The sequence below is a fragment of the Trichomycterus rosablanca genome, chromosome 12 (assembly GCF_030014385.1).
Source record: "Trichomycterus rosablanca isolate fTriRos1 chromosome 12, fTriRos1.hap1, whole genome shotgun sequence".
Lineage (NCBI taxonomy): Eukaryota > Metazoa > Chordata > Actinopteri > Siluriformes > Trichomycteridae > Trichomycterus > Trichomycterus rosablanca.
Genome location: NC_085999.1, coordinates 10,093,978 through 10,369,332, shown reverse-complemented (window position 1 = coordinate 10,369,332; position 275,355 = coordinate 10,093,978). Strand labels below are relative to the sequence as shown.

Below are 275,355 nucleotides of genomic sequence, written 5' to 3'. Positions count from 1 at the left end.
AGCGCCCCGTGGGCAGCGTCCTATGACCACTGATGAAGGTCTAGAAGATGACCAACTCAAACAGCAGCAATAGATGAGTGAGATGAGTCTCTGACTTTACATCTACAAGGTGGACCAACTAGGTAGGAGTGTCTAATAGAGTGGACAGTGAGTGGACACGGTATTTAAAAACTCCAGCAGCGCTGCTGTGTCTGATCCACTCATACCAGCTCAACACACAATAACACACCACCACCATGTCAGTGTCACTGCAGGGCTGAGAATGATCCACCACTTAAATAATACCTGCTCTGTGGGGGTCCTGACCATTGAAGAACAGGGTGAAAGCAAGCTAACAAAAAGTATGTAGAGAAACAGATGGACTACAGTCAGTAATTGTAGAACTTCTAAGTGCTCCTATATGGTAAGTGGAGCTGATAAAATGGACAGTGAGTGTAGGAACAAGGAGGTGGTTTTAATGTTATGGCTGATCAGTGTAAAATTTAGTGATACTACTCAACTTGTTACAACATTAGAATGCATGAATCACTCTACATTACATTACAAGACAAGACGAATGCAATCCTGTCTTGTATGGTTTTTTTTATTAAATGCATAAAAAATGTCACTGTTGCCTGCTATGGGACATACGTTGCCTTTGTGGGATTGCAGTACTACTTGTAGTGAGTATCTTGAAACTCAACGTCAACTGGTTCTGAAAGTGGCATTGAGGTGTTGAGTTTAAATGTATTTTTTCCCATAAGGATGTATGGGAAACCTGTTAATGCGTTCCATGGTCCCGTGGACTTGGCATATATTTTAGGCTAATGTAAAATAATGGGGTTGTTTTTGACACTTATACACTGAAAATAACGTAAATATAATATAAACAACACTGAAATAAAAAGCTGATTCTTACAATTCTTTAGAACCCCGAGCTGTAACACAAGTTTAAAAGTGAAACAGTGAGGAAAATCCAATTAACACAGATACATGTGGAGCTTTCAGAGTGAATCTGACGGTTGTTCCAAACAAATGCAGTTTCGTCTCATATTCACTTTGATGATGTATCACCGCACAGCTCAAGTCCAGCGCTTCACAAAGCAACTCACTCACTCACTGTCTTAACACCTTATCCAATTAGGGTCGCCCAGCTTTTCAATGGGCGCAAGGCACACAGTAACACCCTGGACGGGGCGCCAGTCCATCGCAGGGAAGACACACACACACACACCCATTCACCTATAGGGCAATTCAGTGTCTCCAATTAACTTGACTGAATGTTTTTGGACTGTGGGAGGAAACCGGAGCTCCCGGAGGAAACCCACACAGACACAGGGAGAACATGCAAACTCCACATAGAAAGGACCCGGACCGCCCCGCCTGGGGATCGAACCCAGGACCTTCTTGCTCCACCGTGCTGCCCAACAAAGCGACTGTTCGTTGTTAATTTGAAATTAAATATTTTTTTAACAAAACAAACTGAACACGTTGAGTTTAGGGGAAACGTTGAGTCTAAGGGTACAAATTTCTCAACAAAGGGCGTTGAGTTTCAAAGATTTCGAGTTTAGGGGAGGTTGAGTTACAAGGTACCACTGTATTATGCCAGTTAATGTAAAGTCATTTTAGTTAAAGACGAAAGTGGTTCAGTTAGGCGTCATATGATAATTTTATGTAACAAACAGTAATTTGCAGTAATTTACCAAGCATTAAGCTGTCTTATCCTGTACAAATATCGAAAAATAAAACTATTAAATGTTGTTAAATGATGATTTTTAGGAATAATGTTTTTTTTCTGCTAGTTATCCGGGTATTTTGGCAGCCTAGAAACGTGGTGTGCATACTGCGTACTACATACTAGCTTAGAGTGCTAGTGCAGTATGAGTAGTATGTATAGTATGCTTGAGATTACTCGGTCAATCATTGGCTGGTGATTAATTGATGGCTGAAGCTGATTGGTGAGTGGTGTTTATCAGCTTCCTTACACGTGTTGACTGTTGCCTGTGTACAGCGGCAGGTGAAACGTTCCGCACTTGAGCGTCAGGGTTCATTTATTAAACTGTATTAATACTGATCATTTTCCCTCATTCCGACCTGCTTTATTTACAACACGAATACTTTATTCGTTGACTGAAACGTGGTGGTGTCTGGAACGGTTTTTAGAACATGTGGTACCCTCCTTCTGTGTTGGTACCGATTTACCTAGAGCAAAGCTCTCGCAGAGCTACATATACCTCCACCACCATGATGTGGCCAGTACTACCGCTGGAGCAAAATGTGTGTCTGTCTATGAACGAGATTGGTAAGTTTAATCTAAATTCAATCAAAAAGGTCTCGAGTGGCTTATTGCTTTTATAAAACGGCGGTCAACATAAAATATAATAGAATACAACAATGTTCAATTTATAAATGTTTTTATTTACATAAACACTTACAAAAAGCATTCTTCCGCGAAATCAGGTAGTCCGTTAACAGTGTTGCTAGGCAACATGAGGGCGAACATAACATTCTTAATAAACATTCCTCCACAACCACTGTTGCACTATTTCTTGTACGAAACACCCGCTTAATGATTAGGATTACTGTTTATATTAATCTGGACATTTCCATCTATAGTACATGACTTAAAATAGTGTTCAACCAAGTTTGTACTTTTTCTTTTCAGTGGCGTATTAATGTGGAATGATGTGAGGTGGTCATAATAAAGCAATAAGCCACAAGAGGCCGTGCATTACTGTGATTTTAGCACGGGGATGACGTTTTTGGCACGTCGCGAAGCGGAGTGCCTAAAACTTCTTTACCCGTGCTAAAATCATAGCAGTAACGCACGGTCTCGAGTGGCTTATTGCTTTTATAAAACGGCGGTCAACAAAAAATATAATAAATACAACTGTTTAATTCATAAATGTATTTATTGTGTATAAACTTACAATAAAGCATTCTTCTGCGACGCAAAATAGTTCGATTAACAGTGTTGCTAGGCAACATGAGGGCGAAAATAACATTAACTTTTTCGATTCAGTGGCGTATTAATATGGAATGATGTGAGGTGGTCAGAGGTGTGAGTTTATCGGGGATTTTACAACGGCTTCGAACGCGGCTCAGCCAATCAGATTTTAGGACCGGAACTATCCGTTTTATAAAACACATTTAACCATAAACATACCTTGTTTATTTATTAACTTAATCAAACATCCTCACTTATGTTGATAATTTGCCCCGTGTCTGCGTGGGTTTACTCCAGGTGCTCCGGTTTCCTCCCACAGTCGAAAGACATGCAAATGAGGTGATTTGGAGATACTGTACTAAACTGTCCATGACTGTGTTCGATATAACCTTGTGAACTGATGAATCTTGTGTAATAAGTAACTACCATTCCTGTCATGAATGTAACCAAAGTATAAAACATGACGTTAAAAACCTAATAAACAAACAACATGTTGATTTTGTATTGTATATATTCCATGACTAGATCATCCAAACCATCGCCTGTCTATCGAGGATGGAAGAAAATTTCTTTTGAACAAGTAAGTTCTTGCATCCCTTTGTAACACTGTCAACACTGCTCCTTATTATTTTGAAGTAAATCAGTATGAATATATTAATAACATGATAAAATACACAACCTTCTTACATGATCACTTGTGTTTCTTGCAGGTCAGTGTTTGATCTTGTAAAAGTCAGTCAGTATCTGGAGTTGACGGATCCAAAGTTGCTTGGTTGGTATCTTTCCTTACCAGTGGAAGACAGGAAATTGATACAAGGTGGGAGTGACATTTTAGTGCAGAGGCACTCGAACCATGAGCCCTTATCAGTTTTTTGTAATCCTACACTACCCCCTGTTTTACAGCCCTAATTCTAAATGGGACAGTATAATTCAAATAAAAATATTTTTATATTTACATGTATTTAAATAGCTATTTAATGTTTGATAAAGTATATTGTGTTTTCTGTTTTAAATAAATGTTAATTCTGAATTTGATGGCTGCAAACCATTAAAAAAAAAAAGTTTTGAAACCTCCCCAGTTAATACATGATTGTGTTAAAAGGAGCATTCACTAATGGCTTAGTTGCTTATGGGGGCGGCATGGTGGCTAAGTGGGTAGTACTGTCGCCCTTACAGCAAAAAGGTCCTGGGTTTGATCCCCAGGTGGGGCGGTCCGGGTCTTTTCTGTGTGGAGTTTGCATGTTCTCCCCGTGTCTGCGTGGGTTTCCTCCGGGTGCTCCGGTTTCCTCCCACAGTCCAAAAACATGCAAGTGAGGTGAATTGGAGATGCTAAATTGTCCATGACTGTGTTTGATATTACCTTGTGAATTGAAGAACTTTGTGTAATAAGTAACTATTGTTCCTGTCATGAATGTAACCAAAGTGTAAAACATGACGTTAAAATGCTAATAAACAAACAAACATGGTTGCTTATGAGCAAGGATGGGTCAAGGTTCACCACATTGCAGAAATGGTATGAGTGTCAACAGTTTTAAGAACAATTCATGACTCCAGGGAATTTATGGATTGCTCTACCTAGGACTGAAAAGTAATATTAAAGATGCTTGACTTTCTGCCACTTCGATGGCACTGCACTGAAAACTTACCCATTGTGTCTGCCATTGAAAATTGCAAAACATGTTTAAAAGGTAGGGTGATGTAGCACAGTGGTAAACATATCCTTTGTTCCAATGATTTTTGGAACATGTTGCAGCCATCATGTTAAGAATCCATATATACTCAAAACAAAATTGATTCGTTTTTACATTATATAATGTCTTATACTGTTTTAACCAAATACAGGTGAAAAGGGATTTACAAATTAAAGTTGTCACTTAGCTTATGTTTTTCCTACTGTTCCAAGTTTCTAAAGTTGGGGTTGAATGTGCATTACATAGTTCTGTACAAATCTGTACTTTTTTTTTTATGTTCATCATGTATGTTTTGAATAAATGAACAAGCTTAACATCTCAGCCCTGTGTTACTTGCAGAAGAAGGAGGGCTCCTTCGGTTTTTGCAAATACATCCTGCTCTTGAAGTGTCTAGACACATTGTTCATTTAAAACGTAAGTTTGATCTATCCAGTTTGACAGATCTGCAAATTAAAAGTTTTTCTGTTTTAAACACACTGACTAAACAGATTTGATGCTTGTTCCTTAATGTGCTTTTAGAACAGATACTAGGAAATTGTTCTCCTGTGACTGATATGTCATCAAAACAAAAGTATGGTTTTATTTCTTTAATAAGAAATCTGGGGTCTGTCCTACAGAGCAGGATTTATTTCATTTTTAATCTAAGCATGAAAAAGTTTGGTTAACAGTGACAACCCTGCTGTAACACTAGTAATCATCACTAGTGAAATAATTGATTTTCTAAATAGAGGCATGACGGACTGAATTGGCATGTACTCAATTATATGCAAAAAAAAAAGGCATTATTCTTTTGTGACAAATTAAAGTGATTGTTTCATTTGATCTACCAGAGCTAATCAGATTGCGCATGGGTTTTTATCTCCATACAGTTTCAGTTTTTTGCTCAGTTTAGGGCTTGTTTAGCTGTGTGTTGCTTTAGTTGATGCATGTTACAGTCTTAAAAAACTCGGCTGCAAACTAAAGCCGGAGGTAATGTCAGACAGTTGTGATTAAATCGAAGTCTAAAAGCATTTTAAAGACTTTACAATGTTTGCATGAGCAAAAACTAGAATAGTAAACGATTTGGGTTTAATCGACTTCTGTAAATTTTTCTGTTGGTCCAGCAATAGGACTTTTCAACTCAACTAGTCACTCAAATGGTAAAATAGCATCAACATCCTAATATAGCAGCCCAGACTGAACTACAAATGTTTTTGCTGATTGACTACAATAGAAGTTGTTGACGTTCACAAGTGCAATTTAATGGAGAGCTTTCATTTAAAAATGAGACCATTACAATTTTTAAATAGAAATAAATCATGCTTTTGAAAAAAGTCTGATGTAAATAATAGTAGGGTGTCACGGTGGCTCAGTGGGTGACACTGTCGCCTCACAGCAAGAAGGTCTTGGGTTTGATCCCAGGTGGGGCGGTGCAGGTCCTTTCTGTGTGGAGTTTGCATGTTCTCCCCGTATCTGTGCGAGTTTCCTCTGGGAGCTCCGGTTTCCTCCCACAGTCCAAAAACATGCAAGTGAGGTGAACTGGAGATACAAAATTGTCCATGACTGTGTTTGACATTAAAACTTGTGAAGTGATGAATCTTGTGTACCGAATAACTACCGTTTCTGTCATGAATGTAACCAATGTGTGTAAAACATGTTAAAATCCTAATAAATAAGTAAATGTAAATAATAATACATGCCAATATATCTTTTGTAACAAATATTGCCACCAACATTTGAATATATGCATGTGAATATATGCCTAGCAATAATAATAATAATAATAATAATAATGTAGTTGCATCCTTTGAATCTGACTTTTTTTCTATTAAACCACCGACCAGACTTTTTTGTTTTTGAGTTTTTGCAACTTGGTCAGGAACCCATGTGGTGTTAACTCTGCTCTGTGAGACAGAACCAATGTACATTTAGGTGCTATGTTATGTATGATGTCATTCAGATTGCGTTAACATAATCTTTCTAGGTCAAGACAGGCCACACATTATGGAGTGTTGCAGTGTTTAAACTGTAGTACAACTTGTCCTTCGTCTGCTAAACAGTGTTACCGCTGTAATTTGCCAATCCTAAATGTAGAGGAAAATATAAGCATGTCTGGTAAGTCATTGTAAACCTAATGATTGAAATGCTTGGAAGAGAACTGTTCCTGCTTTATTCATGGCTCAGATCGCTGCTAACTACTGCTAACTTTTGTGTCCTTGTATAGAGGAAGAAAAAACACTAAGGCTGCTCCCGAATAATGTGAGAGAGGAGCTGAATCTACTAAAAGCTAAAGGGCATGACATAGTGTGGAAACCTAGGCAATTAGATTGCTGTCAGAACAGTAATTTGCCTGCCACGCGAATCAGCTCTTTAAACCGTCAACAAGTACGTCACCAGCAAAAAAACTCTAATGGAGAACAGAAACTGTGCCAGCTGTGGAAAGATGGGATGTGGCACAGTGAGAAGGATGACCGAAAGTATAAAGATCCCTCTGCCCAAGCAAGCTTTTCTCTTGATAGGGAGCTCGAGATGCAGAGTCAGGGTATTAATCCAGGCGACATAGTGTCAGCAGGTGACAGTGCAGATTTCACCAACCTTGATGAGGAGACAATGCCCGAGTACTACAGCTTTAACAGTACGATTCCAGAGCACACATCTGCTCAGTGGGGTGACCCCACTGATGTGTCTGTAACGGCCACTAAATGCAGCACTGAGGCAACCACTGTTGATCAGCCTGTAGAGGACTCTGCAGCATGTAGTACTGAAAATGGCATTTTTCCTGAATCTGTGTCCTACATCAGCAACTCATCCGAGTGGACTGACTTCACTGAGGATTGTCAAGAGTTCAACCGTGATGAACTAAAAAGTGGGACGGAAACAGACAAGTATCATAGCATGATGGAGGAAGTTCAGGTTCAACATAATCAAACTAGCATTAATACAGGCATGTCAAGGTCAGCGTTTGGTGCTCCAGTCAGTCAGTCTACATGTGCAGATGCCAAAAAAACACAGTGTAAGAAATCTAAAGCTTCACTTACTGTAAACCAGGCAGTGAACGCCAGCAGTGATTTCAGAGCTTGTTTTACGTTTACCCGGGCAACAGAAATTGATACAAACTTTTTTGTGAAGCCCACACAAGATGTTTCTGCTGGCACAGATTTACTTATTAATCATGACCAAGGGACGCAGACAGTTCAGAGGTTTACCTCAGAGAAATGTACTGTTACTGAAGTCTACATGTCAGACCTGGATGCTATTTGTGAGGTAATGGTATTTTATTTACTTCATGAGAAGCCATCTACACTTTTATTTATTGATTTATTAATTAGTTCTTTTGATTTTGTATCACTTTGTGCCACTTTTACCACCAACAAAGTGTGGTTATAGAGTATTTAATGACCTAGATTGACTATTATAAATATAATGGCACAGTCAACTGTTTGTGTTGATGAGGTTGGTAATAAAAAACCTGGTTTTGGGATTATGGTTAATTATAATTTAATATCTCTAATAATGATTAATTATAATCAAATTGCAATTATATAATATCTGCAACCTAAAAAAAAAAATCATTGCTAACAGTATGTGTTTCTTGCAAAGGAGTTTGGAAAGCTTAAAGTAATGGAGGAGGAGCTAAAACACCTGAAGAGCAGAATGGCTAGGTAAGCTAAAAAATAAATAATTGATGACTTCAGGAATTAAGAATAATATTTGTTTACAATTGTTAAATTTGGATGCTGGGTTTTTATCAATTAAAACTTGATTAGATGCTGCTCAGGTGGCGCAGCGGTAAAACACACGCTAGCACACAAGCTGAGATCTCAAATACATTGTATTGAATCTCAGCTCTGCCATCTGGCTGGGCTGAGCAGCCACATGAACAATGATTGGCCTGTTGTTCATATTGGGGTGGGGTAGTAAAAAGCCGGATAGGGTCTCTCTCATAACTAATGCAACTACGACCTCTGCTGGCTGATTGATGGTGCGAGGGGGCGTGGGTTAGCTTCATTCTCCTCAATCAAAGCGGGGGACAGGCATTAGTGGAGAGGAAGCATGATGCAATCGGACAATTGGATTCGCTAAAAGACGGGAGAAAAAGGGGAGAAAATGCTTATACAAAAAAAAGATCTGGATAGAATGTATGCAGCAAAACATGAAGACTGGATATGTAGAAATATTGATGGTGGGAAAAGGCAATAAATACTGACTGGTTTTAAAAGAAAAAAAAATACTGTGGTCATTTTCTTACCATGATCAAAAAATCAAAAGCATTAATGTCCTAGTTATGTGCATGCAGCATTGTTTGTTCTGTCATCTGGTTTGGAGATTAGTACTTCAGCCAGCAGCAATAGCATTTGGTTTCTTTTCTATTAAGAAAATGCTAGTCATGTCTGTGTAGGCGCCCAGCCAGCCGATAGCACCTGATGAGATTTGAATTCGGATCTCAGTGATGGTGGGCTAGTGTAATAGGCCACCCGAGTGTCTGAATAAAGTACATTGAAAAGTAAATGGGGTTGGTTCGACATGTCACCACTACTGACTAAATTGGTTTAAAATGGTTTAACTGTTGTAACTGAAATAAGAGATTACAAGACGTATGTTAAACTTCATTGGGAAGTCGGGTAACTTCATTGCAATCACTAAATTAGGAATACACATATATCAGAGACTACCAAACAGATACAAAGCACCCACATAAATCTTTCCTGCCGTGAATGTAACTCGCAAGAGTTAACACGGAGTTAAGAGATAGATAGATGGATGGATGTACAGTACAGGCCAAAAGTTTGGACACACCTTCTCATTCCTGTGGTTTTTCTTAATTTTTTTAAATTTTCTACATTGTAGATTAATACTAAAGACATCCAAACTATGAAGGAACACATATGGAATTATGTAGTAAACAAAAAAGTGTTAAACAAACCAGAATATGTTTTATATTTTAGATTCTTCAAAGTAGCCATCTTTTGCTTTAATGACAGATTTGCACACTCTTTGAAATTTTCTCAACCAGCTTTATTAGGTTTCCACCTGGAATGGTTTTCAATGAATGTTTGCGCCTTGTCTAGAGTGAATTTTTGGAATTTGTTGCTTTTTTAATGTGTTTGAGAGCATCAGTTGGGTTGTGCAGAGGTAGAGTTGGTAAAATATAAAACATATTCTGGTTTGTTTAACACTTTTTGGTTCACTACATAATTCTTCATAGTTTGGATGTCTTCAGTATTAATCTACAATGTAGAAAATAAAAATAATCAAGAAAAAACATTGAAGAGAAGGTGTGTCCAAACTTTTGGCTGGTGTGTCCAAACTTTTGGCCTGTACTGTATATGGTCAGGTGAATCTAAAAACTTAGGTTCTGGTGTAAACAAGGCCTAAATATTTTAAAATCTCTCTTTCAGATCTGGTCTTGGCAGTACTAGAAGGCCAGAGAGTGAAAGGCAGAAGAGTTGTTGTGATGCTGCTGTGTCTCGTGCTACACAGGCTGAACTACGACTACTGGCTTTGCAGTTTGTTATGTGCAAGCAGCACTGCTGGAGGCGCTTCTACACTTCACCACTGGGTGAAACTGCACTTCAGGGGTACAAAGACTATTTTTTTTTATTTCATTTTTATCAGCCTGTTCTTTCTGGTCAGGGTCATGGGAGGATCGGTTCCACCGGAAAGCACTGGGCATTAGGTAGTATACCCTAAACAAGGCACCAGTCCGCAGCAGAGAAATTTTGATCAATAAGATTTATTTTTACATATGAACATATGCCTTACTTTTGAATTGTCACAGGAATTAAGTTTTAATTCGATGTTCTGTTTTTTGTGCAGAGCTGAGGTGCTGCCTGGCATTATGTCCCAAACACTCAAGAGCTTGGAGAATAATTACCTTGAGATGAAGAAAATGATCCAAGAAGGAGTTCCTCTGGATAATCTCAAACCTCTGTCAGTAGACACTGTAGGAACAACGGAGGAAACATGCTACAGTCCTGCCTTGGTATGCAGTGTCGACCAGGTATACTGGTGTCTAAAAACACATGGTCCAATGTAAAATTTCACTCCTTTGTAGATATTTGCAGCATCTTTGGAAGACGTTGTACTTGAGACTCAATCATCACCTTCAACCAAGTAAGCTTGTCCCATGTCTGAATCACAGGGTGTGTACTGTAGTTTCTGTAAGCTTTGTTCTAATTTGCTTTTATTTGCTGATTATTTAAACCCCCAGAAGTGTTGATGGAAGCCAGACTGACGAAACCGATGCTGTGTTGAAAATGGAAACCATAGATGGAGGACCACCCGGCAAAAATACACCACCTCAGGTTTCAAATTGCATATAGAAGTTGTCGGTGACAAAAATTAAGAACTGATCAAGGTTTGGTCAGATGAGCATAACTTCAAATAACCTCCAATAATTTCCTCCAATGATTGAGGAGTCAAATTGTTGAGTATTGAATATTGTAAAAAATTCTTACCAACATAATATTAGATGCTGTGCAAATCTGGCTGCTGTATAAAGTGGACATTGCTGTATAAAACAAGTCCATATTTAATTGTGTTCATTTTCAGTTTATGCTTGACTGGCTGTTTTAAAGTGCATTTGGTTTATGGATCCTTTTTTAATGGATAGTTAACATTTAAGTAGAGTTTAATCTGTAAATAAGGGAATTATACTGTCCAAAATTCACTTAGATACACAGTGATAGATTTAATATAATTGCCGTTAGTTTTGTGATATTTTTCTAGTTTTGTTTGTTTGGTTTTTCTTCACACGAAATTAGCGTAAATCTGGCTCATCATCTAAAAGTGTTGGTGGTAAAAGGAGCAGAGCCGTGTCTATACTCAGCCAACAATCAGGAGTCTCCGGTGACACCAAGTCAGGTAAGAAACACAAAATGCTTAGTTCCAGCTTTAAGAAAGAGATTATTGAACAGTGTTATTTTAATTCTGTTTTAATAAATTTCTGACTTCATCATAAAAGCGATCATGCCATAAATAACACAATCAAGTGTATAAAGTGGCATAAAAAAATCAAATAAATCAAATAAATAAATAACACATCTGTTTTCTATGTATGCAATGCTCTTGCATATCAACATTAGAACTATACTGGCCTGAAAATTCGACTCAGGAAAAACAGTACCTATAAAATCATTATCAAACTCCTTTAAAATAATATCATTTTATTTATTTACACAGTTAACCTTAGAATATTCAAGTTACCAGTAACAAAGCAACAGTTTAAAATAGTTAAAAATAAATAAAAAAGAGTTTCCAGGTTTAAAATGTAATCTGTCCCCTGATTTAATGTAATCAAAATAAATTTGAAGGCATTTTGTGTGCACACCTCTGAAGGAAATCCTAAAGACCTTAACGGCAGTGAGGCCTGGTTTGATGCGGAGGAACACCTTGGAGCTGACAATCTGGGATGTAAGGAGGACCATGACGTGGAGCAGAGAGCCAGTGAGGAATCGAAGAAAAAACAAGGTGTTTTTATTAAAGCAATTAAAAAAAAAAAATAATAGACCTATGTTTGGTGTATTTGGCTAAGTATCTTGGATATGATCAATGATTGCAGGCTCCTTATTACGTGTGTGAGTGTGTGAAACTGTCCTCTCTGTTTAGTGTTAAAGTTTAATATTCAGCTGTTTTGATAAAATAACCACTCCTAAAATACACATCATTTGCATCATTTTTGTTTTAGGGGCTACAGATGAAATGGAAGATGAAAGTTCTTTGCTGTGTGTTACAAACTTACCAAGCAGTGTAACCGAGGTGAGGTTAGAGAATACTTAAATTTGAGACTTTCTTGATTATTTTTAATTAATTAATTAAAATAAAACATTCTGAATAATCTTATTTCATCCCTCGGGATAAATGAAGTGCCCATCTACCGCCTATGTATTATCTGTAACCACCAGAGGACAGCAACACTCACTGAATGGTTTATGTTTTGCAGCGTGATTTGATGCATTTGTTTGAGAGGTACCCTTCCAGCCAACTGTGCACCTCCACTTTTGGCAAAAACAGGTAAAGAGTTAAGACATTTGCAGTTTAAATCTCAAAAGTAAATAATATGATTTAGAATGAATTCCACATACTACAGATTTCCATCCATTGATAGATGATGCCATTGTAAACCTACTGTACAGTATCAGTATTCAACTTTAGATCCCATTAGAAAATCCCAAAGGGAGAGGGGCCAGTTTCTGTAGTTTTAAAAAGTTTCGGAAAGCATTATTTCTAGAAATCAAGAGTTTACAAACTAAGCTTAAACCAGGTTTATATTTTATTACTAGAACATAAAAACCCTTGGTGTACTTCTAGTAGTCAAATTACAGTAATCTTGTAAACGCCTAAAAGGTCCATTATGCTGAACCCAGGTGGCGCAGTAGTATTCACAATTTGATTTATTGCCAAGTTTTTCCCCACATACAAAGAATTTGACTTGATGGACTGGTGCTTGAAAAAGACTAATATTAAATAAGTTTTAAATATTCTGAAAGAGAAACATTTAATATGCTAGGCTACTACTCTTCTAGTAGGAGTTGCTCAACAAGGAGAACACTTTGTGTATGAGAGAATGAAGGCTAACTACTTGACTAGCCCAGCTCCTTGCTGTTGCAACGTTATACCTATTTGGGGAGAAGAACTTAGTACAAATCAAGAGAATAACATTGTCCTGTTGAATAGTGAGCAGTTTATCTGTTGTACACAGACTATAAATTGTCATTTTGCTGCAATGACAAATCATACATTGTGTAGTTATGAGTCACTCTGATATTACTATATTTAAGCTTACAAAAGGGAGAGGGGGGGTTAGTAGCATTAGCGAAGTACATATGGACTCTAAGTATCCCAAGCTGTGCTGTATACCTGCCTGGAAGCATAAGCATGTGTTTTTTTTTTTTTTTTTTTTTTTTTTTTGGCTTTGCTTTAAATGGTTTTCACTCACCTGTATCCAATCTAGAACCTAGATTGGAATAGTCCTAAAAGTTTAAATCACAAATAGGAACAAAAGCAGCAGTAGCAGCAGCGATGGTGATGTGATTTTATATGGAAATGTTTTTCTTGGTTTGTTTTTTCTAAACTGCCACTTGCTTGACATTAGTTTCAGTTTATGGTTAATGGTTGTGCTTTTTAGGGTGGCAATGGTAAATGTGAAAAGCCCCAGCGATGCTGAGGCTGCAGTACAGCAGTTGCATGGGCACTTCATTCAGGGCCATACGGAACACATCCACAAGTCTCCAGCAGATGGTCAGGGCCTCATCAAAGAATCCTGCGCTGAACTTTCCCAAGCCACCCATAAAGATGAGTCTGCTGGAGAGAAGCAGAACATTTGGAGGGCCTCACAAGTGAGTGCAAAGCAAAATACTCTCAGAAAAAGAATGATGCATGCATGTTTGACCCTAATAATGTAAATTATCTGTAACTACTGAGATCCACAAACCTTTATTTCATGAAAGCTGGGACAGTGCACTAATATAAACAGGTGGCAGAGATTTGAACATCCACTTTGATCGGTATTTTAACTTGGGGGGGGGCTTGGTAAGTAGCACTGTCACCACACAGGGTTTTATGGCCACAGAGTCCGGGTCCTTTGTGTGTGGAGTTCGCATGTTCTCTCCATGTCTGTGTGGGTTTCCTCTGGGAGCTCTGATTTCCTCCCACAGTCCAAAGACATGCAAGTGAGGTGAACTGGAGACACTAAATTGTCTGTGACTGTGTTTGACATTAAAGACTTGAACTGATGAATTTTGTGTAACCAGTTTACATGACCTGTCATGAATGCAACCAAAGTGTGTAAAACATGTTCAAATCCTAATAAATTATTACATAAATCAATTGAAGCTGGTTTGGTGGGTAGCACTGTAGCATCACAGCAAGAATGTCCTGGGTTCGATTCCCAGGTGGTGCGGTCCAGTTCATGAATGGAATCGAAGTAAACCATGACATTAAAATTCTAATAAATTAATAAACTATAACAGTCCAAAAAAATGTTTAATGTTTTATGAAAGTCTTGCTTAGATATTGAAGAAGCATCCAGTAAAACCCTTGTCCTCTATGATCAAGGATAAGTTGAGACTCACCACTTTGATTACTAAAGATTCAGGTGTGTGTTTGTTCTATTAGGATTTTAACATCATGTTTTACAATTTTGTTACATTCTTGACAGGACATGTAGTAACAGGTTACACATGATTCATCAGTTCAAGTTTACTTGTGGGAAGAAACCGAAGCTCTCGGAGAGAACCCATTTAGATACAAAGAGAACATGTGAACTCCATGAAGGAAGGACCCAGACCACTCCACTCAGAAACTGACCTTCTTTCTGTGAGGCGATAGTGCTACCCACCATACCACCAGAAGTCTTTGTGTGTAAAGGGCAAGGCTAATACCCACTACTCGATGCCCTTGACTTTTTTTAAAATATGAAGATGGCTCCTGGCTAAAGCAGAAAAGAAAGATCAAAATGACTTCAGAAAGTTATAAAGTTAAGCTCCTTATCGGTATGAGCGATAGACAAGTTCTCGTTACATGTATTTTAAACAAAAACAGGGTTTTATAAACAAAAGCATAAAATACCATGTTTTATAATACTGGTAATTTAATACAAGCCAAAAGAATTTCCAAATAATCTGTTTATTTGCATTTTACATGCGGTCCAAACTTTTTCTGAAATTATGATTTGAACATTATTATATGCCCTATGAAGTTGATGTTTTTTTGCATTATCTTTCTTTGTAGGTACCCCGGTGCAGTTTGGAGAAGCTTACCAACATCTGTGATACACCCAATGCATCAGGCACCTTTGTGCCACAGCACTACGGCACCATGGGCAGCTTTGATACAATAATGGGATGCTTATTAGAGCGCCACCCACAGATGGGCAGACAAAGAATCGTTGGTGCTTTGCTAGAGCTTCAGGGGAAACGCCAGGGTGTCCTTAGCGGTCTGCCCCTCAGCGCTATAGTGGATATGACTTCTGATCTGCTTACTCAATCAGCCACAGAGTGAGTGCAACAGAGGCCACAGTTTTTCGTGTAGGTTCGAATCTTTATGTTTGTATGTTGGTTATATAAACAGTTTGTACGTTATATAAGCAGTTAAAAGCCTTTTAAGGCTCTAAACATATATTTGTTTGTTTTTTATGCTCAGGTTTATGGTTTGAGAGAGTTTAAGTTTATTTTGATTTCCAAGTGTTAAAACTAAGTTAGAGATTAGAAAGCTGGCAGAGAAAATCTGTGCCATATTGTTAATTCTTCTGAACATAAATGCATACTGAGCACTTTATTAGGTACATCTTTACCTTTCATGTACATTCATTGATTATTTTAAGCTATACATACCATACAAATGAACTTTGTAGGTGAACAATTACTGACTGTTGACTATTGGTTGCTATATACCCAGCTATATACACTTTGCAAATGAAAAGGAACTCTTAGGACCTCCACTTACAATGATGTTTGTTGGTTGTTGGACCATTCCCAGCACTGCTTTGATATTAACATGGTAGTGTGTGTGTTGTACTGGTATGATTAAACAGGCACAGCAGCGTTGTTAGGTACTGCTCCAAGTAAAAACATAAAGCCAACATAATTCACTGATGAACACTAGAGAAAGATTAAAACAAAAAAGATGTGTTTATAACAAATATGGTACTATTAAACTGTGTTTTAAAATCCCAACAACACTGCTGCACTTGATACACTTGAACCAGAACAACCCAAACCACTATTTTATTACCATGTTAGTGTTGAGAATGCTGCGTTATCATTGCTGCGTTGAGAACGGTCCGCCACCCAAATATCAACTGGTGGTTGACCTATGGAGGGTCTATTTCAATTGATAAATGAGGTACAGGGGGTTGACAGAGTATACAGTGCAACAGTTGGACTGCAGTCAGTAATTGTATACCAGCCAAGTTGATCTGTATGAAAGGTGAAGCTCATAAAATAATTATTGCACTTATCAGATGGGTGTTCCTAATAAAATGCTTGGTACGTATAGTTTATAAACAAACAGTTTTTCTTTCAAATCTGTATCTCGACGGTTTAAAAACATTTATGTTGCATTGTTAATAAAAAACCTTCAGAGCTTGAGATGAAACAGTGGTGCTGTCTTTGGATTTGATTGCTTCTGCTTTGATACGTTGCTTAAGGGAGGTCATCGAGTGTTGGGAAGAACAAAACATCAAATATTTGAAGCTTTGACATTTTTAAGCTGGCAGACAATACTTTTTCATTAAAGCCAGACTGGTTTCATGTTTTCTAGTCGTAAAGTTGAGGCTACATGAGGTCTGATGATTCTTAAATGTAGCTCTGAGTTCTGTACAATTTCACTGAAATGCTCTGGCAATTAGCATGGAAATATTTCAAAACCACATGTGGTAGCTAATTAAGGATTATTGTTTTGAAGAAAAATGATCTGAAACCACCATTTTAATAATTATGATAATCCTCACATGGATTGGCCCATAATATGACAGGGATCTTGTTTACAAATAAATGCACAAGTAAATCGTTTGAGCAATCTTTTGGCATGCTAATTTATGTAATACTAATATAATATCTCTGTTGAGTTCCTTGTTGGAAAATATGCCTACAACACAGAAAACGTGAAAGTTTGCACAATGATCAGCTATTACATTAAAAACTGATTAGGTAATATTCTGTATGTCACCCTTGTACTGCCAAAATGGGTCTGACCTATCAGGACTTGGACTCCACTTCATACAATCCCAGCTGTGATGCACTGTGTGTTATGACAATTTTCTATCACAAAAAGCATTAATTGAACAACAGGCTAGTCTTTCCTCCCAGTAAGCATCAGTGATCCTTGGATGCCCATGACCCTGTTGCTGGTTTACCAGTTGTTCCTTCTTAGACCACATTTGGTAGGTACTAAACAACACATGACGAAGAACACCTCACAAAATCTGCTGTTTGGAAGATGCTCTGACCCAGTCATCTAGCCAACACAATCGGGCCCTTGTCAAGATCCTTACTCCTTTTTCCAGCTATCAATATATTAACTTAAAGAACTTACTGTTCACTTGCTGCCTAGTATATACCCACTACTTGACTAGATGCCAATGTAACAAGATCATCAATGCTATTTACTTTACTTGTTAGTGATTTAATGTTGTGGCTGACTGGTGTATCCTGCAAAAAAATATAAAAAATACACTGAAAAAGTGCCATATTGACATAAGTAGATTAAGTAAATTAAAATGTGTTCATAAATATTTAATGTCAGGAAGGTCAAAGTTTATGATTTGTAAGGTGAGATTTTGTGAACTTAGTCTACAATAACACTCAAATACAGCATCAGCCCTGGTAGCTGCAGCCATATTTTATTTATTTAATAGGATTTTAACGTCATGTTTTACACACTGGTTACATTCATGACAGAAACGGTAGTTAAACATTACACAAGATTCATCAGGTCACAAGTGTAATGTCAAACAGTCATGGACAATTTTGTATTTCAAATTAACCTGACTGCATGTCTTTGGACTGTGGGAGAAAACCGGAGCTCCCGGCAGACCCACAAGAACACGGGGAGAACATGCAAACTCCACACAGAAAGGACCCGAACCGCCCCATCTGGGGATCGAACCCAGGACCTTCTTGCTGTGAGGCGCCTGTGCCACCGTGCTGCCCCAGCCATATTTTAATTTACTAATTATATATAAGAAGATATGATCCTCCTTTTCTGACAGGCCAACAGATTGGCGTAATCATGCACTGGTCAATATTCAATTGTTATTTATTAAAATAGGTGGAAATATTTGAATTGCTAAACAATGTGATTAAAGCCATGTTGAATAAGATTAAGGGAAAACAGCAAAAACAATCAGGCTTTAAAAAAACCCTGTCAGGTCAAGTTAGGGTTGCCAACCATCCCGTAAAAAACGGAATCGTTCCTTATTTGGAAACTAAACGTCGTGTTCCATATTGAACTGATACGGGATGCACTTTGTTCCGTATTTTTATAAATGGGAGAGAAATGCTGCAGATTAGACTGAGACAGGCCGATATGTATGAAACAGAAGGAAACTGCTGCTACTGTGGTAATTAGAAAGCGTTTGGTTATTATTTTAAGTAGTTTTCACTTTTAGTCTTAGTAACGCCGTGTGTGCGCAGGCATATCAGCATAACAACCTATTTAATACACCGTTGTTTGAGTAGTGCAGTGGGCAGAGCGCATCGTGCATATTTTTCCGGCTTAGGGCGAAACTAAAGTAACACAAGCAGGGCCGGCGCTATGGGGGCGCTGGGGTGGGCATTGCCCCCCCCAGGTAAACACCTGCCATCCCACCACCCACCCAATGCCCTCCGCCAGCCCAGGGTGTTCCTTATTTCCATTTCTTAAAGTTGGCAACCCTAGGTCAAGTACTAACTGCACCTCTATCTGTGTAATGATCAAAGATGCAAGATGTCTAGATGCTATTGTTGTGAGGAAAAGATCTGCTGTAAAGTGAAATTATTCCACTTAGACGACAGTAAGTTGTCAAGACTGGTGGAACCTACTGTTTGTGAAAGGGAAAATGCCAAATTAGATTTGTAATCGGTTAGAATATTCGACGTTTGGTTTTTTCAAACTATTAGCTGTGTAGCTACTGATTAAAGTGCTGTGAACTGATTTACTCGACTCTGTGCGAGCGCCTCCTTGCTTCTAGGCGGAGCTAACAGACGATCTCAAACTTTGAAAAAAAAAAGAAACACCGCATACTTGGATCTGCGCTCAGTAACTACCAGAGATCGTGTTGTATTCTGGATGGGATTTACGTTTATTTTGGGAAGGAAACACAGTGCAAAGTCGCTTTTGTAACCGTAAAGGAATTACACGACTGTAAAGCCGCTGACGAGCTGATGTGGATTAAAGCTGCTCCATTACAGAGTAACTTTCCGGGGTTTGTTTACTGTGCCGTCAGTTTGTTGTGGTTGGAATGGACCAAGAGATTTTTCCTCTAACTGACCTAAAGGACTATGTTAACGAGTCATGATTAAACCCAGTCTCGTGTTACTCTTTGCTTAAAGTTTTTTCATTTTTTAGTCTTTTAGTTTTTTCAGCCATGATGTGGACTGTGTGGCTTTGTACCCGTCGCGCAGCTCTACTAACCGGCTTCATACTGCACATATTTCCCCAGACTGTCCGAGGTGAGAGCTTTTACTTTATTATTATACAATTATTCAGTAATTCACTCGCATGCTGTATGCTAACAGTAGGCTCACTTTCACTCAGTCTAACCGGTTGGACCCGTTTTACCATGTTTTTATTGACGCTGCATTAAATAGTGTTGTGGTATTGTTTAGGTGTGAACGTGTGTGTAAGTGGCAGTGCCACTACGTGTGAGGAATGCCTACTGCTTCACCCGAGCTGCGCCTGGTGCGCCCAAGAGGTAAAGGATAATATTCCACTCAGTTCAGTTTACACTGGTACACCCACAGAACAGACACGTTTCTCAAGTCATGTTTGCACATATATCATTTGTTAGTTGTTCAGCTTTGCTATTTTTATATAAACAGGCATGTAATTTTACCTCAAACCATTTACAATCATGCATCCTCTAGTTTAACATCAGTTCTTGGGAGTGGTCACCCCCTGCATGATTAACACAGACACAGTGATGTATGTCAGGGGTTCTCAACCTTTTTTTTTTATCTTAAACCCCCCATTGTGAACCCCTTGATGGATGGATGGATGGATAGATAGATAGATATTAAGTAAATAAAAGATAAATAATAAGTAATAATAAATAATAATTAAATACAATAGTTAAATAATAATTAAATAATTAAGTAAATAATAATAATACCATACTGGTTATGGTATTATTCTTACACTTTCAGCAAAGATGACAATATGTGTTGTTTTCTTGCTCATGAGAAATTTGATGAATCAACAATGAAGGTATATTATCTTGGTATTGTTTGATTTTGGCTGATGTAGTGGGTTTACTTCTGGTGAACTGGTGGGGGAACTTCCTCATCTTGGTCTACTTTATCATGATCTGCCACAACAACTAAATCATTGGAATCTTTCGCAGTTGCCATGCGTTGACTTTTTGTTAATCCATTCTCAAAGACCCAATGTAGGCTATAGGCAGTTTATAATAGATCTTTATGCCATCACAAGAAATCTCCAATATACCAATAGCCTATTGATTTTCCCTTCCCATTATATGTGATTGTTTTTACTCATAGGCTCACTGCCCCCTGGTTGAGAACCACTGATGTATGTAGTTTCCCCCCCTCATAACTGGTTTTGAGTGGTAACAAACAGCAGGCCTCTGGGGAAATAAATTTGGCATGTTTTTTTCCCCACACCCATGTGGATTTCCTCTGAGCACTTTAGTTTTCTCCCACCTTCCAAGAAAAAAAACGTAGATGCTGAATTGGCTGCTGTCAATGCGAAAGTTGCCAAATACCTACAAGCATGAAACAAATCCTGATCGAATGGCCGGAGTGAATGACAACGAGCATCCATACCTATCCACACCAATCCTTCTACCATGTAAATGATACTATAATGTATACTTACTGGTTACTATTTTACAAAAACCATACTAATACTGGATATTTTGTCCTTGCTCTTAAAACAGCCGTCATTCTTTTAAGATTCTGGTCCATGCTGCCATTCTTGCAACACATTCACTGCCTATTAAAAATCTGCCAATTTTTCAGCAGCTCTTCCTCTTAAGACTGAACTGTCACCTAATCTGTTTACAGCATAGTCAAGTCTGAGTTTTGTTTTGTTTTTTTCAGGACTTTGAAAGGGCAAGGACACTTATGTCAAGGTGTGATCTGAGTCAAAACTTACTGAAAAGGGGCTGTCAGGCTCGTTATATCGAAAACCCCAGAAGCATCAGTTCCATCCTCAAAAACAAACCCTTGAGCTCCAAAGGCTCTGGCTCTGCACAGTATGATGGCGTTCAGATCCAGCCACAGAAGATCTTGCTTAGTCTAAGACCTGGTATGAATTTACTGAACAAATATTGTCATTGTGTTTTGCAATAAGAATTAGAGTACAGACTTGTTGCTTCATGTATAACCATGTCTTTTGGATAAATGGCTCAGTATCTTTTTTAAATGTTCTCAGGCGATCAGACCTGGTTTGAGATGCAGGTACGCCCGGTTGAAGATTACCCTGTTGATCTGTACTACCTGATGGATCTCTCACTGTCCATGAATAATGACTTACACACTATTCGTGACCTGGGAACAAAACTGGCTGAGGAAATGAAGAAGCTCACTAGTAATTTTCGTCTTGGCTTTGGCACATTTGTGGATAAGAACCTGTCGCCCTTTTCTTACACAGCTCCTAAATATCAGGAGAACCCCTGCAATGGGTAAGCAAAGAACTCATAGCTGCACGAGTCTGCAGAAGCCTTTTTGTGAAGCTCTTGTGTTTTTATTTCTTTTTGTTTGGATGTAGCACAAATTCTGTATTGTAATGTTGTTTTCTCTTGATACTAAGTGATTTGTTCCTAACTAAGTCTAGACACACTCAGGACAGCTATTACAATTCAGCATGGAATGTTGCTTTGTGCTTTTTATTGCTGTCAAGATATAAAGATAATGGGATTTTTTTAATACAACAAAGAATACAATGATTTAGGAGAGCTTTTACACAGCATATTGCCCTAAGCGGTGATTACTACTGCTGCCACGCATCAGTGCCCATCTAGGTTATGCTCTCCATTCTTTTTCTGACTAGGCCAGTTCTGGATCACACTGTAGTTTTCCCTTTTGTCTCATCCACAATGTGCCTCTGCAGTTCTTTGACCGCATGTTTGTGGCTGCCAGCACAATAGTGACTAAAATATAAAAGATAAAAGTGAATCTTCAGCCCCACCTTTGCTGTTTATTGCTATAAGATGTGCTGACTTTAGAAGAATGCATTATTAGAGTGCAAAAGTAATAATGCACAAACTCATTAAGGATGGATTTTTTTAATTCATGAAAAGGCTGTTTAGTCATCATAGAAAAATGCCTCTATTTATTCTTGAACCATTTGTGAGAAAAAGCCCTGACAAACTTGAACTATTACATCAGTGTGTTTATAATGGGCGTACAGAGTATAGTCACTTACCTGATTCCTAAGATTGAAAATAGAAATAAACCTTAAGGTCCATGGTTATCAGTAACAATGCTGTTCAGAATATATCATTTAGCTTTTGCCCTGCTTAACACAGATATGGTCCATTTTCCTTTCCTTGTTTCCTACAAGTGTTTTAGTGAAAAATACTGAATATTTTTTTTTTTTAATCTCTGGCATTATACAGAATTTTCATGACTCTTCACTGTTCAGATTAACTGAATGATCTTCTTCTTCCTTTTTTTTTTATTTTAATCACAGATACAAGCTATTCCCAAACTGTGTCCCCTCATTTGGCTTCCGTAACCTCTTATCTCTGACCGATAAGGTGGACAGATTCAATGAGGAGGTACAGAAGCAGATGGTATCACGCAACAGGGATGCACCTGAAGGTGGATTTGATGCTATTCTACAGGCTGCTGTATGCAAGGTTAGTTAACTGTTGTAATTGACATTAGAGTCGGTATATTTCAGTCTTAGATCTTTTAATTCACTTGGATTAGTGATCCCTGTACATTGAGTAGTTACCTGTTTCCAAAAGCATAACTGGTAGCAAAGGTCTTGTTTTAGATTTGGGTACCAAGTTCTGAACCCAAAGCTTAAGGCATTGTACAACCTGTAAGGAACTTGCTAATACATCACTGTAATACTGGTGTAGTGATGTTTCATATCTGTTTTTCTACATAATTAAAGGTCTTATTTCTTTAGCTTGCTTTGCTACTCTCAGAACTGTGATCTGTAACCAGCCGTTTATTTCCGATGCCATGCTTTTTTTACTACAGCATCCGTACAGCTCCTTATAGTCCTTGTAATGTCTGGTGTGTCGTTTATTTCTAACGCATCTTTTAAAACGTAGTGGAAAGTGGAGATGAAGCGATGCTATTTTTGTAATGGACACCACATAAAACATAATGCTTACAAAGCAAATTTCAAATAATGATGCCCCTCCATACTAACATATGTTTTATATCTATTTTATACCATTGCATTTCTTTTGATCATTTTATTTTCATCTGTCATATTAAATATAGAGGTCTGTAAAATGCTGAGGAATAACTTTCTTCTCATTTCTGGTAGGAAAGAATTGGTTGGAGGAAAGAGGCCTATCACCTGCTGGTTTTTGTCACAGATGATGTACATCATCTGGCTTTGGATGGCAAGCTGGCAGGGCTTATTCAGCCTCATGATGGCCAGTGCCACCTCAATGAAAAGAACGAATACAGCGCTTCAACCAAAATGGTAAGAGGAGACCTATTTTAGAATTCCAGAGTAATCACTTAAATCTGGTCAAACCACTCGCAACAAAATGGTTGTATTTTATCCTGGTTTCTGCGGGCACATATGAGCACCAGTTGTCGACTTTGTTTTGTTTCTAAGAAAGTTGGGCTCTTTCTGGCTAACCACAAAGCTAAGTTCTGAACTACTTTATTGGTGGCAAATGCTATGCCTAATTGTTTTTCCTTAATTCCTGAAGTTATAAACAGCTGAGGTGAAAGTACATGCTTGTCTGTATTTTTATCTAAATGCACCACCAAGGCAAGCAGTAAAAGGGACCAAAAATGGTTCAATCTGTTTTACTAATATTAAATAGTTACTGGATATATTAATGATCCTAAAAGTCGTGGTGTATAGTATGAGCATTCGGGTTATTGTAGCTATGTGGGGTGCTTGGGTTATGCAGAGCTACACAAGCTAAGAAAAAGTAAATTATATTTATATATTTTTAACTTGTTTTTGGCTGTTCATTCTTTACTTACACTACTTAAGGTTTTGTGTATGTAACCAGGTCAGGTGTCTCTGAGCAGCCCTGTTTTTAGATAAAATACTATTAAAGGGGGGTGGGGTGTATTTAAAATAACATTGCTCATGTGGAACCCTAAAGACTTTAAATATTTAGTCTCTTATACAGCTGGGGCACTTTTATTACATTTTGGCAGACACAAAAAAACCTGGTGCTCCTCAACATCCATTAAAATCTCATTAAAAAACTCTAATTTAATAAATGTGTATTAGTTTAGTACTCAAAATGTTACAGTGACAAAAGTCAATACATGTTTTTTTAGCTCCTATCATTTACAGCATAAAAACCAATTGTTTAGTTGTAATAAAATCCGTAGTTATTTAAAAATGAAGTAGCTGGGTTTGGTTGTGTAAACAAAGGAATGTGGAAGATTCTGTTTTACGTCCTCATCTTTTTTTTCAGGATTACCCTTCATTAGCTCTCCTTGGAGAAAAGTTGGCTGAAAACAACATTTTCCTGATTTTTGCAGTAACCAAAAGACATTATGTTCTTTATAAGGTATTGTAACTTGTATGGGAAAGGCCACCTAAAGTGCCGACTTTATAAAATGTATTATTGCATTAAGTGTCTTATTAGGTAACAATACCTAAATCTACAATTTTCTTTTTCTTCAGAACTTCACTGCTTTAATCCCAGGGACTACAGTGGAGATTCTGGACAAAAGCTCCAAAAACATAATCCAGCTGATTGTTACTGCATATAATGTAAGTTTTGTTTGTTCGTTTGTTTTTCCTTAAACAAAAAATCCGCCTTGCCTTAGGAATTGTGAGATATGTAAATACTTAAAAAGACCATTGCTGTTCTTGTCCCTGGGTAGTAACCTCAAGGATTTGTCTCATGATCTCTAGTATGTATGTATTTTTACATGTAAAGTAGAGTACCTTTACAGTCTCTGCTCCATTAAGGTTACCACTCAGCAACAAGCAAATAAAGCAATAAGCCACGAGAGGCCGTGCGTTACTGTGATTTTAGCACGGGGATGACGTTTTTGGCACGACGCGAAGCGGAGTGCCTAAAACTTCTTTCCCGTGCTAAAATCATAGCAGTAACGCACGTTCTCGAGTGGCTTATTGCTTTTATAAAACGGCAGTCAACATAAAATACAATAAATACAACAATGTTTAATTCATAAATGTATTTATTGTGTATAAACTTACAATAAAGCATTCTTCCGCGACGCCAGGTAGTTCGATTAACAGTGTTGCTAGGCAACATGAGGGCGAAAATAACGTTAACTTTTTCTTTTCAGTGGCGTATTAATATGGAATGATGTGAGGTGGTCCTAGGTGTGCGTTTATCGGGGATTTTACAACGGCTTCGAACGCGGCTCAGCCAATCAGATTTTAGGACCGGAACTATCCGTTTTATAATGCACATTTTAGTGCATCCATTTCTGAGAGTGTAGCAGTAATGCAGTAAAAATAAAGTCATCTGTAAACGAGTGTCCCAAAGAGCATAACTGGTTCCCCACACATCTCTAAAGTGACAGTAGCAAATCTTGGAGGTTTGTCAGCTCATTTGTATGCTTTACTTTAAACACATTGAACTGCTTACCAACATTGCATGAGCTACAGTTTGAATAGAGGAGGTGGTTAGCCCTGCATGACTTAATTGGAACATTTAAGCAGTAAAGTTATCTAGTTAAAAAGTAATAAGCACATACCTTTAATGGTTTTAATATAAATATATACAGTCTTATACAAATCTTCAGACACCATGGTTGAATTTCATGTTTTGGTATATTTTTTTAAATTGAAAATAACCAAACACATCCACTACACTTAACAAACTAAAATATGCCATTTCCTGCTAAATACTTGTTGCTTTGTTCAATGTGGTGGAAAAGAATATGCCATAACGTTTGACATATAGCACATTTTATGTTTTAATTTACCCCCAATGTTTGACTCTTAAAGATTAAAGGGCAAAAACAGCGCAAGACCATCTAACTGTGGGGGGTTGTGTTCTCTGAACGACTGTGACGCTGAGCTGTTACTTTAGAATATCACAGTGAGAATGGTGAGAGTGCAGTACAGATGTGGAAGTTTTAGCTGTGTTTCAAAAATCAAAGGTCTCAGTCATGAGATAATATATTTTAGAATAATGTAAACATATTAAAAAAGGCTGGTTTGTTTTGGCACAAAAATGCCAAGTGAAGTCCAATGATTACACAAAGGGAGGGAAAAAGAGCACTTCAAGTGCTTAACCCAAAGTGCATTTTTACACTTCGGTCTATGTGTTTACTTAAGGATTGTTTACGTGTTATTTAAGCTGGTACGAACAAATGACCTAATGTAATCATAAGCGTTTTCCTAAATTGGGGGACTATTGCAAAATTTCTTTATTCTATGCAAGGTCGGCTATGCTAAACACCAGAACGTTTCATTATTTAATAAATAAACAAATATTAAATGTTTAATGCTAGTTCACTGTTTTATAGGACCATAAAGAAAATAAAATGATAGCTATTTAATAAAGCTTTTTAAAAACCTGGATGAAATGTTAAGGAAGGGGGGGGGGGGGGTGGGGGGGGGGGTTGCGGCAGTGGTTCAGCGTGTTGCACTGTTGCACCACAATAATCTCCATACCAGTAAATAAGGCAACAAAGCAGCCCTGAACTAAGAGTTTTTTATTTTGCTGTGCAGTGCCTCCAGGCAAATCTTTGTTAATTTCTGTCAGACTGTTCAAGTTTGTTTTCAAATATCCTAGAAGCACTGTGAGTCATCCAGGTGTCATTTCTCAAACTTGAGACCTTTAGTGCTAAGGTGTCCTCTGAAAGTACTTTGCTCTTTTTTGCAAATATTATTTATTTAAGCCATGTCCAATTTAGACTACCGTATTTTCCGCACTATAAGGCGCACCTAAAAGCCTTAAATTTTCTCAAAAATCTGCCGTGCGCCTAATAATCCGGTGCGCCTTATGTGTGCACTGAGTTCCAAAATCTGTAAAAATGTTGTTGTGCGACTTTGGTAAGCGCTCCGTTTGATTGACTATCGGACCATTTCCCGCTGACACAGGGACGTAATACATACACTACATACGCTGGCAGCGATAAACCAATCAGAGAACATTACGTAATACGTACGTACGTACGCTTCCCTCCGCCACGCCTCCTTTGCTTCCGTTACCTTTTTTTTGTAGACCGTATGTTTTAGCATGCGCCTTATAATACGGTGCGCCTTATGTATGTGTTAAGTACAGAAATAGACCCCATAATTGAGACTGCGCCTTATAATCCGGTGCGCCTTATAGTGCGGAAAATACGGTACTTCAGAATGCTTTGAAAATAGACGAGTACCTGTAGAACATTAAAATCAGTCCAGTAAAAACAAAGTTGTATTCATTTGTGTATTAATTTAAGGTAGAATGTGTTTATATATTATTATGACTTGAATGAAAGACCACATTTAATGATCAGTTAATGCAGAAACCCATGTAAATGCAGAGAGATTCATATATATTACATATAACATAACCTTTCAATGTGTGGACGCCAACAATAATGTTCTTTCTTGTTTGTATACAGAACATCCGCTCTAAGGTGGAGCTGAGTGTGTGGGATCACCCTGAGGACCTCAGCTTGGCATTTACAGCTACCTGTCAGGATGGTAAACCTCTTACAGGTCTGCGCAAGTGTGCTGATTTGAAAATCGGAGACACAGTAAGTTAGATCAGCTTATTATATATTGCATATATATTGGTTATCAGAAGACATTGGCTCCTTTTTAACTTTGTTTTGCCTGAAGAAAGAGTGTTTGAGATAATTGAGCTATTTTAGCTTGTGTTGGGTTACTGCACTCTGCACTTCCCAAAGTCTTAGACTAGTCTAAATACTAAATTGTAAGGTGGAATTAAAGAGCACCAATTAAAAGAACTGTTGGCGTGGCATCTGAGCGTGTAACCTAATCAATGTAACTTTTCAAACAGACAGTTATAATTTATAAGTTATAATTAGATACAGCCTTCTCCAGCAGTACACAGGAAGTAAGAAGAATTTGAGTAGAGTGATTTTAGGGTGAATTTAAAATGCGTTGTTTCAGGGCATGTTGTTTACTCTTTGGTTTGTATACAGTCTGAAAAAAGGTTTGTCCTGGCCAAGGCTGTTGATTTATGCCTGACAAGGTTTGTAAACTCCCAAACCTAATCTAATACAAGAAAATGATAGCCAAAAACGATGTGGTTTTGCACTAGAACAGACAGAGTAATATCTTTTACTTTGGCCAAAGTCTTTACACCATGTGTGTATTTGGCTTGGACTAGCCATTCTGCAGTTGTAACAGGGATATTAAGGACTTTGTCTTGGAAGAATAGCTGTATTCTCAGCCAACACATTCAGTGTCCTGCCTTAGGGAGTTATTACTTTGAAATTAAATGCAACGGTAAACTACCACCGAAGGGTAAAATAACACGGCTTGTTAATATGCAAGGTCCTACTTGAGACAACTCCAGGACGGTATAAAGAAAATGGACAAAAGGACAATTTAAAGATTTTCAGTGTTTTTAATGATTAACTTAATTCTGTTTGTTAAATACAATCAGATTTAGAAACTGGTGCCTGCAACACACTCAAAAAAGCCGGAACAAGCTTTATTATTTAATTATACTCCAAAGCCCATGTGGTTATGTCCATCATTGTAGCATGATGGTTTTTCAAATAATACTGCCTAAGGGCTTAATGGTAATGGTTTCTGCCTTTAAACTTTAGGCACCATGATTTCCCCAGACTCCTTTAATCTTGTTATTATATTATGAACTGCTGAACCTCTTTAAAAATTAATAATAAGGTACATGCTTCAAATTTAGGCCATGCGATTATCCCTGACCCCTTTAAACTGTTAATGATATTCGGAGCTGTTGAACCTCATTAAAAATTAACAATGAGGTACATGCTTCAATTTCAGGCCACTGAATTTTCTACAGAAAAGTGACCAAAATTAGTTTTAATAGATGGCCATTATATAAATAAGATTTCATACATTTGGATTTCTTTCTCAGCACGCATTAGAATTCAAGATGAGTAAAATGAATATGCTCTGTATTGTTTATAAATTATGCCATTCACTTAAACCCCAGTGTTTTCTGTTAAATCTTCTAAGCACAAAACCTCCTAAACACTCCTTACTGGGAATCCACTAATTTGTACAACCACCAAGCACTGAACTGGCCCCACAAGAATCCATCCTCTTCAGCCGTTCCTTTAACGTGACTGAATGTAGGTTTCATTGAATAGTGTAGCCCAGCTTTGCTTCACCTATTGAAACCAGCTTGGCTCTTGTCTTTTTTCATGGAGACCTAATGAAAAACATGCCCTAGTGCCAGTTTCTTTTACTCTAAACAGGACACAGTGCAGGCTGGAGCTTATGTGTATTTTGCAGGCTTCCAGCCGCTGCTCTGCAGAGCCTGACACTGAATCTCAATGCTCTCAAACAATAGTGGAGAGTTCTTTTACAGGACAAAGGAGAAGCAGGGCGAGCCGTGGTAACAAACACTAGCCCAGATTTCACAGTCATGCCTGATCCGATAGTCCTATATAGAAAAGGTTCAACCAATCCGAGATGCATTTGTGTGATTTTAAGATTTGCTTTTAATTTTTATATATAACTGTAAATACCATTTTTTTAAATGTGTAATTGCATAATTTTTGGGTGGCAATTCTTTGTATTCTGTAAATTTATACAAAAGGCATGTTATCTGTTTTATTTGTAATTAATGTCAATTAATTGAATGCAAGTTTGGACACCCAAAATTTGGTTAATTAAGTTAAATAAGTTAATGCATCCTATACAGGGAACAAACTTGTGTACAATGTGCTGTTTATTTGCTAAACATAACATTAAATAATCAGAACAAAAGCCACTCAGGTGGCGCAGCGGTAAAAACACACACTGGAACACCAGAGCTGGGATCTTGAATACATTGTATCGAATCTCAGCTCTGCCTGCAGGCTGGGCTGAACGGCCACATGAACAATGATTGGCCTGTTGTTCAGGTAAGGGTGGAATATTAAGCCGGATAGGGTCTCTCTCATAATTAATGCAATTGCGACCTCTGCTGGCTGATTGATGGCGCCTGCACAGAGACAGGGAAAAGAGTGCTGTCAGGGTGTGTCTCTCCGAACACAGTGCTGATCCGCATTGCACTCGTCAAAGTGTAGGTGAAAAAATACATACGGCTGCTGGCCACATGTCGGAGGGGGCGTGGGTTGGCTTCATTCTCCTCAATCAGAGCGGGGAACGGCATTGGTGGAGAGGACGCAATCGGGCAATTGGATGCACTAAAAGGGGGAAAAAGGAGAGAAAATGCACAAACACATAAAAATAAAAAGTTACATATTCAGAACAAACTAAAGTTTTTTATTTATATCAAATTCTGCAAACTAACAGAACTTGTTCTCTATAGAGGATGTTTTGTAACTTTTGCTTAAGGCTGTAAGCTTGTCATTATAAGCAGAATAGAATTTGAATGCCTTTGAACATTAGCTGACTTTGGAGCTACTGCCAACCCACTGTTTCATCCAGTCTCTTTGTACATGCTCAGACACAGGACGTGACTCTAAAACACAAGCTTACTTACTGATACCTTTCTATCATTTATTTCTCTCTTCATAAAATATAATCTGGTAAAGAAGAAATCCCAATAAAACATGTACCACAGTGAACTGACATAACCAGGAAGTCGCTATCTTCAAATTACATGATCCATTGACCTACATGACATATTACATGTCCACTCCTTATTTTTAGAACACGCACATCCCACTTCCTTTATCCACCCACCCTCCTTCTTCCTGTTTATTTTATTCACTTTCTTCTCTAGATGCAGTTGTTTCAGAAAATTTCCTCGTGATTCAAATTCCTTTCTAATCCAATTCTGTACCTCATTAAGTTGTTAAGGAAATGCTGGTCTTATGGACTTCCATACTCAACATGACTCTTTCACTCTTTAGTTTCCTTTCCTGTCATTCATTTACTGTTTTTATCTTTGGGTCATTTGCCAGTTCCTGTGGATGTATGGCAAATGTTTATTTTACACCCTTGTGATAACACTGACTTGTTAGTTTAAGTTTGTGGTGAATGACTTGGGTATGGAAGAGGTATTACTACAGGACTAGTCTTGTGCAAGCCACATTGTAGTTAGTACAGTTAGGGGTCACGTTTCTATACGTCTATGTATGGTATGCATGTTGTGCATGTCTTAGAATTTGAATGGTTTTTGTAGCAGTTATTTTATAAGTGTTTTATTGAAACACAAAATATACGTGTTGTCTGAAATTTTGACTCAGTATGCTGGGTTAAAAATATTCACATAGGAAGAAATTAGCTTTAACTCCAAGTTTGCTCATTAAAGTAGTCAATGGTCCCTGAAGCTCACTGATGGCAACCAGAAGGGCTGAGTATAGTAAAACAAGCTGTCAAACCAAATATTAGATCAGTCCTGATGGTAAAGTGTTATTTTACTTAATATGGCACCAAAGTGCAAAGTGGTGATGCTGGTATTTCAGCTAAGTCAAAGAGAATACAAATGTCTGACTTGATACAGGTTCAAACTGCATAATATTTTATTATAGTTCTATTTAACTCTTGTTTATTATTAATCTGTAATTGTGCCCAATTTATAAGTAAAACCTTATCATAGGTTGGTATGTATAGAAGAGATGCATTGGTTCCTGCCTCATGTATAAGCAGTGATGGGTGTTTTAAAGTAAAGTTGTTAAGCCAGACCTGTCTAGACAGGCATGATCAGTGTTAGCTCATGTCATGTCAGGACTTCCTTCCTTAAACCCATCAAGAGGGTGGGGTGCCTGTCATCTGCTGTAATTGTTGATGATTCATATGCCCCCATCCCACTTAGTAAAGAGTGGTAAGGTCATGTATTAAAAAAATGTGTAAATGCTAGATGAGAAAATGATTCCTTTCACTTAATATAATCATTGAAATTTTTTTATATTATTGTTTGTGTTTATGTTTGTTTGTTTATTAGGATTTTAACATCATGTTGTACACTTTGGTTACATTCATGACAGGAACGGTAGTTACTCATTACACAAGATTCATCAATTCACAAGGTTATTGTCAAACACAGTCCTGAACAATTTAGTGTCTTCAGTCCACCTCACTTGCATGTCTTTGGATTGTGGGAGGATACCGGAACACCGGAGGAAACCCACACAGACACGGGGAGAACATGCAAACTCCACACAGAAAGGACCCGGACCGCCCCACCTGGGGTTTGAACCCAGGACCTTCTTGCTGTGAGGCGACAGTGCTACCCACTTAGCCACCGTGCCGCCCTTGTGTTTATGTAAAATGTTTTTGAATAAATGTTTTTATATCATTTTGTTTTTCTGGTTTTTAGGTATAGAGATTTTATATAAGAGAAATGTATGAAAAAAGGCACTTAATGTAACCTTGTATATACAGTACAGTGTGTAAAAATAATTTGACATTTTATGGACAGTATGTGACCTATGTTGTCATTAATGGTCTAAAAAGGGCAACACGGTGGCTCGGTGGGTGGCATTGTCGCCTTACAGCAAGAAGGTCTCCCACAGTCCAAAGACGTGCAAGTAAGGTAAATTGGAGATACTAAATTGTCCATGACTGTGTTTGACATTAAACTTGTGAACTGATGAACTCTGTTTTCATCATCTTAGGGGACTTTAACAGAGCAAAACTTAACAACGAACTACCTAAATACAGACAGCATGTTACCTGCCCCACCAGGGAGAGCAACATTTTAGATCACTGCTATACTGTATTTAAAGGTGCGTACCGCTCTGTCCCTCGTGCAGCACTGGGACTATCTGACCACTGTTTAGTTCATCTTCTCCCGACCTACAGACAGAAGCTCAAGTGTGCCAAACCTGTGGTCAGCACGGTGAAGAAATGGACTAATGAGGCTAAAGAAAGGCTTCAGGACTGCATGGAATTAACAGACTGGTGTGTGTTTGATGATGCCACAAGCAGCCTGGATAAACACACGGACACTGTGACATCTTACATCAGCTTTTGTGAAGACATCTGTGTTCCCACCAGGACTCGCATTAAATATAATAATGACAAGCCCTGGTTTAATGCCAAATTGAAACAGCTGCGCCGGTCTAAGGAGGTAGCATATAGAAGTGGGGATCGGGCGCTGTACAACCAGGCAAGGAACACCCTAACCAAAGAGATCAAGGCTGCAAAGAAGAACTACTCCAACAAGCTAAGCAGCATGATGTCCACAAATGAGCCATCAACCGCCTGGAGGTGTCTGCAGAACATCACCAGCTACAAAAGGCCACCTACACAGACAATGGGAGATCGTCAACTGGCCGACGACCTTAACAGATTCTACTGCAGGTTTGAACAGCCCAGCAACGAGCTCCCATCCAACACCACTTCACACCCATCTGACTATCAGCCACCCATCCAGCCTGCCCTGAAGATCTGCGAGGAAGACGTGCTGAGACTTTTTAAAAAACAGAAAGTCAAGAAGGCCCCAGGTCCTGATGGAATCTCTCCCTCCTGCCTGAGGACCTGTGCAGACCAGCTTGCACCTGTCTTCACTAAGATCTTCAACAGATCACTGGAGCTGTGTGTGGTTCCATCCTGTTTTAAATGCTCCACAATAATACCCATTCCCAAAAAGGCAACTACCACAGGACTAAATGACTACAGACCTGTTGCCCTGACCTCTGTGGTCATGAAGTCCTTTGAAAGACTGGTTCTCAACCACATTAAGGAAATCACGGACCCCCTGCTAGACCCCCTGCAATTTGCCTATCGGGCCAACCGGTCGGTGGACGATGCAGTGAACATGGGTCTCCACTTCATCCTTCAACACCTTGATCACCCGGGAACTTATGCAAGAATTCTGTTCCTGGACTTCAGCTCAGCCTTCAACACAATTATTCCAGGACAATTACACAGCAAACTGACTGAACTCAGCGTACCAGCCTCCACCTGCCAGTGGATAACTGACTTTCTTACTGGCAGAAAACAGCAGGTGAGGCTTGGAAAGTGTACTTCAGGGACCAGAACCATCAGCACAGGTGCCCCACAGGGTTGTGTACTCTCCCCACTGCTCTTCTCGCTGTACACAAATGACTGTACCTCCATGGACTCCTCTGTTAAAATCCTGAAGTTTGCAGATGACACTACAGTCATTGGTCTCATCAGTGACAGTGATGAGTCTGCTTATAGACGGGTGGTTGATCAGGTTGTCCTCTGGAGCAGTCAGAACAATCTGGAGCTGAACACAGCAAAAACAGTGGAGATGACCGTGGACTTCAGGAGGAGACCCCCAACCCTGCCAGCACTCACCATCCTAGACAGGACTGTGATGGCTGTGGAGTCCTACAAGTTCCTGGGCACAACGATCTCCAAGGACCTGAAGTGGGACAGCAACATCAACTCCATCATCAAGAGGGCTCAACAGAGGATGTACTTTCTGTACCAGCTGAGGAAGTTCAACCTACCCCAAGAGCTGATGGTGCAGTTCTACACAGCCATCATAGAGTCCATCGTCACCACATCCATCACAGTGTGGGGCAGCGCTATCACAAAACATGACACCAAGAGACTGCAGCGCATCATCAAGTCTGCAGAGAGGACCATCGGTGTAAAGCTGCCCACACTGCTGGACCTGCATGCCTCCAGAACCAGGAAGCGTGCAGAGAAAATCATCACTGACCCGTCTCACCCTGGTCATCACCTGTTTCGGTGCCTTCCATCAGGCCGACGCTTCAGCCACATGAAGACCCGAACGACCAGGCTACAGAGAAGCTTTTATCCAAACTCCATTACGCTCATGAACAATTGAACACTACTGTACTGTTAATACTCGGGACACTTGCACATCAAAAACTACCTATTTCATTTATGTAATGGCATACACAGGATTTTCACCTTTACTTCCATTTCATATTTATATATTTTTATATTTTCTATAGTTTTTATATTGCACAAAACTGCACCTTTTTAAAATTACAATGTAAATTGCACATGCTAAATGTTTACAATGTTTTCTATGTTTACAGGTATGAATGTGTGTGTTAGAGAGAGAGTGAGCTGTGTGAATAAGATTGTCTGTATTGTATTTTTCGTGCACTGCAAGCATCTGTGTAACCAAAAACAAATTCCTTGTATGTGTGAGCATACTTGGCCAATAAAGCCCGATTCTGATTCTGATTCTGATTCTGATGAATCTTGTGTAATGAGTAACTACCGTTTCTGTCATGAATGTAACCAAAGTGTAAAACATGATGTTTATCCTAATCCTAATAAATGAATAAATATATAAATGGTCTAACAGATACACAAAATATTTATTAAGTTAACAACTTTGAATTTAATTCCTATATTTTTTTATTATTATTTTTTATTCTTTGCATTTCCTAGAGCATTAAGCTTTATTCTGCCTATTTTTGGTGCATATCTATATCTACCTATATCTATATCAGCTAAACCCTGAAGTGTACTGACTATTATTCATACTTTTTGCTCCCACTTTTAAAGGTGATTTTCTCTGACTTTCAGGTCTCCTTTAACATAAGTGTGGCCGCCCATAGCTGCCCTCCATGGGGCACCCAGAAGAGTTTCACCATTAAGCCGGTTGGTTTTAAAGATCGTCTGGAGGTATCTGTGGATTACCAATGTGGATGCGAATGCACACGCTCCACTCAGGCCAAAAGCAGCCGCTGCAGCTCCGCAGGCACGTACTCTTGTGGCAGGTGCCAATGTGAGCCCGGCTATCGCGGCGCTCACTGTGAGTGCCAGGAGGAAGAAGTGGGCAGCCTGAACCTGGCCGCCTGCAGAGAATCTGAAGACAAGCAGGTGTGCAGTGGACGGGGGGAGTGTAGCTGTAACCAGTGCTGGTGCTACGAATCTGAGTTTGGCAAGATCTACGGCACCTTCTGTGAGTGTGATGACTTCTCCTGTGCCCGTCACAAAGGGATCCTGTGCTCAGGTGAGTGTTACGCATGGTGCAGATTATCTGTTAATCTCATTAAATCAGATGTGGAATATTACTTGGGAGAACATTTTGTTTACATCTGTCTGAATGTTTAGGCTAAGAAAAATTACTTTACTATGCTAAATACACTCCACCTAGTTGTACCCAGGGTACCCCATATGTTCAGAAAGATCAGAAAGAAATTCTATACGAGTGTCTATATGAGTGTATGATGATTTGTGCAATAAAGAGATGCATGTTCTTAACAAGCACATTTTTATTTGGTGCCTTAACCAAAACTATAAAGCTAAACTTTAACTTATATTTTTCAAGGCCCTTCTTGCTTGGATGTCCAATTCAGCTGGACAGTCGACTCTAGGAAAGTTGTAGATTATGCCAAGCTTTTTCCATTTCAAACTTAGAACCACTGTGGTTCTGGGAACACACAAAGCCTCTGTCCCTGTCCTAAACTATAAATTGCTACAATTTGATTGTAGCGATGTGAACCTAAGTGCGTGCCTTTCCAAACTATGTCCGATCAAGTCAGCAGGAGGACATTGAGTTCTAGACACTTCTAGTTCTAGTTCTTTTCTTTTCTTCTTCTTTTATTCTATATTGTGATACTGTCACCGTTATATTAAATAAATTATAGAGGATTTTTGCTATATTGCAGCTAATAGAGGATGTACATTTCACTGTTTATATATTATAATTAGAAACATAATTACTAGGGATGTAACAATACACTCTACCCTTGATGCGATGAGATTCATGATACTGGGTTCACGATACAATTTTTCCCCGATTTTTTTAAAACTGAAATTGAAGACAAATTATGACAAAGATTCCTATGTTCTTCAGTGGTCAGGACCCCCACAGGGACACCACAGAGCAGGTACTTTTTAGGTGTTGGATTATTCTCAGCACTGCAGTTAATTTTACATGGTGATGGTGTGTTAGTGTGTGTTGTGCTAGTATGAGGGGATCAGACACAGCAGTGCTGCTGCAGTTTTAAATATCTGTCCACTCTATTAGACACTCCTACCTAGTTGGTTCACCTTGTAGATGTAAAGTCAGAGACGATCGCTCATCTATTGCTGCTGTTTGAGTTGGTCATCTTCTAGACCTTCATCAGTGGTTACAGGACGCTGCCCACAGTCCAGCAGTGACAGTGAGGTGTTTAAAAACTCCATCAGCGCTGCTGTGTCTTATCCACTCATACCAGCACAACACACACTAACGCACCATCACCATGTCATTGTCACCGCAGTGCTGAGAATGTCAGTCAGTACTTGTAGAACTACAAAGTTCTTCTGTATGGTAGGTGGAGCTGATAAAATGGACAATGTGTGTAGAAACAAGGAGGTGGTTTTAATGTTATGGCTGATCGTGTAAGTAGAACAGTAAATGTTAATGTTTGTCATTTTCAGCTACGACTTTTCAGTGGAAAAATATTTGGTGCCTGTGCCTTTAGATGCTTTTTGCTAGATGCTTTGATGTTTTTTTAAGTATTGGTTTCTTGCTATTTTTACTCAGCACTGCAACCTCAACCGAATACCACAAAAATAATCATGCATGCAAGTAATATAAACACATCTATTTTGAGAGCAGTCAAGATGGTCCATCTGAAATCAGTTTTGAGGCTGGTCCAACCAAAACAACAAAAAAAGAACATTTTAACATGTTAATATGCCAGTCTCAAGCACCGTATCTACCCACACTAAGAATGCCTGTCATAACACAGTGGGAGCTTTGTATCTGGCTGCATTCTGTTTGTCTGTGCACACAATCATGCTTTATAATCCTCACAGCTCTGCCTTTTCTGTAGTCAGCAAGAGCTGTCAGCCAGGGACAAAATGGTCATTTGACAGGGAGTGAGCTGCTGGCTGGCCTCCACCAGCAATGATGACTGAGAAAACATTAATTAAACCGGTACAGTAGCTCCTTTTTGTCACCCCATCCATGCCAAAAAATCTTGTTGTTCTAATGTAATGGGGACTTAATAAGTCTTAGACTTTTATTATTCTCCATCTACCGCTATAAGGAATTAATTGGCAGCTAGAGAAATAGATACATAGAGAGATCGAGATATAGATACATAGAGAGATCGAGATATAGATACATAGAGAGATAGAGATATAGATAAATAGAGAGATAGAGATATAGATAAATAGAGAGATAGAGATATAGATAAATAGAGAGATAGAGATATAGATACATAGAGAGATAGAGATATAGATCCATAAAGAGATAGAGATATAGATCCATAAAGAGATGGATGGATGGATGGATGGATGGATGGATGGATAGATAGATAGACAGCCCCCTTTCATGCTGTTCTTCAATGGTCAGGACTCTCCCAGGACCACTACAGAGTAGATATTATTTGGGTGGTGGGTCATTCTCAGCATGTGACCACTGATGAAGGTCTAGAAGATGACCAACTCAAACAGCAGCAATGGATGAGCGATCGTCTCTGACTTTACATCTACAGGGTGGACCAACTAGGTAGGAGTGTCTAAGAGAGTGGACAGTGAGTGGACATGGTATTTAAAAACTCCAGCAGTGCTGCTGTGTCTGATCCACTCATACCAGCACAACACACACTAACACACCACCACCATGTCAGTATCACTGCAGTGCTGAGAATGATCCACCACCTAAATAATACCTGCTCTGTGGGGGTCCTGGGAGAGTCCTGACCATTGAAGAACAGCATGAAAGGAGGCTAACAAAGCATGCAGAGAAACAGATGAGCTACAGTCAGTAATTGTAGAACTACAAAGTGCTCCTATATGGTAAGGGGAGCTGATAAAATGGACAGTAAGTGTAGAAACAAGGAGGTGGTTTTACTGTTATGGCTGATCAGTGTATATACAAATATGTATCATATAAATATCATTATAATAGTAATTATAATAATCATATGACAATCTCAAGCGACACTTTTCCATAATGATAACTTAAGTATCTTGTTAGTTGCTGCTCAATCTTATAAATGTGGCTGTTTATGACACTAATGCTACAGAAATTACATGCTGCATAGTGCATAGTGGTTATGATGAGTGGGGAAGCTGGGTTGTCTGGCCAACATCCAAATATTAAATAGTCTTTTTCTCAACACTTATGAGCAGAATATTTTAGAAATGTTGGCCCTGTAAGGGTTACTATGCTAATATCATTTGAAATGTCATGACTGATAACATGCATGTTCTTCTGCAAGTGGATGCAGATTTTTTACATTAACTGCAACTGCATCCACAACAGTGCTGCTGTTTGAAAGGACAGACTGAACTCATTTACCTCCTTCTGAGTCTCTCACAGGGCCACTGAGATGGAATTAGCAGCCTAGGTTTCTATAAAAAGACCGACTTCTGCTTACTCTATAAAATCCAGCTGTTCTTAGTCGAGCTTTGAGTTTTCTTTTACTACATGAATTGTTCATTCAGTCATTGTCTGTTTTAGAACCACTTTATCCTGGTCAGGGTCAGGGGTCTGATTCATTGGGCAAAAGGTAGGCAACACCCCAGACAGGCGGCTTGTCCATCACTGGGCAGACACTGGCAGAACCCAGGTCCTTCTTGCTGTGACGTGACAGTGCCACCGAGCCGCCCAAAATAAATTCTCATGGTTTTAATTATACCCCTTCTGCATGGCCACTTAGTTTAGTGTGAATCTTCCCATAGTGCAGGCTAAACAGAAATTATATGTGCATTGGCATTTAGCAAATTCTTTGATTCAAAGCAACTGACAATTGTGTTGGATTACAGTGCTAGCAATTAGAGGGTAAGTGCCTTGCTCAGGGGCCCAGCAGTGACTACTTAGTGGTGGTGGGGCTTAAGTCCTTCCGTTTAGTAGTCTAGTACCTTAACTGCTAATTTAACATGTCAAAATACTGATCAAATCTGTCCTGTATTTGTAACATTTATATTGATTTACACTGTCCGTGTTCTGATGTGTTTCTGAGGAGCAAACATAATGTGTGTGCTGATGTGGTATGTGCAGTTTGAACTTTATCAGTAATGATTTGATTTTCAGTTGAGCTGTTCAGCTGTGCCTTTGTTTGTGTAGTCTGGGAAGCAAGGACACATCATGCTTCACATCCTGCTGCTGCTCATATGAGAGTTAAACTTGGAATCAAAAAATTAGACACAGTGGCTAGGCGGGTATCTGTGTCAGTTGGTAGCTTATCATGGTTAGATAATGTTACTTTCATTGCATTTTCATGAACACAATTAAGGGCCCTGATCTACTGATTTACATGGTCAAGCCTTTGATGTGCTATATGGCCAAAAGTATTTAGACACCTGACCATGAACTTGCTGGACATCCGGTTTTAAAAACAAATTGTGTTAAGGCGCTCAGGTGTCACAGTGGTAAAATATGCTAGTTCAAATCTCAGCTCTGTTAACGGCAGGCTGGGCGCCTACACCAACAATGATTGGCTCGTTCGCAGGGAGGGTGCTGGAGGGGATTTAATCCAATCTAATCCAATAATGACCTCTGCTGGCTGATTGATGCCGCCTGCACAGAGACGAGGGACAATGTGATCAGGAGCGCGATACTGATCCACATATGAACTCACCTCATGTGTCGGATGGGGCGTGTGTTAGTCATGGCTCTCCTTGGACAGGATTGGAAGTCAGCATCAGTAGAGAGAAAGCGAAATGCAATCAGGTCATTGGACACGACTAAATTGGGAGGACAATTGCAAAAAACAAACAAACAGAAGTATGTCTATGGGAACTTGTGCCCATTCAGTCAAAAGAGCATTTATATACACCGATCAGCCATAACATTAAAACCACCCCCTTGTTGTCTATTTTATCAGCTTCACTTACCATATAGAAGCACTTTGTAGTTCTACAATTACTGACTGTAGTCCATCTGTTTCTCTGCATGCTTTGTTAGCCCCCTTTCATGCTGTTCTTCAATGGTCAGGACTCTCCCAGGACCACCACAGAGCAGGTATTATTTGGGTGTTGGATCATTCTCAGCACTGCAGTGACACTGACATGGTGGTGGTGTGTTAGTGTGTGTTGTGCTGGTATGAGTGGATAAGACACAGCAGCGCTGATGGAGTTTTAAACACTTCACTGTCACTGATGGACTGAGAATAGTCCACCAAACAACAATATCCAGCCAAGAGCGCCTCGTAGGCAGCATCCTGGGACCACTGATGAAGGTCTAGAGGATGACCAACTCAAACAGCAGCAATAGATGAGCGATCGTCTCTGACTTTACGTCTACAGGGTGGACCAACTAGGTAGGAGTGTGTAATAGAGTGGACAGTGAGTGGACACAGTATTTAAAAACTCCATCAGCGCTTCTGTGTCTGATCCACTCATACCAGCGCAACACACACTAACACACCACCACCATGTCAGTGTCACTGCAGTGCTGAGAATCATCCACCACATAAATAATACCTGCTCTGTGGAGGTCCTGACCATTGAAGAATAGGGTAAAAGCAGGTTAAAAAAGTATGTAGAGAAACAGATGGAGTATGGACAGTGAGTGTAGAAACAAGGAGGTGGTTTTAATGTTATGGCTGATCGGTCTAGCTGGGCACTAATGTTGCTCAAAAAGCCTTAATTTATATTTATTTAAACTTTATAAACTTCATAAACCCTGCTTTGTGCACAGTGGCACAGTAATACTTGAACAGGAAAAAGCCTTCCCTAATCTGTTGCTTTAAAGTTGGAAGCATATAATGTCCTTTATATAATTGGTTTATTACACTTGTTCACAACTGTTATGGCTGAAATACATTGATTCAGGAATTAAAAAGGAGTGTCCCAATACTTTTTGTATTACATTCCTTATTAAAATGATTAGCATCACGTCTGGTTTGTTTGTGGTATTTTATTTTGTCGGGTCAGGAGATTCTCACTTATCTTTGGTCTGGCTTACAAAAGGTTAAGCTGTCCGTCTTTGCTGATTAGTAGCACGGTTGTTTGCTGAGAACTGAAATGTGGCCTTTCACTGCCGGAGCCGTCTGTGGTGAGGAGGCCTGGCGTGCAAATTCTTCAAGGCCATGTGGCAGTGAAAATAGTTAATAGTTCTGAAGTTCAGATTCTGGTCTCTTCTAAATGAGCCACAGTAGAAGGAGCTAGAAAATAGACGTGGCTGCCAGTCGTGCGCTGGAAGTTTTACAGTTGTGCTGAACTGAAACTCTATAACCTCTGTTGATCTCGTGCTGTGATGCTTTTTTGCGTGTAAAGGACATAAGTGCATGACTAAGGTTTTTGGGGGTTTATTTGTTAGAGTCGTGCATGTTTGTTTCTTTAGTAAATACAATGTTTAAATGATGTGTTTGTGGCAGTGTTCACGTGTCGTCCTGTCTTTGTTCAGTAATTCTGCTAAAATACAGTTTTTCCCATGAACTGTAATTCATTGTTACACATCTGCAGCTGATTAGCAGTGTAATACCTAAAGCAGTGTGTAATGCAGGAAGAGTCCCGTAAATGTTTGTTAAATGTTGGTGTTACTGTTGAGCTTTGTCTTGTGTTTTTGTGTAAGAGAATACACATGTATGTTTGGGAATACACACCTATTTTAATGTGGAGTATTTTGTTCCATTATATAAACCACTCAAACAGCTGGTTAGTCAGACACTTTAGTGTGATCTGTCTGTCTGGATTTAGTCTTTTTTAGGGGTGTGCTATATCGTGTCGTTCACGATAATACCGGTATAATTTTTAAAACGATACAAAAAAGCCCATATCGTAATAATAGCGATAATCTGCGTTGTTTACGTAATGACGTCACACAGCTACGCAAATGGCGTACGTTCGTTACGTGGGTCATTTGGGCACAGCAACGAGTATGGCGGAAAGCGGCTCTGCGGTGGAGGAGCTCGTTCCAAAAACTCCAAGTCCACCATAAATTAATCTTTGGCAACCCAAACCCCAACCACCGCTTTGCCGGCAACTTTTTTGCGGAAGTATTTCTGCACGCAGGTTCACACAGGGACGCAATTCAACAGCGCACCTCCACCAAACAGTTCAGTAATACTCTTAATATTAATGTCAACCACCAACACAGAAGTAGTACTACTATTACTTAGTACTACTACTACTGTACTTAGTACTATTACTACTGTACTTAGTACTATTACTACTGTACTTAGTACTATTACTGCTGTACTTAGTACTATTACTATTGTACTTAATACTACTACTACTGTACTTAGTACTATTACTACTGTACTTAGTACTATTACTATTGTACTTAATACTACTACTACTGTACTTAGTACTATTACTGCTGTACTTAGTACTATTACTATTGTACTTAATACTACTACTACTGTACTTAGTACTATTACTACTGTACTTAGTACTATTACTATTGTACTTAATACTACTACTACTACTGTACTTAGTACTATTACTACTGTACTTAGTACTACTACTACTGTACTTAGTACTATTACTACTGTACTTAGTACTACTACTACTGTACTTAGTACTATTACTACTGTACTTAGTACTATTACTATTGTACTTAATACTACTACTACTGTACTTAGTACTATTACTACTGTACTTAGTACTATTACTATTGTACTTAATACTACTACTACTACTGTACTTAGTACTATTACTACTGTACTTAGTACTACTACTACTGTACTTAGTACTATTACTACTGTACTTAGTACTACTACTACTGCTACTTAGTACTACTACTACTGTACTTAGTACTACTACTACTGTACTTAGTACTATTACTACTGTACTTAGTACTACTACTACTGTACTTAGTACTATTACTACTGTACTTAGTACTATTACTATTGTACTTAATACTACTACTACTGTACTTAGTACTATTACTACTGTACTTAGTACTATTACTATTGTACTTAATACTACTACTACTGTACTTAGTACTATTACTACTGTACTTAGTACTACTACTACTGTACTTAGTACTACTACTACTGTACTTAGTACTATTACTACTGTACTTAGTACTACTACTACTGCTACTTAGTACTACTACTACTGTACTTAGTACTACTACTGCTACTTAGTACTACTACTACTGTACTTAGTACTATTACTACTGTACTTAGTACTACTACTACTGCTACTTAGTACTACTACTACTGCTACTTAGTACTATTACTACTGTACTTAGTACTACTACTACTGCTACTTAGTACTATTACTACTGTACTTAGTACTACTACTACTGTACTTAGTACTACTACTACTGCTACTTAGTACTATTACTACTGCTACTTAGTACTATTACTACTGCTACTTAGTACTATTACTACTGTACTTAGTACTACTGCTACTTAGTACTATTACTACTGTACTTAGTACTACTACTACTGTACTTAGTACTACTACTACTGCTACTTAGTACTATTACTACTGTACTTAGTAGTAATTGTGGCACGCTCCGAGTAAAGGCGCCACCGGGCTCTGCGCATTCCAGTGTTGCCAGATTGGGCGGTTATAAAAAAAGCTTAGTAGTATGCGGGTCTTCATGATGTAATTGCACTCACTGCCTGTATAGGTAAATGAGTGAGTGACCACATAAAAAAAGGTATCAGTTTCTGTGCGACCCCTGTGTGAGCAATGGTCTCAGTCTGGCCACCCCTATGAAAATTGTCTGACTCCGCCATTACATTATGTCACATTATTTTTACTGGAAAGACAAAATACAGAAAAGTGTGCGTAATTCTTACATACGTCTTAAATTTTTTTACAAAGTGTTAACTTATATTAATTCTAAATAAAAACTGAACATTATTTTTTTTTGCAATAGTGTTTTCTCGAAATAAATAAATTATTTTTCAGTGTTTTGTTATATCGCCAAAAATATCGTTATCGCAAAAATAACCTGAAATATCGTGATATTATTTTAGGGCCATATCGCACACCCCTACTTTCTGCTTAAACTAATAACACACACATTATTCAATACATTGCATGGACTTGCATGGCGGCATTGTGGCTCGGTGGGTAGCACTGTCGCCTCACAGCAAGAAGGTCCTGGGTTTGATTTCCATGTAAAGGGGTTTGTGTCCTTTCTGTGTTTGCGTGTTTTCCCCATGTCTGCGTGGGTTTCCTCCGGGAGCTCCGGTTTCCTCTCACAGTCCAAAAACGTGCAAGTGAGGTGAACTGGAGACACATAATTGTCTATGACCGTGTTTGACATTAAAGACTTAAACTGATGAGTCTTGTGTAAAAAGTGGCTCTCTGTCCTGTCATCAATGTAACCAAAGTGTGTAAAACATGACATTAAAATCCTAATAAATAAATAAATAAATAAATACTTTGTAGCTCATCTTTATGCTGGTAAACTTCTCGTGGGGGAACGTTGAGGGAACGTTCGTGGGGAATGTTCGTGGGGGAACGTTGAGGGAACGTTCGTGGGGAACGTTCGTGGGGGAACGTTGAGGGAACGTTCGTGTGGAAACATTGGGGGAACGTTCGGGGGGAAACGTTAGGGGAACGTTCGTGAAGAAACGTTGGGGGAACGTTCGGGGGGAAACGTTAGGGGAACGTTCTTGGGGGAACGTTCTTGGGGGAACGTTGAGGGAACGTTCTTGGGGGAACGTTCGGGGGAAACGCTGAGGGAACGTTCGTTTTGGAACGTTGGGGTAACATTCGAGGGGAAACGTTAGGGGAACGTTCGTGAAGGAACGTTGAGGGAACGTTCTTGGGGAATGTTGGGGGAACGTTCGGGGGAAACGTTAGGGGAACGTTCTTGGGGGAACGTTGGGGGAACGTTCGGGGAACGTTCGTGAAGGAACGTTGAGGGAACGTTCTTGGGGGAACGTTGAGGGAACGTTCTTGGGGGAACGTTGAGGGAACGTTGAGGGGACGTTGAGGGAACGTTCATGTGGAAACGTTGAGGGAACGTTCGTGGGGGAACGTTGGGGGAATGTTTGGGGGGGGACGTTGGGGGAACGTTCGGGAGAAACAAGTCGTTTTTCGTTTCAAAAACCAATATAAATATACAAGCGCATGCACGCGCTGACATGCATGTATTTACTTCATATACAGTGTAAATCATGCAAGTGTTGAGAAAGTAATAATAACATAACGGTGCTTCTTATGTTGTTCTGACTTGTGTGTTTGTATATGTGATGTGCATATATCTGTAAAAAACAAACATTATGGGGAGTGATTTCTGTACTGGATGTTGTACATGGTCATGTTAGTTTATACTGGATGATCGCCCGACATCGTCATTTATTTATTTATCTTCTATTATAGTATTTCTTGTTGTCGGCCAATAAACAACCAAAAATTAATAAAATTGCATGGTAAGTGGAGCTGATAAAATGGACAGTGAGTGGGAAAGATGGAGCTTTTTATGGACACAATTATAAAACGACACTTGAATGGAAAAAGCTATAGATCCATATCAAATAGTTCAACATCCCTGTCAGAACAACTAGATCGATAAGACAGAGAGATGCCAACAGTCATCATTTCAGTCCTTCAGGGTGTGGCATATAGTCACAAGAACACCATACCCAAAGCGTGTGAACTTCTTTATTGTTGGTTGTGCTGAATGGCAGAGGAAATCAAAGTTTATGAATAAAACTTCAGTGACGATTGGATGATTTCACAGCTGCTTTGTTTTTGAAACAGAATTTTTGTGTTTCAAACATTAAAATCATAGCCAGCAATTACACTTAAAATTTTGTTTGAATAACTTGCCATTTAGATTTATAAAATATTCCTTGAATTTTGCACACTTCATTGTGTGTGGATTTGATTTCGAATGAACAAAACTCCCATTTTTATCAATCTATGATGAATCTCCCATAATGATAAAAACTTTTACTTAAACTTAAAAGCAATATCAAATAAAAGTTGGCATAATTTGGCTGTGCATGACCTTACTGTTGTCACATTACTGGAGCTGTTGGCCTGCATTAGTTTACTGTAAATCTGAGCTTTCCTCACCTCTACCAAAATCTGAAACTGTGCGCTAGTGCATCTGTTCTGGATTGTTTAAATTTGTTGTTTCAAACCCAAGACTGTTTTATAAAGATGATTACAAACAGTTTATAAGCCGCATATGTAATGTGTCACACAACTGCCGTGCAACACAGCAAGCCATCGACCACAGTGTTAGGCACATTTCCACCTTAACTGCATCGTTCTTCTTTTATAGACTGGTGCATGGGGTACACAAATTAGAAACAGACCATCCAAATGCATCATACATAATGAACTGTTAGAATTGAAGCACAGCTCAATGTGAGCACAGCAGGGTAAAGTGGAAACATGAAGAGGTCAGGATGTTCTCAGCACAGACCTTAAGCCTTTTTCATAGCTACATCAAACTTTTGTCTTAATATCTTGCATGATTCTAATATTTTTCACATAAACTTGCATAAATAGTATTAATATTAATATTTTCTTATTAGACTGAAAAAGTGGAACCAGTTTTATGTAGTGTTACAAAGAACCTCGAAATGTACACTATAAATATATTTTTTTTTCATTGTCTTAGCAGAACCCTACTTATTTTGGAGTTGATTCCTCTTTTCTCAACTTGGTGCGTGCATTCCCAACCCCCAAACCCACATTACCCCAAAAATAAACTTGTCTAATTGGTACAGTACAGCAAAATCATGCAACGTATTTCTTCTGTTGTTTTCTTTGTCCAACCTGAGAGCTTCAAAACTTGCATGTTCTTTAACTTGGTGCCTTGTACATTAGCAGTTATATTAATACATGTAATTACATTTGGACTGGCTAGTGGGTTCATGGATTTTAAGAGGATAAAATAATTTTTAAGAAATAAGAGTAAACTACAGTGAATCAGTCATGCAGCCAGACACCACACCCTGTCACTGAACCAACAGCCCTTCCTGCTTGGTAAATTCATTATGAATATGTAAATCATTAACTTTTTTATGTAAGAATGTATGTTCTGTGTTTTGTGATGGTTAGAAATATGTGGACATGTCATATTAAATCTTTATGCAGTAACATGTAGTTAGTCAGCCTCTATGCTGCTGTGCTCCAGTCTTTCAGGAAAGCTTTCCATATTATTGTGACCGAACTGTGACCACAAAGTTAGAATAATAACAATTTTCTTGATGTCATTCCAGGCAGTAACTTTCCTCTGAGTAAGTTTCCTTTACTGGAACTATGGGGTCCAGACCCAATCCTTCTTTTACAAACTTAGGTAGGATTGCATTTTAAATGGTTGTGTTTATCTGGCTTTTGCCAAATCAAGACTCGTCCAACAGACTGTTAGTTGTTGAAGAATATTCATTACTACAGAGAATTTCTATTGCTCCAGGGTTTAATAGCTGTGTTTCATAGTACAGTCTGATGTTTGGTGTTATGCTTGGTGATTTTAGGCTTTTTGTATTGTGTTGCTTCACAGCAGTGAAAATTCTATCTTTGAATCTCCTGAATTATGCTTGAATCTCCAGATTTTGTTCCAACATTTTTAGTGACAGTTTGAAAATTGTTACTGAGTGATGCAACCTTGTATTTTCCAATTTATGACTGATCTGTTGTTGCACCATCTTCTACTCCACTATAACAGCAATTACAAAACGACCAGACTATGTGTGGGTGGGTCTTCATACGCTGTGTAAGGACCCTGATTGGCGGAAGAGATGCCTGTCCAGAATGCAGGGGCGAGAAGAGGAGGGCTGTACATGTCCGATGCTCTCCTCGGATGCAATCTGGTATCTCTCAGCAGCGGAAGACAAAAATTTACTATGCTAAATTGGAAGGGAAATGGGGAGAAAATGCATTAAAAAAATTGCTTACACTGAAAGTTTGAGATAAATTAATGCTTTATTTAACATAAGAAAAAAAACACGTAAAAAAACTATAACAGAAAAAATATTTGTATAGCCTGTATTGGATTTGTGGCATGTCTTGCATGAAATTCCATGTTTACTTAAAAACAGAGATCACACACCTCTGGATGATGCTATTATTTTTTACAGTCTGACCTTTTTATTTGCACAAGATTCCACCCGTAGCAAAGTTTGGTTTATTTTAACACTTCAACAGAGTCTCAGTTCGAAATTCTCTTGAAATCTATAAGCTTATGTCATCTACACTCTGACTTGCAGGCCTCAGTCACACAAGCTTTTTATTTTTAAGCTGTGAAATATAAAAGTAAAGAACTGACTGCTGTTGTATGTCATTGTTTATCTAGATTTTGCTTTAATACCTGGGACATTGTGTCATAAAACAAGCTGTTTTGCTAAAGTAAAATCAAAAGCCCAGTTGTATAAATCTCACAAGGCTGGGTGAGACCCTTGGAAAGTTTCGAGTCTTCCTATTAGTGCTCTACTGAGAAAATAGTACAAAAAAGGGTTAAAAACACCAAATCTCTGAATGTACTCACCCTGGGAAATTGGTAGTTTGGAAACCTTCCAGCACTTCACACGAAGATATCTGCGGTAATGCTTCTTGTAATTTACTGTTGCCTACATGTCAGTACTTGGTCCTCATGGTGGTCTGGAGAGCACATGTTAAACTAGCAGGTTTAACCGGAGGTGTTATTTCTTTGTAGTTACTTGTAAGGCTGTTTGACAGGATAATTTATTTACGGTCACCTTTAAAAGCATGAAAAATGTGTTTGATTTGAACCACAGCTCTTTGTTTTTCAATGTGTACACATGTATAAAAATGTGCTTTAGTGTTATATTTTTCCATGTAACCCACTAATACATTTTAGTTTACATACTGTTAGGATGTCAGTTGGCTCAGGAAGTGCTTATGTAGAATTTTCCTGTAGGATTCCTATATAATATGCTTGTGTGCTGATTCTGTGCTTAGCAGGAAAGAAAGACAAACCAATACGACCAATATGAACTACTTTTTTACAGATTCCTGGGTTTTCCAACTACCCACACAGAGCTCAAGTGTTATTTTTAAGCCGCTCTGTTATTTAGAGCTGCTCTGACTGTGGTGAGGTCATTCTTTAAGCATTGCAACTTTAATCTTTGCAAAGTTGTTGACTGCAACTGAAAAGTACTTCATAAAAGCATTTTTTTGCGGTTGCATTATATGAAATGACAAGCCAGAGAATCACATTTAAATAAATAACGCTTATATTAGTAAAAGTAGCTTTAATTGTGTTTCAGTTTTTTTGTACACATGTAATGTGCTTTTATATCTTTTACATTTTGCCACCTTCTTTTCATCAAATATTTTTTATATTTAGTTTTTTTTTTCCTAGTTTAATCTAAAAATGGGGCGGCATGGTGACTAAGTGGGTAGCACTGTTGCCTCACATTAAGAAGGTCCTGGGTTCGATGCCCATGTGGGGCAGTCCAGGTCTTTTCTGTGCAGTTTGCATGTTCTCCCCGTGTCTGCGTGGGTTTCCTCCGGGTGCTCCGGTTTTCTCCCATAGTCCAAAAACATGCAGCCAGGCCAATTGGAGACACTGAATTGTCCCATAGGTACCTAGCCGCTAGGATGCATAAACCAGTGCATTGTAGTGCTGGTCCCAAGCCCGGATAAATAGGGAGGGTTGTGTCAGGAAGGGCATCCGGTGTAAAAACTGTGCCAAATCAATAATGCGGATCACGATCCACCGGCGACCCCTAACGGGAGCAGCCGAGGAAATAGATAGAGTTTATCTAAAAATGCCACTCCATTGAACATATAGGGAACTTTGAGTTTGAATGTGTGCTTCAAATGACTTATTTATAAATAAATGAAAGAAAAAAGTTAATAATAAAATATATTTTTTAGATATTACTTATAGATTATTACCGTCCATGGTTTGGGTGATGCATGTAGTTTAGCAATGAGCAAACACAAATTTAAATTTGTTAGCCATTGTGTCATACAATTTAAAACAAGTTTCAATCATTGTTGTCCTTTTTTATTTACAGTAAATATCAACAAGTATTCAAGTAATTATTTGATGCCCACTTCTAGATAATTATCTAGACCACCAATTTTACAAGCCTCTGACAGCAATCACTGTTCAACCATCTCCTGGCTAATATTACCGTGGGCAAGACTGGCTCAATTTATGATGAGTCAAAGTTTCCTTTGTCCATGTGTCATCACCAAGTTACAACCTCATGCAAAACTCCCACACACCCATCAACACAAACATGCCCTCTGCATTTATCAGAACAGGCAGCAACTGACTGTCAACAGAACTCATACCACTCATTAACTGAGTTGATTTGACTCAATATTACTTTATGAAAGAGTTTTTGTACTTTGACTGTTGTCTGATGTCTCTGCAATCATTTTAGTCTGAGGTTGAAGTATAATGATTCGTTTCGTTGTGCTCTTGGTTGTCCCAAGGCAGAAAATCAAGTGCTTGTGTTTAAAATTGATCTGTCTAAAATTGATATACAATGCAATAGGTTTTATATAACTATGGTTTTATTATTAGATTTTTGCTTGCATTGGAGGGAACACTTAAGGGCAGCACAAAATTGCCCTCGTGATGACAGTATGCTGCTAATGAAAGGCATGTAAAATTTATAAGTAAATGATACAATTATAGATAAACGTCATAACAGAGTAATATCAATTATATTAAATTCAAGCCACAGAGAATTATTCAAAACACTCTGGTGCCTAACATTTAGAGATCTTAAAAGTAACCATTAGTTAAAATAATTATAAAAAGTAATAATTCTGACTCACATGTTTTTGTTTATTAAAATTGAGATTTTCTTAATCTAATCTAAATACTGTTTTTCTGTTTTTGTAATTTTCTGTTCTGAGCTTATTTACCTAGCAAGTGAATGTAAACTATTAAGAAGTGCTGAAAGAGAGTACACAAACACATCGTGCTAGGTATACATGACTAGATCTGGTCTTTTAAACACACTGTTTATCAGGATGTAGCATGATGAGTGGTTTGGGCTACAACAGACTGCTGTTATATATTTATCTGATGGTTGGTCATATTTGAACACAGTAATTCATGATAAACTAATCTTGATGCACATTTATACCAGACAGCAAGATATGAATATTATTTCTTGCTGAAATATTGTATCTACCTTGTATTAGAAGCCCTAATGCTTTTACTTTTTGCATATTATTTCCATTAGACATTTACAATGTGGCCTAGGTAATATGCTTTCTCATACAGCGTTAAAGCCCCGTATTCCTTTTCTCTCTATTTTTGCATTATTACATACATTATTTCTACTATTTTTATTATTTCTGGCAGTAACACATTGCAATTGTGTGCATTGTGATTTGATTCCAAAATAATACTTGCAAGCAGTTGAGTTCTGTAGTGTGCAACAGACCTGAGTACAGTTGCCATTAAAATGACTATTTTCTATTAAAGGTGAGGGGTGGCACAGAAACCGACTGCATTGGTAATCCATTTAGAGCTGTACAGTGTAGACGCCAGTGCTGCTCCTGCTGATCTAAACTGGCACTTAGCTGGTACAGATGTAAATGCTTTTATTGTTGCTGTTAGCAGAATGCTACTAGTAGCACATACCAAACACTCACACTGTAATGTTGGACCCTGTTATATCCAGTATTCATTTAAATTTCTCCAGAGTACCAGAACATATCACCTTGTTTGTAATGTTGTTTAGCAACAATTGTATGTGTTTGTTAAAGTAACTTTTGATAGTAAGCTTATCCTAATTTAGAATATGTGGTTTAAAAGCTATTTTGTTAACTTCAAATATTGATTTAATAATAACCATTAAACAAACTATAAGGATTCTGATACATTTCATAAAATTACATAAAATACCAGTTAGGCCGTGATTGAAACTGACATTTGTCATCATCAGCATCTTTTACTGTCTGTGGTGTGGATTGCACAAACCAAAAAAAACAATGTTTTAGTCACAAGTGTGTCTTTCATAGCTGGGCATTTTGTGATTAGAGAAGTGATACTGCTGGAACAGAACATGCAGTGTAACCTATACATGGTATGTTAGGCAATAAATGAATTTTTATAGCCACATTTTTAAAAACTTCATAAATGTGAAATTATTTTTCACTAGGACCACTGTACCACTCTGGTGCTAATTATTTATTTATTTACTACACTGTTATTTCAGCAGAACTTTGTAGCTATTCAGTTGTAAACCAATGCAGCTTTACTGTTTTGTTATTTACTGAATGACTTTGTTATGTGAACACACACGGGATGTGTCTCAAATGGCTTCCTGCATCCTAAAAGTGAGCACTGTGATAGTGTAGTAGAGATTTGGCTTGAAGGTAAAATGTTTTTGAAAACTTGTTAGCACAGGACAGTTTCTCTGAAAACCTGTTATTAACCACAGTTATTTAATTTGATCTTTAAGCAGTTGTGGTACAAAGCCAAATTTGTCTGTAACTATAGCTTTTTATAGTGTTAGAAAGGCTGGACTCCCTAAAATCCAAAATAATTCTTGTTGGGGTTGTAGCATTAGTGAAAGGGAAGCCAAAGTTATCAGTTAAGACATTGTTAAAGTGACTCTTCCTCCAGCAGAGCTAACATCTGTTCTTCATCTGCTTCCTGTCGAGGTCCAGAGGGTCAGTTCAACCAGAAGCATGAAAACAGTCACCAGGTCAAACTGTTCATCAGTGGAATTTTAGTACAGTGCAATTGTCTGAAGGGTCTGCAAACATGATATAAGCACTCTGATGAGTTTTACATAAACAGTGTCAATAAAATTAGCATCTTTGTGTCGTGAGTGGGGGTAAATGATACCCAGATCTGTTATGCCTCATTATGGAGTTATGGTATAGTCTGAAATGGTTTCTGTATATTATGTATAATAATATAGTAATAACCAAGGATTAAATGATGTAGCTGCTGATTTTTTTTAAACTATTTCTCTGTTGTGTAATTGCACGTTGCATTTAGCTAGATGCTAAACGGTTAAAACCTTGGTATAAACCTAATGGTGGTGTCTGATTGCATACTTTGGACTACATAGTGGTTCACTAATGAAGACACCATGAGTGTCTCTGATTTTGTTGTATGTGGTTTAAGAAAAAATCATGAAAAGTGGGTGTTTGGGCACTCTAGTTATGGAATGACAGAAGGTCGTGGGCCATTTTCATTTTGTATATTCATTTACATTCATTCTTAAGAAAATTGAAGTTATTTCTCAACTGCGGCATTCTGGCAGTGATATGATTTGAACCAGCAACCTTTGGATTACTAGTTCAGTACCCTAATTGCTGAGCTTCCACAGACATTATTGTATTTAACTATGTTTCTTGCTTGAGGACAAGCTCCTCTGCAGACAGTAGGACTGTGTTTGGAATAAGCATTCATACTTAAATGTCATACTGGAAATATTCGGGAACGTTGTGGTCCTCCCAGATTCAAGGAATAACATGCTGAGGAAGGATCATGTTTATTTTAGGACAAAAGGGGTGTTTGTTTTAGTTTCCACTCTTAAGCATGGCACATCATTGTGGTCAGAAATGGTCTTATTTTCAAAAAATGACTTATTAAGCTTTACATTTTCCACCAGAAATTACAGTTCTATAACATATCCACACTCTACTCAGGCAGTAGAAATTAAAAGTAATTTATTACATAATTACATAAACATAACAGGTTTTTTGTCTTTTTATGTTAGAGCTTCATTTCATTTTTCTTAATATATATTTTTTTAATTTTCTATTTTTCCAACCTTTTCCCCCCAATTTTCTCCCCTAATCTAGTCGTGTCCAATTACCCTGATTGCATCCTCCACTGATTCAACCCTCCACCGCTGACTGAGGCCGCTTCTCAACTGACACACGCCCCCTCCGACACGTACAGACTGCATTTTTCACCTGCACGAGTCGAGTTCATATATACCGATCAGCACTGTGCACGGAGAGCCACACCCTGATCAGCATTATTCCTCAGCCCTGTGCAGGCACCTTCAATCACCCAGCAGGGGTCGTAATTGCACCAGTTATAAGGACCCATGATCTGGCAATCGTTGTTCATGCAGCCGCCCAGCCAAGTTTTGATACGATGTATTCGAAAACCCACTTCTGGTGTGCTAGAGTATTTTACCACTGTGCCACCTGAGCGGCTATTTTTCTTAGTATTTATACTCTTGTTGAGTAAAGAGTAAGGCCATCTAGAGTGTGAAGTACCACTGCCAATATAAATTTAAAATCGTATAGCAACAAATAAAACCCTATTTTTAATTTATACCTTACACTGGAGGTTAATAAGCAGCTATAATGGTGTACAAATTAAATAACAATTATTTATTTCATAAAGTATTCAGTATCTCCATGAGATCATAGATAAGGTGCCAAAACTTTTGAAACGGTTGGCGTTTTGGTTAATCATAGTAATTGGTGTTTTAAATCTGAGCACATGCCCCTTTAAACACCACCTTCAGTAATCAGCACTCCATTTTTACTCTGTAACTTTATGCCCTAATATCAGCCTAACAGTTGAGGTCTGCTATAATTTCCATACTTAAGTGCTGCTGTGGGGTTTCTCTCCCGTGTCTGTGGGTTTAGTGGAGCTCTCTGTGTGCTAAAACTGGGCCTGTCTCTTTTTTTTTACAGTGTGGATCAGATTTCCTGACCCTGAGACAGCAGAACATGATGCACGATTAAGCAGTGACCTAAATCAGCCAGGGTGTAGAAAGCTGGCCGATATGGTGTGTTCTGTCTCTGGGGAATTTAGAATGTAGCTATATGCTAAAAGCTTTCAATACAGGGGGCTCAAAATCAGGAGAAACCTAAAAGTATAAATAGAACCATCCTTGTGCTTCCCAATCTGCTTATTGTATTGAGTCTTGCCTGAACACACACACACACACACACACACACATTCACATTCTTAAGGTGAGTAAGGAAACAGGTGTGAAGGTAACATGTCTCATCTTGTCTTTATCTGATCTGTAGACAAAGGCTTTTTAACAGCTCAGATTAAGATTGAAGGGGTTTGCTCTGTTCACTCGCTCTCTGCTCTGTTATAGCCATATTTTTATCACTCTGACTCCACTTTGCACCCAGTTAACATCCTTCACAGTTCACTGTTAATAATTAACCATTCGGAGGTGTGCTGTTTACAACCCACAGTATGTCATTTCTTTTTTCTGAGCCACTCACATCTGATATTTAATTTATGTGATAAGGTTTTTAAAAACTTCCAGAGCTTTCTGTTTAAACTGTGAGCAAGCTTGGTAAACATCTGGCTTGTAAATTAACATTACTTAAAGGAATTGCATTGTTATTATTTAAAATTTTTATGATGCTGTTACACATGGTGCTTTTGTTTTTTGGGGCATAAAACATATTTGTTATATTATTTTTTTATATTATTTGTTGTACATATTTGTTATATATATTATTTTTCTGGTTTAAAATGACCAGTTTAGTAGTACTTAAACAAGACAACATTTGACAGTCATTTTCTTACCTTTTTGTGGAAAAAGATTTCTGTCTAGTGGCTTTAATAATTCTATGATGTTTTTTTTTTGTTTTATTTCAATAAAAATCACATTTAGGGTCGCTCAGGTGGCACAGCGGTAAAATACGCTTGTACATTGTAAAATACATTGTATTGAATCTCAGCTCTGCCGTCCTGCTGGGCTGGGCGGCTATATGAACAACGTTTGGCTGTTGTTCAGAGATGGGAAAGCCGGACCAGGGTTCATGACTCATGACTGGTGCGGTTACGACCTCTGCTGGCTGATTGATGCCGCCTGCGCAGAGTTGGGGAATGGTGCTGATCAGGGTGTGGCTCTCTGTTCACAAGGCTGATCCGCATATGAACTCGCTTCGTGCAGGTGAAAAGAGGAAGTCTGTACTGAGCACGTGTTGGAGGGGGCGTGTGTCAGTTGCGAAGCTCCTCAGTCAGCAGTGGAGGTAATTGGAGGTAATATCAGAAAATTGGAGGAAAAATCGGAGAAGAAGAAAAAGAAGAAAAAAAAATCACATTTACTGCATTTTTTTTTTATTGCCATTTTCTTTTTAAACCTTTTTGTTTTGAAATCACTTATTTTGTGTCTCATTTTAGCCACTTGAGTTCTTTAGTTGCTCCTCAGATTCAGATTTTCAGATTTAATATGACAAATATGGTTTAATATTTTAATATGGTTAAAGACTGAATTTTTAAACAGTTATTTAAACCACATCATCTCATAAAATCAGATTTTATAAGACATAAATCCTTGTTCTGTCTGGAGCTGTTAACTGGGTGTGTTATGTAATGGATCTTTTGACATTTGCAACATGGAAAGTTCTAAAGATTATGTTGCAGACAGTACCACAACCCATCTTACGACATTTGCACTTAGACTGGTAGTCTCTTTGTGCCCTCATAGCTTTTTCATATCACAGTTTTAAAAGGCATAGATAAAGCAATGTGACTGGTGATGTTACTTTAAGGTTTGCAACACAAGTATCAATCAGACAGTATGAGTGTCATTCAGTACATGATAATTTTGTGAATCTTTATTATATAGGGCTACCTATAGAAACAGTTACCTTATGCTGAGAGGAAACATGTCCAGATGGTCAGGATGCCATCTCAAGATGCCACAAACACACACACACACACACACACACTTACTTTTTGCACATCAGCTTTTAATTCCATGTTTATGAGGAAATGGATAAATCCCCAACAGCAGCTGCACCCACTAACTTGGCACCAAGTGAAATAGTGCTATAAATTCAGACGGAATCAAGATTTAAAATTTGTGGTTATAATATATAACAAAAACACTTTGGCCATTGTTACTGATTGTAACATTGTTACAGTTCCAACATTTTCAATATTTAGTGTTTTTCAGTAGCCCTAAAAGAAGGTATTTTACGGCATCATGTAGTTATTTTTAATTACTTTCTACCTTTCATTATTATTTGACCCTGTGCTTCTTTGCATTGATTTTCTCTCATTTTCTATCCTTTTAGGCCACGGTGATTGTCACTGTGGTGAGTGTAAATGCCATGCCAGCTACATTGGAGACAACTGTAACTGCACAATAGAAACAGCTGCATGTGTGTCTGAAGATGGTCGGATGTGCAGTGGACGGGGCAGCTGTGCGTGTGGCCGCTGCCAGTGTACTGAGCCAGGGGCATTCGGGGACACGTGTGAGAAATGCCCCACCTGCCCTGATGCCTGTGCCACAAAAAGGTATGTCATACAGCTGTTTTGGGGTTCTAATTGTGCTGCAAGTGTTACTTTTATTGTTTTGTTTTTTAATTGTCCAGCAAGTCTGTTGACTGTTAGGCTTAATTAGAGCGAAACAATAAACTGATCATGACTTTAGGCTTTTTGAATAATTCAACTAATTTGGATACAATATAGGATAGACTGGCTAAAGATAGTGGCTAACCTTTGAGCAGGTTTTCATTTACTCATAAGTACAAAATTAAAGTGAAAGCAAATTTTTTGAAACATTGCCTTTTTTTTCCCATTTGGGCGGCACGGTGGCTCAGTGGTTAGCACTGTCGCCTTACAGCAAGAAGGTCCAGGGTTCGATTCCCAGGTGGAGCAGTTCGGGTCCTTTCTGTGTGAATTTTGTATGTTCTTCCCACGTCTGTGTGGGTTTCCTCCAGGGGCTTTGGTTTCCTCCCACAGTCCAAATATATGCACTCAAATTAATTGGAGATACAAAATTGCCTTGTATGTGTGTGTTTGCCCTGTGATGGGTGTTTCCTTCCTTTCGGCCAGTGAATTGGACCCACTGCGACCCTGAATAGGATAAAGCAGAAGTAAAACAGACAATGAATGAACAAATGTTCTGAACTTTTCTCTAGGTTTGGGGTTGTATTAAATATGCAAATGATTTGGGGGTTTATTTTGCAACTAGATATCCAAATATGTAAGTGAAAGCCACAATCTAAAGCAAGTTAAGAGTCACAATTTAGGTAGATACATATTATATCAACGCTTTTTTCAGTAAAATAGTTGAGGTGAGATTGAACATTACTAGTAATCCTTACTTTCTGATTTTTCAGATTACTGAAGTGCATGAAAAACCCAGTAAACAAATTTTCATAGCCAATTTTTTGTTCATGTAAATACAGTGATAAATAAACTTCTGTGTTCAGGGAGTGCATTGAATGCCGGCTTTTCAACACTGGAAAATTCGCAGACAACCACACCTGCCAGCGCATGTGCAAAGATGAGATCATTGTCATGGAGACACTTGGTAAGTATATTTACACAAAACCTTCTTGGTGTTCTTGCTGGACCCTTTAGGGTGATTTTTTTTTTTCAACTTTGGAATGATGCTGTCGGCACTAAACAGTGGTTTGGTGTAACATTTAGCTGCAATTATACTGATTGTACCGACTTGAATTACCACTGAAGACTGGTCTCACTAACACTGGATTCCTGAGTCATACTTCAGGCAAATTTCAATGGTACAAACATACTTTGCACAGAGGCAAACCTTGGAACCTGGCTTCAAACCTCACCTCCAGTGTCTGAGTGCAAGGAAGTCTGGTATATTCTAGTGTCATTTTGGCTTTCTGTGACTACTCCTCCCTAAAACAGTTGCACAGGGTGTGAGAGAGGAAATGGATGAGCATGCGTCCTGAAATTCAGACAGTGCTTTTGGGTGACAACAGGCCAACCACACCCTCTGTCAGGTTCTCACACCTCTTCCTTGGTTTTTTTTGCCATTGATTTTCCTTTTATTGATCTTATCAGGATTCCTGACACTTTGCAGACGTTGCTAATGAATTTTGGGGTGGGGACACAACTGCTATGCATTCAGAACAGCCTCAGTGCTTTGTGGCATGGATTTTGGTCTATGTTGCATAATCACGTAATTGCTGCAGATTTGTCTGCGCAGCCATGCAACAAAAGTGCTCTATTACATTCAGATCTGGTGACTGGAGAGGCAATTGAAGTATTTGAACTTCTTGTAATGTTCATGAAACCAATTCAAGTTGATTTGTCTTGTATAAAATGACACATGTTGGATGGAGCCCTTATACAATGGGTAAATAAAGTGGGGCACTTTAAACAAAGCTAAATTAGTATTAAGGGCTTAAAGTGTACTTATAAATGAAATATAGAAATAATCTTCACACCATTACACCAACCACAGCAGCCTAAATAATAACTATTCAGTTGGGTCCATAGATTTATGCCCTACTGTCTGCATGTTAAGGCAGAAATTAATATTTATTAGAATAGAATATTAATTGAAGCTTTTGACCCAAATCTGTGGGATTCTAGTGTGAAAAGATTTTATAAATATGAGAGATCTTCAAAAAGTTTCCGCACTTTTATATTTTTGTTGGAAGCGGTGAAGGTGGGAGGAGTAGTAATTAGGCGTGTCTGAGAGACTGAGAGAGAGAGCTTATAGTCTGTGTTTAGCGCCATCTGATTTCCACCTTTTTGGACGCTCAAAGAAGCTTTAAGGGGAAGAAGATTTTAATGTGATGATGATGTAAAAGCAGCTGTGCGTCAGTGGCTACACGCTCAACCGAGAACATTTTTTGCGGATGGCATGAAAGAATTGGTACGACACTGGGAAAAATGTATTGGAAGGTATCTCTGTAAAAAAGTGATGTCATTTGTTTTTGAAATTCTTAATAAATAGAGTGTAAAAAGTGCAGAAACTTTTTTGAAGAACCCTCATACATATGATTGGATAGTGACGTACATGCTGAGGTACAGGTGTTCTACTGTTCTACTGTTCTACTAAAGAAGTGAATAATAAGTGTATGTATGTAAGCATACATATACTGTCTGTGACCAACAGTATGTGGACCAGTATATTTCCAAAACCACATTCATTAACATATAGTTGCCCCCCACCCCTTCCTTCCCCACTTTTGTGGCTACAACAGCATCCAAGGAAAGCATTCTAGGAAAGCTTTTTTTCTGTAGACATTTGTGTTAATTCAGTCAGAAGAGCATTTGTGAGCAGGTAGGACAGGACGGCCTGACTCACCATAATTGGTTTAATTTATCCCAGACGTGTTAAGTGAGGTTACAGTCCAGGTTTTTTGCAGACCACCAGAGTTCCTCAGGTATACAGTATTGAGATAAGCATTGATTAGGGTTGACCATGTACAGTGTGGGGTGTTTTTGTTGGCTTGGCCTGTTATTATCTGGCATCCAGTAATTACACACTGAACCTGTGAAAACCATCACCTAACTCAGATACTCTCATATGAGTAACTTCTAGTTATACCTGCTTATTTTATTGCTTGAATCTTGTCCATTATTATATTTGGGGGCTGTGGGTGGTACAATAGGTAGCCCAAGGTCTGTTCCTGCCTTTCAGTCCAGAATAATGCAAGTATCTGCAGTATTAAAACCTCATGTAATACTATATACAAGGCAAAAAGGAAGGAATATCACAAACTTAGCCATTTTGTCGGTCGTCCACACTTATGGGCAAATTAAAGTGGCCAATTCACCTTCTGCATGTTTTAGGAATGGTGGAATGAACATAGTACCTTGGAGGAAACCCACAGTATCATTGAAATAATGGCAAATTACACATTAATAAATGAGTGCAATTTATTTGTCAAAGAGTTGACAAGTTGGTGCATGAATGCACTTTGTGGTGTGGAACGCAGGATTAATAAAGCTGGTATGAAGTGAAGGGTGGCATGAAAGTTTGTCCGGCTAGTACTTGCACGACTACTCAGGGCACAACAACAGTAATTACACACTGAACCTGTGAAAACCATCATCTAACTCAGATACTCTCATGTGAGTAACTTCCAGCTATAACTGCTTATTTTATTGCTTGAATCTTGTCCATTATTATATTTGGGGGCTGTGGGTGGTACAATAGGTAGCCCAAGGTCTGTTCCTGCCTTTCAGTCCAGAATAATGCAAGTATCTGCAGTATTAAAACCTCATGTAATACTATATACAAGGCAAAAGAATGGAATATCACAAACTTACCCATTTTGTCATCCACACTTATGGGCAAATAAAAGTGGCCAATCCTCCTTCTGCATGTTTTAGGAATGGTGGAATTAATTTAGTACCTGGAGGAAACCCACAGCATCATTTACATAAGGGCACATTAATAATGTATTTGTAATGTAATGCAATGTATTTGTCAAAGAGTTGACAAGCTGGTACAGGAATGCACTTTGTGGTGTGGGACGCAGGATAAATAAAGCTGGTATGAAGCGAAGGGTGGCATGACCATTCAGGGCACACAGACAGTGCGTGGCTGCAATCCTGCAGATAAAGCTTGCACAGCTCTTATTGGGACGCAGCTAAACTCCTTTAATTGTTTAATGTTTAACAAGATTAAATCAAATATGATTTAATAGCTGCATTTTACAAATATCTAGGATTATTTATTGTTAGGTTTTTATAAATGATTTCTGCTTCCTTTCATAAATGAGGCACTGTCGTCAAACTGTCGTAATAGCAGTTCTGAAGCTATTTTAAAGCTTTTGATAGCTTTTACATCTGACCTCAGACCTTTTGTCACAGAACGCCTGTTTCACAACACTTGAGTTTCCGTTCTTCACAACATCCTTTTTTTAATGGATTCCACATGTACATTCCACAAATAGTTCACACAATAGTGCAGTACTACGGACGTGACATTAGGACTCGTTGCACTTGAGGGTTTTGAAATGATCAAAAAGTTAGATTTCATTCAGGATGTGGAATGCAAGTCGGCGTCAAGAAAACAGTGCAGGATTTTTATTACCTTGGTTTGGATGTGCTACATGTTTTTCCTCCTTTGTTTTTGTGGCTCAGCCACAGTTTGGCCAGCTGTTTTTATAGTAGAGGCCTCTCAAACTCTTCTCATCACACCCTGTCTTCTTACTCTCTGTTTTCCCCTCAGATACAGATGATCCAGGCACTGTGCTGTGTTTGTATAAAACTGAAAACGATTGTGTAATGAAGTTCACCTACTCCGAACATGCCAGTGGTCAGTCTATCCTGACTGCTCTGCAAGAGCCAGGTAAGCATTACAAAAATATCACATCACTGCAGATATCTACATATTTTTAGATATATTTGCTTTTGAGTGTTTAAACTGGTACAATAAAGACAGATTATAATAAAAAGTACTGGCCACATGAACAATGATTGGCCTGTTATTCATATAGGGTTGGAGTATTAAGCCGGATAGGGACTCCTCGTAACTGATGCACTACGACCTCTGCTGGCTGACTGATGGTGCTTGCACAGAGGCGGGGAAAGAGTGTGGATCAGGGTGTGTCTCTCCATACACAAAGCTGATTCGCATATATGCACTTGTCTAGTGTGGGTGACAAAATGCATACGGCCGCTGCCCACGTGTCGGAGGAGGCTTCATTCTCCTCAAATCAGAGTGTGATCGGCATTAGTGGAGAGGAAGCGTGACGCAACCAGGCAATTGGATGCGCTAAAAAGTCTGGAGAAAAAAATGCATAAACAAAATTACACATTTACACACTTAACTATTAGCATTTCAAACATGAACTGAAATAATATCTTTTGGACGTATAGTATTCCATTTCTTCTGTACAGTTCCAGTGACTTTTATAATCTATACCAGTATACTAATGTGTTCGCTTGTGTTGCTGTTTTTTTGTCTTATTTACCACCTGTCTGTATGTAAGTGAATGAATAAATTGTGTATGTACAATATGGGTTTTGTCACTGACCTGGACACGTGTTTATGTACAGAGTGTGCAGCTGCCCCTGATGCCATGACAGTGCTGCTTGCCGTGGTTGGCAGCATTTTGCTGGTGGGCATTGTGCTGTTGGCCGCGTGGAAGCTGGTCATCACCATCCACGATCGGCGCGAGTTTGCTCGCTTCCAAAGTGCACGCTCTCGAGCACGATATGAGATGGTAAGGACATTAATGGGTCTTTCTCTATCACAGGAAAATCATTGTCTTAGACTTTGTGATAAAAAATAAATTGGGAACAGAAAGTTCTCTTGGTGCACCTTAATTTAATTTGGTTTGGCTTATACTTGAAGCACCTTTTGATTTTATGACAGCATTCAGCCTTTTAGGATAGGAGTTTGTCAACATGGTACATCTTGACTTTCCATTCTTTGCCCACTCATTACTGCAAAAGCGTCCCAAATCTGTCAGATTGTGAGGGTATCTTCTGTGCACAGCCCTCTTTTACATTTACATTTTACATTTTCAGGCATTTAGCAGACGCTTTCATCCAAAGCGACTTACAGTTGTGACAGTATACAATCTAAGCAATTAAGGGTTAAGGGCCTTGCTCAAGGGCCTAGCAGCTGCAACCTGGCAGAGGTGAGGCTTAAACCGGCAACCTTCTGATTTCTAGTCCAGTACCTTAACCACTGGGCGGCACGGTGGCTAAGTGGGTAGCACTGTCACCTCACAGCAAGCAGGTCCTGGGTTCGATCCCGAGGTGGGGCGGTTCGGGTCCTTTCTGTGTGGAGTTTGCATGTTCTCCCCATGTCCACGTGCGTTTCCTCCGGAGCTCCGGTTTCCTCCCACAGTCCAAAGACATGCGAGTGAGGTGAATTGGAGACACAAAATTGTCCAAGACTGTGTTCGATATAACCTTGTGAAGTGATGAACCTTGTGTAATGAGTAACTACCGTTTCCTGTCATGAATGTAACCAAAGTGTAAAACCTAATAAACAAACAAACAAACCTTAACCACTAGGCTACAACTGCCGTCTTCAGGTCACCCAACAGATTTTCTATTAGATTCAGGTCTGGGCTCTGGCTGGGCCATTCCAAAACGCTGATCTTCTGGTGAAGCCATTTTTTTGTTAATGTGGAGGTATGCTTTGGGCTGTTGTCATGCTGAAAGTTATTGATCTTTATCTTAGGCTTCTTAATAGAGGCCTGAAACTGTTCATAATTCCCTCCACCTTGACTAAAGGCTCAGTTCCAGCTGATGAAAAACGTAGCGTAATGCTGCCACCACCATCCTTTACTGTGGGTATGGCGTTCCTTTGGTAATGTGCAGTGTTGTTTTTGCACTAAACAAACCTTTTGCAATTATGGACAAATTTTAGCCTTGGTCTCATCAGACCATAACATGTTCTCCCACGTTTTCAGCAGACCTGATGCAGGTTTTTGCGAAATTTGCCACATATTAGATATTTATGAGATTCAGTCTTACTTATAAAAGTAGACCAAATCAGAAAAGTCTGACTTAATGTGGTTTATGTGTGTTGCCTATGAGGAAAAGAGCTGCACCGTGGATCTAGCATTAATGATTTATTGCGTGAATGCTTGTAAAAGGTTTAAACCATTTATAGGCTAATTTAATTTATTTTTAAACTGTTTATGTTGTTTTGAACATTCTACTTCTGTTGAATGATGTAGCTACGAATGAATGTATTTACTCTGTTAGAGGCTTAGATGTAAACTGTCTGAGAAAGTAATTGGACGAAAACATCGTGCTTTGATTGAAACCATAAGCCCTGTTGAATTGCTCCAGTCAGCCAGGAGAACAAACTGTGGCAATTCCAAGGCTCAGTTGTAAAGCCTCTGGTTGCTCTGCTTCAAAACCATGTGCATTGAGAACCCATTTGACCTAGATTCTTCTTTATCTCTCTGTTCACTCTCTTTCTCCTCACAGGCCTCCAACCCCCTCTACAAGCAGCCCATATCCACTCACTCGGTGGAGACGGCCTTCCCTATGTACAGCAAGTCATACAACGGTGGACTGCACTGATCTCCGACATGCTGGTTGGGGTTTGGATACGGCTGGACCGGTCCAGTCACGCAGTTTACAGATTTATGGTGAAGAACATGGATTGACATTTTGTCACAAAGACTTTACAACAGTAGACTGTAACGGTGTTAGTGTCTGTGGTCTGGTAGGATTTTTTTTTCTTCCAGGACCTGAAAATGTTGTGCCATTTTCATGAGGTCCAGTGCCTGAACCACAGTTGTGTGCTGGACTGTCTATGCTCATTCCATTTGTTTTAGATAAAGACTGCATTTAGAATGAGCTCATATAGTTTCTTAAAGAAATGCCCATGATCCAAGAGGAACTTTCTGCTGCATAAGTAATGTACATGCAACTACCTTGAGTGAATGCGGATTACGTACGTGCCCGTTTTAACCTCAAATCCATATTCAGGATGCAAAATGCAGTATAATTTATGGAAAACAGTGCAGACTTAGCACAGATGCCTTTCACAACCGCCGAAACAAGCAGTGCAAACAAACGAATAATACATGCATGGTACAGCAGCTAACTGTATAGATTTATACAACCTTATCCTGTGTTTTTACAGAGTCTGGTACTAACAGAGTGATAACTTTCTTACACTTTGTTTTGCACATTGTATAAATTTATAAAAAAAAACAATACCAATCTCATCAGCTGTCTTATATTCTCTCATTTTTATTTGTAGCTCTTCAAGAATTAAAACTGCGTCTGGATTTTTCAGCAGGTTTGTTACTCAGTGTCTTTTCAGGGTGGTGCTAGGGTTCATTTTATACACCAATCCCAGCAGGAAACAACCTGGAATAGGAATAAGAACCAGTTATTTTACTTGTCTTTGAAGATTTCAAACCCATGATCAGTGCATTAAACTTTAAGATAAACTTATCATCTCTTAGTTAACTGATTTGCTACCTTTGCATTGCAATGATAGTTACATTGACTAGTATCAGATACCTTTGGGGTGAAACAGTGGCTTTGTAGATTACACTGTCGCTGGGTCCTGGGTTCAATTCCAAGGTGGAGCGGTCCGGCCTCTTTCTGTGTGGGGTTTGCATGTTCTCCTTGTGTCTCTGTGGATTTCCCCAGAGAGCTCCAGTTTCCGCCCACAGTCCAAAGACGTGTGTGACTTGACATTGAACTTGAACTGCTGTGTAACCTGTAAGTACCTGTCCTGTAGTGTAAAATAAAGCAATAAGCCACGAGAGGCCGTGCATTACTGTGATTTTAGCACGGGGATGACGGTTTTAGCACGACGCGAAGCGGAGTGCCTAAAACTTCTTTCCCCGTGCTAAAATCATAACAGTAATGCACGGTCTCGAGTGACTTATTGCTTTTATAAAACGGCGGTCAACATAAAATATAATAAATACAACAATGTTTAATTCATAAATGTATTTATTGTGTATAAACTTACAATAAAGCATTCTTCCGCGACGCAAAATAGTTCGATTAACAGTGTTGCTAGGCAACATGAGGGCGAAAATAACATAAATTTTTTCTATTCAGTGGCGTATTAATATAGAATGATGTGAGGTGGTCATAGGTGTGCGTTTATCGGGGATTTTACAACGGCTTCGAACGCAGCTCAGCCAATCAGATTTTAGGACCGGAACTATCCGTTTTATAATTACTGGTTTTCAACCGGGGCTTAATAGGGGCCTTAATAGGGGACTCAGTGAGCCTAGAAGGGGTCCCGCTGCATCTGATTGAGAAGAGTAATATACAGTATGATTGCATATGTTGGAACGGGAGTTCTCTTGTGATGTCAGAAATCAGAAAATGCCAAAATGCAAAGATACATTTATCATGGATGCATCAAAATCTCCATGAGAAATACAACACGTTCAACTCCTCGCTGAATAAGAATAAAATCATAACCTCTGTCCAGTGGGTCCAGGGGGGATCTAAGAGAAAAACAGGTGGAGAACTGCTGAATTATAATCAATAAATCAATACATAAACAGATACATTTCTGTGTAAGCCACTGCATTGAGCTAAAGAGAAAATATGATTAAATAAATGCTCATGCAAGATCTTAAATTGCTGGGTTTGATCACCACTTTCAAGTATAGATAATGTAAAGTTATGCATGTTCTCTCCATGTCTGTATGGGTTTCCTTCAGGTACTAAAAACATACCAGTGTGTGAATCAGCTACTTTAATTTGCCCTTAAGGAGCATCTAGTCCTCTAGTCCCTGAAGATGTAAGGGACTATATGTGTTTGTTATTTGATTACCTGCAATGGACAAATCTATGCCAACTAACAGAATGGAGCAATCTATATGGACTAGATGCCGCATCGGACACACCCAATTAACTAATTCACAACTATTAAGAGGGGGACTCCCACCAACATGTGAAATATGCCATACCATCATAACAGTAAAACATATCATTATTGCATGTCACAAATACAGTACAATAAGGAATCAATAGGCTCCAGACCTTCTGCAACCCTGATCAAAATAAACAGTTCCCAAAGATAAATAAATATTTAAGTCATTTAGATTTGCAGATTTTTTTCTAATTTGTGTGACTAGATGCACTAAATAATAAATCTTTTTTTTTTTTAAAACACATCTAGTTGACATAAAAAGCAAAACATTTATGAGATGTTGACCGAACCTAGAAGCGTAGTTATCATTGTCTCCGCTAAAGCCAGATTCATAGTCCAGCCAGGTCGTGTGTGTGTGTGCGTGAGATTGAAAGGAAAAAACCTCCACTACACATGCGCTCGCTCATTGACTCACTCCAGAAACACTGGATGATTGTTTTTATAATTTGCTCGAAAACATGTGCCCCACCTGTCTCAAACTCGGTCATTCCCCTAATGCTTTGTGAGACAGACAAAATCTGACAATGCCTCGTTACTCATTAATATCAGCATACATGTTCTTTATTAATAATTAGATTTACAATAACTACCATGTTTAAGCAGACATGTAGACACAAACCGCTATGCTAGACTGCCTCTATTTTCATGTGTTTATCTCCCAGCACGTGTCACTGAGGTCAGTTGTAAAGGTTGGGAGAAATATAGAATTATAAACCTGAAGCTCTGGGCTCTGTCCTGTGTTTATTTTAGCCCTGTAGTTAACTTGGAGTGCTGGCTGGCGATTCTGCTCGAAAGCTCAACGTTAGCAATCCATGCCAACTTCCCTCAGACAGGAATGACGACGCTGGCTCAGGGGGTTGCCTGTTATCCAGATGGAGGAAATGAAAGTAGGCTAGTGTTAGTGATTAACTAAAATAGATGGACTGTAGAAGTGGAAGAGACATAGATTGGTATTTGAAATGGAAAAATGGAAAATGCCAAAAATATTTTTAAGTTAATGATACAAGTTTTTTATTATAATTATTATTCATACAGAACTGCCAAAGCTGGAATATAAAACAGACTCTGAGTAAATTAAATGTTCCTGATGTTAAACTTGGTGGTTAATAAAAATCATAAATATTTAGCTTTTAAACACTGATCCTTCTATACAGAACTAATTAGTTGAGCCTTTGAGCATCCTTATTTCCATGTACAATCAGTAACAAAGTGCTGTTATGATATGAAAATGGCACGTAGCTCCAGCTTAAAACTACAGACCACACTAGATCACAGAATGTTACAGCTTGAAGTTCTGAAAGGGTAAATTGGAATGCCAGCTGTGAGTCAGGACTTATCTTACCAACACTAGTACCTGACCTCAGCAATTTACTTGGGTGAATAAAATCTAATCTTTACAGTCATGTTTCAAACTCTAATTATAAAAATAGCTTTATTACTGTGGTTATATACAGGGGATCAAATGTACAATATCCAAAACATGGCCACCCTCCAAAACTGTGCATAGCAATGCCTTGTTTGTAATAGTTGTGCATGTCATGTTAAAGACATGTTAAATGTTGGGCTGATGGTAGTACATGTGTTAAATGCAGCAGATATGGGAGAGACTTTAAAACGGGCCAAATCATTAAGGCCAGACGACTGGGTTGAAGTATCTCTGAAACAGCAAAGGATGCTCATAGACAGCCTTGGTAAGTACCTATCGACAGTGGTACGGCCAACAGGTTGTTGGACAGCCGTGGCTCACTGATGCCAGAGGACATGAAGACTATGGTGTGTGGTACAGACCAACAGATGAGCTACTGTAGCTCAAATATTATGATTTAAATATTGATGAAAGGTGAATGTGTGACAACACAGTGCATCAAGTTCTTCTGTTCCCCATGCTGACTATCCATGGTCAAAAGCACCTGCAATGGAAGAAGGTCGGCTGGTCTGATGAATCCTATCTTGTTAAGATCATGTGGACAGCCAGGCATGTGTGCATTATTTATCCACGGAAGAGATAGCACCAGAACACACTAAAACAATCCACCTTGTAACATACAGAAAGTTAAAGGGCCTGCTGGTACTGTCTTGACAGGTTAGATGTCAGGCTTGGTACCAGCACTGAGAGAGTACTGAAACTGTATCTCACAATGGCTAGACTGTGCTAATTCTCCTTGGCCAGCACGAATGTCATGCATGAGGCAAAGTTCAAACATTCAATAAGACAACGGAGTATGTTTGTTATGTCTGTTATTTTTTTAATAGAAAAAATTTAAAATATAAATACAAACACTTTATGACTTAGAGCTTAAGAATTGCATCCACTCATAACTTAAACCAGAATGTTGCATGTGTTTCATTATCTAATTTTGTAGTTTACTAGTTTCAATAACAATGGGGGATTATTAAGGTCTTTTAAAGAGAAACAGCCTGAGATAAAACAGATTTTGCTGTCTCCTTATAAATATCATGAAGTAGTATTTAGAAGAAAAGTTCATGTAAGGTCATGTTATCCCATTGATGTCCGATGCATCTTCCTTTGGATATAAATGTCTACTTTTTTAAGTCTTGGTTTAGATAATAATAAAGATAAATATTTCAGACAGACTGTATTGGTCTAAATTTGCACATGGGCATGAATAATAGGGGGATGCTGAGGGGTTCCAGCTGTGTTTCTTTGGGTGTCTGTGGAAATCTCATTTGGAAGAAATGGCAGGTGAAAAGTATCCAAGTGTTCTATTTAGTGTAATACTTATAAATATATAATATTCAATATCAAACTGTCCTTTTCTTTGTTTTATGGAGTTCCAGACATAGCCATAACTGGCCTCAGAGCTGACAGTATATACACCTCGGTATTAGCAGCCTGGGAAACATGAACATGAAGTGTGCTGTAAAAATATTCTTTATTCCTTTTGATCTTTAATTTAAAATATAACCAAAACTACCCTTTATTAAAAATAAAAGGAATTATTGTAAGTAAAATCTAAAGAAGTACATTTCAGTTCAAAGGTTTTTAAGTTCACCTGGGTGATCAAGATCTTTCAAGTCGTCAGACTTCTGTCATCCTTTACCATATTTTCAACAAGTGGGTTGCACCAAGCCAATAGTACAGAATTGAATGCAGGTGGCTTAACCATGCTGTGTGGGACATTTTGCTGGAATAGTTTGGGTAAACATATTTCAAAGCAGAAGTGTCTGATCTTTTCTACAAAAAGTTGAACAGGGAGCAGGTTGTTAAACCAACCAGCATATTTTACATCTGACCCCACTTTAATCATTTGGTCTTATAAAACTCAGTTGACTGCTCACTTGAATGACTTGACCTATTACCTTGTCTAGGTAGGAGTAAATTGCTTTATAAAGGTTGGGCATCAATATGCAATTCTGAAAGATCACCTAATTTGTTTAAAATTTCGATCCTAATAGGACTGGTCTCTGTCAGGATGACAATGCCCTCACCCAAAGAGCAAGAGCGGACACTAAATGGCTCATGTATTAAAAGTATGAAAACAGTTAAATTTGCCTCCACATTGAAACCAAATTAAGCATTCCTTTAAAATTAGGTCCCTTAATTTGTGACCATGTCTGTAGTTTTATACTTAGTTTTAACCGAATGATCAAAATAGAGAAACAATGAACGAGTCATTAAGAAGACTGAAGACTCAACCTGAAAACAGAAAGTTCTGGAAAAACACTATCTATGTGGTCTCCAGGAGGAGGAATTGATAATAATAATAATAATAATAATAATAATAATAATAATAATAATAATAATAATAATAATAATAATAATAAAAAAATACCTTGTGATAAGTGGTTGACTGTTGCCATCTGCTGAATAAAAGAGTTACTTGTCATCGGTTCAATATGTGACGTTAGCACCATCTTCCGGACGAGGAGCGTCAGTGAGTAAAAATAATAACGATTTAAAACTACAATTTATATGAATTAAAAGCAAACTGTAAATTAACGGTGTTACAAATCACTGTGTAACTCCTAAGTTTGTGTAAGTTTGTGTAAAAGCAAGGCACAGTGTGACATCCCAGCACTTACAAAAACTACTACAGTGCTAAGCTAACACCTCACCTTTGTGGAACAACAATAGTTTACTAAATGTAAGTGAGTAATTTATAAGCCAGGCATTGGATGTCGTTTTTCTTGTAGTAATTATTAAAACGGCTGAGGCGCTGTAGTATCTGTGAAAGCAAATAGAGATTTTTAACCACCTTAAGGGATGTTTTAGCCGGACATTAACACCACATGATCTTTCAACAAACTGACGCCAACCAACCAATTTCACTCAACCTCAAAATGCAGCTCAGCAGTTGATGTAATAAAATATTAATTGAAAGCTCCCCAACACCACCACCAATTTCCCACTTTTAGGTCCCTGCTCAAGGCCCTTTAAACTCAACTGCTTACATTCTGTTCAGTTCACAATGTAACTTTGTGTAAAAGCATCCACTAAATGCTTAAATGTAAATGCACAGAAGTGCAAGAACTTCAAACTCACATGGAATTCTGTTTAATTATTGCAATAAATATCAGTAAAAGAAAGGATTCATTTAAATGTTAGATCATTTTAATAATTTAATTGTGTTGTTTTTAATTTACTTTAATTACTTTTATTTACTTTATCTCCACAATATAATTTAAAAATAGACAATAAAAAACAACATATTCATCCTGTACGCTAACCCCTTACATCATTATTTCCTCTGTACCCTCGTGTTTGTTTAGTCAAGTCAATTTTATTTATATAGCGCTTTTTACAATGGACATTGTTACAAAGGACTAACAGACCAAAAACCCCTGTTGAGCAAGCCGAGGGTGACAGTGGCTAGGAAAAACTCCCTTAAAAAACCTTGAGAAGAACCAGACTCAGCAGGGACCCCCATCCTCCTTGGGTGGCCTGGAGGATAATTTAAATTTACACAGAATTTAAACAGAATTTACACACATACATACACAATATTAAATTGAACTAAAAGTTATTACTAAGCATAATTGGAGTTCTTCAATTGGGTTTAAACCACTAATATACTAAAAGTTGCTAGATGAGTTGCTCACCCCTTTCCCATTGCTTGTATGTTTACTGATTCACTGTCTGTCATTGGTAAAAAGTACCAATTGCTGGCATACTGCCTTTTCTTTAGTGGTTAAGCTTGATGGTATGCTATTACAACATGACTTCTGTCTTTTGGGAATCACACAAGGGAAGTTGTTAGCCAGTGACAAAGTGGTCCCAATTCAAGATTTTTCTAAGTACCTTAAAACTAATTTTATTCATAACCTCTATTATTACCCAGATCAATAAAGTGGTTCACACCAAAAACCATTAACTGTTAATATGCATTTATTTATTTAGAAAGCTTTTCTTGTTTATGTGTTCTTACCTTCAACCAGTCAAATTTACAAACACTGCAATTAGCATCAGAAATGTAAGAGAGCGTGTCATGGGTGACTCAAACATTTCAGATTTTCCAGCTTACCAGTAACTTACAGAATGTTAACTCATTGCAGGGCAACCATAAGTTAACACAGCAGTAAACAAAGGAGCCGCTTTCCTCCCCTTCACCCAGTGAAGGCTTAACCACACATTTAGGAGCTGGAAGTCTCCCCGTGACTGAGGTACAAAACGGAACATTCTATCTTTTAGTGCCTCTAGTCTCTAAGAAGTTAAGGATGTTCTTGTTGTGTTTATGTGCATTTCCTCAGGGTGCTCCAGTTTTTTTTACCACCTCCTTAAAATGCAGAAGTTTGTATCATTGAAGCACTCTTCCAATGTGTTTCCACCTAGTGTCCAGTGTTTCCACTGTGCATTGCAACCCTAATCAATGAAATCATGTTCAATGAAAATGAATACATTCTGTTGTACCTCATTGTTCTTTCCATTTAGTTGAATTTAATGTGATTTGCAAAATGTCAATACAAAAATAGGTCTATTTTATGCCAGCATTTGGTCTTACTGACCAACAGTTTTTTTTTACAGTTGTTTAAAAAGGGTCAACAGTTAATGAGTTTAATTGTTAACATTAAGGTGTGTAATTACCAGCTCCCTCTATGAGTCTGTGAGTTTGTGAACATTTAGTGTATAATAATGGGAAATTTTTCAGCACAGGACACTATGAGCAGTGATTCACTGTAAAAAACAAAAACAAAATAGCAGCTGGTTTTTATCATAATTCATGGGTCCTTGTTTGATATTAAACTATTTATACATGACAAACTAATGGAAATTGTAGATTATACATAAATGACAATATAAGTTATAATGAAATGTATGTGAGCGCCTCTAAACATTTAGTTTTACTGGTAAAAACAAATTAATGCAAGCAGTTATATTTCTGTAGCCTGAAAAGTCTGTGAGAGCATGTGAGACTCTGGAATGTCTCACATATGATAACAATCTGCTGTTAAAATATTAAGCCAAGAGTGAATAGAACATAAATTATATTAAGCCTACCATCCTATTTATTTATGTTTGCCTCCTGAATGGGTGTTGGTTCCCTCTATGTAGCAATACCTGATACTGCTTTTCTTGGAGGAGCTGTTATTAAGTGATGGAACATCTGGAGTACATTCAACTCAGTTTGTGATATAAAGTGTCGTGTTGCAGCAGCTGGTAAATTGGGTGTCTCACACAACCTCTCAGCCTGGGTTTCATCATCATGTCTGTGAGAAGTTTTACATGATTTCTGGTGTCCAGGTACTCTTTACCTCATACAAAAAGCATATAACATATATGACATATCCTTTTAAGATTTATCACAATTCAACAGGGCTCTGCCTAACTCAGATTAGCTTTTATAATTTCAGTCAGTTAAATGTAGTCCATCATACAATTCAACTAGAATTAAAACATTCATATCTCAGGTTTATTTTTATGTAGCCATTTTATACAGAAATATAGGGTTAATTTGCCCTATAATAAAAAAAAAAAAGATAAACATACCAGGGAGAGGGAAAGAGAGAGACTCCAGTGGTGGGGTTTGAACCGGTAACCTTCTGATTACTGGTCCAGTACCTTAACCACAACTGGCTACAACTGCCAAGCTTTACTTATCCCAAGGGCAGCACGGTGGCTAAGTGGGTAGCACTGTCACAGCGAGAAGGTCCTGGGTTCGATCCCCAGGTGGGGCGGTCCGGGTCCTTTCTGTGTGGTTTGCATGTTCTCCCCGTGTCTGCGTGGGTTTCCTCCGGGTGCTCCGGTTTCCTAGCACAGTCCAAAGACATGCAAGTGAGTTTGATATAACTTTGTGTGAACTGATGAATCTTGTGTATTGAGTAACTACCGTTTCTGTCATGAATGTAACCAAAAGTGTAAAACATGATGTTAAAATCCTAACAAACAAACGTATCCCAAATTTCAAAATACAGCAGGTTTAACTTGTCTTATGATTGTAGATGAACAGGGCAAAGATGTGATTCTAATTCTACATTTTTGTTGCATTTTTTACTACACTGTGCCAACTAACCCTGCTTTACCTTTCTGTGTTTTTATGTTCTTTGTTTATGTAGTTTGTTATATTTTCTTACTTTTTAAATATATTTTTAACGTTTTCCACAGATAAAACCGCGTTGGTCGGTGAGTTTATTGGCTCAGTTTTATTAGTCTGTGCTGCTGCTGTAAGTTTGTGCAGCATGTTGAACGTGAGCACTGAGCTGGCTCCTCCCCCCGCGCGTGCTCTCAGCTCAGCAGCTATATAAAGATGAGTAACTGCAGCTAGGGGATGTTCGTTCACCAGTGGTGAGGTCAGTCTGGCTGGTCAGTGTACAGCTGTGCGGGGCTGAGGATGCTACTCATTCACATTATAACCGCTTTACTTGCATTAGTATGCGTCTTACAGGAAACACAGGCATGGGGATACAAGAACGGAATACTTCACAACTCTATATGGCTCGGTAATTCTTTTTTTTATTATTGTTATTAATCTGTAATTGTTTAAAAGTTTGTGCTTCCAGAAATACTGAAGAAGCTGAAATTTAGTTTAAAGAGATGATTATGTTACTTTACACATACAGTCAAAAGCTAATTAGGTAACAAGGGAGGTGTTCTTATTTCTTTGAACTTTTGTGATTTATCTTTATTTTGTACTTTTACATTTATTAAAAGTTCCACTACTGTATAGTAACTCTACTATTACAAGCTCTACTACATTATGTTCAAATTTCCAGATTAAAAATACATGAAAATAGGACATTGATCAACAGTTAAGTACTAAACTAGTAATTGTAAAGTCACTATTATTATTTATTAATTTCTCTTACTTAAAACACTGATGTGTTCATATTGTAATGATATTAAAAATATCAGAAGAGGCACATGAATTATGGTATTAAACTGTTCCAAACAATTCTTAATGGATAGTTCTATAATATTTTTTTTATAATAATAAAATCAGTTCCTTGTTGTACCAACAAAATTGTTAAGACACCAAATACCTTCTAAAAAACCTTTCTGGCCCATTTTAGAATATAAGGTAAAATTATAGTATTGTATTAACCTGTTCTGTACATGACACTTTATAATTCCTTGATTCATTGTTTTTACTGACTTGGCGTCAAATTCATAGCACTATAAATCTAATTATTTATCCAGTTATTCATGTCTAGGGCAGTCTAGAGCAGCCAGCCCTGACGTTTTTGGAATAGTACAGTGTGTGTTTGTATGTGTTTTTGTTGACAACCCTAGGAGACAGACATTTATGACGGTCTTAGTGCTTACAGGCCATCCTGCATTTGACGATTGTAAAATCTGGGAAATTACTTCACTATGTTTTAAGCAACCATAATGCTTCATTAAAAAAACAGTAATTCACTGGTAATTTCCTCAGAACATTTGAGTCATTCAACATCAGTGCCCCTCAATACACTGAAAGTCAAAATTAATCCATTTATTTAAAAATTACACTTTGTATTTTTCAATTTCACTACACAAACTTTGAGTTTTTGGGGCTATAGTGTATATTATATGTGCTGTTTTATGTTTCACTTTATATGTCAGTCTTTTTCTAAAAAGCACAAATGGAAAACAGAAACTGTTTGGTACACCACAGAAGTGTAGATGTCTTATAGATAGAAGATAAGATCTTATGGAAGAAATATTGATTGGAAATTAGTATTGAGAAATGAGGTCCAGCTTTTACTGGGTCATGTTTGTGAAATTGTAAAATAAGTGGCCAGCATAAAAAAAAAATATATTTTTTGTTTAAAAAGCTGCTTATTCAAAATTCTAACTAATTCTAGTAAAAACTCTTTAGATTATTTTTTTATTGCTTTAAACGGTTACCTGTCACCCAAGAATTTTAAAGAGCATCTGGCTTTTTGGTACATTGACCAGAGCAAGCTGGATCAACTTGTAGGCTGACCAATCAGCTGATGCTGATAACAGCACTGACTGAGATGTGTTTTTCCTTGCAGAACAAGCTGCTGGTGTGTACCATCGGGAATCTCGCAAAGGAAGATACCAGCTAACTTTTAAGGAGGCCAAGGCTGTTTGCAAGTTTGAGGGGGGATCACTAGCAACTTATGATCAACTGGAAGCTGCAAGACAAATAGGTCTGTTTTTCCAGCTTTGGCACTTGTTAGATGGCAGTAGAAGTTGAAATCTGTGCAGGTTCAACAACTGTTACCAAGATTTACATTTAAAAACACATGGAACAGAAAAAAAGCTTAAATAGATGCTAAATATTTAGCTCCATATAATTGCTGAATACTGTATGTTATTTGTTGTGATAAAACTACAGCTGTTATATTTTAAATTTGATTTTCAGTTTTGACTCTAAACACAATCACCGTTTGGTCTTTTACATATGTGTGGACACTTTAAGGAGGTCTACAACTCTGACTTTCACTTTAAAGCCTTCTAATTGTACCAGCATGGTTTAGAACACTGTAGAGCATTGTTCCCCGTACCCCAAACAATCACACAGAACATTTCCATCAGTTACCAGTTTTCCTAGAAGCTGTGTGTAACTTGAAATGTTTGGTTTATGTGGTTGAACACAATGTGTTTTATGAAATGGTTACTTTATAAATAATATTGTACATACATTAATATATTAGTCAGTATGCTTCAGAAGTTAAACTCAAATTTTTGGGGCCAGATTTTAGTTCAGTTATGGACAACTCTCCAGGAAAACACTATCTACTGACTTAGTACCTAAAACACATAATAATAATAGATAGATGGATGGATGGATGGATGGATGGATAGATTTCAGAAACTATCATGCTATCATGATGGACATAGCCACATGGGCTCGGGAATACCTGTGAAAATTATTGTCACTTAACACAGGTGCCACTACATCATGAAATGCATCTTTTTTTCACAGGAACTCATGTTCATTACAGCAGGATAATTCCAGGCTCTATTCAAAGCATGGCTTTGTAGACATAGAGTGCGTGTGCTTGACTGGCTCACTTGCAGTCCAGATCTGTCTCCTATTGAAAATGTGTGACATGAGTAGTAGAATTGGACAACAGTGACCTAGGACTGTTGAGCAGCTTAAGTGTTGTACATACCAACAAAGGGCAAAAATTCCACAATGATTAAAAAGTATAATTAAAAGATTTGAGCCAGTGATAAACATGCCTCTGTCACAGCTTTTTTGAGTGAGTTGCTGGCATACATTTCTAAATTTGTTTATATTTACAAATAGAATTAAGTTTTACATTGAAAACACAACTTTTATTTCTCCTTTTGTCTGTTAACTAAGGGTTCAAGTGAATTAACACTTTACAGATTTGAGCTTTTATTGCATTTTTTTAGAAATTGTCCCAACATTTCTTGAAATGGGCTTTGTAAATACAAATTTACATTTTTCTATAGACAGAGTGTGAGCTGGCACCCTTGGGTAAAATAGATAAATTAAATATATTCTTTGTGGTCAATTACTTAAATGTAAAACTGACAAATTGGGTTAGAAATTCTTATGAACACAGTGTAACTGACACATTCTCCAGATGTAACAAACCTTTTTCCACAAGACTCAGTTGAGCCCCACAGTTTTTGGGCCACCAAGCCTTCAAATCTACAACTAGATACGATATCCAACAAAAGATTTAAAAGACTTGCCTTTCCATTATCTAACCATCTTTATGTAAACATCTGAAGTCTGCTGGATCTTTCAGTGACCCACAGTGAGGTAATATAAACTAGAGCTTTATAGCAGTAAACACTAAGGATGAGTTTGGTTATACTGTTAATTATAGTGGAAAACCTGTGATGTGATGTTTTTTGTCTGTTTAGGATCTTGGGAACCTTGTTAGGATACATTTTTATTTTAAATGAAGCAGAAGCCTTGTTGTTGTTGAAACACACAGCAGGACTTTTATTAAAAACATGCATCCAAATCCAAACAAAACACTCCGGAAATTGTCATTTTTCCCTGACCTGAACAATGCTGTAAACATGTGGGGTAAGACAAAAAGGGATTATGTATTGGGGAGTTCTCTAAAATAGCTTGCTATGAATCTTATTAGGTATTAAAAATGCTTTCATGAAGAAAAGGGAGATTGCACCCTTTATATTTTTTGTAATGAATGAACCTCATTTAAAAGTAAGATTTCTCTTACATGTTCAGTATGAGATTGCTCAGTGTGAGATAATTAACCACAAAGACATTTTTTCATAACATTTATTTTATACATATACATATTTTCCAAAAGTGCTCAGCTCGATGAAAAAACAAACAAACAAATGACTTAATATAGTATGTTCAACTTGCTACTTTCTAAAGACTAAATAGATGCTCATTTCTGCCAATGTGTGTAGTCTATACAGGACAAATGTGTTGGGGCACCCCTTCTAAATATCAAATTGTTGAATTTATATGCTTCCAACTTTGCAGAAACAGTTTAAGGAAGGCCCTTTCCTGTTCCATCATGACCGTGCCAGCTCCTAAATGAACTGCAACATCAGACATTTGGAATGACTAACATCAGTGCCCAACTATAGAAATGCTTGTTTACCGAATTGGCACAAATTCCCACAGACATACTTTAAAGTCTTGTAAGAAGCCTTCTCAAAACAGTGGCTGTTGTTATAGCTGAAATGATCACATACAGGTCACTCTATTTTAAAACCATTTGTTATTTGTTTTTGAAATGTGATGTCCAACAAGCTCATGGTCAGGTGTCTAAGTACTTTTGGCCATATAGTGTATAAGGCAGGATCTTATTAAGAATTTTTTGTTTTCCCATAGGTTTCCATGTGTGTGCAGCTGGATGGTTTGATAAAGGGCGTGTGGGATATCCCATTGTCAAAGCTGGCTCCAATTGTGGCTTTGGGAAGATTGGAATTGTGGATTATGGTTACCGGCTAAACAAAAGTGAAAAGTGGGATGTCTACTGCTACAACCCTAAGTGTGAGTAAGACCAGGACAGATGGTAATGAAATAATTCTGGCATGATTCTAAATCTCCATTGTGACGTTTGTTTTGTTAAGGGAATGGTCCAAATGAGTTTCTGACTAGACAATACGTTAGTTGGTGGGTTGGTGTGCTGCCCAGACAGTAAATGCAGTAACCACTGGCAAAAAATCCAGTCACTGTGGGTAATTAACTTTCTAAACAGATTTTTTAAACATACTGAATCACACATTTGATGTTGTCTCTGGAGAAAAATTGGTAAGCTTAATGTCAGCCAACTATGAAAGCATGCTGATTTGTAATCTCCACTGAGACTCAAACAGATGAGACCATAACCCAAGGAAAATGTGATAACTGTTTTATTATACCATGAGTAAAAGGTTTTAATACTGGGCAGTGTCATTTACAGTTAGACTCAACCCATCTTGATCTCAGAACATACATAATACACAAAATAACAATTTACTTTTAATTTCCGTTGATTAAGAATCTTTGTAACCTAGATGCAAAGTCATAAGCATCATACGAAAGGTAAAGAAAGACAACATTATCACGATTAGACTTTACCACAGACTGGGCTGAAATATGATGCACTCTAATCACATCTTATGCTTTCCACTTGTTGTAACTTAGAAATAATTTTAAATAAATGTATTGTTTAATTTTAATTCATTTAAATTATCATTCAGGCCACCCAAAGAGAATAGATGTCCATGTTGAGTCTGGTTCCTTTTAAGGTTTCTTCCTTGTAATTTTAAGGGTGTTTTTCCTTGCCACTGTCACTCTTGGCTTGCTCAGGGGGGTTTTAGTTTTGGTCCTGGATTCTGTAAAGTTGCTTTGAGACAATGTATATTGTCAAATAATCTATACAAATAAATTTGACTTGACTTGAGCATTTGGATGGAGGGTTAACACCAAAAAGTTGAGCTTACGTCTATACTTTCACAAATGAAAATAATGTGTAAGGTAACAATGTAACTGAAAGTTGTAAGTTATAAAATCTAGTTTACTAAGTGAAAAAAGGTCATTTTCCTCCTGTAAGTATTCAGTTTAACTTTTAAATGTTTTGCAGCAAAAGAGTGTGGAGGTGTGCATACAGACCAGGAGAAGATTTTACAGTCACCTAGTTATCCAGATGAGTACCCCGACGATCAGATTTGCTACTGGCACATCCGTGTGCGTTATGGCCAAAAGATTCACCTGCAATTCCTCGACTTTGACATAGAGGATGACACAGACTGTATCAGTGATTATCTGGAAATTTATGACAGTTATGATGATGTCTCAGGTTTTTCTGGAAGGTATGAAGTCCACTATTTTTTAGCAGGTTAAGAGGTCTTGAGCTTCTTATGAGCTTATTTTGTACCATTTGTTTTGTGCATTTTTTTAACAAACACTAATCTTTTTATTTCTTTGTAGGTTCTGTGGGGATGATCTACCTGAAGACTTTATTAGCGCAGGTACTAGTTTTCCTGATTCTGTCAGTATCGTACTTACACAGATTACCTGTCAGTTGTTGGCAGATCATTTTGAGAATCACTGTTCTGATTTGTGTTTATAAATGCACAGTTACACTAGTTAGTTTAATTTTAAAGTACCCCAAAGTGGTAGTTTTAACTGTTAATTGTTAATTGTATTAGTCCAAGCTAATGAAACAAATGTCAGAAAAAAATCTTTACATTATTTGTAAACATTCATGATTTTTTACTAAATTCATATTAACATGTTTTACCACATATTTAAATTATGTGTAATTTTTTCTTTTCTTTTACACAATTACAATGCCCATCATTTCACACACAAAAACATACTTTTTGAAAGACGATACACCATATATGACAGAAAATGTAGCTAAAACTGAGTTATCAGCACCTAGAATTTAACTTTTTGATTTCTTCTTGAAAATCTAAACGTTTTGGTCTTTAATTTCAGTCACTATTAGTAAAGTAAATTAGCTGGGCAAAATTGCTCCTGGTTGTAATCAAGTGAGTAATTCTGTATTGCTCTGCCAATATACACCGTATCCAGGATGTGTTCTTGCCTTGCATCCATTTTTCTGCAAATTGTGGTGCACATAATCTTTTTATTTGCTGAATGTAACATTTGCTGCATGTTTAAGGCATGTAATTGTGCATTAATAAATGCAGAAGTTCACTTAATGAACATTTTTTTAACTTTAAAATTGGCAATACTTCCCTGCTTGTTGGGTATGAGAAGTGAGTAGTGAGCTTTGGTTGCATAATATTGAATTTCACAGCATCTATGTAATTCTGACGTAAGATACCCAGATTTTGTGTGCATACTGAGTATTACATGCTGGTTCTAGGCAGTCTTTGATGATATATACAATAAACTTGCACAATCAACTGACAGTTATTTACTTTGCGTACTTAGCTTTACATACTTAGCTAAATTACCTATAATTGCTATGGATAATAAAGCAGCTAGTTGGATGTTGCATGGCAGAGTGGTAATTATAAGTTTGTCACTAATATTGTTCTCATCTATATATTCTCAGGTAACGTGATGACACTGAAGTTCCTTACAGATTCCTCTGTCTCTGCTGGAGGTTTCAGACTACAATACACCGCTAGATTCCACTCAACTGTCCGACCATGACACAAACACCTTTACTTAATCATTTGTGAAATAATGCTTCTTTTCAGGTTTTTTTTTACCATATAAAACACATATTGTGTTAAAATTTGTACTCTATTTTATATTTTAATGCTGTATCCTGTCTCTCTGCATTCTGCTGTAAGCTGCAGTCATAAAAAGTAAATGACAGGTGATTAAACAACAGTTGTATTTGTTTAATGAGAATTAACTACTGGTCATGGTCATGTGACTAGCTGCAATATGAAACAGTGTTATTTAAAAGTTTCTGTATCTGGCACAAATGTAGCAGACCAGCTGGTTTGGTGTTTGACATTAATTCATGTTATACATACAGGATGCACTGTAATTCCAGTGAAACATGTATGTGGTTTTAATACCCTCAAGCATTAGACATAAATGGTTTTGCTCAAAATTGAAATCATTTATTTGAAATTATTTATATGATAGAATCAGTGGAACAAGATTTGTATTTTCACATTTTTATGGAAATGCACTGTATTTTATGAAATTGTGTATGTATTGTTGCAATAAGAAATCTTCTACACTCACATCATGTATGGTATTATGGTGCTGTGTATATAATTAAATGAAAATATACACAAAACAGAGGAAGAAGATTTATTAATACAGTGGTGTTCAAAAAAATAGCAGTCCAACACCATTAACTTGATAAATCACTGTTTTTAGTAGAAATGCTATTTCTACATAGCAAAAAAATTACTTAAAAGTGTAGTAGAGTAATGAAAACAAAACAAACCCAACAATTAGGACATGCATACCGCTCATTCTGAGTAATCGAAGCATGGATTGAAAGGGGCTTGTTCAAAATAATAGCAGTGAGGAGTTCAATTGGTGAAGTCATTCATTCTGCAGAAGAATGGGTGTCAATTTTGGCCCTTATTTAAGGTAGGAGGGGGGCAAATGTTGCACAGGTTGGTCATAGCACATTTCCTTCTGAAATACTGGGTAAAATGAGTTGTTCCAGACATTGTTCTGATGAACAGCGTACTTTGATTAAAAAGTTGATTGTAGAGGGAAAAACATACAGAGAAGTGCAGCAAATGATAGGCTGCTCAGCTAAAATGATCTCAAATGCCTTGAAGTGACAACCAAAACCTGAAAAACGCAGAAGGAAGCGTGGAACTACTGTTTGACTGGATCAAAGAATAGCCAAAATGGGAAAGGCTCAGCCAATAATCACCTCCAGAAAGATCAAGGAACATCTGAAGTTACCAGTGAGTACAGAAGATGATTAAGTGAAGCCAATTTACCAGCAAGAACTCCTTGCAGTGTCCTGAGTGGGTTCAAATTTCCCAAAGAACACATTGACTGGTCCAAAGAGAAATGGCTCAACATTTTGTGGACTGATGAAAGCAAAATTGTTCTTTTTGGGTCTAGTGGTCGTAGACAGTATGTCAGACGACCCCCGAGCACTGAATTCAAGCCAGAGTGCACTGTGAAGACAGTAAAGCATGGCGGTAGAAAATGATGATATAGGGATGTTTTTCATACCATGGTGTTACGCCTATTTATCGCATACGAGGGATCATGGATCAGTGTAAATATATCAGAATACTTGAGGAGATCATGTTGCCCTATGTCAAAGAAGAAATGTCCTTAAAATGGGTGTTTCAACATGACAATGACCCAAAACATCTTGGTTACAGACAAACAAGATTGAGGTAATAGAGTGGCCAGCCCGATCCCCTGACTTCAATCCCATAGAGAACTTGTGGGCTGATATCTAAAGTGCGTTTTTTTTTTTGAGGCAAAACCCAAAAATGCAGAAGATGTAGTCTAATCATCCTGGGCTGGAATACCTGTTCAGAGGTGCCAGAAGTTGGTCGACTCCATGCAACACAGATCTCGGAAACAATTGTTATGCCACTAAATATTAGTTCAGTAATTTAAAGTAAAGTGAAACCTTAAAATTTTCAGTTTATAGATAGATTTGTTGAGTTTTTAATGAAAAATGCTGGCACTGCTATTTTTTTGAACAGCCTAATATTCATCTTAACTTTCTGTAAAGGATTAACACAAACTGGCTAAATTTTGTTAATGTTTTGATTTAGAATTGAAAGTGTAGTATTTTCAGTGCATTTGCATTTATGGAAATAAAAGTTATTATAATGATTTTGAGCTTTATTCACTTTTTTTAAATCACTGCTATTTTTTGAACACCACTGTACATACAAGCAATTCTGATCAATTTAGATTTTTTTAAAGAAACATCTAGTATTATTTAACCCCTGTCTCAGTACTCAATAGTACATTCTTATGTATCTTATGTATCCTTATGACCTGCCTACAAGCTTCTGACACCTCTCTAGTGAAATCTTCGCCCATTCTTCTTGTGCAAAAGCTTTCAGTGCAAAACTGTTTTCTTTAAATCCCACCAAGATTTTCTAGAAGATTTTAAGAGACTGAGAAGGCCACTCCAGGATATTCCAGGACTGATTCCATAACCAAGCTTTGGTAAGTGTGCTTGAGATCATTGTTTTTGCTGGAAAGTGCCAGTCCATTATGCCATTCAGACAGTCAAGATTGCCAGTTCTTGCAGCCAAAAAAGTTATGGATTTCTGTATTCATTTTACTTAAATGTCCCAAGTTTTTAAAAAAATAGGGTTTGTAGAGTACCAAAGCGGGCCGCATGGGTGGAGCGGGAAACAGTGCAGAACTTTGATCATTACTGAATTGCCACAGTTCAGTGAGAGATAGAATAATAGCTTTTAAAAGGTTTAATATTACACATGTTCATTGTCTAGTTTACCATTGCTGTATATGATTGTTTACAGTGTATGCTATCAGAATCTTTTGGAGATGCTGGACAGCCTTTCCTTCGATGAACTCCTCATGCTTTCATGGATGCACCCACTATTAGAAGTGGACACTAGTACATTAAGTACATAGAGTAATAGAAGTCAGCAAACCAAAAACCGTCCTGATGTAAATGATTGTTTACAGTACATGCTCTCAGAGTCTTGTGGAGATGCTATCACAACCTCTCCTTCAGTGCACTAGAAATGGACACTAGTACATTATGACACAGTTCTGTATTTGATGCATACTGCATTGTTTATTTGTTTATTAGGATTTTAACGTCATGTTTTACACTTTTGGTTACATTTGGTTACATGAACCCGGACCACCCCACCTGGGGATCGAACCCAGGACCTTCTTGCTGTGAGGCGACAGTGCTACCCACTTAGCCACCGTGCAGCCCTCATACTGCATTGTACTGTAGGGCACCTTGTAATGTAATGAGAACATAGAAATAAATACATGGGGTAACAGAAGTCAGCAAAGCAATACTGTGGAAGAAAAGTAAATAAAACAAGCCTGAAAGACCTATAAAAGACCACCACTAATGCAGCAGGGCAAACCAAAAACCGTCCTGATGTATATGATTGTTTACAGTACATGCTATCAGAATATTGTGGAGATGCTATCACAGCCTTTCCTTCAGTGGGCTAGAAATGGACACTAGTACATTAAGTATGACACAGTTCTGGATTTGATGCATACTGCATTGTACTGTAGGGCACTTTGTAATGCAATGAGAACATAGAAACAAATACATGGGGTAACAGAAGTCAGCAAAGCCATGCTGTGGAAAAAAAATAGATAAAAACAATCTTAAACAGGGCTATAAGACCACCACTAATGCAGCAGGACGAACCAAAAACCGTCCTGATGTATATGATTGTTTACAGTACATGCTATCAGAATGTTGTGGAGGTGCTATGACAGCCTCTCCTTCAGTGAACTCTCTATGCTTTCACAGGTACACGCGCCATTGGAAATGGACACTAGTACATTAAGTACGACACAATTTTGGATTTGATGCATACTGCATTGTACTTTAGGGCACCTTGTAATGTAATGAGAACATAGATATAAATACATGGGGTAACAGAAGTCAGCAAAGCAATGCTGTAAGAAAAAAAGTAGCTAAAAAAAGCTCAATCAGGGCTATAAAAGACCACCAATGCAGCAGGACAAACCAAAAACCATCATGATGTATATGATTGTTTACAGTACATGCTATCAGAGTCTTGTGGAGATGATATCACAACCTCTACTTACTCCTTACCAGAAATTAACACTATGATGCATACTACATTGTACTGTAGGGCACCTTGTAATGTAATGAGAACATAAAATTAAATATATGAGGTAACAGAAGTCAGCAAAGCAATGCTGTGGAAAAAAAGTAGATACAAAAAGCTTGAAAGAAGAAGTACAATTAAACAATTGGGGAGATACAATAAGTGCAATCACAATTCACAATTTAAAAATTACATTACTTAATTGTAATTTACTTGTAACTTATATGATTTTCCCCCCTTTGTAGATGCTTGATGTTTAAATTAGGTCTGGGTGGCCCTAATTCTTTAGTTGCTAATTTATCCTGATTACCACGACGACTGAATGGCATTTCCCTTAATGACACGATGGAGTTGCTCCAAACTGAGGTGATGGTAGTCATGGTGATGATATTGCAAAACCAGGTTACGTGTGACGCAAGCACGTAAGTGCGAGCCCTCCCGGAACCCATTCAGATTGTATTGCAGCACCTGCAGTAAAAAAAAAAAGCCTTAACATGAGAGTCTATAAGAGCAATCTGGGGCGATTTTCAGTCAGACTGAAATCGCCTTAAAAGGGGCGGTACTGTACGGAACACAACTCGACGCTGATTGGACTACGATATTCCGAGGCAAGACTGACTCCAGAACAGTCACAGCTGTGATAGAAAAAAAATTCTTCCCTTTGGTCCTTTGATGGTGCGTCACCCGATCGCCCTAAGGAACGAGGGCTCGTCCCTGTTTGGTTGCATTCATGACAGAAACAGTAGTTAGTCATTACACAAGATTCATCAATTTAGAAGGTTATATCGAACACAGTCATGGACAATTTAGTATCTCCAGTTCTCCTCACTTGCACGTCTTTGGACTGTGGGAGGAAACTGGAGCACCCGGAGTAAACCCACGCAGACACGGAGAGAACATGCAAACTCCACACAGAAAGGACCCAGACCGCCCCACCTGGGGCTCAAACCCAGGACCTTCTTGCTGTGAGGCGACAGTGCTACCCACTTAGCCACCGTGCCGCCCAGGACACCTTGTAATGTAATGACAGAATTAAATACACGGGGTAACAGAAGTCAGCAAAGCAATACTGTGGAAAAAATAGATAAAAACAAGCTTAAACAGGGCTATAAAAGACCACCACTAATGCAGCAGGACAAACCAAAAACCGTCCTGATGTATATGATTGTTTACAGTACATGCTCTCAGAGTCTTGTGGAGATGCTATGACAGCCTCTCCTTCAGTGAACTAGAAATGGATGCTAGTACATTATGTACGACACAATTTTGGATTTGATGCATACTTGTAATGTAATGACAACATAGAAATATGTACATGGGGTAACAAAAGTCAGCAAAGCAATGCTGTGGAAAAAAAGTAGTTAAAAACAAGCCTGAAAGACTTATAAAAGATGAAAACCAATGCAGCAGGACAAACCAAAAACCGTCATTTGTATTATTGTTTACAGTACATGCTCTCAGAATCTTGTGGCGATGCTATCACAGCCTCTCCTTACTCCTTACTAGATATGGACACTAGTACATTAAGTATGACACAGTTCTGTAGTTGATGCATGCTGCATTGTATTGTAGGGCACCTTGTAATGTAATGAGAACATAGGTATAAAAACACGGGGTAACAGAAGTCAGCAAAGCCATGCTGTGGAAAAAATAGATAAAAACAAGCTTAAACATAAACAGGGCTATAAAAGACCACCACTAATGCAGCAGGGTAAACCAAAAACATCCCGATGTATATGTATAGGGGCCAGTGATAGCTCAGTGGTTAAGGTACTGGACTAGTAAACAGAAGGTTGCCGGTTCAAGCCCCGCCACCACCAAGTTGCCACTGTTGGGTCCCTGAGCAAGGCCCTTAACCCTCAATTGCTCATTGTGTTCCGCTCAGTGTGTAAGTCGCTTTGGATAAAAGCGTCTGCTAAATGCTGAAAATGTAAATGAAATGTAAATATGATTGTTTACAGTATATGCTATCAGAATGTTGTGGAGATGCTATGACAGCCTTTCCTTCAGTGAACTCCTCATGCTTTCATGGATGCACCCACTATTAGAAGTGGACACTAGTACATTAAGTAAATGATTGTTTACAGTACATGCTCTCAGAGTCTTGTGGAGATGCTATCACAGCCTCTCCTTAACTAGAAATGGACACTAGTACATCAAGTATGACACAAACAGTTCTGGATTTTATGCATACTGCATTGTACTGTAGGGCACCTTGTGATGTAATGAGAACTTAGAATTAAATACATGGGTTAACAGAAGTCAGCAAAGCAATGCTGTGGAAAAAAGCCTAAAAGACGAAAACCAATGCAGCAGGACAAACCAAAAACCGTCCTGATGTATATGATTGTTTAAAACTCAAACTCAAACTCAAAAGAAGCTTTATTGGCATGACAAATAAGGACATTCGTATTGCCAAAGCAAGTTACAGAGAAATATTAAAAATAAAAATAAGAAAGAACAAATATATACAGAACAGTTACATGTGCAAAAATATAAAATAGAATAAAATATTAATAAAAACAGTGCAAAATAATAACAATAAAAATTATAATATTTACATTAATGAGGTAGAAAAATCAGTTTGTGTGTGTGTGAGTGTGTGTGTGTGTGTGTGTGTGTATGAGACATGGTCACCCACTGTCCCTCACCTGGTGGCAGGTGTAAGTATAGAGTGCTGCTAGTGTGCAGCTCTCTCTGTGCTCCCCCAGTAGGTGGGGCAGTTTGTCAGGGTCTGGGAGGGAGGTGAAGTTGGGGATGATGTTATTAAATTTAGGGAAGAATTGGGAGTGGACTTTGTGGTACTTGGTGCACTGGGTGAGGAAGTGCAGCAGTACATTTTACATTGTTTACAGTACACGCTATCAGAGTCTTGTGGAGATGCTATCACAGTTTCCTTCAGCGAACTAGAAATGGACACTAGTGCATTAAGTACGACACAGTTCTGTAGTTGATGCATACTGCACTGTACTGCTGGAGTGTAGGGCACCTTGTAATGTAATGAGAACGTGATGTATAATGCATGAGTGGGCGGGGCTTGTGGCGGGTGAAAGGTGAAACTGAGCAGCGCGCTCGCTCGGTTTGGCGCCAGCGTTTTCGCGGGACTGCTGGAGGAGCACAGAGCAACTTTTAGTTCCTGACGGTGAAACGTTGATTTCTGTAACGATACTGATTTTATTTGACATTTGAACGCGTCTCGTCCATGCTGACGCTCTCTTGTGTCCCTATAATCGCGGTGAGGTGAGAATACAGGACATGTTTTTCCTGCGTGCTGTGTGTATGTCGGTATGTGTGTGTACGGTGTGGTGTAGCAGGGGCTGGGTGAGTTAGCTAGCCTGCACGCGTATAACGTGAAAAACTTCACTAACGGCGCTTAATACACGAACACGAGTCCGTAAACATTCATCTTTACCTCAGTCGCTCCAGCTACATCACTGACCAGACGAAGGTTTATTGTATTATACAAGCGAGTCGCTGTGGACTGCCTGGCCCAGTGTATGCAAATGCTTTAGTTGGAACGTAGTCATTGTTTTCACGAGGTGTCCAGATTAGCCTGATAGCAAACAATCATTTAAACTGTGCTTTTATAAAGATCTTACTGCATTAGTGATAAAGGGATTATACACTGACCAGGCTAAACGTGTTAGTTTTCAAGGATTTGCCCAAATCACTCGGCTAACCAGCTAGTTAGCAGGGAGGATGTGTGGAAGCTAAGCTAGATGCCACCCTGCTAGAGTTTCATTTTACGCCAACATTTATTAAATTCTTATTATTTTAATCCATATATTTTCACACGACAAGGTGGGATCTTATTTATCCCATTGACACATGCACGTTTTAATCGTTAGTGTCTCCTGTTAGCTGGGATGCACCAGTTATTAAAGGGTTTAAATGCTGCCAGTCTGTAAAGACAATTTGCTTTAAAACATTACAATAACCCCATTCTTTTTGGGATCCTGAAACCTAAAAATATCTGTAATATTTACTTTCCACCCAACACATTATAAGTGAAGTTTAAAAACCAGATTTTGATTTGACACCCTTCAATCCAGTAATTTAATTTGCACGTTGGTTATACATGACCAAATAACATATTACACTGTGGATCATTGTTTTTGCGTTTTTACCCAATTTCCCTCCCAATTTTAGTCGTATCCAATTACCCGATTTCATTATGCATCCTCTCTACCAATGCTGATCTCCACTGCTGATTGAGGAGAGCGAGACCGACACGTGTGCAGTAGCCGACTGCATCTTTTCACCTGCACGAGGCGAGTTCAAATGCGGATCAGCTTCGTATGGCGAGCCACACCCTGATCAACGCATGTGCAGGCGCCATCAGTCAGCCAGCAAAGGTTGTAATTGCATCAGTTATGAGGTCCCGGCTCCCACCCTGCTCAGCCATAAACAACAAGCCAATTGCTGTTCATGTAGCCGCCTAGCCCGGTCGGATGGCAGAGCTGAGTTTCAGCTTTGGTGTGCTAGCATGTTTCTAGTTTTGAAATTGAAAATATTTTCATTTTAAAGATTTATAATAAAATGATTTATTACTAATAACATATACAAAGAAATTCTTGACCTCCATGGGAAATGACATTGATGTGCTTTATTGTTGGCATGTGTTTGTGAATAGGTTAGCTTTTCCCCACTTCATTTGGAAAGCTCATGTCTCCAACCACATACAATGAACTAAATTGTATGTGAATCAGTAATGCCACCAGAAGTGGAGTCATAATTGTCCGAGTAGCTTTAGTGCTTTAGTGTGTGGTTTGCAAAACAGCACAATATGATAAGTGGTCGACTTCTACATAGGCCCCAAACACGGGACACGTTATGTTAATCTTATAAATATGTGTATAAAAGTATTTTAACCTTTTACTGTTTATGTTCTGTAAGTCTACACTTATTGTTTTTTTAGCAGTAAAAACAAACATAAGTGAATTTACTTGTGCCAGTGTAGTAACAGCTAGCATTAACTATAGCAATCAAATATTTTTAAGGGATCTCTAGGGTCTTTCCATTCCTTAATTTAAGTGTTGAGTCAGCCTATCAAGTATGTCTGTAGATGCCTGACCGGTTGATAGCACCGCTGGGATTTGAACCCTAGCTGGGCTAGTGTAATTTACCTCTGCAACACCAGAGTTCCAGTTAATCAGTAACAGTTAAACCATGTTAGAAAATTGTAAGTTCACTTTAAATGCAACTAAAATATTTAAATAAGTAAAGAACATATTGGATCATGATGTTAATAGATAGTCAGTATCAAGATTATTCTGGCATAATACGCAGACATACAAGCTGGTGATGGCTTGTGATAATTAATTAAGGTTGTGGAACTAAGAAACTGACACTTTTTTTTTTGATCCAGTAGGACGTGAGGATGATGGCCACTGTCCCGTTGTCCAGCTCCAGCCTCCTTCCTCTCCTTGGGACATTAGAAGATGTTGCAGCTGGAGTGTCAGAGCAGACTGATGCCTACCTCACTATAGCCAAGTAAGTGAATTTGTCTCACACACCATTGATCATGTGGTTGAGGGCATTACCTTGCAAATGTCAATTTTGAGCACAGGCTGTAAGTCACCTTTAAATTAAAGCATATATATATATATATATATTTAAAAATCAGCTCTAAACCATGCAATAAAAACATGAATCTGTGATTTGTGAAATTCTTTCTAACAAAAGTACAAAGACTTAATAATTGCTCCTAAGTGTGAGGAAATGATTGGGTTGTTTCCCTGCTATGAATTAATGTAATGCTCAGGATGTACTACTTTAGGCCAGTGTTTCCTGGTGGAGTTTTTAATTTTATGAATTTAATAAATCTTCAACAAAGTTAAAGATGGAACAGTACTCAAACTCTTCATTAATATAAAACTGAAAGCAGACAAGTGAAGACAGACAAAACAAAAACTGAACAAGTAAGACTGGTCTGATTATTTAAAAAATGTAATGATCCTGCCTTGAATGTAATGTGTTGACATGGTGTTAAACCAGTAATTATAAAACGGATAGTTCCGGTCCTAAAATCTGATTGGCTGAGCCGCGTTCGAAGCCGTTGTAAAATCCCCGATAAACGCACACCTAGGACCACCTCACATCATTCCATATTAATACACCACTGAATACAAAAGTTAATGTTATTTTCGCCCTCATGTTGCCTAGCAACACTGTTAATCGAACTTTTTTGCGTCGCGGAAGAATGCTTTATTGTAAGTTTATACACAATAAATACATTTATGAATTAAACATTGTTGTATTTATTATATTTTATGTTGACCGCCGTTTTATAAAAGCATTAAGCCACTCGAGACCGTGCGTTACTCCGCTTCGCGTCGTGCCAAAAACGTCATCCCCGTGCTAAAATCACAGTAATGCACGGCCTCTCGTGGCTTATTGCTTTAATAAACACCTTTAATAGACTATTGTAAAATATTCTTTGTTTGTTCTTTTTGCATACTTATGCATTAGAAATAAGCAACAAACTTTGTAGAGGATTGTGATGCAAAGCCCTTTTTTAACTGTCTATACTTACTGCTGATAACCATACAGCAGAATATTACTAATTTAATCGATGTTTATTGTTTTTAGTCGCCTCAGCGGAGAAGATGGACGACAGTTCTTTCCTATAATTGTAAAGCACTTTTCACGTCTAGGTCAAGCTTTCCAGGTGAGATTGCAGAACCTTTTATTTAGTTTGATAGCTTGTTCACAATGGTGTTGCTGGTCTGTTTGTTTGGAGTATTGCTCTGTATTTAAATGCTTGTAACTTTCTAAGCAAAGATGTTCAACTGTCTTTACATTCAGTCACTGACTACTTTATAAGACGCAATGTGTGAGTACGTAACTGCTAACTGTGGCCCTGCTAACTGTAACCCTTGCACCCCACCCCCTATCAATCAGTGAAAGTGAAATTGTGTAGGATCACAACTGATCAGATACTGTTTGGGTGTGGACCATCTGTAGCCCTTGAACTCGTTTTTACATTTTTGTTATAGGTTAAGTGTAGGCTGATGGGTATTTATCCATTCAAGTGTAAAAAAAACTTTAACGTAAATTTTTTTTAAATTTACTGTGTATGTACAAGATTGGGGAAAGTTGTCAGTGAGTGTATGCCTCATTGTCTACATTTTCAGACCCACATATCCAGTGAGAATGAGGAGCTGAGGCAGGCTGCACTTCAGGCCCTGGGTTTCTGTGTGTTCAACACTAATATTGTGTCAAGCATCCCAGGTAAACTATACGACACGGCTACAAATCCCAAATACTAAAAGTAGTGTTTGTTTTGTTTATTTAGCTGCTGTTTTTATCTTTTACAGCAACGTTTGCAGAGGAGATTCTGTTGGCACTTTGTGCTCTGGTTTTAAAGTCCACAGACAAGAACACATGCACTCGAGCATTATGGGTTATTTCAAAGCAAAACTTCCCTGCAGATGTGATTTCCAAGAAGGTCAGTAAACTGCACATGTGCTATATGACCAAACATTGGGAATACACAACCAAATCCAACGTCATAGGTTTCGGTATAGAGTTTTGGCAAGCAGCAAAAGTACAATGTCATGCTATGCTGTAATGTTAAGATCGCCTCTCACTGGAAAGTACAGATCCAACCCTAACTGTATTAACTGGTTGGAAGGGTGGCATTTTAATTAGGACTGACGTATCAATCACAATGTTCCATTACTATATGGCCATGTTTGTTGTAAGTTTTTTGTAAGGTTTTTTAATCTTTTTAGACACCAGAAATACTCAAGACCCTCGAGGCCATGCAGACAAAAGACATGCAGTCAGTCTTGATGGATCACGAGTCGCTAAATGTTGTGATAAAGTAAATATCATTTTCTCATGTTTTTCAAGTGTTAATCTTTTGTGGCCTAAAGAATTACAGTAAGGTGATATTATTAAAATGACTTTTTATTAACAGTTAATCATTGCAAATTGCAGGCTATTGGAGCAGGCTCCTTCTCAGATGGGGGAAGGAGCAGTGTGCTGGGCTAAACTGGTCATCCCTCTGGTGGTTCACTCGGCCTCGAAGGTGCGTTTGCGTGCAGCTGCAGCACTGGAGATGGGAATGCCTCTTCTTCTAGAAGAACAGCAGGAGGTGGCGGCTATAGTGGAACCCATGATGTCTGTCGTAAGTAGCTTCATTCAAATGAGCAGACTTGGCAAAACTTTCACTTGCCTGACATTTTAATAAGTGAATAAAGCTGTCAAAATGGATATTTTCTACACCGTATAATAGTTTGTGGACACCTGATTGTGAGCTTCTTGATGTCCCATTCCAAGACCATTAGCGTCAATGGGAAGTTGCCCGTCATTCTTCTGAAAGAGGTTTCCACAAGATTTTAGTGTTTAGTGTTTGGAAATTTGTGGCCATTGAGTCAAATGAGCATTTGTCAGACGCTGAAGGTGAACTAAACACCCTGGCTTTGATGTGTTAGTCCACCCTTCACTCCAAGCCTGAGAAACCATTTTTATGGATTTTTTTCGAGGTTGATGGATCTTGCTTTATGCACAGAGCACAGTCATGCTGGAAGAGGAAAGGGCTTTTTGCAAACTGACACAGTTTAAAGCTCAATTTGTTTAAAAAATTTGATCGTAGTGATTTTCACAGTTAATTAATATTAAGTGAGGTGATGACAAATGCAGAAATTAAACATGAAAAAAGCTTTTTCATTTTTGTGTAATGTTATTTTTAGAAACTTATCCCAGAGATGCAGAAACTGTTTTCGGCCAAGAATGAGAGCAATGTGCTGAAGCTCTGGCCTTTATTTGTGAAGCTTTTGGGAAAGGTAAGATGCTTGCATTTATCATGCTATTTATTATAACAGACTTTGTTAACACTATATGTAGGAATAGTTGTTTATCAGTGCCAATGACTTTTTTTGCCTTTGTCTGTGTTCAGTTACTTCACAAAGGGGGTGCCTTCATAAACTCCTTGCTTTATTTAGAAGAGCTCGGCTTTCGCAGCTCATCTCCTGCTATAAAGAAAATTGCTTTTATTGCCTGGAAGAGCCTTATCGACAACTTTGCTCTTAACCCAGGTGAGTAAGCACCTAGAGTAGTCTTGAATTCTGTGCTTTTATTGGTTTATGGAGCTTCTGTTGAACTTTAATTATATCTTGTAACACTGGACTCAAATTTCATTTCCAGACATCCTGTGTAACAGCAAGAGGCTGAAACTGCTTATGCAGCCCCTCAGCTCCATCCTTGTGAGGACTGAAGCCTTGTTACTTACCAAAGTAGAGGTCTGGTGGTATTTGGCAGTCAAATTGGGGCCCAGCCTTGCTACTAATTTTGACCAGGTAAACAAATCTAAATGCCATTATTAGTGATAATACATTAACTCCTGTAGTGATTGTTCAGTAATGGGCAAGGTGGTGCAAGCAGTGTTTTTGGTTTCTAAAAGTCCTTTTCACTTGGTGCTTGTTTTGTTTAAAATATGTTGATTGATTTTTTTATATGTATAGTTTCACTGTAAAAATTAACTAATTAACCAACATGCATTTTAATGACCTGTTTACCCCTTCACCCCTAGTACAATACCATTTCTTAAAATGGCCAATTTATATTAGGCTGTTTATTCTTTTTAATAATTGGATGGTCTAGGGACAGATGGAACGTCTTTGTTTCATACATACATTTACATGGGGGGCAGTACAATAAAACTTTTATACAATGTGCTGGAGCCGGGAAGGTTATGGCTGCATGCTAGAGCCAGGATTCTAACCCCCAGCCTTTCGGTTGGTAGTCCAAAGCTCTACCCACTAGACTACAAATATCCCATATTTTTGTAAAATTCCATCATTTGTAAAAAAAAAAAAAAAAAAAAAAAAAGGTTTTTTTTTGTTTTTTTTTTACAAACATTATTATTATTCTTGTTATTTAACAAAACACATTGTTTTAGCATAGCTCACAGCTCTTGGGTGTAACGCAAATATTGCCTGTGATTAGAACTTGATTGATTAGTCAAATATTTAGACAAGCCAACTGAAATTTTGACTTAAAATATGCATGTGTCCATGTTTAATTTGGTTCTTAACTGGCTAATAAACAAAACCATGTGATTTGTTTTTTTTTTTATTTTTTTTTTTATTTTATTTTTTAAAAAGGTTGGCATACCACTGCTGCAGAGCACACTTTCTTCAGATGCTTCACAGATGCCTCCAGCTACGCCTGCTAGAAACACAAGCCAGACCAATGGCATTGGACTGGCTACTCCTAAACCAGGTACAAGAATCTTAGTTGTTGGGTTTTCTCCTAAAAATAACTTGGTTTTTCTTGGTAACCAACACCCACTCTTAACTTTGCTACGTGTATTGTAGGTGTTTCCGCATGTAGCAGTCCAGGTTCTACCTCTCGTCTGAGCCTCAATAGCAGCGTGAGTGTCCCACAGTCCTACTCCTCCATTCAGCTGCTGGGGCTGGAGATGCTACTGCACTACTTTTTGGGTTTACAGGCCTGTCCTACTGCTGCCAAAAGCAAACTGCAGCTCAGTCTTGGTAAGCTCTTTTTTTATTTTTTATTTTTATTTTTTATTTTTATTTTTATTTATTTTTTCTCTTCCTTCTCTTTTTTCTCTGTGTAGTTCACTTATTGTGGGTTTATTTAAGCCAAATGTTTAAGTTTGGGTATTAAGGATAAGCACTTTTTTCTTCCTTTCTTTTTTTTTAAGCATTTCTTTTTTTTTTTTTTTTTTTTTTTTTTTTTTTTTTTTTTTTTCAATATGTATTAAAATACTATTTTAATATTTTACTCTTTCAGAGCCTTTGACACACAACCTCTTGAGCAACAGCCCTTTCTTCAGCAAGCACTCTGCCGTTTTTATTTCTGCTGTTAGAGACGGCTTTATTGCTGTGGGCAAAGATGCTCCAGGTACATGTCGTTTACAACATGTCATGCTAGTTGGCTTTTTTGATCATTTTAAGGTTTTGGTTTGCCTGTAGATAATATGCCCATGTGTCAGTTTTAAAGAACCAGGTTGCTTCCCTTACATCTAGTGATTCCTAAAGGTTTTCCCTCTCTTTGTATATAATAATATTTTTAAGCCTCACGTCTTTTGCTTCTAAACTTTACTGGAATTTATTTTAAACATTATAATCCATATTAACCTGCAACTTCTTACTGAACAAAATGAAGTGACTATTAACCGTTACAGTGGAATTATTAGATGTGACTTGCATTCTTAAGATTTTGCTGTGTAACTCTTAAAGCTTGTACATCTTATGCTAGCAGTGCCAAGTATCATGGCTCATTGCTAGACCCCCAGCCCTCTCTGCAATAGCTCCACACCCACCACTTGGGGAACAATAGAAACTCCATCATTATTATTATATTTTTTTTTTAAGCTTTCTTTGCATTTTTTTTACTGTGCAAGTAAATGCACTTAATGGTGGCGCTTACATTCCTAGTCCATGCACATTAGCTTGTCCAGCGTTGCATAACAGGACCACATTGCTTTTATTATTTTGCTATCATATTAGAGGTTTCCCAGTGCTGCTTCTTGTTAAGCAGGAATGTCTCCTCCAGAAAAAATGATCAATCTAAATAATGCCAATCTGACTGTTTTGAAATACAATCTAAGAATTTACAATAGTGCCATTGTTCTGCTGCCAAATCTCATACATGGACAGTGTAAATAGACAGATCCAACAGCTCCTAGTGAGATTTATTTCTACCATTTGGCTTGATATAAACTACGCGAAAGCAAAACTTTATTTTCAGTACGTGCATGTGTTTATCTGCCTAATGAGGTTGCTGGAGCTGCACTTTTCTAGTTGATTAAAATGAAAGAATATAGAGACAAAAATTAAAAGTTCATTATTAAAGAGGATCAGGAATATGGGAAATCATAATACTGATAAAGATTCAAGCCAAGTATCAGTCCTGATATGTTTCAATCTCATATTGATCGAATCACTGAAACTCTGTCAGATCTATGTGTTCTCATGAATTCTAAATTACCTATTATTCTTTTGTTGATTATTGTTTTTTCCTTTTAGAAGCACTTCTTAATCTTATTTGGAGCAGTCTGGTTAACCATGTCAGTATAGCGATAGAGGCTGGTAAGTGTTTTTTTTGTAGATGTATTTTGGCTTTAAATTTTTCATAAATGCTCAGCTATGCTTAGCATGTCTCATTTTAATCCAAATTTGTATCTGTTATGGGTTTGTTTATATTTTACAGCTGGCAATAAGAAGGAAAGACAGGGTTCTGAGGTTTTAACTCTCCTGCTGCAGGCCTTCCAATCCATTTTGTCTTCTGAAGCCCTGCCAGCCCCACGAGCTCTGGTAAATCATCTCAGTTCACAAACATCTACACTTGCCTGGACAAGATGTCTTTTGTGCTGATATCTAATGGCTTACAGAGCTTTGATTATGTGTAGTGGTACATGTTTACTATTCGCTTAATTTGAAGAGCTTTGTCTCCTATACTAAACATGACAGTTCTAAATTTAATTCAATCATCTTTGTTTTGCAGGTTTTGCTGGAAACTACTGTTAAGGGAATACCTCAAAAGGTGCTGGGTTCTGCAGCTTATCAAGTGGCCAACATGGATGTCTTAAATGTGAGTTTGTGAAAGCCGGGGAGGGGGGTCTTTTGTAGCAAGCTGTTGATTTAATAATTTTAGTTGTCATAAAAGTAAGAATTATGTTACTTTTGCTGTATTTTTTTTTTTACATTTATCCTTTTTTGTCACAGGGTACTCCAGCCCTTTTTCTAATACTCCTCTTCTACAACAACAGTCTCCTCTCAGTGTTTGTCAGTGATGAGAGGTGAGTCTTTCATGGAATGGTTGCTCTTGGTTAATGCTTTAGAATTTAAACTGTGATGAGCCAGAATGTAGACTGCCCATTTTTTTTTTAAACAGTGACATTTTTAAACAGCAAAATCAGTGTCTCCATTAGAGAGCACTTTGTAAAAATGAATAATTATCAAAACACCTTCTCAAAGCAGTCATTTTTTAAAGAAAATATTGACTTCATGGTTCAAGTCAGATCAGTTGAATCTTGTTGAACTACAAGAGGCAGTGCAACAGATATAATGTAAAAAAAAAAAAATCCTCCCGTTTAAGTTTCATCCACCTTTAAAATTCACAATTTTGAGCTTATTACATCCAATATTGAATCAATACAAAGCTAAGAACTTTTAGAAATGTAGCTAGAAACATATTTTTTAGTAGTCTCTTAAATTTATTGGACTATGCTTGTAGCTGGTGTCTTAGCAGTTAAGGTACTGGACTTCATCAAGAGGTTGCTGGTTCCAGCTTTGCCACTGCCAACCCTTGAGCAAGGGTCTTAATCCTTGATTTCTTGGATTGTATACAATTACAATTGTAATGCCATGAACATATTAATAATGCTAATCCAGATGTCAGTGTTATATTTTAAATGATTTGTTGGGGGTTACTTTTGACATTTCAGCTATATAGAATATTTCTCTTATATTTGCTTGGTAAAAGTATTCACTGCATTTTCTTGTTTTTCTGTTTGCTATCTTGTAGATTTTTCCTGTGCCTGGAGACCCTTGTCTGTTGTGGTCTCAGTGGCCCCACGTCGCCTCTGGCTTTTGGAGAAGCAGTTTTGGGAGCAGTTAGTCGCAGTGTTGAGTCTGTGCAAAACAAGGAGCATTTGTGGAGAATGTGGAGTGTAGTTGTGCAGCCTCTGACTGACACCATTACACAGGTTTGTTTACTAAGCATTGTAGCGATCGTTTGTGTGGGTGTGTGTCCATCCCCAAAAACAAACAAAACTGGAAAATAACATTTAAACATTTGGTTATGGTTATGTACCCAGTGGCCATGAAATACCTGTTTAACCATTGAACATCGAGGTGTTTTTGAACCAGATTGTCAATTATACTTCATGTGCTTCACCACACCATAAGAAAATCAAAATAATCCATTTTGTATTGATTAAAGTCTAATGCTCACCACCTACTTTACTTTATGTAATAACTCCATGGTCTCAACTAATAGAATACCTTTTGGGGAGGGGGGCTAGTCATGTTTAGATGTATGAATGCATCAGTGGTACAGCATGGCTGTGTTTGAAATAGCCTACTACATACTAATGTACTGATGGAGCCCCAAATCAGTATGCAGTATACAGTATGTAACAAATTATTTTTTCAGTATGCAGTATTTGCTGACTGCAGTACTTAGTCGACGATTTCTAATGCGGCCCATGTTTCACCTTAGACTTGCATTCTTTAAGCTGCATTGATTCACTGTGGTTGTTTCTACATGATTCATTTATATTTTCTGTCACCTTGTTCCTCATCATATTGTGAATTTTGACGCACAGCTTTTAGTTTAGGCTTTGGCTCAAGTTTAAAGGGGGGAAAATGTCTTATGATGTTTGCTTCCTCGATCAGAGATCCTTTCAACTCTTATCTGCCATATTACTGGGAATTCTACTGGTTAAATGTGCACATGTAAAAGATGAATAAACACATAAACACATGCTACATGTGACTTTCATTTCCTCTTGTAGACAAATGAGGTGAATCAGGGAGATGCCCTGGAGCATAACTTCAGTGCAATTCACAGTGCCTTGATGTTCCCCATTACTCACCTTCTGTCTGGTTCTGGTTTTCCTCAGGTCAGTGACCAGCTCTATTTCTTACTCAAAATGTGTACAAACAAGGTAATGATTGTATACTAAGGTTTTTTTTTGTTTGTTTTTTGTTTTACAATAGATGACACAAAAGTCCATGTTAAGTTCTTGGTCTCGACTCTACAAAGCTTTTGCTCGCTGCTCAGCTTTGGTGGCAACAGCAGACGAGAATGTCTGCTGCGAAGAGTTGTGTTCCAAGATTTCTGCTGCACTAGATAATCAAGCCCTAAAGGTAAAAACATGCAACCTGATGTGTTAATTGTGTTTTTCAATTTTCTGAAGTGTTTTTTCCCTTTTTAACCATATTTCTCTCTATTCAGAGTTTGTCTACACTTGATGCAATAGCCAATATCTTGCTGTCCATTATCGAGAGCGTCGATTTCACTCCATTTACTCCTCAGTTTCAGCAGAAAATGAAATGTAAGACACATACTGGTTCATTTTTAAATTGGCTTTGTTAATGACTTGGATTAACATTGAGCTTTTTCTTCCGTAGCCCCACACACACCACTGGGCTGGGTTCGGAAAAGGAGTAAAGCTTTGGGCAATCTCTCAAGCTTCCATGTGCTTTTGGTGCAGTCTTTAGAAGCCTTCTTAACTTTGGTCCCTTCAGAAGAGAACAGTACAGTCTTAAGTGGCGTTGGTACTATGCTCATCTCTTCATTGTCTACTATTTTTACCAACCTTGCATTACCCACGGTCATCCAAGCGTCCTTGGGTTCACTCACCAAACCTCTAGCACAACTTTATGGACAAGCAGGGTATGTTTATTTTTTATTTTTTATTTATTTATTTATTTATTTTTTATTCAGTAATCAGTTTTAGAAATTCCAAGCTGAACGTGTTTTTGTGTTTTATCCCATGTAGATCAGAAACTGAGCAGTCAAAATCTATCACTATGCTTGGATCCAAGGTAAATTTGTTTCTGTGCTCTGTTAAGTGCCGACATTCTTTTTAAAGTGAGTGTATTTTACTAATCTGTTTTTATTACTTAATTCCAGTTGGAGAAGTTGGTGGGAGATTTGCTTGGCTCCCTGCAGACGCGCTCTGCACTGCAGTATGATGATGAGCTACTGGAAGTTCTGTCTCCTTTGCTTTGTGTTTTCTTACCACACAAAAGCAAGCAGATCCGCACAGTTGTCACTCAGTTCTGGAATGCCACTTTTGGAAATGCCCTTGTACTCACTTACCCAGAGATGATCAGGTATGTTAAGTGATTTATTTTCAGTAACCACTTTTTCCTGGTACTGCTTGCAGTACGTTCAGAGCATCCAGGTTCCCAATCCATCATCGAGCAATGCATTCATTTACTTACTCACTACATCTAAAGGCCAGTTAAGGGTGATCTGCTAAAAAGTGATTTTAATTGCAATTAGTAAATACTTTTAACTATTACTGTTAACTATTATATTTGCCTGTTTTTACATATTGGTGCTTATTTGCTTTAATTTTTTTTCTCTTTTTTAATTTTCTTTTCTAGGCCTGTTTTAAGCCAAGCAAAAATGAAAGCTCCCCTAATTTTACCTGGATTTCAAGCCGTTGAAACATCAGAGGATTTTAGTGGACAATGCTCAGTAAGTTCTTTATTTAAAATGTAGCAGCCTTTTTTGGTTGGTGTCCTTCATTGTCCATTTTTGCTTAAACATAGAAGCTTGAAAAAAAAAATTACATGTCATTCAAGTATTTAGATTATGCTTTACATTTAATTAAAGGGCAGTTAAGGGGCAGTTGTAGCCTAGTGGTTAAGATATTGGTCTAGTAATAAGAAGGTTGCCGGTTCAAGCCTCACCACTGCTAGGTTGCCACTGTTGGGCCCATGAGCAAGGCCCTTAACCCACGATTGCTTCGATTGCATACCATCACAACTGTAAGTCGCTTTGGATAAAAGTATCTGCTAAATGCTGAAAATGTAAAGAATAAAATGTTTTAGCTCTTTTAGCTTAAGTCTTTTACCAAAATGTCAAGGTGTTCACAATTTTGACTTCTGTGCTTTTCTCTAGGTCCATTAATTTGCTGACTTAATGTACTGTTCTAACCAGAATGCACTCTTGTAATGCTTCAAGGCTTTTCAGAACTACATTGACTATTGTAAAATGTTATAGTGGACAGTTAATTTTAGTTTTAATTTTGTGTTTGTTTTAAACAGAATGAGTGTTCACAAATTGACATTCAAATCAGTGGGATAAAGGTGACCTCAGTGGGGAAAAGGGAATCTTTGCTTAGAGCAGCAGAACTGAAGGAAAGGAACAGTGGAACTACCAGCAAGCCTGTGTCTGTGAGTGGCCAAAATAATAATTCACAACTTTGGAATGGTAACAGTTGTACCGTATCATTTTTGCCGATTTTTTTTAAACTTTTTTTTTTTAGGTGAAATTAGACTTTGGATCTCCCAAGCCTCCACAAAAAGAAGTCCTTGAGGAGGAAGCATCAGTAGATTTTGTGTTTATCCCCCCTGAGGCAAAGGAGAGAGTACTGACTGAGCATCAGAAAGAGGTTAAAAGAACAAAAAGGTAATTAAATTACCATACACAATATTAACAACCAAGCATCATGATTTTTATTACTGTAATCAAAAACCATATAAATGTGTCTAACATGTTGATTTCCTCTTTAAAACGATTACTCATTAACTTTGATGTAACTATGAGAGGATCCATCAGGGCCCTTTACTTTTATAGTACTTTTGTAGTATATATCTGGGTTACTTAGTTTTGAGGGTTAATAATCTGAAATTGGTTATTTAGCATATTCTAGCAAACGCACATACAGCAACCTCCATTGTATAGTAATAACCTGCAACTGCTGCATCTCTTGGATGGGAGTTTTATTTAATCTTTATTTCAGTCAATACAATTATTTATTGTGTAATTTTTTTTCTAGGGTTGATATTCCTGCCATGTACAATAACCTTGATGCCTCCTTGGATACCACAGCCTTTTCACAGTACTCACAGAGCCAAGAGGAATCAATGTATGTCAAGTTTTTGACATTAATTCAATTATCATTAGATCGTTGTCTTTTAGTGCTGAGCTGTTTACAAGAATGTGTTTCCATTTAGGGATAAATTACCAACACATGAGCCAGCTGAAACCAAAGAAGAGGATAAGCCTGAATCAATGGTAAGTACTTATGACTAACTTAATGTGGCTGGATCACTGTAATTTATGCAAGAGCGACTAAATCAAAAGCTGATTTTCTTTACCTGCCTGTAGGACATAACAAATGAACAATCACCTGTAGTTGATGCTGAAAAGGTGCAAGATGATGACGACTCAGAAACGGCTGCAAAAGAAAAAGAAATGGAAACGTCTAACAAAACTACTGAGGTGCCATCATCTGCAGACATCACAATGGCAGATGCCGATGATCATCAAGATTCACACCACAAAGAGAGCCAAAGCCCAAATGTTTCGGGTTCGTCTGACGTGATATCTGGCACGCCACCAAAATCTGCCAGCCGACGTCAGTCCTTCATCACGCTGGAGAAATATGTTGAGGGTCAGCACACCAGTTCTCCAGACGTTACAAAGTTTACTGGCCCACTCACCAGGACCTCTGGTCCAGACTCTCCAAAGCCACAAGATGAAGTAAATTCTGCTTCAAATGATTTAAATTTGCAGCCAGAATCTGATAATGAATCTACTGTCAAGGTTACTCAGCTGTCTACGAATGAGAATGAAGACAAAAGTTCAGAAAAAGATCAGAAGGTAAAATTACTGACCAAATGCCCTAGTGAAGGCACAGATGAGGATGAGGTGATTCCAGACACTCAGACCCAAGTTCTTAACTGTGAAGTTGATGCTGAAAACCAGCCCAGTGAGGGTGTGGAAACTGAAATGACATCCTCTCAAGATGATTCAGAGATTTTAGCTGCTTCCCAGGTGGAGGAAGTCTCAAATGAGGTTGAGCCACGGAGGTCAGGTAGGCGCAGAAGTAGACCTCTCCGACCAGGAGAGAGTCCAGAGGATCAGGATTCAAAAAACAAACTCGAGAAAAAGTCTAATGATGCACAAAAGTCAACATCGCCCAAGCAAACAGACATTGTTTTGCCTGGAAGGGGGGGCAGGAGAAGTAAAGTCCCTGAAGAAACTGGGGGTAAGAGTGGCAAATTGCAGGGCATTGAAAATAAAGATGATTCCAGCCAGAGTGATTTACAAGCGTCACCTGTGGCAACAAACACAAGTTTATTACAGGGAAGACGCAAACGCAAGAGCAAAGACTCTAGCCAGACTGAGCTTTCAGTTGATAACCAGTGTCTGTTAAGTCAAACAGATGATGAAAGTCAGACACCTCTTAGTCAGCCAGACAGTCAGTCAAAACGTAAATTGAGAACTAGAATATCCAGTGCAGGTGCTGACGTTTCAGGAAAAAATGATCAGGGCTCCAAAGGTGATTCCCCAACTGGTGTATCCGAGAACAAACATATGGACACTAATATATCTGATGTAGTTACCAAGTCAATTGGCAGACCAAAAAAAGCTCGGAGGTCTGAATCAGCTGATATGCAAAACATCAGCGAAACAAATGAAGAAGCAAATGATACAAGCAAGTCTGATTCTCAGACATTATTGGCAATAAAAAAGCGAGGCAGACCGAAAAAGGTTTTGGACAAGACAAACACTGATGGAGATCCTAATCTATTAAATTCTGAAAGCTCCCAGACTAATGAGATTAGTGAGGAAAAAGACAATTCTCAAGCAATGGAAAAATATAATACTCGCAGATCATCTCAAGGCTTGTTGGATTCTGCTGGGAACACTGAGTCTGATGCCTCCGATTCCAAAGATAGGTTGAAAAAAGTCAACGTGCATACGTTTTCTGAAGATGCAGAGCTTCACAAAAGTGCTGACAAGGAAGAAGTTCCAATGGAAATGTCTGAGAAAGAGTCAGAAGGCTGCATAAATGTTGGCTCACCACACAAAGATGAAGTAAAGGATAAAGAGGAACTTCCAATAGCTAAAGACCCGAATGATCACACTGTCCCTGATGAAAAATCAGCTATTGAGCAACATGAGAGAAAATCAGAGATGGAAATAGATGCCACTAAGGCAGAGTTGGTTGACGCTGGTCTGGATGAGAAAGTAGTTGAGGATGGAGCAGTGGGATCATCACCTAACTCGATGCTTCTAGAAAAAAATGAAATGAAGACTCCAGCATTGTTCAAATGTCCGCATACAAAAAAACGTGGCCGGAGACGGTCCTGTAAATGTTTTATACGCAGTGGCGATACATTGTCGGTCCAGAACCTGAAGAACGCTGGACAGGACCTGAATGAAGGCGAGCTTTCTCCTAAATCCAACAACTTGCCACTTGAATCGGAGCAAAATGGCCCCAAAGTACCTTCTGAAGATTCGGTTGCTGATAATGTACTTTGCTCTTCAGTGTTGCCCAATTTGACAGAAATAGAAATGCCCACTACAATCACAGTAGAAGCTCTGAAAGAGTGTTCAGCTATGGCAGATGAGAACCAAAATGCGAATGTAAATGACATGGTTAAGGATCAGCAAAAGGACCAAGATGCTGCGACTTTACAAAGCACATGTGAAGAGCAACCTCAAGCTTTAGTCCCAACAGATGCTTCCTCCAAAAATGACCAACCTGTGGAGGAGGAGCTGGTAGCTCAAGAACAATCTGAATCCCATGTTGATCAGAACAAAGAACTTGACGTTTCTACTGTAAATGAAGAACGGGTTGAAAAGGAGCATCCTGTGGAAGAGGTTGGTGGTGATGCTGCTACCCCTCTCCCAGAGGAAAGTGAATTGGACAACGACCCTGTTGTAGATGGTGATGGGGAAAATACACAGATAGACCACAAAGATCAACCTGAGGCAGATCAACATAGTGAAGCACCTTTACCACCACAGACTGCTTTATCAGAAGCATGCCTAGACTCCCCACCCAAGCAGAAGCTGTCAGATGCTCTGTTTGGAAACTCAGATGTGAAGCAGAGTCCCAGTAATAGTGTAACTCGTGGTGTGTGGTCTCCAGCAGCTTCTCCATCTACAAGCATACTCAAGAAAGGACAAAAGAGGCAATTTGAAGATGACTCTCCATCATCTCTCGTCAAGGTAATATTTTAGATAATGTTTTCAAAACAAGTTGTACCTCCTCCCCCCTCAGCTTAATATAACCATTCAGCTGTTTAATAGTCTCAAGTCTCCATTGTTTTATATTGCACTTTATAATGGTTCACACACTTAATTGGAAACGTCTGCAGACAGTCTAGACTGGCACCTGCACTATTACTATGAAATCATGTGGGACACCCTGGATCTACTTCTCAGTTCTTATGTACTGTAGATGTTAAAATCCCTAAATGTCTTGTTAATTGTGGAAACTATTGTGGAAAAACTGAGCGAATATTTTAAAAATACAAGAACAAAGTGGCAAACTTCAACTCATTATTGCACGTAAACAACTAAGCCTTTGGTTTATGCTCATCTTATATTTAACTTTTTCCAGTGTTCCTGGTCTAAATTAGAAATTTATGTTTATTTACAAAAATCTGTCAATGCAAAACAAATAAATATCTTGTTAGCACAATTTTCCATTAAACATCTGTATTAAACAGTTCACAAACCACTGCTCTCGTTTTATTCGCATGTTAATACAGTCCCAACTTTTTCTAAACTGCCTTTTTGTATCATAAAAGAGGAACTGTTACTATTCTGACCACTGAAGTAACTTTGTTTAATCTCTGCATTTTCTGAACAGAATTATGTAAGAGATTAAGTGCTTGTAGCCTGATTTGTAAGTTGTCCTGAATGATGCTGTTTAAAATAATGACCTTTGTCCTTTTTCACAGTCTCGCAGAGTGTCTTTTGCAAACCCAATATATCAGCAAGAACTGGCCGATGACATTGACCGTCGCAGTCCAGTAATAAGGACCAGCTCTCCAAAATCAAAGATTGTTGGGCAGCCAATGGTATTGCATAGAACTGGATTACATTTAGACAGATTTAGAAATTTGTAATTGCATTGTTTAACTATATTCAATTGTGTTTCAGTATATCACAACACCTACTAAAGGCCTTCTGACTCTCAGTCCCCGCAACCTTCACAGCCCTGGTTACAAAAGTTCAAAGAAATGCCTGGTATGTTTCATCTGGTTTTTCTTAACATATTACATACTACTGAACATACAAAATGTCCAGTTTCATGTACAAGACTGAAAGCGAGGAACACTGACACACAGCTGTAAATTCTCAGTCAACAGGATCATCAGTGAGTGTGTTACCATATTCATATCATGGCAGATGCAAATATTTATATTTTCATATCAGATCTTATTTTAAACATCTGCATTCTCATAGCTGTGTGATATTACAGCAGTTATAGTTTTTAGAGTTATCTGTTGCTCCATTTAGTCTGCTGTTTGTTGCTGTGCAGCAAATTACTTTACATTTTTTTTTAATTTAATTACACACTTACTTAACTTGGATTCATTAGTCTATATAAGGTAAAATGATTAAGCAATCAAGTGACGCAGTGGTCTATTACTCTAGCCCACCACCACTGGGATCTGGGTTCGAATCTCAGCTGTGCTATCAGCCGACCAGCCGTCATATATGATACATAGGTGATTGGCTGTGTTCGGGTGGGGGGTGGACAATGGATGGATTATGCTGCCTGTTCATGAGTCATTATGACTCATTTTTGTATGCATTTTCTTTCCCACCTTACTAAAATCCTTGACATTTTGTGTATTTACCACCAGAGTAATCCATTATTTTTGCTTAATAATAAATATTTTGTTCCATTTATATAGAACTTTCCTATAGCTTTATAAGTGTCCAATTGTAGACTTGATGTACACCTGACAGCCAGTCAGAATTCAGTATTTATTTATTCTTTGTTTTTGCAACAGATCTCAGAAATGAGTCAGGAGCCCCAGCCGATCCCAAAGGACTGTGTTTATCCAGCCCTTGTCGGCTGTTCTACTCCTGTGGAGGCTGTTCTCCCACAGATTTCCTCCACTATGTGGTAAGCTGTCTAGTAAGCTGGTATAAATAAGTGAAAATTATTTTCTTCAGTTAGGACATTGGTGTTTGACTACAGTAACCATGCCAACTGGCCCTTGTGTTTCTCATTATGGTTGTCCATGTTTTCTACTATGCTTATAAAAACTTCTTTTTTTACTCTTCAGGCCTCGAGGCTTTGGCCAGCTTGTTCGTGCCAGGAACATCAAAACAGTTGGAGATCTAAGTGCTCTCACCGCTACTGACATCAAGTCGCTCCCTATTCGCTCTCCTAAGTTGTCAAATCTCAAGAAAGCACTGAGAACCTATCATGAGCAGCAGGTACTTTTTAAACAATCAGTTACTTAACTGCCAGCATTATTTTTCCAGCTTATACTGATAATTGATTTGTTTACTTAGCGGAAAGGGCGGCCTGATGATTTAAAAAGCTTTGATGAAATGGAAAAAATAACTTCTGAACCTGAGGAGACGGCTGCAGTATTAAATGAAGAGGAGGACAAGATGTCAGGAGAAGGACAAGGTACATTTAACACTGGGCGCAACCCATTTTATTGTTGTTGCCTTTTTGATTTATTTCTTTTCCAAGGTCACAAACTAATTTGCCAGGTAAAAAGTTTGTTATACTGATAAACTGCTAATATTTCTGTGGTTTTAAGAATTTAATTTAGCTTTTTGGGAAGTGGAGATTTTATTGGCTATCCTGAGCTTACATTATGCACTGATTATGACATTTGCATGGTACATACCTATGCATCCTTACTTTTAAAGCCAACTTTGTCTCAGCTTTGTGATCCCATGTAGTGCTTTTAGAGAATCATATCGGTTCTTGAGTCTCAAACTGGAGGATGCAACTCCTAAAGTATACATTTATTAAAGATTTGGGAAGCACCCATTATTTATTTTTTGCTACATAATGCAGAAAGTCACTAGAACAGAGCCTTGGGTCCAGTCATGGTCAGAGTATGAATACTAGATGCTGACTTTAGTCCTTTCTGTTTTTCAGAGGTCATCTCTTCGGACATGGCATCACGTTTGGAACAGAAAGCAGAATCATCAATGTCTGTGGAGCAGAAAGCAGATGAATCAGTACCTATGGAGCTTTTATCAGATGTGGCTGCTCTAGGAGGTCGAGTAACACATGAGGAGCTGAGCCGCTGTACACCAAAGGAACTGGGTCTGATGCATGAACACCTCAGCAGCATGATGAGAACTATCGTGGATCATCTTCAGTCACGTTTGGTCAGAAATCTTGAGGACAGTTTGTCGTGACTCATGATCCTGAGCTTTCTTCATGGGACATATTCAGTGACTTGTTTTTAACAAGACGTTAGCAGTGGACTGCTGGGTTTTAACCGATATTTTAAAGGAATTGTGGATCTGTTTGAAATTTTGCAAATACTTTCATTGATCCTAACAGCCTGTACCATATTTGTGTCTCAGAGTGTAATACAGCATGATAGTATTACTTTTGAAGCATGCAGACCAAGATGCAAATGGCACTTTTAGTTTTAAAACCTTGTTTTGTTTAAATAAAGAAATGTAGAGTTCAATTTGTTGTTTTACTGTTTACCTAATATTTACTGTCATGGGTCTTGCAGCGCCAGGTGTGATCTTGTTACAGGGAACGTGTATTTGGAGCTAATTTGTTTCCATCCAAAATAATCCTCATTTCTACCTTCAAGTTTAATTCTTTTTTTATTTTTATTTTTTTTATTTGACAGGGTGCTCAGGTGGCTTATTGGTAAATTGCGTTAACCCACTACGACTGGAATCCAGGATTTAAATTCCCAGCGGTGCTCTCGGCCGGTCGGGTGTTTGCATACAGACATGATTGTTTTTGTCTGAGGGATGGTGGGTTGATGCCCTGCGATGGATTGGCCTCCTGTGCGGCGTGTGTTACTGCATTATGCCCAATGCTTCTGGGAAAGCTGGACACTCTGATCTTAACCAGGAAAAACTGATAAAGACCATACTGCCAGTAATTATTATTTTTCTTCCCCAGATTGGCAGCAGCATGTGGACAACCTGGTGTCTGTGTGTCTTATTTGAGGAGTTGATGGCACCAGGATGCACTGTGAACACGGGCAGCGTGATGCTCTGGGAGTGTTCTGCTGGTGAACCTTGTGTCCTGGCATTCATGCGGATGGTACTCTTGACAAGTGTTTTTAGCAGTATAATGTGCCCACAATGTTGAGGAATGATTTGAGAGATTAATTTGTAAACATTACCTGGCTTTAAATAGTGAATTGCTTAAATGAGGCCACTAAAATATATATATGGAATCAACTATATGTTTAATAAAACTACCACAAAAGGTCACTTGTTCTTAGTGGTTGCTACATTTACTTAGGGATGTTGAACTGTTTTTGTAGGCACTGCAATGTAGAGCTGACTACATTTCCCAGACTTCATTGCACAGCTTTGTGTAACCTTTACATAATGCTGGAGGTAATGGCTTAGCATAAATTTCCATTGCAATATGGTAAATTTTAATCATATTTGTGTCGATTTATCTTATGTAAATCACTCATTTGAAAAGAAGTGCACTGTTAAAGCTAGTGTAGCTGTACAAGAACATGTCACTGGCCTGTTTTATGTGGGTTTTTTTTCTTTTAAATGCTTTGGTATGGTACAACACCTCACTGCTACATCAAGATGTGGTGTTCTAGGTCAACCATTAGATACCTAGTTAGAATATAATTTTCAGAATGGTGTACTGGTTTTATTGTACATAATTATACTTAAATGCAAGCAGCTGCTTCATTGCGTAAATGTTCAGGTCAGTTTTCTGTGGTGTACTACCACACTTCAATGTTATGTAGGCAATAATGTATGTGCCTTTTTTCAAATAAAGACACAAAGGAAAAATGGTTGAATTTTAGTTTAGATGTCAATTATTAAGCCATATTTCATTTTATTTAATTAGATTAGGATTATGTTAATTGAATGTGAATTATTTATGTTAAATTACTAGTTCATTTTATGACAGTTTTATAACTTGACATATGGCCTGACAAACAACATGAGACGGTTTTGCAGAAGCGTAGTGTGCTTTATTAACTACTGAGCCAAAATGACTCTCACCCTAGACTTAGGGAAACAAAAAGGGAAAAAAACACACAACACAAACGTGTAACCAGCCGTTAGCAAAGGAGGGAAGAGGCTTGATTCTTAAACTTTGTTGGTACATATTCCTGTATTTGAGGAGCTGATGGAATCTGCTCGCAGTTTGAAAGTCATTTCTGGTGGCATATACTTGAGCATATTTGATTTTACACAGAGTTTATAAAGATTTCACCTTTTAATGGATCTTTTTTAGTGTAAAGTATTGTTGTGCAAAAGATTCAGTGGTGTGAACTCGGGACTTGAATCAAACCACGTAAATATCTGATATTGAACTTGTCAGTAATGTACAAAATCGTGGGCTTTAGTCCCAATTACACTGTGTGGAACATAAATACTCTACAACAATAGAAGATAAATAGTTAAGTACTATATAATGTCAGTTTTTCGTCTTACATCCACAGATAATGGCCAACACTGGCATTTATAAAATGACAAATGGGCAGCATAACTATTCTAAGCCTAACCCTAATTAACATAAACAAGCTACATGCCTGACATGTTCAGCCCTGTGGATGTGTTGTATTCTGATTGAATTAGACTGCTTCCACATAGTTGGCTGGCAGCATGCCGGTTTTTCCAGTACGCTGCACTGTGCCATACATCCAGCCCTCATCTATGGACTGTACGTTCACTATGACATCTCCATCTTTGAAAGACACCTCATCGCTGTCAGCAGCAGCGTAGTCATACATGGCACGTACAGATTTCTGTAGAAAGGAAGAAAATGTGTCAGTATGATCAAACTGTTCAATGAGGAAAAGAAAGCAAGTAAACAAACATATAAAACCCTTTTGTGTGTGTGTGTGTGAGGGGTAATTGTGTTTTTACTCAGTGTGAATTATACAGTGACAAGTAGGGGTATTTGTATGCAATTGTGCAAGCCAGGAAGGCATTGTATGTTAATGTAAGTAGCTATCTAGCTTGTTTAAAACTCTTTATTGCTTTCTGAGTATCTAAATTAGATTGTCAGCTGCATATTGATAAATGCTAACATCGGCTAGTTTCCAAGTTTTGCTTGAAGTTACAGTTAAGCTTAAGTTAACTAACAACCACCTTAAACCACTTTTTTTGTGGTGGTGCGGGGGTATTAATTAGTATGGTCTCCCCCATAACTCGAATTACGTTTTTACTTTGGTTTTACTTCCTGAATAAGGTCAAATAAATAACAATTTGGTATTGGTTGCAGCACATCATCTTACAATCCATCAAGAGAGAACAGTTGATTCCAAAGGCTATTAATTAAGGCAATTATTAACAGCTACTGCAATAAAATCTTACTTAATATTTATCACATAATATCCACCGAGCCACCTGTATTCTAGTAATAAATTACCAGTTGTAGTAATACCAGGTCCTCAAACAGCAAAATGCTAAATAAATCAAATTGTAAATGATCCAAAATGTATTAAATTTATTAGTGGTTTAAATAAACAGAACAGGCATACATCTTTTTTAGCCTAAGTGAAATATTTCGTCGCAGTTGTAATTATGATATAATTGCCTAGTTGCAATTATTTTAATCGTGTTAATCGTGACCATTTGAGATTTTCCACTGTTGTACGTTTTTATTATTGTGTGTGTTTTTGTTATAAGTTTTATGTAAGGTTTCTATACTGTATGAATAAGACTTTTATATTTTTTATAAAACAGAAATGCATTTTAGAAGTGTGTAAGGTCTGGAAGAAACCAGTTTTTGAGCGATACATGTAAACACGGTACTGCATTTACTGAGAAGGTCCTGGGTTCGATCCCCATGTGGGGCGGTCCGAGTCCTTTCTGTGTGGAGTTTGCATGTTCTCCCCGTGTCCGCGTGGGTTTCCTCTGGGTGCTCCAGTTTCCTCCCACAGTCCAAAGACGTGCAAGTGAGGTGACTTGGCGATACAAAATTGTCCAAGAGTGTGTTCGATATAAACTTGTGAACTGATGAACCTTGTGTAATGAGTAACTACCGTTTCTGTCATGAATGTAACCAAAAGTGTAAAACCTGACGTTAAAATCCTAATAAACAAACTGCATCCACTGCAATTAACATGACAGATGAAATGCACAGCTGCTCCATCCAATATGCTACAGAAAATAGCAGTCTAAACGAACAGTTCAGGAACTCTCAGCTCACACAAGGTTACTGAACCTGTGTATCATACAATTAGGTAAAGTTGAGTAAGGTAGGAAACATCTACTTACTCCAGTAGTGGAGGGGTGTGATGGTACAGAGGACACGGTGGTCTGCTGGGTGACCACAGACGATGATCTCTGCTGAAGCTCCACTGTCTTAGCATGCTGGTAGCCTGGAAGAAATTAAAAATGAATCAATCCTGAAGTCTTCAAAGCGCAGGGTTTCTTAACTAAATTAGACCATTAATATAGCTCTGTAGCAGAAATGGACACTCGAGTTAGCAATTCGAGTCTGAGTCACACTTGAGTCGCTTACAAATAGACTTTAGTCGCTTACAGTTGACTCGCAACTCATCCCTAATGACTCCTGACTCGACTTGGAATTGTTAAAAATAACTCGAAAACAAATTAGTCTTTTCCATTATCCGGGCTGTAGTGCCTTAAGTGACGGGTGGGGCCCAGCTACCCTTTATATCAGTACTGTATATCATATAAATATAGCCGTATGCAGTCATATAAATGCTCATATAAATAATAGTTTTCAACAAATGGCTTAATTTTTTGAGTTAACCTGTTTTAACATCCCAATTACCCTAATTCTGTGGAAGATTGGTTGTGAAGCTAGACATTGTAGCAGTTTAATGTAAGTCGATGTTTGCTTGTTTATCGAGCATTTTAGCAACTTGCTATTTCAACAACTGTGCAGTGTTGCCTATCTAAGAGCTATTAAGATTTTTGTGCGCTGTGCTTATTTTGTACTGTGTGCTTTAAACAGTAAATATTCACCTATTTATGTTGTGGTTTATTGTGGACTTGAAGACACGAGCTTTTAGAGCAACTTATTATCTTAAAAGTACCAGAGAAACTAGCATAACAAACTTTAATTAGCATATCTTGACCTGTCTGGCAGATGCTAATGGCTGCTATTTTTACAGGATTTTTCAGGTTGCTAAACAGAGTTAATTACTAATTTATCCTCCTCTGTTTTTATTTTTGTCTTTATTGGGTTTATACTAGTTGGAAAAATAATCAAATAGTATAAATTAAAGTGTATGATTGTTTAATAATGTTTATGAGCAATTAGGATTTATTGAGACCATTAGGCCTGAGTCAGAGTGTTGTGGTCTGTATTAATAGTTGGGCTATATGGTTAAGGTGTGTCACTGGCACTACTTTGCCTGGATTGATGTGTGGTGAATTGCGTTATGTATTTGGTGTCTTTTTTGTGGTGACTTGCTTCACATGAATTTGCAGTCCTCCAAAATTACTGGTAGAGTGCCTGTGTGAACAAGGAATGAAACATACAGTAATGTGACAGTATATTGTCTAAGCAGTGGTGGGGTTGTACCATCAACCTATCCATTACTAGTCCACTACCTTAATCATTAGGATACAACTGCCAATTCACTTTCTTAGATTTCCTTATCCTTTATCTGGGGGTAGCGTAGTGGGCTACAACCTAAATTCTAAAAACTGGTTTTGTCTAGACCATTGAGATAAATGTTAACAGGACTCTAGCAGTCATAAGTCTTTAGGCTTAAACAATTTAGACACACCTACTTATGTTTAAGTACTTAGCCATGTTAAATAAACATAACCAACAATGGTTCATTTTCACTTTACAAAACAAAAATGAAATTGTCTCATTTTTGTGAGTAAAATTTGTAATGATTGTTTAGGATTAAAAAAAAAAAGACAAAGAAAAGAAGGACATACTGTAAAAATACAGTTGTATTCTGAACTTATATATTAGTTGATTATTTTTACACTACATTTACCATAATGGTGTGTGTATGTTATCCTGACTTGAGACTTAACTTGGACTCTAGCCTAAAGACTTGTGCCTGAACCTGGACTTGTATTTTGTGAATTGTGAACATCTCTGTTCTGTAGTGAATAATTACTCCGAGCACTGTGACTGTACCTGAAGAAACATGGAATCCATTGCTGTAGACGGACATATGGTGGTCCACATTCTCAGACAGCTCAGACTTTTCATCTCCCAAGCCGCTGGCGCTGGTGGAACGGGAATGCTCCTTACTGCGGCGCTGAGCTTGTACTAAAAAAATACAGAAAAATCAATGTGCCATGATATTACTAGTGGTTTAATGATCCTTTATAAAAAAGAGAGGAAAAAAAACTATTTAAGAGACATCTGATGCTGCTTTTTTAGATCAATCCGTGTTTGTCACCTTACTGATGAATAATGGTGCCACTGGTCTCTTTACATGTTTTTCTTTTTAACAAATGATTTAAAAATGCAAGTCTTACTTTATTTAGCCATTTAGATGCCGTGCAGAAGGTACCAGAACTTGGTACTGTATAGTAGCAAAAAGGGCCCAAATGTACCTTTTAGCTTTGATCATATGTACATGCTCTTGAAAGTCCTGTTAAATGTATTTTAGTGCAGGTTACCAATTATAAAAAAGCATTTTTTTTAGGTTTTAGCGCACAGATTTGTCATTTATGAATTATATAAGCCCTTGCAACATACAAGTGTCCAGATGCTTTTGGTCATATAGTGTATCTACATTAGTAAACCAAATGGCAAACCGAAATATTCACTGTTATTGTTCAGTATTTAAAAAGCTATTTCATATATACTTTTAATAAATATTTATACATTTATAGTGTTATATGCTTATACATTTATAAAGAAATTAGCATTAGCAGAATAATCACAATAACCATGATTTAATTTGCCATTTTTAAGTTACTCCATAGCTGCACCCCTTATCTTATGGGGGCCCAGTACAAAGGTTGTCTTGCCCTGCTTGCCAAGTTCCATCCACTATTACTATCACGTGATAATTACGAATCTGCTAGGGTGGCTTCTTCTAATGGACAAATCCTTCTTTGGGGACACATGGGTTACCCCAATCTTTGTGCAATTATATTTCAGTCACTTTAGTGTAGTCACTATGTCTATTTAAGTTTTCTTCTACTTATTGCCATTTGAAAATATGCGTTAGAAAAGAGGAGCCAGCTGCTTACCTGATATCATGTGCAGACTTCTGGACTGGATATTGTCCTCAGCAGGGTCATAGTCGAACACAGATCCTGGGTTTGTACGCCACACACGCAGGTCTAAATATGAAAAAAAGCATTTTATTATTCTTAAATTATTCTTAATCTGTACTTGAACACGTAGGCTTACAAATGTAAGTGTGTTTATGAGCTTACCAGCGATGGTTTCCTGGTCGTGTTCTACAACGCGTCTTCGCTCCATCTCCACCACACGCCTCTGAATGCCACGATAGCTGATATCACTGAAGTCCTGCATGTTCCTCTTTACACGCTCTGTCACAAGGTCACTGGTGGTGGAAGTGAAGCTGCCTTTGTTCTTCTCAAAGTCTTGGTGGTACTGCACCTATAAGATTAAAGACAAAATATTTTCAGTGTTATTCAAATACTTTTTTTTTTTAATTATTTTGTTTTATGCATTTTCTCCTCTCCCGACTTTTTAGCATGTCCAACTGCCCGATTGCATCACACTTCCTTTCCACTAATGACGGCCCCAGCTCTGATTAAGGAGAACGAAGATAACCTATGCCCCCTCCGACACGTGGGCAGCAGCCTTATGCATTTTGTCACTTACACCAGACGAGATCCGCCGCGGACCAGCTCTGTGTATGGAGAGACACACCCTGATCCGCACTCTCTCCCCGTCTCTGTGCAGGCGCCATCAACCAGCCAGCAGAGGTCGTAGTTGCATCAGTCTTGAAAGAGTCCCTATCCGACTCAACACCCCACCCCTATATGAACAACAGGCCAATCGTTGTTCATGTGGCCGCTCAGCCCAGCCAGCAGGCAGAGCTGAGACTCGATACGATGTATTCGAGATCCCAGCTCTGGTGTGCTAGCGTGTGTTTTTACCACTGCGCCACCTGAGCGGCATCTATTAATTATTTAAAAGCCAGTAATTCAAATACATTCCACTGGCAACTTTCTCTGTGTAACAATTACAGGTAACACAAGTAATACTCCAAATACCCCTAGGTGTTACTCCAGATGACCCTGCAAAAATCACTGTCTGCACACATATGTGTATATGTGTATGTGTATCGCAAGACTTTTCTGTCTCACTTTTCCAAGATTGTTTAATTTTAGCAGAAAATAAAATTCATTAATTACATTTAAAGGGAAAGGCTTAAAATGTACATTAAGACATATACAATTTTGTTTCTAAATTGATCAAATAATCACAATAACCATTAGTTAAATATAAAATGTAATTTTAGTCATTGTTCGGCATCCTTAAGTCTATGAATTAAAACTTACACCAGAGATGATTCGCTGGCTCTGCTTGACACGTCTCATCTCAGGAGTGTCCAGTACAAAAGCTGCCTTGCCCTGAACCTGCTTACGGAAGCTGTCAGAGTACATCACCTGGAAAACAGAAGTTATTAAAAACAAACAAAAAAAACTGTTACAAACCAGTCTTGTTAATATACTCAAGAAAGGAGCCAAACAGATGACTGTTAAGACAGATGAAGCACATGGAAAACTTAGACATAGAAAATTGTTATTACAACCTCAGATAAATGAATTAGTATGACTTTTTAGAGAAATGGAGGTCTGTGTTCCACGCCACAGTAGTGCTACTGGATGGGGGAGGGAGCATGGAAAATATTCTGATTAGAACGTTAGCAAAGACAACGTTTTATATTCAAAACGTAAGTTAATATTATTAGCGACCTAAGCAGGAAGAAAGAGTTAGAAGGTTATGTTAAACACTAGTTTTAGGACGCAAGTCCTGTGGCTAAGTACCGAGCTAATGTGTTCTTGGTTCCGTTTGACACGCTCCATCTCTGGAGTGAATACCACAGCAGTTCCTTTGCCAGAAGCGTCTTTGTACAAAACCTGGAGTAAAGAAGAACAGCGACCAGAGAGGCCAATCAGAAACAGACACCACATATGGCACATTCAAGCTCCAAACATTCCTGCATCAGAAGCAGGGGATGTCGGTGAGCAAATGTTACTCAGAACACCAGGAGGTTATATGGCACATGTGAGGAATCCTGCAGTAAAAGGTTAAGAAAAGCAAGAGGTTACAAGAGGTTACTCATGTTGGATTAGATGCAAAGCTGTACATGATCTTAGAACAAGAAATCATAATTAAGAATGAATGATGTACTGATGAATGTTGGAAGGGTTGTTTCAGTTTAAGGAACAGAGGGACTAGTAGAGAAAGGGTTGATCTAGTGGGAAACCAAGTCAGGGTTTGAAATGAGCATCATTAATCCATTGGGCATCTTAGGGGAAGGCAGGAGATAAGGGGAGAAATGGAGGACAAATGTCAGTTAATGCGAATGGAGGCACTCCAAACTCTGAAGCTTCCACTACCGAGCTGATGTGCTTCTGAGTGTCTCGGACTCGCTTCACCTCTGGGAGGTCCGGTATAGCTGTCCCTTGCCCCATTAGGTCTTTGTACTTTATCTACCAGTGGATTCAGTTTCAAGAAAGAGCATAAAATACATCAAACAAAATCAGAACATTCAGAGACAGAAGACATTAAAATCTACAGAGACAACAAACATTTTCAACAGGACAAAGGTGTCAAACTAAAAGTCCGTACATATTTTCATTTATATGCACATTTATATGCACAGGTATGAATACCCTTGGTCAAATTCAATGTTTTGTTGATAAAAAAATAGCACATTCTCTAAAGTGAACAAACTTGGGCACATTTTAATACACAATTACTGCCTGTTTGAAGAATTGTACATATAAAAAAAACTTAACATAAACATTCCATAAATATGCAAAATTTATGAAATGGAATATTTTATGGTAAAAAATCTTGTTACATTTAGAAAAAAAAAAAAAACATTGAACATGGACCAGGGATTGATCAATTTTAAAACAAGACTATAATCTTTAATCACTCTGTAGTACACTACCACCCTGGATTTTTCCTGCAGTTTTGGCATAATATAGTTGTCTGTTGCATGTGAACAAGTGCATTAACACTTAGTGTTATTTATCTTCCAAGTCACCATTATAGAAAGCAGTTGGGGCAGTATATGGGGCAGTTGTAGCCTAGCGGTTAAGGTACTGGACTAGTAATTGAAGGGTCGCTGGTTCTAGCCCCACCCCTGCCAGGCTGCCACTGTTGGGCCCTTGAGCAAGGTTCTTAACCCTCAATTGCTTAGACAATATACTGTCACAGTACTGTAACTGGGAAATGTGGTTTTGGAACTGTTTAACTACATACTACATACATAATTTTTGTTTTGAAGTTGTTTTCTTTATTTCTTCAGTTTCTGTTAGGTGCTGAATGAATTGTTACTAAACAGTCAAATAAATGAATCATTAAAAAGCAGCATTTGAAAATCAAAAACGCACATGTGGCTTTTAAGCCATTGGCTAATGCTTGTGTATTTGTTATTCCTTTTTTTTTTTTCAAGAAAATATCCATAATTATATTTTTAATGCTCTTACAATAAAAAAGTTTATTATTTTACAGGTTATGGTCCTTTAGAACAAACTGGGTTTGACACCTCTGCTATAACAACAGAATGACCTGTTTAGAAAAATAAAGCTATTAAATATAAAAAGAGAAAACAGAGCATTGTTAAAGACATACTTATAAAAAAGACAATACATTGTAAAAATGTCTAAGGTTCCATGGCAACTTGGCTTACTGTTGTTATAATTGTTTATTCTGGTCATTTTAATGAAGCAAACCAAAGTACAGTTGCAATTGGAAATATTTAACCAAAAAAAAAAGACTTTGCAGTATCAGGATGACCAAAGGAAGGTTGGGACAAATGTACAACCATAAGGAATTCGTGTGGAACTGGATAGATTGTCTAGTATGTAGATGTATCAGCGTTTATGTGGGGATGTTTTTCTGCTGCAGGAACTGGAAACCTTGACTGTGTGAATGGCATCATGGATTCACAGAAAAACCAAGGCATTTTGAGACATGTTATGCCCGCTGTGGCAAAACTGAACCATGGTGATAATTAGACTTTTCAGCCAGATAATGATTCCAAGCACACTTCCAAGTCAACCAAAGCATGGTTAAGGAATCAGTCCTGGAATATTCTGGAGTGGCTTTCAGAAGAGAGGTGTCAGAAGCTTATTATTTACTGAAATAGCTCATTAAAGGAATTCGAGTACTGAGGCTGGGGGTTGAATAATAGTGCACATGGACATTTGTCAAGAGAACTAGATGTTGTGCATAAATAAATCTTATTTCTCTTTTTACTAAGAATTGTATATTTTCATTTAATTCTATGTGCACCACCATAAGTTTTACAGTGAGGGAAGTTGAATATTTCCAGATGCAACTGTGACTATTTATTTAAAGGGAATTAGCAGAAAACCTGGTGGTTTTATCATGAACTACATGGATGTTATCATAAATGTAATCTGTAAAGGATTTCATGTACTAATTCTTGATTAGGGGCAGTTAAGCAGAGGATTATTGGGTTTATCTAAAGGAATAAATGGATGGCAATATGATAGATGGCTGTGATGGATTTACACCACAGAATACCGTGCTAATATTCTGCTGATTGCGTTTAACTCTCTCCATCTCAGGAGTGTCTGATACAGCAGTTCCCCTTCCTAAGTCTTCCTTGTATTGAATCTTTAAATAAATATGAATAAAGAAAACTGGTTATACAAAAAAATCTTTGCCAAAAATATGTAGACCACTCTTCTAACAAATGAATTACAAATACAGCAACTGGAATATATATATATATATATATATATAATGTCTGTATATCTATATACAGACATTGGCCAAAGAAGGAGTTAATATGACAGGCAGATGAATCACCAATCTGGCCATGACAGGTACATGCAAAACACTTAAATTAGAAGGGGAATATTGGTCTGTTTTTGATGCTTTGGGCTGTAAAGGAAAGTCTTAATACTAAAATTTATATATTACTATAGATCAATATGCTTCAAACTTGGTGTAAACAGTTGGTTTTTGCACCATAAGAAAAGGGAAGAGTCTTTACTTATTTCAGCAAGACAGTCTTTACATAAACAATATAAGTAAGGTTTAGATAGAAGTGGTTTGGTGTGAAAGAACTTGACTGGCCTAAACAAAGCCCTGACCCCACCACACACAACATCCTGGGTCAGGTTGGAATGATGAATAATAACATCTGAGCCAAATAAACTTTTTCACTGGATGGAAATTGTCACGTTGCAAAATCCTTTCCAGCCACAAATACCGGATATGGGTTAATGGGGGTGTCTGGTGTCCACACAAACTCTTAGCTATAGAGAATATCTTAACTTTTTTGTTTACACATGCTCAACAATGTTTAACATTGTTGCTACAAAGGTGAAATATTAATACTGACAAGGTTGACAGTAGTTATGTATGAGGTAGTTATCTAGAAAACTATAGTAATCAATTCTAATGATCATGGAATAAAATAAGTAGCACACTATAAGGAAAAGAAAGGAATTAGATAAGTCATATGTGGAGGTACTAGGATACCTAAATGAAGTAACACACTGGTTAAAATAAATTAATAGGAACGAATCTCCATTACACAGCAAACGAAACTCTACCGAGCTTATGTTCTTCTGAGTCTCTTGCACACGTTTCACCTCAGGAAGATCTGGTATAGATATGCCTTGGCCTAGTGGGTCCTTGTATTTGATCTACACCACATTTCAGTTTAATTTGTAGGATAAATAAAATGTCAAGATAAATTACAACAGTCATCAAAGCAAAGTGTGGCATAATACAGAAAACATATACACACTAGTAAATATGAAAATGACTGGGTGCTCTGTTATAAAGCAGGTCATTTATATTTACACATAGCCAAAGACTTTTAGTTTATAAATATTTCTGATGATTTTTAAAGTGGTATTAAATACTTTGCGTATTAAAATAAACATATTTAAAATGTCAGGCATTAAATGAAGACAAGGTCTTAATTAAATGATGTGAAAGATTTTGGTTATAACTTGGCAATGACGAGTAGTAGGGGGACACAGTGAAGGGTAAAAGGCTGGTATTGGGTCACAACACAGTGTACCGTGCTAATAGTCGTCTGATTGCGTTTAACTCTCTTCATCTCTGGTGTTTCTGCAATAGCAGTCCCTTCTCCCACATCCTCCTTGTAATGAATCTTTAAAAATGCATTGCATTGATTTGTTAGGCTACTGTGCTCTTACTGAAGAGGCCACTTGAAATGATGACTCAAACATCTCACAAATGTTTACAGACATTATATAGCTTATAGTAAGACAGGTAAAGACTCTAAAACAACTGGCAAAAACGTAGAAAAGCATGAAGGTTTTAGTTCCTTAAAATAGTTAGGTCCTTTGTTTTAAAATATTAGCTGACCATCATTATGAAGTTAGTCCACAACTTGCTAGTCTATAGTTAATAACTAGACCAATCAATGGCCTAAATAATACTGCAACTGGGTTACATGTCCAAGTCTGTTAACATATGATTAAAGCAAGGAAAAAAACAGAAAAAAAGTTTAAAAAGAAAAAAAAGGCGAGAATTAAAAATGGAAAGGATGAAAATATGCTGTTAGAACAAAAAAATACAAATAAATATACTTAATGAGCAGTAGGTACCGAGCTGAAATTCTTTGTATTTTCTTTAACACGAATCATTTCAGGGGTGTCCTTTACTGCTGTAAATTTGCCCTTAATGTTTTTAAGGTCAGTCTGGTACTGAAGCTACAGAGAAAAGAGGACAAGGGCAGTTAACATAGTACACTCAGAAAAAATATTCAAGAGAAATGCAGTGCAACAAAATAGGCTCAGAATGTTCAGATAAATATAATCACCGCATTTAATCATCTTGTTAAAAATAAGATGAAAAATTTGATACTATAAAATAGTTTTACAGACTTGTTTGTGAAAACTAAAATACAAAAGAACATATAACATTAAAAACAACATGTTTATCCCGTTGGGGAAAGAAAGAAACAAAACGGAACAGACATAAAGACAACGTATACACACAATCCTCTAGTTTTAACTTACTGTGCTAAAGTTCCTCTGGTTCTCCCGAACTCTCTGCATCTCAGGAGTGTCCAGAACAGCATTGTAATGAGACATGGTCTTCACTGCTTCCTCCTTGTACTTTTTCTGTTTTAAGATTTAATGATTTTAGACATGATGAGAGAAATGGACCTCATATATCACAATAATAGATGTGACAGTTCAGGACTGAGGATTACCTGGCTCACGATGTTCCTGATCTGCTGAGCATGGATGATGTCCGGAGTGTCGATCACAGTGGTGTAGTTGGCCCTGTCCAGCTCAGCATTCTGCTTGTACTTAGTCTGTGAAATACATACAAGAGTTAGGGTTTTTTTTTTATAAAATGCATGTTTGGTAATGTGTTTTTTTCCAGAATTTAATACAATATTTTTTGTTACAGATCTTATAATCATCATAATTTGAAATGAAACTATACATCAAATAAATTTCTTTAGTATTTGCACGACTGTAAAGCAAGAACATTTGTAAAACTGACCATGTCAATTCTGTTGTCCAAAATATATCAATTAAAATCAATCAAATAATTCAATGGCAATTCAGTTGGAACTTAATATTTCAGATTTCCATTTAATGTACTACAAACAGTAGGTATACAATACAAGAACAAAAAAACTTTAATAAAATTACATTTTCAAATCAATCAAGATTAGAAATAATTCACTAACCTGGCTGAGAATATCTGTAGCATTTTTAGCTCTCAAGAAGTCTGGGGTATCACTAGCCAAAGCTAACATTCCTTTTCCCTTAATCTCTTGCTCCAGTGCCTTCTTATACTCTCTCTGTAGGGAGTGAAGAAATGGTAGGGATGGTGTGATCATACAAGTTTAAAATCAAGTAGACTTTATGACCAAATGTATGTAGACACATGCCCATAAGCCTGTAGGACATCCCATTAAGAAACCATAGGCTTTATTATGAACTTGCCCCTTGTTTTTTGACTATGATAGCCTTTACTCTTTTGGGAAGGGTTTTTACAAGACTTCTGTGGAATTCTGTGGTCAGGCAGTAATGGTCAATGAGAGGGTCCCATGGGTCCCTGGACGCGGAGCTTCTGCAAGATGATTGGAGGATCAGTGGAAAGGCTGAATCCCGTTTTGATTGACAGCTAGTTTGAGCGCTACACCGTCACTTCTCAAACTCAAACTCAAAAGAAGCTTTATTGGCATGACAAATAGGGACATTCGTATTGCCAAAGCAATACACTTCACTAGTCACTTAATCACTGGGAGCTTCAGTCCCATCGCGGATTTTGCGAGTGAAGTCGAAAGACAAACTGCAACCCATTTCAGGCCATTTTCTTGTAAAAGGAACAGAGGGCAGAATTTATGTGTAAATAAATTGACACATTTTATGATGTAAGCCGACAATGAGCTTCCCCTCTTTGAAAGACCAGCAGCCGCCACTGGTGTCCACATACATTTGGGCATATTGTGTATATATGCAAAGCTAAGAAATGCAGCTGTTAAAAATTATAGTAATTTTAATATCAAAGACTTAAGCATTATTATAAGTGGTTAAACAGCTTCATTAGAAGTTCCAGAAATCGAAAAGCATGAAGAGAATTTTACAGCATCAGGGTAAAGGTAAAGTCCTGTTAGGAAATAAAAGTTATATTAGAAAAAAGTTCAGTCTGGACTGATGAAAAATTCATATTTAGTGGAAAGCTGAGTGGCATCAGTATAGTTTTATATTCAAACCTGGTTAGATGATATGGAAGAGGTGTCCATTAGAGGAGTTTTAATAGTTAGCAAGGATCAGGACTCAGTGCAGCCCTATTAGTGTGGTAAAAAGGCAAAGAGGAGTTATAATATTAAAAAAGGATTAAGAATGGGGTTGAAGGGGCTGGTCCTCCTCGTGCCATCCTACCTCATTTAGGATATGAGTAGCATTCTTTGCTCTTAGTAATTCAGGAGTTTCCTCCAGCACTGTAAGCCCTTTACCCTTCACCCCTTCCTCTAGATCCTTCCTATACTCTCTCTACAGGGTGGGAAAGAATAGAGAGACTATCACAGAGAACACAAAGCAAGGCTAAGACATGCAGTACTGGCGCAGCTTTTATGACGATGTCCTTACTGGCACACATTCAGTTCACCTAGCCACCGCTCCTGACTTCTCTATTTCCTATGTTATATTGTTATAGGTTAAGGTGTGGTTCACTGGTTCATTATAATAATCCAGTCTGTTCCATTTAGCGCCCATGTCTACTGCTTTTGAGTATGAACCGAAGTCCACTGTTTTGTATTTAAGATGTGGAAAATATGACTTTGCTTATTGTTAATGGAATGTGTACACTTCAGCAAGAGTTTTGTGGCTACATACAAGATGTCAACTAAGCCACATCAAGGCAGACCATGACTGACTTAAAACTGGTGTATATGGAATTTGACAGAAAAAGTATTTCATTTCATTCCATTTTCAATATTTATGTTATAATTTTTTTTTGCTGCAAAAAGTACAAAAATACATTTTAATTGTCACCCTGAGTCTTAGTTAAACTCAGTTTTTGTAAAACAAGCTGCATTTTAATCACTTCTTAATTTTTGTTGTTTTTAAATCTTTATGTTCTTAAATGGCATCACTTGCAGAGCTATAGGGTACCATGTGCGTGTCTGGCGCCATCTCCTGGTAAAGCAGTGAAACTGCATGTTCTGCACAATTCTGCAGTATTTGTTCCCATTGGGCTGTTTATTTGGTTGTTTTTCCATGCTCAGTTTGAACAGTTCACAACCAATGAACTGATCAGCGGTAGACGTCTTATTTTGCTATTAAAATTTGATTGTCATCATAAAAAAACAAATATGCTTTATTAAACAGATTAATGTCATGTTGTGAGCCAATTTAAGTTGAGCTGGAATCATTATACTTAAGGCTGAACAAAGGCATTGGTAAACCTGATAAAAAGAGAAAACTTTTTATTAGATGTTACTTAAACAATTACTATAAAAACATTTAACCCATGGCTTATTTTTGTATAATGGTAGTACATCAATTCACTCAATTGATGACTTTACAAAAAGGTTAATTAAAACACATACTCAGGGTTAACTAATGGATGGGAAATTAGAGGGTGGGATAACAAAAGTGAGCATCAAAAGGACTGACAATCAAACAAACAAAAACAAACAAACAGACAGAAAACGTGTAACATTCAGAAGACTTACAGTGTGAATTGAGTATTACTTGGGAGTATTATGACTTGGTGGTAAAACCATGCACACTAACCAGAAGCTACTCAGATGAGAACAGGAACATCAAACTCTGTATTAAGATCGGTGGGTCTTAGTATGATTACTGGGTTGGGAGGAAGAAAATGTAAACTGGTCCAGTTGTTACCTCACTAGCAATTTTGGTGGCATGTCTGACATGTAACATAGCAGGCGTGACCTCCAAGCCCACCAGGTTCCTGCCTTTCATGCTTTCCTCAAAGTCCTTCTTATAGTCTTTCTATCCACCGCAAACACAAGAGAGTGAAAGACACATGAAGCCTCAGAAATATAGGCATAGGGTCACTACAAATGGTCCGAGCTGTCCTCAGATCACCGCTGGTAAAGTAAACTCATGGTTTTTCAGTACAGAATTGTATACAGCACTGAAATTATATTATATACATTATAATAATTTAATACAATGTATATGGATTTTCGAAAAGATACAGACACACACAGACACAAATACACAGAGACAATACTGTGTCCTGGTCCCAGGTTGGACTTGGTCACTTACTGACTACTGACTTGATCTTTATGTCTAGAAATCAGTAAGTTGTTTCATTATTAGATTTGTGTAAGGCAATAAACCAGTGTCTGCCTGCAAAGTTAAACCATCATTATTAGACTTTCTCAACTGGTACTGAACCCTGGCAGTAAGACTTACCTGGCTCTGCATATGCTGTGCTTCTTTGGCACTTATGTAAGTAGGAGTCTCAAAGTCCAGCATGGCCTTGCCTCTCTCCCTTTCATATTTCTCTTTGTACTTCACCTGAAAGTGAACACAATTCCAAAAGTAAGACTATATGCTATAAACTGTGATGAAGCAAAGCTGAGTAGCTAATTTAAGTTGTCAGAAATATTTATTTTTAAATGTATGTAGCTTCTCATTCTTTTTAAACAGCATGAATAATAAAACAGTGGACAAAGAACTGGAGCATTAGTGCTGGAAGAAAGTGCTTTTTATTGATGGGACGTCTGTACACATTTTACTAGTTCTATAAAAAGTAGCATTTCAAATTAGTCACTGTAAAACAGGTTTATTGCAGAAAATGACCACAATCAAATGGAACAATGCAGCAAGAACTGCAGGTTCAGCAAAACGACTGGTCTGTTTAAAAGTAAAATTAAACCAGAAACACACACACACACACACACACACTTTGATAGGGCAGGACTTACGTTACTCTGCAGCTCTGATGCCTCTTTGAGGTGAAGCTGCTCAGGTGTGTCAGGAATCAAATGGTAGTGACCTCTACTCTCCTCAAATTTCTTCTTGTACTGGTACTAAGAGGGAACCCCCAAGCAAAGCAGCTCAGTATAGCAAATTTCTAAATATTGGTTGAACCAGCTCTCTCCCAATTAATGAAAAGCAAAATTGTGAATTCCAGGTAAAAAAAAAACAATAATGTAAAAATTAAAAAAAAAAAAAAGATATGCTACTGTTATTTAAACTGAAAAAATGTACAAAAAAATAAATAAAATGCAGATTGGGTAAATGAGGGAAAGAAGAAACAATACAAAAAGGTATGGTGTAAAATATGATAGTTAAAAGAAAATACAGATGCTAAGAAAAACAGACAGCAGTGATTTGTAAACAACACTATGTTTTACATTCTTATTTTTTATTTATTTATTTTATTTATTTATGCATTTTCTCCCCATTTTCCTCCCGATTTAGTGCACTCAATTTTGTCTTCTGCTGCTGAGAGATACCAGATTGCATCCGAGGAGAGCATGTCGCTGTACACGCCTCTTCTGACACGTGTACAGCCCTCCTCTTCTCGCCCCTGCATTCTGCACAGGCGTCTTTTCCGCCAATCAGGGTCCTTACACAGCGTATGAAGACCCACCCACCCACACATAGTCCGGCCCCCACCCTGCAGATACGGTGGCCAATTAGTATCTGCTGCAGGCACTGACAATTATGCCTGTTAAATGGTGCCCAGCCGACCAGTGGCAACACTGAGTTTCAAACCGAGGAGTTCAGCGGAATATCCCTGGGCGCCTTATTTTTTAATTTTTGTAAATCTACACTAATTCTATTCTATTCTAATTTCTTATTTGATGCCTGTAACACATTTCAAAAAAAGGTTTAGACAGGTGCAAGTTAAGCCCACGAACACTGAAAAAATGACCAGGACGATGTTATCATGTTTGGTATAACAGAAACAATAACAAAAGGGTCAGGAGGGAATTCAGGAAATTTACCAAAAATAGTTGACACTATTATTTCGTTTTAATTAAATTTTCTTAAGGATTTGTAAATACTTGTCTGTTTTTATTAACATTTTTCCTACTGTCCCAGCTTTTTGGAATTCAGTTGTACATGATGCAGGGATTAAGAAAAAGTGCGGGGAATGATTTTACAGACTTCCAAGCAAAAGTCTGTCTGTTACATCAGTTAATAATGTAAAAAATGAAAAAACGAGCTATCAAAAAGAAGAAAAAAATGCAGTTTGCAGTAATGCAGACTTTTGAAAGTATGAAGGAATGATATAGTGAAAATATGTTAGAAACAGTGGAAAAAAAGGAAATAAGTGTGAGGGAGGGTTATCAGGTGTGGTTTTGTTTGTTACCCCGAACTACATTTCAAAAGGTTTAGGGTGAATTTAGCATGGTTTTAAATTTGTGTATGTAGTAAACATGTTAATGCTAGTAGGAAAGAGCTTTGGGGTTAGAGATGAGTCAAGTGAGGGTCACTACCAGATGATGTCCTTAATGAAAGGGTAAGAGTTTTAGGTGAGGTGCATTTTTAAGGATAATGGATGGTTGTAACAGTGCAGTTAAATGAATATATTTAGAGAGAAGATGAAAGGGAATGTGGAAGAAAGAGAGACGAATAAGCATAAAGAGATAGAGATCTTACATCACTAGAGAGCTTGCTGGTGCTTAGGTTGTGCTGCATGGACAGAGACTCTGCCATATCTGTCACAGGCTTATGGATCTTCTTCAGGTCACCCTTATACTTTACCTGCAACAGAAAATACAGCAACAGAAGCATAGTAGGAGCTGCTCTTCAGCAATTGCACAATTGATCAAAACTATATGTACGAGGGTTCTTCAAAAAGTTTTGAAAAATTTCAAAAACAAATGACATAACTTTTTCCACATAATCACCTTCCAATGCATTTTTCCAGCATCGTACCAACTTTTTAATGCCATCAGCATAAAATGTTTTTGGTCTAGCGTGTTTCAAATCATCATCACATGAAAATCTTCCTCCCCTTAAAGCTTCTTTGAGCATCCAAAAAGGTGGAAATCAGATGGCGCTAAATCTGGTCTATAAGCTCTCTCTCAGTCTCTCAGACACGACCAATTACTCCTCCTCCCACCCTCACCGTTTCCAACCAAAATATAAGTGCAGAAAATTTTTAAAGATCCCTCGTATATAAAATATAATCCAAGGTACACACCTCGCTTGCAAGTACATTGGCATCCTTCAGAGTCTGATAAATCTTACTGTTCTTCAGGTCATACTGGGGTCTCTTTCCTTTCATTTCCTTGTCAAACTTCTCCTTGTATTTCACCTTTTGTAAAAGTCAGCACATTGTTATATTATGATTGATAATGTGTGAAGCAAAATTCCAATAAAAATAGGGAGATGCATGCTTTTGATGGCTTAAGAAAAAAAAGATTTGTACTGGTGGAGTAGTCTAAAACGTTATGCTTTTAAATAGTAACATTATATAATCTCCATGAATAAGGCACAGCACACAAATAATATACTGTGTACACTACTTGGCCAAAAGTATTTTGACACCCAACCATGAGCTTGTTGGACATCCCACTTCAAAAACAAATGGTATTAAAGTATAGTGGCCTATGAAGTATATGTAATCTTTTCAGTTAGAATAACAGCCCATTTTTTGACAAGGCTTCTAACAAGACTTTGAAGTACATCTCTGTGTAGGTATGCCCATGTAGTCAAAACAGCAGTATGGCTGGGCACTGATGTTGGTCAGGAAAGCCTAATTGACATTCCAGTTTATTCCAGAGTTGTTCAGTGAGGCTGAGGTCAAGGCTCAACCTTAAACTGCTGCAAAATTGGAAGCGCATATTTTTTTTTACTATAATTGATTTATTATACCTGTTAGCAATTGTTGTGGCTGAAAATTTAAAGGGGTGTCCAAATACATTTGTCCATATAGTGTGTGTTAATATGATTTTAACTGAAATAGGGAAAATAAAAAGGGGCAAATAATTTATCCAACGTTGGTTCTGGAGTCACATGGTGAGACTAAAACATAATGGTATGAGGAATGTGTAGAACCCTACTGGAAACCTTCATGTTTGGGAGATGTTTTTGCTAGCTATAGCAGTGGATTAACAATGCCACCTAGTGACCAGGGCACAGTAACTGTGTAACTACTTCCAATAAGGTCAACTGGATCTGCACAGTCCTCATTTTTACACAAGGCCGTAATCACAATATACATTGGGGGACACTTAGCTTGTGTAATGTTAGAATCCATCAGTGTTCCCATCACAATTGTTAATATGGCAGAAATGTTTTAGAATGGCAGAAACCCCTCCCCACCCAGGTAAATTTGGTCCCCCCAAATGTTCAAATTATGGCTACGGCCTTGTTTTTTTTTTACACATCTAAAAAGGATGCAATAACGTGAAAATTCAGAAATTCATAGACTGACACTGTGATTCATAATGTGTATATTATTCATTCATTGCTATGGTTAATGAAGCTAAATCAAGCAACAAGCTGCTTAAATATGCGGGCAACAAGGCAAAAGCTTGCATGACAGAAATAGAGATAAAGAGTAAAATACTGTATGAGTAAGTGGAGCAGTGAGTTGGAAAAAATAAAATATTTCGGAACAAGCACATCGGTAATCAGAAGGACACCAGCGTCCACTTCCTTTAAAATATAATGAGTGCCACGGGGCCACCAGAGATCAACCGGTCAGTCAAAGTGAAACAACAAAGAGAGACAACACAGAGAAAAAAAAAAAAAAAACGAATTTGCCCTGGGGTACAGGGTGCCTCCTTACATCACTACTCAGGGCACTCATTTTCTTAATGTGCCGCATCTGGGGAGTATCATAGGAGGCAGTTCCATGGAGGGAAGGCTTGGCCTCCACCTACAAAGCGCAGCAAGATGGCAGGGTAGAAGCAATGAGAATGGAACAGGACAAATGACAGGACAGATGAATGTGAGAATGGATACATGAATATAAGACAATTAGATGAAAATGGAGACAAAAAGCAGTAATACTACTGGACTGAACAGTTAACCAAATTAGTACACAAACACAAGTTATTACAATTTAGCAGTTTGCTTGTTGGTTGGAGGCTTTTTTCAATTTGAAACCAACCCAATGAAACAGTTTCCTATAGAGTCAGTGTTTCGATTTTTTTTGTACTGTAACTTTTGTCAGCTGCTAACATCATTGTCAAAGCTTACTTGCATTTTGTTTGAACAGACAACAACAGAACAAATGTCCTATTTTTTTTACCGACCTTTTTTGTTTGACAGTCAGTAAAAAACAATTACTGTTCTGTTGGACTTCCCAAAGTTTAAGCTTAAACCAGGCATAAAAATAGAGTCAGTATTAGCATGGTAAAGAAAGCGCTGACAAAGCATTTAAAACAACTATTAAAGCTATTAGGCAAAGACAATAAAACTAACTCTATATTATGACATTTGTTATTAAATGGCAATTATTAAATAGCAAAAAAAGAAAGCATAAAAGCATAGAAGTATTACCTGACTGGTAAGTTTGGACACTTCAGTGGCCAAGGCAATATCAGGACGGTTGACCAGAGTTCCTCCACGACTGGCTTCTTGACGAGCCTTGTCACGGTAACCAATCTATAATTAAAATAGAGGTCTCGCTTTAATTAAGAATAACTGGCACAATTACAATAACAGCAAGAATTCTTTGTTGAGATGACTGGTTTATATTATTTTAAGATTTCACTGGTCACCTGATAGTGGTAAAATATCAAAACACATATATGGCACTTTTTGGTATGATTTTGAAAGAAAAAAAGTGATAAAGTACAATTGTTTTGTTTCTTTTTAATATTTAGTTCTGCATTTTTTATGTTTATCCTGATCCTCATTTGACATTCATCCAAACCAATCACTGTCAGGGACCCCTGTAGTTTTACTACAGTTTTTGTCATCCATGTTTAAGTTATAACAGAGAAGCGCATCATGCACATCATTCATTCATGGGAAATTTTCAGTAGCCCCACTTGGCTTGACTGCATGTCTTTGAACTTGAGGGAGGACACTGGAGTTTCTGAAGGAAACCCATGTAGACACACAGAGAACATGCAAACTCCAAACAATAAGGACCCCGGCCGCCCAGTCAGGAAATTAAACCCTGGCCCTTCTTGCTGTGGGGCGACAATGCTACCCACTGCGCCACTGTGGTGCCTCTACTCTATCACAGTAACCCTAATTGTTTTAATGTAATTGTATATTTTTTAAATGTACACTTGAATTGTATATGTTTATTTTATAATTACACAATATAAAATATTATTTACAATTTCAGTTTTGGTTTGTAATTTTAGTTTTTATCCACTGTTATTAAAAGGCCCATTAGATGCCCACAGATGCTCTGAAACTAAGTGGCACATACCTCACTGATGAGCTTGGCTGCCTGGGTAGCCTTCATGATGTCTGGACGGTCAGCAACAGGGGTGTAGTGCAGCTTGGCCTTAGCCTCCTGTTTATAGTGGATCTGCAAAATGTGAGAGTACAGTGTTTAATCAGCTGTAAACTAATAGTCTAATGGCAACCAGACCTTATATTATCATTTAACTTCTCAGCTCACTAAGCTGTAGCAAAAAGTTTAAAGTGTTAACTTTTTTATACTTACATTGCTCTGGCTCTTGGCCACTTCCATGGCATGCTGGACATCTGGTGGTACAGTCATATTGTTGTACTCAGACTTTCCTCTAGCCTTCTCAAACTTCTCCTTGTACAATTTCTGGAAAAGATAGACAAGCAGGATGAAGCTGACTTATTTAATCCTATTTAGCTATTTGGATTAGAAGCTAACTGGTTGACAGTACTTACAGAACTTGTTATTTTGCCAACCTCCTTGCTGTGGGCTGTCTCACGGGTCTCAGGCAGAGTGGTGAAGGAGCCGAATTGGAGCTCCTTCTTACTTGCCAATTTGTATTTGCTCTAAAAGGGAAGGTTTAAATTAGAGGGATAGTGCTTCTACATAAATAACATCTAAAGTCACAGTCACAGTCATTCAATAAAAATAATTAAAATTACCTTCTTTCTATTTTTTTATTTGTATTTTATTTGTACATACTGTCCCAACTTTTTTAAACAGTTTTTTTGTTTTTATAGTGAAATCCATGTCATACCTCAGAAACCAAACCAGCCACAGATTTAGCATGCAGGATCTGAGGGGTGTCGTGAACAGCATGATAGTGGCCTTTAGCTTCTTCATACTTTTGCTTGTATTTGACCTGGTGAATAAACAGAAACAAACACACATTATTTAATAGGTATTCCCTTCAACAGCTGATTTAGAACTCAGATTATTCTATATTTTCATGAAGACACCGGCACTCACTCCGCTGGAAAGCTCAGAGTTCTTCTTGGCTAAAACTGTGTACTTATCATCTGTGACGGGCATCACACAGCCTTTCAACATCTCCTTGTCATACTTGTACTCAACCTAGAAATGTAAACAGTAAAATCAGTCATGACATGCCCAATTATAATACATTTGCCATAAATATAAATCTAATAATAAAAAGCAAAAGGTTTCTCACTCACATCACTCTGCTGAAAGTTGATCTTGGCAGCATGGACAAAGTCAGGTCTGTCCACGGTCCAAATCCACTTATTTTTGGTGGCTTCATATTTCTTTTTGTAGTCAAGCTACAGCAAAGAGGACAATAAATAACTCACATCTTCCTTATGGAATGGACTAGAAGAGTCCTGTCATTTGCAAAAAGAATGAGTTTGTTTTAGTATGAACCTACATTGCTGATGTTCTTGTAGGCCTCCTTGGCAGCACGGATGTCGTAAGCATCAGGAGCAATGTTGATCTGAGCTTTGTTCTTTTCATACAGTTCCTTATATTTCAGCTGTAAGAGGAAGAGACCACATGTAATTAAGCCTGTCAATTATTAGTCAATAAGTTACCATGATTTAAGTTGATCAGGAATTCATTGTTAAATCACATTTCCATATACAGCTTTATACACAACATTCATGAACAAGTTCTGCCTAAAAGTTATTGCTACATTGTATTCTATTCTTTATTTTTAACAAGTGTTATACCCAGTAATAGTTATAATTATAATTTACTTACTTGCACATTATTGCACCAAGATTATTTTTACATTATAAATGTGCCATAAAAGACTGTGATAGGTTTTCTGTAGTTAATTGTCAGCTAAACTGTCATAATCACGACAGGCCTAGGTACTGAAAAGACTAAACAATAAACAAACTGATAATTTTCACAAAAGTAGCAATACTTACATTACTGGTGATCTCTTTAACCTTCTTCATGTGTTGACCGAGAGGAGTGTCATGGCCAAGTGTGTAGCCTTTAGCCTTATTCTTGTTATACTCCATCTTGTACGTGATCTATAAACCAGAAAAGTTAAAATGACACAAACTCTTTAAAATAAAAACTAATCCAACAAAATACATGTTTATGTTAGAAAATATATGTATGAATGTGTTGAAAAAGTGGTAAGAACTCACATCACTGATCTGCTTTCTGCGCTTGTGGATCTGGTGCTCAGGGGTCTCCAGTATTGACGTGTACTTGGACTTGAGACGCTCATATTGTTCCCTGTACTTCCACTGAGTAAGAACAAATCCAAAATTCATGTTACACTCTGACCACACCCATAGTCATGAGCTATGAAGTTTTTAATGATGGTTTGATTAGTACAATGAAATGACAGGATTGCAATGCGTAAGTGTAAGTGGCAATGCGTCATTCTAGCAAGACTAACATAGAATAAAATAAGTGGTTTGAAGGCTGAAATGTGTTCGGTTACATTTGAAAACACTCAGGAGAAGCATGCAAGTAAGCTTTTTTGGGTATTTGTTATTATCAATGATAATCTGTACATGCATCTATAAGCCAGCAACATAAAGCAAAGCCAAAGCTGAAGGCTGAAGAACTTCAGACTACATTACCCTGAAAGACAGACATGGTAAATGCCCACTCCTGTTTTGGAGGACTACAAAATACCTGCTGCTCTCTACCAAGACCTGCATTTTTAATTTTAATTTTTTTTGTAATTCAGTGGTAATGCAAACCATTGTAACAGCCTGCATCACAGAAATAAATATAAAGACAGTAACTAAATTATCTTAAAGTGACTAATTGATTGGCAGGTACTACAGTGATTCTGCCTACATTGGACATATTGGCCAAAGCTCACCCTTAACTTACCCTAACTTTGTATTCCACCACTAACTTTTAATAACTCTTAATAAATAATTAGTATGTATTTAAAATGTATATGTATATATGTATTTAAAATGTACCTTTAATATACATTAGACTAGTGGTTCCCAAAAGGAAGGGGGGGGGGGGGGGGGGGGGGGGGGAGATGCACGGCAAATGAATGAGGCGTAAACATTTAAGATACATAAGGCATGTCGCTTCTAATAATTCCACTGTAAAGGTGATTTATCCCTTTATTTTATTTTGTTTAATAGGAAGTTGCAGTTTTGTATAGATTACAATGTTTGAAATAAATTCCAGTGGAGTTTGGAAGCAAAAGATTTGTGCATGTGTGTGTGTTCCTATTTACAAAAAGGGAACTGCAGAAAAGCTTTGGGAACCACTGCATTAGACCAACCTTGGACTGACCTTAATTAATTAACCTTTTTCTGTTTAACTGTAAATCTAACACTATCAGTCTAGTAAGAGCATATTAACATACTTATTGTCTTTACTTATTTTTGTAATAAATTAATACAGATTAATCTGTCACTGTTACATCTTGGTTGGTAGGAAGGTTTGTTTATGCCACTGTCAACCACAACTTGCTTATTACAGTTTCTGATGTTCAGACTTGATTTATTTTAAATAACTGATTAGTTTCCAAAACAGCAATACCTACATTGATTATCATCGAGTTGTGATAAGTGCTATACAAATCTGATTTTTACTAAATATGAGGCTACCCATACCAAGTGTATGTGCACATAAAACACTGCTTTTTCCCCCACAATCCACCAACTGACAGTTTGCTTAATGAGTGATATCTGTTGTCAGCGTGCTGTTTATTAAGCAGCAGATGATGTAGATGATTAAGCATAGGCGGGAATGGTAATGGAGAATTATGTCACCATGGAGTTAAGATAAATGAATTTCGATGTATTAGGTTTCCAGGGGCCTGTGGCAGTGCCTGCAGGCTGATGGTTACCTTACTCCACATGTTAGAGTTGTACATGGCGTTCAAAAGATCAGGGCGGTGCAGCTCATTGCAGCCGCTCCTAAGCAGATCTTTGGCTTTGCATCTATACCTGACCTGTCCACAGAAAAGACATACAAATAGACACACACAGAGGTCATGCACGAGAAAGAAGGGAAACGCTCAAGGGAATCCAGCAGTTTACCCTCATGTCAGCCTGCTACACCCAGGTAGGATCTTCCAGTTGGTATTTTTATTTATTATTATGTTTAATTATTAAAGACAGGAATGCGACAGTACTATCTGGAGTATACAGACTGACATGATGCACAAACAAGATAAACGTAATTGTGTGGCACCGGAGCAGAACCCTAAGAGAGAAAAGAACGAGTGACAGCCATGCTTCAAAATCCAGCAGATCTGGGACGACCTCATGCTCGGTCCCGTCGGCGAGTCCTGCAGTCGTGGGGCTTTACCTGGCTCAGCTTGTTGGCTTCTTTAGCCATGATGTTTCTAGGGTCATCTACAACTATGCTGTACTTATCCTTAGACTTCTCATAGGCAGCACGATAGGATCTCTGCTCAGAACATTAGAGGAAGAGTTAAAGACACCTGCCTTCACTCAAAGATGGATGATTTGCACTCATTTAGGGAAAACAGCATGTAAACACAGTGTACTTAAAACAAGGTTAAACATTGCTTAACAGATGATGCAAATAAAAGTTACCTTTAGCTGTGATTACTTTAAATGGAGAGGAAGAACAGAACGTTATTATAAACTATTAAAACCAGTGCATCAACTTTGTTTCCAAATTTAATCCAGTCTGATTCCCTATTGCACTCACAGTCTTTGCTGCATACACAACACCCACCTCGGCTGATTAGTGCCACAGGCTATCAAAACTGCCAGCCTTTAATTCTTGGGCAGTGGCAGATTCTTACAGAGAGCCTTAACATGCAAGAAGGAACATGCTATGCACTCTGTATTCCTCTGCCACTGTTGGACCCCTGAGCAAGACTTGGATAAGAGCATCTGCCGAATGCAATAAATATCAATAAAAATATAACGAGTAATGTATCTATCTAGCACTAAAACCTAAAACAGATGAAGCTGACAAAACACAGGTTCCATCACATCTACTAAAGATGGCAATATTGTTCATTCATCTTCAGTATCTACTGGTCAGGGTCATGGTGGGTCTGGGGTTTATTCCAAAATGGGTGTAAGGTGGGAATACACCCTGGATAGGAGACTGGATTGTTGTAGAGTACAGACCAAAATTCACTCAGACAGTAACCAGAGGTGGAGATCCAGCATTACCTGCTACACCAACATTCTACAAAAAGATTACTTCGAGTTGGAATCTACCAATTAACCTCTGATAAAACAAAAACATCAATTAATTTAAAAACTGCAAGAGAAATCCTTTTTCTTACATCGTTGGCTATGACTGTAGCATTTTTGGCAGCCGTAAAGAAGGGTGTGTCACTTGTGTACTTGAAGTTGCCCTTGTTCTTTTCATAAGATGCCTTGTACAGCCTCTGTTAAAAAAGCAGAGCATAAAACAAAATTAACAGTGTATATACATAAAAAAAATAAAACAATAATTTGATGATCGTTGATTTGGAAACACTAAATAATTTTACCTCACTGTACAGAGTCTTGTTATGCTCAGCCTTCACCAGTTCAGGGGTGTCCCACACATAACAGCCAATGCCCTTGATCCAGTCCAAATCTTCTTTGTACTTAACCTGAAAGATGGAATAAAGTAATTAAGCAACACAATCGAGAAACTTAAAATTATTTCTAATATTTCTATTTCAATATATATAAATATAGTTGGACTTACATCACTGATGCAATCTCTTACAACTCTGCTGTGGAAAAACTCAGGACGATCTGGGATGGACTTCCAGGTACCCAGCGAGCTGATGTACTTTTCCCTGTACCTAACCTACAGTTTGGACAGTAAGAACTTGAGCTCTTCAAGTATATTTATATAGCATTTACAGGTTTAATTGTATATGTTTTTTACTGTAATTGTTTTGCCACAAATATACAGACAAACAAAATGATCAAATTTTGGAACTGCCCTTCCAGAGTTCAGCAACCAACAATCAATAATTGTATATATTGGTTTTGGATTAGTAATTAACACATTTTTTTATTTATCTGGTCAGCCAACTAAAGCAATTATCTTAGACAAACCATTAAGTTCAGTGTGATAATAGATACATGTACATAACAGTGCTAGCTAACTGTGGTCAAGAAGGCTAACAAAGGCTGTTCATAACCAATGAAGAACAAATTGTGTTAGCAAACTAACATGGTTGTAAGCCTGATAGTTAGCTAACCCAGAGGAGAATGCTAACTTGAGCCATACTGTTACCTAGTTAAATTGAGATATAGATAAAGGTAGTAAAGTAGTTAATAATGCTTTTTCTGCTGGTTCACCCATTTAATAAATCCTGGTAATAAGGCTAATGAAGACCATTTTGTCAACCGAATGAGCAGACAGTTGTTGTGCTACTAAGCTAACAATGCTTGCATAGCAGCATATAGAATTAACCAACTCTAATGAAGAAACTAACAAAGGTATATGTTGCTAAATAAGCTGAATCAATTACAGTAAAAATCACTACAGTGTTGCTGAGCTTAGACTGTGTTTTATAGTCTTTTTTGGCCCATAAATGTGTTTTTTAGGTTCTACAGAATGGTAAGGGGTGGGTAATAAGTAATTTTTTAAAAGTTGATTCATGCTTTAGATGAGAGGGTAGCAGAAAGTGCTGTCTATTAGTGACAATTAATTACCAAATATATTCTAAACTAATGGTTGTGTATTTATATAAGGTGTTTTTCATCAGTGTAGCTATAGTTAGGGCTATTGGGTTTATTCAATAAGCTCCCAAAAGTCTGACATTTCTCTTAGGGGGGTTGATGTAAAAGTTTTCCTTTTAGGTGAGAGGTTGGTATTATAGGATTTTCCAGATGGTGTAAATAAAGGATTTAAGCAAGTTCAATTAAAAATCATTGGCTTTCTAACTTATGTGGATAAAATCTGCTGACCATTAAATTTAAGCAATTAGGGTTTGATGGAAGATTCTGCCATACAATTCCAAATTCACTTAGCTTCATTTTAAAATGCAGAAAGAGATGTTATCCTGACCTCACTGATGTCATCTCTGACCCGCTTAGCAACGACAATGTCTATGGCATCCTTAGCAGTGTGGTAGTGTCCTTTAGACAGCTCAAAGGTCTCCTTGTAGCGCAGCTGAAAAAAGAAAACACACATCAGACTAAATCCAAGCAAAAGAAAAATCACTGAGGTTTAACAGTAGGATGTTGAATACTTACATCACTGGAATTGAGGTAAGCCTTTTTGGCACGGATTAAAAGAGGTGTGTCATGGATTGGCGTGTACTTGTGCTTCATCTTTTCATACTGCTCTTTGTACTTGTTCTGGAAAAATAGCAGTCATATGGATGTATATTAATATGTGAAAGTATGCGAGTAAAGAAAATCTCGAAAAGGGCTCATTAACAATTGAACTTACCTCACTGAACACCACTTTCATAGATCTGGAATGCACCATGGTGGGTGTGTTTAGCTCTGGGGTGTAGAAGGCTCTCTCTTTGGAGGCCAGATCAGTGTACAGCCACTGTAAAATAAGGGAAATGTCATATATCAAGCAAAAATCTTTTTAAACCATTGTTTCTCCTAAATAGAAAGTAATTTGTTTTAATATTAAAACTACCTTGTTTGTTAGAGTCTGGGCCCATTTAGCTCTCTTGATTTCCAAAGCATCTACGGTACTGCTGCACTTCGTCTTCTGCACATTGCCATCAGCTTTGTATACCCTCTGAATAATGAAAAACATCGCAAGGAACATTACATGTCTGTTTTGTATATAAATAGGTGTGTATTTATATATTTATATTTTTGCGAACTTTAACTCACTTCACTTATGTGAGACTTTAACTCAGACACTCGCTTGTATTCTGGTGTCTCCAGTACCACTGAGAAGTTAGCGAAGTTCTTTTTGGCATCAACTTCATAAGAAGCCTTAATGATGGAAGTAAAACAGAGTAAAAAAACAAAATCATAAGGATGAACCATTTTGTAAGGATAGTAGATGGTGGCATGATAGAAGATAATTATTTGTATCAGTACCCTATATTTGTTGAGTCCTTGGATGCGGACCATCTCAGGGGTGTCAAAGACAAAGCAACCAATGCCTCTCATCCATTGCAGGTCCTCTTTGTATTTCAGCTATATGGAAAAAAAGCAGACAAAACACAAACTTAAATTATAGTTAAAAGTTAAATGTGTTGTTTTATTTGTCCTCTACAGCACTTCTATAGATGTCACAGGAAAATAAAAAGTTCTGGTACATACATCACTGTTGAGCTCATTGACATGGAAGCAGTGCATCAGCTGTGGTGTTATAGGCATTGGCAGGAGAGTTCCTCTACTATTGTAGTACTTCTCTTTATAACAAACCTGTAAAGAACATTGAAAGAGTTTAGAATTATTATAATGTGCCTTTAAAAGTAAAGAAAGTAGAAACACTGTAAACATATTATTTGTATTTTTAAAAAGAAGTTGCCTGTGTAGTCAGTAATATAAATGTAATGAATATGCCAAGTAGATGGTGAATTATTGAAAATCTGATTTGGGTTACTTACATCACTGATGGCCTCCTGGGTGGCCTTAACCTGCTTGATCTCTGGGGTGTCATACACAGAGTGAACTTTATCCTTATGCTTTTCATAATCTTGGCGGTATAATCTCTGGAAAAAGAATACAAGAGTAAGTGTAAGTTAACATACTTTGTTTCTGTTACTCATCTGCTGTTTTACATAGTAGCTGAGAGTTTTAGAATTGTCTTACTTCATTAGTGACCTGGTTGGTCTTTCTAATATTAACAAAATTGACACCATTGGGGTCCAGTTTGTAGCTTCTGGCTTTCATAAGCTCATATGCTTCCTTGTACTTCACCTGTAAAAAGTGAACACAGGACAGGACACGAGTCAGAGACATTATCAGCGCCTGGAAAATATACGATAGATTAACAGTGAAGGACATAATGTTGCCTCCTTACGTTGCTGGCAATGATGTTGTTGGCCTTAACTTGCTTGTGGAGTGGAGTGTCATATGGAAGAGCATAGCCATGGGGCATGAAGCTCTTGCTTGCCTCTTTGTATATGTGCTAAAAAAAACAAATAACAAATTAACATATGTATATATACATAACATTAATTAAAAACTGTCTAAATTATTATAGCAGAAAAATCTTACATCACTCTGGATGTAATTGGCCAAACGAGCTCTTTCTGTTTCCACAGTGGTGGCAGGAGCAGTGTATTTACCCTTCACATTGGTGATATAGTCATAGCGATAGTTAATCTGTAAAAGAGAAGGACAGGTGTTAAATGTCTCCATTTCAAACGTTTAGACTACTGATTAGAATTAAGACAAATGTTTATGGGAAAAAGTGAGCTTACATCACTCAGGTTGTGGGCGCTCGTCTTGCATGTCTCATACACAGGGGTATCAGTTACCACTGAGTAGTTCTTAAAGTGGTCAATTCCTTTAGCTCTGTATTGATTCTGAAAATAAAAATAAAAACAAAAATGTTAAAGAAGCATGTGAGATGTGATAATGAAGCATAGGAGAGCTTATCCTCACCTCACTCTGCAGCTTCATAGCTTGCTTACAACGCAGAATCTCAGGAGTGTCCCATGCATAGCAGCCAACACCTTTAAGCCAGTTCAGATCGTCTTTGTAGAAAATCTGGAGGAAAAGAAGAAGTTTCCAATTAAAAAATGTCATAAAATTGGCACTGATTTGCATTTCCAACACTGAAAGTTGTAGTTTAAGGTAAAAAGGAAAAGGGTTTGTTAGAAGTACACATTTTTACTAGGGCTGGCTTAATACCACTTTTTTTTTATGTCCGATACCGATACTGCAAATTGAGTATCTACCGATACCGATACCAATCCGATACTGTTATTTCTTCTCTCAAACAACTAAGCAGTAATAATACCTGTCTCAATGCACCATGGTTAAACTAGCTATCTAAATAACAATGCTCAGACTGTGAAACAAATATTCTAAAGAAATAAATACAGAACCTACAACATCACACTTATGCAAAACTGCTGTTTTTATTTTAACTTTAACACACAGAACGTTTAGCAGCATTTTTGGCTTGTTTAACAAAAGTGTCTACAAATGGAAGATGTGGATGTCAATCAAACGCGATGGACCAATTAGAATTGATGCAGAGTTGAGATTTTTAGTTAAAGTTCTGTCATGTTTTTAGATTAATAAAAACCAAAGCGCACTTATAAAAAAAAACCTGCTGGATTTTAAAGAGGAAAACGGGAAACGGTGTAGTTTGTTTTATTTCATAACACTAATGGATTAATTGTTGAGAATGTGAGAGATCTCCAAGCCAGGACAAGATCAGTAGATCAGTGGCACATGTTAATGATGTCATCAAGCGTGAGCGGCAATAAGCAGCACTCTGTTGGAACGTATCTTCGCGTGTTATTTGTTTTACAAACAAACAATGGCCTTATTTACATTAAGTGTTATTTACATTAAGCAACAGTATCGGATCGGATTACATGTTTTTTCCTTCCGATATCCCATCCAGTGATTTGGGCCAATATTGGACCGATACAGAGTATCGGATCGGTGCCAGCCCTAATTTTTACTTGTGCATTGTAAAACATAACATACCCAGATGTTACTTACTTACTTAAAAACAGACAGGGACTTTAAATCTAGGCCAATTATGCCAATTCTTGATAAATAAATACTAAATGATTTCAGTTGTGCCCATAACAATCAGAAGTCATACTTACATCACTCAGCTGTTCATTGACTTTGCGGGCATGAGTATAAACCTGCATGTCAGGCAGGCAGATCCACTGGTGCAGGTATTTACGATAGTCAACATTACTGATCATTTTCTGGGTGTTGCGGGAAGCCACCACATCTAGCATATCAGCAGGCACGTGGACTTTGGCTTTGGTCTTTTCCCAGTTTCCTCTGTACAGACGCTATTAAAGAACACACAACATATTATCATTGTTACAATCTGATAAACTAGAACAATGTATCCTTCTCTTTTAAGGACAGTTGCATGTCACTTACATCCAGATTGAGTTTTCCAGCTTTGATGCATCTAGCAGTGGCTGGGTCATCCTCCAAGCATTTAGGCAGGCTGTACAGAGACTTAAACTTCTCATAATCTTCCTTGTATTTCACCTGCAAAAGCCATATTCCATGAAATTATCACTTCCAGTACAACAATCAGTGTTAAGTGTTAGTTTTAATATTGATAAAGGTATTTAGAATTCTACTCACATTGCTTAAAATGACCTTCTGCTGCTTGGCATGGGCCAGAGCATGGGAGTCATGTGGGATACTGTAGCTCTTGGCCTTGATTCTGTCCCAGATGGCAGAATATGCTTTCTGTGGGAGAGAAAAAAACATGCTTAGACACCGCACAACTGTTTAAAATAGAGAAATGTGTTGTTAATGTGTTATTTTAGACTTACCGTGCTGTAGATTTGCTTCAGGTTGAAGCATCTTGCATAGTCATAGGTGTCCAAGATTGTAGTGTACAAGTGCTTCTCTTTGTGATAAGCCTCTCTGTAGTTCAGCTGTGAATGATGCATTTTAGGACAGTTTATATATGCAGAACAAAAGTCTGAGAACTCGAACAAAATACACCGATCAGGCATAATATTATGACCTTCCTTATATTGTGTTGGTCCCCCTTTTGCTGCCAAAACAGCCCTGTGAGGCACTGTGTATTCTGACACCTTTCTATCAGAACCAGCATTAACTTCTTTAGCAATTTGAGCTACAGTAGCTCATCTGTTGGATCAAAACCACACAGGCCAGCTTTCACCCCCCACGTGCATCAATGATCCTTGGCCGCCCATGACCCTGTCTCGGGTTCACCACTGTGTCTTCCTCAGACCACTTTTGATAGATATTAACCACTGCAGACCGGGAACACCCCACAAGAGCTGCAGTTTTGGAGATGCTCTGACCCAGTCGTCTAGCCATCACAATTTGGTCCTTGTCAAACTCACTCAAATGCTTACGCTCGGCCATTTTTCCTGCTTCTAACACATCAACTTTGAGGATAAAATGTTCACTTGCTGCCTAATATGTCCCACCCCAGTGGCGGCTCCTGCCAAATCTCTCAGGGGGGCAATTGTTGAGATGATGGCCAAGGTGACCCGTTCAATGGGTAAATTAAAGCTTAAATAATTAACATCTTAAGTCATCTGTCAGTTTGCCCTCTCAAATAACTTTGAACATGGAGAGAGACCAGCTTTACCATTAATCATAAAATTAAGTAAAGCCTTCACACTAACAATTTAATTCAGTCTTCATCAGATAGCATTTTATTTTAGGTGCAGCAGATCCAGAATAAAGATTGGCATTGGGGCTGATGTGCAATGAATAAAGAAGTACAATTAAACAATTGGGGAGATACAATAAGTGCAATCACAATTCACTATTTAAAAATTACATTACTTATTAGTAATTTACTTGTAACTCATATGATTTTCCCCCTTTTGTAGATACTTATATTTATATTATATTTGGTCTGGGTAGCCCTAATTCTCAAGTTGCTAATTTATCCTGATTACACGATGGAGTTGCTCCGAACTGAGGTAATGGTAGTCATTGTGACGAGATCGCGACACCAGATTACATGTGACGCAAGCAGTGTGCGTGCCCTCCCGGAAGCCATTCAGAATGTATTGCAGCGCCTGCAGTTCGGAAAAAAGAGCCTTAACATGAGAGTCTATGAGAGCAATCTGGGGCGATTTTCAGTCAGACTGAAATCACCCCGAAAGGGGCGGTACTGTACGGAACACAACTCGACGCTGATTGGACTACGATATTCCGAGGCAAGACTGACTCCAGAACAGTCACAGCTGTGATAGAAACATTTCTTCCCTTTCGTCCCGGTGCGTCGCCCTATCACCCTAATGAACGAGCCGTCCCTGTCCCACCCACTAACAGGTGCCGAGATGAAGAGATAATCAGTGTTATTCACTTCACCTGTCAGTGGTCATATGTTATGCTTGGTCGGTGTATATAAATAATTACTAAAGTCATACCTCACTGGCCCAGGTGTGGCCCAGTATAGCGGTCACATACACAGGGGTGTCTGTCACAATCGAGTAGTTGTTGAACTCTTTCTTGCCTTCTGCCTTGTACATGATCTGTTAGAAAGAAAGAAAGAAAGAAAGAAAGAAAGAAAGAAAGAAAGAAAGAAAGAAAGAAAGAAAGAAAGAAAGAAAGAAAGAAAGAAAGATTAAAGTAATACAGACTTTAACAATCAGGACTGGAATAATGGCTAAACATTTGATAAATCAATAAAAAAAAGAGCTACTTACATCACTCTGAAGCTCATAAGACTTCTTGGCACGCACAATTTCTGGTGTATCCCAGACGTAGCACCCAATACCCTTCATCCAGTTCAAATCATCTTTGTAGAACACCTGCAGATAAAACAGTCAAACAAACCTGTATTATTGGTGCTGTAATTAATTACAAATTTTAGATTCAATAGTTTAGATTCACACATGACCTACATCACTTAAGATCTCGTTAGCCTTGCGGGCACGGATAGCATCGTCCTGATCAGGATGGCAAGTCCACTGGTGCAGGTAGGTGCGATACCGCACATCACTCAGGATGTCTTGGCATTTCTTTGCAACTACATGGCTGATCATGTCAGCAGGAATGTGGAGCTTAGTCTTGGTCGTGTGATAGTTCTTCTGGTAATCTCTCTGTAAGAAAAAGACAAAAGATTACACAAAATACTTCAAACATAGGGCATCTTTTATTTTTTTATTCAATAAATGGGTGTTGCACATTTAACTATGAAAGACCATGCAGTCAAATACATTTATATTTGTTAATATAATGTTCTGTTGCTGACCAAGACATTAGCATCGGATTCTTTAAATCCTGTAAGTTCTGAAGTTGGGTCTCCATGGATCACACATATCCCCCAAATTGAAATCTAGGCACTTTGGAGGCCTAGTCAACACTTTGAATGCTTTGTTATGTTCCTAAAATCATTCCTGAACAATTTGAGCAGAGTGGTAGGGGGGCATTAATCTACTCAAAGAAGATATAAAGCTGTGTACTTTGTCTACAACATTGTTGAGGTAGGTGATACATATCAAAGTAACATGAATGCCAGGACTCAAGTAACCCAACAGGTCCTTGCAAAAGTTGGCTTGAGCAACACACCGCCTCTGCCGGCTTGCCTTCTTCCCATAGTGCATCTTGGTGCCGTCTCTTCCCCAGGTAAGTGACACACACAACCAGACGTCCACATGATGTGAAAGAAAACGTGATTTATGAGAACATGTCATCATCTTCCTTTGCTCCACGGTCCAGTTCTGATGCTCACATACACATTGTAGGCACTTTTGGTGGTGGGCAGAGGTCAGCATGGGCACACATATAGGGATATGCAGCCCTATACACAGCAAGCTGTGATGCAGTGTGTGTTCTGACGCTGTTCTTTCAAAGCAAGCAATAACATTTTGTGCTACAGTAGCTTGTCTATAGGACAGATTGGATAGCCTTTGGCACCGAGTTGTCCCTCATTAGATCCATATGCTTGCCCATATTTGATGCTTCCAACACATCAACACAACAATCACTGCCTCATAAATCCCCATCTGTCAGTGGTTTTAATGTTGTGGATGATCAGTGTATAAAGCTTTTCCACTGTAACAAATAGAAAAGCATGACTGGGATTCTATATAATATACCATAACATACCATATTTTTAATCTTTTCCATTTGACCGGAACGGATCACCTCAGGAAAGTCAACCAGAGTGTTGGCCATGTAATGACCCTTAGCTTTCTCATGGGCATGGTGGTACTTAACCTGAAAAGTTGAAACAAGCAACACATTAGAAAACCAACAGATGTTCATTTAATAATTCAAAGACCAGGCAACAGAGAAACAACAAATGGCCACTTACATCACTGACAATGTCCCTGGTCTTCTTGGCTGATTTAAGAGGGAGGTATTCATGGTTTAGCTGGTACCCAGTGGCTTTAGCTTCATCCCAGCCAAGTTTGTACAGTTTCTGTATTAATCAACAACAGTCAGGTTAGTCAGGTAGGTAAACACAACAGGGTATTTCAATTCCATATCTGTGTTTATGATGAGAATTAGTAATAAAAGTACATTACCTCACTGAGGATTTTTGAGACCTCTCTGCTGTGGGCCAGTTGTGGTGTGTCATCAGATCCAATGTAGTGGCCCTTTTCCAGGTTGAAGGACTCTTTGTATTTTAGCTATTTATCAATGAAACAAGTTCAAATGAAAAACTGTTCACTGCATACATTATATATAATAATTGGTAATTACAGCAATATCAATTGATAAGGTCTGATCATTTCTGCATGTATAAGTTTTTTTTAAAAGTGAACAATTAAGACAAATACATAACAAAATTATCAACTAAACAAGAAAAAGACACAAAACAATACCTTAGCAACAAAATCATCGTACATATTTGCTAAATTTCTAATGATTATATAAGAACATACTAATTTATTACAAAATTAATTAAATTATTTTCATTTTAATAATTTTGGATTCCTACATTTTCCATAATGTCAAATTTTAAATTAGGTTAAATTGTCTCACATTTATTATTGGTAAATATTTGGTTTTATTTAAAAAAATACATCCTTAAAATAAGTTTAAATGTTTTCCAGTAGTTACCAAAATTAGTAACAAAAGTCAAAAAAATTATTATTATAATTGTTTTTAATTAAAAAAATTTTTTTTTTACCCCTTTTTCTCCCCTTTTTAGCGCATCCAATTGTTCAATTAGCATCGTGCTTCCTCTCTGTCTATGCCGAACCCTGCCCTGACGGAGGTGATTGAAGCTAACCCGTATCCCCTCCGAAACACGAGCAGCAGCCAGATGCATCTTTGCCACCCACACATTGACGAGTTTGGCGCCAACTAGCGTTGCATGCGGAGAGACACACCCTAAGGGCACCCTCTCCCATCTCTGTGTAAGCGCCTCCAATCAGCCGGCAGAGAACGCAATCGCATTCTGACAGAGAGAGACCCACATCCGGTTCTTTGTCCCACCCCCCACATGAGCAACCGGCCAATCGTTGCTCATATAGCCACTCAGCTTCGAACCGGTAAAGCAAGGCTGGATTCGATACCACGCTCTCAGAATCCAGCCCTGGTTGCAGCGCGTTTCTTTTTACCGCTGCGCCACCTGAGCGGCAAATTATTTTTTAAACAACATAATAATAATCATATAATAATAATAATATAGACAAATGTGTAAAATGTAGGTGTTCACTTGCTAGGTCTTCTATATTTACATTACATGTTTAAAAATTTTTTGATAGCTTTAACTGTCACCATCCTGGTATAAACAACATTGTTTTTTTTTATTTATAAACATTGTTCATTAAAAAAAAATAAAAAACTTAAGCAAACACTTACATCACTGAGATTGATGGCATTAACCTTGGCCAGTATAACTTCAGGTCGATCAACAACATGGGTGAACCTGCCAAAGTTATCTTTAGCATTTTTCTTGTACATTCTCTGTTTGAAGAGAACATAAAATGACATTAAGCCAGATATCCACAATAAAATTACATCTCAATATAAAAAATCCAAACAAACATTGTAACCTACTTCATTAAGGATTTCTTGGGCTTTCTTGACTTTGACATGGTCGACTGAGTCAGCTGCTACCCATCCACAACCACGGATCCATTCCAAATCTGACTTGTAGACATTCTGCAAGAGGAAGGAAATTGTAGTATTCCTTTTGCCTAACAGTCGTTATTTCAAGTAAGTACATATGTACAGAAATATTTTTCACTACAGCATAACACGTACATCACTGGCAAGATTATAGGCTTTGCGGGCCTGGATGACATCGTTTTGATCTGGCAGGCAGGTCCAGTTGTGCAGGTAAGTTCTGTAGTTATCATCGTTGACCTGTCTCTGACACTTCTTGGCTAGTTCAAAAGCCAACATGTCTACAGGAAGGTTGAATTTGGTTTTGGATTTGTTGAAGTCCTTCTTGTACAGGGCATCACTAGCAATTCTGGCTGAGTTTATGGCCAGCATGAGCAGTGGATCATCCTGAACACTGCGGGCTCCAATGTGGTGGCCAACTTGCTTACGATATCCCTCCTTATACTTGTACTGGACGGAAAAGAAGAAATAAGTTTTGTTTATGTATATTAAGATACAAATTTAAAAATGTAAAAGATTGTGTATGTCAATTGCATCTGAAAACCTGTACTTACATTGCTCTGCACTTTGGTTGTGCTTATGCATTGCTTAATAGGAACGGCATCACCAGGCATGAAATATGACTTAGCTTTAGTCTTTTCCCAGTCCTTGGTGTAGAGAAGCTGTAAGCGATAAATGATATAACATGTATGTTTTAGCTCAATTTCTGTTAAAAAGTATTCAGTTAGCACATAAAGGACATAAAGGAAAGTCTCTTACTGGGTGAACGTTCTTGGACACCTCCCTGGCTGTTGCCAGCAGTGGGGTATCCAGCATTGTGTATTTGATTTTATCATTGTGCCAGGCCTCACGGTAGCTTGCCTTAAATACAGAAACAGAGGAAGTTATGTGGTGAAACAACAAAGGTCAAATTACAAATAAAGTCAACAAAATTGCAATGCAACACTTTATGAATTAATATGTTATTATTAATAATTCTTTTTTAACGGCATATATTTTTACAAAGATGACATTTCTCACCTCATTCAGCACATTTGCAGCATTTTTGGCACAAACAAGGTCAACTCTGTCGGCAGGAGTGGTGTACTTTTGTTCATCCAGCTTCACACGGTAGCCTCTCTATACAAAAGTAATGATAAAAGAAGAATAAAATTAAGGGAAAAACAAATTCAAAAAGTATAGTACCATTTACCAGAGTAAGACTGCTTTAAGGCTTACCTCAGCCAAGACCTTCTGGGCATTCTTCACCTTTATGACTTCAACAGATTCATGGGGGCTCCAGCCACATCCCTTTATCCACTCCATATCAGATTTATATACAGCCTGTCCACAATAAAACACAGATATTTATTCAGCTTGTAAACTAATCACTGCTTCCACTGACAGACTTAGCAATCAAACTTCAACTCACGTCACTCTGGAGATTATAAGCCTTCCGGGCCTGGACTACATCATTGGAGTCTGGCAGGCAGGTCCAGTTGTGAAGGAAAGTTCTGTAGTTGGCATCATTGACCTGTATCTGGCATTTTTTAGCCAGCTCAAGTGACAACATATCAGCAGGGAGGTTGAATTTGGTTTTGGATTTGTTGAAGTCCTTCTTATACAGGACATCACTAGCAATTTTAGCAGAATTTAGGGCCAGCATGATCAGTGGGTCATCCTGGACACAACGTGCTCCAATATGGTGTCCAAGTCGCTGACGATAACCAGCCTTGTATTTATACTGAAAAAAAACCCCAATAAATATAATTATTTCTACACATTTTAGCAATATATTTTATTTTATGTGAATGTAAGACTTACGTCACTAGCAATATCTCTAGATGCTTTGGCCTTTAGAACAGCAATGGCATCTTCTTTGATCTGGTATCCTTTTGCTTTTGCGTGATCCCAGTCTTTGGTGTACAATCTCTGATAAAGTCACAAAAAAGTAAAAGGTCAAAAAGTAGATAGAAGTTAAATGATAGGGGTGACTAATAAAAGCAACTGAAATGTCAGTGTTTACTTACATTGCTAAACGCAATAGCATTAGCCTTGGAGAGAGTAATTTCTGGAGTGTCTGGCTGCATGTGGATAGTGGTTTTTTCATTATCCCAGGCTTCTCTATATTTCCTCTGTAATTAGAAAGAAGGAATATAAACCACAGATCTGTCTTTATTCAGCCAACAATTATTTAGTGATTACATTTTAATCTAGTGAAAATAGTACTGAGGTAAAATATTACTTAGAAAGTCTGAAGCATTTTAATGTACAAAATAATGGAATGAAACCCACTTACGTCACTACGAATAATAGCATTCTGCTTGGCCAAGACAATAGAAGGCAAATCCGCTGCACTTGTGAATGGCACTGTGCTGGGATGTTGTTTGTACAGTTTGTCATTGAGGATCTTCTGGGCATTTTTGACTTTAAGAACCTCAAGAGAGCCATGTGGCAACCAGCCACATCCACGGATCCACTCTAGGTCAGACTTGTATACAGCCTAGAAGTTCAAAACCCAGTGAGCTGTAAGCTAGTACTTTGGTATTAATGGTAGCAATAATCCAACAAATAATAACAACAAGTTAATATAGTCAAAGCAGGTAAATGTTCTTGTAGGAGGTAGTAGATATCTACTTACATCACTGCGCAGATCATACACTTTCCTAGCCTGGACAACATCATTGGAGTCAGGTAGGCAGGTCCAGTTGTGCAGGTAAGTTCTGTAGTTGACATCATTGACTTGTATTTGGCATTTCTTAGCCAGCTCAAGAGACAGCATGTCCACTGGGAGGTGGAATCTGGTCTTGGATTTGTTGAAGTCCTTCTTGTACAGGACATCACTAGCAATTTTACCAGAGTTCAAGGCCAGCACTATCAGTGGGTCATCCTGGACGCTGCGAGCTCCAATGTGATGTCCTTGCTGCTTTCTGTACCCGGTTTTGTACTTGTACTGTATTGATTAATTTGATTAAAAATGATTGTGTCAGTGATAAAACATACATAACTTGCATTAAACAAAAAAAACATATTTAAATACAGTCACTTACATCGCTAATGATATCCCTGGAGGCCCTGGCAGATTTGACAGCAACAGCGTCCTTTGGTAGGAAATATCCTTTCTTTAGGCTGTCATCATAATGTTGGCGATAGTATTTCTAAAAAAAAAAAAAAAAAAAAAAAAAAAAAAAAAAAAAAAAGGAATGCATTTTCATTAATGGACCAAAATACATCATCCAACTGCAAATAAGTGGTACTAAACTTACATAGCTGTTGTTGAGTTTGTTAAGCCTGCCTAGCATGATCTCTGGTGTGTCTGGCATGACATGTATGTTGATCTTATCCTTATTCCAGGCATCAACATATGCTCTCTGCAAACAACAAAATAAAGAGAGAATTTGTATCCATAACAAACATATTAGTAAGTAAAAGCTGTTTTGTTTTAATACTTTATTAAAAGTTAAATTAAAATCATACCTGGTCCATGATCTTAGCATTGGCCTGTGCAAGAGCCATTGGTACAGAGTCTGTAAGGCTAGTAAACTTGTAGTTGCTTGGATGTTTGCGGTATTTTCTGTCACTTAGGATTTCCCCAGCCTTTTTAACCTTTTCTACCTCAAGTGACCCAATAGGAATCCAACCTGAGCCTTTAATCCATTCCATATCAGCTTTGTAAACAGCCTAGAAGAAAAAAATAAAATAAATGTAGATTTTCCTACTAGCTGGATTTAATGAAAAGACTGTGGTCTTGAGTTTTTGAAAAAAAAACAAAAAAAACCTACATCACTTCTTAGGTCATAGACTTTCCTAGCCTGGACAACATCATTGGAGTCTGGTAGGCAGGTCCAGTTGTGCAGGTAAGTTCTGTAGTTGACATCATTGACTTGGATCTGACATTTCTTGGCCAGCTCAAGAGACAGCATGTCCACTGGGAGGTGGAATCTGGTCTTGGATTTGTTGAAGTCCTTCTTGTACAGAGCATCACTAGCAATCTTGGCTGAGTTCATGGCCAGCATCATCAGTGGGTCATCCTGAACACATCGGGCTCCAATATGGTGGCCAACTTGCTTACGATATCCAGTCTTGTATTTATACTACACCAACATAGAAGAATGAGAATGTGTTTATTCTTATATATGCTTTATTTTATTATTGTACTTAAATAAAACATCTTACATGGCATAGCATTAAAGAAAATAGGATACTCACATCACTAATAATGTCTCTGGAGGCTTTGGCAGCTTTGATGGAGACAGCATCAGATTTAATGTCATAACCCTTCCTAAAGCTGTCCTCGACTCCTTGCCTGTATAGTTTCTATATAACATTGTTTAAAACAGTTAGAATCACTAAAACAGCACAGATAACAAATTACTGATTATATTTTTTATTAAGTAAGACCCACCTTGCTGTTGATAATAGCATTAGCTTTGGAGAGCAGAATTTCTGGTGTATCTGGATTAACATGGATCTTGACCTTATCAGCATCCCAGGCTGAAATGTATTGCCGCTGAAAAACAGCAAACAACAAATACATCAATATCAGCTTTGTTCCAGCAACAGTGTGAAAACATGACAAAAAGAATCTTTGTGTTTACCTCATGCTAAAGTACATTTTTATATTTCAAATCAGATGTAAAAAAGAAGCTATTTCACTTACTTGATTCATAATGTCAGCATTGGTCTTTGCCAAAACCATGGGTATGGACTGCATATCTTGTGTGTATTTAAAAGTCTCTGGTTTCTGCTTGTAGAGGCGATCACTAAGGATCTCTGCTGCTTTCTTTGCTTTTAAGACATCCAGTGAACCAATGGGGACCCATCCTACGCCCTTTAAGTCCTCAAGATCTGCCTTGTACACAGCCTGACATAAAGTATATTAAGTTTAAACCTATTGAAATATTGAGTATTTAATAATGACAGTTATTTGTATTAAACTTACATCACTTCTTAGGTCATAGACTTTCCTGGCCTGGACAACGTCATTGGAGTCTGGTAGGCAGGTCCAGTTGTGCAGGTAAGTTCTGTAGTTGACATCATTGACTTGGATCTGACATTTCTTGGCCAGCTCAAGAGACAGCATGTCCACTGGGAGGTGGAATCTGGTCTTGGATTTGTTGAAGTCCTTCTTGTACAGAGCATCACTAGCAATCTTGGCTGAGTTCATGGCCAGCATCATCAGTGGGTCATCCTGGACACAGCGGGCCCCTATGTGGTGGCCAACTTGCTTACGATATCCAGTCTTGTATTTATACTGTAACAAAAATCATTTTTGTAATTTTATTTTAATTAATTTTTTTTTTTATAGTATAGTCTATGTTAAATATAATACATAAAAAATGGCTTACATCACTGATTATATCTCTAGATGCTTTGGCTGCTTTGACAGAAATGGCATCACTTCTCATGTCGTACCCTTTTTTCTTGGATTCTTCATTGGCAAGTTTGTACCGTTTCTGTTCTCAGAAAAAGAATGCAAATGAGCTTTACATACTGCAATTCATCTCAAACACATCCAAATGGTAAAAAAAGAAAAAAATCTTACCTCGCTGTAATTGATGTTGTTTTGTTTTGCCAACACAACATCCATAGCATCAGGCATAACATGAATCTTGGTCTTTTCCTTGTCCCAGGCCTCAGTGTAGAGTTTCTATAGTAAACAAACCCAATCAATTAGGAAAAAATAGCTGTCATATAGAGAAAAAGATCATTAGTAAGTAACATTTTAGGTGGCATTCTTACTGCACCTTATTGCCGATGGTTGCATTGGCTTTAGCCAAGACAATTGGCATGTCCTCAGTTGTGAGTGTGAACTTGTAGTTGCTTGGGTGATGACGATATTTTCTTTCACTTAGAGCCTCACCAGCTTTTTTCACTTTCTCTATCTCAATTGAACCAATAGGAATCCATCCAAGACCTTGCAGCCATTTTAAGTCAGCCTTATAAACATTCTAATCCAGCAGATTAAAAAAATTACAAAGAATATTAATCAGCAAAATCATAAAACAACTATATAAGTTATTACATAAATTAAAATGTGTTTTATTTAGAAATAGAAAATGATCACAGTAAATAAACTTACATCACTTTGGAGGTCATAGACCTGTCTGGCCTGGACAACATCACTGGAGTCTGGCAGGCAGGTCCAGTTGTGCAGGTAAGTTCTGTAGTTGGCGTCATTGACTTGGATCTGGCATTTCTTAGCCAGCTCAAGAGACAGCATGTCTACTGGGAGGTGGAATCTGGTCTTGGATTTGTTGAAGTCCTTCTTGTATAGAGCATCACTAGCAATCTTGGCTGAGTTTAAGGCCAGCATCATCAGTGGGTCATCCTGGACACAGCGGGCTCCTATGTGGTGGCCAACTTGCTTACGATAACCAGTCTTGTACTTGTACTGCCAAGTAAAACATTTAAGGTTAACACAGAAATTGGTCAAAATTTGATTTTACATTAATTTGTATTTATTATAATCACCGAAAGAGGAAAATTCATAGAAGTACAACTACACATAGTGCTGTGGTTTTCAATAATTTAATCCTTAATAATTAATACCAATGTGGTTAGATAAATAGATCACTTTTAATCCCAGTCAGGAAACTGCTCTTATGTTTCTTCACTTATTTATTAAGGTTGTATTTAGTCTGTAAATAACTGTAAAACAATATACCTAATAAAACGAATAAAACTTACATCACTGATGATGTCTCTTGATGCCTTGGCAGCTTTAATAGAAATCGCATCACCGCGCATGTCATATCCCTTCTTTTTAGCTTCTTCATTGGCAAGCTTGTATAGTTTCTAAGTAAACAAAATTAAAAATTAGAAAACAAAATGCTGAAACAGCCTTAGCTTTGTTCATCACTGGAACAGCGTTGGGTTGGAACCTTACCAGGCTGTAGTTCATGTTATTTTGTTTTGCAAGCAGCACCTCCATTGTATCTGGCTGATATAAACCACACATCACTCACCTCACTGTAGTTTAACTTGTTTTGTTTTGCATGGAGCACTTCTATTGCATCTGGCATGACATGAATCTTGGTCTTATCACTCTCCCAAGCGGCAATGTAATTTTTCTATAATGTAAAATACAGAAAGGAGTATACAATAACTTACATTAAATAATAAATATTCAATTAAATTGTAAACAAGTGCTTAAATATTCATAAAAAAACAGTGTGCTGTAATGATTCTCAACTTTACCTTGTTCATGATTTCATTATTGGCTTTAGCCAAAGCCATTGGTATGTCCTGAGTTGTGCATGTGAACTTGTAGTTGCTTGGGTGCTGACGATATTTCCTTTCACTCAAAGCCTCTCCAGCTTTCTTTGCTTTCTCTACATCAAGAGAACCAATAGGCACCCATCCCAGACCTTGCAGCCATTTTAAATCAGCCTTATAAACATTCTAATCCAACAGATTAAAAAATTACAAAGAAAATTAATTAACCACAATAAAACAGGAACAAAGAATAAATCTATATACCATGGCAAGCTAAATTTTAAATGTATATATTTGGTAATGAAAGACATATACGTACATACAATATTTTAGTACACTTACATCACTCTGTAGGTCATAGGCTTGTCTGGCCTGGACAACATCATTGGAGTCTGGTAGGCAGATCCAGTTGTGCAGGTAAGTTCTGTAGTTGGTGTCATTGACTTGGATCTGGTTTTTCTTGGCCAGTTCGAATGCCAGCATGTCTACTGGGAGGTGGAATTTAGTCTTGGATTTGTTGAAGTCCTTCTTGTACAGAGCATCACTAGCAATCTTGGCTGAGTTCAAGGCCAGCATGAGCAGTGGGTCGTCTTGGATGCTGAGAGCTCCAATGTGGTGGCCAACTTGCTTACGATATCCAGTTTTATATTTGTACTGCCAAGCAAAAACAGATTTGTTCAAATATGTCATAATTTGATTTACCATAATAACAAAACAAACACATTTCACACAAAAAAAAACAATTATCAATTATTTAAATGTGATAAGAAAACACTTACATCACTGATGATATCTCTGGAGGCCTTGGCTGCTTTAATTGAAATGGCATCATTTCTCAAATCATAGCCCTTCTTCTTGGCTTCCTCATTGGCAAGTTTATACAGTTTCTGAAATAAACACAATAAAAACACATTATGATATAAATTAAAGTCACTGTAATTGAGAAAGTCAGTTACTTATCAACTAGGCATTATATAAACCATGCATGCCTCACCTCACTGTAGTTTAACTTGTTTTGTTTTGCATGGAGCACTTCTATTGCATCTGGCATGACATGGATCTTGGTCTTATCATTTTCCCAAGCTTGAATGTAGTTTTTCTATAAGAATATATGTAATAAAAAACATTAAAACAAAAATGTATATTTATTTAATGTTTTAACATATATGCTCTAAGCTGACATATTACATACCTTGTTCATAATTTCATTATTGGCTTTAGCCAAAGCCATTGGTATGTCTTGAGTTGTGCACGTGAACTTGTAGTTGCTGGGGTGCTGACGATATTTTCTTTCACTCAAAGCTTCTCCTGCTTTCTTCGCTTTCTCTACATCAAGAGAACCAATAGGAATCCATCCCAGACCTTGCAGCCATTTCAGATCAGCCTTATAGACAGCCTAAGAAATCAAAATAACCAAAAAAAATCTCTGAATATCAGGTAAATTAGAAAACCCAAACACACTTGGTGATGCACAAAAAGCTTACATCACTCTGGAGAGCATAGGTCTGTCTAGCCTGGACAACATCATTGGCGTCTGGCAGGCAGGTCCAGTTGTGCAGGTAAGTTCTGTAGTTGGTGTCATTGACTTGGATCTGGTTTTTCTTGGCCAGTTCGAATGCCAGCATGTCTACTGGGAGGTGGAATCTGGTCTTGGATTTGTTGAAGTCCTTCTTGTACAAGGCATCACTAGCAATCTTAGCTGAGTTCAAGGCCAGCATGAGCAGTGGGTCGTCTCGGATGCTGAGGGCTCCAATGTGGTGGCCAACTTGCTTACGATATCCAGTTTTATATTTGTACTATAAAAGAGTCAAAATAGTTAAGTAAACTGTAAAACATTTTAAGCTTAATAAGCAAAATCTGTGTAGTGTACAAGACTTACATCACTAGCAATATCCCGGGAAGCTTTAGCAGCTTTAATAGAAATAGCATCACTGCGCAAGTCATAGCCTTCCTTCTTGGCCAGTTCATTGGCAAGTCTGTATTGTTTCTGTGAAAAAAAAATCAATTTAATTAATTAAATGATTCTGAAATACTTAGAATTGCATATTAAAAATTTTATTTAGGCACAAAAATGGGTAATAACTGGCAAATGGAAATGTTATTAAATTAAACTAGCCATATGTGAGAAGCAGCTACTTCAATCATACAGTAAAGATAACTGACCTCGCTGTAATTCACTTTGTTCTGTTTGGCAAGGACAACATCCATGGCATCAGGCATGATGTGGATCTTAGTCTTATCATTCTCCCAAGCTTGGACATAGGATTTCTGGAAATAGTGAAAAAGTTAAAAGTATAACTCTCGTCTGCACATTAGATAGACAAATTTAGATCAATGTAGAGAGATATAAATAGAAAAATCTAGGTAGATATATAAATAGATAGATACTTTATTGATCCAAAAGGAAATTAAAGAATTATTAAAGAAAATGACATAATTAAATAAGCAATTAACTCAAATGTTACCTTGTTCATATTATCATTATTGGCTTTAGCCAAGACCATTGGTATGTCTTGAGTTGTGCATGTGAACTTGAAGTTGCTTGGGGCCTGACGATATTTCTTTTCACTCAAAGCCTCTCCAGCTTTCTTTGCTTTCTCTACATCAACAGAACCAATAGGAATCCATCCCAGACCTTGCAGCCATTTCAGATCAGCCTTATATACAGCCTAAAAAAATCAAAATAATGATAAAAACTCTGATATCAGGAGAATTAACAAATCCAAACACACTGAATACTTTACATAATTGAAAGCTTACATTACTCTGTAGGTCATAGGCTTGTCTGGCCTGAACAACATCATTGGCGTCTGGCAGGCAGGTCCAGTTGTGCAGGTAAGTTCTGTAGTTGGCGTCATTGACTTGGATCTGGTTTTTCTTGGCCAGTTCGAATGCCAGCATGTCTACTGGGAGGTGGAATTTGGTCTTGGATTTGTTGAAGTCCTTCTTGTACAAGGCATCACTAGCAATCTTAGCTGAGTTCAGGGCCAGCATGAGCAGTGGGTCATCTCGGATGCTGAGGGCTCCAATGTGGTGGCCAACTTGCTTACGATATCCAGTTTTATATTTGTACTAAACAGATCATAAAACATTATGGCATTTTTTAGATATTACGTTAAATATCACAAATGAATGTGAATGTTTATTTACTGTGTGCTAACAGAAGAAAAACTTACATCACTAGCAATCATTGTGGATGCCTTTGCTGCCTTGATGGAAATAGCATCAGTGCGCATGTCGTAGCCTTTCTTCTTGGCCAGTTCATTGGCAAGTTTGTACAATTTCTATAAAAGTGTTGTGACAGGTTAGTAGTACATTTGTATCACATATGTAAATTGAATGCATAAATAAGTAAATTGATATGTGCTAGGGATTGCTAACCTCACTATAGTTAGCTTTATTCTGGCATGCAAGAACAACATCCATTGCATCTGGCATGATGTGGACTGATGTTTTGTCAGCATCCCAGGCCTGGGTATAGCTTTTCTGTGAAAGTAAATAGAACAATAAAGGTATAAGTAACATTGCTACTATGCAGCAAAAAAGGCTCAATCTTATACTTCTTAAAAAATATGAGTTAAATTGTAGTGTAGTTTATAAATTTAATCACCTTGTTCATGATCTGATTGTTGGTTTGAGCTAGAACCAGGTCCATGGAGGACATGTCTTTGGTGAACTTAAAGTTACTTGCTGGTGTGCGGTAGAGTTTTTCACTGCCTATACGACTGGCATTCTTGGCTTTTTCCACATCCAGTGAACCAATGGGAATCCAACCCACTCCTTTCATGTAGCTGTTATATTCACTCTTATAGACATTCTGCAAAAACAGAAAAAGCAATAAGCTTATTAGATTTTTATATCAGCTTAGGGCTAATTAGCCACAATTGTCACTGTCATTACTTGATTTTATACGTTATATAAGGGCTAATTAGGTTATTAAGTTAAAATATGTAATTGTTCACTCACATCACTAGCTATCACTTGCATGTTGCGAGCCAGCTCCAGGTTCATAGCATCAGGCAGAACTGTGTACCGAGCAATGTGCTGCTTGTATCCCGCATTGGTCTGAATAGCAGAAGCCTGCTTGGCCTGTACAACACTCCACATATCTACCGGAGAGTGAAACTTCAGCTTAGATTTGTGGTAATCCTTCTTGTAGTTTCTCTCACTCTGGATCTTGGCTACTTGCATGTAGTGCACCAGCAGTGGATCATCCTGAAGACTACGGAAGCCAATGTGTTGGCCTCTAGCCTTCACATGGTCCAGTTTATACTTGACCTGTTAAGTTTGAAATATAAAAGTGAGGACTTCATATAAAAAGAGACAAGTCAGAGATCAATTTAGTCTTGTAGGGGTACTTACATCGCTGGCAATACGTGTTGAAGTCTTGGCTGCAATCAAAGGTATGGCATCCGCTTTAAGGTCATAACCTTTTTTCTTTGCAGCCTCCATTCCAGCTTTGTAGGCTTTCTAAAAGAAAGAATCAAAGCAGCAAATGAATCACATGCAATAGGGAAAATTTATTATAATTAAAATGATTGGTTATAATGCAATTGTAGGTTTAATGTAAAGGTTAGGTTTGATTTGATCAAGGATCCATTTGTTTGTCTTCTTTGACATCCATGCCTTTGAGCTTTGGTGCTGGCAAAAACTTTTAAAAGTAAAAGTATTTGCCAGCACCAAAGCTCAAAGGCAAATTTTTGTTGAACAGTAATAGAAAGCTGCTTCACTTTTTGTTGTTTGGTACCCAGTTCTTTAGAAAGTCAGAATGTCATGATGATAATATTTATGTTTTTGTCAGGTATTTTGGTATTTTTGAAAGTGCCTATCCATTTACAGAATTTATGTGTGTGTGTGTGTGTGTTCTTTCTTATATTTTTGTGTTGTGTTACTGTAATCCTATAAACAATACACTGCAGTATTTTTTTAAATATTTTGTTTATGCATTTTCTCCCCTTTTTCTCCCGAGTTTTTAGCGCCTCCAATTGCCCGATTGTATCACGCTTCCTCTCCACTAATGCGGACCCCCGCTCTGATTTGAGAAGAACGAAGCTAACCCACGCCCGCTCCGATACGTGGACAGCAGCCGTATGCATTTTGTCACCCACACTAGATGAGTGCATATATGCGAATCAGCCTTGTGTACGGAGAGACACACCCTGATCCGCACTCTTTCCCCGCCTCTGTGCAGGCGCCATCAATCAGCCAGCAGAGGTCGTAGTTGCATCAGTTACGAGGAGTCCCTATCCGGCTTAATACCCCACCCCATATGAACTACAGGCCAATCGTTGTTCATGTGGCCGTTCAGCCCAGCCGGATGGCAGAGCTGAGATTCGATACTATGCATTCGAAATTCCAGCTCTGGTGTGCTAGCGTGTGTTTTTACAGCTGTGCCACCTGAGCGGCTAACACTGCAGTATTTTAAATAACAAAATATAGAAACTAGAAGAAAGTGTTTAGTATTGCAAAATAAAGAAATGGCAAACCTCAATTTAAACCCCTTATGATCTGATTCAGGAGTTTTAGAGCAAGGAAGCACTGTCTATAAGACTGCTGTGAGAATGTTTTAGACATACCTGACTCATAATTACTGCATTGGCCTTTGCTAGAAGAATCTCTGGGCTGTCAGGCATGATATGGATCTTAGTTTTGTCCTTGTTCCAAGCAGCTGTGTAAGCTTGCTATAATCAAAAAGATACATAATAATTAATAACTAACTAAACTATGCATTAAATAAACATGACAGAAAAACATGGTAATCAAAATGTTGGCTACTTTGTTCATGATCTGATTGTTGACAGATGCTAAGGCCAGATCCATGGAGTCCATGTTCTTCTGAAAGGTATATTTGGAGGGATGAGTGCGATACTTATTCTCGCTTATTATCTGCCCTCCAACTTTTGCAGTTTCAACTCCAAGTGAGCCGATGGGCACCCATCCAACTCCTTTCATGTATGCGTTGTAATCACTCTTGTATTCAACCTGAAAATGTATTTCATAGAAATAATTTATCATCAAATCAGCACATGCTTACACTAATTGTGTTAAATAATAAATATCTAAATTCGACTTACATTGCTGGAACTGATGTTCATGTTGCGTGCCAGCTGTAGGTTCATGGCATCAGGTAGCAGTGTGTAATGATGGATCAGCTGCTTGTAACCTATGTCTGTCTGAACTTTAGATGCATTTTTGGCCTGCACAACACTCTGCATGTCAACAGGAGAGTGGAACTTTAGTTTAGACTTGTTATAGTCCTTTTTGTAGTTTCTCTCACTCTGGATCTTGGCCACTTGCATGTAGTGCACCAGCAGTGGGTCGTCCTGAAGACTACGGAAGCCAACGTGATGGCCCCTAGCCTTCTCGAATTCTTTCTTGTACTGGAACTGTAAACATATTAAATTATGAAATTAACATTATTAATTATTATTAAATCAAATTATGGTTCATTTATTTATAAAGTAATATTAATAATTTTATAATAATTAATTATTACATACATTGCTAGCAATATGTCTTCCTTGTTTGGCAGCAACTATAGAAATTGCATCTGGTTTGAGGTCATAGCCCTTCTTACTCAGTTCCTCAAGGCCAGCTTTGTAAAGTTTCTAAAAGAAAAAAAAATAGACAAGCTTATGAGAAAAACAACATCATTGCATATAATTCAAAGTTCTACCACCTGTGCAGTTATTTCTGTCTGCTAAACATAATTTGTATACCAGTGAGTCAAAAGCCAGATTAACTGAGTATGTCATATTTATTAAGGCTTCCAAATAATCATCTACAGATACAACCCTCCACTGCTGACTGAGGAGCGTCGCAACTGACACGCGGGGTGCTCCGACACGTGAGCAGTACCGACTGCATCTTTTCACCTGCACGAGGTGAGTTCATATGCAGATCAGCCTTTGTGCATGGAGAGCCACACCCTGACCAGAAAGCAAAGGTCGTAATTGCACCAGTTATGAGGAACCCTGGTCCGACTTGTCCCACCCCTATAAACAACAGCCAATCGTTGTTTATGTTTCTGCCCAGCCCAGCCGTAAGGCAGAGCTGAGATTTGATTTGATGTATCAGAGATCCCAGCTCTGGTGTGCTAGCGTGTTTTACTGCTTCACCACCAGAGCGGCACCTAAATTATTTTAAACAAAAAATGCAATCGTTAAATGATTAATACATTTATATCATGATTATAAAATTTCCTAAAATACAACTTTGCATATTACCACTTTTAAAACAATTTATAAGCCTCGTTTTCATTTTAACACAATAAACCGTTGTAAGATTTACTGAAGGAAATATTATGTAATGCAATAGTAATGATATGACCTTACCTGGCTCATATTTACTGCATTGGCTTTGGCAAGGATAAATTCAGGGCTGTCAGGCATCACATGGATTTTCAGTTTGTCATTGTTCCATGCAGCATTATAGGCTTGCTATAAAAAATAGAACAATATGTTAATAAAGATTTATACCCATTCAAATCTTGCAGTCAGATGGAGAGATAATCTTTAATTAGATGAGATCACAATTAAACTCACCTTGTTCATGATCTGATTGTTGGCTGTGGCTAAGACCAGGTCCATGGAATCCATATTCTTTTGAAATTTGTATTTGGAAGGGTGAGTGCGGTACTTCTTCTCGCTCTGTATTTCTCCACCAACCTTCGCTGTCTCAACCCCTAGTGAGCCAATAGGCACCCATCCGAGACCTTTCATAGAGTAGTTGTACTCACTCTTATACAAGACCTAAAAAGACAAGAGATATAAAACAGAATGAGATGGACTGCAAACAAAAACAAAACAAACCTCAAAAACATAAGGTAAGTATTTATTATTACATGAGAAATGTAAGTATGTCAGTATTTTAAGTATTATTGTGTAAGTTATTTACATATACCTTACTTAGTATCAACTCTTGGATGTGCTACAGTTTAATAGGCCTGTCACAATTTTCCAGTTTTATCTGACAGTTACCTTACTGATGTACAAAAACAATTCCAATAAACAATTTATTTTATTTCCTTTTGATTAAAGTTAAGCTGTTACAATTAGCTTAAAGTTAATGTTACATAGAACATGGCTTAGTGTAATGATATACTGTATAATACACAACAATAAAATGATAGTAATGAAGTCATACATAAACAACCTTAAGTTTACTGATGCATCAATTTCTAAGATGCATCAAAGTCTAAATGTTCATTGCACTAATGAATCAATAATAGTGAATATTTAATTTTAAAAAATCATAACTAGCCAAAAAAATGGCAATTAGGTCATTATTATATACGTATATATATTTTTTTCTAAGAACCATTAAAGTAAGAACCTACTGTTATTTGAGTCAAGGAAATTAGCATTTCAATTTAAACACAGATAAAATGATATATAAAAGAAATTAATTTGACTTACATCGCTGGAACTGGCATTCATGTTGCGTGCCAGCTCTAGGTTCATGGCATCAGGAAGCAGGGTGTAATTATGGATTAGCTGCTTGTAACCTGCATTTGTCTGAACTTTAGATGCGTTTTTGGCCTGCACAACACTCAACATGTCCACTGGAGTGTGGTACTTCAGTTTAGCCTTGTGATAATCCTTCTTGTAGTTCTTTTCACTCTGCATCTTGGCTACTTCCATGTAGTGCACAAGCAGTGGGTCGTCCTGAAGACTACGGAAGCCTACATGATGGCCTCTAGCCTTCTCGTATTCTTTTTTGTACTGGAACTGTGAACAAAATCATTTCATTAAGTAGGTGTACAAGGTTTGTTATGTTTTGATAGAAACCGAATTTGAATCACTTACCATGCTGGCAATATGTCTTCCATGTTTGGCAGCAACTATCGGGATAGCATCGACTTTCATGTCATGTCCTTTAGCAATGTCAGCAATCCACTGAGACTTGTAATGTGCCTGTTAAAAATATTAATTGCAAATACATGTATTGCTAACACTGCAACCAGAATGGGTTAGAAAACCTCTTTCCATCATATATTTACCTCACTCATAGTCTGGGCATTATACTTGGCCTGCAGAAACTGTGGGCTGTCTGCTGGCAAGTGGTAGGTGTGCATGAACTTCTCTCCAGAAGCTTTGTATGCATACTATAATGACAAAATATATTATAATAAAAACATTCATTTCATTTTGATGTCATTATAATTATGTAAAAGCTGCATTTGTAGGAGTTCTTACAGGATGCATCTGCTTGGTGTTACTCAAGGCTAAAGTCATGTTAATTTGGTCTGTCAGACTGCTGAACTTCAAAGTGCTCGGGTGAACCCTATAATGCTTCTCATCCAGAGCAGCTTTGGCTGTCTTGGCTTTCTCAACATCCAGAGAGCCGATTGGAACCCATCCTGCTCCCTTCATTATGTTGTTGTACTCTGACTTGTAGACATTCTGGAAGAAGAAGAATGGAAGGAAATTTCAATTCATTATATTTGTTTGTATTTATGATTCAGTAAAGTAGGTCAGTATTTGTAAATCTGACTTACATCACTCTGAATTTCCTGCATGGCTTTAGCCAGGTCCAGGTTCATGGCACCTGGCAGGAGTGTGTAGTGATGAATAGGTTGTTTGTATCCTGCAAATGTCTGAACTTTAGATGCATGTTTGGCATGTGCAACACTCATCATGTCTACTGGAGTGTGGTACTTCAGTTTAGCTTTGTGATAGTCTTTCTTGTAGTTCTTTTCACTCTGCATTTTAGCCACTTGCATGTAGTGCACCAGCAGTGGGTCGTCCTGAAGACTACGGAAGCCAACGTGATGGCCTCTAGCCTTCTGGTATGCAAGCTTATACTTGTACTGTAAAAAGAACATTTTGTCAACGAAACCATGCAATTTGATACCGTATTTTAACATAAATAACATAAATCAGTGTGCAGTTACTAACATCACTAGCAATATCCCTTGTGGTCTTAGCAGCAACAATTGGGATAGCATCTTGCTTCATCTGATGTCCTTTCAAAAGATCCTGCTTGTGTGCATATTTGTAGAATGTCTGCAAAAACAAATAAGCATATATGTGTTAATATAGTCATAAAAACCTGTTTATTTTGTAAATTGAACACAAGTTTATTGACATATATGGTGATTTGTGATCTTACTTGGCTGACATTGACAGCGTTGTACTTGGCCTGCAGAAACTCTGGTGAATCATGTGGGAGATGGTAGGTGTGCATGAACTTCTCTCCACTGGCTTTGTACAGTTTCTGAACATTGAAAAAAACAAAGAATTATTCCATTTTACTCATAGTCATGCTACTAACACTGGCATGTTTACTGTTATAGGAGGCAATCACAAAATACATTTACATGTTTTATATATATTCATGTGTCTACTAAGTCCATGTATTTACTTTTAAATGAATAAAGTTACATGTGACATTTTACAGTTATCACATTTCATAGATGCCTTTTTATCCAAAGCAATTATGACACAATTATAATATTTAAGTGATTGATGGTTAGGGGCATTGCTCAGGGGCCCAAAAGTGGGAACATGTTGGCAGTGGGGCTTAAATCAGCAACCTTCTGATTAGTAGCCCAGTACCTTAACCACAGAGTTTAATGCATTCAATCAAATTTTTGACATTTCAAAGTCTAAAAATATCAAGTATTGCAACCATCTAACAATCTATCCAAATACGCTTTTATGGGTAATAAGTTTTATATATTCTAAATAGAATTGGTTAGTAGGATTTTTTAAATGCATTTTCTCCCTTTTCTTCCCCATGTTTAGCGTGTCCAATTTTTACCCAACAGCCAAATGTTGTTCATATAGCCGCCCAGCCCATCCGGATGGCAGAGCTGAGATTCGGCTGGTACGATTTTACGTATGTATAGCTGTTTTTTAAAATATATAAATTAGTTAAAAACACTTTTATTAATTAAAGCTGGTTACCTACATTGACTGTCACACAAATCACAACAAATTTAGCATGTAGGCAGACTATTGTGGCATAATGAATACATTATCATTATCTGACCTTATTAAAGCAGTCACACGTTCACTAGCCCTTCAAATTATATTTTAATAAAACTTATTTATAAGTAAATGTTAAACTGATTTAGTTTAATAGGTTATGATAGGTTATGATAAAATATCAAAAATATTAAACTGGAACCTGTTTAAATAAAATTTTTGTCAATGTAAAATAAATAAAACAAGTAAAATAATAAGCAGAAGAGTAAATAAGTCACCCACGTCGCTTAGCTGCAGTGCATTCAGTTTGGCTTGCTCCATAACAGGGCTGTCTGCGACGCTGGTAAACTTGATGGTATCTGGATGCTGCCTGTACTTCTTCTCATCGAGAGCTTTGCCAGCAGCCTTAGCTTTCTCTACATCCAGTGAGCCAATGGGAATCCAGCCGACACCTTTCATAGATCCTTCATAGTCTGACTTGTAGTTGTACTAAAGAAAAAAAATGATAGAAAAGATGTTAGCTTATGAAATTTTAGGCATGTACCTTAAATGTTTGTGTTAGTTTTTTCCCCACACATTGATGGTTAAGTTGAGTTCAGGAGTGCCTTACATCACTAGAAAGGTTGTTCATGGTACGAGCCAGGTTCAGGTTCATGGCATCTGGCAGGAGTGTGTAGTGATGAATAGGTTGTTTGTATCCTGTAAACGTCTGAACTTTAGATGAATGTTTGGCATGTGCAACACTCATCATGTCCACTGGAGTGTGGTACTTCAGTTTAGCTTTGTGATAGTCCTTCTTGTAGTTCTTTTCACTCTGCATTTTAGCCACTTGCATGTAGTGCACCAGCAGAGGGTCGTCCTGAAGGTTACGGAAACCAACGTGATGGCCTCTGTTCTTTATGTATTCTTTCTTGTACTGGACCTAAAGGCATAAATACACACATGTTTATTAAATGAATAAATGTTTATTGATTGTTTCACTACTATTCAAGCTGCTCGAGTTATGTGTCCAAATTTGCTATGCAAGAATAAGAAACATACATCACTGGCTGCATGCCTTGCTGCCTTGGCAGCACGGATGGGGATGGCATCAGTCTTTAGATCATACCCCTTTGAATAGAGGTCCTCCAATGCAAGCTTGTAATATTTCTGAAAAGAAAAAGCAGTGTGAAGGAAATAAATAAACTGCTGAGTGCAAATGTAACTTTTAAAAATTGTGAAATAAAAATACAGAATGATTTACATACATTGCTGATGTTATAAGCATTACACTTGGCCTGGATGAACTCAGGAACATCAGGAGGCAGGGAATATTTTTGATGGACCGCCTCAAGGCCTTTCTTGTAATGTATCTGCAAAAAAGGAAAACTAATTATGTGCAGCACATACAAATAAGCCAAAATATTTGGACCACTCCTCAAAATTGTACATGGTAATGCCTGGTTTGCAATTATGCATGTCATGGTCAGGGATTTATTAAATGTTAGGTTGATGGTTGATACACCTGTTGAATGCAGCAAATAGTAGGAGTAAAAACTCATCAAATTACAAAAAAGGTAAACCAAATATACAATATAGTAATACAATATAGTAAGAATAAATATATAATTTAAATGAAAAATTGTAAAACACATATTGATGTACGATTGGTGTTTTTGTTTATTATACATATAAAATTGCAGATTTCTTAACATGTTGAATACACAAATTATTTTTGTCTTTATAAGATACATTTTTATATTTTTATCCCTCCTAGAACTAATACTCATCTACTAATATAAAATGTTAATGTATTACAATTTTGCCTTTGTCCTCAATTCCATCTAAACTTAAATTACCTTTGAAAACAAAAACATTTAGGTTACATTGTTACATTATATATTTTTAATATATGGACCTCTCTTCTACAAGACAAAAAGGCCAATTCAGATTAGACTAGATGAACTGAGTACAGTCTGCAACGTGTTAATACTGGTGCACATAGTATGAAGAAAATTTTGTCTTATGAATTATAAAACTGACAACAATAATAATAATAATAATAATAACAATAATAATAATAGACCATGTACTTACGTCACTCCTGAGCATCTGGTTGACCTTAGCTTGCCGTGTGATGGGGTGGTCATCAATAGAAGTGAATTTTATTTTGTCTGGGTGTTGTCTGTATTTTTTCTAGTTTGAGGAAAAAACAAACAGTTAAGATTAATATGTAATATGTAAAAAAGTAATATGTAAAAGAAATACAGTTTGCCGTCTTAGTAACACAGTGTCAAATCAGTTTTATAATAATATCAGCAAATCAGCAAATCAGTTCTATCCTGGAAAAAAAGAAATTGCAGATGCATGCTGATTCATTAAGTGCAAATGTTTCCTGGGTTTGGTTCGTATGCCCCCTTTGATAAAGGAATCATAGCAAATCAGCATTGTTATTCTGACTGATCACCTAATTTTAATAATAAAATAATCAAAACTTTACAGGACCCCGACCCAGGTTGAATAAGTTATGGGTTTTACAGTCACGACATTTTAAATGCACACCTATGGGATTTAGGACTGACAAATTGACAACGCGCTCTACCACTATTAAAATGTTAACTGAGAACCATACAGGTTCTCTATTCCTGTAGTGTCATTCCAGAGCCAACATGTATTGAAGCAGTTTATGAGGCTCCAGTGAGTCAGCGCTTTACTAAGACATTTTAGTTTTTTGTTTGGATGTTTCTTTTTTTTGTCTTAGGATTTTAACGTCATGTTTTACACTTTGGTTACATTCATGACAGGAACGGTAGTTACTCATTACACAAGATTCATTAGTTCACAGGTTTAATGTGAAACACAGTCATGGACAATTTTGTATCTCCAATTCCCCTTCCTTGCATGTTTTTGGACTCTGGGAGAAAACTGGAGCTCCCGGAGGAAACCCACGCAGACACGGGGAGAACATGCAAACTCCACACAGAAAGGACCCGGACTGCCCCACCTGGGGATCAAACCCAGGACCCTCTTGCTGTGAGGCGATGGTGCACTGAGCCACCGTGCCGTCCAGTTTTAGTTTTAATAATAGTAACGTAAGTGCTATGAATAAATAAATGTACAGTATACATTGTATATCAGTGAATACAAAAAACAAACACATTTACAGTGTCAGTCACGTCTACGAGAAAATAAGTTACTACCTATCTGAATTTAAGACAAGTAAAATAGTGAATTTTTTTTAACATATTGAAAACAAAACATACATTTTAATCAAAGTTCTTTATTTTATTTAGAAGTCAGTATTTGCAGTTCTCAACTGTAGCTTTGTATGTTACTTTATTTAAATTTTTATTTATTTTAGGTTTTGTTTTGCATAGATATAACAGATGACAGTGGTATAGATGTATTTAAAGAAAACAAAATGCTTCATTCAGGGGAAAAAATGACTTAGGTGCCTTCACTGTTTTTGTAATTGATTGTCATATTTTCAGAATGTCTCCAAACAAATAGGTTTTTTCATTGTGTTGCAGTGTAATTGTAACATCACCTGGATTTCTAACCACTCAGATGTCATAAAAATGTAATAAAACTTTAATAATATTTCATTTTTACCTCACTTAGGATCTCTCCAGCTTTCTTGGCTTTTTCAACATCCAGTGATCCATAAGGCACCCAGGGAGATCCTTTAGTGTAGCTGTTGTAATCTGACTTGTAATCATTCTGTAATTTAAATGAAGGAACAAAAACAATGACCAAATGACAATAATATATACATATATACTGTACATGTAAAGATATATCCCTCAATGTGAGTATACTTAAACTAGCCCTCAGTGTAGCTATACTATACTTACATCACTTTGAATAATATTTGCTCTTTTTGCCTGTTCCAGTGCCACGCTGTCAGGTGGCATGAGGTAGCGGTTGATGATATTTTTGTAGCCGAGCATGCTGGCAATGGCCTGAGACTTCTTTGCTAATGTAACTTGCATCATGTCCAGTGGTGTATGGTATTTGGTCTTCATCTTTTCATAATCCTTTTTATATTCACGCTAAAGAGGAGACAAGAGACATTTTACTAATCAATAACTTTGTCACTTACAGAACCCAGGGCAAAAACAATACAAGTGTAAAATGTTATTCTTGTTTTTGAGGGAATATGTAACACTTACTTCACTCTGGATCCTAGCAATGTGAACTGAATGCATAATCTTTGGGTCATCATTAATGCTCAGGGCACCAACCATGTGTCCTCTGGCCTTTTCGTATTCCTTTTTGTATTTTACCTAACAAAGAAAACACCAGAGACACCATTGTACAGTGATTACAAGATAATTCAATACTGCTTACTAAATTAAAATACTTCTAAATTCACACTGAGTATAAAAATAGTTCAGGTTACTTACATCACTCGCAATGTTGGTGTGGGCACGGGCAGCAAGGATAGGGATGGCATCACCCTTAACTTCAAATTTCTTTGCTTTTGTCTTTTCCCAATCAAACTTGTAACATGTCTAAAAACAAAAAAAGTTTTGGAATGTATTATAGAGCATTATAATACTACCACAAACTAATTTACGTCGCTTGATTACTAGGGTTGATACTTACATCACTGAGGTTGTAAGCATTTACTCTGGACTGAATGAAGAAGGGGTAATCAGGAGGCAGGTAACACTTAAACTTCTCCTTTTCATGCTGTGCCTTGTAATTTAGCTAAAGAAAATAAATAAAGATATAATGTCAACAGTAGGATAAATAATAAAAACACAAATACAAATAATTAATAATTACACCGATTAGGCATAACATTATGACCTGAGGTGAAGTGAATAACACTAATTATCATGTTAGTAGGTGGGATATATTAGGCAGAAAGTAAACATTTTATCCTCAAACTTCATGTGTTAGAAGCAGGAAAAGTGGCCAAGTGTGAGGATTTGAGCAAGTTTGACAAGGGCCAAACTGTGATGGCTAGATGACTGGGTCAGAGCATCTCCAAAACTGCAGCTCTTGTGGGGTGTTCCTGGTCTGCAGTGGTCAGTATCAATTAAAAGTGGTCCAAGGAAGAAACAGTGGTAAACCGGTGACAGGGTCATGGGTGGCCAAGGCTCATTGATGCACTTGGGGAGCGAAGGCTGGCCTATGTGGTTCGATCCAACAGATGAGTTACTGTAGCTCAAATTGCTGAAGAAGTTAATGCTGGTTCTGAGAGAAAGGTGTCAGAATACACAGTGCATCACAGTTGCAGGGCTGTTTTGGCAGCAAAAGATAGATAGATAGATATACTTTATTTGTCATATATACATATACAGGTGTACAGTACAATGAAATTCTTTCTTCGCATATCCCAGCTTGTTTGGAAGCTGGGGTCAGAGCGCAGGGTCAGCCATCGTATGGCGCCTCTGGAGCAGACAGGGTTAAGGGCCTTGCTTAAGGACCCAACAGTGGCTGCATAACAGAGCCTGTATTTGAACCGCCAATCTTCCGGGTTGGTAGCCCAAAGCTCTACCCACTAGGCTACCACTGTCAAAGACCAACACAATATTAGGAAGGTGGTCATAATGTTATGCCTAATCGGTGTGTGTATATACATATATATATATATTGTATAATACAAATAAAAAATAAAATATATCTGAATAAACTTAAATAGGCTCATACTAAACGTTCAGTCAACTGTTTGTCTTTATGATAAAAAGATGCTCAAACAAGTCACAAGAAGTCCAGTAGATGGCAATGCTGACAGCAAATGCCCAGTACTTGAAGTCCTTCCAATTGGCTCCGTTTAGTCATGATTATTTCAAACATTCGGTATGTAAAATTCTAATCTTATCTCAGTACATTTACTTTATCTGCTGGATGACAACTGCTCTCTGAAGTTAGTTATTTAGGGATTATATTGGTCTTACAACAAAATACCAATGAAGTGACTCCTTTGGTGGTCCTTGTTGTTTTGCATAACTATGTGCTTCATAGTTCTTCTACCTGACTGTGAGCTGATCAGAACATTCATGAGTTTGTGCACTATTACTGACATTTAGTAAACCTGAGATACATACATCACTCAGCTGTTTGGCGTTGATGGCAGCTTGTACTTGGACAGGTGAATCTGTTACTTGTGTGAACTTTACTTTGTCTGGATGTTGTTTATATACTTTCTAAAAATAAAGAAATCAAACACAGAAATGCAGTTAGTTGATAAATGAAAATAAAGAAAAAAAATTAATTAATTGCACATCATGAATGAATTGGAAAACATCTTATAGGTGTCAAACTCACATCTTTACACTGATCAACTTTTTTCATCGCTTCATATTCAGGTGTTAATGTTTGAGGAAAGAAGCACCTTGTCTTCATATCGTCATAATCAGCTTTATACATTTTCTAAAGAGAAAAAATATATTATTTAACAAAATTTTTTATCAAGGATTTGGCTTCATATGGGTAAAACTGTATGAGAAATGACAGCATTCAGCAACGTATGTGCAACAACTTACATCATTCTTTAACTCCTCCACTCTCTGGCAGTGAAGCATTAATACATCTTCATAGCTGCCAACATAGTGTCCTTTGATCTTATTTTCATAGTTATCTTTATAGTGTAGCTACAAAGACAAAAACTACAATGTTATTACCGTCATTTACTCTCGACTACATGTACTTTGACAATATTGAATGAACCTAAATGACTTACATCACTGAACTTTTTGAGGACATTGTCCATCTTGAACTTCGGGGTATCACAGTAGTTGATGCTGAATCCTTTTGATTTCTCGTAGCTCTTTTTATACACGTTCTAAATACAACCAAAGAAATATTACAATGTGCATTCATATAGTAGGTGTGGATCATACAATAACCGAAAAAATGTATGTATGGGGTATTGGAACCTAATAATATGTCCCTGAATCCTCTCCACAAAGTAAGTAACTTTTCAGCAGAATTAGATTTTGCTGTAAATGAAGTCTTTATCAGTTTCTTTGTTCAGATGATAAAGCAACTGAACAAAGAAAATGAATGCTGTAGTAATTCTGAGTAGCAGGGTATTTTGTTAATATTGCCATGTCACAATTATTCAGCCGCTAAATACTAAATACTATTGCTGATCTTAAAACCTACTGCTAGTCTATAGGACCTAAAATTGGGTTACCACATGATAAAACCATTTGGAACGACCCTTAATGTTCTTTAGCTGTAGTATGCTACTTAAACAACTCGCAGAGAAGTGTTCAAGGTAAATTGCAATCATGGTGAAAATAAGGAGCTGTCACAAAGCTGCAATTATTTCCTTGCACCAAAAGGGCAATGGGTATAAGATTTCCAAGACCTTGAACATTCCTAGAGACACCACTGGGAGGTCCAAAAGCTCCAAACATATGGTGCAGCAGCAAACATACTAACTAGCAAACAAAAATTTAATCCAGAGGCCTTAGCAACCTCATCGGGACAACAAGGAAAAACCCCTGTGTTACTGTAAAGGGGAAGTGTCAGTGGTAAACATAAGATGATCACGCACTTAACAATCAAGATTTTAAGGAAGTGGCAATCTTGACCATGTGACTGGCATCATGAATTCACAAAAAATACCAAAGCATTTCTGTGGTGAAATGTAACCTTGGTTGTTAATTGAATTTTTTAACAGGACAATGACTGAAGCACACTTCCAAGTCAATCAAAGCTTGGTTAAGGAATCAGTCCTGAAATATCCTGGGGTGGCCCTTTCAGTATCCATATCTAAATGTTATAGAAAATGTTTGGTGGGGTTTTTAGTGGGTATCAAGGCAAAACGAAGTACCATTGAATACTAAGGCTGCGTGTTGAATAATATTGCACATGGACATTTGTCAAGAGAGCTAAATGTTATTCATTTAAACTCAATGTTATGCCATCATATTCCATGTTTTGATGATTTTTTAAAAATAAAACACAGTTGTGATGCGTACATCACTCAAGATGGTGCCGGCGTATCTCAGTTGTCTGAGGAGGGGGTTGTCTGTAGCTGGAAGTGTGTTGTAATCTGATGCAGCTTTTGTCTTTTCATACTCCTTCTTGTATTTGACCTGAAACAAGGGAAAATGTTTATAATAAATATACTTCCATCACTTTAATTAACATTGTTACAGTTTCTAATGATGCATGTGTCTAGACAGTGCTTTATTAGCACATGGGTTTTATTTAGTTAAATGTACTGACCCTCTAGCATATTTACTATACATCTAAGTTAAAGCTTATTTGGTTTTTTCCATCCTTCACTTTCTTCTGCATTGCTTCTTTTCTTCCTTCTTTCCTTCTGTTTTTTTCATTTCTTCATTTATTTTCCCTTCCCAATTTCTTTCTTTCTTTCCTTCATCCGTTATTTTTTTTTCACATTCTCTCCTCCCTTACTTCTTTATTTACTGCCTTTTTTCCTTCAATACTTTCATTTTTACTCCTTTTCCTCATTTTCTCCTCCTCACTTTTTTATTCCTCATTTCTTTATTGTTTCTCCCCATCCTCTTACCATTTCCTCTTCTGTCTTTCCTTCTTTTTTTATTTTTGTTTATGCATTTTCTCCCCTTTTTCTTCCTTTTTTAGCACGTCCGATTGCCTGATCTTCGCTCTGATTGAGAAGAACGAAGCTAACCCACGCCCCCTCCGACACGTGGGCAACAGCAGTTGGTAGAGTGGTTGCTTAGCTTCTTTTATAGTTGCCCCTGTCTGCCTCTTTTAAAGTGCTTGTTTTGAGAACTTGGGTTATTACATGTTAGTGGATCAAGTAGCTGTTGTGGTGGTAACTTTTAACTAATAATTCTTATGTTCCTGTGTGGTCATGATAAGGGCTTATTGCTGATGCCCCTGTGGGATGATTGCATAACCACATGAGTATTCTAAGCTTTTCTGGGGACAGTGTAGGCGTATGTCCTTGTGAGGCATCCTTTTCTTTTCTGGACGAGCATTTGAAGTGTGATACCCCTTAGTACGACTTATGTGCACGTCTGTCTGTTCTAGCATCTCTCTGCTTCAGGCTCTGGATTTGTTTTGTTCATCTCTTGTTTCTCTTTTCCATATTTTTGCTCACTTGTTGTTTGAGTTATCTTTTTTTCCTTTGGTTTGTGACTTTTTAGCCACAGCATTGTTCTACCTTGGTTAAGTATCATGCAGTTGGGTTCATATATTACAACTTTGCAGGTTCATGGCTTCACCTGGTGTGCCATCCATCCATCCCTCCAGGGATCTACCACCATTGAACTTTTACTACAGTTTTCTACATTTAAACTCACCGAGCTTGCAGAGTGACCAGCTTTCTTGTTTGCCTCATATGTTGGGGTCTCAGTTTGCATGAAATATATTTGATCTTTCATGTCTTCATAAGCAGATGTGTATTTTTTCTAAAGAAACAGTCACAAAGTGTGTAAAAGTAAGAACAACTTTGTTATGGATTTAAATAATAGACTAAATAAATGCTGAAAAATAGTGACAATAATACAGTTTCACTTACATCACTCAAGTTATCCATGACCATCCTTCCAACTGCAATGTCAAAGTAGGGAGTCTCACACCACTTGCCCTTGACATTCTTGTTGTAGTCCGCATGGTACTTGAGCTACACACAGTACAAAAACAGTACATCTTAATTTGCAGACAAACAGTCTGTGTTTTTTGTTTTGGACATGTGGAAATACAAGCTGCTTCTGTCTGGTGTGCTAAGCTCAGGAACATTGTCCTCTAATAATATCCCTGTCTGTCTCTGAGGGGCTCTGACAGTTGCCATGTTTGAGTTACAGCTCTGTTTAGTATCTTACTCTCTGGAGCTGGAAGATATGGCCCATAACTGATATGATAAGGGTAAAAATAGGCATTGAACATTTACAATTTGTTCCCACTTACAGGTTGTATGAACATTTTTGGTAGTATTTTAAAAGCCAACAATTTATTTGACCCACATTGTAATCAACCTGATAAATGTATAAGCACTTACGTTACTGCGATTCTCAAAGTTTTTCTTGGCCTGTTCCATCTCAGGGGGATCAGCCAGAGGTGTGTACTTTGCCTTACGCTCATCATGACCCTTCTTGTATTTAACCTATGAGAAAGGAATACAACAGCAAAAAAGTGAATACTGTATTTACAATTCAAGGCCCCAACAATTACATAGGCTGCAAATATAGCTGGTAAAAATGAGTGGTTTGCTAACAATACTTGCACAATACAGTATATCATGTGACAAAAAAGCATAATATGGAAATAAATTTTGTTCTTTTACACTCATATTTTTTTATTTGTGTACTATAATTAGTCGAAAGAGTTATTTTGGATTTTAAAAAGAAAAAAAAAGTTTTAAATATTGGAGTATTAAATAAATAATAAATTTAGGTTTCTACAAAAGTGTCATAATTTATGTAAACAATTCACCTCACATTTGCTTAACTAGATCTACTAGAACAATTTAACAAGTTACTTGAGGAATGTTACATCAACATAGTAATGGAAATTAACAGGTCACACCCTTCCTAGTAACAGTAACTTAGTAGTAACAGAGAGGTAATTTACATCACTGAGGACTTCCTGGGCTTTGGCCACTCGGCGCAGCTCTGGACTGTCACTGTATGGGAAGTATGTGGTCTTGTCCTCATCCCAGTCCTGTGTGTATCGTTTCTAATAGAGATTAACATTCAAGCAAAGTGCAGAATTAGCTAATATATATATTTTTTTTCAGGGAATTTAAATTCAATCTATCCCAGAAATTGCTGAAATTGCTACCTTGCTGAAATTAGCGGCATTTTTCACAGCCAAAACCAACTCAGGGGCATCAGGAGGAAGCAAGTATCTGTCTTTGGTCTCATCCCATTTCTGTCTGTATAAAACCTGCAAAGCCACATCATGTTAAAATTTCTAGTAATTTAGTAATTTAAAAAAAACAAATAATAACAATAATTAAATAATTTATATTAACATATAAGATTAAACAAGCTGTGCTTACTTTGCTGACAAGATCAGAGACATTTTTAACATGTGCGATTTCACGAGCCTCACCACCGTACATGCTCATGGTTTTAGCCTTCAGTCCCTCCATACGGTATTTCACCTGAAATGTAAAGCAAGTTTAACATTTTTACCATAATGTCACATCATAATTATAAAAGGTAAGACACCAAAATTAATAAACAACTTGCAATTCGTACCTCACTGAGCTGCTCCTGGGCCTTCTTGATGCGAATCATCTCAGGTGTTTCAGCTGAAATTTGGTAGGGTTGCCCCTTGGACTTCTCATAACCCTCTCTATACTTGTTCTGCAGGGGTGCATGAATTGATTAAATATACATAAAGCACTTGTTTGTCTTAGATATGCCAATGTGATGTGATAAAATGAGGAAAATTAAAAATAAACTGTATATGGATGAGATTTTATTAGATGTTTCCTCACGTGGCTGTACTGGTCCAGCATCTTTTGGCTGTGTGCCAGATAAGGGGTCATGAATTTGGATGTGTCCACTTTGACCTTCTTTCTGACTTTGCGTACAGGAAGTCCTCCGGGTCCAGACTGAAGAACAAAGGAGCCATGGTATCAAACAACAAACAATTTCTGTGTTTTTACAATATGTACCTGAATAAATAAGAGATTTGTGGATAGTGAAGTATGGTTGGTTTGGAGCTTTAGCACCAATCGAAACAAACTTACCTGCTGTAGTAGAAATACTAACACAATCACAGTTCAAAGCACTAGTTCAGTTCACTGTCAAACTAGCTACTTTTTTGGGGATGGGGGTTATTTTTACAGATTAAAACACAACTGGGTTATTTTCTCTTATTTTAAGATGCAAACAAAAATTGAAAAGGAAAAAAGATCTTTCAAAATGCAAGAGGCAGGTCAGTATGTGACATGCATTCATTCACACATAAATAAAGAATTGCACATGTGGATATGTAAGCAAACATAAGAAGTTTATATTCTGCAGAGGGATATGTACTTTCACTACTTAGAAATTTGACAAGTCCCTTTACTGTCCTGTGAATTGTTAAACAATGATGTTTGTTTAATAATCCACTACCTTTTCATGTGTACAAACCCCATTTCCAGAAAAGTGGGGACATTTTGTCAAACGCAATAAAAAGAATAATCTTTGATTATTGAATCTTTTAAATCTTTATTAAACTGACTAATGTAGAAAAACAAGGTTTACAATGTTTTCACTGATCAACATATTTGTAGTTTGTAAATATAACCACATTCAGAACTGGTAGCAGGTCATAATTGGGTATAAAAGGAGGACCCACCAAAGTGGGTTCAGTCTGTACAAGTAATGATGGGTCATGGCCACTGCATCAAGAAATGCAACCTAAAACTCTTTTATGCAAAGAGAAAGCCAGACATCAATTCAATGCAGAACAACACTGAGTTCTTTGTGCTCAAACTCATCATAGGTGGAGTGAAAGTCAATGAAAATGAGTTGTGTGGTCAGGTAAGGCCAGTTTTAGCTTGTTTTCTGGAAAACATGTTCTCCATGACAAACATCAGTGAAAGCTGATAAAGCCAACTCTTGTCATAGCATGGGGGTTCATCAGTGCCAACTATGTGTGAAGGTACATGGATACAAAGTTGTATATTTTAATTTTAGTCTTTCCCTGGAAGGTCTGTGGTTATTTTAACAAGCAAGGACTAGTTCTGTTCATGCTATAACAGAGTGGCTTTATAGACACAGAGTGTGTGTGCTTGACCATCCTGCCTGCAGTCCAGATCTGTCTCTAATTGAAAATGTATGGTGCATCATGAAGAGGAGAATAAGACAACAGTAACCACAGACTGATGAGCAGCTGAAGTCTTGCAAAATAATTTGTATTGTCATTTTACAAACCATTAAAGTCTCATTAATAGGGAAAGCTGGTGGAAGGCAGAGCTAAACATGTCTCTGTCCCAACTTTTTGTGTGTGTTGCAAGGATCAAATTTTAAATATGTATATATTTACAAAATACAAGCAAGTTGATTAGTAAAGTCATGGGAAATATTTTCTTTCTCCTTTTGTCAGTTAAAGAAAGATTCAGTAGAATTAACAAATCACAGATACTTGTTTTTATTGCATTTTACAAAATGCCCCAACCTACGGAAAAAGGGGTTCATACAATTTCATTGACTTTGTGCAGTATTCCTCATTTGTACCTGACCAGTGGATCAACCCTCATAGCAAGCAGTAATACAGCATAAGTTTAATATTTATTTCAGCAGAAGACCCTGTAGGCAGGTAATTCACCTTACTGACCTGAGACTGATGTGATGTGGTAGAGGAAGTGATGGTAGTCGAACTCTTCCCATGATACTATGAATATAGGACAAACTCTGGACTTACAACATTTTATCCACAGACACCAAAATTGTGCCTTTTTCCAGCTCTGGGGGCTTAAACAATTTTATATCTGTCTGTCTGTCTGTCTGTCTGTCTGTCTGTCTGTCTGTCTGTCTATCTATCTATCTATCTATCTATCTATCTATCTATCTATCTATCTATCTATCTATCTATCTATCTATCTATCTATCTATCTATCTATCTCAGCAGTGTCAGCACCTAATGTTTATGCTGAACATTGATTGTGTTGGTCACTTGAAGCTAGTGGTGATAAATTGAACTATGATGTACTGTAATGATCATGTAGCTAATACAGCTATTTATATGTACTTATGTCAACAGTTAGTCACATTTACATGACAGCTTAGTTATAAATAGTAAATGATATTGTTAATCACTATGCAATCAACAGAATAGTTTGAATAATAGTTACATTATAATTATAGTTAGGTTGTTTTAACAGACTCTATAAAAAAGAAGAGCATCCTGTTACAGATCCCATGATTTGATAGATTAAAGATATAAGCACCAGGATGAACTAACATCTATTATTGTTTGTGGCTGTGGTAATTGTCATGGTCACAAACATAAACAGTGACTCAGAAAACACATTCTGATGAACTACGTCACATGATTCTAGAAGAACTTGCAAAGGCACTTTCCTGTGACATAGTTTCCACCATCCAGTTTGTACAACACTCACATATCATAAAACCCTTTGTACAACACTCACATACCATAAAACCCTTTACACCCTCCTGCTACTAGAACTAGTTTTTCTTAACCAAACAATTAATTCTTTGTTAAGTATTTGTACACCAGTCCATATCCCAAAATGACACATTTTGACAAGGTTAATCTATTATTCATTTGGTATTTCTACACTTTCTGTGTTCCAAACAGCTTTTTTAATAATATATGATTACATGGAACCCAGAGCTGGAAAAAGGACAGACTGTAGATGCTTCTTCATTCATACCTATGGAATTGTAACTTGTTTTTATAATTCTCCAACCCCTCATCAAATAATCTGTGCTTGGCTTTGATGCATATTTCCCTTTCTAACCTGTGTAGGTTTTTTTTTCTATCAGAACCCCCACTAATACATTATCTCTAGGTGACGTTAATAGCTGGGAGACTAGATGAGTGTGATTTACAGTGCCTATCTTCTCATTTGCCACCCTGCTAGTCTACCACAGATGTACACTTCTATATTTATATCTACTACAGGAATAACTCATGGTAAAGCTGAGTCCTAATTTATGTCCTAATAGAGAAAATTCAAAATAAATTCACAATTGTAATCAGTTGCAAAAGCAATCCTGTTGAAAAGGATATGCAATTGAAACTACTACTAACTGTTATAAACTGCTTCAACTATTCTGACAAATAAAAAAGTGTAAAATGTGAATGGCTTGACATTTAAAATATATTTGAAGTCCTTGTAGTTTTACATTCCATACATATGATGACAGAAGCCATAATTTACTAAAGTCTCTTTGACATAGTTTTTAACTCTAAATATATTTCTTAGATTTGCATGTAATGAACAGTACTTTCAAAGCATAGCCTGGAAAACAAGAATAGGGTTGTACTAGGATGCATGTAATAGAGCAAGAGCCCCTGAAAGCTTTAGGAAGAACATCAAAGCTAATGTACTGACTTGTATTCTGATTGAATAAGCAAAAATAGCAGTTTTACAACGTGACAGTGGTAAAGCTGCTATTATGAATGAATGGTAAATCTAGAAAGATACTATACAGCAGGGCTATTCAATTTCTTTCAGTTAAGTAAGTTTGGTCCTTTAAATAGTCTTAACCAGTTAACCCAATAAAAAACGTAATTATTCTTTTCTATGTATTGTGCAATTTAATTAGTCTAATGTAACTGTTAACAGCCATAAGCTGATGCAACTGTCTTAATATCTTACATCCAGCATTTTCTATGAGCTACCTGAGCCACACAGCCTGTGCAAAATTGTCATTTATTAACAGGTACAATTATGGTAATTTAGCCCTCATCATGTTTCTAAACTAACTAATCAGCCCCGATATACAGTAATCTTTCTAGAAATATGAATGAAGTCACTGTTTATATGTTCTAACTGTTTATATGTTCTAACTGTCAGCTCTAAATGAGCCTCCAGGGGGTCTTGCTAAATTGAACAGAATGTAATCCCACTGTTAGTATAAAGGTTCCACAGCAAGTGTAAGAATATCATATCTAACAATGGTTACTTCCATTCAGGCAGATTTCACAAAATGCATCGGCATTAACATTGTCATTGTCAGTAATAACATTGAAAAGTACAAACACAAATCATGTTGCATGTTTTAAACATAACCACCTAATCAGGTCAGCAGGTATTGTCCAGTTAAATGTAATACTTGTGTGAAGTGAAAATAAATACATAACAAATAACTTAATAATTAATAACATAATTATTCACTGAAACCAAACTAATATATAATAAAAGATGTGTGTATATATAGTATATATCTTATTCAGCAGCATAACATACAATCTTTTCTAATAATAATAGCCATATTATAAGCATCAAGCAAATTGGGCATCTGTTTAAAAAAAGATTTAAGTTATCAAAGGGGGAATATTTACTGACACCAAAATTTAAGACTCTGTAACTTTAAATAAAAAAAATAGTTTGTTACTAGTTATCTATTAACTATTAATATTTGTAATAATGAAATAAAAACTTTAAGTATCCAGTGTCCCCGGTAAACCAGTGCAAATGATTTATAGTTAATACATTTTGAGCTATGTCTAAGAGACATGTATTACATATACAGGGTTATTTACTGCACTACTGGGCTGTACAGAGACCCCCTACTTACTGGGAGTAAGTCATCTGAGAGAGAAATGAGATCCATGAATACTAGGGCTAGCTCAAACTAAACTGCTGACTTTGGTGGTATCACCGATCACTATTCATAGGACCTGCCAATAAACCTGCAGGAGTACTGTAGACTACATTTCAAGAGATTGTATCTTACCTCCTCCACCACTTCTTCCTCATACTCCTCATACTCTTCCTCAACTTCTTCTGTCTCCATCATGAAACACTTTTAGTGGGTCTGCACAAGTAAATAAACAAGTTACGCTTGTCTTTTTAGGGTAGGACAATGAGATCTACAAAAGGAAACATTTCATTACAGTAGAGAAACAGAAAACACAATGATCTAGTTAAGCATTGACATAGCTCTGATTGCTACCACTCAAATTCTCTCCCTACTGTCAGCTGAAGGATATACTATGCACACCCGCTAAAAATAGACCCTAAACCTCCCCTGAACCCCTTCAGAGAAAAGATAATGTCATTAAGATATGCTCAGTTTTCTGTAACATTCATACATACCTGACTGAATCAAAATCCCAAAGTGACTTTACAATAATGAAGAAGCACACTTTCCATCAACTAGGGTCCAAACCGATAATCCACTCAGTGTACTTTTTAAACCTGCACACACACAGAGACAATTCACTTTTCACTGAACCCTACTCAGTATTTTCTGTGTAAAGATTTAGCAGGCCTTGGGCAGTCAAAGAGTTTGACACCCAAGACCACTAAAAGTGACACAGGTCTTCGGTGAAGTTTCTGGACAGCTGCTCCAGCTATGTGTCATGTAAGTTAATGCCAAAACCTGATTGGCTGGCTTTGTTTAGCTAGCAGAACTGCACTGCCTTCTGAGGCTGCAGGTTAAATATAGGACCACATACTTATTACTCTTTTAGTACCAAACTCACAAAACTTTATGTTAAAAATATATAATTATGCTAACATCATTTCAAAGATAAAAGTGTAAAGCAAACAAAGATTTAAGCAAACTCCTGCTTCAACTGAATATAGTGATCCAATATGTAGAAGCATAGATTCCAAGGAGAGGTTCCAGCAACACTGCATTTACAATTTTTGGAGTTTTGTAATGTTGCCCAGTTAGATCTGTGCTTCCTAGCAGACTGTAGAAAGGACTGGCCCTCAGCTTCACTTTGATCCAAAGCCATCCAAAAAGTATAGAAAATCCAAAAGGGATGCCATGCAAAGCAATCTCGCTGAAGAGGAAAAATATACATTTTTTTCATTCCTTGGATTTCATTGCTTACCAGTGACTTTAAAGTTTAAGTTTTCCAAGCTGCCAGAGCCTCCCCAACTCTTCCCTCCTGAGAAACGCTGGGTGACAGCTCACAGCTGAAGCTGTGCTCCTGTTATCATGTGCCCCCACTAGCCAATCAGGGGGCCACATTCTCAGGTTTCACCAGCTAAATATATAGCGGTGATACCTTCAGGAAGGAGCACCTGTTCAGCCAGTTCAGTGGTACAGAATTATTTAATAACATCACAGAATTAGGCAAAACATTACATTTAGTGTAGTGGAAATTATTACAGAAGATCCTACTGTATTAGATTACTGGTTTATTGCAAAAAGTAATTGCTTCCTAAAAACAGGCTGCAGCTGGAGGTTGTAGAGAAATTATTTTTCCAGATAGTCAGACATAATCCAAGGAAAGACACTGGCTGTGAATTACAAGCAGCTATAATGCCAACATGGGTGGCATTATCCACAGTCGAACTAGCTTTACATAAACGCATGAACAGGGGATGATTTTCTTGCATAGCCTTTCCACCCTGTCCTCTTACAATAGTAGGAAATATATAAATAAAAACTAGCAGCAGTGATTTACAGTAACTTTATGATCTGTATTTTATTAAAAACAAGATAAAGACAAAACATTTAGTTATGACTAATCTCAACTCATCACCATTCATTTTAACATTTTATTATAATTCTTTATGAACTGAAGACACCAATTGTTGTTATGCAAGTGAATTCTTTCCGCTTCAGCGTCATGCTCAACAGTCTGAGGTGCAAGCTACCCATGATGTTGGCACTAACACACCACCTACTATGAAAGATGCTGGCATTTAAACTTGGAAAGGTGGACTCTTTAGACACAGCACAATTTTCCACTATGCATCACTTAATCTGAAATGAGCCTAAGTCAATGAATGTTGGTAATGTATGGCTTTTGCATTCTTATTTGCCTAACTAATCCTAGCTTGTTTTTGTAGCTGCAGTGCAGAACTATGTTTACTTATGAGAGTTTTCTGAATTATTCCCAAATGCATGTGAACTTTAAATCTCAAACCATTTCTGTGAGTAAATGACCAGTGCTTCTTTTGTACCCAGTCATAATTGCAATTCTAGTACCTATTCACTTGTGTGCTTGTAGAATGCTCCAAACAGGGGCTCCTGACATTCTAAAACATTCCAGCCATATCAACAACTGATGGGAACACTTACAGATCCTAACATTATGCAAAGCTAGTGAGTGAAATATGTTGATAATCTTTACACCATTATATAGGGTGGGGGGGATTTGAACATCTCTGGATTGAATGCTAGTTGAATTGTTAAACTAGTGAATAATAGTTGGATTATAAAGATATTATATGACATTTGAAATTATAACCATACCGTTATATACCAAAACCAGTAAATGTTTTATTTCCTAAATGTTCATTTTACTGACATTACATAGAAAAAGTTACTAAACTAAACCGTTTACCCAGTACACAAATTTACCCTTACTGACCAAAACCATTTAAAAATAAAAAGCTGAATGTTTCTAATCAGGACTAAAATGTTAACAAATTCCCACAGAGGCACTTAGGTGGCAAAACAGTCCTTTACACTCTCTCACCACTCCTACGCCACCGGCTGGGTCAGGTGTCCTACAGACACAATTGGCTATGTCTGAGGAAGGTCAAGCTTGCATGAGTGGTGGTACAATACTTTAGTGAAGAATGTTTCTTTGTGTTTGTTACACCGCTAGGTTATTTTCTACCAGCATGGACATTGCAGTAGAGCTGTGTGTATTTAACATACGTTTGTAGAATGGTAAACAGGGAGGTCAGGTTTATGAATGCAGTGCAAGCCAGATTCGGCCCTTCATTCGAATTTTAACATTCGTTACTTTGAAAAAAACCCAAACATTCTTGTTGTACAACTTTGGAAAAAAAACTCTATGTTGTCCTATTGGACCTGCACCATAATCTTTTATTTATTATTATTTATTTATTATTTTATTAATTATTATTTATGGGCCAATAATGAATCAGTAAATATATGATGTTTTAGGACACATCAGGGAACTTAACTGCTTAACTGCTAATGTGTATGAAGGGTACAAATATTAGTACTGTGTAATTTTGAAAATTGAAATAAATGTAAATATTTGCTAAAACAATTACACTGCATGATTAAATTAGTGGCTCATGCTTAACTATTTACTTCAATGGACACATACTAATAGGGCATCATAATAACAAGACATTTACAAGAGCTGTTGAACATTGTGTGTCTTTGGACCCTCTGCAACAAACTGACAAAACAAAGACCAGCAGTTTTGTTTGGTTGACATTTGTTGCCTGAAGATGGCCAGGATGTGTCGAATTACGAGGGATTGTAACACACTTAGCTACTTAACTATTTGCTTGTAAACGAATTTAATTTACAGTTAGAATTTACACTGCAGATCAGGTGAGGTTGTCTTGGCCTTATTTTCTTTACATAGACCTACTTTCCAGACATTACAGAATTTACTCTTGAGTCTCTAGACGTTCACACACTGTTGAGTGGTTAAGCACTTCGGTTAGGTGAATGAAAGCAGCAGCTGAAATTCTTGTCCCCACTTTGGATCACTGCTGTTCCACTGACTCTCACTCTTCCAGAATGTTATAACATCAGCACTCTGAATAGAGTCCGTCTTTAATGTATCAACCTCTAAAGTTTTACTGGTTTACACTGTACCTGTTATAACTGTGCAAGATTTAAATAAGCATCCATAATTTTCTATTCAGTCTGTGTATTTTTCTTTATTTCAATACAAAATAGTAAAATGTATGTTGACTGGGTTCTTTAACAGTTATACCAAAGTAAATAACTAAAATTTGCTTTAGCAATGCTATTTGCTAATTGCTCAACAGACAAACATAGAAAGAGGTACAAAAAAGCATCAACAACTTAGTCACAGCAGCTGTGACAGAGATTATGCTCAATAGCTGCAAATAGATATTATATAACCTGGCATCCATTCTCAGTCAACCACAAGTATTGATCCACTTGCCAAAACATTGAGGTAAGGAGGCTAAATACAGAGACAAGCACAGATGCTCTGTTTCTTAATAATAAAAACAAGGAATAAAAAAATAGATGTATATGGAAGGGTCAAAAACTTGAAAGCTTTCCAAAAATTGCCAAATATAATCCAACAGTTAGGGCAACAGTTAGATACACTTTCCTCAAGAGGAAAGAATTATAAGTATTGTAAGTATTTCACCTACTACAGTGCATAATTTAATGAAAATCCCTGTATGTGAATTGCAAGGCCAGAAACCACTACTAAATGTTTATAACCTTCAATTCCTCAGACGGTACTGCTCTAAAAATCAGCATACTTCTGCAAGGCATCCAGAAATAGCAGACTTCTCAGGCTCAAGCTCACCTGAAATGAACAAATGGACAGTGGAACAGTTTCACACAACAATATACTAATACACTAATATTGTACAAGAAACTATAAGTCATGTTCTTCAAGCCAAACAAGAAAAGGACCATTTGAAAAAATGTAAAAAGTCAGAGTCTGTTATGGTATAGGATTGTATTAATGCCCACAACAATTAAAAATATCATACATTTTGGAACATGTTCTGGTTAAAAATTAGATCTTTTTTTTTAGTAGCAAAAGATGATGCTTATTTTAACATGAAATTAGCCTGCATGTGTCTGCATGTGTTACAAAAGCAAGGCTGAACAGTCAGAGAAGGTGAGCTCCTGTCTGCAGTCCAGACCTGTCGACAGTTAAAACAGTAAAGAAAATATGACAACAAAGGTGCCACAAAGTTGCAAAGATAATCTGATCTCAAAACTACATCAATCTTTATTTTCCAGAGGATTGTTAATGTTGTTATAAGGAAATGTGATTCAACACAGTGATAAACATGATCCTTTTCCAAAATAAAACAAAAATATCATGTACTTCCATTTAAATTAAATAAGCAACTATTAGTTTTCTTTTCCTACTTATTAAGCAGAAGAAAAAAATAAAATGCACATCATGATCTGTGTTAAGTGTGTTTGTACACACTTGCAATGATTATGTTAGACATGGTAGTTTTAGGACATGATTAGATCTGCTGTCAAACATTTGGAAAACCAACAACAAACATACTAATAAAATTCACATTTTATTAAATTTAGTTTTCCCGAGTACGATTGCTTATAAATGACGTCAGGTGTTTTGCCAACATGTGTATTTTATACAAACATTTATACAAATAGCCTCCCTAGATTGGGTCCCTTTCCTGTTACTGACTGACCATAAAGACATGGTTTGACAAGTTAGGATTGGAGGAACTCCAGAGAACTGGACAGTTTCGGGCTCAACCCCACCGAACCCCTACCTGACCTCACCAATGCTGTTTTGACTGAATGGGTACAAATTTCCACTAGACTTTAAAAGCCTTCTCAAGGAAGGGAGGCTTGTTTGGTGTCCAAGGGAAGAGGGGGCATGTCATAACTATGCCCATGGTTTTGGAATGGGATGCTCAACAAGGTCGTGGTCTAGTGTCCACATACTATAGCGATTCATTTATACATGCATTTAGTAATACACTATATGTATGCATAATTTTCATTGTTAATGCAATAAACGTCAGTTAATAAACTTCCTAAATATAGAAATTGGTCCAAAACATTATTAACATTACAAATTGTTCATACAATGTTTATCATTTATAAGTAACACTTTATCCTGGTCAGGACTGCAGGTCAGCGACAGGACGTCAGTCCATCACATGTTAAACAAAATGTAGTAGCACATGAATCACCAAATATTTAGAGTGAAGAAATATTGGTTAGTAAAATTCTGAATCTGTGCGATATAAAGAAAAGGACAAACAAGTACCATGCCTACAAATAAACCAAATAAATAAATAAATGTAAACAAATCCTTTACTGTACACTTCATTTAAAAGAAATATGCCAAAGTCAAGTTCCAACTACATAAACTACCTTCAGGTCATTAAAAATTAGAAAGAGCATCTCATCACATCAGTAAATGTATCACACTCACTGTAAAAGGAAAATGACAGATTGAAAGTATGCAAATGATTAAACTGCAATCTTGATGAATAAAAACCTTTTATTTGAATGTGTTTTACATAAACTGTGGAGAGTTGTGCTGCATGATGTCAAGCCACTAAAAATGAGTGGTTCAGACATAGGCAAAAGGTTTATGTGAATACTGGACTGAACGCATGGAGAAAATACTTTGTCGGGCAGTCAGGCAATACTGCAAAGCCACTCCAACAGAGCCTGAATCATCATTACATCCTTTAAATTCATGTGCTTCTCTCTATCTTTTCCCTCAGACTCTTCACTGCGACTGGGGCAACTGCAGAAAAAAAAACACTGAAATGTGGGTTTTCTCATCCTGAACCACTGTCACAGGTCGTTACCAGTCTTCTGTTCACAGTTCTCAATGAGCTGTTATAAATTAATCACATAAGTCCGGGTGACACCTCCAGGCCACCTTCACAGTGAGTGACAGTCGGCCTCCACGCGTAGAGGAGATACAGTGTGGTCTGTTTGCATGGGTGCAGAAGTCATCTTATTCGCAGTCGTGACATCATCCACTCTAGTCCCTGACAGAGCCTGCACACAGAACATAAAGGGGTAGTTTCATTGGCAAATGTGCACCATAATGCATCTACTGTTTTTTAGGTAAATAAAATGTATAGTTTATCATGTATTTACTGACATTTGTGTACTTGCGTTATTACTAAATTACAAAAAACTAATATTTTAGAAAAAAAGGTTGATCTTTTCTGGCTAGACGTTTTTGGCGATGGTCAAGGACAGACATTTTTGCTAATCTTTTGCAGCTGACCCACGTTAGGAGTCATATTATCCTTCTGCATTGCTATTTCGGCCATCAACAGGGGCACAGAGGCACACATAATTGACGTATCAGTCTATCTTGATTGTAAGCAGTTTTGTTAGCATTAATTTGCTTTAAGTGGAAATTTTCTGACATCATGGTTTCTCCCTCTCTGTTTTGCCAGCTCCTTTGATGGCACACTTGCATTTCTCTGAAACTGTGGTGCCCGGCTGCTGGGGCTGGTCCAGTTTTTTGCGGTGCCAGCATTCTGTATTCTTTCTGGACTCTCACCCCAGTGCCGCAGCAGTTTTGGGCCTTACAGTGGAACCAGAGTGAATTGCAGTAGAGGTGCCGTGACATCACGCAGTAACGAGCCTAGCAGTAAAGCAGTACTTATTAGTAATAGTCTGATACATGCTCATGTCCGCAAAAGTACATTTATATTACAAGTCTTGCTTTTACACATAGTCCAGCAGCTACACTGTGTAAACACTGTGCAGCACATTACATATTTGATTTTCTTCCCATAAGTTAGAATCAGAGTTCAGTTGTGTTCTCACTGCAGCCCATGACCACATCTCTCAAAAGGTGGGATACTGCAACAAGATCTGACTATGTGAAAGTATCTAACTTTTTTCCAAACACTGGAAAGCACCTATCTTATCTTACCCCTCCCCTGTGAGAGCACAGCAGGCCTGAATGTGCCACTGGTGGTCTTTAACAGAAGTAAGCTGGAGGCTCTGTGAAATTTCAGCCACACTCATACAACCTTTCACATCCTGCTTATTGGCAAAGACCAACAATCCAGCCTTTCGAAGGTCCTAGAAAACAAAGCAAGAAGGAAAAAAATTCGTAATATTAGGACAGTCATTCACAAGACGTTTGAATGCATGGGCAGCAGACACAGCTACCACAGAAAGACAATGATTTAGTCAGCAACATCCTAAAACAAAGAAGCAGTGACCATGCAGCAAGAATGCACTTACCTCATGAGCTAGCATTCGATACAGCTCTTCTTTGGTCACAGAGATCCTCTCCCTGTCTGTGCTGTCGACTACAATGATCACAAACTGTAAAGACATGACAAGAACACTGCTGATGGACTGCCACCCAAGAAAAAAGATTTGTAAGAAATAATACAAAAACATGTAGCTTTCACAAGTGCACTGAAGTAGAAGAGACTTGACGAACATACTTCTGTGTTAGTGTAGTAGGTGTTCCAGGAGGAACGCAAAGATTCCTGGCCTCCAATATCCCACATGAGAAAATGAGTGTTGTTCACCACAATCTCCTCCACATTGCTTCCTATTGTGGGTGACGTGTGTACCACTTCATTCATAGAACTGATGACCATAAAGCAAACAAACAATGACGGTCTGCATGTGTCATAATATTACATATGTGAAGAAAAGTGTTGACATTGTTTTTTCTTCGTTTCAACATCAATTACAAAAGATTTAGTACTTACAACTGATAGAGTATTGTTGTCTTCCCTGCATTATCCAGCCCAACAATGATGACTTTGTGCTCTAAAAAATTTAAAAAAAGCAGTGACTCACAAACTCAGGTACTACGGGTTACAATACTAGTAATGTCAATGATTAAACAGTTAACCATAACAGCAATTTTTTCCAGTATAACTGCTTACTGTCTTACAATAACCTGACTGATGCTGTCAGGAGAAGCTTTATATTACTGGCTGCATCACTCTTTATTACGTTGCTTATATTGAACTTTTTGCTAACAGCTACTGTATAAATGTACTTTCTGAATGTTAAACTGAAACTGGAAGTTTTTATTCACTATAATATAGATTAGGGCTGTCGCTGTCGAAAGAATTTCCCCTTTCGGTATTTAGCGCGGCTCAACACCGCAGTATGCGATATGTATATATTTTTTTGAAAATTACTTAATTTATCTGGATTTTAGAGCTTTATTGTTAGGCTATGATTCGGTATATTATTGTTTTATAATGACAAAGATGAGACAGCTTTAGGACAAATCAAATGCGTGTTTATTGTTAAATACAGAACAGAGCTAAGATGCGCAATAAGAATGCACGTCTTTTCTCTATTAAAAAGAGGTTTAAATTTAGTTTCTAGCCTAGGATAGATATACACTGTAAAACGAAAAAAAAAAGTGTTTAGGCTAAATATTTTAAATGCACATCTAATCAAAATATGGTAAAAAAAATAAAAAATAAACCTTTCGTTTAGAATAAAGAATAAAGTCTGTAAGACCTTAAACCTGCGTTATCATGCGCGCTAGAAAAACCAACACGTTCACCTGATGTGGTTCCAGAGAGGATCTGAGTGGGGTAGCGATGTTCCCGACGGCACTAAAACTCTCTCTGATGGTGTGTGTGCTCGCTGCACTAATACACACGTACTGTACCTGCATGCGACTTTAGAGAGCAGAGGAAATCTAGCCTGGTTGTCGCGCCACTATTAACCATCTATTTAGTAGGTATAATTAACATAACAATATATACTACATTTCAAGTTATTATTCGTTTCAATACATTTTTATTCACGAAAAAATACATTTAAATCATCCCAGCAAGCCAGCAAGAGAATATTTGCAGGCTGCAATGCCATATTAACCGTCATTAAGTGTTTTAGTACGCCAAGGCTGTTTAAATATACTCTAAATTACAAGTATTTTATTGAGTGTGAACTCAATTTGATCATTAATAAACTTGCCTATAATTAATGTTGCCATTGTTTCCATTTTAAAACACAAAGCCTGACAGGTTGCGGGAAAATGACACTCTTAGCTCATTTTCATTATGAATTTATTTAACATTTATTACGCCCGAATGTAAGTGAAAAACAAGATGGACCCTGCAACAAAAAAAAAGAAAAAAAAAAAAGAAAGAAAAAACATGAACATCGCAGTGTTGCGGTTGCTTGGCATGCCCTGCGGTTGGCTGGTCTATACCGCGGTATTTAAAAATTACGTTTAGTGCGACAGCCCTAATGTAGATAATGGCCACAAAACTAACTCGGTCATTACATAACTGATTCAATGCACACTTATAACAAAACAAATAACCTTCACTGAATGATATCACCATACATTTTATACTTGAAAATGCTGATGTCATGAACTGGCTGTTTAGCTTAATACTACTGTATATGCATGTGCATGTGCATGACTTAGTCAGGCTTCACTTCACATGATACTTAATAAAACACATTTTAGATGCAACAAAATCAAACACAAGGTTAAAGCATTAAAACCCCTATTTATTTAAATTAATATAAAAGTTGATCAATATCAAACATGCCAACCTCTCAAAATTACTTAAGATTTCCAAGCTGATTGGGTCATTTCTAAAAACTAATTATAAAACACATTTCTGTCATCCATACAGCCTGAGAACTTCATCATGTATGCGTTTTATAAGCTTCAGAGTGGTTATTGACTGGCATGAACAAAACCATCAGAATCAGATTTATTGGCCAAGTATGTGGATACACACAAGGAATTTGGTTCTGGCTGATGGTATCTCTCCAGTATAAATACAGTATACAAGCAATGTATACATTAAACATTAAACACAAATATATACAAACTATAAGACTATATACAAGCAATATATAGAAAACGTATGGACGTGTGCATGTATGTATGTACAGTACATTATAAAACTAGCGCTGAACCTTGTTCATGACATGTCCTGTAAATATGCAATGATAAAATGCACAGCCGGTTCAACCTTTACAAATGTAATTTACACAGGACAAAGGAGGTCACACCCGTTCTCAGGCATACATTGGCAGCTGTGAATATGCAACAAACAAAAGCATGTTTCTGGGTTAAACAGCTGAAATGTCAACCTGCCAACATTTAGATATCAGAGGGAGAAGGACAAAGTGTAAAACTATTTAAACATTGTTTTCTTTTTAATAATCATTTTATCTTAATAATAATGGTCCACACCACCCCCCAAAAAATAGTTGCAGGGCAGGAATACAGCCTAAAAGGGTTACAAACCGATCACAGACCATCACACCCCTAAACACTCACACTTAGGGCAACATACCTAGAGCAACATATTGCTTTTCCTTGAAAAAAAAAAATGTAAGTTAACAATAAATTAAGTTTGTGCCTACAGCAAAAATGAACATATCGTCTTGAAATAAAATTTTTTTTCAATGTAATAACCGAAAAACAAATCAAAGCCCCTGAACAATGTTAAAACAAGATCAAATGAAAAAAAAATAACCCAAATCAGATTAAGCTAATTTGTTTCCATTATTACGTATTTAACTTAACTTTGTTTCTTATGTTGTAACTGAAACTGCTGACGTTAGACAAAACTATTAAGCCATGATTACACATAAATACACAAACCACTGATCTAGATGATTCAGTCAGATATTCTGTAAGAGCTGATAAACAGACTTAGACAATGAGAACAGACCTAGACAATTTAAAGAATTGCATTTTCATAAATTATCAAAAATAAAACAGTAAAATACCAAATACAAAAAAAAAAAAACATGAATTTCATAGGGCCCTAAGTGAGATTTTGACTTACATAATATCGGAAGATAGAGTTTACAGTTTTTGATTAGAAAGTGTTTGCGGTGATTTAACCACGTCTTGAGTCTAAAGGTTAAATTACTTTATAAGGATGTACTTCAGGGACTGAACATTAACACTGTCATTCCATATCAGACTGTTTTCTGTTTCTTTTTTTTGTTTGTGTTTGATTACAATGGTCAACACTGACAAAATCCTAACAAGTAATCAAATATGTGATTTAATTGTTCAGAAAAACAATGGAATAATGATTAGAATCAGCAAGCAGTGATTCATATATATTCTTTGACCTGTTAAAAACAGTATAAACACAACATTTGAACAATAATTAACTATATTAAAAAACCTCCTGAGCTACGCTTTAGGCTTTATAAAACACACAGAAATACTGTGTGTCCACTTTTCACTGTATTTATTTTAGGTGAGCCTAAGCCCAGAGAAGTCTCTGAACTTTGTAACACATTGCTTCAACTGTGCATCATACAATCTTAAAACTGCATTTACAGACACAGCAAATAATGGTGTCTAATAATGATGTCTTGTCAAAAAACATGTGAGCCATTTGGTGATAACTATAACAAAATTATGTCAGTTATTATTGCAACACTGTCTGTAGGATCAAAGATCATAGGCAATCATTAGTGGTCTTCTGTCCTGATTCTTCAGTCACTGACATTTCTCAACACACCCCTGCGCAGGAACTAGGCCTTTTCCAGATGCTACTTTTACACTTAAAGATGATTGCAGCATCTGTTTTAGTAGTTTACTGAACAATTTACAACGTTCCTAATCTTAAATTGCACCTGTGCAATGTGATTTTATAAATAACTGCATTCCATAGTCTGTTCTAAATGTTCTTGAATTAAGGTTTGTAATCTGGAAAACAGTTTTTCTATCAAAACACATGTTAAGCAGCTTAGTGGACCAAATATGAGTTGTGTGAATGTCAATTTTTTATGTTAAGGTGCCAAATAATTCAGCTGGGAACCCCATACTAAAGCAAACAGGTATTGTTACAACAGTCAGAAGGTACAAATCTAAAATACTGGCTATGACTAGGGCTGGGCGATTTTACAAAAAAAAAAAAATCTCGATTATTTTAAAATTATACCCGATTGTCGATTACGATTTCGATTTTTTTTGTTCTTGTATAATGCAATTAAAATAAGACTCAAATTTCTTTTTTTGCATTGTAATTAAAGGCTGCAGAAGTGCACAAATAGTAACAGCACCACATATAATTATTCTTTTAAGGGACTCAAACTTTATAACAATAACGATATCACAATAATTAACAATAATTAAGGCAAAATAGATCTAAATTATCTATATCCTTATCTATCTATATCTAAGAATAGCTCACAAACAACTTTTATTTTAAATAATATTCAGCAGAACCTCCTTACATTAGGAAAAAAACTACAAAAAGTTCTTTACAGGTTTCTTAAAAGGAACACGAGCCTTTACTGTGCTGTTTCCACCACTGAGTGAGTCTGTATCAGTATCTACATTGGGGGGGGGGGGGCATCAAGTGATCACTCAGCTCAGCTTTGATTTTATCCTCTTGTGATTTGGGGGGTGGATACAACATTTTAAACATTTAAGGATGTGTAATGTCATTTTAGTCCCATAAAACTTTCAAACTGTATTAACCACTATTATGTGTCGTAGAATGATTCGATTCTATTGAACGGCCCTTTAAGCCAAAATAAAGGAACCGATTCACGCATTTGGGAGTCGTTACATATATACGGCTCTTTAAAAGGAACCGAGACAAAAGATCCGACTCCCTATCGCAGAATTCACTGCAGCAGTTTCCCAGACGCGATTTTTTTACTCAGTAACGGATGTGATTTAAAATGTAGCGAATTACAATTCTTAGTACAAAACTTACTTAAGTAAAAGTAAAATTACAGGCTGTAAAATAGTACACAAAAAAACGACTCAATTACAGTAACGCGAGTAAATGTAACTCGTTACTTTCCAGCCAATCTTGATCGCCCAGCCCTAGCTATGACAGAGATAGTTTTCTCAAAAATTCTGAGTGTATGTAACAATCGTTTGGTACCTTCACTTTTTTAGTGCACAGAAATATAATAGTCTAAAATGAAATTAGCTAGCCAGAATCATTCCAGACCAGTGCAATAGCAGATATGGCCTTTTGGACATGATTCCTACTAATCATTTTTCCCTTTCATTAGATCAATGTACAGAAGTATCATGTTAAATTCATCCAAAAATAGTAGATACTAGTAATGAGTAATTTAAGCCTTAAATTGGCATACAGTAATATGGAAACAGTTATAATTATTTAAATAACTCACCCTAATAATTTTTTTACCTCAAATACAGCCTTATGTCCTGACCAGTTGTATCTTTATGAAAGCCCAGCCTTGGGGTAAATTATGAACGCATTGAACACAGTGATCCACTTAGCCAAAGAAATGTTCCATGGTGTCAAATTCCTGTTCTCCTTAGCTTGCAAAAACCTAAAACTTTAAAATCAAGAAGCACCCAGTGCAACAGTGCCTGTTAGAATATTGGTTACAAAATCACCTGAATTTAACACAATTCACAATAATTTAAAGCTGATATAATTATTTAGGTCAAGCTGACATTATAAAGAAACCTGAGCTTTCTGTACAGCTAGTCAACCAGCACTACAGTCTAAGCCTGTAGATCCCATCATTTATAATATATGAGAGGACATGGATACTGCAGGTTATCACATATAAGTCAGGGCGCTTTAGGAAACAAAAAGTTGCCAATACAGCGAATGTTCGAATTTGCTACACAAAGTTTCAACTCTGTAATGGCAGCACAATTATCAAATGCAAGCTTGTTAAGCTACAACAAAAATAAAACGAAAAATAGACTGTTAAATTGCCCACCTAAGTCTGTATAAAATTGACGTCCATGTTTAATCCGATTTAATAAGATTTATTCTATATACATTTAATACCCACATCCTTACATTAACCAAGCTGACTGGGTGCAATGCATAATGGTGGCATGTAAATATATTGCACACTTTAATAGCATAAATTCACCACTTGATTTGATCTGCTGTAAAGTCTGTTAAATGGACATAATTATCCTTTATTAAATTATCTGCCTTTCTCTAAATGGTTCAAAATCAGATGCAGTGAATAAACATTCCCTGGTTGATAATAAGCTTGTGAAGGCAGTAAAGCCAAAAGTCAAAATGGCTAAACGTCACAACATTAAGACTGGTATTGTATCACCTGTATTAATAATCCCTGTTGTTAAACATGTATACCTCACCAGATGTTGCTATTATACAGGCCTTTACTAGCTGACACATTATCACAATTAAACAGCTGGCTAACTGACATTTAAATCGTCAAGTTACTAGCAGTCGATAAAACTGACAGACAATAACAAGCCGAGACATTAACCGTGAAATGCTGTGAAATTTCGAGGTTATGTTTCAGTTAACAGCTAGCCAAGCTAACCTAGCTTAATATCTCACAGTGAACTAACCGATAGTGAAAGGTTCGACTTACCTTGGTGATTAAAAAGCCTCCATAATTTTGTAAAAATGACTCCCATATTTACCAATTTCGTTTTTCAATAAGCTGACACTCCGAATCCAACTAACCGTGTTTAGTTAGCAAGTATTAGCTAGCTTTGTAGCTTTTGACAGCTGACGTTAGCCTGCTTTGGCAGCCCAATCGAAAGCAGAACTAAGCTAGCAGGATTACATGTAGCGACTTAGCTAAATACCGGGGATATTTTCCCAAAGAAACAGAGGTGAAGACAACACATGTCGATCAAAAACGCAACCATTTTTGAGATACTGCATACTTTGCCTAGTTAAATGATAAACAATATAGATAATTTAGCTTGCTTGCTTGCTCAGGTTTGCTGCTGCGGTTGCTTCACTCTGCCACTGATAGGGCAAAGAACCGATTCCGAACAGAGTCGACTCTTTTTTTTTCTAGCAAATGAGTTTCGAGAGTCGAATACAGAAGTAAAGACGCAGCTCAGGTTCTCAAAGGCTGGTGCATAGAAAATGAGCTTTTCTTCCTGGGGAGCCTGAGCTGCTTTTTATTTTTACATAAATGGCTACCCTGTTCTGTTTAAATGAATTATATCACTGGGACTTTTCTACTACTGTCTTTTTCTCTTTTTGCTTTTATTTAAAATTTAGATTTCTATTCTACCTGCAATTCAGTCTTAATTATAATGACCTCGAGTAATCGACCTGTTTAATCCCTGCTTTATTTTAAGCAGTGGATTATTCACTGTTTTACTATCGCTTTATCCTGGTGAGGGTTGCGGTGGGTCTGATTCATTGGGCGAAAGGCAGGAAACACCCAAATACTAAAATCCCATTAGAGGAAAAAGTCTGTCCCCAAAAGTCTGGCTTTTATAAAAGTTGCCACACCTTAATTATCTAAGACTTAATGGTGTATTGTAGCTTTATAATTCCATTAACAACAATTGTCTATGAAAACTGTACGACTTTACACTCAATTGATGTGGCTAATATAACACACTCTACATATTAGAAATGTTGTCTACACACTTTTGATCTGAGACTTTTTGGTCCTGAATTAACTCCACACATTATATAATAAAAGCTTCTGCCATATTAACAAATGAGTTTTATTATGGATGAGTACATACAGTACATTAATAAACGTAATATATCATATTTTAAAGTAATTTAATTGTATTCCACAAGGTGGAGGCATTGCTCTCAAAAAATCTTTTGTTGTCCATTATTTTAAATTAGTTTGTGAACCCTGCATAATTATGGTGCTATTATCATATAATGTGGTCTGTTTTTTCTCTAGACAAGCATTCTTTCAATCGTCACTGGTCCAGGTAAGAAAAGGTGTAGGGACTTAAATAACTTAAGCAGCAGGAACGTTTCTTGTAACTGTTAATGCGGCTTAAACAAAATAGTGAAAACATTTTAGATCAATCTCATATTATGCCCATACATCCCACTCTTAAGCATTCCACAACATCTGATCCACACTTTTAATTTTAACCCCACATAAAAATATTTGTAAAATAAATTTCCAGTTATAAAGTCAATACAAATCATTTGGATTTATTTGGTATTATTTGGCATGTATTAATTTTTCACAAACCTTGACTGCACCAGGTCAGAAGGTATAATTCAGATTCAGAATCATCTAGGTCACTGCTTAGTGTTAGAATGTTGTGTAAATGTTGAGTAAAATTTATATTTATTTAGGCAAATGTAATGTTTTATTTGTAATTTTTTTGGTTCATATGCTTCAATCTAACAAGCATATGTTAATAAGAAAACTGTTCTCAAAACAGTTTTTTTACAGGAAATGGTACAGTTTGCAGAAGCACGGTTGGTATTTAGTTGGTACCTTTTATTTCTTAAGATCCTGACTGGATGTGTACATTGTACATCTTTTTTACTATGAGAACCAAAACAAATATTCAAACAAAAAGTACAGACAGTAACAATGTACTATACTTTTACTTCATTCTTAGTTCAGTAAATAGATAGCATTGAGGTTGGTGGTGTACACCTGCATAGAATTACTTCTGAATGGCCTGGGGGATCATAATGTCTTTTTCTTTCTGAACAAAGGCCAAGGTGATTCTTTTCTGCAGGTGCAACAGTAAAAGGATACAGACATGCAGAGACACAGACGTTGTTCTCACATGTCCAGGGTAATCTGATACCAATTTTCTTACCTAAATTTACAGTAGCAAAGCTGCAGTGTAGCACATTTTCAGAATGTTAAGCCAAGTGTGATTGACTTTTTTAATATCTGTAATGAATTAGGCTCAAAAAGAATGTCCTTTAACATTAAAAAGAAGAGACTATATTAAAAAGTATAGGGCGAAACAATACTTACAGCAAAATATATTACAAGTCAAACTGCCTAGTCAACACTGATAATAATAAAGCCACCATATAGTAGTGAAATTATGAAAAGGGAAATTCAATTTGTTTTAAGGTTTGGGTAAAGATTTTACAGAGCTAGTAAAGAGGAATGAGGCAGTAACTCGTGGCTATAAAGTGTGCACCCTGCAATAACATTTTAATGAATTGAAATATACTGTATATGTGGAAGCCAATGGCTGTGTGTTAAATAATTAAAGCAAAAGAACATAATGACTGATAATGCCATTATCAGTAGCCAGACCAGAAATAGTAGAGTAGAGGGTGCTTTGGAGTTGCTGAACTGTCCAAAGCAGCAGCATACAGCATTTGGCCAAACTGATATAGATAGGAAAAGATTCCCTAATCCCACTCTGCTGCCAAAAATACTGACCCAACATGCCAACTATGGTTACATCCCAACTCTCAACAACATGCAGAAAGTACTGTACACTGATTGCTTAAAATTGTCCGTAGGTAATTCACTTTTTTAATGTGTGGGTGTGTGTTGCTCTGCGATGGATTGGCCCTGTAATGTTTGGTTCAAGAAGCTTTTTACTGCTGAATATTTATTATTTGAATCAGTGACCTAAAATACAAAAGACATATATGACACACCAGGCTAAAAACCATTATAGAAATATAAATAGAAATATATACTGATTATGGTGCTTGGGTGGTGCAGTGGTAAACTGCGCTAGCCCACTACCACTGGAATTTAGGGTTCAAATTCCCTGCAGTGCTATCAACCAGTTGGGGGTGTACATACAGACATTATTGGCTGGAGGGGGGCAATAGATCCCAGGTGTCCAGGGTGTGTTACTGAATTACGACTAGTGATTCCGCGGAAACTGGACCCACCGCAACCCTGATCAGGATAAAGTGGATGTAAACATAAATATGAGATGAAATAAACAAATTATTTACATGGGATTAAATCAAATAAAACAAAACTTAAAACAAATAACGATTGCACTTTGATATGTAATAAAATTCTATAAATTTTCGGCTAAATTTTGCTTTTTGTCATCCTAATGGATTGTACACTGCTTGTCCACTATAGCTAGGTCTATCTGACTAGTCATATAATGTTTCTGGCTAGACCATCAAAGCACTGTTTATTTTCAATTTTTATTATTTTCATAGTGCCTCCCGGCAGCAATATTAATTAATTATCTAAGTAGCTAATGAACTTGGTTTTGGTTTTCACAACCTCCCCAAAACAGTAGAGGCTTTGGTGTACTGTCCAGGATATTCCTGCCTAACGTCTAGTGTTTTCCAATCACACCGGGCCTGCTGCAGCCCTGAACAAAGCGATTGAGGAAAATAAAGTCAAAAAATGACGTTTTTGTATTGCTTTACCTTTAATCTCCCAAGCATTTAGTTGATGTAGTTTTCTCTAGACTCTGGTTTCCTTTCATGCACCAAAACGAGAAGGGTCAAGTATTTTGGGTAGATTACAAGCTAAAAAAATTCCCTAAATGTGAGTGCATGTGTGTTGCCAAACTAAGGATTGGTGATCTGTACGGGGTGTACAGTGTAAACCAGTGGCGGCTCCTGCCAAATCTCTCAGGGGGGGGGCAGTTGTTGTGATGATGGCTAAGGTGACCCGTTCAATGGGTAAATTAAAGCTTAAATAATTAACATCTTAAGTCATCTGTCAGTTTGCCCTCACAAATAACTTTGAACATGGAGAGAGACCAGCTTTACCATTAATCATAAAATTAAGTAAAGCCTTCACCCTAACAATTTAATTCAGTCTTCATCAGATAGCATTTTATTTTAGGTGCAGCAGATCCAGAATAAAGATCGGCATCGGGGCTGATGTGCAATGAATAAAGAAGTACAATTAAACAATTGGGGAGATACAATAAGTGCAATCACAAGTCACAATTTAAAAATGATATTACTTACTTGTAATTTATTTGTAACTTATATGATTCCCCCCTTTGTAGATACTTGCTTGATGTTTAAATTAGGTCTGGGTGGCCCTAATTCTTAAGTTGCTAATTTATCCTGATTACTACGACGACTGAATGGAATTTCCTGACACGATGGAGTTGCTCCGAACTGAGGTGATGGTAGTCATTGTGACGAGATCGCGACACCAGGTTACGTGTGACGCAAGCACGTAGGTGCGTGCCCTCCCGGAACCCATTCAGAATGTATTGCAGCGCTTGCAGTTCGAAAAAAAGAGCCTTAATATGAGAGTCTATCAGAGCAATCCGGGGCGATTTTCAATCAGACTGAAATCGCCCCAAAAGGGGCGGTACTGTACGGAACACAACTCAAGGCTGATTGGACTATGATATTCCGAGGCAAGACTGACTCCAGAACAGTCACAGCTGTGATAGAAAAATTTCTTCCCTTTTGCCCTTTGGTGGTGCGTCGCCCGATCGCCCTAAGGAACGAGAGCCGTCCCTGGTGTAAACTGTTTTCGAGTTGGGCGGCATGGTGGCTCAGTGGGTAGCATTGTCGCCTCACAGCAAGAATGTCCTGTTTTTGATTCCCAGGTGGAGCGGTCTGGGTCTTTCCTGTAAGGAGTTTGCATGTTCTTCTGAAGTCTGCGTGGGTTGCCTCCGGGTGCTCAGGTTTCCTCCCACAGTCCAAAGACATGCTGTCAAGTTAACTGGAGATGGTAAAATGTGTGTCCCTATGTGTGTGTGAATATGTGTGTGTTTGCCCTGTGGACTGGTGACCTGTCCCTGGTGTTTCCTGCAGACCTGAATAGAATAAAGCGTTGGTAAAACAGACAATGAATGAATGAATATATTCGTGCGGCGTCTAACCTTCCGCGACCCAGACCTGTTAAAAAACCCAATAGCCGTTATTTTGCCATGTATGGTGAGGTGGGCGGAGCTACGTGAACACGAGCGTGGATCCCTATTCGTAACCAAGGGAACGTAAAGACTGCTTGTGTTTGCGTGTAAAGACAGAGGCAGCGGGGAGATGTAATAACGCGACACGATCTCTGTGTGACATGTGATGTAGGTGAAAAAAAGCATGGCGGTGTGGATGAGGGCAGCATGGTGCGCCGCGGGTTTGGTACAGACTGAGGCGGTGGACCTTACTCACTGGACACTCGGCTAATGTAAGTGACCAATGTGTTTAACCTGTCTGACACTATCTGTAGCGTGATGTTTACTGTATTTCCTTATCATTTCCTGCTGTCCAGTCATTGTCCATGTGTCCGGCTCTGTACCTGCTCGGTAAATATCATCATTGGTTTCATGTTTTCATTTTGTCTGCTATAGTCTGCTATAAGCAACCCTGCAGAAAGTGAATCATTTACTACTAATGTAGCCTACAGATACATTTCTGTGAATCGGACATTTTTTTCAGTAGTTTTTACGAAACGGTCTGTCTTGGTCAGGGTCGCAGAGGGTCCGAATCCTCTTAGTGAAACGTGCTCTAGGTAGGAGGACACCTTGGCAGGGCGCCAATCCATTGCAGTACATTACGCACTGGGTTATTCGTCCATATAAACACACTAATGGCAAGTGAACTTTTTTCCATTTTTCTGACCAGAGTACTCAGTGGAAACCTACTGAGATTTGGAGAATATGCAAAAATCATCACAAACATTGACCTTAACTGAGAACCCAGTACCTCAGGGTATTTGTTGCACTGCTATCTATTCTACCAACATATGGAGTTATCAATTTGACTTTAATAACTGCTTATAATGAACAGGGTTGAGGTGGGTTTTGTGCCATTTGCAAGCAATGGACAAAAGGATGTAAGTTGGAGGGCATTACACACACACACACACACACACACAAAACACACACAAAACACATACACTTACACACTTACACACACACTTACACAGCAACATTTACATCATATAGTAGCCAGTTCACATTTTGCCTATTTTTGGCAGGTGGGAGTTTGTTTGTTTGTTTGTTTATTAGGATTTTAACGTCATGTTTTACACTTTGGTTACATTCATGACAGGAACGGTAGTTACTCATTACACAAGGTTCATCAATTCACAAGGTTATATCAAACACAGTCATGGACAATTTAATATCTCCAATTTACCTCACTTGCATGTCTTTGGACTGTGGGAGGAAACCGGAGCACCGGAGTAAACCCACGCAGACACGGGGAGAACATGCGAACTCTGTACAGAAAGGACCCGGACCGCCGCACCTGGGGATCAAACCCAGGACCTTCTTGCTGTGAGGCGACAGTGTTACCCACTTAGCTACCGTGCCGCCCGGGAGGTGGGAGAGAGCCAAAAAATCCTAAAGAGGTTAATATGGACATGGGAACAGCATGCAGAATTCAGTCATTTATGAGGATAAAACTCAGGCTGTCCATATAACAATAATAAATGCTGTCCATAAATTCTGTCCATAATTCCTCACCTCTTAAGAATTAAAAAATGATTCTAGTCTGTCTGCTGTCATCGGACAATCTGATTCCTCGGTGGGTTTTAAGTAGATAGTGGGCAGCTTTAATCAATAGCATTAGACCTAATGAGACATGCTCATTTAAAAATCAGCATAACAAGCCCTGTGGTTCAGACTCCTTAAGCAGTCTCAGCTATGGACATCGTAATGGACACTATTAATTTTATCCCAGACAAACTGTAGTTGTTATGCATGAATGATTGGATGAGATGTGGACTTTAGCCCATTGAGTTTCTATTATGTAAACGAAGGACGTTAGAAAAGTCATTAGGTGATTGCAGTTTGCAGTTAACACATGATGAAGTGTTGCTCTTAGTCCTGTGTGTTATGTAGCCTAGTTGTGAATAACATAACCAAAGCTTATCAACCTATTCACTAACTAAAACTATTCCAAAGTTTTTATGTCAAGTTAAATTAAAAAGCTACTTTCACTGGTCTGAAAGTTCGATATATTGTATTTTATATTCTAAATTGAAATTGTTTTACAAAAGTTTAAGGTGCTTTACAGTTAAAAGTATAAAAGACAAATTGGGCATGGGGGGATATTTCACAGCACTGTATATATCCTTCTGTAGTCTGATTACATGAGCAGTCTAGGTCTCCTTCTCAGCTGTCGCAATTCCTTTTACGGCCCCTGCTGAGCTTTTATCAAATACTGTCCAGGGAGCCGGACTGAATAACTCACTTACTCTGCAAGAGCTTAAACAACAATTCTTATTCTTAGTTTTATTATATTGACTTTGCTCAATTTTAGTTTTGTGTATAGCCATGGTACAGGGTGATATGAAATGCATTTTCCCCAATTTTCCTCCCCAATCTAGTCATATCCAGTAACCCGATTGCATTATGCTTCCTCTCTAATGATGCTAAACCCCACTTCTGATTGAGGTGAGTGAGACTGCATCTTTTCACCTGCACGAGGCGAGTTAATATGTAAATCAGCTTTGTGTACAGAGAGCCACACCCTGGTCACATTATTCCTCGACTCTGTGCAGGCACCATCAATCAGCCAGCAGAGGTCGTAATTGCACCAGTTATGAGGTACCTCTCCGGCTTCCCGCCCTGTATGAACAACAAGCCAATCATTGTTCATATAGCTGCCCAGCCCAGCCAGATGGCAGAGCTGAGTTTCAAACCTAGTAGCTGTGCACTGTGTCAGCTCTAGCTGTGTCAGCTCAAGAGTACAAGCGTGTTTTACCACTGCTCCTCGTAAGCGGCTTAAAATACTATTATAAAAATTCTAATACACTATAAACATTTTCTTTGTTATGGCCATATTATTAGCCTAATAATCCTGCTATTCTCTGGGCTCATTTGTAGAGACCATGGCACCCAGTTCCTGATGCACTTCATATTATGTATTATAATAGTCCTGGTGCTTGATATGCATTGAGAAGCCTTATTACCCCACACCCTTGATGTGTAAATACTTCTGTTACTAAAGCTGCTCATTCTACTATTTACAATAAGGCTGAATGTAGGTGAATTATGTTTTATATTTTTTATCTTCAAAAAGAATAAAAAAATTGATTATTCTTTATCACATTTGTTATTAATGTGGAACGTGAATTCGATTTAATTAGTTACCAGATTATCTTTACCAGTAATAGTTCCCAGTCATTGAAAAGGTAAATAGGCAGGAATAAATGGAAATGTAATTGCATGGTATCATCACGAGACTTATTGTTTTGTTGTGTTATAATTAGGGCTGTCAAACGATTAAAATTTTTAATCGCGATTAATCTCAGAATTTCATATAGTTAATCGCGATTAATCGCATTAAAAAAAATCTGTGTAAATGTTATAGAAAACAAGGATTTTTAAGTGAAATGTTACAATTACAATGGTGAACACATTTTATGCTAAATGTACTAATGTTAAAAACTGCTGGGACAAGAGAAAACTGTAAGGGAGTTTTATTCACTCACATACTAGGCAGTAATACTATCCAGTGGTTTAATGGACGTTTCTACACGAACTGAGTGTGTTTAGACTAGGGTGGCCAGATTCATAGTAACAAAAAAAATTCATTACACCCCAAAAAGCCGGACATCTTATTAGGAACAGGGGGACATGCTACTGCAACACACAGAATGAATCCAGAACCCATATAACAGTTTTTGACCAATTTAAGCAAGAATTATATAACAAATGACTGTTTTACTCACTAAATGTTGTGTCTTTTCATATTTAGGTCCGTTCATCGCTGCCTCAAAAGTTTACTTTTTGGCATTTTCACCGCGTTCCTGATCATGAGAGCTGAGTGATTGACTCAGGTAGCGCGGTGTTTACAAAACAGAGAGGGCGGGCGAAATTCAACCACCCAATCACAGACTAGCATTTAGAGGGCGGACCTTCTCCGATTGGCCAGTGGTAGCTCTATAAGGAGTCAAATGAGGCTGTTAAACCAATGAAATACAAAGCATTTGTTTCGACATGTACCTGAGCCAATGGTAAATAATATTGATCAAAAATGAAACCAGTTCACTCCAAAAGGAGGATTTTGAAGTGTCCGTCCTAGCGTTACGTGAATGGAGGACTGGCAGCTTCTTTATTATGCAAGTGCATTACTACGACACTACGACGCTCGGTAACATTTATGTTAACAAACCGCAAATAAAAAACGGTGGCAAGTCCGACATTAAAACGTTTGTTCTACCAGTCAAGTCTCAACATGAACTAGAATTTGCGTTAACGGCACTAATTTTTATAATCGCGTTAAATTGAGATTGCGTTAATGCGTTATTATCGCGTTAACTTCGACAGCCCTAGTTATAATATTTAAGACAATTTTTCCATTCAATATTTAATTACAATATAGCGACCATTACAGAAACATTGACGTAACTCTGGCTCTGTCATCAATAAACCAATCAAACCTTCCATGCTTTAGGGTAAACCATCATTATTGGGTCATTTGGTAAATGCAATAGTGTGCAGTGGAAATGTTTGCAAGCAATGCAGCCATGCAAATGAATATGCAGTAAATCCTGACTAAATGTATCATGCATAGAGATAGTATAGATGTACAACTGAGAAAAACTAATCTTACATTTACATTTTCAGCATTTAGCAGACACTTTTATTCAATGCGACCTACACTACTGTGGCAATATGTTGTCTAAGCACTTGAGGGTTGAGGGCCTTGCCCAAGGGCCCAACAGTGGCAACTTGGCATCCCAAAGGTGTTTAAGGGGTTTAAAGTTGAGGCTTTGTGTAGGCCACCGCACCAAACTCAAGGATTGCTTTATGCACAAATGCACAGTCAAACCGCACAAAGTACCCTTCCTGAACTGTTGCCACAAGGCTGATTCAAGGTTAATTCATTTTATACAAATATTAACAATGGCTGGGGCTATATTGTGTGTGTGTGTGTGTGTGTGTGTGTGTGTTCTCCCTTCCCTTTAACTGTTCTATTGTGTCCTTTGTGCATTATGCCCACAGTGCCATCAATTTTCCTCATTAGGCTACTCATCAATATACAGCATTGTATGCCAACTGGCACAAATGTCTTCCAGGCCCCCTCTGTAACATTAACATCATGTTGGCGGGTGTTAAACCATGCTCTGAATGAGTAGACCGCCATTACATTGTGAAAATAGTGTGTGGCACTGATATTTGCAGTACAGTCAGTAAACTGGTTTATTAGTTAATAATGTTAGTTGAATAGCATAATTTGCTGTATTCTTTAGTATCGTCTTTACATTCTAATTTACTTCTACTCCTGAATGTAGTAAACAACAAAAAACAGGAATTTTCTTCTCCATTATAACTCGAAACTGCAGTGTCTGTCTGACCGCAGTGTTGAGCTGCGTATAAATTATTTAGGTTGTGGTAGAGCCCTCATAAATAAGCAATGTTCGTTTGGTGGTGTGATGGCACTGGCCGTACAGCTGTGTGCTTCCTCCAAGTTACGGCCACGTGTCAGTGTTCTCTAATGGCTCGACTCAGCCCCAAGGCCATCAATCAATCAGCTTTTATCACATAGCCCTATAGCCCCAAAATGATTGCAGAATGAGGACCTGGTGAGTGATCTGCAGGATTAGCTGAGTCTCCATTAAATACTCCTCACTTGACTTGATGTGTTGATTTGACAATGTTGTGTCCAGAACGCTTTCCATAACTAGCTTGGAGTGAGAGCAGCTTAAAGGCCTAGATTTAATTTATGTAAAATCAATACATATTGTCAAACCACAGCATACTTTATGTTTTATTTTTGTTAGGCACAGTACGTTTTTACAAACTCAACAATATAAATCTGACATAGTGGAAAAATTATAGGACCCCTTTGTGCATTTTCCCTGATGGCTGATGCATTTATTGGCTTGTGAATGGTCAGTAAAGTGTTTTAAACTAACAGGAGGCTAATGACAACTGAGGGACCTCTAAAACCATAATGTACACCTTAAAAATGACCTATATTTGGAGACACACATCGGTCAGCAAATAAACCATATTTAATATGTAATATTTACTTTGTATTACTTACGTTTTTGTTCATACTTGTTTTGTTCTTTATCTTAGATAACTATTTTATCCTTATCAGGGCTGCTACTTAACTGTTTATACTCATTCATACTTAGAACTTAATTCACTTAGTGAATCCACCTGCAGGCATGGTTTTTTGAATGTGAGAGGAAATCAGATTAGCCAAAGGAAATCCACAATGGCAAGGGAAGAACACTCAGACAGTCCAGCAGAGGCAGGGTTAAAACTTGTGTCACTAAAACATGTGGAATCAATGTTACTCTCTACACCACCCTGCTGTTCTTGTGACAATTTGCAATGTGTATTATACTTATAACTTTATTTAAATGCTAAGGTTTAAAATGTTACTTGCTGTGAATAAGATGGTTTGCACATATAGCACCATAGTTAGAATTCGAGAATGAACCCAATATACAGGAGACTTAACCATGGAAGAACAATACTGTATACTAAATGGGTGGCCAAAATAAGAGAAACCAACAAAGTATCCAAATAAATCCACAAAAGACATACATAGCCTGAAGCGGAGCAAGTGAAGAGAAAAGGGAAAGAGTAAGAATTAAATCTGGTAGTTACAATAAGGCTTAACCTACAGCATGCAACATCAGTGTTCTCCGAAAAAGGACCAGGACAAACCAGGTATGGCAATAAATGACCAAAAACGTCACTCTGCTAATTATTGCAGTCTGCGTCCTGCTTGGATCAAATTTGAGGCCCGCTCTGGAAAAGCCCACTTTTGTTGTGACAGCCAAAAAGTCTCAGAAACCAACTGAGCTAACAGGAAAAACATAAAGAATACAGACATATGCGTTGGCAGAAAAAACAGACCAGACTGAGCTCAGCATCAAGGATTAGAAAAAAAAAAGAGCAGGTTGTCAACAGAGGAGACTGTCAAGTCTGTCAAGCATACAAACCCTGATTTGAATAGAAACCCCTCCACCTGGAGCAAATTAACGCTCAATGAGGTGCAGGTGACTTCCGGTTAGGAGAAACTGGCAAGTCAGTCATCTGCACCTAAATGCCCTTACTGACAGCCATTAGTGGCATGGCAGGTGGACATAATACTGTAAAACGTGCCACTTTTTCTGAGCTACACAGTAAGTAGAGCCTTTACAGAATACTTTACCCTGTTGCACTGGTTTTAGTGAGATCCCATACATTTTGCCGCCCTTGCTGATATGAAGCAAGTCAGCAGTTTTTGAACTGCAGCATGTAGTAATTTCAGTCTCTTAAAGAGGTGTGGATAGAATGGCCTCTTTATTACTGCGGTGGATCACTAGCTTTATATAGAACAATAATAATAATACATGTAAAAACCTCTGGTTATCCTTGTCTTTTCCAGGCATACTGGACTTCTGATTCTGGCAGATTGACTGTCTCAGTTGATGTCTGTTACACATGCAGCTCAAGCTGTTTAGTGTTTGTTTGCAGGGATCGTGTGTGGTAGTAGAGAGAGGATTAGCAGCCCCCATATGGCTCTGCATACTGCAATTACACTGCATAGCCAATACACTTTGAAAGCTGTCTCGTGGGAACCCACTGAGAAGATGCAGCATCATGCAGTGAATTTCTGTAGTGGAGGTGTTGTTTGTTTTTGATGCATTCCATAAAATACTGCTCAGGTTCTATTTTTATTTTGCTGCAATTAATGTCCCTTTGCGCTTGCCAGCAACTGTTTCAGACCTTGCATAAATCTTTCAGCCACTGATCATATGGAATTACTCTGTGATATTTAATAATCATCAGTTTAGTCATTTTATTGCTATGATCATTTTTCTGTGCCAACTGGAAACACTGAGCCAGCCAAAATTGCAGGGCATTACACTCACCCATACCTATGATCAATTTACAGCAACCAATCCGCATTTGGCACGTTTTGTATTAGAGAAGGGAAACCAGAGTACTTAAAGAAAACACACATAGACAGTATGATACATGCAAAACTTGGAGCCTTGTTAATGTCTGGCACCTTTTCTGCCAGCTAGGCCAGTGAGGTGCCATCAAACAATAACAAACAAAAAAATAACAGTGAATCTAGTGAATATCTAATTTCCTGAATATGACTTTAGTAGGCTTTTGAACATGAAAAATGTAAGAGTAGATTTAACTGCACATATGTTTTATTGAATTGAGTATGTGAAGACAAAAACATTTACTGGCATTTATTTCTTACATGCTCTTCTGGAAATATATAGGCTATAAATGATTTTTGTAAGTAAAGCCTGGTTCATGTTTTCATCTGAGTCATGAGCTTGGTACACCAAATTAGTCAAAGCTAGCACCTTAATTCTTAATCAGATCAGGTGTCTGTCAAACTGCAAGTTCGCTTTTCACTGTTAGCTCTTTTCTGCAGTAATGAGCTGTAAGAGGGAGTATATTAAGATCCGAAACAGCAAGTGATGCACATTCCTATACACACAGGCAGTGCTTAGATTTAGCTTAGCTAAGGTTGCACAGGTAACTGGCTAACCTTAGCCTGTATGTGTATCTGTTTTTACTTCTGTATTCTGTTCTATGTAAGTGGGATAGTTGCAGTGGTGTCTATGACAGGTTTTTTTGTTTTTAATACCTGGACAGTAATAGCAACTGTAGTTATTTATATGCACAGGCTTGATTTGGGTTGTGTCCTGATTTTTTATTGTAGTATAGACTAGACTATTCAGTGTGTCACATGCAGATTTCAACCCTTTACATTAAAAGTTAGACTAATCAGCACCAGATGTCCAGACCATATTTACTCATGTTTAGAAATGTTCTCTTGTATGGCGCCCAGGTGGCGCAGCGGGATATTCGTTGCACACCAGCACCGTGTTGCCACCGGTCGGCTGGGCACCATCTAGCGGCCATAACTGGCAGTGCCTGCAGCAGATACTAATTGGCCACCATATCTGCAGGCTGGGGGCTGGAATATGTGTGGGTGGGTGGGTCTTCATATGTCCCTGGTTGGCGGAAGAGACGCCCGTGCAGAATGCATGGGCGGGAAGAGGAGGACTGCGCACGTGTCGAAAGAGGCGTGTACAGTGACATGCTCTCCTCGGATGCAATCTGGTATCTCTCAGCAGCGGAAGACAAAATTGCACTAAATCGGGAGGAAAATGGGGAGAAAATGCATTAAAAGTAAATAAATTAATAAAAAAAAAAAGAAGAAATGTTCTCTTGCGGGTTATACTACCAGAGTAAATAATATTTCTGATCACCCATTAAAACATTTATTAGAAATCCTGTGCATCGATACAGAAAGTTTAAGAAGAGAATTAAAATGCATCTTTTCTATCCCCCTTTACTTCCAAACAAAATATTGCTGCAGTGTATCTATAAATAAATTCTAACCCATCAGAATTGAGAATTTAGCAGCACTGTGATTTACAGACAGGATAGTTCTGACTTGTAATGTTTTAAGAAGCTTCATTAAGATATTCCATTCAAAACATTTGTTGTGAAAATATTGCCATATAGCCACTACAAAATTATAGTTGTTTGTATTTCACACAGTTTTTGTTTCTAAGCTGGAATTAAATTAATTAAACTAATATATGTACTATCAGTGGTTCGAAACAGCATGAAATTAATGCCAGCATCCATCCAAGACAAGCGTCTACGATCGTTCACGGTTGTATAATTGGTCTACGAAAGTTGTAGGCATGAAGTGTTGGATTCTTATGCTCACAGAAAACATCACAGAGCCAAAAACAAGTAATGCCCATCTGGATGTGCAGGTGGGGGAGTACAATGGGCAATATGTGGCTCTGAGGTCCTTTTGGAAAGGCTTGTGTTTCCTGGTTCCCATGCCAACCTGCTATACTTGGAGCATGCTCAGTGAGGACCTCTCTGCTGTAACAATAGCAGAGGGTGCTAAGAGCCCTCACATGCTGATCTCACAGCAGACTGGAACACACCTCACAGCTATCTCGCTCTGTATAGCGGTCTGTCTGTGGGGCTTTATTCTGCCACAGCTTTGCATTTTAGTGTGCTGTTTGCTTTTTCTGCATGCTGAGTAGGGTCATGGATCAAGATAACGATTTTGGATCTTGCTTGATGAATTATTTACACTTCACGAGCACAGGTATATATTTTCCCTGGTTCCTTTTTTTGATGTTTTGTTGTGGTTATGAATACTGCTGACTCATTAAACTACTCTTTAGGGGGTGCATGATCAAAATTTTCCAACTTGGAAATGTTCAGTTATTGCTTTAACTGTGTGACTGCAATTTGCAATTTAAATTATAAATATTTATAAATTTAAATATAAATTATTTTTTACATTTTGGTCAATCTGCGTTGGATTTATTTATCGTAAATAACGTAAGTAAATGCCATTATATAGCTTCTTTTAACTGGTGCTGCTGCAACACATGCACCAGCTATTCAGCTGTTTGGAAATATTTTAAGTGTAAATAAGTGCTGTAACATGATGGCTTACTGTTAAATAGAAACACATTCACACCTTTACTTGCTTACTCAAACCTAGAGACAGTTTAAGTAGTAAATCCACCTTCTGCATGTGCAGTGGCTTAGGTGAGGATTAAATCTAGGTCCTCAGGACCCATGTTGCTGTGACACACTTATTACCAGCAGTACCACAGTGCCGCTTTGGGATACTTTTTTATTATTTATAGGTGGGTTATAAGAACTTACTTGTCCGACCATGAAGTCTTCATTAACAAAAATGTTCTATATTAACTTTTATTGTTTGTTTAAATTTAATTTAAAGGAGATTAGAATGTTAAAATCAGTATTAGTTGCTTTAGTGCAGAACCAACCTTTATAGCAGTGTCAGTGTTTCTATGGCTGAGCTGTAAAACTGCTGATACGTGATGTATAAACATGCTTGATTAACGTTGAGATCTCGGTTTATATACATGATGAGTATAGCACAGTTCACACCAAACTTACCTCATTGTCCACTCACTCTTTCCATGGCCATCTAAAATTGGTCAAAATAATGTTATCTCCGAGTGTATATTTCTAAATTTGCACATCTGCTCAAAATAGAGGAGCAGTATAGATTTGAACCAAGAACGAGGTGTTGTGCAGTCATGCCTCACTGACTCACCGGCAGTTGTCTTGGCGATGTGGGTGAGGGGGTCGGCTTTTTTTTTTTACCACATTCTGACCAGAGTTCCAGTTTTTACATTAAGAAGATCTGCACTTGCGCCGGAGAGCATCCATTCACTTAAATTAAAAAAGACTTACATGTGCTTGTGTGTATGTGTACTGGTGTGCATACAATTCCAGTTCTGGATATGGCTGAGCTGCTTCGGTTCATGTGTGTCAGACACACATGGGCAAAAATAACACAGAAAGCTCTCCAGTACTTAATCATGTGAGGCACTAAGGGAAAAAAAAGCACAAAAGAGGAAAGTGTATCTCAGCACACAGGATATTGGAAAATCAATTGTGGTGGCACAGACAGATTTGCATACACTCTTATCAGGATGACACTTACTATAAAAGAAGAGTGATCTTCTGATTGCTAAATAAAATTTATTATAATCTTAGCTGATGAAAATTTTCTTGCAGTCATAGGTTCTGTTGATTGTAATGAAATCCGGAAATCACTTGGCATGCTTTGTGGGACAAGCTCTCCATTCACAGCTTGATTAGAAGTGGTTCCCCTGCCTTTCAATCAGAACATGATCAGTCCATCTCTTGTCTTCTAGTGTTCTAGAATCTCAGTTCTTCTGTATCCCACTTTGTATTAATTTGTGTTAATTGTGTTAATGCTGCTAATTTAAATAGTTGACCAATAAGTGAATAACAGTGGTCTTCAAACTGTGATAGGAGTATCACTGGTGGTACGCACCACCCCCTCCCCTAAGTGGTACGTCAGGTGACCTTGGAAAATTTGCTGCTCAGACTAAAACAGTGTTTAATTAACTACAGATGCACATCTTATGAATGTTTATATCCATTTTTAATTATTTATGTTTTTACTACCTCTTTATCCTGATTAGGGTTGTATTGGGTCCGGCTTCCTGGAATCACTGGGCACAATGCAGTTACACACCCAGGACAGGCAGCCAACCCCTTTCCACCAGACATAGCCAATCATGTCTGTATGTAGATAACCGACCTGCCAATAGCACAGCTGGGGATTCGAACGCTGGACTGGACTCTCTGTGTGTCGTACAGATCTCCAAATAAACCCACCTCATGCAGGTGAAAAGAAGCGGTCAGCTACTGCACACATTGGGGGGGGGGGGGGGTTAGTTATGGCCCACTTTGGTCAGGAGTGAAGGTCTGCAGCAGTAGAAGTGGAAATACAAATTGGGTAATTTGATACAACTAGATTGGATAAATTGTGAGACAAATGCCAGCTACAAATGAGAGTTTTACATGATCGTGGCATAATCACTTAATATCATTGCTATGACTGTTAATTTCAGCAGTCATGTGTGTATGTGTGTTCCATAAAGCTGAAAATATCATGGGTGTATTTATTGTTTGCAGAATTTGGAATAAAGTACTGATAAATGGAGATGATCACAGCAGGAGGTAACCACTTTTCTCGGTTACTCACTCAAGGTTGCACTACATAGAGATGTCAGATGATTTTTTTGCAGTCCCTCCTTCTGTCTTCTCATTACTAATCCCCATTTTCCTCCCCTCTTTCCTTCCCTGCTCTCACCTGCTGACCCTCAAATGAAAGCCCAGTGGTATCCAGGCTGACTAGATACCAGAAAGATGAATGCATCTTCATGTGGCCTCCCCTGCTTTGATCCCATCTCTAGACACTAATAACAACAAAGGGCTGGTGTGTATCAGTGTGTTAGTAATTGTGTATGTGTGTGTGTGTTGGTACCCAGTGGGAGGTTTACCTTGTGCCACTCTCTTCACGGACAATTATTAGATGTGACATGGCACAGATGAAATGTGGCTGCCACCTTGAGACATCTCAAAACCTTGCTTGAAGGATAAGAGGGGAAAGTGATTCAAAGCTATCTGAAAAATGTCATGTTTGCAGGATTATACTAATATGTCATATTCAAAGAATTTAAATGTTCTTGTCATTGAAGTGCTTTAAATTTTAGAATGTGGTAGTGAAAGACAACTTGTCCATGCAGTTGGTGGAATTTATTTAGGGCTGTCATGGTTTCAGTTTTTGTCAGCTGAGTTGATAATTGTGCCAATTTATTTCACCTATATTTGACCAATTCCAGTATCCTGTCCCCCTGCTCACTTGCCGAATGGACGTTCACGATCTATACAGTACTATAGCCATATCAAAACATTGAAGCATTTTACATTTTTATTACATCCAAATTCCAAATAACATGATGTTAAAACAGCATCATATCAGTTGTTTAATCAGTTACCGTTGGTGTTGTATTCTATGATCTTTCTTTGTAAGGATTGATGGGTTTATTTGTTCATTCATTTATTTACAGTAGCTATTTCATCTAGAGCTCATCCTGAAAACACCAGACACAAGTCAGGAGCACATCCCTGTTCCATGAATACAATCACTCACATAGATACAATCACAGCACTGACCTTGTTGTTGCTTCCTATGGTGTAAGCCGGTTCCCCCTTTGCTGCTTTGTTGTTCATTTTTTAGCACTTGTCATTGCGCGAGTTTAATCTGATTGAATGAGACTAACTGAATGAGACTAATTGAATGAGACGAATTGTTTATTTGACAGACAGATGGTGGAGAGAAACTAATTTACAATGTTTCACAAAGAACCCTGAACTGTTGAATTCCACTTTAAATTGGCACCATGGCATTGTGAGAAAAAGATGACATGGTGACGAGTGAACTGTGAAATCTGAAGATTGAGTTTGCATTTTAATTTCCTTATTTTGGAACCACTTGTCGTGGCTTCATGGCTCTTCAGTTGGGTTTAATCTGGCCCTAGATTTGCGAGAACATAAAGCTTCATGAAGCCACTTTCTTCTTTTGCTGTTTTTTTATTTACATTTACATTTTTGGCATGTCACAGACGCCTTTATCCAAAGCGACTTACAATACTGTGGCAGTATACAGTCTGAGCAATTGATGGCTAAGGGCCTTTCTCAAGGGCCCAACAGTAGCAACCTTGCAGTGGTGGGGCTTGAACCAGCAACCTTCTGATTACTAGTCCAGTACCGTAACCGCTAGACTACAGCTGCCCTTCTCATGTCTTCAAATGACAACGCTACATAGTTTTTTTGTATAAACTAAAATACATTTCACACAAAACCACATGTGAATTAACTGTCAATGAGGTCATTATTGTTTATTATTTCAAGCTTGTTTTGCTGTATATCGCGAAATGATTACACACTGCGGTAACCGGCAGGTAAATATGTGGCTAGCCTGGCAATGAATGATGTGAAAAATGCTTATCAGGGGAAAGCTGTCTTAAAGGGAATTTAAAGTAGCTAGTCCCTCTATTGGCATTTTTGTAGTAAGCAGGAGAAGAGTGGAATCCCTGAGAAAACCATGGAAAAGTACACACCAAAAACAAACAAAAACAGTAATGAAAGCCGTAATAGAAGATGGAGCAATGTGACAAATACACTACCTGCATTATTTTATTCCTCATTATTTTTTCTATTTTATTTATGCATTTTCTCTCAATTTAGTGTAGTCAATTTGTCTTCTGCTGCTGGGGGATCCCTGATTGCAGTCGAGGTGGGTATTTTGCTGCTCACCCATGCATTTTGCACATCGCCTTTTTATCTGCTAATCAGGAAGGGTCCTTACACGTGTCTGCTTCAGGCACTGCCACTTATGCCCGCTAAATGGCGCCCAGCCGACCGGTGGTAACGTTGAGTTTCAAACCATGGAGTTCAGAATCTCGGCGCTGGTGTGCTAGCGGAATATCCTGCTGCGCCACCTGGGCGCTTGACTACCTGCATTTATTATTATATCTTAATGCCTTAGAACAGTGGTCCCCAACCACCGGGCCGCAGACCGGGACCGGTCCATGGGTCATTTATTACCGGGCCGCACAGAAAGAATGAATAATTAGGGATCGCTACAAGAGCACTTAATATTTCAAAACTCTTCGGGTGTTATTGTGGGAGCAGCGCCTCGTTGCAGCGAAAAAAGCTCAGGATTCACACTGATTTTCCATTCTATTGATATTCTATTTTAAATCTCCCAGCCCCCGCCAGTCCGTGAAATTATGTCTTATATGAAACCAGTCCCGGTATCTTATATGAAACCGTGGTGCAAAAAAGGTTGGGGACCGCTGCCTTAAAACACTTTTCTGTTTTTCTGTACCATGTCTTGTTTCTGCCATTAAACCCATTTTTGTTTTTTTTTATTTGTTTTTTATTATTAATAATAATCATACACAAAATGTTCTAGTTTTTTCTTTGCATCATACATAAAATATTTTTATGTCAAAGATATGTGTTGGGCATTTAAGTCTCAACCCAACTGCGTATTGATTTACTGCTGCCATTACTGTTATTATTTGGGTGCAAAGTAAACCAGATTTTCTCAGAATCAGTTTCATCATACTATGAGTCTCACATAATAGTGTAGTGCAGATCTCTGACACTTTGTTTTCTTGTTTATTTTTCTCTCATGTCTCTCAGTAATATTTATCACCATGTGATTTACTCAACTGCTCCTTAGTGTATTCCCATCTCATTACTATCCAGTTGTTTATCAACAGAGCTCATCTTCTGAGATTACTTGTTGTTTTCTCCTGTGTCCTTTCCTCTATCATGCTTATGTTGTTCTTCATTTTTAAGTATTTTACCCTTCTCCCATTCCTTTCGTAATCAATTCCTGCTCCTCTCATCTATCATTTTCTTCCTTTCCCCATTGTTTTTTTTTGTCATCAGCACATTTTTTTTCTTACTCTTTGTATATATTTATACTGGTCAGCATTGTAAGGGTCTTGTTTGCTTTGACCCTTCTTATCTTTCACTCTATGGGTGTCATGTTCAGTTAAAGCCCTCCAGTTAGCAAGGTCCAGTTAATTCACTAGTCTAAAGCTCAATTATACTGACACTTCATTTAACAGCACTGCAGCCCAAACGTTTTTATTTTGTTCCAGTGCAGCAACGCTAATGGTGAATATTTGCCAGTGCTATACTGCATGCTGTTCCTTCTCTGCATTCAGTATTCTGTGTCTTAATAAGACAAATCTACAATCCCTACAGCAATCAATACTTGCAAGGCTGAGATAGCTATGAGGGTATTTATATCCCATCCTACTTTTCTGGGTACAATCATGTGATAATGGTGTCACTTTGTCATTAATTGAGTCATCTATTTTAGAGACAGACCACCATACGCTGGCCCAGTGCCATATTTATGAATGATTCCTCGCACATCTGCTGCTGTAATGTCTTAATATAATGTATTTTGCCATTTGTTTTGGATTTTTACTCTCTAACATTTCTGAAACAAAACCATTTGAATACTTTGATTTTTTTCCATCAACCTCTTTATCCTGGTCAGGATTGCAGCAAGTCTGGTTCATCTGGGAAACACTGGGTTCGGCGAGACAGTAATACCCTCAGGGTGCCAATCCATCACAGGCCACAAGGCAAGAAGAGCCAGTCTACCACACACTTGCTCACTGACTCACTCACACCAAGGGCATTTTAGAGTTAGGCAATCCACATCTGCAAGTTTTTGAATGGTGGGGGAAAACAGAGCACAGGGAGAAAATCCATGTGAACATAGGAAGAACAAGGATTAAATTTAAAACCTATGGCCCATGTTGCTGTGCACCACCCACCTGACCACTTGCTTCACATTCCAAAACATTACACAATGACAAAACAATAAGAATATGCAATAGTAATAACTGGTGTGGAGTAAATTACATCATTGCATCTTGGGTACAGTAGTTTTTTCCTGTGTAAAATACTGTAAGTGACTATATGAGTCTTTTGCTCTTGTTCTTTGTCCTGTTTTAAACTTTTTAAGACATTGATGTTGTTTTTGTTGTGATTATTGCTTTCTGTAAAATTATATACAGTGTATCACAAAAGTGAGTACACCCCTCACATTTCTGCAAATATTTCATTATATCTTTTCATGGGACAACACTATAGACATGAAACTTGGATATAACTTAGAGTAGTCAGTGTACAGCTTGTATAGCAGTGTAGATTTACTGTCTTCTGAAAATAACTCAACACACAGCCATTAATGTCTAAATGGCTGGCAACATAAGTGAGTACACCCCACAGTGAACATGTCCAAATTGTGCCCAAAGTGTCAATATTTTGTGTGACCACCATTATTATCCAGCACTGCCTTAACCCTCCTGGGCATGGAATTCACCAGAGCTGCACAGGTTGCTACTGGAATCCTCTTCCACTCCTCCATGATGACATCACGGAGCTGGTGGATGTTAGACACCTTGAACTCCTCCACCTTCCACTTGAGGATGCGCCACAGGTGCTCAATTGGGTTTAGTCCATCACCAGTTTTCGAAGGGAGGGGATCATGCTCTGTTTCAGAATGTCACAGTACATGTTGGAATTCATGTTTCCCTCAATGAACTGCAGCTTGACTGTAGGCAAGATACAGTTGTCTTGGTACTTCTCACCAGGGCGCCGCCACACATGCTGGACACCATCTGAGCCAAATAAGTTTATCTTGGTCTCGTCAGACCACAGGGCATTCCAGTAATCCATGTTCTTGGACTGCTTGTCTTCAGCAAACTGTTTGCGGGCTTTCTTGTGCGTCAGCTTCCTTCTGGGATGACGACCATGCAGACCGAGTTGATGCAGTGTGCGGCGTATGGTCTGAGCACTGACAGGCTGACCTCCCACGTCTTCAACCTCTGCAGCAATGCTGGCAGCACTCATGTGTCTATTTTTTAAAGCCAACCTCTGGATATGACGCCGAACACGTGGACTCAACTTCTTTGGTCGACCCTGGCGAAGCCTGTTCCGAGTGGAACCTGTCCTGGAAAACCGCTGTATGACCTTGGCTACCATGCTGTAGCTCAGTTTCAGGGTGTTAGCAATCTTCTTATAGCCCAGGCCATCTTTGTGGAGAGCAACAATTCTATTTCTCACATCCTCAGAGAGTTCTTTGCCATGAGGTGCCATGTTGAATATCCAGTGGCCAGTATGAGAGAATTTTACCAAAAACACCAAATTTAACAGCCCTGCTCCCCATTTACACCTGGGACCTTGACACATGACACCAGGGAGGGACAACGACACATTTGGGCACAATTTGGACATGTTCACTGTGGGGTGTACTCACTTATGTTGCCAGCTATTTAGACATTAATGGCTGTGTGTTGAGTTATTTTCAGAAGACAGTAAATCTACACTGCTATACAAGCTGTACACTGACTACTCTAAATTATATCCAAGTTTCATGTCTATAGTGTTGTCCCATGAAAAGATATAATGAAATATTTGCAGAAATGTGAGGGGTGTACTCACTTTTGTGATACACTGTACATACTGTTTCATCTCATAATGGCAAAAGGAAAAGTAGTGTGAGAAAATCTGTTAACTAAAGCCTGATGTCCTCCAACTAAGATTAGGAACTGTCTGTTCAGTGAATTGTATTTGTATCTAAATTGTGTGGTGTATCTACATGGAATAGCACATGTATCCAAAAACTTCCATGTTAGATGGCAGTGCCAATGGTTTTACTAATAAGAGATATACATTGCTGTATGGGTAGCTGTTGCGTTTAATTGATGTTTGTAAGTGCTGTCAACCTGCCCTAGCCTCTATGTGCTAAATATTTATTTGAGTGGTTCTAATAAGTATGTACTCATTCATACAGGGCACCAAAGTTCATACTTATAAAATTTAGTTTGACAAACTCTTTGTAGTTGCATTTAATTGAAAATCAAAAAATTTTGAGAGCCGTGCAGATTCCAAAATGATGCTAAAAAAAAAAGTTATTGTGTTATAGAGGCATCTATTAATAGGTTTACTCTTTTTTTTATTACAGACGTTTATACATGGTGTATCTACATGGAGAGACAAACCAGCAAAAGATGAGACATTCAAAGAGGAGCCAAAAGCTAGCTGTGTAAAATAGCACACAGAGGCCTAATTACAATGGGGTGAGTTATTATAGTGTATGTTATACCTACAGTAATTCTCTTACACATCTCCTACAGAATCTAATAATCAACAGAGTACCTGCATACATTTGTACAGGGTACATTAACTTGTGACACAGCGGTGGTAGTGGTAGGTTCATAACATTTTTTATTTAAATTAACACACAAAGCAAGTTGATTTTCAAGATGGAAGCAGCAGTAATAATAAACAAGGTGGGCTGTTACCCAGCCCACCTTGTTTATTATTACTGCTGCTTCCATCTTGAAAATCATAAGACAGAGGTGAATAACAATAAGAGGAATAATATTGAACTGTAAATTATTAATGATAGGTGGTGCAGCTGGTAGAGTGGGTACTGCACAGCTGTATGGTCTGAGGTGCTGGGATTAATCCTTGCTTCCAGTTACTGTCTGTAACTCTATTCCTTTATATTCTATTTTTACTGTATTCCTTTATATTGTTCTTTAAGTCTTTCATAACCTGAATTGCAAAGCCAGAGTGAATTTCTTGATTTAGGTTTAATTAAACTGGCTCTAAGTTTTAATAGAACGCCTGAACATATTAACTTACCATTTGATTAATTGTTTCACAATTACTGATTATAGGAGATATGAAAGAGATGAATTATTAAGTCTAAAGCCAGTGTTGTAACAGTGTTGTCCCATAGTTACCACTTTTATTAAGCATTGTACTTAATATTCCAGATGATTAACTGGTTTAGATTTAGGAATTGAGTACTAATTACTAAAATAATTATTCAGCACTACTTTTTCAGTTCCCCCCCCCCCTCATTATGTCACAAAAAAACAGTGAGCTACTTTCTGCACCATTCTTGGCTTATGAAGTACTGTGATGCCCCTGAAACACTAGGAATACATCTTGCACAGGTCACAAATTGCCTCACCCAGTCACATCAGAATTTTTTAATTAAATTGAAACAGTTTAAAGCAGTTTCTGTATGTTTTAAAATGATTGTATGCTTTCAATTACTGATAATATACAGCCAGAACCAGAAGCTCTGTGACCTATAGACATATAGTGCATGGGAGATTCTGTTTTTTTTTTTTTTTTTTTATATTAGAAGAACAATAGAAGACATGCACAAATCTATTTACCTTGCTAGCCATGCAAAGAGGATCACTGCATTCACTAGTGCAGCTCTTTGACTTTGGAAGCTTTATTTATAGGCCATATGCTAATTATATGTTGTTTATTAATGACTTTAGTTGTTTATTCCACATCTTACATATTGCAGTGTAAACAGCAAATCATCAATACACAATCACAATGTGTGACTTGGTACATATATAGTATGTTTTTATAATAAGATGAGGAATTTGTTTGTAGCTAGACCCTTGTTGTCCCAAAAGTTCAGAATAGTATTTTTTTTTCCATGCCACCCTTCAAAAATCCTTTAGTCATTTTCATATTGTAAATTCACAAACACCAACCTTAGCTGACCTTTATTTTGACATCCTGAAATACATGATTTTTTTTTTATTTCAGCATGTTTGATATGATTGTTACTTAAATAAATTAGGAAACATTTGACTAAATGTTTTGTTTTTTACTTAATTTCACATTGCGTAATATTTTGATCGAATTAGTAATCTAAAAGAATACAGTGTAACATGCAGCGACAACCAAATAGGCTCAATTACTGGCTCAGTATTTATGCACTGTGTATTGTCATCATGCCAATATGCTGGTTGTGTTCTGATTTCTGCAGGGCTTTAGTTCCAGGACCTCTTTTTGTTGGAGGTGGATTTCTTTGCCGTCATGCCTGACGTAAAGTCTCTGCCATGTGATTACTCTCCAGCAGTCTCGTCTGCTGGCTGCAGCATGGACCTGGAACCCTGCTTTAGTGAATTACCAGATCCTCTCTCAGTCCTTGGCCCTCCACTTTCTGGCTTCCCCAACCATGGAAAGCCATCTTACAATAACCTGGATGCACCAGTGAACTGCTATTCTCCAGGATCTAACAACAACCTCCTTAGCAATATGGGGATCCAGTATTGTGCCACCAGCAATGCATATCCACTCAAACAGCCTGAATTCCAGTCCAATTACCAAGCAGGGCAACTTTCGAAAACCTGTTCCAGCTCCGGGAATAGTAGAATGTATCACAGCCTGGAAAATCTGCACTGGAATGCAGACCCTGGTGTGTACACATACAGGAGTGTGGAGAGTGAGTTTGTTTTGCACTGTACCCCCAGCAGTCAGTGGTATGATGGGTCTCCTCAGGGATCACAGGTCTACTCTATGATACATTCCCCAGAGAGCTTCTACCCTCGCCGGGGACTGCTGAGAAAGGATTTGCCACTCTTCCCTCAGTGGCTTTTTCCTGCTGTGGAGGACTGGGGAATGAATGGTAATGCCCGGAAAGGCCTAAGAGACAAGCTTCGCCTCCAGAGCACCCGTGTAACCGAGCCCCTTAAGCCTCTTCGTCCTCAGCCTTTGCTGGGCAACACCAAGCTTTCTTGTGGCAGTCAGAAAATGGAATCGCTTGGTTGTTTTTCCTCTTCAGGAATGGTGAATGGACAGAGAGAGCTGTGTGCTCGTCGCATTACAAATACAGAAGAAATCAAGCAGGAAGTTATACGTAGGCTTCAGCTTCGCAGACAGAGAAGCACTCCAAACCTGGCCTTTAATTCCAACCAGGAATCTAACCTTGGTAGGTCCTCCACCTCTGAGCTTCTTAGCAGCACTGCCCAGTCTACTCTGGAGAGAAAAAGACCTCCTATAGGACGCCTGCACATCCCAACATTTGAGGAGTTCAAGAGGATGAGGCAAAAAGAAAGTGCTGAAGGCTTGGACTCATTGACAGCATCAACCAGTGGAGCAGCCAGGCTTGAAGGTCAGTCCAGAGTGGGCGACTGTGAGGAAAAAGCACAAGTGACTTCTGTCAGAGAAGTCAGGCAAAGTTGCAACAACTTTGAAGATGCATCTAATTCCTGTAGCTGCAATAAAGAAGATTTGAGTGGAGCTAGTTCAGCTGCAGAGGCTTCAGATGCACCCATCTGCACAGGACCTGTACCTCGCTCTCCTCTGCACTCCCAGAATACCCCTGTAAGAGAAGGAAATGCTGAGCAACCAAAAAGCCCTGAATGTAATGATCCAGCTGTTCCCCATTTTCCTCCTAAGGGGGCATCATCCTGCTGCACTGCTATTCTTCTTGATGGAACAGACCTTTCTAGTTATGGAGCCCATTTGTACAAGATGAAGGAGGGCCTCCTTGGATCAGCACTGGGTCTTATAAAAAAGAGGTGAGTCCAGCTTCTGATTTTCATGACTATGCTTGGGGATTTCCTAGTTTTATTATAATGTTACACATGTTCCTTTAAAACCACAACCTGAACATACTGTATATTCTTATGCAAAGTTTTGTGAGGAAAATGAAATTATTGGAGACAGTTTCAATAGCATTTGTGCCAACTACTGATTTATTTCAGAAATATACAGCAAAGGCCAAAAGTCTGAGACCACTAGCAAAATGCTTCTATTTTGCATTTTTCATTTAATTGTATACATTTTCAATTACAAAGCATGTATCAGCATACCAGTTTAAAAATTGTTTGATAAATGTACATGACTGTCTAAATGTCTTGGTGTTTGGCTCTACTGAAAAGCAAGTAAGCTGCACGGTGGCTTAGTGGGTAGCACTGTCGCCTCACAGCAAGAAGGTCCTGGGTTCGATCCCCAGGCAGGGCGGTCCGGGTCCTTTCTGTGCAGAGTTTGCATGTTCTCCCTGCGTGGGTTTCCTCCGGGAGCTCCAGTTTCCTCCCACAGTCCAAAAACATGCAGTCAGGTTAATTGGAGACACTGAGTTGCCCTATAAGTGAATGTGTGTGTGTCTGCCCTGCGATGGACTGGCGTCCCGTCCAGGGTGTTACTGTGTGCCTTGTGCCCATTGAAAAGCTGGGATAGGATTCAGCAAACCCCCGCGACCCTAATTGGATAAGCGGATAAGAAAATGAATGAATAAATGAAAAGCAGGTAAGCACATTTGTAAAACTAACCATGCCAATTCCTTTTTTACAATGGTCAGATTTTCTTTTAGTGTTATCCTTTCCATGCGTAAGTAAAAATTTAAGTGGATTTGGCTAAATTGAAGGTTACTAGGAGGACAGTACATGGCACACAACTGGATCATTTGTGTGCAAACCACGACCAGGCAGACCAAAAGTGACCACACTATTGCAAGACCAATACATACACCAAAGTTTTGTTTGCAGAGAGACATAACCAAAAAAAAAAATCCAGCAACTCCAATCAACAAAACTGCAGTCAAAATAGCTCTTTGATGCAACTCAGGCAGCTACTCAGTTGGCCAGCATTCTACCACCCAAATGCCCACTAGAGGAACAGGCAGGGGAACACTGACAGCATTTTGAGTTAGTTGCTGCTGCCACACCTATGGGCATGGCAGCTACAGGACAAGAATGCTCTACCATTTACAGACTGAGTCCTGAAAACCAAAGCTGATGCACACTAGCAAGAGAGTTTGTGGGTGAAGACAGGCAGGTGTCAGGCTCAGGTATGCTTAAAAGTTGTTTATCCTACATAAGTAATGTTAGTAATGTTTGATGTGGTGCAGTTTATGCTAGTATTCCTTCGGAACTACACTTTCTGTCTGCCTGCCCTCAAGCACATCCCAAAGTATCAAATAAGAAAACAGTAAGTTACCCTGGTACACATGCTTATGATTTCATTTAGAGCTGAGAAAAAAAATGTTGGATATTTGCAGATGTTAGGCAAAACAATCCATCATAGCAAAATTATGTACATGTAACCTGCAGGGGTTTAGATCTGCTCATCTCGAGTTCAGGTGGTAATATAAACCAAACCATTAAATTGCTTTCCAGCCCCCCTGAAGATCAGTAGCCTTCTCTCTAGAAAAAAATGGGGGATGTTCAGCCAAATGATTAAAACAGGAGAAAGAGATGCACGGGCAGGAATCATAATTTCACTTTAATTGACGCTTCTCTCTCTCTCTTGCATCTTTCATCACCCCCTCCCCCGCCACACTCCATCTATTCATTTTCCTTTCTACACACTATCCTTATTCCTCAGCTGCAGTGCAGAGCTGAGCACCGAAGCCCCTGTTAGGCTCCCACGTGACCAGCACAAGAGCGCTGAGATCATCACTCCCCAGCCAGGGTGTCAATCTGCCTGCGTTTCCATAACAACACCGGCCTGCAGACAGGAGACTTGCACTGAAGGTACAGGACGAGAGAGAGGACACCCAGGAGAATGCGTAAGGCAATTTCCTATTCACACACACCTACCACACACACAGAGCTGCCTATTTCTCTACAGCATCAGCCTCTCTCTCTCTCTAGCAGAGTGCTGTGTCACTCGTGCTCAGAGGCTAGATGAGGCTGCACATTACAGACTGCACACATGTTGTGTTACATGCCAACCTCAAGCTCAGAATGACTCTCTTACACAAAGGTATCAGATGGTAACCATTTTTAATTTATTTGCATGCAAGTCTGTAAGTGTGGATTCATTGCTTTGTCTGTTTAATGCTCTCTTTGGTCTTTCTGTGTAAAATGCCAGTGCATTGTGTCTCAGGAGGTTGTTAGACTGAAGGTCGGGGTAATATTGATCGGTTGTATTGGTTCCTTTCATTTGTATTAGGCTGGTGGAATTGAGATTTGTTGTGGTTACCTGTAATTATGTATAGCTCAGCTCTGTGTTACCTGCACCAGATCTGGTGTAGATTGCATTTATGTGATTACCTACGATAGCAGCAGCATCATTATGTATTCTGTACAATACCTGAACCTAAAGTGTCTCGTTACCCATGCACTGATGGCTAGTGAAAACAGATCGTGGGTGTCAGGTGTTAATTTAGGTGTTTTAGGGGTCAGCATTGGTGAATTTCCATGCACTGTTTTCTGCGAAGTTATCAATCCTGTCAGGACCATGTCAATTACATGAGCAACTCTATTGACATATTCGTCTTTCTAGTAAAAATCCAGTAACAATTGTACTTGATAGGGGTTAGGGTTTGTTTTTAAATAATGTTAATAATTATTAGTTTGTGCTTAACTCTGAAGTGTTTATAAAGAAGGGTGTCACTCAAAAATGTAAAAAATAGTTTAATTGTTTTTTTTTTTTTTTGTATTATATACATATCAGATTATACTATTTTCCAAGAAAAAATTTTATGTTGTAATGACAATTTGATCGTTCAACATCCTTGTGCCGTCTGCAGGTAAACAATGCCCATATCTGCTGTATTCAACATGCGTATTACAAGAAACCAACATATTATATGTATTACCATCATATTATATTTTAGACTATAGTCTATTTGCTCTAGATTAAGAAATATGTACTGAGAAAGCACTTCTGTAAGTCTACTAAATGCTGTAAATGTAAAATAGGAAGAATACCTTAAGTGACCTGTGTAATTTAGTGACATCAGCTTCCTTTTCGCAAAATACTGAAAAGAATTAATATTTTGAGTTGGCTGTTTGGTGTAATTCAACATTTCCTCCACCTTGCTGTAATAATCAACCAGTGAGAACTAAACTAAGCCGAATAGTCTAAAGGTCATAGTATTTCTGACAAATGAGACATTTTTACTGACAGTTTATTTAGTCTTCATGTGTAAGGTAAAGCTGAATAATGTGTCTTCATTTAATTAGCAGATCTCCGGTTCAGGATGCAGGCGCTCCAGCTCAGACGCAACATATGACCCAGATGGATCGGTGAGGGCGCAACGGGAGTGCCGCTTGCGCCCCCACGTCAGTGACCCCATGCCCACCGACGCTGCCAAGCGAAAACAGCTGGAGATGAAAATCGCTGCAGCTGCACGGCTCCAGAGTCATCGCAGGGGCAGAGATAGTAGTAAGACCCAAGTTATTTACCACTTTTAATTATTTAATCTTCTTTAAACTTCTTTGAATTAGCACCAAATCCTGCAAAATACCACATTTATACAAGTGCAGGAATTAACATTGAATTTGTATTTGACAGGTCTCTGTGTAATTGCATGTGTGTGCATTTGTTAGCTTGTTTAAACATCAGTGAGACTTTTCCACAACCCAAGGCTATCACTCTATTCATTTCCAGTCTACCACAACTATTCCATTACTCCAAAACCCGCCCTTAGCTATGAGCTTGTTTCCATCAGTAAAGTGCTGCCTCACTACAGCCAGCGTTCTCAGCGTTCTTTTGAGCCCTCACTTAAGGTTCCATTCAGGTTACCTGCATTTTTTTTTATAAAAGGTAAAAGAAATCATTCTTTTTTTATAAATATTAAACCTAATAAAAAGTCAATCATAGGTTGCATTTTTGCAGCAGCAATGAGGAGACCTTTACTCCCAAAGCACATCAATTTTTAGGCATCCTAACTTTATATTGTAATAATATGTGGGTTAGTGCAGAACGTTACACAATACCTTACACTATCCATGGCAACACAAAAATAATGTGGAGAGTATAGGGGGGAGCAATGCTAAGAAACTAAACCTGGATCAAAAAATGAGGCAGCTTAACAAGCAAACACCAAATGATCAAACAAAGCATAATGTCCTTCATGTGTTTTCTGTAGCAGGTACTCGACTAGTTAGAGGCCACTCTGAGCCACGAGCAGAAAGTCATGTTGGAGGTCTGGGTTTAAACCAAGTGTGTCAGCACCGCTGGAGCACAGTGAGCAGTGTAAGTGCGGACAGTGGTGTGATGGGGCTGTGCGACGACCGTGAGGATGAGGAACAACTTCGACAAACTCAGCACACGACCGGAGCTGAGGTGGAGCGTGTGGACAGCGGCATCGACTCCGGTTTGACACCAGGCTGGAAAAAGCCTTTGGAATCTTTCAAAGCCTGGGAGGCCCGGTGGCCATGCTTGGACTGCGGTCACCGAGACACAACTCAGGAGGGGGGCATGTGTGAGAAATGCTCAAAATTACGGACTGAGCGGAAGGAAGCCATTTTGGAGTTCCTTAACACTGAGTCCAGTTACGGTGAAGACCTGCGCATCATCAAGGAAGAGTTTTACTGCCCCATGCAGAATGCAGGACTGCTTACAGCTGAACAACTGACTGTGGTCTTCGGCAATGTACAGGAGCTTATTGACGTTAATGAGAGGTTCACCGAGCACCTACAGGACAGCATTGATCAAGCTTTTGATCAGGTAAGGACACAGAAAGTGCTGCTGCTATACAACACAATAAAAATGTATACACAGCACATTTGTAGATAAACATTTTATGTTTACAGAATACTGCATACCAAAAATTCTACATCACGTATTTAAACACTTATGCAAACATGATGTGTTGTGTTGTGTTTTACACATGCAGGGAGATGACGATGTGCAAACTGTATGCATTGGTAAAATCTTCTTGGAATTTGTCAACATGCTACCTGCCTTTCAAACCTACTGCTTGCAGCAATCCACATCTGTAAACATGCTGAACACCCTGGAGAAGGAAAAAGAGCTGCTCAGGTAAAATAGGCACTAAAACAAGATGTTGGAAATCAAGTTATCTAGTTATAATGAGGTTAAGCCAAAAACTATACAAAATGAGGGCTTATTTACCATCAAGTAAAAACTATACTATAGACTATAGAAACTATAAAAACTATGACTATAGATTCTACACCACAACTCCACAAAACTTTACATTTAAACAATAAACATGCCAGACATTTTATATATATATTTATTTTATTTTTTTTCATGTGTTTTTCTCCCAATTCAGTGTAGTCAATTTGTCTTCTGCTGCTGGGGATCCCCGGTTTTTTTTTTCTGCCCAGGTGTCTCTATCCGCCAATCAGGATAGTTTAAACACCCCGCCCACATATTCCGGTCATCCCTCCCTGCAGGCACTGCCAGTTATGCCCGCTAGATGGCGCCCAGCTGAATCTCGGCGCTGGTGTGCTAGCGAAATATCCTGCTGCGCCACCTGGGCGCATGCCAGACATTATTAATAATATTGGGACATATTTGGTTAAAAAATAGGACACTAATTATACTAAAGCATACTGCTGTCAAGTAGGCCTGACATAATTTTTAAAATCTTTATTATTTAATTTCACTATGATATCAATTTTTAGCCATTATTGGTTTTATATTCATAATTTAAAAAAAATCTTGAACAATTGGGAAAATGTTTGGGAAGCACTTGTCTAAAGCATAGTATTAGTACAGTTCATTGTACTCTTGCCTATTTAAATCTTAATGCACCTTCTTGCTAATGGGTGCACTGTTACATTTATTTTTAATTTTTAAAATGTTTAAACTAATTAAACATAGCTTGAAGACATTGTGTTGTTATGGAAAAATTGCATCTTGCAACTTTTAGAAAATGCTAAGTTTTAGAACACCCCATTTTCCAGTTTTTATTGATATATAAGCCAACGAATTCACTGAATATCCAGAAAACATACAAAGGTAAGTGGTAAAAAAGGTTTATGGTACACAGTCTGTTTAAGACAAGTTGTCAGTACAGTTTCCTACTCCATCAAAAGGCACTTGGAAACTGAGGAAAGTAGGATAAGGTCTGCTAGACCCAAAGCCTGAGAGTCTGAGAGTCAACAGCTTGCAAGATAGGTGACTCACAGTACAACCACTTCAAGCACAATTTAACACTGGTAAGCATGTCTTAGTCTCAGCTACGAAGAGAAGACTGAACTGCAGATTTATGCCAGGTCAAGTGGTACTAAGAAAGGCAAAGATAGGATAGCAAAATAAGAAAGAATGGTGTACCTGGGCCATGCAGCAATGTCAGCGGTCTTATTTCCTGATGAATCAGAACCTGAAATCTTCAGTTTGTCACTCACTGGCTTTGCATGCTGCTTATATACTGAGATATCATCCTTCACAAGGCAATAGGGTGGTATTGTATGGTAAATAGGCCTACAAGTCCACACATTTGTGACTAAACAATATTTGATAAAATACGAGCTGCAAATGGTGCCTACATTGATAACTCACAATCTTTTAATTAAATTTTGATTTCCTCAATTATATCTTAAATTATTTATTTGTTCTATGCTATCTTTTAGACTGTAACTGCATAAATACAAATAAAAACTGGGAAAATGGGAGTGTTCTAAAACTTCTTCTGTAAAATGTCTTTAGCAGTGTATGTTTTGCATTATTCACCAACATAGACTTGTAAAAAATAATTATTATTTTGAGGCAATCAATATCAGATCAGTACCAGATATCAGCATTTACTCAAGAGCTCAGATCACATGATCAAAAATAAATATTTTTTTATTGTCCTCCAGAATATTCCTCGATGTTTCTCAGAATGATAACACAGCTTTGCGGCGCATGAACCTGCGCTCTTTCCTCATTGCTCCACTCCAGCGCGTGACCAAGTATCCACTTCTGTTGAGCCGAATCATTAAAGCCACCAACGAATGTCACCCAGACTACAGCCATCTGAAGGAGGCTAAGAGTCGTGTGGAGTCGCACCTGGAGCACATCAACATGAAGAGCAGACAGGAAGGCACAGCTACATGGTCACTGCGTTCCTTTCGCCGCGACAGCCGCAAGAATCGCGAGGTGATTAACATTGAGATAAGGGAGACATCCCTGAAGCTGGTAGGCTGGGCACGTGAGAGCACTCGCTTCATTATGGAAGGCCTGTTACAGCTCTCCCAGCCAGCTGATGGCCAATGGGTAAAGAAAGGTAGCAAGTCACTCAAGTTTCAGAACGTTCAAAGCTTGCTCATGGTACGCACAGCAGACAGAGGAGTAAAAGGAGACCAAACGGAGGTGTTTGAGACTGTGCAGGATGGCGTTCTGGTACTGATCAAGGATAAAAGTAGTGGCAAGTTTGCTGTACTGCGTGAACCCATCCATTTGGCTAATTGTGTGGTATCAGCTGACCCAGACTGTGATGATACGTTTGAGGTGCTGGACATCCGACGTGAAGCTTTCGTTTTCCGTGCCTCAGACAAATCCCGCACACAGCAGTGGTATCGGCAGATTAAAAGGTACGCGTGTGACCTAGGACTGTGGAGAAAAAGACGAAATGCACTCCCTAATATAATGATTAATACAACCCAGAGCCGCTCTTGAGACTCGTCTGCACAACCAAAATGTGGTGTAACATCTTGTTGAAACATGTTCATTAACAGTATTACATTATTGAAAAAAACTCGGTTGGGATTTACAGTTTACAACAACGATTTGGTCAAAAAAGCGCACTTTTTATAGTTACAACACTGACATTTTGAAAAAAACAAACAAACACTTTCTTACAGAATTATACATATAGCAGACCAAATGAGGATGTAGTTTGAGAAACTGTCCACTGACTTTGATGTTTCCTAATGAGGTCAATGTTTCTTTTTATTTCTTTTTTAGTTAAAAAGCATGCATGCGGATATTTGCTGAAAACCCTTTTCCTTTCTTAAAAATGATGCAAAGAGGTGTAATGTGTGAAGAGAGAACCAGAACTTACTTTGAAAGGTCTTTGGTTGGTTTATTTTTTTAAATGTCACAGCCCAGGAGGCACAGTGACACAGCTGGTAGTGTTAGTGTTTACCTCATGCTTGCTTACCTCACCTGTCTGTATAGAGTTTGGAATGTTTTTCCCATGTTTGCATGTTTTTCATCTGACATTCATTACTTCTTAAATTCATTTGCTACTCTAGGTTGCCCTGAATGAGAATACCTCGTGCCTCGTCTAAAGTGTATATTTACTTTGCACCCAGCATTTGCAGTATAGGCTTTACACAAGAAGTGTGATGATACAGAAAGTCCATGCTTCTATACATTACACTGTCCAGGTTGGTTAGAATAGCATCTACTTATTACCCAAAACCAAAATGCATAGCCTTTTTTTATCTGTCTGTGCATGGGTGATCAAACTGGCAAAGTTGAGTGGCTACACTGTGTGATTACTGCTGTGCTAGGTATAATTTGTGGTTATAACAAGTTGACTGAGCCACTAAATATATGTGGTGTTAAATCACTTCAATTTATTGCCAGCAGTGTTATGTAGCTAGAAAACATATGCTCTATTTTATGATGTGACACTATGATGTAAACACTCAGTCACAAGTGGCTTCCTATGCCCTAGAAGTGGACACTTTAATAATTTGTTGACGAGAGGTCTTAATTAGGGCAAAATAATGTTAAAGTGAAAATCTGAACACTGCTGAAAAGCTTAGAAATACTCAGAAGCACTGCAGAATCTTTTCAAACCTTTTAAGATGAACTCAAATTCCCAAATCCTACACATTTGTTAATGTCCGAACTGGTTTTTTTTTTTTTAAGAATTCCAGCACAGAACACATAGGCCCAGACTGTTTAATTTACAGCATGTATTGTGTTACACTTCTACTCCAGATCCACTGTGACCTAGAGAAAAGGCAGTTACGAAAGATAAATGAATAAATTCATGTCACTACTGTCTTCAATCAATTAATTACAAAATCTGGTTTCATCACCAGAAAGACATTTTGCAGGCTTCTTTTACTGTCATTTAATTATCATGACATTTGGACCTTTTTACTGTCTAATGTACAGAAAACAAACTGAAAAACCACGACCAGCAAGCAAGATTACTACCACTGTGCTGTTTAACCAAGCAGCAATAATTACAATGCACAATGTAGCTACAGTATTAATGAATTTAATTCATAAATTCTCATAACCTGCTGAATGAGTAAAGTAAGATGAACTCAATAGTACTGACTATTGTTCACATCCAGAATAATGTGTACTTTTTCATCAATTATGAAACTGTGAGGTCTCAATAATGTAGCATTATATAATGAGGTGTGTCAACAAGTCTTAGCAAACTTGCAAGACCATAAAATGTTAATCATTTGATCATTAATATGAAAGTGAAACTGTGCCTTTTATTTGAAAGCCTACTGACCCTCAGCAGTGAAGTCCATCTCTACAGTTCAATCTTAGAACATTATTGACCTTCTTTTACTCTTTTGGTCAAGCTAATAGAACGTCTTCATTTTTGTTTGATGCACTTTAGTCTGATGTGTGAGGACATTTGATTTGTTAAAAGCTTTACTACTGCTTTGTGTTCAGAGCTTTATAGGAGTAAGATCACCCTGACTTGAGCAATATTTATTAGTCCAATCGATAACTTGTTTTAGTGTCAGTCCTGATAGACATGAACTATGTACATTTATTGATGTGTGTTTTAAATAAGAACCTTACATCAATGGCACTTACTGTTAAAACACTGCAGCTTCCATGACATTACAGAAGGGGTTTGATCTGCCATACTAGTCCAGAGTTATTTTAAGACCATACAAGCTGTTCTTTTCTGTATTTAAAAAATCTAATTAAAATTTTGTTATGTAAGATATTGTGAATTATATAAAATGTAAGTTAAAAGAGTATGCTTTTTGAGTTGATTTTTGTTGGCTGCATTTGTCCACCCTAAAACCAGGTTTGGCCATAATGTTTACAGGCTGGCATCTTGCGACTGGACCTTCCACAGGACTTTTGGTTTCAGGGAGTAAAGAATAGAATAAATGTACCACAAATTCAGGACACACACAATTAAAGAAGTGCATTTTCAAGAGATGCACAGGCAGCATTTTCAAACCAGAAATAAAAAGCAAATAAGTTACTAGTGCAAGCCCCCTCTGCCCTGTCAACTGCCACTTTAGCTGTGTGTTACTAGTAAATCTATGGCAACCAAAAGTAAACTTAAATTCGGAATGCCCACTAGCAACCAAACAAGGTGGTAAAAAGCATATGACTCATTTGGAGATGATAACATGGAAAAGTCTTGTTACTGCAAACAAGCTGCATAGAAACTTAATGTGAATTTAAATTACTTTAATGTTATGGCACACTCCAGAAATATTAAAGTAATTGTGGAGACGATCCATTATTACTGATTTACATTAGTCAAGATGATAAGAACTATCTGTTTCTGACAATCGTAGAAAGATAAACTTTCATTTAAATGTTCAAATATGGAGACCAAAAATGGCCTTTTGACACTAGCACTTACTGTAATATTTTCTAATGAAGTAAATGTTGCAAATAAGTATGATGTGCAAAGACAACTACTGTAGCTCCAGGGACTTTCAAATATCTTTGAAACCTTGGATAAAGCCAGAATACCAAAATTTACTGAATTAATCAAAAGAATAAGGTAATATTTTTGGCTCATAATTAATTGACAACATTTATACTAATATAGAGGCTATTGCAACGCCGTGATAGAGCCACATTCTGTTGAAATAGCACTACTGATAAACTATTTTATTTGTTGTTGTTTAGGGCTTGACGCTGAATAGAAAGTAATACGATTATCTCACCATAATCAACACCATTTTAGTTGTCTTGTTAAAAAGTAGCTTGTTTTTTTGTTATAAAAGTTTACTAACATAATTAGTTGCATGGTTATTGATGCATTTGTCAGAGATTTAAACCACTACTTTATACACATTGTCATGGTGCCACCAGTTACAGTACATTAAATTAATTTGCCAATCCAACATCCCCCCCCCCCCCCAGCTAAGTGAAAACCAAAATATGGTCACCCTACATTTTTACTTACTATTTATTTATTTATTTAAAGAAGTAGGTTTTACCATTATATAATTTATTTGTGCATAGTTTTATCACAGAAGAATCAGATATCTCCAGCATGCTATTCTGTTGCTACCCCAGCAGATGGCGGCAGAACTCACTGTATTGATCTTATTGACCCGAAATCACTTTATGAACTTTGTCTTACCTGCAAATACCTAAGTTCAATAATATGGAAAGATTTATGCAAGCAAAAATCACTTATTTATTAGGAACTTCATATTTTTTTGTGGTTTAATATACTTAAAAATTAAACTTAAAACTTAAAATAATTCTTACACAAGAGCTATTTCTGAACACTTTACCATGTTTTTAATCATGTCCAGTGTCAAGACTGTATAATGCTTTACAAGTGTGATGACTAACACAAAATAATACAAAACAAAAGTAAAGCAGCAAATCCAAGCATACAGAAAAACTGTACATAAGCAAACTGTACATAAATTCTTTCAACAGCATAGAAACTGAACATCCCCCATTTTAAGGAGCTTAAACTGCTTTTCACCAGGGCAGATATGGCTTTAAAATACACACCACTTTTTAATGCTTCAAGGGCTACAACATGTCCACCTGCTGATCTTCTCAGCCAAGTTCCTGCCCACTGTCCGACTGAGTCTCCACTCTCACAGTCAAGAAGAATCCCAGCCAGGAATGTTGTTTCTCTGCCACCTTTACTTACTTTCCTCAGCTTCTTGCTCCTTGACAAGGCCACGAATTGACAGGTCATACACAACCTCCTCAATCTTCTTTACATCATATTTAAGACCGTCATAGCGTTTGCGCAGTGGGTCATTTTTTAAATTGAGTAGCCGGAACCCGGAATCAAGTTCATTGATGAAATTTGAGATGCGAAGGGGGCGTCCATAGTCTCCAGCCGTCACACTGTTCACAGCCAGTCTCGACTGAAAAGAATAAATTATTATTTACTGGTTTTTAGCAGAACAACATTTTGATAGTACAAATGGTTCAGTAGTTAAAATAAAAATGAATAAATAATAAAAAGATATAAACCCCGAATCAATAAACTTTTGTAATATGTAGTAAAACATTTCTGCAAATCCTAAATGTAATGTATTTTCAAATGTAAGTAGGTTTTATTTATTTAATAATTTTAATAATATACATGGTCACAAAGCAGCTTTATAGAGATTGGGGTAAAGACACAAAAATGAACAAGCCAAAAGAAGTGCTGGTGACGGGACAACTTCATGAAATGCATAAGAAACAAACCTTGTGATAAGCCAGACTCAGAAAGAACACCTATCTGCCTCTGGGTGATGCTGGGAAATTAAGTTATTTAAGGTAGGTGAGGTAAATACCTTGAACTATAAGGCACACTGTACAGGTAGTGAAACCCATTGTTGTTTGTTTATTAGGATTTTAACGTCATGTTGTAGACTTTGGTTACATTCATGACAGAAACGGTAGTAACTCGTCACACAAGATTCATCAGTTCAAGTTTTTTCATGTCAAACACAGTCATGGACAATTTTGTATGTCCAGTTCACCTCACTTGCATGTTTTTGAACTGTGGGAGGAAACCGGAGCACCAGGAGGAAACCCCCGCAGACACGGGGAGAACATGCAAACTCCACACAGAAAGGACACATTGCTGTAAATAATGTTAAGACTCTAGTGAGTAGAAAATCATTAGGGCTTCTGCCTGGTACATGTGACTGAAGTGATAAACCAAAATGACTGGTCTGGTTAATACAAAGTTAGTGATGATTACTGAAGCCAATCGTATGTTAGAGATCAATAATGATTGAGATAATTTCGATAAATGTCGTCCAGCATCTCATAACCGCTTTTTTATTTAATGTCACTAGGTGGCGACAAAACCAAATACAGAACTTATGTGACCCACCTGAATATGGTAGCAGCCGAAAGATAACTTTAATAGCTTTAATCAAATACTAGAGTTAACATTTACCAAAGTACTATTAAATACCACTTTTAATAATTACTTAATTTACTAATAAAGCTTTACATTCAGTCGCAAAGCAGCTGTCAGTCATGTTGTAGATTTTCAAGCCTATTTAGAACTGTTAAAAACCTGAGGTAAAGTGTGTGAAATGCCAGAGACTGTGTAAACAATAAGCTTCTTCTTTTATCTGTATTCCACATACATTATTTTATGGGCTGGTAAAACAGCTTAAGATACCAGATGTTGACTACTTTCAACTGTTCCACTCAGTATGGTTCAGAGCATTATTAAGAACTGGACTGAATGGCACAGCCAATGCCTTGTTTAGGTCAGGCCGTCCCTGATGACTAAGCCAGAAGTATATTGATCAAGTTAGTTACCAAGTGGTCAATGGAACTTATAAAAGACACAGGAGTCTTTATGGCTAAGGTTAATTTTAAAGAGTGTCTCACAAGCTTTACACAAGGTTGACCTGTAAGGCAAGAAAGACGCCTCCTCTCAAAAGTGCCACGCTGAGTCTCATTCGCACTTTAAAGATTATGATGTCTTGAGGTAACTGTTTTATAGTCAGACCAAGATTAAACATTTCTGACCAATTCCAAGCTCTGTATTTAATACCAAATTCAAAATGTCATGTAATGCCCATGAGTTTTAAAATAATAGCCCTAAATGATTAATTAGCCCCAAACCAGGGACTGGAGAATAGCAGTTCCTTCCACTATTCTACCTTTTTTTATTTGTACATTTCATCTGTACAACTGTTGTCTTTTTCTCATAACTTAAATGTGATAAAGCAAAGTTTTTATTATTATTAAAACGTAATGGTTTTCTACAGGCACTGAAGACAAAAGCCTGGTGCTGTATGTATTGGCAACAGCTGAAACAGAATGTTATAAAGATGCCCACTAAATGAGCAGACTTTTACAGTTGCAAAACCTACACTATTGTAATTAAACACTTACCAGTTCACTGGCCAAAGTAAGAATTCCTGCTAGATAATCCTCAAGGTCCAGGTGGAAGCCATTCACTCTGCTAACTTCAACTACACAAAAGTAGTTTATCAGCATTGCATATACTTAATAAAATGGCTCATAAGAAATAAAAAACAGAAGTCTCACATACCTCCAAGTATTTTTGCCACCTCCTCACGCTTCACCAATGACTCACTCTCCAAATATACTACGAAAGCAGCAAGAAATGTAAAGCGCTGCAGAACAAACCTCCAGAGCTCATGAAACCTATTCAAATATAATGTAATACTTATCTGTAAAATGCTGAGCAACAAACAATACAATCAAGGTCAAGTTCATTATTTGACACCACATCCACTATGATTTCAGCACTAACCTATAGTACTGTTCCACAGGAAACTTTTTCTTCAGCTCACCAATATGGATCTGAACTGTGCTAAACAGTTCTCTGGCTCTCAGACATTTACTAGGAACTGGTGAAAAAGAACAGGTTGTTGCATACTCACATAACAGAGATGAATTATTCAAACCGAATTCCAAAAAAATTTTGAACAGTAGGAAAAATGAACTATGTTTGCAGCCAGTGGTTTTCTTTGTAAAAAAAAAATACTACAATAAAATGCACACTCACTATCTTTTAAACCGGATGGCTGATGGACAGTTTGTAGAACAGTAAGGATCTCCCTCGCTGTCTGTTCCAGCACCTGGACAACTTTCTTTATGTCCTGAAAGTCAAATTTTAAGCAAAAGTGAAGTTAACAGTACATTGTTCTTTAGTGGACAGCAGAACATGCCACTTAAGCTACAAAGTGTTCAGCTTGTTTTTTTGCAGGTACAGATAAGCGATCACCTGACCAGTTTGTTTCACCCTGAGCATGTTAAATCTGTTCAGGTTTCTCAAGGTAGCAAAAAACTTGATATAAGTATATAAGCCATGTGTTTCTACATATAGTGGGTCATATTACACTTTTGCCATATTGCCCAATGCTACTAACCAGTAACCACAAACTAGAAGTAGCATTGTTACATCTGATCCCCAATATCTAGAACACTGATACTGTTTTCATGACTAATAAGGCTTAGTTAAAATATAAAAAGCAAATAATGAAAGCAGTGTGTTATATAAAATAGGTGGATATAGAGAGCAGATAAATACACTGATAATTTTATCAGCTCAACTTACCATATAGAAGCACTTTGAAGTTCTACAATTACTGACTGTAGTCCATCTGTTTTTCTACATACTTTTTAACCTGCTTTCACCCTGTTCTTCAATGGTCAGGACCCCCACAGGACCACCACAGAGCAGGTATTATTTAGGTGGTGGATCATTCTCAGCACTGCAGTGAAATGACATGGTGGTGGTGTGTTAGTGTGTGTTGTACTGGTATGAGTGGATAAGACACAGCAGCGCTGCTTAAGTTTTTAAATACCGTGTCCACTCACTGTCCAGTCTATTAGACACTCCTACCTAGTTGGTCCACCCTGTAGACGTAATCTATTGCTGCTGTTTGAGTTGGTCATCTTCTAGACCTTCATCAGTGGTCACAGGACGCTGCCCACGAGGTGCTGTTGGCTGGATATTTTTGGTTGGTGGACTATTTTCAGTCCAGCAGGGACAGTGAGGTGTTTAAAAACTCTATCAGCAGTGCTGAGAATGATCCACCACCCAAATAATACCTGCTCTGTAGTGGTCCTGGGAAAGTCCTGACCATTAAAGAACAGCATGAAAGGGGGCTAACAAAGCATGCAGATAAACAGATGGACTACAGTCAGTAATTGTAGAACTACAAAGTGCTTCTATATGCTAAGTGGAGCTGATAAAATGGACAGTGAGTGTAGAAACAAGGAGGTGGTTTGAATGTTATGGCTGATCGGTGTAAAGTGTTGTGTTGTATGATCGGTGGATATACAGAGTAGCTAATATAAATGCGTTATGTTGTTTACAAACATTGCTATTGTTTGCACACAGTTTTAGTTTACACTGTTGCTAATACTTTAGACTAACTTCTGCATTCTTTTTTTGTCTTTTTTCGTCTTTTTTCAATTATTATTATTAGCATGCAGTAAAATAGTTGCTAATTTCGTTGCATCGTTACGATGACAAAGACAATCATCAACTCATCCATGGTCAGTGTATAAACAGAGTAGATAAGAGTAGATTATAAAGCTAGATTGTTGTACTGTACCTCTCTGATATCCTGATCTGCAGTTAGAAAACCCTGGATGTTGCTGAACATATCCGGTACTGACATTGTTTGATCATTTAGCAACACTTCAACAACAACTTAAATACCCACTCTAATTTAACGTACTGCAACAATCTGAAACTGTATATATAAATGAAACGTGTACGCGTTACAGTGATCCAGCAGAGTGAGATGGTAATAAGAAGAATTGTTTTGTTTTACTACAGTTAGAACCACGAACTGTTCCGTGTCATCAACGTGCACTGATGGGCTGGATTCGTGAGGTCGGGTGTTGATGACGTCACAGTTATGCTGCTTTCATACACCGTTACCTGTGGTGTTCAATTTTAATTTTAATTTAATTTTAACTATACATGGAAATGTCCAGATTAATATAAACAGTAATCCTAACCATTAAGCGGGTGTTTCGTACAAGAAATAGTGTAATAGTGTTTGTGGAGGAATGTTTATTGCAAATGTTATGTTCGTCCTCATGTTGCCTAGCAACACTGTTAACGGACTACCTGATTTCGCGGAAGAATGCTTTTTGTAAGTGTTTATGTAAATAAAAACATTTATAAATTGAACGTTGTTGTATTTTATTATATTTTATGTTGACCGCCGTGTTATAGTAGTAAAACTATGATAAAGCAATAAGCCACTCGAGACGGGGAAGGATGTTTTCTTTCCCCGTGCTAAATTCATAGCAGTAACGCACGGTCTCTCGTAGCTTATTGCTTTATTCTACACTCACTGTCCATTTTATCAGCTCCACTTACCATATAGAAGCACTTTGTAGTTCTACAATTACTGACTGTAGTCCATCTGTTTCTCCACATGCTTTTTTTTTTAGCTTGCTTTCACCCTGTTCTTCAATGGTCAGGACCCCCACAGAGCAGGTATTATTTAGGTGGTGGATGATTCTCAGCACTGCAGTGACACTGACATGGTGGTGGTGTGTTAGTGTGTGTTGTGCTGGTATGAGTGGCTCAGACACAGCAGCGCAGTAACATAATTCTTGTGGCACTTTTAAAACAAACAAACAAACAAACAAAATGTTAGTGTTAATTAACACAACAACAGAATGTCTTTTGGTCTTACCTGGACATTGGGTTTAAGAGTTTGCCACATCTTTGTTCCTTTTATGTACTGCAGAGGGTGCCATTGTCATTAAGAAAGGCTGTTGTGCATTTCAGCCGTGATCCTTTAAGGCTAGAGTTTCCTGAAACAGTGTTATTTACATGTATCCCCTAGGTTTTTGAGAGGGGCACAGTAATGCACTTGCTTTGTCTTTATGACACCAAACTAATTATTTTCTCACAAATGTAAAATAGGTAAATATGCATAAGTTACAACCATAAAGCTGTTTGTTTAAACTAACATTGTTACCGTACATTCAGGGCAAACATAATTGCAGTCAGTATATTATTAGTTAACACTAATTATTCTCAAATGAAACCTTAATGTTCAGTTTATTATGCCAGTACATTTTTTTTCATCACCACCTTGAGTAATTACACTCAATGTTTGAACAGGGGGAAGGAGCAATAAATCCTTTCTTTAAACAATGGCTCTCACAGCTCACATAAATATTTTCCAATGGACTTGGTTCCAATAGTTTTTGAAAGTAAGTTGGTAATGCAGTATACAGACGAAAATGCTCAGTATGAATCACAATACTTAGATCTGCTAACCATGTTTAAGCAAAATAGGTAAAAGTGTATGTGATCAATCTCTTACTTTTAGATAATCGAAGTTTAACATATTAATAACTTGCCCTCTTACATTAAAAGAAAAATTGAAGTAGTTTTGGATATCCAGCTATGTTACCATTTGTACATTTGGCAAACACTTTTATTTAAAGCATCTGTTTTATTGAGACAGGCTACAATCCAAACAACATCCTTGTGACTACTTTTTAATCAATACCCTAGTACTTTAACACCGTGGTAAAGTTAGTTTTATATTGGACATTCGCCTGACATTCGACTTTCTTTCGGCTCGTTCTCGGCTAATAAACATCCAAAAATTAATTAAATTGCACGAACTGATACCTCAGTAAACAAGGAACAAACTACAATTAATTTTGTTTAAAAAGGTTTTTCTGTTAATTTTTATTTAACGTTATTTGGTAAATGTGAGGTGCATCCGCGCTGAAATGCTAAGGAAGTGCTAAGGGAGCGTCTATAAAGTTCCGAGGTGTAGTAATTACCCAGTGGCGTGTACCATCTAATACACCTGTATTAAATCCTACAGTATGCTTACAGTAAACAGCGAGAAACGCACATTTTGAGGTTGAAATACTTAACTAGTCTCCTGTACTAGTTAATAAAACCACAATAATAATTAAAAGTCCCCCAGTTTGGGTGCATTACAAAAGTTTTTAAAAAATTAACAAAAATCAAGAAACACACATTTCAAAAAGACAAAGGTTGTAGTAGTTAACTAGTCCCATGTACTAGTTAGTACAACCACAATACAAGTTAAAAGCTCCACAGTATAGGTACAGTAATGAATCAAAATATTTAAAAAATGAACAAAAATTGAGGAACGCAAATTTTGATATGATGAGGATTGTAGTAGTTAACTAGTCACCTGTACTAGTTACTACAACCACATAAAAAAATTATAAGTCCCACAGCATGAGTACAGTAACGATTTAAAAATGTTAAAAAAATTAACAAAAATCGTGAAACGCAAATTTTGATAAGACAAAGGTTGTAGTAGTTAACTAGTCACCTGTGCTAGTTACTACAACCACAGAACAAATTAAAAGTTTTACAGCATAGGTGCAGTAATGAATCAAATGTTTTAAAAAATTAACAAAAATCGTGAAACGCAAATTTTGATAAGACAAAGGTTGTAGTAGTTAACTAGTCACCTGCACTACTTACTACAACCACGTTTCAAATTAAAAGTCCCCCAGCAAAGGTACAGTAATGAGTCAAAGTTTTATAAAAATTAACAAAAATCGTAAAACGCAAATTTTGATAAGACAAAGGTTGTAGTAGTTAACTAGTCACCTGCACTACTTACTACAACCACGTTTCAAATTAAAAGTCCCCCAGCAAAGGTACAGTAATGAGTCAAAGTTTTATAAAAATTAACAAAAATCGTAAAACGCAAATTTTGATAAGACAAAGGTTGTAGTAGTTAACTAGTCACCTGCACTACTTACTACAACCACGTTTCAAATTAAAAGTCCCCCAGCAAAGGTACAGTAATGAGTCAAAGTTTTATAAAAATTAACAAAAATCGTAAAACGCAAATTTTGATAAGACAAAGGTTGTAGTAGTTAACTAGTCACCTGCACTACTTACTACAACCACGTTTCAAATTAAAAGTCCCCCAGCAAAGGTACAGTAATGAGTCAAAGTTTTATAAAAATTAACAAAAATCGTAAAACGCAAATTTTGATAAGTCAAAGGTTGTAGTAGTTAACTAGTCACCTGCACTACTTACTACAACCACAGTACAAAATAAAAGTCCCCCACCAAGGGTACAGTAATCAGTCAAAGTTTTAGAAAAATTAACAAAAATCGTGAAACGCAAATTTTGATAAGACAAAGGTTGTAGTAGTTAACTAGTCACCTATACTACTTACTACAACCACAGTACAAATTAAAAGTTTTACAGCATGGGTGCAGTAATGAATCAAAGTTTTATAAAAATTAACAAAAATCAAGAAACGCCATTATTTATAAAACTAAGGTCGTAGTAGTTAACTAGTCACCTGTTCTAGTTACTACAACCACAATATAAGTAAAAAGTCTCACAGCATTGGTACAGTAATGAATCAAACGTTTAAAAAAATTACAAATTAATAAATGAACATTTTGTTATAAAGAAGGTTGTATTACTCACTTAGTCATTATACTACCTACTACAGTACAGTATTCAATCAAGGTGTAATAATATATTTTTATATAATTAATGTTTTGTTAATTACCCAAAAGGTGAACTACTTACTACAACTAACAATTGCACTTGAAAAATTGCAATAATTACTATTCTTAGTTTACAAATGATCAACAATTTTCAATATTGCAAAAGGTTTTAAACATGTGTCCAACTTTTTTTTAATGTATTGCAGTATGATCTGTATGCTGAACATACAAAGGAGAAGCTCTCTCAAACATTATTGTTACATCTATTAGATCATCTTTAATAAAAAACTTTTCACAAGCTTACCAGTCTTTGTTAATTTCAATTTCAATTTAATTTAATGTATCCTTTAATACAATGTAATGTATCAGATAGTGCATATGTATTATTGGGAGTTAAAGGCATAAAACAATTGCAATAGAGCTACTGACTCACAAACTAAATGCATATTTAATATTAAATCACAACATGCCTGGGCATCATAATTGGTAAGCTCCTTGTTGTTAACCAATTTGAAAGTGGATCTAATGTTTCTGATTTACAGCATTGGGCTAAGGAAAATTAAGTTTGGAAGAATTAAAATCAGTTAATTAGTCCACACAAATTTGTTGCAAAATGTATTGTGTATGCTGTTTGCCTTAGTAGCATAAAAACGTAATATGAGCAAGATTATATGCAAAGAAAGAGGTTGCAGCAAACCAAAAGGTGACAGTAAACCAAGCCATATATCACAGAAGACTGACATGTCGACCAATCAACTCTCAGCTACCACTTCAGGCATTGTAAACACCCCTACACCTTAAGGTCATTAGGATTAGTAGCTGTAAGGCAGACAACATTTACATTTACATTTTCAGCATTTAGCAGACGCCTTTATCCAAAGCGACTTACACAATGAGCTGAACACAATGAGCAATTGAGGGTTAAGGGCCTTGCTCAGGGACCCAACAGTGGCAACTTGGTGGTGGCGGGGCTTGAACCGGCAACCTTCTGTTTACTAGTCCAGTACCTTAACCACTGAGCTACCACTGCCCCTGTGATAGCTCAGTGGTGGTCAGACAAAATGATACAGATTCAACAATCTATCATTAAGGAAAATCCGGGTATTGGCATCTTTCTCAATGGATAAGGTAGGTTCTAGTAGACATTTTGTAATATTTATTTATTACTAATATTTTTATTTATGTATTATTTGTATATCTGCTAAATGTTTCGTAATAATATGTTAATTACAATGTAATAAATGTAATAAACATTTTCCTGGCATATTAGCCTTAATTGTGAACACTTTGTGCCAACTTAAGCCAAATAATATGATTATATAAAATAATATTTTGCTGTCTTTTAGTGATATGGAACAGTAATTAACAAATATCTTAATCAATTTTAATTAAACATTGACCTGGAAATAAATGTGTTTTTTGGGCAATGTCCATTACATGCTGCCATTTTTAAAGTTGAAATGTATTGCAAGATTAAAATAATTTTATTTCTCAATGAAATTAAAGTATTTAAAATGGTTAAAACAGTAAAGCATAATTATCGAAGATAGATATGTCTATATCACCTTAATATAATAATAACTTAGCATATTAACATATTACAATATAATCATGAATGTTTAACTACACTTACGATACAGTTGCATTTTATTTATGAAGTTGGATTTAATCCACAGTGTAGCTTAATATTATAATGGAACTTGAAAATGCAAGATTTTAAGTGGTGGATGTTGGTAAACAAACCAGTGACAAAGGATTGAAAGACTTTTGTACGTATTCTCTGGCAAGACAACAGAACACTCACTGTATAGATGATGCATGTGACATTTTTCAATCATTTTGTACTGTGCTGTTAAACAAGAACAAGAATGATGATGTTCTCAGAAACATTAGAAGACTTTAAGATCTTATTGCTACAGCCAAAATACAGGGGTTGGAAAAAATAACTGAAACACCTGTCATTTTAGTGTGGGAGGTTTCATGGCTAAATTGGACCGGTCTGGTGGCCAATCTTCATTAATTGCACATTGCACCAGTAAGAGCAGAGTGTGAAGGTTCAATTAGCAGGGTAAGAGCACAGTTTTGCTCAAAATATTGCAATGCACACAACATTATGGGTGACATACCAGAGTTCAAAAGAGGACAAATTGTTGGTGCACGTCTTGCTGGCGCATCTGTGACCAAGACAGCAAGTCTTTGTGATGTATCAAGAGCCACGGTATCCAGGGTAATGTCAGCATACCACCAAGAAGGACAAACCACATCCAACAGGATCAACTGTGGATGCAAGAGGAAGCTGTCTGAAAGGGATGTTCGGGTGCTAACCCGGATTGTATCCAAAAAACATAAAACCACGGCTGCCCAAATCACGGCAGAATTAAATGTGCACCTCAACTCTCCTGTTTCCACCAGAACTGTCCGTCGGGAGCTCCACAGGGTCAATATACACGGCCGGGCTGCCAAACCTTTGGTCACTCGTGCCAATGCCAAACGTCGGTTTCAATGGTGCAAGGAGCGCAAATCTTGGGCTGTGGACAATGTGAAACATGTATTGTTCACTGATGAGTCCACCTTTACTGTTTTCCCCACATCCGGGAGAGTTACGGTGTGGAGAAGCCCCAAAGAAGCGTACCACCCAGACTGTTGCATGCCCAGAGTGAAGCATGGGGGTGGATCAGTGATGGTTTGGGCTGCCATATCATGGCATTCCCTTGGCCCAATACTTGTGCTAGATGGGCGCGTCACTGCCAAGGACTACCGAACCATTCTGGAGGACCATGTGCATCCAATGGTGGTGCCGTGTATCAGGGTGACAATGCACCAATACACACAGCAAGACTGGTGAAAGATTGGTTTGATGAACATGAAAGTGAAGTTGAACATCTCCCATGTCCTGCACAGTCACCAGATCTAAATATTATTGAGCCACTTTGGGGTGTTTTGGAGAAGCGAGTCAGGAAACGTTTTCCTCCACCAGCATCACGTAGTGACCTGGCCACTATCCTGCAAGAAGAATGGCTTAAAATCCCTCTGACCACTGTGCAGGACTTGTATATGTCATTTCCAAGACGAATTGACGCTGTATTGGCTGCAAAAGGAGGCCCTACACCATACTAATAAATTATTGTGGTCTAAAACCAGGTGTTTCAGTTATTTTGTCCAACCCCTGTATGTGACCTTGAAGAATTTCAGATGACAGGGCAGCTGAAATCGACCAGGATGAAGGATTGCAGAGATTTTCCAAAACCCATGTGGGAACTTCACCTTTCTCTGCTTGTTTCAGGCATATTTCTGATTCTGTTAAGTTAAAGATGAATAAAGAGGAAGAGTCATCAGATAAAAATCCATGCTACTGTCCAGGCGTCATCAACTGTTTGAACATTATCTTTCAATATTTCCTCTTTGGAGTGGAATTATGTTGGGGAATCTACTGACAAAACAGAAAACACTGATGACATTTTCTCTGAAAAAACAAGAGAGACTAATTGCCATGTTGAGGCATGGTTTGGTATAATCAAGCATAACATCCTAAACAAAAAGAAAGGATTGCATCCAGAATAGTTTGTGAGAAAAATGCACAGTTCTCTTCAGGGCAGGTACACTGAGCACATTGTCTACCACAGTTTCCCTGATGGCCTTCTTGTAAAACCACTTAAATTACAAGACATCAGCCTGTCTCAGGAAATGTGGGCCAAATGTCAGGAGACAAAAAGGACAGAGGTTTCTCAAGTCAAAATTTTGGGGCTTAAACCAGCAACCCTCTGATCACTGGTCCAGTACTTTAAACACTAGGCTACAGCTGGCCTAAATAACTACTACAACCTACTACAACCTTCGTCTTATCAAAATGTACATTTGTCAATTTTTATTAATTGTTTTAATTTTTTGATTACCCACTGTACATATGCAGTGGGACTATTAATTTGAAATGTGGTTGTAGTAAGTAGTACAGGTGACTAGTTAACTTCTACAACCTTTGTCTTATCAGAATTTGCGTTTTACGATTTTTGTTAGTTTTTTAAAAATATTTGATTCATTACTGCAACCATGTTTTTGGACTTTTAAATTTTTCTGTGGTTGTAGTAATTAGTACAGGTGACTAGTTAACTATTACAACCTTTGTCTTATCAAAATTTGCGTTTCACGATTTTTGTTAATTTTTATAAAACTTTGATTCATTACTGTACCCTTGCAGAGGGACTTTTAATTTGTACTGTGGTTGTAGTAAGTAGTATAAGTGACTAGTTAAGTACTACAATCTTTGTCTTATCAAAATTTGCGTTTCACGATTTTTGTTAATTTTTATAAATCTTTGATTCATTACTGTACCCTTGATGGAGGACTTTTAATTTGAAACGTGGTTGTAGTAAGTAGTGCAGGTGACTAGTTAACTACTACAACCTTTGTCTTATCAAAATTTGCGTTTCACGATTTTTGTTAATTTTTCATAAAACTTTGACTGATTACTGTACCCTTGGTGGGGGACTTTTATTTTGTACTGTGGTTGTAGTAAGTAGTATAGGTGACTAGTTAACTACTACAACCTTTGTCTTATCAAAATTTGCGTTTCACGATTTTTGTTAATTTTTTTTACATTTTGTTTAATTACTGCACAAATGCTAGGGGACTTTTATGTTGTATTGTGGTTGTAGTAAGTAGTGCAGGTGACTAGTTAACTACTACAACCTTTGTCTTATTAAAATTTGCGTTTCACGTTTTTTGTTAATTTTCATAAAACTTTGACTGATTACTGTACCCTTGGTGGGGGACTTTTATTTTGTACTGTGGTTGTAGTGAGTAGTATAGGTGACTAGTTAACTACTACAACCTTTGTCTTATCAAAATTTGCGTTTCACGATTTTTGTTAATTTTTATAAAACTTTGATTCATTACTGTACCCTTGCTGGAGGACTTTTAATTTGAAACGTGGTTGTAGTAAGTAGTGCAGGTGACTAGTTAACTACTACAACCTTCGTCTTATCAAAATTTGCGTTTCACGATTTTTGTTAATTTTTCTAAAACTTTGACTGATTACTGTACCCTTGGTGGGGGACTTTTATTTTGTACTGTGGTTGTAGTAAGTAGTGCAGGTGACTAGTTAACTACTACAACCTTTGTCTTATCAAAATTTGCGTTTCACGTTTTTTGTTAATTTTCATAAAACTTTGACTGATTACTGTACCCTTGGTGGGGGACTTTTATTTTGTACTGTGGTTGTAGTAAGTAGTATAGGTGACTAGTTAACTACTACAACCTTTGTCTTTTCACAGATGTGCGTTTCTCGATTTTTGTTAATTTTTTTTTTAATTTTTTGATTACCTATTATGCTGTGGGATTTTTTATTAATATTGTGGTTGTAGTAACTAGTACAGGTGACTAGTTAACTACAACAACCTTTGTCTTTTTTAAACGTGTGTTACTTGATTTTTGTTAATTTTTTAAAAACTTTTGTAATGCACCCAAACTGGGGGACTTTTAGTTATTATTGTGGTTGTAGTAACTAGTACAGGAGACTAGTTAAGTATTTCAACCTCAAAATTATTTGCGTTTCTCGATGTTTACTGTAACCATACTGTAGGATTTAACACAGTTATATTAGATGGTACACGCCACTGGGTAATAACGACACCTCGGCACTTTATAGACGCTCCCTTAGCACTTCCTTAGCATTTCAGCGCGGATGCACCTCACATTTACCAAATAACGTTAAATAAAATTTAACAGAAAAACCTTTTTAAACAAAATTAATTGTAGTTTGTTACTTGTTTACTGAGGTATCAGGTCGTGCAATTAATTAGTTTTTGGATGTTTATTAGCCGAGAACGAGCCGAAAGAAAGTCGAATGTCAGGCGAATGTCCAATATAAAACTAACTTTACCACGGTCTGCCACAGTTAGCATTCTTAGCTCATGTTGTTAATCTGATTTGATCGTGTAGGTATCCCTTTTACAACATTAGCAGGATTCTGTGACTAACATTAGATTACTTAGACTTTTTGAGGCTTTAAAGTGGCTGGAACAAAAACCCATCCCGTGTTCCCTTCTCAGTACAAGGGGTGTTGTTTTATCGCTGGCAGATTTGAGTTTACATGACAGCAAGAATTATACTATTCATCATTATTGCAATGGCTGTAAAAACCAAAACTGTGTGTGTGTGTGTGTGTGTGTGTGTGTGTGTGTGTGTGTGTGTTACTGAAAGCCAGTGAAACTCTGGCTGACTACTAGCAGCACTGTATCCTAGCAACACCTCCAGCATGTACAGTATCTCTGGATCTCATGGGCTCAGCGAATAATCGGCTCCTGTGGGTTCCACGAGTCCTTCTGTAAAACATTTATGAGGCATAAATATGTAATTTAAACACTCTTTCCTAAAAATAAACGACTTTGAATAAAAGTCGTTTCACATGACGTCTAATGAGCAATTACTGAAATAAAAATAAGATATATCCATTTAATATTAGCAAGAAACCAAAACTATAATAAACACAGATTATGCATTTAAAACTGTAAAAAAATATTTGCAGGAAGCAGACACTGAAATGTCCTTATTAAAGCTGTCCTGTTACAACAACAGTTTCACATTTCCAAAGCTAGGGTGACAGAAAAAAAGAACATTGCTGACTTTTCTTTTCAGTCCTGAATCAGTGTATCTCCTCAGTAGAAACGTAAATCCAAATTCCAACTCTGACACAAAGTGAAGGTGACAGCATGGAGGATTAGATGGGTTTGCTAAAAGGTTAATGGCAAGAAGAGCTCCAGAAAATAAGAGAGAATGAGAAAGAATGAAAAATGGAGGGATAGAGGGATAGATAGATAAGGGAATGAGTGACACATATTGTTTCTTCTTGTGTAGCAAATATAAATGTGGGGGAGATAAAGGCACACCTAGTCATCAGACTGACAGAAAGTTTTGTTGCTCTGACAGGTTTATAGCTTTCTATGTCCAGCAGCATTGTCAATGGAATCTGTTTCCTTTATAAAAAAAGAAAAGAAAGGAAAATTGGATAGAGTGTCTTCACTTTATTATTTCTTTTATTTCCAGCACAATGAGTTTTACCTTTGTGGAGTGCATCCTAAACTTTTGAATACCTATATACAGTGTATCACAAAAGTGAGTACACCCCTCACATTTCTGCAGATATTTAAGTATATCTTTTCATGGGACAACACTGACAAAATGACACTTTGACACAATGAAAAGTAGTCTGTGTGCAGCTTATATAACAGTGTAAATTTATTCTTCCCTCAAAATAACTCAATATACAGCCATTAATGTCTAAACCACCGGCAACAAAAGTGAGTACACCCCTTAGTGAAAGTTCCTGAAGTGTCAATATTTTGTGTGGCCACCATTATTTCCCAGAACTGCCTTAACTCTCCTGAGCATGGAGTTTACCAGAGCTTCACAGGTTGCCACTGGAATGCTTTTCCACTCCTCCATGACGACATCACGGAGCTGGCGGATATTCGAGACTTTGAGCTCCTTCACCTTCCGCTTGAGGATGCCCCAAAGATGTTCTATTGGGTTTAGGTCTGGAGACATGCTTGGCCAGTCCATCACCTTTACCCTCAGCCTCTTCAATAAAGCAGTGGTCATCTTAGAGGTGTGTTTGGGGTCATTATCATGCTGGAACACTGCCCTGCGACCCAGTTTCCGGAGGGAGGGGATCATGCTCTGCTTCAGTATTTCACAGTACATATTGGAGTTCATGTGTCCCTCAATGAAATGTAACTCCCCAACACCTGCTGCACTCATGCAGCCCCAGACCATGGCATTCCCACCACCATGCTTGACTGTAGGCATGACACACTTATCTTTGTACTCCTCACCTGATTGCCGCCACACATGCTTGAGACCATCTGAACCAAACAAATTAATCTTGGTCTCATCAGACCATAGGACATGGTTCCAGTAATCCATGTCCTTTGTTGACATGTCTTCAGCAAACTGTTTGCAGGCTTTCTTGTGTAGAGACTTCAGAAGAGGCTTCCTTCTGGGGTGACAGCCATGCAGACCAATCTGATGTAGTGTGCGGCGTATGGTCTGAGCACTGACAGGCTGACCCCCCACCTTTTCAATCTCTGCAGCAATGCTGACAGCACTCCTGCGTCTATCTTTCAAAGACAGCAGTTGGATGTGACGCTGAGCACGTGCACTCGGCTTCTTTAGACGACCAACGCGAGGTCTGTTCTGAGTGGACCCTGCTCTTTTAAAACGCTGGATGATCTTGGCCACTGTGCTGCAGCTCAGTTTCAGGGTTTTGGCAATCTTCTTGTAGCCTTGGCCATCTTCATGTAGCGCAACAATTTGTCTTTTAAGATCATCAGAGAGTTCTTTGCCATGAGGTGCCATGTTGGAACTTTCAGTGACCAGTATGAGAAAGTGTGAGAGCTGTACTACTAAATTGAACACACCTGCTCCCTATGCACACCTGAGACCTAGTAACACTAACAAATCACATGACATTTTGGAGGGAAAATGACAAGCAGTGCTCAATTTGGACATTTAGGGGTGTAGTCTCTTAGGGGTGTACTCACTTTTGTTGCCGGTGGTTTAGACATTAATGGCTGTATATTGAGTTATTTTGAGGGAAGAATAAATTTACACTGTTATATAAGCTGCACACAGACTACTTTTCATTGTGTCAAAGTGTCATTTTGTCAGTGTTGTCCCATGAAAAGATATACTTAAATATCTGCAGAAATGTGAGGGGTGTACTCACTTTTGTGATACACTGTATCTTTAATTTATTAAATAATGAGTCTTTTGGTGCACTAGAACGATAAATTTTTCCCTATCTATATTTGAGCACTGACATCTACAAATTTGGACATTAGTCATCCATGGCTTTAATAAAAGGAGTGAATGTTAGATAAAAAAGTGAATGCATATCATAATACCAAACTTGACATGAAGGATGTGATCTAACTTCCTGGCACAACGTTTGCAAAATATGGGATTGATACAAAACACTAACCTATCACACAGCATATTCTACAGAGTATCTTTAGCCATATTCAAGTGTCCCAGAATCTTATCGATGCAAGATTTCTTTCCATTGTAATTAAACCTACATGAAATGTTGGAGGATTTGTGGCAGCCAGACCAACCAGAGTGTGAATAAGCACAATAAGGTTGAGCAAGCTGAGAGAGGCATTACAGGTATCAGTCTCATTATAGTGAGGTTCAGGTCAAAACATAAATACCGGTAACTGTTTAATGTTTTTGATAATATGGAAAATATATATTACAAAAGGTTAAATCAACCAAACATATGTACAACAGGCATGAAGGCAATGATGTTCATTAAATTATTAGATTATATATATTGTAAGATGAATATCATTGTTAATACAGTCCTGTAGTTCTGCACCAAGTGTGTGTGTGTGAGTGTGTTTGTTTTAAAAGTGCCACAAGCACTGAATTAATGCCTGGCCATTCTTCCATACTGATCTAGAGATTAACAAAACAGCAGGGCAGAGAAGACAAACCAGTGTCCATGATACCCGCAGCACTTTCAGAGAACAGATTCAGAGTTATTCAGAGTTTAGACTTTAAGTAATTATTTAGAGTCTTTAGAACATCACATGCATACTTAATACATCAACTGGTATGTTTTTGGGAGGTGAAAGTAAGCTTATATTTCATTTGATTTTAGCCAAAGACACAGCTCAACCTGATTCTGCTCTTGGGACTCAAGAAAGACAAGCATCAAGGTACCCAGTTTTGAGTTATTTTGGCTTTATTTCTGGTGTTACTGTCTTTTGAAATGACCAGAGTTATTTTTTGCTAATATACGCTGTTACATTATGTAATGCCCTAGTATCATTTGTAAAATCATTACAATTCAACGTTCATAGTTAACTGGTGTTCTTGTAATAATACATGCAGTTTTCAGGAATTTTAAAGAAATTTGCAGATAAAAGAAAACATTGTGCTGACGGAAATGTTTAAAAGTTTTTTTTTTGTTTTTTTTCAATTTAAGAGCTGTTTAATAATATTGTCTATTAGAAGATGAAACAAGGAAAACTTCTTTACCTTCACCATGATTGCTACTTGTTGTGTAGTTTTCTTAACCATTGCAGCATGATTGATAATGAAACCAAGTGAAATTTGTAGCAATAATATCTTTAATGTATTATGCTTATACATGTGTTTTGTTTGAATTTAGAAATAAAAGCCAATATATACATACATATATATATATATATAAATATATATATATATATATATATATATATATATATATATATATATATATATATATATATATATGTAGGGGTGCTGGAGCCTACCCCAGCTTTTCAGTGGGCGCAAAGCACACAGTAACACCCTGGATGGGGCGCCACTCCATCGCAGGGCAGACACACATACACACACACACTCACCCATATAGGGCAATTCAGTGTCTCCATTTCACCTGACTGGATGTCTTTGGACTGTGGAAGGAAACCGGAGCTCCTGGAGGAAACGCACGCAGACACAGGGAGAACATGCAAACTCTGCACAGAAAGGATTGAACCCAGGGCCTTCTTGCTGTGAGGTGACAGTGCTACCCACTTAGCCACCGTGCCACCCATATAACAAAAACAAAAGTGGTTAAATACTTTTTTGCCCTACTGTAACTCATATGTGCAACTGGGTTTAAAATTGTTACTCACTTCAAGTCAAGCATTTTTTAAAGTGGGTTTTTTTTAACTGCACATCATATAGTGTCTGGTCAGCTTCTACAAATGTTGCATTGACTTGGATTATTTAGCTAAATTTGATCTATCATAATTTCTTATCTGTGCAATTGAGGCAAAGATAGTGTGTATTTTAAGATTTTACTATGCATTTTGCTGTGTGTGCTGTGGCTGGTTAGATAGCTTGTTCCATACATACAGTTTATTTTACTAATCATTGTGTTAAAACACTCCTTACTTCATGAGGCTTAATGAAACCAATTTGCATTTTTGCTGCATGTCACCACAGCCCTGACTGCTGCTATGATGTTTGAGGTAGTTTATGGTAAATTCAAGTTTGTTCTTTTTATGACTGTAGCTGGAGACTTATTTAACTTTGTCATAGGAGCTGTCTTCAGTAATTAAGGTTTTCCCTCCAACCTCCACAGAAGGGAATGTGACACTGATTTGATCCCCTTGAGATGAGTTTTTTCTTTGTGTGTATTTAATATTCTTCACATTCTTTCATATCCCATTTGGTTTCACTTCTGTCATGAGGCAAATATGGAATCTATTTTGGAGGAGATTTGCTTTACTCTGTGCCATTACAGATATCTTTTATTGTGCTGTTTATATACACTGACTAGGCATAACATTATGACCACTGATATGTGAAGTGAATAACACTGATTATCTCTTCATTACGGCACATGTTAGTTGGGTGGGATATATCAGGCAGCAAGTGTAAGGATTTGAGTTTGTCAAAGGCCAAATTGTGATGGCTAGATGACTGGGTCAGAGAATCTTCAAAACTGCAGCTCTTGTGGGGTGTTCCTGGTCTGCAGTGGTCAGTATCTATCAAAAGTGGTCCAAGGAAGGAACAGTGGTAAACCGGTGACAGGGTCATGGGTGGCCAAGGCTCACTGATGCACGTGGGGAGCGAAGGCTGGCCTGTGTGGTCCGATCCAACCGATGAGCTACTGTAGCTCAAATTGCTGAAGAAGTTAATGCTGGTTCTGATAGAAAGGTCAAAATACACAGTGCATCGCAGTTGCTTGGCTGCTTAAAGTTTCAATGAAATGGTAAATCATCTATTACAAGTTGTCCTGTAAATGATCAAGTGTGTGCTGCTTTACAACGGACTGGTATTCTGTCCAGGTTATATTCTCGGTTTGTTTTCTAAATAGACTAAATAAAGATAAAGCTGCAAATAAAAATGAATAAATAGATACAGAAATTGAAAATTCAATTTAATATAAGGTTTAAATTTATAGTGAAATCAAAACCTGTGTCTTTCTCATGTTCCAAATACTGACTGACATCACACTAAGATGCTTTGGGACCATTATGACATGTTACAGTTACTAGGTCCATGTGAATGCTCATCTCTCTCTCTCTCTCTCTCTCTCTCTCTCTCTCTCTCTCTGAGTACAGGGGAAGGGGGAGATATTTCACTCTGATATCAAACTTCAAGGTTGAAAACTCACAGGTACAATTAACAAAATGTTCTCATCACCATCTGACTCTGACAGACTAATTAAAAATCACCTTTTCTTCTCTATCTATTCAAAGTGGCAAAAAACTCAAACTGTCGTCTTATCCTGCAAGAAAAGTTTGTATTAAAAAGGCAGATGTTGCTAAGCGAGACAATGCCAGGCCTCATTCTGCATGCAATACAACAGCATGGCTTTGTAGGCACAGAGTGTGTCGGTGCTGTACTGGCCAGCCTGTATTCTAGATCTGTCTACTATTGAAAATGTAAGGCAACCACAGGCTGTTGAGCAGCTGTAGACTTGTTCTAAGCAAAACTGCAACAATTAGTATCATCAGGTCCCAAACAGTTAAAAAGTGCAATAGATTAAATTTTGAGTGTGTTGCTGGCAAGTACAATACAATTTATTTGAAATGTTTTCTTTGTACTTTTGCCTGGAAAATGGGGTATGAACATTAGATTTTTGGGTGGTTTTTGATAACAACTGGCAATCTGGACAACTTTTCTCTAAGCATAGGGGGCACTTTCAGTTTTCTTTCATCTCAGGAAAGAGACCACTGTTCCATGTACTTCGTTATGGCTGCACCTTTATTTAGATGGACATGTAATGTAGTCACCAGCTATAATCATTAATAAGAAATTAGGAATCACTCCCTCAAAGTTAAATAACATTATATTATATAACATATGGTTATTTTACTTCTTTATTTTTTTTATGCATTTTATCCCCATTTTCTTCCCGATTTAGCGCACCCAATTTTGTCTTCCGCTGCTGAAAGATACCAGATTGCATCTAAGAAGAGCACGTCGCTGTACACACCTCTTCCAACACGTGTACAGCCCTCCTCTTCTTGCCTCTGCATTCTGCACAGGCGTCTCTTCCGCCAATCAGGGTCCTTATGCAGCGTATGAAACACACCCACCCACACATAGTCCGGCCCCCACCCTGCAGATACGGTGGCCAATTAGTATCTGCTGCAGGCACTGCCAATTATGCCCGCTAGATGGCGCTCAGCAGACTGATGGCAACACCGAATTTCGAACTGAGGAGTTCAGAAACTCATGCTGCTGTGCTAGCGGAATATCCCGCTGCGCCACCTGGGCACCTACATATGGTTATTTTTGACCATTGGCTGTAAATGTTTTTTTGGACAAGTGATTGTGTTACAGCCAATTAATCACAAAAAAAGATTATTTATTTGTTTATTAGAATTTTTACATCATGCTTTACACACTTTGGTTACATTCACTGGTTACACATGATTCATCAGTTAAAGTTTAATGTCAAACACAGTCATGGATTTTTTATCTCCAATTCACCTCACTTGCATGTCTTTGGATGGTGGGAAGAAACCAGAGCTTCCAGAGGAAACCCATGCAGACACGGGGAGAATATGCAAACTCCACACAGAAAGAACCCGGACCGCCCCACCTGGGAATCAAACCCATGAGTGTGCTACCCACTGAGCCACCGTGCCACCCCAGAAAAAAAGATTAGTTGCATAAATCATTAAAATCCCATGACTGCAATGACGTCTCTTTCATGTGTATGTAAACTTTTCACCTCAGTTGCAGTTCACATTTGTAACTTAACTTATCGAACTGTTTATTTGCATGCCTAAAATTTAGATCATCCATGTTGTGCCAGACTGCTGTGTTTTGTGAAATTATGTTACAGAAATCTCAGTGAGAATGAGGTGAATGAAAAAACTTTTAGAAAAAGAGTAAGAGAACAGAATGAGAAAAATCCACGTGAGGCAAGAGGACCAAATAAATCACATTTATATAAAAATAATATATCGGACTTATGAGAGAGAGAGGGAGGGAGAGAGAAGGTGAAAATTAGTCACAGTACCTCATTTTATGACCTTTTCCTTTCCTCACTGAGGCCAGAGCTGGTTCTGGAGCTGCCCTGCAGTACAGTAATCATTACGGTCAGTGGGAAGATGGATGGGGGAGATCACACAGCCCTGCTTTCATATAGCAGCTGTCACTCTGCAAAGCACATGATGGAGACTCACTACACAATCTCCCAGTCCAGTAAACAAAGGCCAGATATGACTGGTAAGAAACATCTAATACAATCAGTGTGTCTATTTTCACACCGGATTGCAGAATGCATATGTATCTTGGCAAGTTACGAATGGTTCTCATAGAATATCCTTCATCAGCATTTACATACATACATACATAAATACATGCTGGTAAAGTTTACATATTTATGAGACTTACTGTATAAGCTTGTCATGGCAGTCGTGGGATTTTAATGCTTTCTGCAGCTGTCCTTTTTCTCTGGCTGAATAATTGAAACATACTTCTAAAGTTTTGGTATTTTGCTTCAAAATATCCTCAGTTATACTCTGAAACCATGATAAGGATGGGTGCTCACTGCTGCAGTAGACCCAGTACCGCCAAGAGTCATTGGGTATAAGGTCCTGCAAGCTTAACAGGGTGGTAGTTCATTGCAGGACACCAAACACTCATTTAGTCACACATTTAGCCACACCATGCAGTTTAGTCACACCAAGGGACAATTTATAACAAACACTGATCAGCCAAAACATTAAAACCACCTCCTTGTTTCTACACTCACTGTCCATTTTATCAGCTCTACTTACCATATAGAAGCACTTTGTAGTTATACAATTACTGACTGTAGTCCATCTGTTTCACTACATACTTTTTTTGCCTGCTTTCACCCTGTTCTTCAGTGGTCAAAACCCCCACAGGACCACCACAGAGCAGGTATTATTTGGGTGGTGGATCATTCTCAGCACTGCAGTGACACTGACATGGTGGTGGTGTGTTGTGATGGTATGAGTGGATCAGACACAGCAGCGCTGCTGGAGTTTTTAAATACCGTGTCCACTCACTGTCCACTCTATTAGACACTCCTACCTAGTTGGTCCACCTTGTACATGTAAAGTCAGAGACGATCGCTCATCTATTGCTGCTGTTTGAGTTAATCATCTTCTAGACCTTCATCAGTGCTCATCGGGCTGATCGGTGTATATTTAAGAGAGAGCATACTCAAGTACCCAAAAAAAACCCATGTCAAACTATGACAAGATTTAGGGATCAAATACAGGTATTTGATATTATGACCTTATCTCATTTACATTCTTAAAATTCTGTGTTTTCATATGTCATTAAAATGGCTAACTGTTAATTTCACAATACAAACATGGAGATAAACATACCTAATATTTTTTAAATGGGAAACAACTTTCACTTTGCAATCTGGAAATGACGCACACTTGCAAACACACACACTTGCAAACACACACACGCACACGCACACACGCACTTCTTGCCTTTTATATGTTCTAACCTGCATGTATGCAGCTAAATTAACTGTCCCAGAAGTAAAAGCTGCAGGTGCAAGACAGGACACTGACAAAAACCTAGAGATCAATTAGCTTCTTCATTCTTACTAATAGGAATGATTACCTGTGGGAAACAAACTGAAGAGGCTTTCATTTGTTACCACACAGCACTGCCTACTTGTGCCTGCACCTGCACACTATTAAAAAGAATAAAATGTTCCTGTGACCTTAAATACATACAAAAGCAAAAGGGCCCAAAGTACAATAAAACGCTGTATATAAAACAATCTCCTTTTAATATTGGACAAAGACGTCCAGAATAAACACAAATTGCTTTCTTAAAATGATAGTTTATTTTATTAAAGCTAAAATGCTGTTCAGCCCTACCTGGCACTATTTACAAAAAGTAATTGCCCCCTTAGCTACTAAATCAACCAGTTAACCAAATTTAACTGACAGTTGGGTTTAATTTCACTAGCCACACCCAGACAACGATTACTGCCAGACCTGTTAAATGTCCTTTCAAATACAGCCCGTCTGGCTCTATTTGTGAAGCAGGCTGGTAGATCTAAAAAATTAACACATGATGCCACATTCTGAAAAGATTTAAATACAAATTCAGCTTGTGATAGATTGGTGCACTATCTAGGGTGTACAAATTCCAAAAATACAAAGATACTTTTAATAAAAAATACTTTTTAAGCCGCCCAGGTGGTGCAGCGGGATATTCCACTAGCACACCAGCGCAGAGATTCTGAACTCCTTGGTTCGAAACTCGGCGTTGCCACCGGTTGGCTGGGCGCCATCTAGCAGGCATAATTGGCAGTGCCTGCAAGGAGGGATGGGAGTATGTGGAGGTGGGTCTTCAAACACTGTGTAAGCACGCACCCTGATTGGCGGATAGAGGTGCCTGTGCAGAGTGCATGAGTGGAAAAGGGTTCCGTTGAGGGCTGTGCGTGGGTCGTCGGAGACATGAGCAGCAATATAGTCACCTCAACTGCAAAAAATCGGTGATCCCCATCAGCGGAAGACAAATTGACTACAGAAAAAAATGGGAGAAAAAAGCTTAAAATATATTAAAAAAATATATATATATAAAATAATACTTTTTTATATTTTGCCTGACCAACTTGATTCCAGTTTGTAAATATACACTATTTGAATTTGATGTCTCCAACACTACAAAACAAAATATCCTATTTTCCCCCTTTTTTGCTGCTCCTGTATTTAGGGCTCGCCACAGAGGGTCATTCTGGTTTGCATATTTGGCATAGTTTGGCAGATGCCCTCATTAACTGGTGAACCCCACCAGACGTAGCAAATAATGTTCTTTTAGAAGCCTGACCAGCCAACAGCACCACTGAGTTTAATCCAACACCACCAGTGCACCTAAGAAATAGACCATACTATATTTTAGAGGCTAGTGTTGGGGATCACTGTCTAACATGTCAGTCCAGAATCTTTCCTAGGTGTTTAACTGACCTGACATTTGGTGTGTGTAACAGGCATAAAATATGATTTCCATTATTTTCCATTATTTCCATTATTTTCTAATTTATCACACTGTTCAGTGAACCCTTGTGACACCTGATTGCAGTTATAATCTTGGAGGAGAATACAATACTGGTAATCAGCCTGAATAACAGTATTGATTGCAATGACTTGTCCATAAGGAGGATGATTGAAATGAGCTGCCAAAACTTCCCCCACAGCATTAGAGAGCCACTGGACCCCTGCACTGTTGGAGTCAAACATGCAGACCAGTTTTGTTCTTTTGGTGTATGCCACAAATGCCATGAGACGCTTAAAATACTAGTTATTTTTTTTTTTTTAACTTAAACCTCTCCCCCACACACTCCAACAATGAAAACTTTATTAAAAAAACCTTAGCTCATCTCACTTGACGTCTTCATCCAAAATTGAGGCCATTTTTAGGTAGATGGTTTAATGCCTACTAAGACTTAATCATCAAAAATAGTCTCACTATATGTTAATGGCCTTATGGTCGTTTAATAATCTAGCCATAATATGTTATTTAATACCTCTGCTTTATTATCCTTTGTAGACATCCTCAGTCTACTAAAATTATGCCCTGCTTTGAAACAATTTTACTGTAAAGATGCAGCTAAATATAACCAAAGATAACATCAACCATGGTTCATGTGCATTACGGTTGCAGGGCAGAATTATATCAGACAACCACATTCCTAAACAAGTAAGACCTGACCTTAACGTTGTTGAGTTGCAGTGTTAATGCTGAAAGTTCAACAACAGTAAAAAATTGCAGGCTCATCCCAATTCCCCTCAGCCATTTTGTTGGTGGTGGCCTGATTTAAAGGTCAGTTTCCTTAACCTTATTACAGAAAGAACTCTGCATGATTCATACCCAGGAGGCTTGACAGCTATCGCATAGCAAATGTGCAAATAACCACTGTTAAAACATGTTTTAAACCTAAATGGGAATATACCACTCTATATTTCAGTTTCTCATAATTTAGGCAATAAAGAAAAAGAAGATAAAGTAGTGATAAGAGGAAACATTTATTAGTCTTTTGTTTATAATGAATTAATAATAGCTCGGGTAGTTGTCTATATAAATAAATTTTGCTATGCAGTAATATTTGTATTCAATGCAATACATAATACAATTATCACTTCAGTTTGTTTACAATGTATTAGTAAGTGCTAATCTGACCACTGGATGTACAACAATCAGCCATAACATTGTTTCTACACACACTGTCCATGTTATCAGCTCCACTTACCATATAGGAGCACTTTGTAGTTCTACAATTACTGACTGTAGTCCGTCCGTTTCTTTACATACTTTGTTATCCCCCTTTAATGCTGTTCTTCAATGGTCAGGACCCCCACAGGACCACCACAGAGCAGGTATTATTTAGGTGGTGGATCATTCTCAGCACTGCAGTGACACTGACATGGTGGTGGTTTGTTAGTGTGTGTTGTGCTGGTATGAGTGGATCAGACACAGCAGCGCTGCTGGAGTTTTTAAATACTGTGTCAACTTTCTGTCCACTCTATTAGACACTCCTACCTAGTTGGTCCACCTTGTAGATGTAAAGTCAGAGACGATCGCTCATCTATTGCTGCTGTTTAAGTTGGTCATCTTCTAGACCTTCATCAGTGGTCACAGGACGCTGCCCACAGGGCGCTGTTGGCTGGATGTTTTTGGTTGGTGGACTATTCTCAGTCCAGCAGTGACAGTGAGGTGTCCAGCAACCTCCAGCAGCATTGCTGTGTCTTATTCACTCATATCAGCACAACACACACTAACACACCACCACCATGTCAGTGTCACTGCAGTGCTGAGAATGACCCACCACCCAAATAACACCTGCTCTGTGGTGGTCCTGTGGGGGTCCTGATCATTAAGGAACAGGGTGAAAGCAGGTTTAAAAAGTATGTAGAGAAACAGATGGACTACAGTCAGTAATTGTAGAACTACAAAGTGCTTCTATATGGTAAGTGGAGCTGATAAAATGGACAGTGAGTGTAGAAACAAGGAGGTGGTTTTAATGTTATGGCTAATTGGTGTATGAAGCAATGCTATTTCTAGACTTACAGAAACAACTCCATTGACTAATGCTCTGTTTAGCTTTTAGAAAGTGAAAGCCAAAGTCTGATTCGAGTGACACTTTCTGGGGTGCCTCACTTCTAGCTACTAAATTTTCTTTTCCAGCAAAATTGTATTCATTGTTGGTAATTCTTTGAGTTTATGTAGAAAGAAAAGGAAGGTAGTACTCTCCTCCAAGGTTATTTAGCTGCCTTACTGTAAACTAAACCCCCACTTGTTGGCATCCCTGGTAATAATGAGTGAAACAGGTTATAAGAAATTCCACTTTTGATGAATTAGCTTACTCTTACAATTAAAAAAATAAGAAAAGAACCTTTAATTATGATTAATTTATTGTTAGACACAATTTATTGTAAACATTTTTAGATGTTTATATATTTAACAGTGATTGAAGTGATTGGTGTGATTGAAGAAGGACAAAGAAAACACAGTAAGGGGACAAAGAGAATTTATAGAGAGAGGGAGAAAAAAAGGAGAATGTTATACATCAGCAGGTACATACCATAATGCAATACAGATAAAAATAGAAGGAGAAGGAGAGTATATGTGGTATAATCTGGAATCTAAAACTCTTGAGTGTTATAATGGAATGATGGCTTGTGGTTGCTAGGTAACTACGGCAGAAACCCCTGCACCCAAAGTATTTAGAGCAGATCATTAAGCACCAATTTCCACTCCGAAACACACACAAGACTCACGCAGCGGGCCAGCACAAAAGAGAGGAGCACGTATACTAATTGCCAGCAGTTGATTAAACTGGTTGGTGGGTAAATGAAAGTGTTACTTCTGTGACATCATGCATTTATTCTCTGTGGCATGGGTTGTGAATGGGTGAGTATGTGGATCAGTCTGGGTTGTATAACTGCCTTGCACCGTGTTTTTACATAGACTCTGGACTCAATGGAAGTAGTTTTTTTTTGTATGTGTGTATTTTTTCTCCATGTACTCTGGTTTCTATCCACCTCTAAAAAACATGCCAGTAGTTGGACTGGCTACTTTGAAATGCAGTGTTAGTCATAGGATATGTGTGTGATGCTCTGTGATGATGATGGGTACTTGGTCTGCTTTGAATTCCTCCCTTGTGCTGAGCGATAGATGAATAAATAATTAATATAAAGCATCAATCCGCAGTTGACATACCCTTTGCCAGTCACTGTGTACATTGAGGTAGGTCACATAACATTTGAAACTCAGGTCACTGGCTTAGATCTATTATGTGTCCTCATAAACTAAATATGGTGTTCATCAATCATACTTCATAAGGGAAATTGGATCAGTGAGCAATGTCAGCTGAAATGAAAAGAAGCTGATGCTAGCCAGTTGCTTCAATTCTAACAATAATGTCACAGGCTTGTGTTGCAATGAATCACCAGTAAATTAGGAGATAATCATCATAAAATAAGAAAATAAAATCCCTTCAAAAAGGTCTTATTTGCCATTTGTTATTTGTTTTTGTTTTTTTGTGCTATTTTATTACATTGAGAAATAGAAAGGTGAGTAATAATTGGCTTTTTTTACTTTTTATTATTGGCATGTATTTCTATTATGTATTGACTAAATACACTGATCAGCCATAACATTAAAACCACCACCTTGTTTCTACACTCACTGTCCAATTTATCAGCTCCACTTACCATATAGAAGCACTTTGTAGCTCTACAATTACTGACTGTAGTCCATCTATTTCTTTACATACTTTTTTAGCCTGCTTTCACAATGTTCTTCAATGGTCAGGACCCCCACAGGACCACCACAGAGCAGGGATTATTTGGGTGGTGGATGATTCTCAGCACTGCAGTGACACTGACATGGTGGTGGTGTGTTAGTGTGTGTTGTGCTGGTATGAGTGGATCAGACACAGCGGCGCTGCTGGAGTTTTTAAATATCGTGTCCACTCACTGTCCACTCTATTAGACACTCGTACCTAGTTGGTCCACCTTGTAGATGTAAAGTCAGAGACGATCACTCATCTGTTGCTACTTTGAGTTGGTCATCTTCTAGACCTTCATCAGTGATCACAGGACGCTGCCTACTGGGCGCTGTTGGCTGGATATTTTTGGTTGGTGGACTATTCTCAGTCTAGCAGTGAGTGAGGTGTTTAAAAACTCCAGCAGCATTGATGTGTCTAATCCACTCACACCAGCACAACACACACTAACACACCACCACCATGTCAGTGTCACTGCAGTGCTGAGAATGATCCAACACCCAAATAATACCTGCTCTGTGGTGGTCCTGGGAGAATCCTGACCATTAAAGAACAGCATGAAAACGGGCTAACAAAGCATGCAGAGAAACAGATGGACTACAGTCAGTAATTGTAGAACTACAAAGTGCTTCTATATGGTAAGTGGAGCTGATAAAATGGACAGTGAGTGTAGAAACAAGGAGGTGGTTTTAATGTTATGGCTGATCGGTGTATATGTTTAGTATGTGTGTTATTTAAACAGTACAGTAGACAATCAAGGGCATTTATAATTACATTAACTCAAAGGTTGCCATATTTTAGGCAATCCAGACTCCACACTGTTGTGCTGTGTACAGAAGCTTTACAGTGTGAATTAAAAGCACTATGATATCAAAAGATTTTGTTACATCTAACTGTAATGCAATTGCACCAAAAGCATTTTTAGAAATTAGATATAACATTGCTCTTTGAAGGCTTCATCACAGAAGACCTTCAAAATATCAGGCCAGCCAGAACATGAGGTTACTGATAATAGTACTGCCATGCATTAAGAGCATTATTACTTGTTTGGACAATTTACTTCAGTATTCCTGTTTCTATGTGTGTTTGCCTGTGTGTGTGTGCACATGTTCATTTAAATTGCATTGCATCACACATTTAAATTGTGGCAACTTGAACAAGCTTCAAACCAATTACTGGTCTAGTATCTTAACCACTGAGCTATACCACTGCCCTCAAGCGATGGGTGCACAGAGGGGTGAACATTGTCTCTAAATATAAAAGGAAATTTATTTCTTACTGTCTTAATTGCTGTGCTTGAAACAATGGTGCTATAGAGCTCCCTCCCTCTTTTCCTCTCTTTTTATTGCCCTCCAAACACAGTCAACAGATGGGAGACCAAATGTGATGCCATGTTTTTATGTTGGAATGCAGAAATCTTCCTTAAGGCTATGCTTATGATAAATGAATCCTCATTCTGCATGCTGTAGGAAATAAGAGGAGAACCTAAACTGATTTCATGCTCATATAAATAGTACGACATTAAAACACTGTATTAAAATAATACACTGTGAATCTATATAGTATGGCGGAGGACAGTTGTCAATTTCTTATAGAATTTATTCAGTTATGTCTGAAACTTTATCTAAAACACATTCTAAAACAAAATAACGCTGTTAGTCTTACACACTGATTAGTAAAAAATTAGTTTAATATAAAGATGTTTGTGGCAAATTTCCATAGCATATAATATGAGATAATATATTGAGATATACACCGATCAGGCATAACATTATGACCACTTATAGGTGAAGTGAAGAACACTAATTATCCCTTCATCACAGCACCTGTTAGTGGGTGGGATATATTAGGCAGCAAGTGAACCTTTTATCCTTAAAGTTGATGTGTTAGAAGCAGGAAAAAATGGGCGAGCGTAAGGATTTGAGCGAGTTGAACAATGGCCAAATTGTGATGGCTAGACGACTTGGTCAGAGCATCTTCCAAACTGCAGCTCTTGTGGGGTGTTCCCAGTCTGCAGAGCACAACAACGAGTTTGAGGTGTTGACATGGCCTCCAAATTCCCCAGCTCTCAATCCAATCGAGCATCTGTGGGATGTGCTGGACAAACAAGTCCAATCCATAGAGGGGTCACCTCACAACTTACAGGAGTTAAAGGATCTGCCGCTAACATCTTGGTGCCAGATACCACAGCACATTTTCAGGGGTCTAGTGAAGTCCATGCCTCTATGGGTTAGGGCTGTTTTGACAGCAAAAGGGGGACCAACACAATATTAGGAAGGTGGCCATAATGTTATGCCTGATCAGTGTATTACGTCATTGTTCACATGCTAATGTAAATGCTAGCAAGTATAGAATAGGAGAAAAAAATTTTGCCGGAGGATTCAGGACTGGTGAAAAGACAATTAAGTGAAGTAAAATCAAGAGTGGAAATGGGCATAGTGATGATAATCAAATTGAAAAGGATATGGGAAGAATATATGGCTCCATCACCAAGCTGCGATTGATGAAAGCCTTGGTCTGGCCAGTAGCCACATATAGATGTGAAGCCTGGAGACTGAATGTGTCTATCACAGCCTTTCTTCAGACTTTTGAGAACAAATGCATCAGAAAACAAAAGCAAAGACGGCATAGTGACATGACATGACAGATATGTCTGTCTGGCTGTGACAATTTTGTTGTTTTTTCATTTTTCCAGATGAGACAAGGAATTAGTTTGAGCTAGTCCCTTTTAAAGCAAATTGTCTATAGTTACAGAATACGATTAATTTGGCCAGTGAAAACAAGAGAAATATTTTATTTGTACATGTGTCAGTTAAACAAAAGTTAAAGAGAATTAGCATTGCATACAAAATGTCCCAAACACTACTTTAATTTAGTGGTCACTATTAAAATCATTTACACCTTGACAGGTGGGTACAGATAACAGACAACATAAATCTCCAGACTCAAGAATGTAAAACTAAAATTGTAACAAATGACTAATGAGTTTAATATTCGGTGAGCTTTTATATTTTCTCAAAAGCCCCATCAGGCCAACCGGAATCAGGAATATTACCGTTTTGATTGAATGTGTGCATTTGGGTGGGAGTGTTATGGGGCCCCAGGTGCTCCCCCATCTGTGCTCCCCTTAGAAAAGCAGGCAGCTGTTGTGGATGAGATATTTCCCCATGTGTCTGGCATAAGGATCAAACCTCCACTAACACTATGAACATCACATGATGAGGTGCTTTCTCAGTCGGCAGAGAGAGAGAGAGTGAAAGAGAGAGAGAGAGGGTAAAAGAGGCCAGTACAGTTGGATGAACAGTAATGAATAAAGTGATAGGGTAGGACAATTATTTATTTATTTAATCATGTTTACCATTTACTGGTCATAGCTGCAGTGGGACCAGTACCTCTTTGAAACACTATCCAGAAGGTAGAAATTCAATATGGACAGGCTGTCAGTCTATTGCATGACATCACACACTTACCTATTCGCTCACTTACTAAAACCTAGGAACACAAAGTAGCCAATCCACCTACAGGCATGATTGAAGGAAACCAGAAAATATGAAGTACACCCCAGAGGACACTGAAAGGAGGAATTTAGGAGAAAATACAGGAAAAAGAGAAAAAGAAGGAAAACAATTACCAAGCAGACCAATACATACATGTACAGTCCTAAACAAACAAGCTTATGTGTTTGATAGTTATGCTTTGTTAATAAGGCTCACAATTATATTCAGACTCAAAACTAAGACTAATTATGTACACAATTAATCATACCTTGTTGTTGCTGTTGTTATTCAGTCATCACCCCAGAGACTGCAGCACGCCAGACACTCCTAAAGTTTTCCCAAGCTCATGTTAGCTGCTTCTGTGATATTATCTATCCATTATATTCTGTCACCCCCTTCCACTTTTTTATTTTTATATATGCATTTTCTCCCATTTTCTCCCAATTTAGCGTAGTCAATTTGTTTTCCGCTGCTGGGGGATCCCCGATTGCGGTCGAGGTGTGTATATTGCTGCTCACACCTCCTCTGTCCCGCGAGAAGCCCTTAGCGGAACCCTTTTTTTTACCTATGCACATTGCACAGGTGCCTCTCTATCTGCTAATCAGGGTCCTTGCACAGCGTTTGAAGACCCCACCCACTCAGTCCGGTCATCCCGCCCTAGCAGAAACGTGTCTGCTGCAGGCACTGCCAATTATGCCCGCTAGATGGCACCCAGCCGACTGGTGGCAACACCGAGTTTCGAACCAAGGAGTTCAGAATCTTGGTGCTCGTGTGCTAGCGGAATATCCCACTTTGCCACCTGGACACCCACCCCCTTCTACTTTTACATTCAATGTTTCTCAGCATCAGGGACTTTTCCAGTGAGTACTGTCATTACAAGGCCTAAGCTTCATCATCCCTCCAGTGAACAGTTTGCATTAATTTCCTTTATTCTTCACATACTTTACCTCTTTGCAGTTTAAATGGAAGTCTTCTCCAGCACCAACATTTAAAAAACCATAGCAACAATTATCTTGACCATTGTCATCACTGCTTTTACTATGCTGTCCAGATTTGCCATAGCATCCCTTTCAAGAAGCATGTCTTTTAATTTCAGTGGCAGTCACTTTGAACCCAAGAAAATAAAATTTGGCACTGCTTCCATGTCTCCCCCTTCTGAATTTGCCAGAAGGTCATTTGACCGAATGCATTGAGCTTCAAGCCAGCTTTAGCACCCTCATCTGTCACCCTCATCTTGAGACTCCGCAATTCTTCTTCTCTTTTTTCCATCAGAGTTATATCATCTACATTTCTGAGGTTGCTGATACAGTATGTTCCCAGCTATCTTAATTCTGGCTTTTGATTCATCCAGCCTGGCATTTCACATGATGTTCTCTGCATATAAGTTTAATAAAAAGGGTGACAACAGTCCTGTCATACTCTTTTCCCAATGTGTGGTTCTAACTTCTGCTGCTTGACCCATATACAGGTTTCTCAGAAGACAGGTAAGTTGGTCAGGAACTCCTATTTCTTTAAGAACTTGCCACAGTTTGTTGTGATCCACACAATCAAAAGCTTGAGCGAAGTCAATGAAGCAGAAGTAGATGTTTTTCTGGAACGCTCGTGCTTTCTTCATTATCCAGCAAATGTTGGCAATTGGATCTCTAGTTCGTCTGCCTTTGAAAACAAGCCTTGCACTTCTGCTGTTACTCACTGCTGATGTCTGGCTTGCAGACTCACGAGCATTATTTTGCTAGCACGTGACTTATCATGCCTATTTTTGCATGAAAAAGTCCCTAGATGTCTCAAATTTTCTTGAACTGATCTCATCTTTCCTTTTCTATTATTGTCCTCTATTTCTTTGCAGTGCTCAGTTAACAAACCCTTTTTATCTCTCCTTGCTATTCTCTTGATATCTGCATACAGTTGGATATATCTTTTTCTTTCTCCCTTGGCTTTTGTTTTTCATCGTTTCTTAGCTATTTGTAAAGCCTTTTCAGACAGCTGTTTTGTTTTTGTGCTCTGATTTGTCTTTGGGATGTTTTTTGGCTGCTTCCTCTTGCAGATTTTTATGAACCCTTTTTTATAGTTCTTTAGGGACCCTATTTACCAATCTAATCTATTAAATCAATTCACCTCCTCCATAAACCTTCACTGTATATTTAT

The 275,355-nt window shown here is 37.8% G+C and overlaps 8 protein-coding genes and 1 long non-coding RNA gene across 24 annotated transcripts; 5 read left to right on the top strand and 4 right to left on the bottom strand.

The window, feature by feature from the left end:
* Positions 1-2,002: 2,002 nt before the first annotated feature.
* Positions 2,003-16,692, top strand: rbm44 (RNA binding motif protein 44). 2 transcript variants are annotated; one of them, XM_063005885.1, is made up of 18 exons: positions 2,003-2,281; positions 3,452-3,506; positions 3,637-3,743; positions 4,957-5,031; positions 5,137-5,188; positions 6,581-6,711; positions 6,821-7,860; positions 8,197-8,258; positions 9,996-10,175; positions 10,414-10,579; positions 10,652-10,710; positions 10,808-10,901; positions 11,361-11,460; positions 11,935-12,066; positions 12,284-12,354; positions 12,539-12,609; positions 13,724-13,934; positions 15,328-16,692. In XM_063005885.1, exons 1-18 carry the CDS (start codon positions 2,146-2,148, stop codon positions 15,595-15,597), a joined length of 3,012 nt encoding a protein of 1,003 aa, XP_062861955.1. In that variant the 5' UTR covers positions 2,003-2,145; the 3' UTR covers positions 15,598-16,692. The 2 variants fall into 2 exon arrangements, with proteins under 2 accessions (XP_062861955.1, XP_062861956.1); XM_063005886.1 differs by lacking the exon at positions 15,328-16,692 and having other exon boundaries at positions 12,539-12,616; positions 13,724-13,783.
* Positions 16,693-19,663: 2,971 nt separating this feature from the next.
* Positions 19,664-66,621, top strand: itgb5 (integrin, beta 5). Its single transcript, XM_063006632.1, has 15 exons — positions 19,664-19,748; positions 19,905-19,990; positions 21,357-21,564; positions 21,691-21,940; positions 22,951-23,119; positions 23,767-23,928; positions 24,893-24,988; positions 25,105-25,194; positions 28,017-28,151; positions 36,010-36,439; positions 58,270-58,492; positions 59,413-59,513; positions 63,147-63,266; positions 63,977-64,143; positions 65,873-66,621. The coding sequence occupies exons 1-15, from the start codon at positions 19,664-19,666 to the stop codon at positions 65,966-65,968; spliced, it is 2,418 nt and encodes an 805-aa protein (XP_062862702.1). The 3' UTR covers positions 65,969-66,621.
* A 2-nt stretch (positions 66,622-66,623) lies between these two features.
* On the bottom strand, positions 66,624-72,127 carry LOC134324707 (uncharacterized). 2 transcript variants are annotated; one of them, XR_010014218.1, is made up of 5 exons: positions 72,098-72,127; positions 69,019-69,164; positions 67,847-67,872; positions 66,923-67,139; positions 66,624-66,766 (listed from the first exon to the last, which is right to left on the bottom strand). It is a non-coding gene; the product is annotated as an uncharacterized LOC134324707 (long non-coding RNA). The 2 variants fall into 2 exon arrangements; XR_010014217.1 differs by lacking the exons at positions 67,847-67,872; positions 69,019-69,164; positions 72,098-72,127 and having other exon boundaries at positions 66,923-67,297.
* A 3,864-nt stretch (positions 72,128-75,991) lies between these two features.
* tnfaip6 (tumor necrosis factor, alpha-induced protein 6) lies at positions 75,992-83,771 on the top strand. The gene is made up of 6 exons (XM_063006633.1): positions 75,992-76,199; positions 77,718-77,855; positions 80,507-80,668; positions 81,744-81,972; positions 82,091-82,131; positions 83,190-83,771. Exons 1-6 carry the CDS (start codon positions 76,091-76,093, stop codon positions 83,288-83,290), a joined length of 780 nt encoding a protein of 259 aa, XP_062862703.1. The 5' UTR covers positions 75,992-76,090; the 3' UTR covers positions 83,291-83,771.
* A 6,776-nt stretch (positions 83,772-90,547) lies between these two features.
* rif1 (replication timing regulatory factor 1) lies at positions 90,548-111,545 on the top strand. The gene is made up of 36 exons (XM_063005914.1): positions 90,548-90,639; positions 92,768-92,892; positions 93,991-94,069; positions 94,536-94,632; positions 94,719-94,849; positions 95,136-95,227; positions 95,344-95,533; positions 96,099-96,191; positions 96,305-96,443; positions 96,553-96,704; positions 97,512-97,629; positions 97,725-97,901; positions 98,164-98,274; positions 99,402-99,464; positions 99,586-99,689; positions 99,880-99,966; positions 100,101-100,174; positions 100,903-101,083; positions 101,894-102,001; positions 102,099-102,248; positions 102,337-102,436; positions 102,513-102,777; positions 102,884-102,929; positions 103,018-103,220; positions 103,497-103,590; positions 104,163-104,291; positions 104,384-104,526; positions 104,897-104,986; positions 105,075-105,135; positions 105,229-108,084; positions 108,822-108,941; positions 109,024-109,110; positions 109,884-109,999; positions 110,163-110,316; positions 110,395-110,515; positions 110,999-111,545. The coding sequence occupies exons 2-36, from the start codon at positions 92,780-92,782 to the stop codon at positions 111,262-111,264; spliced, it is 7,110 nt and encodes a 2,369-aa protein (XP_062861984.1). The 5' UTR covers positions 90,548-90,639; positions 92,768-92,779; the 3' UTR covers positions 111,265-111,545.
* Positions 111,546-113,026: 1,481 nt separating this feature from the next.
* neb (nebulin) lies at positions 113,027-187,290 on the bottom strand. 12 transcript variants are annotated; one of them, XM_063005506.1, is made up of 139 exons: positions 187,206-187,290; positions 186,460-186,561; positions 186,098-186,178; positions 183,003-183,059; positions 181,171-181,287; positions 180,929-181,036; positions 180,727-180,831; positions 180,507-180,611; positions 180,297-180,401; positions 179,725-179,829; positions 179,245-179,349; positions 179,027-179,134; positions 177,710-177,826; positions 176,461-176,562; positions 176,264-176,371; positions 176,046-176,150; positions 175,826-175,924; positions 174,375-174,479; positions 174,173-174,280; positions 173,939-174,052; positions 173,621-173,818; positions 173,379-173,486; positions 171,864-171,962; positions 171,035-171,139; positions 170,829-170,936; positions 170,398-170,709; positions 170,070-170,276; positions 168,970-169,074; positions 168,756-168,863; positions 168,356-168,667; positions 168,054-168,260; positions 167,858-167,962; positions 167,664-167,771; positions 167,274-167,585; positions 166,401-166,607; positions 166,191-166,295; positions 165,357-165,464; positions 164,931-165,242; positions 164,632-164,838; positions 164,433-164,537; positions 163,219-163,326; positions 162,823-163,134; positions 162,467-162,673; positions 162,238-162,342; positions 162,033-162,140; positions 161,617-161,928; positions 161,322-161,525; positions 161,020-161,124; positions 160,736-160,843; positions 160,341-160,652; positions 160,049-160,252; positions 159,851-159,955; positions 159,636-159,743; positions 159,199-159,510; positions 158,839-159,042; positions 158,607-158,711; positions 158,329-158,436; positions 157,721-158,032; positions 157,386-157,589; positions 157,184-157,288; positions 156,987-157,094; positions 156,581-156,892; positions 156,299-156,502; positions 156,044-156,148; positions 155,848-155,955; positions 155,421-155,732; positions 155,116-155,319; positions 154,905-155,009; positions 154,689-154,796; positions 154,280-154,591; positions 153,938-154,141; positions 153,669-153,773; positions 153,463-153,570; positions 153,071-153,382; positions 152,878-152,982; positions 152,680-152,778; positions 152,419-152,520; positions 152,214-152,321; positions 151,798-152,109; positions 151,591-151,695; positions 151,393-151,497; positions 150,108-150,212; positions 149,894-150,001; positions 149,686-149,796; positions 148,479-148,676; positions 148,281-148,385; positions 148,002-148,106; positions 146,415-146,519; positions 146,221-146,328; positions 146,008-146,121; positions 145,716-145,913; positions 144,532-144,636; positions 144,348-144,452; positions 144,142-144,249; positions 143,945-144,052; positions 143,734-143,841; positions 143,529-143,633; positions 143,239-143,343; positions 143,014-143,112; positions 142,801-142,905; positions 142,598-142,702; positions 142,397-142,501; positions 142,198-142,302; positions 142,010-142,114; positions 140,693-140,797; positions 140,490-140,594; positions 140,280-140,384; positions 139,319-139,420; positions 137,170-137,271; positions 136,942-137,049; positions 136,437-136,541; positions 136,228-136,332; positions 136,022-136,126; positions 135,810-135,914; positions 135,508-135,618; positions 135,308-135,418; positions 135,068-135,169; positions 134,182-134,286; positions 131,873-131,986; positions 131,326-131,430; positions 129,639-129,743; positions 129,124-129,228; positions 128,584-128,694; positions 127,117-127,227; positions 125,916-126,029; positions 125,427-125,531; positions 125,230-125,334; positions 124,816-124,920; positions 124,263-124,355; positions 123,787-123,879; positions 122,747-122,839; positions 120,583-120,675; positions 120,007-120,099; positions 119,518-119,625; positions 118,420-118,606; positions 118,231-118,323; positions 117,161-117,295; positions 115,306-115,409; positions 113,027-113,828 (listed from the first exon to the last, which is right to left on the bottom strand). In XM_063005506.1, exons 3-139 carry the CDS (start codon positions 186,158-186,160, stop codon positions 113,655-113,657), a joined length of 18,912 nt encoding a protein of 6,303 aa, XP_062861576.1. In that variant the 5' UTR covers positions 186,161-186,178; positions 186,460-186,561; positions 187,206-187,290; the 3' UTR covers positions 113,027-113,654. The 12 variants fall into 12 exon arrangements, with proteins under 12 accessions (XP_062861576.1, XP_062861578.1, XP_062861581.1 ...); XM_063005508.1 differs by lacking the exon at positions 122,747-122,839; XM_063005511.1 differs by lacking the exon at positions 127,117-127,227.
* A 4,995-nt stretch (positions 187,291-192,285) lies between these two features.
* Positions 192,286-201,504, bottom strand: arl5a (ADP-ribosylation factor-like 5A). Of its 2 annotated transcripts, none has more exons than XM_063005473.1 (6): positions 201,122-201,504; positions 194,512-194,572; positions 194,239-194,386; positions 194,030-194,113; positions 193,713-193,864; positions 192,286-192,817 (listed from the first exon to the last, which is right to left on the bottom strand). In XM_063005473.1, the coding sequence occupies exons 1-6, from the start codon at positions 201,165-201,167 to the stop codon at positions 192,769-192,771; spliced, it is 540 nt and encodes a 179-aa protein (XP_062861543.1). In that variant the 5' UTR covers positions 201,168-201,504; the 3' UTR covers positions 192,286-192,768. The 2 variants fall into 2 exon arrangements, with proteins under 2 accessions (XP_062861543.1, XP_062861544.1); XM_063005474.1 differs by lacking the exon at positions 201,122-201,504 and adding an exon at positions 199,936-200,059.
* A 25,676-nt stretch (positions 201,505-227,180) lies between these two features.
* si:dkey-91i10.2 (uncharacterized protein LOC555224 homolog) lies at positions 227,181-236,532 on the top strand. The gene is made up of 7 exons (XM_063006672.1): positions 227,181-228,201; positions 228,244-228,667; positions 230,475-230,658; positions 232,061-232,262; positions 232,969-233,549; positions 233,719-233,864; positions 235,655-236,532. Exons 1-7 carry the CDS (start codon positions 227,181-227,183, stop codon positions 236,451-236,453), a joined length of 3,357 nt encoding a protein of 1,118 aa, XP_062862742.1. The 3' UTR covers positions 236,454-236,532.
* A 3,644-nt stretch (positions 236,533-240,176) lies between these two features.
* tsn (translin) lies at positions 240,177-246,189 on the bottom strand. 2 transcript variants are annotated; one of them, XM_063006301.1, is made up of 6 exons: positions 246,143-246,189; positions 243,484-243,577; positions 243,229-243,325; positions 243,004-243,119; positions 242,844-242,923; positions 240,177-240,856 (listed from the first exon to the last, which is right to left on the bottom strand). In XM_063006301.1, the coding sequence occupies exons 1-6, from the start codon at positions 246,170-246,172 to the stop codon at positions 240,626-240,628; spliced, it is 648 nt and encodes a 215-aa protein (XP_062862371.1). In that variant the 5' UTR covers positions 246,173-246,189; the 3' UTR covers positions 240,177-240,625. The 2 variants fall into 2 exon arrangements, with proteins under 2 accessions (XP_062862371.1, XP_062862370.1); XM_063006300.1 differs by lacking the exon at positions 246,143-246,189 and adding an exon at positions 245,042-245,317.
* Positions 246,190-275,355: the final 29,166 nt, after the last annotated feature.

Excerpts from the sequence above, each read along its gene's own strand:
- si:dkey-91i10.2 (XM_063006672.1), top strand. The coding sequence starts at position 227,181 with ATGCCTGACGTAAAGTCTCTGCCATGTGATTACTCTCCAGCAGTCTCG. Across the intron at positions 228,668-230,474 it reads CTGGGTCTTATAAAAAAGAG|CTGCAGTGCAGAGCTGAGCA; the intron begins GTGAGTCCAGCT and ends CTTATTCCTCAG. Across the intron at positions 233,550-233,718 it reads TTGATCAAGCTTTTGATCAG|GGAGATGACGATGTGCAAAC; the intron begins GTAAGGACACAG and ends TTACACATGCAG.
- arl5a (XM_063005473.1), bottom strand. The coding sequence starts at position 201,167 with ATGGGAGTCATTTTTACAAAATTATGGAGGCTTTTTAATCACCAAG. Across the intron at positions 194,387-194,511 it reads ACAACAATACTCTATCAGTT|TTCTATGAATGAAGTGGTAC; the intron begins GTAAGTACTAAA and ends TATGGTCATCAG. Across the intron at positions 193,865-194,029 it reads ATCGAATGCTAGCTCATGAG|GACCTTCGAAAGGCTGGATT; the intron begins GTAAGTGCATTC and ends TTTGTTTTCTAG.
- tsn (XM_063006300.1), bottom strand. The coding sequence starts at position 245,107 with ATGTCAGTACCGGATATGTTCAGCAACATCCAGGGTTTTCTAACTGCA. Across the intron at positions 243,578-245,041 it reads CAGATCAGGATATCAGAGAG|GACATAAAGAAAGTTGTCCA; the intron begins GTACAGTACAAC and ends TTTGACTTTCAG. Across the intron at positions 242,924-243,003 it reads GGTGGCAAAAATACTTGGAG|TTGAAGTTAGCAGAGTGAAT; the intron begins GTATGTGAGACT and ends ACTTTTGTGTAG.
- rbm44 (XM_063005885.1), top strand. The coding sequence starts at position 2,146 with ATGTGGTACCCTCCTTCTGTGTTGGTACCGATTTACCTAGAGCAAAGC. Across the intron at positions 12,067-12,283 it reads GGAATCGAAGAAAAAACAAG|GGGCTACAGATGAAATGGAA; the intron begins GTGTTTTTATTA and ends TTTTTGTTTTAG. Across the intron at positions 12,355-12,538 it reads TACCAAGCAGTGTAACCGAG|CGTGATTTGATGCATTTGTT; the intron begins GTGAGGTTAGAG and ends TATGTTTTGCAG.
- rif1 (XM_063005914.1), top strand. The coding sequence starts at position 92,780 with ATGATGGCCACTGTCCCGTTGTCCAGCTCCAGCCTCCTTCCTCTCCTT. Across the intron at positions 99,967-100,100 it reads CCAACATGGATGTCTTAAAT|GGTACTCCAGCCCTTTTTCT; the intron begins GTGAGTTTGTGA and ends TTTTTGTCACAG. Across the intron at positions 102,002-102,098 it reads CTGGTTCTGGTTTTCCTCAG|ATGACACAAAAGTCCATGTT; the intron begins GTCAGTGACCAG and ends GTTTTACAATAG.
- neb (XM_063005506.1), bottom strand. The coding sequence starts at position 186,160 with ATGATGGAGACAGAAGAAGTTGAGGAAGAGTATGAGGAGTATGAGGAA. Across the intron at positions 157,095-157,183 it reads ACAACATCAATTACAGCGAG|AAACGGTACAAACTTGCCAA; the intron begins GTAAGATTTTTT and ends TTCTGAGAACAG. Across the intron at positions 143,113-143,238 it reads TCAATGAGCTCAACAGTGAT|CTGAAATACAAAGAGGACCT; the intron begins GTATGTACCAGA and ends TTTTCCATATAG.
- itgb5 (XM_063006632.1), top strand. The coding sequence starts at position 19,664 with ATGATGTGGACTGTGTGGCTTTGTACCCGTCGCGCAGCTCTACTAACC. Across the intron at positions 21,941-22,950 it reads CAGGAGAACCCCTGCAATGG|ATACAAGCTATTCCCAAACT; the intron begins GTAAGCAAAGAA and ends TTTTAATCACAG. Across the intron at positions 36,440-58,269 it reads CAAAGGGATCCTGTGCTCAG|GCCACGGTGATTGTCACTGT; the intron begins GTGAGTGTTACG and ends CTATCCTTTTAG.
- tnfaip6 (XM_063006633.1), top strand. The coding sequence starts at position 76,091 with ATGCTACTCATTCACATTATAACCGCTTTACTTGCATTAGTATGCGTC. Across the intron at positions 77,856-80,506 it reads GGAAGCTGCAAGACAAATAG|GTTTCCATGTGTGTGCAGCT; the intron begins GTCTGTTTTTCC and ends GTTTTCCCATAG. Across the intron at positions 82,132-83,189 it reads TGAAGACTTTATTAGCGCAG|GTAACGTGATGACACTGAAG; the intron begins GTACTAGTTTTC and ends ATATATTCTCAG.